Raw genomic sequence first — 276,009 nt, forward strand, 5'->3', positions numbered from 1 at the left:
CGGCACTGCCCACCCCCTACTGCCATTGGTGAAGAACCCGGGAGCCCGTCCAGCCCATCCAGGAAGCAAAGAAATGGTGCTCCGGACACCATGCGGACAGCTTCACCCGCCGACCCTAGCCAGGCCCAGCCACTCCCACAGCACCTGGCACGGAGTGGGAAGCAAGCAAGGGCAGGCGGGGAGAGAACAGCCTCCTGGCTCTGCCCCAGACGCCTGTCCAACAGCACTCCAGTGCCTTCCGGTCTCTCCCGCTCTGGAACTTTCTGGTTACTGATTACAAGTGCTTTAATCCAGGAATGAAATGAAGGAAGAGGAGTTCTGATTGGGTGGACCCTTCTCTTGGAGAGAAGGCAAAGCTGCCAGGCAGAGGGTGGGAGGGAGAGGAAGAGGAGAGAGGAAGCTCCCTTGACAGGCATAAAATGTCCCCATGATTGCGCACAAGTGGCTACTCTCAGGCCACATTCAGCCGAGGCCGGCTGAGGCTGGTCAGGAAGAGGGAGACGGAGGTGAAAACGGGTTCAAGTTTTGCTAGGTGGTCACCTCGGAAAGGGCTCCTTCTGCTTAGCAAAACTCCTCAATCCTTCGCCTGGCTTGCCAGGAGAACAGCTTGCTTGAAAAGCAAAGGCTGTCATCCTGTAATTAAATCTGAGACCCCCCCCCATGTGACGTTGAGATGAAGCCACTTACATAACTCAACTAAAAATAAGCTGATGAAGGCTGCACACTTCCACTCTCTGCCTCCAGCCCTCCTCTCCCCAGCGGCCCATCGTGCTGGCTGACCCACGGTCCGCGTCGCCCGCTGTGGCATCAGGTTCTTGTCTGAAGTCACTCCTGCCTCCGGCCCCACTCGGCACCCTGTGTGCATGAGGGCCCATCGCTGGTGCCCTGGCTGCAGACCCCTGGCTCAGAGCTGGGGTGCCGAGGATCCCCCGGCCCGCCCAGGCGAGGGCTGACGCTCACGAGAGGAGACCTGCTGGGTACTGGCTCCGTCTGCCTCCTTCTCGGTGACTCTGGATGAGCTGCTCATTTACAGAAACCTGCTCCCACCCCCACCCCACAGTCTGGATTTGCGAAACCTACCCCACCCCACCCCCAGTGCGGGAAGAAGGTGACCCTGGTCTGGGTGGGGACAGAGCATCTGGGAGGGGGTGGTGGCTGGCAGTCTCGGCGGCTGGCGACACCTCTTCCGCTCTTCCTTCCTGGGAGGAGGCGGGCAGGGCGAAGCCTCTCGGCTCAGTCCATGGGATGAGTTCGGGACGTCTCGTAGAGGCGTGGGTGAGATCCCAGGTCTGGGCCACAGTTTCTAGCCACGCTCCCCAACCTTCAGGCAAGCAGTCAGGTTCCACAGCTACCCCACCACACTCTCAGAGTCGAGGGGAACAGGAAGAGGCGGTGGTCTGTGAACACCTCCAAAATAAAATGCGTCGGGACAAGAGTGCCCTCCTAACTCCACCTGGAGCTGGCGTCAGGGCGATCTCTGGATGCCCAGCCCATAAGCCTGGCCTGTCTCTTCCTGGAACCTTTGGTACTCAACCCCCCAGCCCCCTACACCCTTTAGAAAGGCTTCCGCATCAGTGCAAAAGGCCTCACAGGACGCTGGTGAAGGCAAGCACGGAGTGCCCGGGGAACATCCTCGGTGGAGACCTTCCTGGAGACCACTGGTGCAGGGCAGATGCCAGGCGGGCACCGAGTTCCTTGCCCTTATTCTCCATTCCTACGTATGAGGACCTCACCACGTCCTGCTCTGCGCCTGTCATCAGCTGCGGTGCGTCTTCTCAGGCGCTGAGCTGGTCACCTCCATGTATGGCAGGTGTTCTGATAACCCTCTTCTCAGGGAAGGCCTCCGGCCCGCATTCAGCCGCTTGCCCAGCTGCCAGGTGGAGGGAGCAGGCCCAGGCACTGAGACTGCTGAGCCACTGGCCACCTGGAAAGCAGGCTGGGCTCTGAGTCGGTCACCGAATGTGAACGTGACTATCCCCTTGGACAGGAGTAGCGCGATGATGAGCAGGCCTGCCCAGGAAGTAACGCTGGGAGCTTCTAGAAGTTGGAGCGGGACCCAGGACCGTGGGAGCTTTTCCGGAGGGGCCTACCTCTGCTGTGTTGCAGCTGATAGGAGCAGCAGGGCCTGGAGAAGAACTGTCCCCAGGCTGACTCCCCTCTTGGAGTGAGGAGACCTCCGGTGTTTGCCTGCCAGCCTCCATCTGTCATCTTGGTTCCAGCCATTCAACTTTCCTCCAGGCAAGCAGGGCTGCTCTACCCCCACCTGCTCCGTGTTGGCCCCAGACCCAGTTCAGGCCAGTGGACGTCAGTTCTAGGGCTGCGTGTGAGGTCGGTGGGTGCAGAGAGCACAGCAGGAAGCTGGCCTAGACAGAAGGGGGTCAGGGTCAGTGGAGATGCTCCTACCTTCAGGTAAATTTGTTAGGGCCAGTTTGAGCGAGCTTTCTGTCATTTGCCACCAAAAAAATCCTAGAAAATAAATATACAGGGATCTTCCCCCAAACACTGGAGACAATAAAGAAAAAGGAAGCAGCCAGGGCCAGAGATGGAAGGAAATTCAGCTGGAGGAGAGGAGGCGCGGGGCTGTGGTGGGAGGGAGGCAACGCTTCCTGAATCTTACTTCCCTGGTCTTTCCATCCGCATGAGCCCGTGCACTAGCCCCTGCCGATGTCTGGGGGTCTGCCGGCCAGCCAACATAGCTGGGTCTCCCCCAGGGGCCTGACTCGTTGAAGGAATGAATGAGTGACTGATTTTCCAGGAATGGGAGGCTGGGAGAGTGTGAGGTTTCATTAAAGGGAAGTGCTCAGATCTGGTTTTTTACATGTAAAGCAAATAATTCCTCTATGTTAGCCTAATTTATGTAAATATTTCTCCAAAGGAATTGTACTGGGAGACCTACGTGCTAACTCGGCCAGCTTCCCCCGCAGAATCTCCCCTTGGGACGAACCTTAAGCAGGACCCTTCCTAAAAACTGGAGGCAGCTCCGACTCCCCTATTCCTCCTACGAGGTTCCGCCACCCCTCAGGGTTTTCCACCTCCAGAGAGTCCTCCGGGGCCCCCGTTTCCTACTGCCCTCGACCCTGCCTTCCCCAGAGACCCCTTCCCCCAAGTAAACTGCCTCCAACGAGAATCTTCTGCCAGCACGAGGGTCCTCCCCTTCCCTAAGGGTCGCCCTGTCCCGAGGACTTCCAATAGGAAACTCCTTTATCCCTCTCCAGATCCTCCTTCCCACGGCCCTCCCCTAAGATCCTCTTCCCCAACCCTCCTCCCCTAGAGTCCTCCCCTCTCCAGAATCCCAGGCCCAAGTCCCCAAGCGCTGTCTGCCTGTCTAGGGTCCTCCCCAGAGTTCACCTTCTGCAGGATCCTCCCTCCAACTCCTCTCCTCATGATGCTCCCCCGAAATCCTGCTTCTCCAAGTCGTCCCCCACTCCAGGGCCGAGCTCTCTCCAGGGTCCTCCTGCAGCAGCACCCCCCTCCCCCAGGGTTCTCCTCTCTGCCCCGAAAGGCCGGCCGGGGGGTCGCCGCCCGCCCGGCGGGCTTACCGGCGAAGCGGTGGGGTCCGGGCCTCTCCCACCTGTAAACCCGGCCCGCGGCGTCCTGCGTCCGAGCCGCTGGGGTCCCCTCCCCGCAGCGCCAGGCCGTGACCCGGCGGGCCAGCCGCCCGCCCCGAAGTGCCACTTCGCGAAGTGCCGCCTCCACGCGCGCTCGCCGCCGGCGCCCCCCGCTCTCCTCCCCACACCTTCTGCTCCTTCTTCCTGCGCCACCCCGCCCCCGCTTCCCCGCCCCCAGCCCGGCTGTTGCCGGGCCCCCCTCAGGCTGCTCCCTGGGCCCCAGCGCGCGCCGCACCTCCCCCTTCTCCCCCAGGATCGACGCCGCCACCGACCAATCGCTGCCTGGAGTCGGCCACCAGGCCCCGCCTGCGATCCCGCCCCCCTCCCCCGTCTCCGGAACCCACCAATGGAAAGGGCGGTGCGGGGGCGGGGCCTGGCGGTTGCCTAGCAGCGGCAGCGCTGGGCGGGGGCGGGTAGTCGGGGGCGGTGATGCGGGAGCGACGGGGGCGGGACGCAGGGGCGGGGACTGCCGCAGGGCGGGGCCTCAGGCCGCTATAAAAGTGGCCGCCGCCGGACAACGGGCTCTGTGGTTCGGGTAAGCTTTCCTCTTCGTGTTGCTGCTTCTGCTGCTGCTGCCGCCGCCGCCGCTCGCGCCCCCGCTCCGGTCTGTGGTGCCGCCGGGACCCAGGACCATGTCGCTGACTCGCTCAGAGGAGATGCACCGGCTCACGGAAAATGTCTACAAGGTGAGCCCCGCCGGCGCCAAGCTGAGCCTACTCCGGGTGCGCCCGGGTCCCGCGCCGCCCGCGCGCCCAAGCCCGACCGACCAGGGCGGCCCTGGGGCCGCGCGCGGGGCCAGGAGGCTAGACTTCGGGGGTCTTCCCGGCGCAGCCACCCAGGCCCCGGGCTGCGGGGGTGGTGAGCCCGGCGCCGGCAGCTCACAGGTGGTCGCCCCCTCCCGGCCGCCCCCACCCCATGCCCGTCCCCAGGCCCAGGGAGCACTCCCCGCCCCGACGGCCCTTCTCGGCCCCGCGCTCCTCTCCGCGCGCCTGACTTGGCGTCGGCAGGAACGGAGCCGCGCTCCGGGCTCCGGGAGCCCTCGGACCTGTCCGGGTCGTAGCACACCCGGGCGGGGCCGGGGCGGCGGGGGCGGCGGGGGCGGCGGGCCCAGGGGCTGCGGCGCCGGGACGGCGTGGGGGCTGCCTGAAGGCCGCGGCTGGCGCGCTGGCACCGTGGGGCTTTTCCAGGCGCGGTTGCGCGAGCCTCGGGCACTTCCTTCTCAACAGGCTTTCCCTTTCCACAACTCCTGCCCGGCGCCGATGCTGGGGCCTAAGGTGGGAGGTCGAAGCGCGGGCAGGCTGGATGGGTGGACGGATAATCCATCATCTTATGTAACCGCGGAGAGAGAAGACTAATTGTGTAGGAGGCTGACGTGCCTACCTTTGCTTCAGATGTGTTAAGAGTGGCGTCCACGTTCTCGTCTGTGAAATGACAGGTTCACATTCGAGGGGCGCAGAGCATCGCTGGAAGCCTCCGCTGCCGCCCCCTCCCCGGTCGTTTCTGTGGCTGGGATAGACAAACAGGGCCTTGATTTCCTCTTTCTTCAGCATCCATTCTCGGTCCGGACCCCCACGCCTGAGCCCAGCAGCTCCCGAGGGGCAGTTTCTCAGAGGAGAAACCCCTGCCCTGGGTGGCCCTGGTCCTAGGCGATCTCTTAAAACAAAGATGTGCTTTGTTCCAAAACTGTCTGAAGGTTCAGTGACAGGCTGGGCTTTGAGTGGAGTGGGTATTTACCCGGCAGTTGCTGTTCATGCCTCCTAACCGGATTGCGCCCTGCCCGGCAGAGTAACAGTTTCTGATTGTGTTAGGCGGCCAAGGCGTGCCTGGCCGGGGGGCCTGCAAAGCGCTCTTAGCCCTCAGGCTTCGGAGAGCCAGATGGAGGCTTCTGGGGTGGCCCCTCTGGTTCCAGCTGGAGTGCAGGGGGCAGATTGCATTTGAATACAGCTTTCAATAAAGCTTGTGAAGTTGGGGCCACGTCCGTCTGGAAGGATTCTGAAGGCGGGTGCCGTCGACTAGATGAGTCCTAAAGCCATGTCGGAGCCCCTGGTGCACAGGATTCAGGGTGACCTGAGGAGTCGGCTTGGAAAAGGCACAGGCCTTGCGGTTAGGTTTGGTTTCACAGAGTCTGTGGCATACGGTTCTGGTCTTGTTGCTCTGTGGAAGCACACGCCGTCAAGGGAGGGAGGTTTATTAAATTATTAGTCATTAGTTCCATTACGACTTGTTCGTGATTGCAGAGGGTGGAAGAGAAGTACCACGGCGGAATCTTTTTCCTATTTTCTCTGCTTCTGCACTGAAACCAGAAAGCAGGAACTTTCGTGGTGAGACTTGTGGCGGGGTGGGGGGTACGTGGAGTGGTTTTGCTCTGGGGGACCGACCCCGTGATCGTCCTTAATAAACTCTCCTAACTGGCAGTCGGCCTTCACCTAGATGGAGCTGTAATTTATCTGCGGGTCTGAGTGAAATCTGTTGGCAGGAGGGTGGCAGGAAAACTCTTTAAGACTGAGTGGGCCGGGCGCGGTGGCTCAAGCCTGTAATCCCAGCACTTTGGGAGGCCGAGACGGGCGGATCACGAGGTCAGGAGATCGAGACCATCCTGGCTAACACGGTGAAACCCCGTCTCTATTAAGAAATACAAAAACTAGCCGGGCGAGGTGGCGGGCGCCTGTAGTCCCAACTACTCGGGAGGCTGAGGCAGGAGAATGGCGTAAACCCGGGAGGCGGAGCTTGCAGTGAGCTGAGATCCGGCCACTGCACTCCAGCCTGGGTGACAGAGCGAGACTCCGTCTCAAAAAAAAAAAAAAAAAAGACTGAGTGTTTGGGACTTTGAGCCCCTGTGGACGCAGACTAGCAGGTCCGGAGCACGTGAAACACACAGGTTCTGCCTTTCGTCTTCCACGGGTGGGTTAATTGGTGATTTTCTCAAGTGAAGATGTGGCGGTTGATGATTTGATTTGGCAGGGCTGGGCGCGGTAGGCCCGAGGTGTCTGAAGGGCCGATCCACTTTGGAAAGGCTCTGCCCTGGCGACAGGCTTGCATGGCTGCCGCACACAGGCGGTTGGTTTTGTAGATAGGTGGCTCCGGCTGCCACTCTGGGTGCCTGACTGCTGAGTCTTTGAGTCCTGGTGCTGTTACCTTTTTGTGCTTTGTCACTGGGGATCTCAAGGTGCCTTGGTAGTGCCGGTACTGGTTGGGCAGCCTTGGCAGTGTCGGCCAGGCAGAAACTCAGCCCACATGGAGACACAGTAGGAGACCGCCGAAGCCACCGGTGTGCACGCCTGGGCCGGTCCAGCCGGTCCAGGCAGTGCTCAGCTCCGTCGTCTCCTGGGACGGGGCTGCCTCTGGCGTCCCTTCCCGGGGCCGCTCCTGTGCCTGGGTTGGCGGCTTGCAGAGCCCTGGCAGTGCCTCTTGGAATGGTTGGGCTGTGGCCTGCTCAGTGTCACCCGTGATGCGGCTCAGCTGTTTGGTTTGGCCCTTGCATCGCCTCAACTGCAGTTCTGAGTGGTGTTTGCCTTGGCAAAGGAGGACGCTTGTCCTTGGCCTTGCTGATTAAAAATGTGAGAATAAAAAGTGCAGTTTTGATTTTCTTCCCTGTAAGAATCTGTAACGCAGACTTTGACCTCTTTTCTGGTGGCTCCATTCCCTTGGGAACTGTGTCCTCGGGGAATTTCATGGAAAATGACGGGGAGGGGAGCAGAACGCTTGCCAGTGTTTGTAGAGAACACAATCTCAGAGCTTCTGGGGGCAGCACCTGGGCTGGGCCCTGCAGGGGTTGGGAGGGCGAGGCGAGGAAGACCCCTTAGGAGCCCGGGCCGGGCCCTCGCTCAGGCAGCCCTGGGTAATGGCCCAGATGGAGGGATGCAGTGCTGGAATCTGCCTCCCCAGATGACTGAGTGGCCTTTGGTATTAAGGCTACTGAAACTGCAGCCCTCTTGGGGGAGCCCCGAGCATCCCTGCGTGCTGAGGGGCTGGCTCCCTGGCTGGCTGTGGCTCCCGGAGTGCCAGGCGACTGCCAGGTGGGTGCTTTCTTCACGGTCTTGTGTCCGCAGAGACGCCCTGGCTCCCAGGTGACCCATGCATGACCTGGAGTGTGGCAGCTCCAGCACCTTCTCTGGGAATAGTGCCATTGACCCACAGCCTGTCCTAGAACATGTGCGGTGGGAGAGCATCCGGGGAGGAGGAGGAGTCCCTGTTACAGCCGTGGCCGCGGCCTTCGTGGTGCCGAGGCTCCTGGCCCTGGCTGGTCACTCTCGCAGCTGGTGGGGAAGCCAGCCTGGCAGGGCCGCGGTCATGCTTCGAGGAGACGGGTGCCACAGGGTTGCTGGAGCCAGGAGCCAGTTGGGTTTGCCGCCTCTGGTGTGATTGGTAAGGGCTTGTGCCAGGTGGTGGGTGTCACATGCTGGGTGGCGGGGAGCCCACTGCCGGCTTTTCTGCTCCAGGCCCGGCTGCTCCTCTCTGCTACATCCAGCTTCTTCGTGGGATGTGCAGAGCTCACCGTCCCCTCCATTTGGAGACTGTGGTGTGGGGAGGTCTCTGACAGGCACCTCCTGGCATTGGAGCCGCCTGCCTAGGGGCAGCAGACGCGGCACCTGAGGAGGAGGGAAGTCACAGTGCTGGGCCCAGCTCTGTGTGCGTGTGTGTCCATGTGTGTACGTGTGCATGCGGTGCTTTGTTTTCAGGGATACTTCCTGGGGTGGCCCCTGTGGGCACCGTCTTGCCGCAGGGTGGCGGGATCTGCTGCCACTGAGTGGACCTGGCCTGTGTTTTCTCCCCGTGTGCATGTCATGTTCTCTACTCCCCGCCCTCGCCACCGCCAGCCTTTAGCAGGGTGCGCGTCTCCCGGAGTCGTGCTGATGTGGTCCCCTCGGCAGGGTGGCCAGGGCACAGAGACCAGTTGCCGCGTCTCGCTGCCCTATGGGCTGCCCAGCCTCTGTGGGCTTTGGTCCTGGGCACTGTCCTGCCAGTGTTGGCTCCAGGGTGCGCGGCCCTTCTGCTGGCGCTTGCTCAGCGTCCCATGCCTGCTGGTCCCGGGCAGTGTCCAGTGCTCGCTTGGCATCCCATGCCTGCTGTGCCGTTGGTGGTTGCGTGAGGTCCGTGTCTACCAATGGATGTGACCAGGTGGTTCTGGGACGTGGTGCTTGTGGAGTTGTGGGCTGAGTGGGAGAGTGTCTTTTCCATGCCTGCTGTCCCCACAGGCCTTGCCTTGAGCAGGCGTCCTTCGTTGGGGAGATCGGTTGACTCATGGGACTGACCAAGTGGACTTGAGGTTCAGGGTTAAAATGAAGGCCGGTGCTGCCCTGGGCTTTCAGGGGCCACCATTAGAGGGGAGGGCAGTGCGTGGGAGCTGCCCGGAGCTGTGTTCCTGTTGCTGTCTTGTTTGCAACTAAAGGTTCCAAAGGTCGAGGCCTGAGGGCCATGCCCTGTCTACTGGCCACGGGCACCATGGCCTGAGTTGTCCAGGATAGGTGGTCTTGCAGGGGAGGGCTGCTGTGTGACCTGGCCACTGAACAGGAGAGGCCTATCCCCCTTCCAAGCTCCAGGAGGCGGGCTGGCCAGGAGGCTGAGGCCCGGTGCGTCCTTCTCCCCAGTTCACAGGTCTGGGTCCTGGTCGGGGGAGCAACCGCAGCATCACTGCAGGAGTGGCAGGTGGTGAGCAGAGCTGGACATCACCACTTGTCCCCATCCAGCCTTGCATGGCCCTCTCTGCCAGCTGCCCTGGGCTGGCGTTGCCTGTGGCTGCCACCACGGGTGGGGGACACTTGCATTGTCTGTGGAGCTGGGGTGCCACTGACTGCTGGCTGGGGCTGGCTCCTGTCCTTCCTTGCACTGAGCCAGAGTCTGCCCTGTGTTGCCTTCCCTGCCTCCTTGTCTGGGTGACTTTCTTTGAGGCCCCAGGATAGGGAAACATCTTCGTGGCTGCACAGAGCCCGTGGTCCCCTGGAAGCTCTGTATTTGGGCGGCCGGCGCTGTCAGCCGCCCCCCACAGCCTGCGCTAAGATCCCTAGTAATTACAGGCAGGCGGGCATGGAGCTGGCACCAGCCTCCAACGCACTTCCACCTCCCGCGAGCGCTGATTCATTCCTGGCCCCTGGTGGTTCCTGTACAGCTGCACGATGACTCGAGGGGCCTCAACCCAGAGGCAGAAGGGGAGGCCGAGAAGGGACCCGTTTGGCTCTGTGACTGCAGGGGCTCGATCTCTCCTGCCCACGGATGCCTCCGGTGGGTCTGGAATGGTGGCCAGCCTGTGAGGGGGACCCACTGGTATTTGGGAATGAACATATCTCGTTTCTGGATTCTGGAGCGCTCATGTTTGAATCACTGTCCGCCTTTGTTGAGGTCTGCTCGCTCCAGCTGTCTGCTCCTCAAGCAGTGGCCTGGGCCCTCTGAGGGCTCCCTGGAGGTGGTGGCGGCTCGTACCGCATGTGGTTGGAATCCCTGTTTCCCAGGGCTGTGGGCAGTGCAGGCTGAGGAGGTGGCCCTGGTGGGGGGCTGGCCTAGGCAGGCTGAGGGCTGTTTCTCCTGCTGTGGCCCTGGGGCTCTTGGTGTTGGTCCTGCACCAAGGGGACCAGAAAGCCCAGGGAACAAGAGTGGAGTAGGCGGTGGAGATGGTGGGGAGGTAGGCCTGAGCCCATGCTGTGCTGAGGAGTCCCTTCCAGGGGGCAGGAGGCTGGGGGTCTGCCCCTGGCGGGGGCCCGTTTCTACCTGCCAGGCACAGTGACACCCTCAGCATCCCCCTCAAGTTATCCCCGATTTGTCCTTGGTCTTTTTGACTCACGTTACAGAGCCTTGTCTGCTGGCTCTTGGTTTGGGCACCCCTGAGCCTTGGAAAATCCTGCCTGGTCCTTGGGCTTCCTGCCAGGCCTGCCAGGAGGAGTTTTGCCTGGCCTGTTCCCTGGCCATATGACCTTGGCCAAATCTTGCTCCCTGGGCAGTGGGTACAGCGGGCAGGATGCTCCCAGGGTCCATCCCAGGTCAGGTGGCACCAGCCTTGGTATCCTCAGTGCTCTTGTCCTCACTCTGATGGGCGGGGGTGGGATGCGCGCAGCACCATCAGATCTGATGTCCTGGGCCGTGAGGTGCTGGGAACTCCTTGGAGGGGAAAAGACTGTCAATTATAACAGGGTGCTTTTTTTGTTGTTGCTTAAGAGTTTTTATTTTATATTTACTGGAACAGTTGTCTTAAAATTGCGTAGTGTTTTGTTTTTTATTTTGAGACGGAGTTTCGTTCTTGTTGCCCAGACTGGAGTGCAGTGGCACCATCTTGGCTCATTGCAGCCTCCACCTCCCAGGGTCAGGTGATTCTCCTGCCTCAGCCTCCCGAGTACCTGGGATTACAGGCATGCGCCGCCACGCCCGGCTAATTTTCTATTTTTAGTAGAGACGAGGTTTTTCCATGTTGGCCAGGCTGGTCTCGAACTCCCAACCTCAGGTGAGCCACCTGCCTCAGGCTCCCAAAGTGCTGGGCTTACAGGTGTGAGCCACCGCACCTGGCCCTGTTTGGGTAGATTTTTAAATAATCATATGTTGAATTCATGTGAAGTAGGTTGGTAGGGTTTTCCTAAAGCTTACTTTGCATGGAGAGCCTGACTTCTGAGCCACGTTTCCGCTCTGGGCAGTCAGTGTGCATGTCCACTGGGCACCTGCCCCTGAGCCGCCAGGGATGCCAATGCCAGAACAGCTCCTGAGCCTGTCTCAGAGATTTTCTCCCACGCCCCTGCTCTGCCATTTTTGTTACTGGCACTTTTTTTTTTTTTCTTTTTTCTTTCTCTCTCTCTCTCTCCTTTTTTTTTTTTTTTTTTTTTTTTTTTTTTTTTTTTTTTTTTTTTTTTTTAAGACGGAGTCTTGCTCTCTCGCCCAGGCTGGAGTGCAGTGGCATGTTCTCAGCTCACTGCGAGTTCCACCTCCCGGGTTCACGCCATTCTCCTGCCTCAGCCTCCCGAGTAGCTGGGACTACAGGTGCCGCCACCGCGCCCGGCTAGTTTTTTTTGTATTTTTTTTTTTAGTAGAGACGGGGTTTCACTGTGTTAGCCAGGATGGTCTCGATCTTCTGACCTCGTGATCCGCCCGTCTCGGCCTCCCAAAGTGCCGGGATTACAGGCTTGAGCCACTGCGCCTGGGCCTTTTTTTTGTCTTTTTTTTTTTTTTTTTGGAGACAGCATCTCGCTTTGTTTCCCAAGCTGGAGTGCAGTGGTGTGATCACCTCAGCTACAGTCTTAACCTCCTGCGGTTACACAGTCCTCTTCCCTCAGCCACCTGAGTAGCTAGGACCACAGGTGTGCCCCACCTGTGTGCCTGGCTAATTTTTTTTTTTTTTTTGGTGGAAATGGGGGTCTTGCTATGTTGCCCAGGCTGATCTTGAACTCCGAGGCTCAAGTAGTCCTCCCACCTTGGCCTCCCAAAGTGCTGGGATTCCATGTGTGAGCAAAGGCACCCTGGTGCTTTCTTGGTCAGCAGGTTTTCAGACAGTGGCCAGGCCTCCTGTTCCTTCTTTGGATGGTCCTTATGTGTTTTGTACACTGAGCTGTCCAGGCGTGCCGCTGCCTGGTTGTGGCAGGGGAGAGTCAGCAGGTGGGCCATGCCAGGTGATCGCCCGCATGTCATAACTGCCCCAGTGGGAGTCGCAGGACGCGAATGGTGGAATGCGCTGGGGTAGCCCAGGTGCCTGTGCTGGTAAAGAGCGACATCTTGGCTTTAGAATGGGGGTGGGGATGGTGGTGGGGGAGAGGGTATCCTCTGACCGCCGGAGCTGGAATCTGTCCAGTAGAGGGTTTGTCTCACCCAGAGTCAAGCGTGGTCTGGGTGGATGCTGCTAGTGCCAGGCAAAGTGGCCTTGCCACTTCTAGACGGGGGCTTTTATTTAATTAATTGATTTAAGACAGAGTCTTGTTCTGTCATCTGGGCTGGAGTGCGGTGGTGTGACCTTGGCTCACTGCAGCCTCTGCATCCTGGGCTCAAGCAATTCCAGGAAGCTGGGATTACAGGTGTGCAGCACCACACCTGGCTATTTTTTGTATAGATGGAGTTTCACCATGTTGCGCAGGCTGGTTTTTAACATCTGGGGTCAAATGATCCTCCCACCTTGGCCTCTCAGAGATTATAGGTGTGAGCCACTGTGTCCAGTCTAGGTGGGGCTTTTAAACCAGTGGGTGCCCAGAGATTACAGGCATGAGCCACTGTGTCAAGTCTAGGTGGGGCTTTTAAACCAGTGGGTGTGGTGGAGGCCGAGGTGCCGCCTCCTGATGTGAAGTGGACCTGGGTCCTCGTACACCTCTTTTTCTTCTGAGCTTGTCCAGCCTCCTCTTCCCTGGCCGACTCTGTCTGGCAGAGGAGGCCTGTGTCTGTCTCCATTTGTTCCACCATGGAAAGCCCATCCTCACACAGTCCAGGCATGGATGGAACACCAGCCTCCACCTGTCCTGCCCCTGGGCTGAGACTCCAGGGCCTCGGTGACTCCAGGCCGTGGAGCAGAGCCGTGGGCTGCGGTCCAACTGGCGGCAGGAGTCCCATCTTGGGATGTGGCTGTGAAGCTGGGGTACTGGGGCGTGGGTGGTGGTACCGCTGTCTCACGCTCTGGCTCTAGGGACGGCTGGGCCCACAGCATCCTGGCACCCTGGAGCCCTCGCCACTGCTCGCACCGGAGCGTCCTGGCACCCGGGAGCCCTCGCCACTGCTCGCACTGGACACTCCACTGGGTGTCCTCTGTGCACAGCCTTGTTACTGTTGCTTCGTGTGCGGGTCCTGGGTGTCCCTGCCTGACAGGGGATCCTCGGTTCGGGGGAGAAGTGTGTCCCCGCCCATCAGCTGCAGTGGCTGAGCCCATTGAAACCGGCCAGCCAACTCCAGGGCCAGCTGGCTCTCCAGCTGTGTGTCTGTCCTTCCGTTCAGGAGTTCGAGGAGTTCAGGAAGGCATTCTCGCTGCTGGGCCTCTGTTTTCTCATTAATTCGGTGAGACAATAGTGTATTTCCTGGCACAGAGAGAGTACTGAGTAAGTGGTGGCCACGATCGCTAGCTCGTGGGACGGAAAGTTCTTCAGAGATCAGAGGTCAGCGGTCCGGAGCAGGAAAGCCCCACCCCGAGGCTGCTTGTCGCTGTCCTGGGCGCCTGTGTTCCTGAGTGTGGCTGCAGCCCCCGGGCCGGGCCACACCTCCCACCTGCCTGACCTGAGGTTGGCGGGAGGAGGGGCGGTACAGGCATTCCAAGGCTGCCTGCCTGCTTGCTCAGCCACAGTCACTCCTCCAGCAGTGAGCCCAGCCCGAAGACCCAGCCAGAGGCTTCACAGGGAGGGGATGGGGCAATGGCCTCGGGGGTTCTTGCAGGCCAGGCGGTGACCAGACTTGGGTCTGCGATTGGCGGTAATGAGTGACCTAGTGACCGGGCCTCTCCACTTTGGAGGGGGACTGACACAGTGCCACAGACGGGTGAGCGCACAGGAGGGCTGCAGCGCACGGCTGGTCCCTATGGTGTCTGTGTCCTCTTCTGTCCTTATTGTAAGGCACTGGTCATACGGGATTAGGGCCCGCCCCAGTGACCCGAGTTACTTTTTTTTCTTTTTTTTTTTGAGACGGAGTCTTGCTCTGTTGCCCAGGCTGGAGTGCAGTGGCGCGATCTCGCCTCACTGCAAGCTCCGCCTCCCAGGTTCACACCATTCTCCTGCCTCAGCCTCCCAAGTCGCTGGGACTACAGGCACCTGCCACCGTGCCCGGCTAATTTTTTTGTATTTTTAGTAGAGACGGGGTTTCACTGTGTTAGCCAGGATGGTCTCGATCTCCTGACATTGTGATCTGCCCAACTTGGCCTCCCAAAGTGCTGGGATTACAGGCGTGAGCCACTGCGCTCAGCTGACCCCAGTTACTTTTATCATCTCCTTAAAGACCCTGTTTCCAAACACAGTTGCACTCGGTGATGCTTGGGATTAGGACTTCAACACATGCGTCTTGGGAGGGGACACAGTTCAGCCATGACACCCAATGGGCCCCACCCTGCGACGGAGGTACAGTAGCTGCTGGAGGGGCCAAGTCTCCCATGCTGCCTGGAGGTGGCCACCTGTCTGTCTTCAGGCTGATTGCATTAGGAGCCTGTGATGGTTTTCTCCTCTAACCTCAGTCAGAGTGCAGCCTGCAGTTTATGACAACAGGAAGGTTTCCACAGGGACAGCTGATTCCATTGGACGAGCAGTCAGCTGGTGAGGGGCCAGCTCAATGCTGGCCACAGGTAAAGGCAGCCAGAGTGCACTGTCCTGTATGGGCTGGGCACCCCGTGAGGCTGAGCAGTTGTTAAGTTCTGTGACCCAGGCCAGGGTGGCCAGACAGTGGAAGGTGTTTGTAAGGGGCTATGTCCCCATTGAAGCTGGGATAGGCAGGATGTGCCTCTCGGACAGGAAGGAAGCGGCCAGGCTACTTGGTGCTGTGTTTGGACTTTGCTGGGCTGTGGCTTCTCCTGCGCGGGCCGGGTAATGGTGTCCTGCGTGCAAGGCCCCACGTGTGGCATTTGTCCTTGTGGGCCTCTGCTCCTGGGGACCTCATTCAGGAGGGCTCAGACTTGGGGCCCCTGAGAGTTGCGGACCCCAGGAGAAAGCTCGCAGAGGGCGTGCAGGTGTCCAAGGCCCATGGAAAGGGAGATGCTGCCGCAACCCTGAAAGGGAAGCAGGGCCCCGGGCTGGGAGTCCAGGGGAGTGGCTGTGTGGCCCTTCCCGCAGGCGGAGGGCAGAAGTGCCTGGCTCAGGAGCTGGCCTTAGCGTTGGCATTTGTCTCTGTTGTTTTTAGTTGCAGCATTCAGGTTCCCTGTCTTGGGGCCTTCCCAGGAGCCTGGCGGGTAGGGCAGGCAGCATGAGGGAAGGAGTCCCTGCACCTCGGGCCCCTCCTGGTGGAGGACCACCTGCTCCTCTGGTCACATCTGGGCGCAGTGCCAAAGACACGAGGAATCACTTTATTATGATGCCTTTTCTGGGGTGCTTCTAGAGGCTGAGAACTGGAGCTACCACCTTAGGGGACATCCCAGCCCCTCATGCTGACCCCACCATGACCTGTGGCCAGGCTGCCCGGGGCCCTGCAGGAGTCCCTGGTATGAGTGGGACCTGGGTGTCTGTCTTCGGGCTTCCAGGAGGGGCTGGGATGTGCTCTCCGTCTGTCTGACCTGTGTGGCTCTGGGGAGCCTGGGTCTACCAGGCTGTGCCAAAGCTGCCCTTGGAGAAGCCTAGTGGCCCCTCCTGACCCCCCTGTTCTGGAACAGGCTGGCCCCCTCCTGCCTCCAGAGAGGCACCTGCTTCCTGACACCCACAGCCCTCTGTGGGGGCTCATGGTGGGGGTGCCTGGCATGACAGAGGGGTTTGGCCACAGAGTTTCCCCCTGCCCTTGACTGTGGGGACCCCATTAGTACAGGGAGGCAAAGCTGCCAGCTCCTGTACCCCCAGCCACAGAGGGTAAGGAGGAGGGTGCTGTCTCTGCCTGGTTTGTCACCGTTCCTCTTGGGATCCCGTTCTGCAGCCTCCAGCTCACCTTCAGGCTCCTGTCCTCACCCTACGGGCTGTTTCCTCCCAGAAGCTTCCATGCATTCCCTTGTTTCCTAAATCCGTGTACATGCATTTGTCATTTGTAGTTTGTCTGACTCAAACCAAGTAAGATGCAGTTCAAGATCTGCCTCCTCCAGGCAGCCCTCCCAGCTGGGCTCCTGGAGTTGGTTTTTTTCCTTCAGGAAGGATCCTCTAGGACAGATGTCCAAGTGTTTAGAGGGGACAGGACCGTCCACGCCACTCCAGCCAGGCTTCCTTCACACCGCCACAGCCCCCACTCCTTGTCCGGTGAGCCAGCTCCCAGGGCCTGGAGCTCATCAGTGCTCCGGTGTGTGGGGTCAGCAGTGGCCTGCCCTGGAGGACGCGGCCGCCTTCCCGATGCTCTCTGCCCACAGAAACCCCCAACCCCCCTGGCAGCCAAGGGAACTGAGCCTGTGGCCCCCGGACAGCAAGCCCTGAGGTGTCCTCCTAGGAGGACACTGTCCACTGCTGCAGGGCCCCTCCTGCACCTCCCTCCTCTGTGCTGGACATGTGGCCTGGGGCTTCCGGGCTTGGCTCTGTCCCATGGTGCCTTCCCTGGAGCTTGGCTTCCTAGACAGGGTCCCACCAAGCCTACACGGACCAGAGCCGTGGGTGCGGTGAGGTCCGTGTCTGTGTGGGGCCCTCACGCCGTGGCCGTGGTGGCACAGTGGGCTGGGGGAAGCCCTTCTGGCACTGCTGGCCCTGCAGCTGGCACCGGCTTCTGCCTGTTGCAACAGAGGTGGAAGTGAGGGCAGTGGTCCAGTGGGCAACAGCAGCCTGGCCCCTCAGGAACTGTGCCAGTCCGTGGATGAGGGAGTGGGTGGGCAGGGCCCCTCCCCGCAACAGTCAGCCGCCGTGGGCATTGGCCCTCCTGGGGAGGCCAGATGGGGTCGAGTCACCGTTTTTCCTGATACTGCTGGAATGTGGCCTCGGGGAGCATGTCGGGTACAATACCAGGAGCGATTGGGGGAGAGGGACCAGGCTGGGTGTGTAGTCAGCAGGGTTGAGGCCAGGACTCTGGGCTCCACCAAGAGCTAGTGGGCCGGCCCCTGCCTTCCTGAGCCTCACTTTCATTTTGTCCATATGTGAGATGGGACAGTGACTCTCATGGAGGGGCTGGGTGAGGATTAGGATGATGAGGGTCTAAGGCAGCTAGGGAAGGTCCCAACATTGATTCTTTCTCTTCTTCTGAGTAGATAGAAGACACAGCTCAGCCTGGCTACACACAGACACATGCAGCACACACGGGTCCACGTGCGTCCCGCACATGCGTGAGTGTACATGCACAGGTAAACATGCAGCTCATGCCCACAGCGGGCACACGAGTCCACGTGCGTCCGGCACACACGTGAGTGTACATGCACAGGTAAACATGCGTGCAGTACATGGCCGCAGCGCACACACATATGTGCATACGTGGGTCCATACGCACACAGGCCCTAGGGGTGTGGCCATACATGCCCACCCTGGCATCTGCCTTGAGGGGCTGGAGGGAGGTGGGGGACGCTCTCCGTCCACAGAGAGACTGCTTTTGTGTGTGGCTGCCCTGCCAGGAAAGCGCTGGAGACGCGGCGTCACAGGAGGAAGAGCCAAGGGGTAAAGACAATTCCTGAGCGGGTGGAAGGTGGGCCCCAGCACGGCCCAGGAGCGGGCAGGAGAGAGAAGTCCTTTGGCAGAGCTCCTTTTTATACACGTATTGGCCGCTCTCCTTTGTTGCCCAAGTTGGGAGGACGTGGAGATGATGGGGGTTTTGCTGCCTTGCGCCTGCACGGGCCAGGCCGGCCCGCAGCCCTGAATCATAATGGCCATAGTCTCCAGGCCGGCCAGCAGTGTCCGGCAGCTCTCCAGCAAAAGGGCTCCCTGGGCTCATCGACATTCTCTGGCGGCCACCTCTAACTGGTGGACACGGCCCTCCCATTTGTACCTTCAGAAATGCATAGCCGGGGTCCCTGGGGGCTGTAGTAGGGACAGCTGGGGTCCCTGCTGTGGTCAAGGCCTGGATTTCATGCGACTCCAGGGCCACTGGAACATCCATCTCTATGGGTCTCCCAACAGGAGGGCAGCCAAGCATGAGGGCAGCCCTGGGCAGGGACGCCTCCTCACCTGGCGTTTCGCAGCATGAGTCCTATGAGGGGAAGCCTTCCATGGCATGTGTGGGAGCCTCTTGTGGGCAGGCCCGCCAAGGATCACCACCTCAGGGTGGGAAAGGTGTTCCCTGGTCAGTAGTAAATAAACAAACAGGGAACCGGAAGTCCCTGCCAGCCCAGAACGCTGCCCGGGGAGCCAGCGCGTGGTACCAGGGCGCAGCAGAGCTCTGCACGCGCCGGGCTGCGTTTGCGCCGCACAGGTCCTAGAGTTTGAGGACAGTGTGATGGTTGCTCATGGTGTAGGATTTCTCTCCTGGCAGGGGGGACGGGGTCACAGAACCCCTGCACAGCGCTCTCTGTGCCCGTAGCCCCCAGGAGCCTCTTAGTTTTGTTGTGGTCTTGAGGATGGCACGACGTGTCCCTGAGCGCCCTCAGTGTGGACAGCTGGGCTTTAAACTCACTTCAGACCTGCCGTGTGGGGGTGGCCCCTCTGAGGGCTTGAGGTTATTTTCTTGTGCAGTTTCTCCCTTCCGGCCTAGGCTTTTCTGTTTTTGCAGCCCTTTGGTGTTGGTAAGAAACAAGCTCCCTTCCCCTTTTAAAGCCCACAGACCTCCCCGCCCCGACCAGCACTGTCAGGGCGTCAGGGTGTCTGAGCTCAGCTCCTTCCTGGCGGCATCCTGCAAAAAGATACACTCGCTCCATGACTTGGAAAAGCCGCGTTGGTGTGGCTGAGAACTGAGTTCTTTCCGCCTGGGGCCGCCGCTGTTGGTGTTCGTTCCAGAGGAGCTGGAGCTGCCTGTTACTGGCTCCCCGGCCCCCACCCCGGGACCCCCGGACACTGCAGAGCCCCTGTGGGTTATGGGCCCCCGGACCAGGACCTTGGCCTAGTTAGGGGAGTCAGAAGTGGAAGTGGAGGCGGGAGTGGAGTGTATGCCCCACAGGGGGCTGTCCTCGGGCTGGGGACCTCCACACAGGCCCACTGGGTCAGGATGGCCCCTGCCTGAGCTCTAGGAGAATGGATGGACTCGTTAGGGGGCTCAGAGAGACGCCTGACCGGGGATGGTCTCCCAGCAGAGGGGCTGGGCTCTTCATGGGCCCCTGGGCTCCTCCTGTGGCTCCCAGGAGAGGGAGGAGCCCGGAGGAGGGTGGGTGATAACCTGCTGTGTGTGCCTGAGGCAGGGCTCCACAGAAGCCTCTCTTCGGTCCCAGGGGATGCAGACGTAGGAGGAGGAACTGGCCCTTCCGCCTGGGAAGGGGAGTTCCCCCTTACAATGTCTGCTCAGTGGAATTGATGCCTCTGCCATTGCCTTCGGGCCAGGACGGCAGCACCTGTGTGTCCTGGCCGCAGCCCCTCTCTTGCAGATGGAGGCAGGGCCATGCCCAGGTGGCCTGGTGGCTGTTCCCTGCCCATTCTCTCCTGCATTCCTTCCGTGTGAGCTCAGCTGCTGCACTAAGGAAGCGAAACCTTGGGGCTGCCCCGTGCGTCATGCAGTGGGCATGGCTGCCGTGCTGACCCGCCGTGGTTGGCCCTGGGTGGCTCCTGGCCTGTTTCTCCTGCTGCTCAGGATGTTAGTGGAGCTCACAGGGCTCAGGTTGAGCCGCCTCTTCTGCCCGGGGGTCTGTGGGGGTCATGGTCCTGAAGCCAAGCACGTGGGGCTCTTGTGAGCGAGGGGTCTGCTCTGGCATGCCCACCCTCTGTGGTAGTGTTTTCACATTTGTGTCACGTAGGGTGAGAAACATGCTTGATGCTGCATGTCAGCACACACACTCACAAATGTGTACATGCACACGCGAACACACGTGCACACGTGTGTGTACGCGCACACATGCACACAGATGTGCATGCAGACATGAGCACACAGACACCAGAACACTAGAATCGGCCGCATCCACCTCACTTGGCTGATGCCCCCTTCTGCTTGAGTTCTTTACAATTAACACGCATCCGGCAGCATTTCCCGAGCGTCAGTCCCGATCTGCTTGATCCGTTTGAACCAGGCTGCCGAGAGCGCTCCGGGTCCCAGCATTCTCCTCTCTGCTGGTAACTCTCAGGCGTCATCTCTGGCTCATGTTCTCCTGGGCGCCAGACCCATCTCACACACTCCCTGTGTGGCCTCCCTGCCCCGGCTCCCAGGCGCTCCTGGGAGTTAAAGCGTCCAGGCTCCTGGTTCATTGCTAAGTATTTAGTTCAGTACTGAGCCTGCTCTGCTGCAGCGTCCCTGCCCCTGGAACAGAGGCCTGCATGGTACGTGCCTCTCTTCTCCTCTGACATCCCGGAGCGTCCAGTGGGTCTCCCGGCATATGCCAGGGTCCTTGGCTAAAATCTAGTCTCCCCTGAGCAGCCAGAGGGATCTCTTCTGGTTGTTTTTTTTTGTTTTTTAAAAATTTTTATTTATTTTTTTGAGACGGAGTCTCGCTGTGTTGCCAGACTGGAGTGCAGTGGCGCGATCTCTGCTCACTGCACTCTCCACCTCCCAGGTTCAAGCGATTCTCCTGCCTCAGCCTTCCAAGTAGCTGGGATTGTAGGCGTCTGCCACCACACCCAGCTAATTTTTGTATTTTTAGTAGAAACGGGGTTTCACCATGTTGGCCAGGATGGTGTCGATCTCCTGACCTTGTGATCCACCTGTCTTGGCCTCCCAAAGTGCTGGGATTGTGGCCATGAGCCACCACGCCCGGCCTGTTTTATTTTTTTTAGAGACAGGGTCTCACTCTGTCATCCAGGCTGGAGTGCAATGGCACAGTCACAGTTCACTGCAGCTTTGACCTTGCGGGCTTAAGCAGTCCTCACATCTCAGCCTCCTGAGTAGCTGGGACTACAGGCGTGCACCACCACACCCAGCTAATTTTTAAATTTTTTGTAGAGATGGGGTCTCACCATGTCACCCAGGCTGGTCTTGAATGCCTGGGCTCAAGTGATCTTCCCGCCTCTGCCTCCCAAAGTGCTGGGATTACAGGTGTGAGCCACCGCATCCAACCCAGTGACCCAGTGGGATCTTTTACATGTAGCTGGCCCATCACTCTGCTCAGACCCTCCTTAGCTTCATGCAGCCTGGCCTCAGGGTGTATCCCACTGCACCCACCTCTTCCTCTTCCTGCCTCCCCTGGGCCCCTTCCACCCCCACGTCGGGTCCTACTTTCCCAGGAACTCACCATGGGCCCTGCCTCGGGGCCTTTGCCCTGCTCTGGTCTGCCCACTGCTGTGTGGCATGGAAAGTGCTTCCCTGCCTGCCTTCCACGTCTTGCTGAGCACGCCTGTCCCACTTCTCCGGAAGCGCCGGGCCCCAGTCCTGCCTTCCCTCGGTAGACGCTGGCTCTGTGAGAACAGGACTTTGCAGCTGGGTGGCTGCTGCATCCCCCACCCCTGTGCACATGGGCTCTGGGCTAGCACGCTAAGGTGCCCTCACCCTTGCTGCATCCAGGAAGGAAGGGGCACCTGCCCTGGGACTTGGCCGGGTGGCTTTACCACTGGAGGTTCCAGCACAGGCAGGACTGAGGTGTACTCGGCCTGCTGCAAGCCGTGGTGTAGCGCAGAACTGGGGGCCTCGTTCCCCGAGAACACACACCCTGGCCGTAGCTCGGGGCAGGGAATGGAAGACACGTGAAATAGCGGGTTTTCTGGAGCCAGATCCCGTGGCGGGGAGTGGCTTCCTTGTCCCTAAATGCCCTGTTTATCTGCCCTGTTGGCTCTGGAGGCTGAGGCCAGGTGCTGGGAGAGGGGGTGGGGGATGGAGTTGCCCTTCCCTCCCCACCCTCTAGCCCACAGGTTGGGGCTGGGTGGGTGGGGGCCCCACAGCCTTCTGCTCGTCTGTGACAGGGCTGGGAGGCTTCCCTTCCTGTGATCCTCAGGAAAGATCAGGATCACATCATAACAAGCGACCGGAAGACACAGGAGGCGGCTACGCCAGGGTTTCTGTTGGAGCTGCTCCCCGGGCCCTTGCTGGCGGGGGTTGGCTGTTGATTGTGTTATGCTGGTAGAATTCTCATTTGGCTGTTGTTTGTGTGTGCCTGTTTTTATGCCTTGTAATTAAAACATTTATTTGGCCTTCACAGTGAAAATCTAATTTCTTGAGTCTAAGAACTGCTGATCTTGGCACCGAGATGCCCGTCCGTCGGGCAAACAGACCCAGAGCTGTTGGATTATTCATAGCGTGGCATTTGCAGATCAGGCTGCCATGGCGCTAATCAGAGCTGATGTTTGGTAATTGATGTGCTGAGTAGGATTTTAGTGGGAGGGGGGCGCCACGTCGGTGAGTGACTGTGTGTGGCTGGTGGGGGCCCTTCTGGGCTGACTCAGCCGCGCTAATGGAACGGCCCCTCGGCAGCAGCGCGTCTGAGCGCCAGTTGTGTTTTGCCTGCTGCACCGTGCAAACGCGCTCCTTCAGTCCGCAGACACTCCCGCGGCAGGGTTTCTCATCCCTTTCGTACAGATGTGAAAACAGGCTCAGGAAGGTCATTTTCCCAGGGACATTGATCAGGGGCATGACTGGGATTTGAACTCGAGAAGCCCACCTTGAGCGTTTGTGGTCTCGACCCCTGGGAGGGGTGCCTGGCACCGCTGTGTTCGGACCCTTCGGAGTCACCAGGGTGACCTCTGCCAGTAATGCTGTTTCTTCTCTGCTTTCTTCCAGACCATCATGGAGCAGTTCAACCCCAGCCTCCGGAACTTCATCGCCATGGGGAAGAATTACGAGAAGGCGCTGGCAGGTAGAACTGCGCCCTGGCCCTGTGGGGTGGGAGCTGCTTCCTGAGCTGGCACATGGACTTGGGCACAGCCTGTGGGGCCTGGTCAGGAGCGAAAGGTGGTCTTTTGTTCCAGCAACAAAGGCGGATAGCGGCTCTGAGTGAAGGTGTAGCCCGTGCACTCTGGACTGCGTCTGCCGTCACCGTGGCAGCATGCCCCTGCCTGTGCGGGCTGCTTGTGTCCCGTGGCATCTAGAGACGGGAGGGGTGCGGATGTCAGTCCCTCAGGATCATGTAGAAACTGTGGGATCAGGGCTGGGATGAAGCTGTTGGTAACCGTAGCAGCTTTGGCTTTGGGACCTGTGGCATCTCTGAGTGAACACCCTGCAGCTCCTTCTCACAAAGAGCCAGGACAGAGGGTGTGGGGGGCTGGTGGCTGCAGGGCCATTCCATTCTTCCCACTGTCTCCCTGGGACGCAGCCCACCACCCCCACCCCGCCCAGGTGCTCCGCCGCGGGGTCTTGGGTGTCCCTGCGTCTTTCCATCCTGGTGGGGAGTGGCTTCCTTGTCCCCAGATGCCCTTCTCACCTGCCCTGTTGGCCCCGCAGGTGCTCATGGCCGAGTCCGGCCATGGATGGGGACTTGCTGTTCTTGGGCAGTGACCCCGGTGCCCCTGCGTCCTCTACCATGTCTGTCCCTGTAACTGCAGCATCTTCATAGGCAAAGTCCACATCCCCTAGCAGGGAGGAGACCGTGTTTTCCAGGTCACGCACCGCATCTCCGCCAGCCGCCCCCGGCTCCTCCATGGCTTCCTGGTGTCACGGCACCCATGGGCTGGGTGGAGTTGGTTGTCCAGTTTTGGTGCCAGGTTAGAGGTGGCAAGGAGGGGGCAGGAGTGGGTCAGCCCTTTTTTTTTTTTTTTAACCACCTTTACTCCATTGTCACCTGGCGCAAAGCACCCCAACCGAGCACCTGGCAGAAGGCCTGTCTCTGGCACTGCCCTCCTTCTCAGCTCCCAAGGTGGACCAGTTGTGTCTGCCTGCCACGTCTAGCGGGGGGTGGCCTTCATGTTTCCTTGTGGGCATGAAGGGGACAGGGAGCTCCCTTGGGCCACCTCTGCTTGCACCCGGCACCCTGCAGGGGCCCCCATGGCTGCCCCAGGAACAGCCTTGTTTGTGTTCACCCTGCCCCTCCTCTACAGCCCTGGTCCCGGGGTTGCAGCCCGAGGGACCTGCTCGTCAAAATTCTTAAGGAGAGTCTTTCCTCTGGCGGAAGTCTGCAGGGTGTTTTTTGTTTTTGTTTTTTGTTGTTGTTGTTGTTGTTTTGAAGACGGAGTCTTTCTGTCTCACACTGTCACCCAGGCTGGAGTGCAGTGGTGTGATCTCGGCTCACTGCAAGCTCCGCCTCCCGGGTTCACGCCATTCTCCTGACTCAGCCTCCCCAGTAGCTGGGACTACAGGCACCTGCCACCATGCCTGGCTAATTTTTTTGTAGTTTTAGTAAAGACAGGGTTTCACCATGTTAACCAGGATGGTCTTGATCTCCTGACCTCATGATCCGCCCACCTCAGCCTCCCAAAGTGCTAGGATTACAGTCATGAGCCTGGTCTGAGGCAGGGTTTTAATGACAGTGGAGATCCTTGGGCTATGGTAGTGACCCTGCCCCCAGCCGGGAGCCTCTTGGACCAGGTAGTGGAAGTCGGCAGCAGAGCCTGTGGCCGCTCTGAGGGCTGGCGTGGCCTCCTGGTGGAAGTTGCACCTGGTTTGCTAGCCTGCGGTGCACCCCGGTGGTTGGGCAGCTTCGTGGGGATCCCAGGGAGAGAGCTGCCTTTGCCTCTGGTCTGAAATGTTGACGCTGGGAAGAGGCTCCTGAATCAGAGTAGGAAGGCTGAGGCCTGGCTCGAGGTGGGTGCAGAGGGCCTCCAACCATGGTGATCCCATGATCTCCAGGCACGGCACACGATGTCCAGATTCTCCAGGCCCAGCTAAGTTCCATGCCCTGTGAATGAGACCAGTTGTTCATCTCTTCCCAGCTGGGTCTGAATCTTGGGCATTACGATGGGAATCCAGGGTCCAGATGATCCCACCCTTGGAGATGGGGGCTGGTCTTGCACATTGCAGACTGACGATGGCTTCCTTTTCCCAGAGCCACTTGTCTGCAGGACACTTGGTGACCTCATCTATGGTAGTCTTTCACAGTCCTCACGGGGCTCTCTGAGGTGTGGATTTCTTCCCCGTCGTCCGCACGCAGGGAGGTGGTGTGGATGCCGCTTTTGGTGGCTTGCGGTGGGGGCCAGGGCCTGTGCTCCCCTCCTCTGGGTGAGCAGGCACTTCAGCCCTTTGATGCCACCAAGGCATGGGTTCCTTCTGAGCCTTTCTGCTCCTGCTTGGTTCCTCATGAGGGCGGCAGGGCTGAGTGCGGAGACTTAGAGCTTTACTTCCTCCTCCTGTTTTTCGTGATGGCCTCGCAGGGATGAGCTCAGCTGTCCAGGCAGCACGGCCACCTTGGCCACAGCCAGCGGCCCTGGAGTCTCACTTCCGCTGTTTCGTTTTTCTTTTATTTGAGGCAGCCCACCTCCCCCGAGGCACAGCCCTTCATTCCTCTGCAGACGTAGTCTTGTGCCGCAGAACAAATTGTGCGCACTGAATTGAAAAGTACATAAATAAAATCTGATGAAGTGCCCAGTTATAGGCGCCTAAGTGGGTTGTGTAGAAAACGGATTAGAAATTGTAATTACGCTGCTCTCCAGGGCCCTGCCTCGCCCTTTCTGCAGCCTGGAGGTCGGGGTGGGGCTCCTTGTCAGGTGGAGGAGTTTGCCAGGCGCTCCCTGGAGTCCCTGAGGAGGAAGCTCAGGCTCTTCCCGGAGCCTGCTCCACCCCTGTGGCTGGGGAGGAGTTCAGCAAGCCCGAGCCCTTCACGCCCACTTCTGATTAGATCAGACTCTGCCTCGGAGTTGATGGGAGGCCCCTCAGGCGGCGGCAATACCAAGTGATGCTTGGTGGGCGTCCTGGTCTGAGACTGAAGCAATGGGAAATAGTTCTCCCACTCCAGGCTTGGTTTGGGGATCTGTGGGGAAATGGCTTCCTACTGCCCAGCTCTGCAGTTTCCTTGCCCGGGGTTGGTTCTTTGTCTCATGAAATACACTTAGTTAGTGCAGCACTCCCCGCCCGCCCCCACCCCGCCTGGTAGCACGTGATAGGAATCAGCACTCTGCAATTTGACTTGAGTAGCCCAGGGCCTGAACCGGTAAGCTGTGTTCTTACGAGTCAAGGGAGCTCTCATGATTGGGGTGAAACAAGAATATCAACAAGAGATGGGTTCTGTCCAACCCAGAAATCACAGCAAGCCGAATGTTCTCCCAGCTTGTCTGGGCAGGAGACGGGGCTGGCCTGTGCATGCGAAGACTGCCATGTTTTTGCTGGGGAAGAGTCTTGTCCGTGCCTCATGGAGGAAATAACTGCTCCCTTTTTTCTCTCCCAGGTGTGACGTACGCAGCCAAAGGCTACTTTGATGCCCTGGTGAAGATGGGGGAGCTGGCCAGCGAGAGCCAGGGCTCCAAAGAACTCGGTGAGACCCCGCCTGGCAGTCGCCTGATGCCCTCAGGCAGCTCTGGGGCCCTGTCCTATGTCTAGCCGCTTTTTGATTTGACATCAGGTTTTGCCTGTCAAATGGGAAAATATTTGTCACCCTGGGAGCTGCCTTGAGGGGCACATCCTGCTGAAAGTGGGCGGTGGGTCCCGTCCCCTGAGACGTGCAGCTTAGGGTGAGGACGAGCAGGCAAACCCATGTTTAAAGGTGCTCCCGGCAAATTGGAGTGGCTGACATGGGGTCTGTGTGCTTGGATGATGGGATTAGATGGCATGGGAATTCATTCCTGCTATTAAAATGAGTGAAGAAGGATACAAGCCCACGTGCGGTGTGGCCCTGAGGAAGACGCTCCAGCAGCGTGTCTGCTGGCTGACTGGCAGCTTATGTTATTGACGCTTTGTCTGTGTTTAGCAAATTTTCTGTGGTGGCTCCTACGACGTCTATGTCAAGGGACACAGGGCAAAACCTGGAAAGTCAGGGCCCGCGTGGTGGTGCTGCAGGCGTGGCTGAGGCGGAGTCCATGCTTCCACAGTCCCCTCACCTAGCTGGGTGGTGCTGAGGTCTCCTCTGCCCACCTGGGAGACCCCAGGCTGGCTGTGCCTGTGCTGACTTGCTGCTCCCAGAGCTTCCTCGACGCACGACGAAGCCTGAGTTGCTGGAGAAACCACTTGGATTCCTCTTCCCTCCTGTCACAGAGGACAGGCCGTGCTCACTCTTGATTACCTCCCTGTGGCCGCCGATCTGGGAGGTGGTCTGCAGGTCTGGAGACCCTCGGATGGGGAAGCGTCAGTGGGACTGGCCCTGGTCCCTTTTTTCTAGTTTTCTTTTTGGGGACTGATAGCCCCCTTGACTGACAGAGGCCCTGGATGTGTCGGCAGGCGGTGGGTTGGGGGGTCCTGGGTTGCTCTGTGTCAATTCCAGCTCCCAGAAGAGGCTCCATCTCCCTAATGCTGAGGCGGTGGGGCCGGGATCCCGGGAACCAGCTTTGCCTGCCCAGGCTCCGTTCTCTCCAGTTCGCTCTCGACGTCCTGCGTGCTTAGCAGCCCCTGTGGCCCCTCATTGGAGCCCCCTCCCCCCACCATGCCATTCCCTTGGGCAGGCGCACTGGGATGTTTGCTGCAGGTCTGGTGATTGCTGGGAGTTTCTTTTCTTTTTTCTTTTCTTTTCTTTTTTTTTTGAAATGGAGTCTCACTCTGTCACCCAGGTTGGAGTGCAGCGGCACGATCTCAGCTCACTGCAATTTCCGCACCCTGAGTTCAAGCGATTCTCCTGCCTCAGCCTCCTGAGTAATTGGGACTACAGGTGCCTGCCATTGCGCCCGGCTGTCTTTTTTTTTTTTTTTTTTTTAAAGTAGAGACGGGATTTCACCATCTTGGCTAGGCTGGTCTTGAACTCCTGACCTTGTGATCCACCCGCCTTGGCTTCCCAAAGTGCTGGGATTACAGGCGTGAGCCACCGTGCCGGAGCTGGGAGTTTCTTGAGGCACCGCTGTGTTGACAGACTGGGGAGGAGAGGAGGAGGCACTCTGGGCGGGGTTGCCGGGCCTCCACAGACTCAGCCTGGAGGGTGAGGTGTGAGATGCATGGCGTTAGGGCGGTGGAGGCCGAGACTCCAGTGCAACCAACAGCAGCGTGCTCTGGAGCTCCCGGGCGCAAGCCCAGGTCTTCAGGGTTCGGAGAAGGGCAGAAGCAGTGGGTGTCTGTGAAACGGGCGTTTTCTTTTTCTTTAGAGACAGGGTCTTGCTCTGTCGCCCAGGCTGGAATGCAGTAGCACGATCACGGCTCACTGTGGCGTTGAACTTATGGGCTCAAGTGATCCTCCTGCCTCAGCTTCCCTAGTAGCTGGGACCACAGACATGCGCCACCACACCCAGCTACTTTTTTATTTTTGATTTTTTAGAGGTAAGGTCTCACTATGTTGCCCAGGCTGGTCTTAAGCTCCTGAGCTCAAGTGATCCTCCCACCTCAGCCTCCTAGAGTGCTGGGATTATAGGCGTGAGCCACTGCTCCTGGCCGAGTCATTGTCTTACCATCATTAACTGTTTGTTGGGAGATGAGCTGGAGGACCAGGTGCCTTCCTCCCTTGGTCGCATGAGGGTCTGCCTGTGGGGAACTCCAGGCTTTTGTGGCCCACAGTGAGGGGTGAGTATGTCCAAAACGGTGGGATTCCAGAACTTCCTGTCGGCAGAGTCCCTGGTGGTTGACTACAAGAAGGTGCTGAGCCCACATGGGCACGAGGAGGAGAAGGGAAGCTTCAGGAGGAGAGGGAGACGTGAGGACTCTTACTTGGATCAGGGAGCGTCCGTCTACCTGTGGCCTTGTGGAATCTCTCCCAGGGCTCTTCCTGGAGTGTGGAGCCCCGCTGTCCGTCTGCAGAGGCCCGCCACATGCCCGCCTGGCTCTGGAGTCAGGTTTTTTTCCTGGTAGCAGCTTTACTGACACAGTTCACATGCCATACAGTTACCCCATTAGAGCGTACAGTTCTGTGGCTTAGTGTATTTGCAGTGTGCACCTATTATCCCTGTCTAACTCCAAAGCGTTTTTATCACCGCAAAGCGTTTTTAGCACCCCCAAAAGAAACCCCGTACCCCTTAAGCAGTCCCTCCCTCATCCCCACACTCCCAGCCCGTGGCAGCCATGCCACCGCGTCTCTCTCTGGACTGGCCCGTTCTGGACATTTCATATTAATGGAGGCATACAGTGTGTGACTTTCTGTGTCTGACCCTTTTCCCTGAGCGCATGTTTACCGTCCGTCTGTGCTGTAGCCCGTGTCAGGGCCTTATTCCTGTTTGTGGCTGAACAATGACCCATTGCATGGGCGGACCCATTTCATGTGTCTGGGGTTACTGTCACCTTTCAGCAGCTGTGAGCCTGTTTTCATCTCTCCTGTGCATGCACCGAAACTGGACTTGCCGGGTCAGATGGCTGGGAGTTGAGTTTTTATGAAAGCAACACATCCGTATTTGCAACAAAGTTGGCCCCTTCCCACCCTCCTAGGGTGCCCAAGTCCTGCAGCGCAGAGGCGGCTCCCTCGGCCGGCCGCGTGTTTAAGAGGGCAGGTTTATGCCACTCCCCCCTCCTCCTCCTCCCCCTCATCCCCCTCCCCCTGCCCCCGCCACTCCCCCTCCCCGCCCCCCTCTTTAAAAGTTTATAGACAGGGCCAGGCATGGTGACTCATGCCTGTAATCCTAGCACTTTGGGAGGCCGAGGCAAGTGGATTGCCTGAGCTCAGGAGTTCGAGACCAGCCTGGGCAACATGGGGAAACCTCGTCTCTACTAAAATACAAAATATTAGCCGGGCGTGATGGCACGCGCCTGTAATCCCAGCTATTAGGGAGGCTGAGACAGGAGAATTGCTTGAACCTGGGAGGCAGAGGTTGCAGTGAGCTAAGATCGTGCCATTGCACTCCAGCCTAGGCGACAGAGCGAGACTGTCTCAAAAAAAAAAACTTTAGACATCATCAAACAGATTCTTACTACAGAAGATATGGACTTAGCCTTTTTGTGCTATCCCTTGTCCCACCCAGTATAATTATCACAATATTTGTTTAAACTCACGTACGGTGTTATCTGATGATATTAATTCTTTTCATGGCTAAGGCAGACACTGTATTACGATGACTCTACAACTTCATTGAGGTATCTGAGTGTCCAGTGTGATGAGTTTTGACGTGTGTATACCTGTGAAGCTGTGGCCACAGTCACCACAGTGAACTTAGTCTGTCTCTCCCAGAGTCCTTGGGCCCCCCCCCCATCTCCAGGCAACCACTGATCCGCTTTCTGTCACTGTAATTTAGTGTGCATTTGCTAGAGTTTTACATAAATGGAACCATACGGCGTGTCTTCTTCTTTTGTCCGGCTTCCTCGGGTGTGTGTGGTTATTCTGAGCCGCGTTGCTGCGGCACACGTCAGGAATTTGTTGCATTTCATAGCTTGCAGGGTCCTGTTGTGCGAAAGTGCCACGGTTCGGTCGTACCCTCACCTGTTGACGGACACCTGGGTGGTTTTAGTTTGGGGCATTCCCAAGTTTGCATTTCCTTCATTAACTGATGTCGTGGAGCATCTTTTTGTGTTTTGTTCATCTCTCGTGGTGAAGTGTGTGTTAGAATCTTCCCCCTTTGTTCCACTTGGGCGTTTGTCTTCTTTAGTTATAAAAGTCCTCTGTATACTCTAGATGGAAGTCCCTTGCCAGGAATCTAGTTTGCACATATTTGATTCCAGTCTGGTGGGCCTTTCCTTTTTGTAATAGTGGTTTTAGTTTTTTTGAGAGCGAATCTCACTCTGTCACCCAGGCTGGAGTGCAGTGGTGCGATCTCGGCTCACTGCAACCTCCACCTCCCAGGTTCAAGCGATTCTCCTGCCTCAGCCTCCTAAGTAGCTGGGATTACAGGCACCCACCACCACGCCCGACTAATTTTTGTATTTTTAGTAGAGACGGGATTTCACCATGTTGTCCAGGCTGTTCTCCAACTCCTGCCTTCAAGTGATCCTCCTGCCTTAGCCTCCCAAAGTGCTGGGATTATAGGCATGAGCCACTGCACCCAGCTCTGTAATAGTGTTTTTAGGACAAAAGTATTTAATTTTAATGAAGTCCAATGGACTGATTTTTTTTTTTTTTTTTGGTATTACCGTTTTTTTTGGTATTGCAGGTCATGGAATTTTGTTATTACGGCTCTGTGATATTTATTATGACGCCTTTGCTTTTCTGGAGTTAATAATGGCCTCGCTTCTTGGTTTGCTTTGTTTTCAATGCACCCTCACGAATTTCTCCCCAAAGCCTCAGCCACACCCTTGCGCTGGCTTTGCTGTTGGCTGGGAGGTCAGCCTCTGTCTCTTCTCCTTTTGGAGCCGCCCTGCTCCCTCCTGGGCTGCTGGGCTGTGCAGAGGTAGCTTCTCCTCCTCCCGGGTCAGAGCCCCGTGTTCTCCGGGTCCTGTGTCTTTTCTTTTCCTGTACTCCCACCATTCGGGGAATTGTCTTTTTCTTTCTTTCTTTCTTTTTTGTTGTTAGGTTTCTGAGTAGGTGAATGGGGAATGCGTTTGAGCCAGTGTGTGTCTGCCATTGTCTCTGCCTGGCGCTGGTGGCTTAACTGGTTTGGAGTTGGGGGAGGGAGACGCCCCGTGTTCAGAGTCAGGGCCTCACACCGTCCTCTTCCAGCTCCACCACTGCTGTGTTCAGGGCCATCTTGGTGCTGATTTTATGTGAGTGTTACTTTTCCCCCCACTGCAGGCTCTGGAGATGTTTGTGCTGGGGTGTCAGGAATTTCCTGAAGGTATCGTTCCTGTGGTGGAGGGTCCTGAGAGGCTCGTGAACAGCATCACCCCATGATTGGGAGTGGTGTGCAGCCTCTGGGGGCCACAGGAACAGGGACCTGGGCAAGGACTGCGGGGGTTAAGAGGAGGGGCGAAGGAGAGGGGCAAAGGGTATGTCCAAATGTGTGAGGTGTGAGGTGGACAGAAACAAGAGGCTTTTGCAGAAATATGAAAGGTCTGGAGCGTGTGAGGGGATGAGGCTGGGAGGGGGCAGGGCTTTGAGGAGCCCAGGGCCTTGTTGAGATTCCAGGCTTGGTGCCACAGGAAGATGGATTTGTGCAACCTGCCTTTCTCACTGCGTCTTAGGTCCCTCTGTGTTCTTGCCACACGCAGATACATTCGTTTTCACTGCTGTAGAATATTCCATGTACGTGTAACAGTTTCTTTGTCCTTCTCCATGAGTCATTGAGTTACCCCCGGTGAGTTTTTCTAGATGAGCTACTCCGAGGGGCCTTGAGGCTGAGCTCTCCTGCGGGATGAATTCCACAAGGCCCCGTGGGGTTGTGCGGCAGCCAGTTGTGCGATAAGTGAAGGAGGCGTGCGTCTTACTCCCCGGGCCGGGGCCTCCGCGGTTCCTCTGGCAGTTTTTGCTTTCTGTGTTTGCAGGCTGTGTTATTAAGCGCGTGTGTGTGGGTGTGCCTTCTTGATGAGCTGAGCCCTGTTACCGTGTGGTGGCTCGCTCTGGCCCGAAACAGTCTTATTTTTGGTTTGGTGTTGAGTTTGTTTCCTGTTCTTCCTCTTCAGCCCCGGGGACGTTGCTCATTTCTGGTCACCTTCTCTTCCAACTGTCCTTGTTGCCCCGGGATAGGAGGATGGAAGGTACTGTCCCTGCTGTCTGGGAATGAGCCAGGCCATCAGTGGGTGGAGCCCCTCCCAGGGAGGCAGAGCACTGGTCTGTGCTGGGGTGGAGGTGCTCGACTCAGATCAGCCCTTGCTTGGCCGGGAGGTGTTTTTCAGTGATTTGGTCTTGATACCCGGCCGAGCAGGGCCCCAGCCTGTCCTCTCTTTGCTGGTCTCCCACCCAGGCCTCTCTGGGTGTGGCCTTGTGGCCGTGTGGGGCCAGGGTTGCCACGCAAGCCGTGGTGCCAACCCTGGCTGCCCTCCTTCCTCCTCATTCCTTCCCGCTTTCATTCTTCCATTCTTCCCACCTTTTCTTTCCCATGTGGCACCTACTCTACTCACAGGGCAGTCTGCCTTTAGTCCTGTGGGTCTCTCTGTACCCACAGCTCTGGGCTGGCGCCACCCACAGCCAGGGAGGTGGCCTCGGGCTATGTAGCCCTCATGGGGAGGTCCTGTCTTCAGCCCCGTCAGGATGACGGAGGATTCGGCCGCACTGAACCCCGGCTAATCACTTGGGTGATGCTGCCCGCCCCCCCTTTCCCTGCAGAGCCCTGCGCTCTGTTCTTCCTGGGAAGAGTGAGGGTCCCGGCGGCACCCGTCACTGTGGCCAGGAGTGCTGCTCTGAGGGGAAGAGTGAGGGTCCCGGCGGCACCCCGTCACTGTGGCCAAGAGTGCTGCTCTGAGTGAGCCTCAGGTCTCCGGAGCAGGGAGCCGGCCTTGGCCTGCGGGAGCTTTTGTGCTTCTGAACCAGAGCCTGGCCCGGGGGGTGAAATCCCAGAGAGTCCTTTTTTGCTTTAAATGAGCAGCTGGGGCTGCCCCTTTGTTCTCTTTCCTTCTGGAATGAGCAGTGGCTGGGTCAGAGCCGGCCTTTGGTGCCGTGGGTCTTTCTGTACCTGCGGCTCTGGCCGCACAGCGCACAGCTGGGGAGGCAGCCTCGGGCTTTGTGGCCTGCAGACCTCACAGAGGGAAGGGCCTCCGGTCTCCAGTCAGACGTGGTTTTCCCTGCAGTGAGAGAGTTTCTGCAGTTAACTCTCAGGGCTTTGCTTTGATATGGAAGTGCTTAGTCAGGGAATGGAGTGGCAGCTCCAAGTTCCGGAAGCTTCTCACAGCCCTTCTAATCCCCTAGCCGGCAGCCACCCACACTCGGCTGTCTGCTGGCTGACTGGTTTTCCAGTGCCCGCCATGGTGCTTCTGCTTTCCAGCTCCGGCAGGTGTAATTCCGGGGCACGCCCGCCGCGCTCACAGCCCCTGACCCAGTGCCCGGGTTAGACTTTTCCCAGGGGCGTCTGCTCCTGGTCCTCTGGGGTTTTGTGTTTGGGTTGACTGGCAGCTCGGGGAGATTGAAGTGGCCAACTGGATCTGAGTCCCGTAGGCCAATCCCTGTGACCCAGGAGCAAGCCTGGCAGAGGTGACCCGAGGGAGGGCAGGCCCAGCCTGGTCACAGAAGCAGTGCTGTGCGCGTCCCAGCCCCCTGCAGGGGCCCAGGGTCCTGAGCTGAGAGCCTCGGGAATCTGGGGAATTTGCTAAGATGTGTGAGTGGCTCCTCCTCCTCTGTTTCAGGCCCCTCCGTGGTGGCTGGCACCACCAGGGGCTGGTGTGGAGACCCAAGGGCGGAGGGCAGGGCAGGTGCTTCCCATGCCGCTGGGCCGTAGGGGTGCCTGGGTTGACGTGGCACTGGTTCTTTCTGCGGGTGGAGGGCAGCTGTCCAGTCTGCCTCACCAACAGCTGTGGTTTGCAGCGCCCCGGCACCGCACTCCTGAGCACGCCCCTCCACCCACTGCTGCTGGCAGCCGCCTGTGGCCCAGGCCCTCTGGCTCCCCCACCCGAGGCTGGAGTGCACAGAGCTGGGTTGAGCCTGAGCCTATGCTGGCCAACGGAGGAGGCAGATGGGGGGAGCAGGCCAGAATCCCAGTGACCTGGGGTCCTGGTGCAGTGTACACACCTGGGCAGGTGACTCTAGCACTGTTTGCCAGAACCCTCTGTATGGAGAGAGGGTCACGTAGCTGCCCTTTGGCCTGGCTTTGTAGGGAGGCTAATGTCGAATCACCCTGTAGAGCGTTGTCGGCTCTTGAGGACGGTGCCACGTCTGTAGTGAGGGGGGCTGTCATTGCAGTGAGCGGGGCCACACCCTCCCCAGGAGAGAGCACTGCACTTCGTGTGGCCAGACCCGCACGTCCAGCCTGCCTCTGTCTGTGTGGTCAGAGGCACGTGTCCAGCCTGTCTGTCTGGGGCCCTGGGCCTGTTGTGTTTCTTGTCCGAATGCTCTGTGGCCCTGCCATGGAACACCTGAGCCAGGCTGTCTTGCTCAGCCCTTGCCCATCTCTGGAGGCCTCTGGTCTGTTTTTGTCCTTTGAAGAGGCCGCTGTGTACCCGCTGGTGCCCACAGCATGCTTGTTTGTGATCACAGGGCGTGTGTGTACCTGCTGGGTGCACTGGGCCTGTGCTCTGCCATCTGCCCGGCATCCCCGGGTGCCCGGGAGAGTGGCAGGAGCTCCCTGTTGGGCCAGCCTCGGAATGAGGATGTTAGCTGGCGGGCGGCATTGTCCCTGCCTGAAACTGTGGGCTGAATTTAGTCACTGAGTCACTGAATTAAGGTGTGGTCTGGAAACTTCCTGTAGCTGTTGGCTGCAGTGCACACCTCGCTGCCCAGAGTGAGGCGGGTGTTCTCAGTGCCCGCTGGGAGAGCTGGGGCCTGCGGCTCCCACGGGTCAGGTGCCCCTCCTGTGCCCGCAGGTGTCAGCCTCTCTCTCAGAGGCATGGAGTGGCTCCCTCCGTGTGTGCAGCATCTCTGTCTCTCTGAAACATGGGGGCCTGTGCAGAAGAGAACGTCCTTGGTCATGTGAATCCCAAGGGGCCTTTGGGGCTGTCTCCAGTGGCTCCCATTGGCCAAAGTGTCACTCACCTGGTAGGGCCTCCTGCTCTCCGTGAGGCCAAGCAGCTTGTCCGGCTTTGTCACGGCCCCTCTGGGCTCAGGCGGCTCCGTGCACAGTGCACCCAGGAGCCCAACCTTGCTCCAACCTGCCTGGACCTCCCTCACGCCACACTATTCCTCCCTCCTTACAGTAGGACACGGGCAGGGGTGCTCCAGAGACAGCCACCCGAAGAAGCCACCAGGGTACTTGGGGAGGACTCTGCCCTGGGCCCTGCCTCCCGCCCCATGGGGATCGTTCAGGGCCCACCCTGCCCCAACCGCCTGTTCGCAGAGGCAGGCGCGTGCTCCTGCTTAACTCTGTGGGGACCCACCAGCGCCTGAGCGGGGGAAGGGGGCGGGGGGGCCTTGTTCTCTTCTGGCTGCAGCTAGGGGTGGCCCAGCCCTGCCTGCCTACTGACAGCTTTGCGGTGCAGGCTCAGCTCTTCGGGGAGATTAGCAGCCGTCCTGATTGGATTGGCTGTGTTGCAGCCTCAGCAGCCAAGTGTGGGCCCCTGGTCTGGCTGCTCGTGGTTTGATCCTGAGCCGTTTCCTGCTGGTGATCAGTAGCTCCGAGCGTGGCCGGCAGAGGGGCTGCTGGAGTCTCACTCAGCGAGAGGCTCTGAGGCCCGGCTGGGTGTCCTCTGCTGGCGTTGCTGCTGCTCTCTTTGGCCCAGCATCACAGCGGGGAGGCACCTTTCCTCCCTGAGCACTCACGCCACAGCGTCAGGCCTCAGCCGGCCAGAATAGGGAGGACAGCTGGCCTCTCCCCTGCGATGCTGGGGCCGCCCGTCCCCCAGGTGAGGCACAGCTGATGGCACCTGCCATCCCTTGGTGCTGTCACCAGTGCTCCCTAGGGAGGGAAAGAGAGGAGCCGCTCAGCCTTCCTCCTCAAGCCAGGAGCTGCTGAGGTGCTGGCGGCCTCCGATGGGGCCCCACAGAGTGTTGGCCACAGGCCGAGGGCCCTGGGGGCACAGGTGCTGGCCCTGGAGCGTCCGTGGGCAGATGTCTGCATCTCTGGGGTCCTGTGGGACGTGGGTCCCGTGCACTTTGGGTGGTGCCAGTTGGCGGAAGCGTGGGCATGTCAGGCCTGACAGACACTGGTCACAGCCACCCAGGGAGATGACGGCTGGCGCTCTCAGGGCGGCCTCTGCTCCTGTTTGCATCTGGTAGGGTTTGGAGCCAGTCAGTGGTTGGGAAACTCCCAGGAGCGATGTTTCCCCTTGGACAATAATCAGGGAGCACAAATAGGCGAGGCTGGTTAGGAGCAGGCCACGCTCACGGCATTGGTCTTCCCCACGGACATGCGTGAGGAACTGGAGGTCTGAATGGCTTCTGTCCCCTGCAGAGCAGCTGTCAGAGAGGGTCTGTCCCCAGAGGCCAGGACCCTGGTCAGTGCCATCCGGATCACAGGTGTTCTTTTGGCCCCAGGTGTAGGAGGGCAGCGGTGCAGGGTCCACACCAGAAGCCACTCTTGAATCCTCGACCCCCCAGGATCAGTGTGAGACAAAGCCCAGGACCTAGGGAGGACCCCACAGTCAGCAGCCTCAGAGACAGAGCCAGGACCGGAGCCCGTCTCAGGGGGCTCCACTCTTGTGTCCCCTGTCCCCGCTTCCCTGCCCTGAGGAGGGTGCCCCCAAGTCTGGTACTGCAGAGAAGGCCACCTCGATGGCCCCTTGGTTGTGGCTACTGGAGGGCCTGGGGGACTCCAGTTCTGCGGAGGGGTCTTTCTCAGGTTGGGGGGCCATATCTGGTTGCCAGTGCCTCCATCCAGCCTTGAGTTCTGGGCTGTGGGAGGCATCAGTGGGTTCCCTTGTCCACAGTCTGTGACCATTGTCCCAGACGTGCTCCTGCATGCCCACTGCTGAGCTCCAGCTGTTCCAGGCTCCGCCACTCCCCAGTCACACATTCAACAACTTGTCCGGCACTGGGCCCCGTAGAAACAGCCAGGACAGGGTCTCAGCAGCCCTGGGGTGGTCCTGGCGGCAGGGGCTGGGCTAAGAAGGATGCGCTGGGCCCTCCGGCTGTCCCTGCTGTGCTTGTTTATTTAAATGTCTGAAGGGCAAACGGCAGAACATCACCTTCTGGTAGCTCTGAATGGTGGGTCCGCGGGCGTTTGTGAGAGTCGTCTTTGTACAGTTTATACATTGGAAGCATTTTTGTAATTGTTAGCAGTAGTCACATGCGGGCGGTTGCATCACCGCAGGGCTGACTGGACTGTGTCCCGGGCAGAGACTGAACACGTGCACGCACCCAACCAGAGCACGCACGCGGGCACGGAGACACACGCGTGCACAGATAGTCCTAGGTCCAAGTACCGAGGAGCGGCGCTCATGCCGCCCCATGGAGTGCTGGAGGGGTGACAGGGAGACTGGCCCCTGGTAAGGTTGTCAGAGAGACTGGGGAGCGGTCCACGGGGCGGCCCTCTGAACTGCCCATCTGGCTTCTCGGCAGCCCCTGCTCATGGCCATGGGACTCTGTGGGCAGCTGGGGTCCAGGGCTGGCTTCAAGGACGCCTGGTGGGAGTTCTCGAGTCTGTTCCCTGCCTCTGCAGTGGCCCCTTCCTTTTCGGGAGGTGCAGTCTGCGAGGCCCCTGGAAAAGCCTAGGTGGGGGGCACGGTTCCCCGTCCATGGCAGCTCCCTCTGCCCACTCGGGGTACCCCCCCCGGGGCTGTCCACTCACGAGCTTGCTCTGGCCAGCACGTTTCTGGGCAAGGTTCAGTTCCCCTCCCAGCCTTTCTGTTTTCCCCGGACCTGTGGGAGCCGTGCCTAGGGCACCTTGGGAAAATGCCGTACCGTGGGACCTGAACAGGCAGCGGAGGTGGCCGGGTCTTTGGAGGTACACTTGTTGTACCCAGGAAGATTGGAGAGTTTTTTGTTTTCTTGTTTTGGTTTTTTTTTGTTTTTTTTTGTTTTTTTTGGTGGTGGTGGTTTTTGTTTATTCCCCTTTTTGGAGACCAAGTCTCTGTCACTCAGGCTGGAGTGCGGGGGCACAGTCACATAGCTCATTGCAGCCACCTGGCCTCAAGTGATCCTCCCACTTCAGCTTCTGAGGACCCAGGACTACGGGTGTGTGCTGCCACGCCTGTATAATTTTTAAACTTTTTGTAGAGACAAGATCTCGCTTTGTTGCCCAGGCTGGTCTCGAACTCCTGCACTCAAGCGATCCTCCTGTCTCGGCCTCCCAAAGTGCTGGGATTACAGGTGTGAGCCACCGTGCCCGGCCAGAAGTTGGTTTTGAAAGGCACATTTGCCCATGAAGAAAGGAGCAGGCTCTGCTCCAAGCTGTGGCCTGGGTCTGCCCTCCACGCTGAGCGGACGTCCAGGCAGCCTCCGGGCTGGGCATTGAGTGTGTACTCTGCCGGGAAACCTTGATCGCTCGTGGCCAAAAGGGAGGTGGAAACGTGGAAACTCCTCTGCCCCATCAGACCTTAAATCTCCGTGCGGACAAGGAGGAGAAGGCGCTTTGAAGGGAGGAGAGGTAGGGAGCGGTGCTGCGGAAGAGTTCCTGGTGGACGCGGGGCAGGAGGAGGCCCCGGCGCGCCTTTCCCCCTGAAGCTGTGGGAGCTGGGCTCGGCCTGGTCTCTCAACTCATGGAGAGAAGGTGTCAGGTCAGCTCAGCCCCCGCAGAACCTTGTCTCCATTCCTGTGTGTCACGTAGGGGCCCTCTGCAGCCCCCATTCCAGCCGCCCTGGGTGGATGGCTACTGACCCTGGAGCCCCCCGCCTGCCTGGGACGCTGGGAGCGTGTGAGCAGATTCAGCGCCAGAGGCCCGGGCAGGCCTGAGAGTCCTTGATCCCAGTGTGATGGTGCATTGCTCGTCCAGGGCCCATCCTCGGAGCCGGTGATTTGGAGTGGTGGCTCAGGACAATGGGGGTGGGTGACAGAGGGCAGCCTTGGCCTCTGCTCTCCCTCCACCCCCCATCCAAGATCTGAATGCTGACCCAGCCTTGACACCAAGGTGGCTCTTTGGACTTGCTTGGTTTCCGAACTGTGTGTGGGGAAGCAGCGTCGGCTACCGTCATCACCATGGCAACACAGGCATTGATTTTTTTCTGTTGGTTACTCCCGGCCACATTCCATTTTTGCCTTTTTTGTAGATGGGAGAAGAACTCTACTTCTCCCAAGGAGAAGCTGGTGGCTGGAGGGCAGCAGAGAGAAGGGGCGGGAGCAGGAGCCACCCCCGAGGTGGCATCCCTGGGCTCTGGGTCAGCACTGGATCTGGTCCTGTGGCCCCTCTGGGGGCTCTGACAGCAAGCTGTCCTGTCAGCCCCCGGCCTGTCCTTCCCCGTGATGAGCGCGCTCTGTTCGAGCCCTGCCCAGGTGGGTGGTGATGAGCTCTCGAGGTGCCTTTGGGCTCCAGAAGCCACGAGGATATTTGAGCGTTGTGGATATCTACTTGAGAAGGCTCCGGAAGGTGATGCATGCTCGCGGCCAGGTTGGAGCAGCTGACCTCTCACACAGAGCCCCTGAAGCAACAGATATACCCAGGAAACGAGTGTTTCTGTGCCCTCGGTATCCGCTGGCCAAAAAGAGCACGCTGACCACTCGTTAGCAGCGCCCATCACGTCCCTGAGCCTCTGTTTCAGGGACCCAAGTCCAGCTCCCGGAAGACTCAGGGCGAGGGTCAGATGCCTTCTCTGCACCCTCCCATGCCCCCGCGAGCTGTTCTGGCTCCCACACTGCCATCCGAGCTCTGTCCAGGAGGCAGCCAAGAATTGGAGCAGTTCCCACGCCAGGTAGGGCCTAGTGGGTGGCCTGTTCCCTCCTCCAGTGCGGCACACACAGGCGCCGTAGCGTGCAGGTCTATGCCTGTGCAGTCTGGGGCATCTTGTTACATTTCCTCGCTGCCCTCCCCCCGTCTCTTCCGTGATCTTGCCCACCCCTCCCCCTCTGCTTCCGCCACCCCGGCCCTCCCAGTCTCCTAGTCTCCTGGGCCAGCATTATGGCTGTGCTGCTCCTGTTGCTTCTCCGTCAGCGCGCCCAGGCAGGCTGGCGTTCCCTGTGGGCTGTGGCTGCCATGCCCTCCCCAGCTGGCTCCAGCCCTCTGAAGCTCGCGGAGGGTGGGCTGGGTCACCTGCATTCCACCTGCCCGAGGGCTGCCACTCCCTTTTCCCAGATGGCTGGAATGCCCCAGGGCAGAGACCTCCTCAGGCTCCACCTCGGTCCACAACAATGTTCCTTGATTCCCTCCAGCTTCCTGCTCCTTCGGCTCCTCCTGCACAGCCTGGCCTGACTCATGTAATCAGGGAACAAGAGGAGCTGTCCTCGGCGTCCCTATGTCCATGCCTCGTGGCCGCCTGAGCACTTCTCAGGGTCCAGTGGAAAACTCTCCTGCCCAGTTTGACGCCCACACTCGTCAGTTTCACCTTGGTGCCAAGAGCAGAGGCTCTGCTCTGGGCCCCACTTGGGCCACAGCCTCCCAGCCGTCTCCTCATCCCCACCCTGGACTGGCATTTCCTGAATTCCTGGCCCCTGTCCGAGAAGGAGGCTGCCTTCCTGGGAGAGCTGTGGCTGGTGCCGACCCAGGTCCGTGGGCTCTTCCACCTTTGCAGACACCTGAGCCCAGAGGCCCCTCCTCCCGCTCTGAGCACAGGCGGGCGGACGCTGTCTGGCAGCCTCTGCCTTTCTTTCGTTTTTCCTGACCTCTTCACCCAGCATCCTCTCCTTAGAGGTGGGTGTATGAGAAGGGACCATGGGTGTTGGGGTGGGGCTGTCTGCTGTTGGCAGGTGAATGTACCCCCAGTCCTTGCTCTGGGGCCAGGCTGTCCTATGGGCCTCACGGACCCAGTTATCTGTGGTCATGAGCCTGCACCTTACTGATTTAATCCCAGGTGTCAGGTACGAACATGCACGCTTCCCTGATGAGAAAGTGGCATCTGGCCTGGAGTCCCTTCCCACAGCCCTGAGTATTGGGCGCCTGTCACCTCCAGGACATCCCCCAGCCAACAGATAGGTGGCAGGTGGAGGGTTCCTGCAATGGGGCCCTGGTGGCCCCAGTGGGTTGAAGCTCCCTTCATAGGTGGCATGGGGCCTTCCATCCCCATAACCCTCCAGTGGCCCCTCCCTGTTTCAGGGCTCAGCACCCCTGCTTCTCAGAGATCGAAGCCGCCATCTTGGACCTTCCCCACCGCTGCGTCCCAGCCTCCTGTGCAGTCTCTTGGTTACCCAGGAGTTTAGAGCTTTTACCACCTGGGGTGCCTTTCAGATCCTCCGACCTCTTGGTTTGTAGGAGCACCAGGCCAGGATGGGGAGGTGGAGGCTGTGCTGTTCGCCTCACCCTGGGCTCAGCCAGGGCTGCCAACCTTCTTCATGGGAGCAATCACCAGGCCCGTCTCCTCGGGCCGTGCTTTGGTAGAAATGATCTTTTAACTGGCAAAGCGGAGTGTTAGCTGAAATCATCATGACATGGCTGTTTATGCTCCATTTGGGATTCGGAGTCGAGCATTTGGGGACCCTCGGGCAGGGTCTGAGCTGCTGTTTGCCCTCACAGATGAGGATGAGGGTCTGCACAGATCTGCCTGCAACACCAGCCTGCAAGCATCCGAGGCCCAGGCTCCCACCTCCCCCAGCCTTTTTCACTGTGTCTGAGATTCACGCTCCCTCTCAGCCTCTTGTCATTCGCAGACTGTAAGAACATGTTGTATTTTCTGGAGTAAGAAAAGTCTCAAATCTTTAAAATGCCACTGTTGTGAAAGCCGAAGTGCGAGGGGCTCTTCTAGGTTAAAGGACTGAAGACGCCCAGAACCCCAGAGGAAGGGTGAGAGTCCTCCGGGCGCTGGCAGGCGCCAGTTCCTCGCCACTCACAGTGAAGCCCGTGTGTGACTTGTCTCAAGTGCTGATGGAGCCGTCTTCCAGGAGGTGGAATGCTGATTTGCTTTCCTAAAATGAGAGAGACTAAAGCCACGTGCCAACCCAACACAGCAGGGCCCTCGATGAGACCCTGGATCAGGGAGGAGCTTGTCAATGGCATCATCGGGCCATTCGGGAGCATGGTGTGTGCTGATTAGAAGAGGGTGCGTCTGTGGTAACCTTCCTGTGTGTCAGAACGGAGGCGTGATGAGGAGGCAGAAGGTCCTTGCTCTTAGGACACAGCTGGAGTATTGGGGGCAGGGGCAGCATCACATTGATGTCTGCAGTTGAGTCTCAAGGGGCTGAAAAAAAGTGCCTGTGTCTGTGTGTGTGCACAGATGCGTGTGAGTGCCTGTGTGTGCACGGGTGCGTGTGGGTGCCTGTGTGTGCACGGGTGCGTGTGGGTGCCTGTGTGTGCGAACACGGATGTGAGTGCCTGTGTGTGTGCGAACACGGATGTGTGTGAGTGCCTGTGTGTCTGTGTGCATGGGTGCATGTGGGTGCCTGTGTGTGCATGCACGGATGTGTGTGAGTGCCTGTGCATGTACCTATACATCGCAGAAAGGGTGTTGAAGCCATTGTGGCAAAGCGCGCCACCAGGGAACCTCAGCAAAGTGAATGGGTGTTTGCTGTACTCTTCCTGCAACTTCTCTCCAGGTTGGAAAGGTTGGGCTGGGAGAAGAAGATTGTAGTTCTGTCGTCTTCTAAACCGCAGGGAAGAATGGGCTTGGCAGAGCCATGACTGACAGTGCTTTCTGTCTCCTTCACCTTCCCACTGTGTTGAGCCAGAGCCATTCGTGGGAACCCCTGGGTGTGGTTGTGAAGCCGGCCTCGGCTCAGCTCACCCGCAGAGCCGTCTCCAGCCACATTCATTCCGGCTGTGCCCGCGTTTGGCGTTGGGGGAAACTTCCTGGTGCCTGTTATTTGAAGCTGGCGGCCAGGTCTGCGCCTCTGCTTGGTCTGGGGCATCTTGTGGCCCGTCCTTGCTGCCCTCTCTCTTCCGGGACCACCCTCACCTCCCTCCTCACCCCTTCCCTCTGCTTCCAGCCTCCCCGGCCCTCTGAGTCTCCTGGGCTCAGCAGATGACCACCCAGGGCATCCCCAGTTCCGCCTCAATCTTTGAACCGTGTGAAGCCATCAGAAGCTCAGCCACCGCGTCGAGTGGGCTGCCTTCCGGTGGGCCGCTTGTCCTGCCGTGCCGTCTTCAGGGATGAGCGGTTAATCCTTCTTGTTTATCTGCTCACTAGACACAGCTGCGTCAGATCAGTGCCTGCCTCCTTGTGGTCCTAGCCTTGTGGGGAGCTCCTGTGAGAGTGTCCTGAGTGACCCTCTCCAAGGACCCTCCTTCCATCTGCCTTTCTTGCTTTTAACCCTTTCAGTGCTATGCATATCACCACACTCCCTCTGTGTCCTTCTCCCTCAGGCAGGGGCCACTTGGAACCCTAGGGCAGCCTTTGGTGGGTCTCAATTCTTGCTCCTCCCCTCCGTGGGCACATTCGGGCCCCCGGTACTGCCCAGCCTTTGCACTGGCCAGCCCTGGGTTCTGTGTGAGGCCAGCCAGGCACTGCCACCCCTGTCCTGGCACAGAGGTTCTGCCAGGGTCTGTGCATGCTTTTGAGGGTCTGCTGAGAATTTTTTTTTTTTTGTAGTGGTGGTGAATAAAATACATAAGGCGGAGAAGCAGAAGCGACCGCACCCGGGTGTTCCCTCTTGTTGGTCATCCTGAGGTTTGGCGGAAACCGGCTCCTGCTCGGGTCAGGAGGCAGCGAGGGAGACGCTCCCCAGAGTACAGCCCGAGAGGCCTGGCTGCTTGGCTGGGGGCAGCGCTGAGTCTCAGGTCCTGCCGGGAGGCACAGTCCTTCCAGAATCAGCCCCTGTCACCATCTGCAGCTTAACTCATCCGAGTCTTGCTTTATCTTCCCTGTGAACCAGGTCCAGCCTGAGGCAGAGAGGAGATGGCAGGTGGACACCTGGGAGGGCTCACTGAGCTCTGCCTCGCCATCAGGGGAGGCCCCATCTAGGTTGTGGAGGATGCTTGAGAGAGCCCCGACGTTCTGACCTCCCAAAACGTCAAGGGTGCTGGCAGCGGGTGAGACCCCACAGTTTGCTCTGCTCCCCGGGGCTCTGCTTGCCAGGAGACGTTTTGGCTGTAAGCAGGCGAGAGCACCTCCAGAACGCACATCAGGAAGACAGATGGTGTGCAGGTGGGGCTCAGGGCTGCCATCCCCTGAAGCTGCTTCTGAAGAGCTGTTGTCGCAGCAGCTCTGTTAGAACAGGCCACACGGGAAACAGCCCGCACCTCTCAGTAGATGCTGAGAGAAACGTCTGGTGCATCCGTAGGGTGAAATTATATTCAGCCATAAAGGAGGACAGGCTGGGCGTGGCTCATACCTGTAATCCCAGCACTTTGGGAGGCCAAGATGGGGAGGATCACTTGAGGCTGGGAGTTTAGGACTCACCTGGGCAACACAGCAAGACTGTGTCTCTGTCTGGAAAAAAAAAAGGACATTCTGTGGCTGAGCGCAGTCACTTGCACCTATAATGCGAGCACTTTGGGAGTCCACTTGATCCCAGGAGTTCAAGACTAGCCTGGGCAACATAGACCCCATGTCTACAAAAGTGTTTTAGAAATGAGCTGGGGCCGGGCGCGGTGGCTCAAGCCTGTAATCCCAGCACTTTGGGAGGCCGAGATGGGCGGATCACGAGGTCAGGAGATCGAGACCATCCTGGCTAACACGGTGAAACCCCGTCTCTACTAAAAAAAATACAAAAACCTAGCCGGGCGAGGTGGCGGGCGCCTGTAGTCCCAGCTACTCGGGAGGCTGAGGCAGGAGAATGGCGCAAACCCGGGAGGCGGAGCTTGCAGTGAGCTGAGATCCAGCCACTGCACTCCAGCCTGGGCGACAGAGCCAGACTCCGTCTCAAAAAAAAAAAAAGAAATGAGCTGGGCATGGTGGCACACCCCTATAGTCCCAACTCCTCGAGAGGCTGGGGCCAGAGGATCCCTCGAACCCAGGAGTTGGAGGCTGCAGTGAGCCATGACTGTGGCACTGCACTCCAGCCTGGTGACAGAGTGAGACTGCTGTCTCTAAACAGACAAGAAGGAGACTCTGAGGCAGGCTACACTGTGGATGGAGCTTGAAGACATTGTGCCCAGGGAGAAAAGCCAGACACACAGGGTCCTGTATGATTGCAGTGATGTGAAGGGTTGGGAATAGGCCACTCTACAGACTGGTTCCCTGGAGCTAGGGAGCAACTGCTGGGGGCCATGGGTTTCTCTTCGGGGTGATGAAAATGTCAGGGCGGTCGGTTAGCTCAATTGCTGAGCTCATGGTGCTGATGCCACGGTCGTGGACTCAATCCCCGCACCAGCCACAGTCCCAATTTCTTGGCCGGGTGCGGCGGCTCACGCCTGTAATCCCAATACTTTGGCGGGGTGGGGTGGGTGGATCACTTGAGGTCAGGAGTTTCAGACCAGTGTGGCCAACATGGTGAAACCCCATCCCTACTAAAAATACTAAAATTAGCCGGGCTTGGTGGCAGGCGCCTGTAGTCCCAGCTACTCAGGAGGCTGAGGCAGGAGAATCTCTTGAACCTGGGAGGTGGAGCTTGCAGTGAGCCGAGATCGTGCCACTGTACTTCAGCCTGGGTGACAGAGAGACTGTCTCAAAAAAAAAAAAAAAAAAAAGTAAAAATGGTGAATTTTATGTTATGTGAATTTTTCCCAATTAAAAAAAAGCCCAATGTTGGGAGGACAGATGCTTGGGCTTCCTGCCCGTCCTGAGGCTGGTGGTGCTGAGCGTGCAGGTGGCTGGGGTGCGGGTGCCGTCTCAGGTGCGAGCCAGGCACTGTGGGTGCGGGTGCCGTCTTGGGTGGGAGCCGGGCACCGTGGGTGCGGGTGCTGTCTCGGATGGGAGATGGGTGCTGTGGGTGCGGGTGCCGTCTTGGGTGCAGGTGCCATCTTTGGGTGCTGTGGGTGCGGGTGCCGTATTATGTGGGAGCCGGGTGCTGTGGGTGCAGGTGCCATCTTGGATGGGAGCTGGGCGCTCTGGGTGCAGGTGCTGTCTTGGGTGGGAGGTGGGCATTGTGGGTGCAAGTGCCATCTTGGAGCTGGGTGCTGTGGGTGCTGTGGGTGCGGGTGCTGTCTCGGGTGGGAGCTGGGCATGTATGCGGCTGTTGGTGTCATCTCGGGTGGGAGCCGGGCGTCTGCCTTCCTGAACTGCAGCCTCCACTCCTCTCTGACTGTGCTCTCCGCTGCTCCAGGCTGGCAGCAGATCTTGAGGATGCAGCCTCTGGAAGCCCTCAGGGCTCCTGAGTTTTGGGGTGTTTGACCTCTAGCCTGCTCAGCCCCGAGTCAGCCTCGAGCTGTAGGGGTGGCAGGTCCCTCTCCTGCAAAGTGGGGTGACAGTCCCATGCAGGTCGGGGTAAGACCTGCGGGGAGCGAGACCGGGCTCAGCCTTCAGGAGAGATCAAGGGCTGTCGTGGGGTCTCACCAAGCTCTGTTGGGATTCCAGAAAGGAGCTGGGGACTCAGCAGATGGAAAGGCCCCTCTCCGCCAGGTGCTCCCCCCAGGCAGAACCGACTCGAGGACAGAAAGATGCTGGCCGGGCACGCCTGGGGCCTGGGCTCTGCAGCCTCACCTGACTCAGGTGCTGTTTTCTCTGCTGGGGAGCAGGGGCCCCAGCCAGGTCCTGAGGCAGCCCTGTCCTCATCATTGCGCTCAGCCCGTCCACAGGAGGCTGGGCTCCCCAGTCAGTCAGTCCCGTGGAGCAGGTTTCAGTCTTAGCCTGGCGACCGCCCTGTCCAAGGTGGAGGTGGAGCTGGTGGGGTGAGGCCCACGGTGACCCCAGTGCGGACCGGCTGCTGCTTCACTCATGGCATCCATTGGTAGACGGTTGAAGAAAGAGAGGCCTCATTTTCAGGATGCCTGTGCGGTTTTTAGACTTTCATCCCAAAGGAAACACATCGCCCGTGACTCCCACATGTGCTCCCTTTCCTGCCCTCCGGTGCTCCTTCCCCTCCTCACTCCCCAGCACCCCTAGGCAGCCCTGGGCCAGTGGTGTGAGCTGCCCAGAGCTGGTTGACCCATCAGCCTGGGTGCGACACCGCTGCACTCCCACACCTACATCCTGAGGCGTGGCCACCTGCTGTCCATCACCCCCAGCACCCCAGATCCCTGGATCCTTCCGACGGTGATGGCTCTGCCGGTCTGTTCTGGCTCACGTGCTGTGTGCCCTGGCCCACTGGCACTCAGCTTACATTTGAACCTCGTCTTTTGAGTTAAGGACCCACCTGTGCTGTGGACGAGATGTGGGCTTCCCAGTGGGTGGGTGGCATCTGATAGGTGAGGCTGCTTCGGAAGCCTGGTAGACTGTCCCCCAGCAGGGTGGGCCTGGATAAGTCTGCCTGCCACATGGGAGGGAACGTGGAGAGATGAAGAGATGAGGGAGCCCAAGAACACAAGGCCTCACGTCTCACCCCGGGGAGGCTCTCGATGGCTCTGACCTTGCTACTCCTTCAGGCACCTGAAGGACACAGGGAACTGCAGACAAGACTTAGTTGCTCAGCAGAACTCACTACCCCTACCGGTGCCTCTCACTGCTGATCTTAGCGTCTTGGAATTCCTTAGGGGTCTGGTGCTTTACGTGGGAGCTGTGTTGGGCTGACCGTCCCTCCAGTCGGCATCAGAGCACCCCGGGGGTTAAGCGCTGGTGGCTGCACACACAGTCATACTCCCAGCAGGGGCGCCTGCAGCACCTCGGGGGTTAAGCGCTGGTTCCGGACACGTTCACACTCCATGCCCACGTGGTTTCCTGCAGCTGCTTGTAAGATGCAGTTTAAAAATTCAACGCGTGGGATGATTTTGTGCAGCCGCCGCTCGAAGCTCAGGGCGGGCACACGCCTGGTCTGTGCAGCTTTGCCTGGGCCTCCCCTGCGTGCGCACTAGCTGCAGTGTGGGGCTGGGGGCTCGGGCTGGCGGGGATGCTGGGGTGCACATTTGAGTATCGCAGCCTCACGGGTGGGTGGTGATGATCGTCACCTGACCAGAACCCCCTGAGAAGCTCCACATATTTTTTTTTCTTTTTGGATTCAACAGTCCCTTTTTAAAAAGATTTGCTGTTCAATGTTGTCTTCCAGATGTTCCTCTTGAATCCATTGTGTGTAGCCTTTTAAGGGAATATGTGCTTGTTATTTGGTCTTGACATTAACTTATAATTTAGGGCTGCAGAATGTGGCGAGAGCCAGGCACGGTGCTGCATGCCTTTGATCCCAGCTACTTGGGAGGCTGAGGCGGGAGGATCCCATAAGCCTAGGAGTTGGAGACCAGCCCGGGTGACATAGTGAGACCCCCATCTCTAAAAATGAAAAAAACGGAATATGGCAAGAGCCATGCACAGTTCAGCTGAGTTGTCTCGGGCCTTTTGCTTCACCTCTTTGTGAACTTGCAGGCCCCCACCCCAGGATAGGGGGCCGGCGACCTCGCAAATGCTGGGTGCTTGTGGGCACTCTGGGGCTGAGTGGGCACTGGCCAGGGCTCCTGTCCCATGTGGTGCTGATGGCGGGGGTGGGTCTCGGGCTCTGCTGATGAGTGTCAGGGCTGGGTCCTGGAACCCAGGCTGGCTGTACCTCTGTGGGGGCTTCTGGCTTGCCAGCCCCATGGGCTGGTGGTGTGGACACCTGGTGGCCTTGGTGACCATGTCTCAAATGGGATCACAGCTCCGCGGGAGCTCTGGCAGAGGGAGGTGGGAAGGCCGTGCTCCTGTGTCTTCGAGGCCTCGACCCCTCAGCTCCTCTCTGCCCCCATCTTTGGTGGAAGCAGGTGGGGATACAGCAGTGTGGTGAGGCCCTTACAGAGTGGTGGCTCAGGCCCACATCAGGGTAGCCCAGACACCTGTGCCTCTGGGGCTGCCCCCCACAGGTGGACTCGAGCCGAGTGTCGTTGATGTCCACGCTGGAAAAGGCCTCTGATGGCCGCTCACCCCTTTGCCACCACGACTTTGATTTCTTTTTTTTTTTTTTTTTTTTTTTGAGACGGAGTCTTGCTCTGTCGCCCAGGCTGGAGTGCAGTGGCGTGACCTCAGCTCACTGCAAGCTCCGCCTCCCGGGTTCACGCCATTCTCCTGCCTCAGTCTCCCGAGTAGCTGGGACTACAGGTGCCTGCCACCACACCCGGCTGATTTTTAAAAATATTTTTAGTAGAGACAGGGTTTCACCTGTGTAGCCAGGATGGTCTCGATCTCCTGACCTCGTGATCCACCCGCCTTGGCCTCCCAAAGTGCCTGGATTACAGCGTGAGCCACCGCGCCTGGCCTCACGATTTTGGTTTCTTAATCTGCATTTTTGCTCATGGGCCGAGGAGACATCAGTGTCCCCAAGCGCTGCCCGTGTGTCCCCAGGGCCCTCAGCGATGGCAAGGTGAGCCCAGGCCTCCGTGCACCAGGGTGGCTGCCTGGTGAGCCGATCCCATGGGGCCAGGCCTCCTCCGACCACCGTGCTCCTCTGGGGCTCAAAGCGGAGATGTTGGGTGAAGTCTCAGAGGTGCTGTGGGTCTGCAGCCTGGGTAGTGAGGCGTCTTGGAGTCAGAGCGGCCTGTGCCCAGCGCGTGCCCATGGATGTGCCCCAGAGGAGGTTTGCACGCTGTGGTGTGGGGTCTGCAGACCGTCTGCCTGGCCTGAGGTGGGAGGGTCGAAGCTCTTGGGTCTCTGCGAACGAGAGTCGGATGTGTGAAGACGTATGTTTGCGCTCACTGCCACTCACTGTCACGCCTGGGGTGAGGCAAACACGGGCTCTTCCTGTCTCTTGCCTTTGCAGAGACTCAAGGTCCATCCCAAAGATGCCAGGCGTGCTGTGCATTTGAGGTCTGGAGTCCCTTGTCATTCTAGAATTTTCTGTTTCCTCTTGGTGTCCTCTCTCCACCCTCCCTTCTGGCCCTGACACCCCTGGGGCCCTGTTGCCTGTGGTCACTGGGCTTCCCTGGGTGGCTGTCAGCCCAGAGTGGGATGACGGTGGTGACTGCGGGCACCTGACTCCCTCCCCTTCCTTCTGCCGTTCTTCCCAGGAGACGTTCTTTTCCAGATGGCGGAAGTCCACAGGCAGATCCAGAATCAGCTGGAAGAAATGGTGAGTCCCACCCCCAGCGTGGCCCTGCGAGGAGGGGCAGGTGCAGTGGGAGAGCTGGTGCCGGAACAGTCCGAGCTGTCCAGCCACACTCAGAGGCAGGGAGGGACCCTGGCTCAGGACACAAGTCATACTCCAAGGAGGATGTCGGAGAAAAGGGCACGGGCCAGACCGGGGCCGCATGCTTCGCTGCCACCACAGCCGGCCACGACACGCTGGGCTCCAGGGAGAGTCCTGGTCGCAGCCCCAGCCAGACCCCACTCCTGCAGCTCACAAGGCAGCCAGGCAGACTTCCCCGGCCTCTCCGACTATAGGCAGAGGCAGACCCCGGACAACCAGAGCACGTTGCTGGCGGTTGGTTTGCGGCATCCTGTCTAAAGCCAGGGGTCTGACCCTGGTTTCAGTTCGGGTTCATGGACCCTGCGACCTCTCGGCCTGTGTCGCAGTGATCCCTGGCATGGGACAGCAGAGGAAGCAGGGGACAGCTGTTTCTGTTGCCCTTGTGAGAAACGGAGCCCTTATGGCTGTCGGAGGCGAGATTGTCCCACGTTCCAGACTCCTGTTCAGCACTTGCTCCTGCAGTCCCCTGGCTCCATAGGGCGCACCTGGCCATGCAGAGCCATGGCCCGTCAGTCAGGGGGAGGGGCTCCTACACAGCCAGGACACCCGGGGTCTCGTGACCGTCCGCCTTGGCCCTGCCCCCCTTCTCTTCTGCGTCCATGTGTTGGAGCTGACGGCTGATGTTTTCTCTCCATGTCCAGCTGAAGTCTTTTCACAACGAGCTGCTCACACAGCTGGAGCAAAAGGTGGAGCTGGACTCCAGGTACCTGAGTGTAAGTGCACCCTGGCCGTGCCTGCTGGGGCCCTGTGCCTGGGCTCCAGCTCTCCTGAATGCCTGTCGCTCCTTCCCTCGGCCTGAAGGCTTCCCACTTCCCCTGAGCTCCCTGTCTGCGTGGGCCCCAGCTCTGACTTCATTGTCCATTTGGGACTGAGTGCCCCTGGTGTGCCCCAAATGCAACCTGTGGGTGAACCCATTGCCTCTGATGTCCCGTGTGCCCAGTTCATGCCTCGGCTTTGACCACTTGTGGTGAAGCTGGTGCCTGACTCTGCTGCCCGGGAATGCGGGAGCTCCTTCTTTGGCCTCTGCAGTTCCCTGGGCTCTCGGCCCGTCCTGCCTCACTGCCACTCCTGTCAGCTGGCAAGAAGGCTTGGGCCTGAGGCGCTGCTCGAGGGTTTGAGAGTCATCCCTGGCTCTCCGTGGTGGGCGGGAAGGGTGGGCCTTGGCCAGTTTTTCAAAGTCTGATTTTCATCTTCGGGGACCAGAGAGCTGCCATGGGGTGGGGTGGGGTCGGGCTGAGGGCTCAGTTGCACTCTCCACAGCTCTGATTTGCCGCTGAGCATGCGCAGCCGGAGAGCAGGCCAGGAGGGGAGCGTCAGGGCTGCCGAGGGGACCCTGCTGCATTGGGCTCATGGGCCTTGGTTTTGTTGCCGGGGGGACCCTGCTGCACTGGGCTCATGGGCCTTGGTTTTGTGTTTTATTGTTTGACTCTCAGGCTGCGCTGAAGAAATACCAGACTGAGCAAAGGAGCAAAGGCGACGCCCTGGATAAGTGTCAGGCTGAGCTGAAAAAGCTTCGGAAGAAGAGCCAGGGCAGCAAGAATCCTCAGAAGTACTCGGACAAGGAGCTGCAGGTAGGCCTGCGACCCCCGCTGTGGTGCCTCTCGCTTCACCTTGGGACTGCTCACCCCTCAGCCCTCCTCGTCCACGGGGAGTGGACAGCAGCCCCCCAGGGGGGGATCAGACAGAGGCAGGCTGTGTGCCCCTGGTAGACCTCAGGAGCAGTGGGCCCGATGCCCCCAGGCCAGTGGGATGGTCAGCTCCACCTGTGGGGCTCTGTCCTGCTCTCTGCAGCCTTCCAGGGTCGCTGGAAGGTTCTTGGCCAAAGGAGCAGAAACCCAAATGGAGTCCTCCCACCTCTGTTCCCCCGATCCCTGCCTAGAAGTCAGGTCCCAGTCTGTTCCTCTAAGGAGTCGGGTCCCGGTCTGTTCCTCGAAGGAGTTGGGTCCCGGTCTGTTCCTCTAAGGAGTCGGGTCCCGGTCTGTTCCTCGAAGGAGTCGGGTCCCGGTCTGTTCCCCCGATCCCTGCCCAGGAGTCAGGTCCCGGTCTGTTCCTCGAAGGAGTCGGGTCCCGGTCTGTTCCTCGAAGGAGTCGGGTCCCGGTCTGTTCCTCGAAGGAGTCGGGTCCCGGTCTGTTCCTCGAAGGAGTCAGGTCCCGGTCTGTTCCCCCGATCCCTGCCCAGGAGTCAGGTCCCGGTCTGTTCCTCTAAGGAGTCGGGTCCCGGTCTGTTCCTCTAAGGAGTCGGGTCCCGGTCTGTTCCTCTAAGGAGTCGGGTCCCGGTCTGTTCCTCTAAGGAGTCGGGTCCCGGTCTGTTCCTCTAAGGAGTCGGGTCCCAGTCTGTTCCTCTAAGTGGCTGTGGCCGCTGCCCACAGGGCTGGCTGCTCAAGGCAGGTGGTACTTCAGGTTCCTCGAGGGAGCGGCTTCGGTGTTTTCTCTCACCGTCCCGCCAGTGTCACCAGTGCATGCTGAGTGGGCTAGGACTTAAGATGGCCTCGCCGATGACAGGCACGGCCTGATGTGTGTACACCGGAACCTGGATGGTGCCTGGCACAGGCCAGACCCAGAAACCCCTCGCCCATTTGCTGGGGTCATAGTGATACAGATGAGAAGGACACACAAAACAAGATGCCCAGTCGTTTGTAAAAGAAACAACAGGAAAACCCCTGGCCAGTCACCCAGGTAGAAGCTTCTGGGCTGCACCCTGGGGCGGGCAAGGTGTGGCTGTGGGTGAAGCCCGGGCCTCCAGGCCGCTCCCTTCCTTCTGGCAGTCAGGTTTTCAAGCCTTGGCAAGCCCCGCACACACCTGCCCGTGTGCGTGTGTCTGCGTGTGTGTGTGCCGCCATCTCCTTGATGCCAGATGTGGGTGTTCATGAATGGCTGTGGCCTCACCCTGGGACTGGAGGCCGGTGCCTGCTCAGAGCCTGTGCCCCGCTCACTCCTTGACTGCAGGGAAGCCAGGCAGGTCTGCCCATACCCTGCAGGCCAAGCTGGAAGATTTCCAGCGTGGGGTCGCCTGGTGGAGCAGGATCGGTCCCAAAGGAGAGGACAGGACTGGGCCAGGGGCAGATGAGAAGAATAAGTGAGAGTCTGTGGAAACAGCCATATGGGGGTCCCTCGGGTGCCCACTGCTGTCTGCAGCCTCCCACTCAGGCACGCTTGGTGCACAGTTGAAGGGACGCGACTCAGGCCGTTCTCTAGGCGCCCTCCCCTCTCCAGCCACCTCTTCCTGTGTCCCCAGCCTTTGTTTCGATCCTGTTTTTCACTCCAGGTAAGCTGTGGTGGGTCTTGTGATCCTTTCTGTTTTACACTCTGGGCAGGCTGCAGTGTTAGGTCTCTCCATGATGGGCCCATCGTGGAGGCCTTAGTATTCCTGCCTGAGGCTGCCGCAGCGAGCCTTCCTCCAGCTGTTTCTGCGCACAGATCCCGAGCAGTGGGAATAGGGAGTTGAGGAGGAGAAATAGGTATTTGTTGGTAGAGCCTATGTCTATTTTTCTTTTTCCTCCCACCTTGGAGCATTTTGCAACTTTGCTTTCTGAAGACTTAAGCAGCAGACGGCGCCCCCACGGCCTGGAGGGCCGTAGCTTCCTCCCGGCAGGCCAGGGCAGTGCAGGTGTGAGCCACCCCTGAGCACCCAGGCCGGGTGTGAGAGCGTGTCTTAGAGGGAACTTTCCTGGGAACGTCCCCGGCTTGGGGTTCTGGAGATGGGGATACTGAGGCCAGCCCACTGAGGGCTCAGCTGCCTGCTAGGGTCCAGGGACCTGAGCTCTCCTCTCCCCTTGAGGCACTGTGGGTTTTTGCTAACGGCCTTATTAAGATATAATTCACGTCACCAGCAGTTCACCATTTCGCGGGCACAGCCCAGTGGTTGAGTGTTTGCAGCTGTGCGTCCATCACTCAGTCCATTTTAGAGCACTTTCCAGTCAGCAGTCACCCCTGTGCCCCTGGCTCCACCAGTCAGCAGCCTGCCATCGGCCTCCGTGGGCTCGCCTCTGTGGGCTCACCTTTGGTGCCTGGTGGCTCACGTGGCGCGGAGGGTTCTCAAGGCTGATTGTGCAGTAGCCTGCGCCAGTCTCCCCCCACCTCTTACTGTCGGGGGCCAGCGTTTCTTCCTTTTCGTGGCTCAGTTGTGTTCCATCGTACGGGTACTGGAGGCTCCGCCCTGCTCAGGATGAGGGCCCTCTCCCTGGCACAGCCGGTATTGTCCTGTGGCTGGGCTCCCTGGGAGCCGGAGATCATGGCAGGGTAGCATAGGGCTGGGCAGAGGCAGAGGCTAGGGGCTCTTGGAGCCACCCCCCTCCCTCCTGCAGTCTGGAGCCAGAGGCCTGAGGCCCCCACGCAGTCATCCTGCCTGGCCCTGCCTCACCAGCTCCCTGGTTTCCAGGTGCCCTGCCTCCCTCTGCCAGGCCTCTCCCTTGAGGAGGGCACTGACCACACACCCGGCCTCCGCCTGCCCTCCACGCTGCTCTGCCGTGGGCCCCGGGTGGTGGGATTTACTCTCGAGGCTGTGTGTGCACAGCCAGCTCCTCAGCCCGTCCCGCATGGGGGTTTGGACGACCTTCTTGCTGATGGCTGGTCCGTTTGTTTGCTGCGTGTCCTGGCACTTGGGGTCTGTTAGGGACCATGGTGGTGCCTCAGGGGCCCTGGAGGCAGGTCCCATCTGTTCATCCCACGGGGGCTGCGAGCCACCTCCAGTGCCTCAGCGGACCCTGCGTTGACTGGCCCGAGGGTCCCCTGATTTGCAGCCACAGGGGGCTGGACCTTGCGGTGACTCAAGGGGCCTTGGCCCTGCTTCAGTGCTGTGGTCCACGGTCTGGGCAAGGGGCTGCCAGTGGGTGCCCCAGGTGCTGTGAAACATTTGATAACAGAACTAAGGTGGCAGGTGGCGGGGCTTACCCTGGGGCCCCTTGAGTGCCCTTCCATGGTAAGTCAGGTGACCCAGTTTTGGGAGTAAGCCATGGCGCCTGTTTCTCAGGTGGGGGACACCCGATGGCTGCCACAGTCGTCACGAAGCCCCCCCCCATCCGCAGGAGGGCAGGGGAAGGGGGAGGGGGTCGTGGCCCTCCAGGCTGTCTGTGTCCTGATGGGCCAGAACCAGGAGCCCGGCAGGGTTCTGAATGAGGGCAGCGTTCCTGTCTGTGGCTGTGAGTTGCTAAGGCAGATGGTCCCCGCAGCACCTGTGAGTGGGTCTGGGCGAGGGCCGTGTGGGCGGGGAGGGCAGGCAGGGCTCCGAAGCGTGTGGTGGGTGGAGGCTGCAGTGGGTGTGAGGTAAGGTGGCCCAGCAGCTCCCCTGGAAAGGCTTCTGCCACCCGGTGCAGAGACACTTGGTGAGCCTCATCTTCCTGGCCTCCGAGGGCGCCTCCTGGGAGATGTACGAAGCTGGCCTTTCTTCCCAGGTCCCAGGCGCCCTGCTGTGGCTCCCCAGCCCTGGCTGAGTGACCTCCTTTCTCCAGAACTTGCAGCTGCTCCTCCTCACTCACCAGAGGACCTGTGGGTGGCCCCAGGCTGGCCTGTCCCCACCCGGGCACAGCCTCAAGGCCCTGGTGTCAGGCTTAGGCTTGGATCCGGCTCTGTCCCTTAACGGGTCACGTGGCCACAGCAAGCACCAAAGCTTCTCTGAGCCTCAGTTTCCCTGTTTGTGAGGGGGAATGTCCTGCCTTTCTCCGTCTTCTGAGCACTGACAGGAAGGGCTGTGGACCTAGGACAAGCTGGTGTCGACCTTCTCACGGTGCCTGCGTAGGGAGCTCTCCTGGACCGACCTCTGCCTCTGTTCCTCCCCATCTACCTGACCTTCCTCTGTTAATGGGAGACGGGGCTACAACTCTTAACCACACAGGTGTTTTATTTTTGTGATTTTTCCTCAGTCACCGAGTTCCTTTGGGAAGGGCTAGGTCTCGTATTTCTTCTGCATCCCACTTGGTGCCACGCACAAACGGGTCATGCAGCAGATAGCTAGTAAGTGCTAAGTGGTTTCAAAACAACGTTTTGGGGTGGGAAGCAGAAGGAGCCATGGCCCAGGGTGCTTTCTGCTCCCTAGTGGCCTGGAAGCCCAGGAGGCCAGGCTGGGAGCCGTCAGCATGCCCGGCCCCACATCTGAGTTTGAGGGGGTGGGGGACTTGGTATGTGACTGCGCACACCCCCCACTGAGCTGCAGGGAGGCTGCTGCGACCATCCTGGGGTGAGTCCTGGGGTGAGTGCCGGGCTGCCTGGCTGGGATGTGCTGCCAGCCCCCCTGGGGTGTCTACTTTAGGGTGTAGCTGCTGGGGGCCCAGCCGTTGCACATCCTCTCCACTTCTGAAGAGCTGGGGAGCTGGGCTGGCTGGCCCCACCCACTTGTGCAGCCCTGCCCCTCCAGTGCCCTCCACCCTGCCCTCACTTGTGTGGACCCACCACTTGGAGCAGGAGGCCCTGCCCCTCCAGTGAGCCCTACCCCCCTTATGTGGCCCCACCCCCAAACACAGGCCTCCTAGCTGGGCCTCACTCCTGGCCTGCCTGTCAAGAGCTGCTGTCCTGGGGCCTAGAATGTCAGCAAGGTCCTGGCGGTCACAGGGAAAGGGCCTGTTGGAAGCACTCTTGGGGGAGAAGCAGAGGCCTCTTCACTACTGGCCTCTCCATTCCTAAAGCGGTTGGTTGCTTTCCAGCTGTTCTGCAGACCAGCCCAGTAGCTGCACCCCACGCTGGGGGCAGCCCAGGGGTGTCTACCCAGAGAGTACGGCTCATGGTGCTGCCCTGGAGATCCCTGCCTTGGTCCCTGGGCCCACCTGCACCCAGCTCTTCTAGCTGCCTCCAGTGTGTGCCCTGTGGGGTCACTGGCAACCATAGCAGTTGTCCCCAGTCCTGAAGACCCTGGGAGAGGCAGATGTGCCCACACCACTGGGGTGTGGGGCAGGAGTCTGGCCCATTCGGGCTCCTGGGGCTGCCTTCTTGAGCAGACGGGGGGGCAGCTGGGCTGCTGGAAGTAGAAGTGACGCCGTGTAAGGGTGGCCTGAAGCCAGCGTCCAGCCAGGGGCGTGTGTAGCAGAGCAGAGGCCTCCGCGCGGTTCCCAGGCTGTCCCTGCCGTAGAGGCCTTTCCCTTGGAGACTCTAGTGCCCCTGGTGAGGCCCTGCACGTCTGTCACCTGGCAGTCTAGAGCTGGCTGGGGCCTGGCTGGTGGTGCAGCCGAGTGGGCAGTGCGTGCAGGTGGAGGCTGTTTAGGGAGCTCCGAGGGCTGGACGGGTGCCCCCGTCCATGGAGGTCCCCCACCTCAGCTGCCGCTGATGAAGGGGGAGGTGGTGCTGGTGCCTGACTCTGGTCTTTGTGGGTGCAGCATGCTGTGTCGTTGTCAGATGTGGGTTCCCTCAGCGACCCAAGGGCTGGGTGTCTCGAAGTGATTGCTGGGGTCCCCGGTGGGCTCAGAAACCTGTCGCCAGCTGCACCCCACCTGAGCTGCGTGTGCGGAGCGCTGGGCTCCTGGGAGCTGTGAGGCTGCCGGGCAGCAAGGCTGGGCCCGTGGCACGTGTGAGGGGCAGCTTCATGCTCCAGGGTGCCCATGAGGCCGAGGCCCCCGATGCACACTGCCCTCTCCCACTGCCAGGCTCATCACGAGGCAGTGGCCGGGCCTGCCGCATGAGCTGAACCAGGGACACACCACACCAGGCCCTGGGGGCAGAGGTGGGGCTGCAGGGAGGGGTGGGCGGGAGGTCAGCCAGGCCCTGCCCCAGAGAGGCAGGTAGAGTGGGTTTCTCTGTCTGCCTGCCAGGGTGCCCTCGAGTGGGGCTGGGCCGGGGAGCCTCCCGTGTTCAAGAACTGCGTGTAATTGAGATGGTGTTTTGGGATTTCCATGAAAAGAAGTAATTGCAGTTATAGGTCAGGGCACCGGAGTCAGGAAGCGTTTGGGACGTTTGTTAACTAGGACAGGAGAGCTTATGTAAGGGGGTATGCACAGCCTGCTGGGCCAGCAGTGCCCTCACTCTCCGGTACTGTGGTCATTGCCACGTTTGCTGGACCAGGTGCTGATAGATGTGCCCATCCGTGTGGAGGGGACGGTCTCCATAGCACACGGGACACGGTGGACACGCTGGGGCAGAGGACACCTTCTCTGTGATTTATCAGTGCGTCTGCGGGGCGGGGTCACAGCTTGGTCCAGCTCCTCCTCCTCAGAACAGAGGGGTGTGGCCATCTCCACAGGGCCCGGAATGGGGCCCAGAGCAGAGCCCAGCCTGTGCCCACCCCTCAGGGGCATGGAGCAGGGCACGGGGGACACGTCCACATGCCCCATCCTGCAGCTGGAGCTCAGGGTGGGAGGGGAGTGGCCCACCTACTCCCTGGGCTGGGCTGTGGGCACAAGGACCTGAGTGTGGGGAGGAGAGCCCCCGCCCACTGGATGCAACTTGTCCTTCCTGACCCGTGTGCACTGAGGGTGGGGCAGACCCAAGTAGTGTTGGGGCCTCAAAAGTCGGTGCTTGTGCTGGGAGTGGTGTGGGGCAGGCCAGGCCCCTGCTCAGAATCGCGCTGGGCATGGGCTCGACCCGCTGGCCCTGGGATGACCCTGCTCAGCCAGCTCTGGAGGCTTCCTCAGCAGCCTGAAGCTCCTGCTGCAGAGGAGGGCGGCGCTGCCCTGCCCACTCACCGCCTCCTGGGACTTTTCTGGGCAGAGATGCCCGGGGCTACAAGGAGAGCCAGGGTTTCTGCTGGGTCACCTTCCCCTGTTCCCTTTCTGCGATGATGGGGGAGGAGGCAGGTGAGACAGGTGCAGCCCTCGCTGGCCAGTCGTGAGTGAGGAGGGAGAGATGGCCCCGTGTTCTTGGGGATGCTGCCTCCCAGAGACCATGGGGGCTCCAGAGCACCCACAGGATCATCCTGAGGGTCCTGGGAAGCGGCACTGGCGCTCTGCTCGCTGTAATGCAGGGGGCCAGTGGGGGGCATTGGTGCCCCCAGGATCCTCCTCCGGTGCCCCGTCTCTGGGTGTGCCAGGCCGTAGCCCGGATTGAGGTCTGAGAAAGGGGAGAGATGCGTGCTATTTAAAGGGGTGTATAATTAACACAGCAGAGACAAAGCACCCTCGTTCAGATCTTCAGAGACGATAATAGCAGGGCCAGCGATCGCCAGCGTGGAGTCTGGCGATGTGCAGGGGGGTGAAGCCCGTCCTCGTTTTAGCAAAGCTCTTCAGAGCTAAAGGCTGTTTGTGGCCAGGCCCCCCGTGAGGACAGCCGTGTAGCCGTGTTTCTCTGGAGTAACATCACTGAGGGGCCTTACCAGGAAAAGTGGGCGTGAGGAGCCAGCAGCCATGGAGCCCTCTCAGGGCTTCTACACTCGCAGCTGACGCGGAGACCCTCAGTGTCCCCGGGGCCAGGGCAGCCAGGGGTCGAGCAGTCCGCTTCCCCAAGCCTCAGGGCTGGGCCACTCGGGCATCTTAGCCCCCACTTCTCCTGCATCTTGCCACCCTTTGCTGGGTCTTGGGGACAGCTTGGTCTGTGGTCCTCCAGCCCGTTTGTGTGTCCAGCCCACCTGTGTGGACAGCAGCAGCCTGCTCTCTCCTGTGCCCATGAGCATGTGCTCACCAGACTGTCCATCCCAATAGCAAGCTATGGGTCTGTTGGGACCTGTTGTTCCTGGGCACCCTTTGCCAATCTGCTGAAAGCTCTGGGCCTTTTTCCCAGGAAAATGGGGACCCTCAGGGCTCATGGATCCCTGATCCTGTCAAAGAGCTCCCTTCCTGAGGATATTCCTGTAATGCCTTCCCCGGGGAGTGGAATAACCAGCTTTTCCACCTGCCACCAGGGCCGGAGGGTGCGGCTCACCCTCTGCTCAGCCCAGCCCGGGCCTTGCTCAGAGCACATGTGTTCAACGTGAGATTTGAGGGCCCTCCCGTCTCCTGAACCACCTGCCATGGCTGCCCTCCCTCCTCTGTCTGGGTACTGTGCCTGTCAGCCCGGGAGGCCTGGTCAGCGGGTTTTGAAGCAGCCACTGGCTGCAGCCAGCAGGTGGCCAGTGACCACGTGCTACTTGAGGCAGCTGATTCTCACCCCACACACCACAGCTGACCGGTCTGCAGCCGCATCCTTTCGAGTAAGTGTTGCCCATGGTGACAGCTGAAGGCCAAGAATTACGTTCTCATTCATACGCTACAGGGGACCTGGGGGGCCGCATGCGATTTTTAAGGAACGTGGGAAAGCTGCAGCAGCCGTGGCGGGTGAGGTAAACCAAAGCCGCCTTGGTTTTTTCCGGAACGCCCCTCCCCCACTCTGAGTCACCGCATGCTGTGGAGAGATGAGATGTGTTCTGATCACTTTTGTCTTCTCTGATCACGGGGCCGTTCAGCCCAGGGTGACTAAGTGGGAGCGTTCTGTGGGTCTTAAATGCTTTCAGCTGGGTGTTTCCATAGTGCTGTCGCCATGGCACCCAGCTAAGCACGCAGCTGGTGGCTCAGCAGCGGGCGGGGGCTGAAGGGGGCCGGCCACTGGGACCGCCTGTCCATGGGGCAGGCTCAGGGCCGTTGTAAATGGCCGGCTGCCAGGTTGGAGGTGCAGACCAGGCCGTGCTCTGTCCTCTGCACTTTCCACCCGGCTCGGACGTGCCCCATGCAGGGCATCCCCGTCCAGCAGCAGGTCAGAATTGGTCGGGCCCTGCAGCGCTGACCGCCACCTCCTCTCCTCCCCTCCTCCCTTCCTCCCCTCCCCTCCTTCCCTCCTCCCCTTCCCCTCCTCCCCTCCTCCCCTTCCCATCCCCACACCGGCCCCTTGTGTAGTGAAGCTTCTGCCTGGCCTAGATTTCCAGGATCTGCCCTGCACAGTCGTGGTCTCTATGAGGAGTTAGTGTTCTGGAAAAGGAGGTGAAGAGAGGCGGCTGTCATTCCTAGACAGAGTGGCAGCCGCGTGTCACGCACTAACTCAGGCTCCGCCATGGCCGGATGCTCATATGGGGGCTCTGAGGCAGGAGGTGTCGGCTCCCTCCGTCCCCCGGGGGCTGGCCATCCCTGCTTACAGCTCTGGGAACATCTCTCTTCTCTGTCCCCAGGGTTTGGAGGGGCCCCGCTGGAGCACCATGCAGCCGTACTTTGTCTCTCCCCCAACTTCCCCTGGGTTTCTGTTGAAATCTGTGTGCCACTCCCAGCCATTTACGGGGCTCCTTTGAGTAAGTGGAAGCCTTAAAAATAAAACACCAACTCCCTACCCAGCCAGGGAGGCTGCCAGACCCTGCTAATGAGGCCAGTACCCTTCGCTGTACTCTCCCCCGGGGGACCGAGCACGAGCATGAGAAAGTACTGTAGCCTAAAAACCCAGAAACCGCCTGTAGGGTGGGCAGCCGTACCGGCTCCAGGGGCCTTGGTTTGGAAGGTGACGTTCTCAGGGTGAGGAGACCCAAGGGGCCCTGCGGCCTAGTTTATGCTGCTGTCCTGGGGTGACCGCTTCAGGCAGCACCTTCACTTCCCCCGAGTCCTGTTTGGACGGCAACCTGCGTGGAGGCCGTGGCTCTGGGCAGACCCCCTGGCCTGCCTTTTCTCAGTGCCTCAGTTTCTTTTGCCAGGCGTCGGATCTCCTGCTGAGCGCTCTCTGGCCCTGAGCTCTCTGCCCACCATGCTCTTTGGGCCAGCCACTGCTAGAAAAGCCCCCAGGGGAGGGTACAGAATCCTCATGATGGGGTGTGTTGGGGGTTTCTCCATGGAACCTCACATTCCTGAGGCTGCCCCACTTAAGGGGTTCTGGGCACCGAATAGCTCCTCTGTGCACTCTTGTGCATGAGGTCGGGGTCCAAGGCAGGCATCCCCATCGCAGGCCACTCAGAGCCTGGAGGTGCACCCCAGCATCCCTGGCAGCTCCCTGGGGGAGGAGTGGGCAGGACCCTGCAGGCGGCCTGGGAACAGGCCTGGGTGTTGCTCTGAGTGATGTTGCAGGGGCATGGGCGGGTACTCATCTCCAGGCCCCTCATTGTGCACAAGCCCACCTGTTTCTTGGAGCGAGCCCTGCCCACCCAGTCCCTTTGATCCTGAAGGTCGGGAAAGGAGTCCAGCAGCCAGGCTGGAGCACAGCGGGCTCAGGTGTCCTCCTCCATAGCTGCAGCATGTGGCATCCTGGCCACGGCCACCATGCCCTCCCCAGGCCCCAGGGTACCCCCGAATCAGGCCGTCCCACTCCACCCCTTCCTGGAGAAGGAGTTTCAGAGGTCACTGGAGGTTCCTGGGAGCAAGAGCAGGAAGCCCTGGTGGGTGCGTGTTGCGTAACCAGAGGAAGAGAACTTCGTGCTCCAGCTGCGGAGGTGGAGGAGGAGGAGAAGGAGGAGAAGGAGGAGGAGGAGAAGGAGAAGGAGGAGGAGGAGAAGGAGGTGGAGGAGAAAGAGGAGAAAAAGGAGAAAGGGGGGGGGGAGGCGGCGGCAGCGGCAGTGGGGGTGGCAGCAGAGGCCTCAGCGTGGAGCAGAGCTGGCTGGAAAGTCTGCTTAAGGCTGCCTTGCAGGGCCTCTCGCCTGTGATCAAACTTCTCGCTTCCCAAACGCCATCCCAGGTCCCATTTAGATGACCCTGTGGCCAGGCCCTGCAGCACCTCTGGGGGGTTAGGGCCTGTTGAGGGTAGCAGTAGCAAGCCCACTGTTTGGAGGGGCAGGTGGGGTTTAGTGTGGGAAAGCAAGGTGAGCTGCAAGGGCAGGGGAGCGCTGGGCTCCGTGTTGGGGGATGTGGCTGGGCAGGCTCTAGCCTTGGGGACAGCACGGTCTGCTCATACTGGCCAGCAGGCAGAGCCAGTGCCCGGTGGTAGCGCTGGGACCGACCCACACCCCTCCAGGCTGATTCTCACCCCTGTAGTGGAGGCTTGCGGGGGTAGGCAGCGAGGGAACAGGCTGCTCCGCTCCCCTCCCCGCCACCCACCTGGGCCGGGGCTGCCCACCCATGCTGAGTCAGAGCTGTGGGCGGGGCGGCCGTGAGGCTGAGTCAGGCGGGGGAGGCCGCCCCCTTGCGGAGGCCGAATCTTAGGAGCCGATTCTGAACTGGCCACTCTTTGACGGGTGATCCGGTGGACGGGGGGGTCTGTGTCTTGCTGTGGAGGGTCTGCCTCAGGGGCTCAGCCCAGGGCAGGTAGGCACAGGAGGAGAGGCGAGACAGAGGAGAGCTGGAAAGAGCTTTCTGGCAGAGGAGAAGCTGGTTCCCTGCTGAAGCAGCTGGGATCCTGCGGCCACCCGGGAGGGATCTGGGTGTCTCCCTGGGGACAGGGTCTGTGCCTGGCGTGCTGCTCCCTCACCCTCACTGGCCACCCACAGCCTCATCAGCGTTTTGGGATAGAAAGTTTCCAGCCTACAAAACTGGAGAGAGCCGTTGACATCCAGGGCCGCAGTCGAGCCCTCCCACTGTCGGGCTGGGGTTCTAGAATCGGGAACCTGGGTGCCAGGTGTCAGCTGTGCCACAGGATGTCAGGCACATGATCCGCCAGCCGGGGTCGTGGAGGGGCCGGCGGGGGTTGGGGAGGCATGTTCCTCCCAGAGGGACAGAGGCAGAGTGCCTTGGGGTTTGGGACTGTCAGTTCCACCCACAGTCCTGTTGGCCGGGTGAGTCACACCACAAGCCCTGTACCCACGGGCAGCCTGGGAGGCGCCTCTGCCCGGGATGGGAGCATGGTCTGGGGCCTGGGAGGGAGCAGCCGCCCTCAGCTTCTTCCCCACTTTCTCCCCTAGACTCCCTCTTTCCAGTTCCTTCTGAGGCTCACAGCGGAGAGGCCTGGGCTCAGTTGCAGCTTCTTGGTCTGGCTTTGCTTACACTATTTCTTTTAAAGAGTTTTTTAAATTGTGATAAAATACATGTGACTAATCCAGTTGACCACGGTAACCATTAAGTGCACAGTTCAGCGGCATTAGTGCATTCACGTGGTTGTGCGATCACCACCACCATCCATCTCCAGAACTTCCCATCTTCCCAAAGTGAAGCTCTGGTACTCTCCGTCCTGGTGTGTTCAGAATTGGTAGCTGAATCTGGAGGCTCTATCAGGTTGAGACTCAGTTTTCCTTTTGGGGAAATCATTTTGGCCGTAGCAGTTTCTGTTGTTTTGGCTGGAACCCTTTCTTGGAGGACTGTGTGTCCACCACGAAGTAGAGAGTGGTCAAGACGTGACAGCCGCCTGGTCAGAGCCAGGGCCACAGCCGCCAGGGCTCCAGAGGGGCTGACCGCCGGGTTGGGATGGGGTCTGCCTGCTGGCTGCTCAGGTTCTAGGGTCTGGCTTGACTACCTGTCTTTCCTGTGCCCAAGAGCACCTGCCAGGAATGAGGGCGTTTCCAGAGCTTCCATGTTTGTGCAGGACACATTCTCCCCGTGCCCCCGTCCTACAGGGACACCCGGGTGGGCACTCGAGCAGCTCCAAGGTGGAAGGGTAGCAGTCAGGCCTACTCCTCATTCCTAGTTCTGTGCTGGCCCCTTACCTGGGCACACCCTCTTCCGACAAGTGTGACCTGTGTATCTGACCTTGCTGTCCCCACGGACGCTGGTCTTGCTTTCTGGGCTCCCGGTCTCCGCTCAGTGACCTTTTGTCTGATCCACCCCATGAACTAACTTCTCACATTCTCCCTCGGTGTGTGCTCATCTGGAAAACAGTCGGGGGTGGGAGAGGAGGTGAGGTGCGCCCGGAGTCCCCTCTGCAGCAGAGGGCTTTCCTGGGGTCCTTGGCCAGTGTCCTGGGCTCCAGCTCTCCTGCTTTTCCTGCTGGGGCTGAGATGGAGGGGCCCTGGAGGCAGAGGGGCAGGTGAGGGTGCTCCAGGCAACGGGAGGACTAAGAAGCTGTCCTGGGGCCCATGGAGCTGGGGCACGTCCACACCCAGGCTTCTGTGCCTTGACCACAGGGAGGTGCATGCGACCCCACCCCACAGCGGGAGCCCCGAGGAGATGAGGCCAGCCCCCTGCCAGAGCCTCCTGCTGGAGGCAGGACCCTCCACTTGCCAAGAGTGGTCCCCGGGCAGTGAAGCCTCCCGGGGATGTGGTCATCGGGCATCTCCTGAGTGGTCCCGGGGCAGCCGAAGCCTCCTGGGGGCGCAGTTGTCTCCTGAGTGGCCGCAGATGCTGTTTTGTTTCCAGAAGCCTCTGCTCTGCACGAATTAGACGCGTCCTTTGACTGAGTCCGTGGGGCTGCCCCGAACCGGGCCTGACAGGTGCCCTCCTGCTGCTGGCTGAGCCTTTCTCGCCTTCCCTCCACAGTACATCGATGCCATCAGCAACAAGCAGGGCGAGCTGGAGAATTACGTGTCCGACGGCTACAAGACCGCACTGACGGAGGAGCGCAGACGCTTCTGCTTCCTGGTGGAGAAGCAGTGCGCTGTGGCCAAGAACTCCGCGGCGTACCACTCCAAGGTGAGGCGGCTCGGGGCTGCGCTGTGCTGGCGCTGGGCCTCGCGGGCGGAAATGAGCTAGGCCCCTGCCCCAGCCCCGTGAGCACCCCAGGGCAGTGTCCGGGCTTGAACTCGTGTTTATTTCGGGTTTTCTTGGGGATGAAGTCCTAGGAGAATTACCAGGTCGCGGGGTGCAGGCGTTTTGAAGACTCGCATTAGAATTGCCACCTGCAACCAGGGAGAGTCTGATGGGCTTTCAAGACCTTTTAGAACATTCATTTAAAAGAACGTTCTTGGCTCTTCTGTCACAGCCTTGTCCTGGGGAGGCACAGGCTGACAACAGGCAGGGGACGGTCATGCTCCGTGCTGGGTGCTGGGTGCACCTGGTGGGTGGCCTCTGTGTCTTCACTTGTTCCTCCTGTGGCTCCTCAATCCACAGTCCTGGGGTACAGCCTCTGGGCTCATGGCTTTGCTCACCCGAGGTGCTGAGGACTCCCAGCCCCAAGCCTGGGTCCCCAGCCACCCAAGACCACTGTGCCACTGGACCCCTAAGCCACCCAAGACAATCGTGACACTGGCCCCAGATCCAGCACCTGCCACAGCTTGGCTGTCCTACGTGGACCTGCCACCCCTCACCCAACCTGAACCTGGCCTATTTCTTTGCCTCCTGGGCAGTCAGGGGCCCTGCCTGGCTCAGGTGGCCCCCCAGCCCCTCCAGTGCTGCTCCAGAGGGGCCTCCCTGGGACTCACACCTGGTCACAGGGTCCTCCCCTGGCTCCCAGGCTCTCTGTGACCTGCGCCTCCACCACCTCTGCCTGCACTCCTGAGCCCCTGGGATCCTAGGTCGGGCCTTGGGTGGTGGCCACATGCTGCTCCCTCATGACCTCTGAGAGACCCCTCTGCCCATCATCTGTTGAGGGTCCCTCCTTGGGCCCGTAGACTCTGTTCCCCACCCCCTGCACAGTCCTGCGGCCATGTGTTTCCTGCTAGGCATCCCCAGCCTGGTCGTTCCTTGTCGGGGAATCCTGCCCTGGGGTCCGCCATGTCCCAGGACCAAACCCGGCCCTGCTGAACCGGGAGCAAGCTCCTCAGGGAGGGGCTGCAGCAGCCCTCTCCAGGGATGTCCTGAGCCTCCATGCGAGCAAGGGGAACCCCTCCTAGGAGGCTGACTTAGCCCCCAGAGCAAGCAAGGCCCAGAGGCCAGGCTCCCCACCGGGAACAGGCAGGGCCAGCAGGCCCCTGTTCACCCACAATCCATGAGTAGGAGTTAGGGTGGGATTAGATCTGTCCCCTGGAACATTCTGGAACATTTCAAGAGTTTAGCAGATGGAGTTCAGGAGCCAAGCCCACCAAGGGAGGGCCTGGTCATGTCTTTCTAAAACAAGGGGTCCCAGGGATCCACGGGCTATACCTTGACACTTGTTCCCCCCACCCACCACACACACATGTATGTGCATGTACGTACACACACACACACACACACACACACGTGATATGGAACCAGTGCTCCAGTGCTCACAGCCTGGGGACAGACAGGAGACAAGTGCTCCTCCCTCCCTGGAGAGACCCCTCCTGCCGGCCTGCACCTGCTGGGCGCTGTGGGCAGGTGCAGTAAGGACAGCAGTAGCACCTGTGACCCCTGGCTGCTGGGGGACTCACTGGTGACAGGCTGTGCTGCCCCAACTGCCAGGCAGGGAGCGCTGTGGAGCGCAGGCCTCCTGCCTGCTAGACCCAGGACTGTGGCGAGCGTCTGCGCCCTCTGGCGGGGGCCGGGCCCTGTGACAGGGCCAGGGAGCCAGAGCTGTCAGTGGCCGGGGTGCTGCTTGCAGGGATGGAGGGCTGGGAAGCCAGGCCGCAGGTGCCGTTGTCTCCCAGGAGGGGTTGCGGGATGTGCCTGTGCAGTGGCAACAGCTGAGCTCCTGGGCTCGTGGGCCCCCGGGCATGTGTGGAAGAGGCTTGTGTCCCACAGACCCACGTGGACAAGCCTCTGGGCTGGGGGCCAGGGTGTGAGGGCAGCCTCCTCCCAGGGCAGTTCGTAGGAGCTCCCTGGTGGTTGGGTTTGGGCCTGCCTCAGGGCTCTCAGGGTGGAGGGGGTGACGATGGCTTGTGGCCGCTGCGTCAGGGCCATGCTGCTGTGAGGTCGGTGGTCGGTGTCCCCTGGCCGTCAGCCCTGATGCTGGTCCCTGTTGGCCTCTCCGCGCTCCCGACAAGACTCACTCCTCTACCACTGATCTGAGCTAGGGTTCGGCGGACGTTCTGAATGACCACAGAGTTCATGCTTTTGGCTCTGTGGACCATGGAGTCTCAGCTCTGTTACTGCAGCGTGAGGGCAGCCGTAGCAGCGCAGCTGTGTTCCAGTAAAACTTTGTTTACAAAATAGGAGGCCAGCCCTCGGGCTGTGGTTTGCTGACCCCTGGTCTAAGCCAGCAGCGGAGGGGTGAGGGTGGCGTGGGTAGGACTTGCTCAGAAGGGCTGTCGTCCAGCACCCTCTGTGGGTCCCCCACGTGGGTGCCCAGCCATGTGTAACAGAACAGGGATGAGTGGGGGGATCAGTGAAAGCTGGAGAGACCCCAGAGGTGCCAGAGACAGAGCAGTTCTGGCCCAGGGCTTTAGGGTCTGGGGATCCCAGGAATCTAGGCCCTGCAGCCTGCTTAGGCCAGGAGGGGCAGGGGCTACTTGATTAGCTCCCAGGACCCAGGCCTGGTTGGCCCCTAGTCCCACAACCTTTCGTCACGCCTGTGGCTTCCTGCTCCTTTGTCCCCGCTGTGCTCAGCTGGTGTGTGTCCAGCAGGCTGCAGAGTAGTACATCCAAGGGAGAGCGGGCTCTTGGGCCCACGGGCAGTGGATGTGGAGCAGTGAACCTCAGTGTGTCTGACAGGGCCGCCTTCCTGCCCTCGGCAGCCAGGCTGACCCCCACTGGGCAGCACCGCCCCCTCCCCCTGGCCACCTGGGATGCCTGCCTAGCACTTTGGGGTTTGCCCACCGGGGTTTGACCTTGTGCACCCCTGTCCGTTTCTCCTTCCTCCAGGCGCTGATGGACCCCACGGGGGTTGGGCCTGGGTTTGCTCTCATTCCTGGAGGTCCCCTGACTGCATGACTTGTGGTCGCATCCCAGGCCCTTTTCCAGCAGCCGCTTCTGTGGGTTGGGGTCAGAGGCTAACGGGTGGCCTGTCTCGCTGAGAGGCACCACCTGGTGAAGAGCAGCCTCCAGCCCCAGAGGGTGCTCAGGGAGGGCTCTCAGGGCTGTGCCCGGCTGCAGGAGCCTGAGCCAGCTCTTACCCCTCCCTTCTTGCTTCCTCCACTTCAGGGCAAGGAGCTGCTGGCGCAGAAGCTGCCGCTGTGGCAACAGGCCTGCGCTGACCCCAGCAAGATCCCAGAGCGCGCCGTGCAGCTGATGCAGCAGGCAGCCAGCAACGGCGCCACCCTCCCCAGCGCCCTGTCGGCCTCCAAGTCCAATCTGGTCATTTCGGACCCCATTCCGGGGGCCAAGCCCCTGCCGGTGCCCCCTGAGCTGGCACCGTTCGTGGGGGTGAGTGTGGCCTCTGGAAAGCTTCACGGGTGTGGGTGGGTAGGGCAGCTGTTGTCGGGGTTGGGGGCGGCCAGGGTGCAGAGCCCAAGGCTCCCTGCTGAGGGGCTGGAGGTGGAGGGTTCTCTTTCCCCCAGTCTTGCCCGCGGTGGGCTCCAGCAACAGCCTGCTCTACCCCCTTCCCTACAGCGGATGTCTGCCCAGGACAGCACGCCCATCATGAACGGCGTCGCAGGCCCGGATGGCGAGGACTACAGCCCGTGGGCTGACCGCAAGGCTGCCCAGCCCAAATCCCTGTCTCCTCCTCAGCCTCAGAGCAAGCTCAGCGACTCCTACTCCAACACGCTCCCCGTGCGCAAGAGCGTGACCCCGAAAAACAGCTACGCCGCCAGTAAGGGTCCCTGGGTGTGCCTCCCCAGACATGTCACACCCCCAAGTAGGGGACTGGGAGACCCTGAGGCTCACCAGTGTGTGGCCGTGTGTGCCTACATACGGGTGGTACACACAGATGTGCCTGCCCAGCACCCAGCTTCCTCCTGTCAGGCCTCTGGTGCTTAGTCAGGGCGTGAGTGGGGTACTGGGTTGGGTCAGGCTCGTGCAGGCAGCAGCCACTTAGGAGCAGGCAGCTGCTGCTTGGGAGAGCTTAGCCAGCCCGGGAAAGGCTCACTCGCCCACCTGGGGCACAGCACCTCAGCCAGGCTCCCTGGGCTTTGGTGCCCCGCGAGCCGGCGGCCGTCCCCTTACCTGTCCTTTGTCCCAACAGCTGAGAACAAGACTCTGCCTCGCTCGAGCTCCATGGCAGCCGGCCTGGAGCGCAACGGCCGCATGCGGGTGAAGGCCATCTTCTCCCACGCTGCCGGGGACAACAGCACCCTCCTGAGCTTCAAGGAGGGTGACCTCATTACCCTGCTGGTGCCTGAGGCCCGCGATGGCTGGCACTACGGAGAGAGTGAGAAGACCAAGATGTGAGTGTCTCTCGGGGGCGGGTTCCAGGCAGCCGCTGCCTTCAGCAAGTGTGTGGGGCGGCGACACTCAGATGCGCTGGGACCTTCTGTTTAGACTCACTGCAGGTCACAGGTCCTCACCCTAGAAAACCTGGGCAGTGAGAGCAAGCGTGACCCAAGGTCTTCACCACCAACAGGCGTCTCCTCCCCTGGCAGGGGCCTTTCCCCCAACCACTTCCCTGCAGGGGTCTCTCCCCACGGCAGGGGTCTCTCCCGACGGCGGGGGTCTCTCCCCACGGCAGGGGTCTCCCCCGACGGCGGGGGTCTCCCCCCACGGCAGGGGTCTCTCCCGACGACGGGGGTCTCCCCCCACGGCAGGGGTCTCTCCCGACGGCGGGGGTCTCTCCCCACGGCAGGGGTCTCTCACCGCAGTCTAGTGACCTCCTTGCTCCATCGCCTCGATGTGCCACTCAGTTTGGCGTAGGGTGTGGCGTCCCACACGTGTACGCCCTCAGCACATCTGGCCGAAGCCCTCTAGTGGGTGTCAGTTTCCCACAGTTCGCAGGTGCAGAGCAGGGCTTGGCTATCCTGAGACCGAAGGCTTTCTGCAGCTTTCAGCTCTTCCACATGCCAGATGTGGAAGTTTGGAGTTCTAGAAGTCACCTATGGAGTCAGATGGGCCATACCTCCCCAGTTTACTGAATGCTGTTGCAGAGAGGCTGGGCCAGGGTGCCACCCTCACTGGACCTGGGGGCTGCCTTCCCAGGGCTGTGTTTGTGTGGGTGTGTCTCTTGGCAAGATAGGAAAAGGCCCTGACATTTGTGCCTTCCTAAGCCTGGCCTTGCAGCCACCACCCTGGGGAGGGGGCCGAGGGCAGGGGGTTTCCCAGGAGGCTGCTCCATCTTTTTTCCAGTGGCCACTCCCGTCTTGGTGCCATCCGTGGCTTAGTGTGGCACTGGGGCTGCGAGGCAGGAGCAACTGCTCTGCCTGGGCTCTGGGGCCTTGCAGTTGGGTCTGGTGGGGCCGGCAGCTCCTGCCAGGTTGGGGACAGCCTGGGCCACCTTGCCCTTGAGGCTGAGCACACAGTGGGAGCAGGCTCTTCCTCCAGAGACAGTGGCGCAGCCGTGCTGGGGAGCTAGAGGGACTTGTGCTTGGATGGTGGTCGATGGGGGATGGGGAGCCACTGCCCCCACCCGGGGCCTCCGGGCTGGGTGTGGCTCTTAGCTGGGGCCTCTCTTCCAGGCGGGGCTGGTTTCCCTTCTCCTACACCCGGGTCCTGGACAGTGACGGCAGTGACAGGCTGCATATGAGGTGAGCGCTGGGCCCAAAGGGAGTGCTAGATCCCCAGCTCTGGAGAGGGGCTGCGATGGCACCAGCAGGTCCCTGGGCTTGGAAAGCTGGGATGGGCTTCTGGCTCCTTGTCTGCTACTGCAGGGCCATCCCCAGTGGCCCTGAGAGCTGGGCGCTTGAGGCCCTCAGGGTGGAAGCATGGTGGTACCCTGTGCGGTGGGGCCCGAGAGCCCTGGGGACACCAGTGCAGGCAGCAGGTGCTGTAGGGGCAGCACCTGGGGGCCAGGTGTGCAAGGACCTGGCTGTCCCAGGTGCTCCAGGTTCTCCCAGCCTTCAGAGAATCGCAGTAGCTGAAAGCTGGCGGGGTGCATGGCTGCTGGGAGGGTTGGGGTTGCTGTGGCAGCCCAGCCCCTCTGGAGTCCTCCTGACTCACTTTCATGGCCAGGAGGAGGGAGGGAGGCCAGACTGGCCTGGCCCATGGCCGGCTGCAGCCTTGGCCTGAGAGCAGTTTCCCGCATGTGGCGTGGGGTAGGTGAGGGTGGGCCGTCCAGGGAGCCCACAGGGTTGTGGGGTGTTGGGGGTGTCTGGCCTGCTGGGCCATCTCTGAGTCCCTGTCCCTGCAGCCTGCAGCAAGGGAAGAGCAGCAGCACCGGCAACCTCCTGGACAAGGACGACCTGGCCATCCCGCCCCCCGACTACGGCGCCGCCTCCCGGGCCTTCCCCGCCCAGACGACCAGCGGCTTCAAGCAGAGGCCCTACAGTGTGGCTGTGCCCGCCTTCTCCCAGGTCAGCGGGCGGGCTGGGCTAGGAGGGCCCGCAGGTGGAACAGTGGGCTCAGCCTGCCGTCCCACGTTGGAGCCTCCGCTGAGGGGCCAGGCGCCTGGGGGTCTGGGTCTCTTTGGACAGGCCTGGGGTGAAGGCTCCGTGATTTAGGAATGTGTGCACACCCCTGCTTCGGCCACAGGCTGCTCGCCTCGCCCCAGCAGGCTCCCTGTGTTGGCACGCTGGGGTGGGGTGGGGTGGGGTGGGGTGGGGTGGGGTGGGCCCGTCCCTCATGGTGCCCTCAGCCGGCCATGGGCAGCTCACTGCTCTGCCCAAGGGGGCAGCGTCTGGGCTGGGAAGTGGCTGGCCTAGAGGTGGGCCTGGACCCGGCCACCTTCTGGGAGAGCCAGGGGGTTAAGATCCCTTCCATGAGAACCACGGGGCTCCCTCAGTCATACCCATATGATGGGAGTGCTTGCTGCTCAGCCCTGGCACGTGGCTGGACTCTTCCAGTCAGCGTGACCCTGGATGTGGGCCCTCTGGTGCCAGGAGGCCAGAGCTGGAGGATCAGGGCCTGGGTCCTAGGACCTGGTGTGTGTCCTCGGAAGCCCAGGATCATGGCGGTCCTGGTGTCTAGGCTGGGACAGGATGTGAGTGTGCGTGGTAGCTTGCCAGGTCCCAACCCGCGCCGTCCGGGGAGGTTCCTGGAGTTGGAGGGTTGGAGACCCCTGTCGGCCTGGGGCTTCTCAGCTGGGGGTCGTTTGTGGGATGCTGGCTGGGCTAGCAGCTGTTCCCAGGGCCAGTCTCCAGGGTTGGGCCTCAGGCAGTGGGTAGAGAGAAGAGAACCCACCTTTTTCTGAGATAACAGGCAGCCTGGGTGACTGCTCAGCTGTCGACCCACAAGTGAGGGGCCCCCAGGTTGACAGCCTGAGCTGAGGCCGCAGGATGCGACCTGGAGAGGTTCGGGCTCTGGGCTGTGGGTGTTCCACAGGTCAGCCTCTGGGGTAGACTCAGTGCTGGGAGAGCCAAGGGAGGGGTCTGCACCTGCCCTAGGCCCCAGGCCAGGCCATGCTGGCAGATAAAGGGCGCAGCCAGCCCCAGCACCACACCTGGGCTCTCCTCCCAGGCAGTGTCACCCTCCCACGGGCCGGGATGGTACATGTGACAAGTTTCCAGGAAACTGTAGCTGGGGTCTGGGCCCAGGTCCCATGGGTGGGCAGAGGGGTCCCAGGGGCCTGCCCAGGCATGGGTGAGGTGCTGCAGGTGCCCTGCAGGGGCCTCGGCTCCCTGGGGGCAGGCGGAGGTCCCAGGAGGCCGGTCTTGCGTGTGTTTGGGGGTGTGCAACAAGCTACAAATTCAGGTGGCCGCTGGCTGGAGGAGGCATCCCCATTGATTTGGGCAGTCATCACTTTACCACTGGAACCGGGGCTCCAGGCAGGCCTCTGAGTGTTGCAGCCAGGAGATGGGGAGCCTTCCGAGGGAACACGGTTTGAACCCTGCCCAGGCAGGATGACCGTTTGTGGGTGACCACAGGCACCGGGTGGGAGTGACCACAGGCCCCGTCACCTGGCCTGACGTGTTTCCGCCTCTCCCTCCAGGGCCTGGATGACTATGGAGCGCGGTCCATGAGCAGGTAAGGGGCTTTCAGACCTGTCTTTGGGACCGTGGGTGGGTGTGAAGAGGCTGGGTGGGGCAGGTCCCTCTCCTAGGACCTGGGGCCATCTCTTCTTCCTTTAGGGCCCAGCCTGGCCCTTCACCTCTGCCAGAGCCAGGGACATCCCCCAGGGCCTCCTGCTCTCTCCGAGTGACACGGAAACCCCCCTGGGCCCTGCCCCTCTTTCATCGCATCTGGCTGGCCCCATCCATCCCTGTCAGGCAAAGGCAAGGTTGGGGAGGGTGGCTGAGGCCGGCATCCGCGGCTGGGGCTGCAGCCTCCTCTGCCCCCAGCCTGCACTCCCCCCCTGTCCTTTGCCTTCCTGGAGGGCCAGGAGGCCAACGGGAGCTGCTGAAAGGGGCGTTGCTTGGTGCGGGCAGAGTCGCTGCCTGTGGCTGGGCAGCGTTGTGCAGCCAGGCAGCCGTCCCGTGCTTTGTTTCGCAGTGGCAGCGGCACGCTGGTGTCCACAGTGTGAGGACGCTGACCCCGGGCAGCCGCTGCTCTGAAGAGCTTCCGCGCCTTCCCCCTGGTCTCCGTCTGTTTTCCTCCTCAGCTCTTGCTGGTTTGTTCCTGGGTTTTCTTTTCCACCTGCCCCTGCCTTTTGGTTGGTGACCCCAGACTCTGTGATCCCCCAGGGTCCATGGTGCTGCTCCATCCGCCCCCCCCGCCCCAGTGTTTACGCGCCCCACCCTGTGTGTCCCAGCCTTTCGAGCAGAAACTGCCAGGCAGGACCTGCTGGGCCGTGCGGGGCACCCTCGGCCCCACCCTGCAGTGTCTGTGGCACTCACTGCTTTTCTAAGGCTCGCCGTGAGCCAGGTCTAAAGTTTGGAGAAAAAGAAAAATCTTTGAAAAAAAAAAACAAAAAACAAAAAACAGGAAAAAGGACTTTTTTTTTTTCCTGAAAAACAAAAACCGATCTGCATGGACTCCGGTGTGCGCTGTTATCTCGCATCTGACTTTCCCGGCGCAAAGGCCTCTGTCCAGACAGGGAAGGTGCTGGGGTCCCTGGTCACCCCGGACCCTGTGGAGGGCTGCGCAGAGAAAGGGGGCTCGTGCCAAGCTCGAGGGGCCTCCTGAGGAAGCCGGCCGCTCCTGTGAGGGAGGCCGGGCCCGGGCACCTGAGGGCTTCTCCCTCCGGACGCTGCGGGCCAAGTGTACATAGAGCAGCGTGGCAGAGTGGCCTCGCCTCCCGTCGGGCACCGGCAGGAGCAAGGTCGGGGGCAGGCGCTGCCCGGCTGGCCGCACACGGACACTCCAAAGACCTCCAGCGACCACCCCACCCCCACAATCCTTTGACCAGCCTTGTGAGGGCATCAAGGCTGCCCCGGGCTACCTGGCTGCTCGGGGCAGGGTGTGTGGGCCAGGCCCGGCCGGGGGAGGGCAGCTCTGGGCACGTCGCACCCACACCCCCCACCTGGGGGAGACAGGCGGTTCCTGCCTGGTTCTTCCTAAACGCTCTCGTCTTTTTGTGTGTCTTGGTGACTTTAGAAACAAACACAGTGGACTCAGTGGCTACTGGTATTGTCTCTTCACACACTGAACTCTGGGGAATTGAGTGCAGGGCACAGCCCGGCTCAGCCTGCCTGCTGGTGGGAGCCCCTGGGAAGCTGCGACGCTCCTTTATCTGATGTGGTTTAGCAAAAGCCTCCCGCACACCTCCCCGTGGCCTGGGGTGTGGCCTGGTTTGTGTGGGAAGCAGCTCCAGACGCGGACCGCCTGAGGTTAAGGGGAACTCGAGGGCGGACCGGGCCCTATGTAGAGACCCCGCCGCGCCGGCGTTCCCGCTCCGCTAAAGATTTCAAATCCAGGGGATTCCATGCTCAATGGATGAATGTAGACACAAAACAGCAACACTTGTATGAAGATGTAAAGTGCTGAACATATTTTTTTCCTGTTTCCTTTCCTTTTTAAAAAATCTGAATTGTGCCCTGTACTGCAGTTACTTGTTTGAATAAAAGTTTTATTTATTGCACGAGTTGGGTATGGACCTCCTTCCGGTTCCCGGCATGCGTCTGGGCCGTGGGGGCCCCGCCTCGTGCCTGCCTCTGCCAGGTATTTTCTTGGCACTCAGTCGCCTGCTAGATCACCTGGGCTTGCACACAGTGCTGGCCCAGTGACAGTCACTCACTGTGCCAGGGCTCTGCGGGGGCCCCGCCGCCCCAGGGGAAAGTGCGGGGCCACCTGCGGCTGAGGCAGGCTCCTGGCTCTCTTCAGGCCGGCAAGTGAGGCCGGGTCCGCAGGCGCCGTCCAGGGAGAGCCAGAGCCCCAGCTCTGTGCCGACTCCCAAGTGCTCCAGGGTTCTCGGTCTCCTGGCAGCTCGCCCGTGGTTCCCCCTCCTCTGCAACCCCGAGTCCTCAGACCTCATGCCGCCTCCAACTGAGCCTTGTGTTTCCTTGCAGCGCCGATGTGGAAGTGGCCAGATTCTGAGCCGCCTGACTAGAGTTAGTAAGTTGCCTGGCGTTCTTGTGCGGTCACTGGCCAGTGGGTCTACACAGGTCCTCTGGCCTCAGCCACGCAGCGTGGGTGGGGAGGGCCTGGCTGCATGGCAGGGCCAGGGGTCCACTGAGCCTGCCTCTTGCTCTGGGTGCTGGGCCTTCTCTACTGGGTCCCCTCCTTGGGTTCACAGTCTCCTTCTCCCCTCCTGGAAGCTTATGGACTTTGGCTGGCTGTGCCCGGGGCTCCCCTCACTGCTGGGTATGGCTCTGGCCCTGACCTTCTTTGTGGTCCTCTCCTGCCCTGCTGGGCACTTTAGTTATAGTCAAGGGGTGACCCCGGCAAGCAGCTGCAGCCTGGGCCTTTCCCGCCTGACTTGCAGCGCCAGCTTGGGCTCCTTCGGGTGTGTGTGCCTTTGGGGCTGGTAAGGATGACAGCCTCGTGGAGACTGGCGGCTGGGGTCCTGGCGAGAGCCCCGGGGAGTTCCATAGGCACTGGAGCCAGGTGTTGGGCCCACTGGCGATGGGGCTGTGCTGTTAGTCTGACCTTGCCTCTTCTGTCCCCCAAGCCCCACAGCATGGACCCAACTGGCTCCATCCCAAGTGTGCACCTGCAGACCTGGAGGACTGTTGGGTCCAGGTTTGAGCTGACGCTCACTCCAGGGGCCACAGGGCCACTATGGCTCCAACTCCAGTGGGACTCTGGAGTCCGGGTCTGAGCCCATCTCCTCGCAGGTTGAGTGGGCCACTTCCCTGGTGCCCAGTGTATATTTGGGATGTGCCGGGCTGCCCAGGAGCAGGCCCTGTGCCCTCATATGGGGCCCTTACCCACACCTTCCAATCCACTGCACCTGTGTGTGGGTGGGTCCTGCTTCCCACCACCCTCCCATCCCTAAGTTGCTAGGAGGGTGGCTCTGCAAAGCCAGTGCCTGCATCCTTCACAAAGGACGTTGGTCCCTGCGTCTCCCTGGTGGTCACAGCAGGCATCCTGGCCCATGGGCAGCCAAGCCACAGGCAGATCACGGATCTGTCTTCTTTGCTGCCTTTCTGTTGTTGATATTCGGCATGAATTCTGGAAGGTTCTGTAGAAAAATGCTCCTGAACTTTGGGGACTGGATAGCATAGATGCTCTGGGTTGGCCCTGGCCGCCACCTTGCCTTCTACCTCCATCTTTCTCCCTTCTGAGATGCTGTTTCTGGGAGACCTCCATACCCCCCACTCATCCAGGTCCCTCTGAGCGAGGGGGCTGCCTTCACCTGGTGAGACTTGGAAGGGGTGAAGGCTCAGAGATGAGGCTGGCACAGCCTGTGTCAGGGACCACGTCCCTTGGTGGAGGGCAGAGACCCTGGGTGGCAGTGCCAGTGGGGCGGTGGCGCTCAGCACCACTCCACAGCGCCAGGGGCCAGTTTCCTGGCCACACAGTCTGCCTGGTCTGACAACTCAGCTGAGATTGGGGGTGTCGAAAGCCACTTGCAGTTGGTCAAGGGACTCCCCAACCCCATCGCCACCCTGCCATGCCCCAGCTTTGGGCCCTGAGAAGGGGGCCTTGGAATGAGAGTGGAGGGGGGAGCACCCCTGGCCGCTGTCCATACTTGTCAGCGGAGGCCCAAGCGCCCACGCTGGACGCGGTTCCAGAAGGGCCCACCTTCCGAAGACACAGAGAAGCAGCTGACGCCAGAAGACAGAACCGGTGTTGTCCGCCCGGCTCAGGGTCTGGAGTCTGGAGTCGCCTAACTGGTCAAAACGCACTTTGTGATGGCTGTTTCTTCTCGGAATCCTTCTGCCTCACGTTCAAGGCGTTGGTTCAGGAAATGATCCTAGACGACTGCCTGCATTCCGAGGCGCTCCCGAGTTCCGTGGGGCTGGAGTGGGAAGCTGCTCTGCCGCGGGGAGGTGGACTCTTCCAGGCCGTGTGGGTTTGCAGGGGTGGTGGGCACGGGATCCCCAGGACACACCAAGAGCCCCCCGTGGGCAGGGGAGGGGTGCCCAGTCCCTCAAACCCCAAGAGGCCCCCTGGCCAGCTTCCTGGCAGAAGTGCCCATGCCCAGCCCTCCTGGCCACAGCTGGCTCTGCAGCACTGGCATCCATGCCTTGAAGCGGCCAGTTGGCCGGGACCGTGGCCCACGCCTGTAATCCCAGCACTTTGGGAGGCTGAGGCGAGAGGATCTCTTGAGCCCAGGAGTTCGAGATAAGCCTGGGCAACATAGGGAGACCCCGATCTTGACAAAAGTAAAAATTAGCCAGGCATGGTGGCGCGCGTCTGTAGTCCCAGCTTCTCAGGAGGCTGAGGTGGGAGGATTGCTTGAGCCCGGAGGTGGAGGTTGCAGTGAGCTACAGTCACACCACTGCATTCCAGCCCAGAAGACGGAGCAAGACCCTGTCTCAAAATAATAATGCAATTTAAAAATTACAAAAGCCACTAGGTCACCCCTGCAGCCTTGCTTAGCAGCCTCTGAGGGGCGGCTCTCAGTGAGGAGACAAGAGCCCAGGCCTCTGAACTCCCCAAACCAGCAGCTCCCCAAACATGACGCAGGCCCTCCTTGGGGCCCTCTGCTCTTGGACCTGTCTGGTGACTTTCCTTCGCTGGCTGGAGAGGTGCTGGTGGTGTCACTGGGTAGTTCGTGGCAATCGCTGCCCAGGGCCACGTCCTGCAGGAGGTGGGGCCTGGCGTGTGTCCTCTGGCAGGGAGCAATGTCTGTGGCTTCCATGCGGTGACCTTGGGCTCCAAACTTCGTCACATTCTGTTGGCTGTTAGGCCCCCACTCTCAGCACAGTGAGCTCCCTGCAGGCCTCCTGGGCGCGTCTGTCCCAGGCGGCTGAGGGGTAGGGGCCAGAGTGGGGGAAATGGGGCCGCCCAGCCTCTCCGCATGGACCTGCTCTCCCAGCCAGCCTTGGGCTCTGGCCTGTGCTCTCCCCGTCCCCGCCAACCCGCTGCCCCTGTCAGGCTGAGATTGGATACAGCATTTGCAGCCTCAGAGCCACCCAGTGTGGATGGTTCAGCGGGCTCCACCTAGTCCCACCATTCTGGGAGACGAGAAGAGAAAATTGCAGGTTAGGGAACAGGCCCGCACCGGTGGGAGAGCTTCCTACCCCTGGGGTCTGGGCTAGCACTGTGCCTTTGCCTTTGGGAGCAGGAGTGAGAACCACGCAGCTGTGCTGCCCTCAGCTGTGGTCTGGGCCAGGTCTAGGCCCCTTCTCTGGGAACCCACATTTCTTTTTTTTTTTTTTTTTTTTTTTGAGGCAGGGTCTTACTGTGTTACCCAGGCTGGAGTGCAGTGGTGGGAACACAGCTCACTACTGCCTCGACCTCCTGGGTTCAAGCGATCCCCCCACTTCAGCCCCCCATGTTGCTGGGACCACAGGCATGCTCCACTCCCACGCCTGGCCTTTTTTTTTTTTTTTTTTTTCTTTTTGAGACGGGTCCACTTTGCTGCCCAGGCTGGTCTTGAACTCCAGGGCTCAAGTGGTTCCTCCTGCTTTGGCCTCCCAGAGTGCTGCGATTGCAGGCAGGAGCCACCGCGCCCAGCCAGCCCCATTTCTAATCTCCCCGGAGCTCCCTCCGGACCCTGGGCCTGTGGAAGGACTCAGAGCATTTCCCTAGGGGTGGGTCTAGCCTGGCAGGGAGACAGGGCATGGGCCGACATCACGGATAGAGGTGGAATCCTCACCATCGGACCCCCAGGCAGCCCCTACCCAGGCCCCATGAAGGGCAAAGCTGCACAGATCAAAGCTGAAAGCAGCCGGGAATCCAGCAGACCCTGAGGCTCCAGTGCATTTGAGAGATCAAAAGATCCTTTCAGCAGGGTGCCAACGCTCAGACGCCATCTGGAAGTCTCAGAGCCTTCCGCAGACCCATCAGTCTCTTCCACATATTTCATTCTCTTAAAAACTCAGTCTGAAGTGTTTCAGGTTCTTAGAAAACACAAAAGTCCTCAGGAAAGCTTAGGGAGCTGCCCCTGCCCTGCGCCGCCTCCTGGGCAGCTGGATGGAGCCCTGCCTGCCCACCCCGGGGGTTGCTCCTGGCTGCCCAGGCTCCTGTGGACCCAACTGTGCCAGAGGTGACTCCGCTCCAGGTAATGGCTCCAGTCCAAGCACAGCTCTGCCGGAGCACAGTCCCGTCCCTGCTGCGTCTTAACGTCCACATGCCATCTGTACTGTCACCCTTGGAGCTGCCTGACATCCCCCATCCTGTCCTGTGCTATCCCCTCCGAAGGTGGGGACTCCAAAGAGAAAGGCCCAGGCTCCCCTCTCATCCATAGGGTCCTTCTCATCCGTGCTCATCTTGTTCCATTTCGAATTCTTGTCTCGAGTCGTATTTGTGCATCAGCTGTGGCCCCAGGGACATGGGGGAGGGCGCGGCACCCCCGGGGGGACAGGTGGCTGAGCCCTTAGCAGGGGAACAACTGTCTGGCCAGGGGATGGCCAGCTGCTCTGCAGGGCCCGTGGGTGGCCAGCTGCTCTGCAGGGCCCGTGGGTGTCCATCTGCAGCCCTGAGGGAGCCGCGAGACTAACCTGCCTTCCTGTGGATGCCCCCATGCCAGGGCTGGGCTGGGCTGGGCGCTCTGCCAAGCTGTGTCCCTGGGTGTGGGCCTGGCCTGGTGGGGGGCCACCAAACTGATGTGTGCCCGGTTCAGGGCTGTCTTGAGTCCCCAGCCTCAGTGGTGATGTCCACCCCTCACTGGGAGGGTGCGGCTGGCCTGCCCCGCCCCACCCTGCCCTGCCCACCCACGCTGCTGGGAGGGTGATGGATCAGAGTGGGGGCACCCTGCCTTGTCTAGGTCACGTAGGGTGAGCAGAGGGTGGTGCACCTTGGGGTCAGGCAGCCTTGCAGATGGCACCTGACCCTCCCTGCCCCCCAGAGCAGCCTCTGTTGTCTGCGAGCTCTCTGTGCCCTGAGATCGGACTGTAGGCATCCAGCACTGGGGATCCCTGGGGCATTGGGCAGCCCAGGTGCCAGAGTTTACCCATGGCTTCTGCCCTAAATTAAAACCACGTTTTTCTCTTTCAGGAATCCCTTCGCCCATGTCCAGCTGAAGCCGACAGTGACCAACGACAGGTCTGCCCCTCTCCTCAGCTGATGGCCACATCTGCGGCGCTGCCCATCCGGCGGCTTCCCCCGCTCTGCCCATGCAGCCTGTTCTGTCATCCTCTGCGCGCTCCTGTTAAGAGAACATCCAGGCCCCGGCTGCCTGGCCTCGCCCCACTTGAGTCTGGCCTGGGCTGGATCCCAGCTGTTCTGGGCAGGGCTGGGCACAGGGGGGCGCAGGCCCCTGAAGGGCCGAGACCCACTGGCTGCACTGCCCAGGGCCGAGAGGCCACCTCTTGAGGGTATTCACCTCTGGTCACATGGCCATGGAGCCCTGGGGTGCCCCTGGGTCAAGGGAGGACATTTGGCCAGCTGGTGGCTGGGGGGGAGCCCGGCTGCCCTGCTGCTTCTCCTGCCTAATAAACAGGCTCCTTCTGCACCAGGTGTGATCTGTCCACCCAAGGGCCAGAGGGCCGGGAGCATGGGGATGGGAGCGCCCACATCCTGGCTGGAAGATGAACTTCCCATAAGCACGTCATTCCCTGCAGGCCCAGCAGGTGCGCCTGGAGTGTGGGGCCTGGTCCCTCTCCATGGCCCTCAGTGGGGCTCTCCTGGACCCCTCACTCCCACTGGCAGTGTTGCGAGGGCCTCCCCAGCCTCCCCCCTACCCAGCCTCCCATCCAGAACCTTGCTGCTAGGGCCGCCCAGCTCTCTCCTGTGGCCAAAGGCCAGCTGTCAGGTGCTGTGCGGGGTCACCAGGGTACCTGCTGGCAGGTGGGGGCTTCCCCGCTCCTGGGCTCTGTCCCAGGACTCCTGGGTGGACCTCGCCCACCGCCACTCACTCCTGCAGGCACTGGGGAACTCTGCTGGAGCTGGGGGTTTTAACACTTCATTAGCAGATCTGTGTTCTTCGATACTGTCAGGTGAAATACAATGTGGTGAGAGCTGCATTGGTGACAGCAGCCCTTGCCTGGGGAGGAGTCTCCAGCAGAGCCCACTCCCGCCTGCAGCCACTCACAGCCCGGGGACAGGAAGCTGCAGAGTTGGCAGGTCAGGAGGGCAGTTGAGAGCTGGCCAGCAGAGGGTGCAGGGGAGCCCAGCTGTGCTCAACTCTCCTGACTCCGCCTTCCACCCTGGGCCCAGGGACAGACAGTGCCCTCAAAGGGCAGGGAGGAGGCTGTCCTGGAGAGGCCTGTAGGTCCACTCTCTTCACCCGTCCCCACCAGGCCAACTCGGCCTGCAGGAAGGGAGACCTGCAGGGATCTGCCCCTGCACCCCCAGACACAGTAGGGCCAGAACACCATCCCCTCCACCAGGGTGTGCCAAGGGCAGTGGGGAAGAGAGGGGCAGCTTCCTCCTGGCCCCAGGAAGGGGTGGCATTGGGTTCCTACCCCAGCCACGGCACAGCCCCTCCTGTCCAGGACTTTATCGGCAGACCTCAGGAGACAACACACAAAGGTTTCTTTTTTTCTTAGCTTCATTTCTCTTAAAAAACAAGGAACAAGAAAACATTGCACCAGCGTTCTAAGCCTCAAACAAAACACAAAACAAATCCCTCTGCAAAGCAACAATAAACTTTACATCTCTTTGGCAACAATAACTTAAAGTCACCCCACTTTCATTCGCTCCAACCACAGCAGTTACAAAAATATTCCCTGCGCTGCCCTGCCCCCAGCTCCACCCCTTCCCCACCATCCCTCTCCCTGTAGGCAGGAGCCCCCCAACACTGACTGCGGGGTATGGCCCCCACTCTCCTTTCACAGCTGGGGCACAGGACCGGATAGTGCCCTGCAGAGGGGAGCTGCCTGCACGGTCCTGCCAAGGGCACCTCTAGAACGGGGCCCACGGCGGCAGGAGTGCAGCCTGGAAGCCCCCTCCACCCCTGATCTTTTTGGCTGCCCACCGTGGCCACAGCAGGACCCAGGTGGGAACAGCCCATTCCCTGTGGGAAGGGTGGGCTTACCGGTCTAGCTGAGTCAGTGAAGGGGAAACAGCCACAGACTTTGAGATAAGGGCAGAGGAAACAGGACTGACACAGGCGCCCAGGGCTGCTCCTTGCCCTGAGCCACCAGGAGCCAGGCAAGGATGGGGGCACAGGGGGTGGGAGGAGGCTCACAAGCCTGCCAGTGTCTCGGGGCCATGCCTTGTCCTGTGTCAAGTGTCCTGTGAGGACACCGGAGGAGCCACCAGATGGGGCATGTGGGACCTCCGAGGCCAGGCAGCCGGCAGCGGCAGGCAGAGCAGAGGGCAGGGGCCGCCGTGCCCAGGGGCACTGGCCCCTCGAGTGTGTGTGTACAGACATCCACTGGAACTCCAGGCGTCCCCAGGGGCTAGCAGCAAACCCAGAAGCCCAAATTCTGCCTCCGGGGCGGAGCATGGCCAATCCACTGTCCAGGGCCTCTCATCCTGCGGGTTTTTCCAGGACACCATGTGGAGCAGAGGCACCCGAATCTGCTGCCAAAAGCCACCAGGACACGGTCCCCACCTTCTCGGTCACCATCCTCGCTGCTGCCTGGCAGGGGCTCTGGTGATGCCAGCCTCGAGGAGCAGGAGCTGCCCTGGTTTCAAGCCTCTTTACTCTCACCCCCGGCACCTGCTGCAGGGCCTGGCAAGCAGGACGACAAAGTGAACACAGGGTCCTAAGACACCAGGGCCTGCCTCCCCCCCACAACTCCCACCTGGCCTCCATCCCTGGCCCACATACAGGCCGGGCCAGTAGGGGCTGTGGGGCCAGCCCGGGCCCCTTCCCTGCAGCAGATCTGGCTGTGTGTAGGTAGGAGATGGACCCATTTCTCCCACTCTCCTGCATCACTAGACCCAGGCCAACAAGGCTCGGCAAATGCCTCCAAGTCCTCTTTTACACACAGGGAAACTGAGGCCTGAACAGGAAGAAGATGGCCAGGGTCATGTAGTGGCCTCCTAGTGACCTGCGTGCTTGTTCTGCCACGCAGGGGGCACCCTGCGCCAGGCAGGGGTGAGGCTGACGGGCCCTTCCCCCAAGGCTGCAGCCACAGGCCAGGACAGCTAGGAAATAATGGGTCTACCGAGGGGAGGGGAGAGATGGCAGGGGGCCTTCGAGGAGGTGGGCACTTGTCAGGCACGTGGGCAGGGGCTGTAGGGGTAGGGACACCTGGCAGAGGCTGCAGGGGTAGGGACACCTGGCTGGCCCGGCAGGGACCTAGACGGAGGGGCCCCACCCTCGGAGCTCCGTCCCTGCCTCGCACGGGCCTCACCTCTCACGGACTCAGCGTCTGAATCAGACACGTGCGTGATGGAGAAGCGGGATGTGGAAGCGGGCGACACCGTGAAGCGCGAGAAGGGAGCGGGCGTGGGCGCAGCTGGGGCGGGTGCGGCCGGGTCCAGGGCCATGGCGAAGGCTGCCTTGGCCTGCATCAGCGGGAAGTCGTCGTCCCACGCAAACCCGCCACCTGCAACCCAGGTGACGATGTCACTCGCACTCACAGCCTGGGACCCCGGGCCGCCCCGCTCCCACAGTCATGGGCCTGGCCCCGCCTCCCATGATGTCACGGGCCCAGGCCCCACCTCCCATGCAGCGCGGACCAGGCCCCGCCTCCAATGACGTCACATACCAAAGCGGCCTCTCATGACGCCACGGGCCAAAGCCCACCTCCCACACATCAAGGGCCAGGTGCTCCTCCCATGATGTCACACATTAGGCCCCGCCTCCCACAAGGCACGGACCAGGCCCCACCTCCCGTGACATCATGGGCCCGGCCCCGCCCCGGCTCACCCTCTTTCGCAGTGGAGCCATCTGGGGAGCCATCAGCCTGCCGCGGCGGGCTGGGGGCGCTGGGAGAGCTGGGGCTCCCCATAAGGAACGTGGGGGGCGACTCCTTAGCACCCGGGAAGGGCTCCCCGAGCTCCCGGGTGGGGCTTTCCTGGAGGGATCAGAGAGCACCAGGTGGCTTGGCCGCCAGGAGTCGCGGCCGCTCCCACCCCTTCCTGCGGGAGCGCGACCCGCAGCCCCGAGCAGACACCGGTCGGCAGTGGCCCACCTGGTCGAAGAGGTAGACGGTGACGTCGTCGAAGAAGGACACGGCCTTCTTCTTGCGTTCCAGGTCCTCGCAGAAGGCCTCGGACAGCAGGCTGGGCATCTTGAGCAGGCTGCGCAGGTTGCGCGCGCTCTGGCTCTCAGCCACCACCACGGGCACCGCCGGCGCCTCCTCCTCGCTGTCCTCGCTAGGCTCCTGGACGCTGTAGCAGCGGAGCTCCTCGTCAGACTCGTCGCTGTCCTCACTGTCCTCCTCCTCCTCGTCCGGCCGGCCCTCCAAGGCCGCAGGGAGGCCAGGCAGAGCCAGGCGGAGTGGGGCTCGGGGGGTGCCTGGGCCCACCATCCGCTTTTGTGGAGTCAGCCCTGACAACAGTCCTGTGGGCCCCTGGAGCTCAGAGCTGTTGCCTTCTGAGCTCAGCGGAACCGGGGTCAGCAGGAAAAACTGGGAGCAGCTGGGGCTGGGCCCAGGCGGCACCTCGGCTGGGCCTTGGGGCTCTGGAGGCTCTGGGACCAGGCCTGAGGGGCAGGTGCTGGGGTCTGGGGAGGACCCTTCAAGCCGCAGCGGTGGGGGCAGCACCTCCCCGGGGCCAGAGCCTTGTGCCTCCCCAGGAACCCCAGGCCTGAGGGAGGCCTGTGCAGATGGCTGCCCAGTGCTCGGCAGGCCCAGCTCTGGCCCAGGACCTTGGTCCCCGCCACACTTCTCTGGGCCCGAGGTGGGCTCGGCCTCAGTCTCCAGGTCTGAGAAGTACGCAGAGTCTCGGTAGGGGTTCTTCTCGTTGAGGCCACTGAGGGAGGCAGAGAGCCGTATCTCGGGCCCGGGGCCCTCTCCCTCTGAGGTCAGCTCCCCAAAGGCCTGGGGCTCGCACCCTTCCTGTGACTCCTTGAGCACAAACTCGGGGGACTCATAGTTCTCCGTGTCATAGCCACTGTCCAGTGCTCGGGGCTGCCCTCCAGAGGGGCCAGCGGCCGACGGGCTGAAGACTTCATAGCCACCATCACTGGCTGAGGACGGGATGTCCAGGGAGTCCAGGGAGTCAGGAGTCCCCACCTGCTTCTGCAGAGAGCGGAAGGCTGGCACCACATCCAGCCTCTCGGCCTGCAGGCCGTCACTGGACGTGTCAGTGAAGATGCCTGAGGTGGCCTCAGCTGTGTCCTCATCCTCACTGCTGGGTGCCTCCACCTCAGGGGAGCTGCCACCACCATTCAGGGTGGAAGCCGGCTTGGTGGCAGACACCTCGCCACCAGCAGCAGGCGTGGGCGAGTCAGGCAGGGCGTCAGGGGCATCGGGGGCACTGGCCTCCTCTGAGGGAAGTGGGGCTCCCTCCTGGGATGGGGAGGGGACAGAAGGAAGGGACAAGCAGGGTCCGGCAGTGCCCTCAGCCTCCGTGGCAAGCTTGGGCTCTGCCTGAAGGTGGTCACCCCCACTACCAGGTGCCTCTGTCCAGGAGGGTGTGACCAGGCAGGGGGCAGGTGCCAGGCCCTGGGCAGGGCATAGATGGGGGAGGCCGGGACAGCAGCCTGGCTCCTGGGCAGAGGAGGCTGCCTGCAGCCCAAGCAGAGACTCCCCGGGGTATGCCGGCTCAGGGGAGGCCCGCGGGGTCTGCTTCGGACTGCAGCAGCCATCAGCGTGGTAGCCCACAGAGCTGGGGTCCCAGGACTCTGGACAGCGGCTGCCGCTGTTGTTATTGGCAGATACGTTGGAGCGCCAGTGTCCACGCTGGGCGGCCGTCCGCGCTCCCACCTCCTCCAGCTCCTCCTCGCCAGTCAGCGGCAGCGGCGGCGCCCCTGAGCTTCCCAAGGGGGATGTGCCCAGTGGGTCCTCAAAGAAGGGCGAACAGAAGGCGGCCACGCCCCAGTCTGCATCCTTGGCTCTGCCCTCCGCCAGCCTCAGGGGCCCCGCAGAGGGCGAGGGCGAGCGTGAGGGGCAGAGCTGGTCCCGCACCAAGCTTCCGCGAGGGTAGAGGTCGCCGCGGCCCCAGGGGACGTCAGCGGGTGGCCCGTGGCCCAGCAGCGGCTCCATGGCCAGCGAGGCAGCGGTGCTGCCGTCAGAGTCCTCGTCCTGGTCTGCGATGGCAGGTGAACTGGGGGCGCAGCCGGCGCAGTCGGGGTCGTGGCCGGCGGCGGGCGTGGCCTCCTCTAGGCGAATGAAATACTCGCTGCCCAGCGAGGGGCTGTGCGCGCTGAGCACCGGAACCACGCCGGGGGGCGCGCCGTCGGGGGCACACAGCTCCTGCAGGCGCGCGGGGCGGTCCGGACTGAGCGTGGCGGGGAAGGCCTCCGCGCCGCGGCCGGCCTCCCACTTGTACTCAAAGTTGAGGCCTCGGCTGGTCTCGGTCACCGTCAGCACGTCGTCGCCATCCGCGTGGAAGCCGTCGCCCGCGAACTGCTCCAGCAGCGGGAAGGACGAGGCGGCGGCGAGCTCCACCACCCCGCCCAGCGTGGGCCCCGCCGCACCGGGCCCAGGACCCACGCCGCCCCCGCCGGGCCGCAGAGAGCGCCAGCGCCGCTCAAACTCCTCCTCTGCTTCGGTGGCGCCCTTGGCACACAGGTAGGACAGCAGCAGGTGCACCTCCTCAGCTGTGGGCCGCTGCTCCGGCTGCAGCCAGCAGAACTGCATCACCTCGTACCTGCGAGGAGGTCCCACGGGGGCCACGTCAGAGGCAACACTGGCCAGGAACGCGTCCATGGGGCAGGGATGGGGTTCCCCTAACTCCCAGTGTCTTGGGGACGTTAAGGGCATCTCCCACTTGAGTGACGCCCCAAATCTGCCAAGGCAGGCCCAGCAGCGTGGGAACAGGAGGTGGTTGGGCACTCCCCCTAAGCCTTCCCTCCCTGCACACAGGGGTGCAGAGGTGGTGGGTAGAGGCCCTCTCAGAGGAGAGGGGAGACCAGGGAGGGCTGGAACCCCAGGGGGTCAGGGTGAGCCGCCTCTGCCTGGGGGTCAGGATACCCCATCTCGGCCTGGCTGTCCGGGACAGGGCGGTGGGGCCCTCACCAGCGGTCCGACAGGGTCAGCTGCAGCTGGGGCTTGGGCAGCTTGAGCTGCTGCTCCCGGACCGCGTACGCCAGCACCTGCTGGTCCGAGTGCTGGGGGTAGGGCTGCGTGCCCAGCTCAAAGAGCTCCCAGATGGTCACGCCCAGGGACCTGTGGGGTGACAGCTGTGAGTCAGGGCTGGGCACAGCCTGCCACAGCAAGGGCCGCGCAGGATCCCTGGGGTGCCGAAGGGGCAGCTCCTGCCATCACGCCAGTGCCTCAGGACCAGCGCCTGGTACCACATCAGCCGCCCCTCCCTGAGGACAGCCCTTCCTTTCAGCAGACAGAATGTGCACCTGGCCAGGCCCAAGCCCAGCACCTGTGGAGCCTGCACATAAAGGCCAGGCTGGCCAAATCCATCTGCTTGTCCACTCATTCATTCATTCACTGATGCACTGAAGACCAGACACTGCCCAGTGTGGGAGCTGCCCTGGCGGAGCTGGAGGGCAGGTGTGGAGCCCGAGGCAGGGTAGGGCCAACATCAGAAGGGGACTGAGGGAGCGGGAGAGAGGGGACGCCTCAGGCCAGCATGGGCAGGGCCGGGGAACAGGCAGGGGTGCACAGAGCATGTGGGCGAGTAGGGCAACTGGGGTCTCCTTCCTGTGGGCTGTGGCTTCACCTAGCCACTTTGGTCCCTGGCTGTCCCAAGAGGCTGCAGAGTGAGACAGAGGTGATTTAGCAAGACGTCACCAGACCTTGGCCAGAGCCCTGTGACTGGAGACCCCAGCCAGTGCACGGTGGGGTGGGCAGGCGAGGAAGGGGCCTTGGTGGAGAGGTGAGGAGGGGACAGCGTCCATGATGGGGCACAGTCAAGTGGCTTAGGGGAGACCCCGAAAGCTCAGGGAGGCGGCCTGGCCCATGGGATCTGAGAGTTCCCCAGAAGCAGAAGGCGGCCAGACCGCAGCCTGGGAGTGGTGGGGGCCACGGGGGAAGCCGCAGAGGTGAGGGCAGGAAGGGGCGCCCACCCCAGGGCAGACCACTACCCTGGGCAGCTCGGCCCCACCCCTTCAGAGGCTACACCAGGTGGGAATGAACAGTCCGTGCTGGGTGCTCAGGATGGGGGCGGGGCTTCCAGGCTGCCATTGTGGGAGATCCCAGCACGCCCACCGTCACCTCCTCTGCCTGGCACAGCCTGACCTACACTCCCCTGAAGGCAGCCAACACCCCGCCCAGACCCTCTCCCCAGGCACAGGTGCACACCGAGTCTCCCATCCCAGGACAGGCCCCCCAGCATACCGAGGATGGGCTTTTGGCTTGTGGCCCTGTATGTGTGCTCTGACCCCGCCATGGGTGGGCGTCAGCCCAGGGGTCCCTGGTGCACCTGTCAGGCAGTGTCTCCACCAGTGTGGGGTCGCCACCTAACCAGCCACTTGGGCTGCTGGCGTGCGGCCACTACAGGTGGCTCCAGCAGCCCCCCAACCTCACTACTCGTGGCCATGGTTTGACATGGGTAGGCGGGTGGCACTCGGCCTCAGCCCCTCACGGTGCCACCAGGGCTGCACTCACCACACGTTCCCGCTCTTGGTCTGGTCCACAACAAGCAGGTTGCTGTGCACCTCGTCCACCAGCTCCGGTGCGATCCAGCGCAGAGGCACCCACAGCTGGTCGGCGGTCACGAAGTAGTCTTCCTGTTGGCACAGGGACGGGTCACCCCTGCCGGCGCAGGCCCCGCCCCTCATGCCCAGCCCAGCCCAGCCCAGCCCACCCCACTCACTCTGTACTTGCAGTGAGCCAGGCCGTAGTCACCGATCTTCACCGTCAGGTCGGCCGTGAGTAGGCAGTTCCGCAGAGCCAGGTCGCTGCAGGCAGGGTCAGAGGCGGAGGCAGGGTCAGGGTCAGTGGGGTGTGCCAGGTCGGGGAGTCCAGCACAGGGGTCCTTTGCCAACACCTGGATGGCTCACAGTCCAGGCCAGAAGGGGCACTGGAGATGCTGCCACCACCCACCCCTGCCTAGGGCCCTATCCTGTGCCCAGCCCCGAGACCTGGGGAGGGACCGTTTGCGTGGGCCTCCAATGTTACAATGCAGATGAGAATGGGGCCTAGAGAGGGTGAGGACCTGCCAGAACCCACCTGGACCCGTCCACGCTTCTCCAGGACCCTCTCCTCCCAGCCCTGCTACACCATCACCCTCGGCTTCCCAGGAGGTGGGAATTGATGGGGGAACTGAGGCCTGGAGGATCCCAGGGGTCCTGCCAGCTGCCAGAGTCCAGTTTCAGGGCCCAGCCCTGCCATGCCCACTCGGAGCTGGAGCTCTCTCTCACTTGAGCCACCACCGGCCCCAGGGTTGGGTAGGGTCTGCAGAGAACGCCGGTCACCCCTGGCACTACCTCCAACCCAGCCTGCCTCGGCTGCTGGCTTGGACCCCCTGCCTGGCTGGTCACGTGGGTGTGCGGAGGCGTAGGGTGCTGGGTAGATATTACCACACCTGCGGTATTACTTCTGTGCTCAGGACTCAGGGTGGGGACAGAGCCCGACCCAGGCTGTCCCTCCCCACATAAGCCCGTGTCTGTGTGCTGGGGGTTGCTATAGGCCCACGTGTCCTGGGCCTATGGGGTGGGATGGGGTGGGGTGGGGTTGGGGGCAGGGCAGCTGGGGCTCGGCAGGCAGGTCGGGAGGCTGGCAGCTACCCTCTTCAACAAAATCACTGATGCTGGAGTCACCTGAGTCATCACTCAGCACCAGGATATTGTTGGAGAGGACGGCCGTGCGGCATCTGGGGCTGGTGGGGCCACATGTCCTTCGCCACTTCTTCCAGCATGTCCCCCCGGGGTCCCCAGGGGCTGGGCATCCTGGCCCGAGCAGGACAGAACCCTCCCTCCAGGGTTCTGCGAAGCAGGGCCTGCTAAGCCCTCCCTTTGGGACTTGAGGGAGACAGAGTGTGGGGTTGGCGTGGGGCTGCAGGGTGGTGGCTGACTGCCTCGGGGACAGAGAACAGGCCAGCTTGACAGTGCACATTTCTTCGTCTAAACCTGCAAAGTGGGTGTCAAACCATTGTCTTCCCAATTTTTCAAAAACGTCATAAAATCCCTTTGTATAGCAGTTGTTCGATGCTGCATGAGCCGAACCTGGCCGGCCCTCGCGGCAGGACCCGCCCCTACGCCCTTCCTTCAGGGGAGGGGCCGAGGCCCAGAGAGGGCCCCAGTCCAAGGGTTACAGCAGGGAGGGGCCCTGGCCTAGGGCTTCCTGGCCACTGGCCCGCGCCCGCCCTCACCTGTGCACGTAGTTGTTCCGATGCAGGTGCAGGACGCCGCAGGCCACCTCACAGGCCATGCGCTGCAGGGTCAGGGGGTCGGGCGCCATGGACTCCGCCACCCGGCAGCTCCGCAGGTAGCCCTTGAGGTCCCCCTGCAGAAAGGGGGCATGGCGCAGTCACCAGCAGACTGGGGACTGGCCACCCTGGAAGGTCCCTGCCTACCTCCCCAACTCCTCCACCCCTACCCACAGCTGACGGACAGCAGCTGCCCAGAGCAGCCCCGCGCCCTGCACAGTGGCTGACGCCCAACCGTTCCTGGAGAGGGGCCGTGTCCACCAGGGCTGGGCTGGACTGAAGGCTCCCTCTCCACTGCCCCTCAGCCAGCCCTGCGCAGCAGGAGTCCCTTGGCCTGTGGTACAGAGAGAAACGCAGGGCCCCGGTGGATCTGCTTGATGGAGCCTGGGGCTGGTGGTCGAGGATTGGTCGGCAGCCCCGACCTGCCGAAAGCTCAGCTCCTGGGAGGGCCAACGTTAGGAGTCCAGACGCCAATGTGTGAGGGCCCCTGTCCCAAGGGAAGCCAGCCGGGGACCCAGCCCAGCCGCGGGCAGGCCCGGCTCAGTGCAGGAGCTGTGTATGTGCAAGGGGGTGGGGGGCAGGTCCCTGGCGGGGGTGGGTCCCTGGGGGGTGGTGGTGATGGGCAGGCCCAGGACTCCAGGCAGCCTGGGGAAGTGGCCATCCCCAGTCCCCCATGACAAACTCAAGCCTGAGTGAGGCCGTGGAGCCCCAATGGAGCAGTGGCCCCTAATTGGCCCAGGATGCCTCCTCCTGAACCACAGGGCACACAGACAGGTGAGCAAGCAGCTGGCAGCTCCCCAGGGGTGCAGGGAGTCCCGGCCCAGGCCTGTCCTGTGCCCAGCCCCCACAGTCCCTCCCCAGTGAGGCTGGGTCTCCCCATGGCCTCCTCTGGAAGGCGGTGGGGTAGGGTCCCTGGGTCTTGGCTTTAGGGAGGATGTGAGGCCCCTAGGGAGGGGGTGGCACCAGACACTGGCAGGGCAAGGGAGGGCCCCGGCTCAGCAAAGGCCCCAGGTACCCCTGGGCAGCAGCTCACCAGCGGGCAGAACTCCATCACCAGCAGGTAGGGCGTCACCTCGGCACACTGGGCCAGGCACTGGAGCAGGTTGCTGTGCTTCAGGGCCCTGCAGGAGTGGACAGGCGGCCCCTGACTTGGGAGGAGCAGGGGAGGGGGAGGCGGGCCGAGCAGGGGAGGGGGAGGAAGGGGTCGCACAGTGTGGGCCTTTGTGCCCGATGGCCTCCCACCTGTAGGGCTGCACCTCCTCCAGGAACTGCATCTGCTCCTGCACGCTGGCGCTGGCCTGCAGCTCCTTCACCACCACCTGGGCACTGCTGACGCCAGAGTTCACCTCCCCCAGGAACACCTGTGGGACAGCGTCACCCGCGGCTGCTCCGCCTCCACAGGCCCCGGCTTCCAGGCCTTACTCTTCTCCCACCCGCCCCACCCCGGCCCCCAGGACAGGCCCCTTCTCCTCCTGTGCCCAGTCCATTCACTGCAGTGCGGGGTGTGGGTTCCGGACCCCTCCCGGTGACCCTCTGGCTGTAATATTCTGAGTCTTTTGTGTTATTCTCTCCCCAAAGTCTCCCGCTGCCCTCTCTCTCTCTCTCTCTCTCTCTCTCTCTCTGGGGGTTTGAAGTGAGGAAGAGGGACCCAGCTGTCTCGTTTAGGCCAGGATCGGGGGAAGGCCAGGACCAAGAGCCTGCTCCTCTCCCTCCCAGGACCCCCTAGGGAGAAGGGGATGCAGCCAGACTCTGAGGAGGGATCCAACAGGGCCCAGGGGCCAGAGAAGGGACCCTCGGGGCTGGGGTGGCTCCCAGGAAGAGCAGGTCTGCATCCCTGTGTCCCTTCTGCCTACCAGGCGACAGCCCTCTCTCCCAGGTGGGACACATACCTTCCCGAACCAGCCATGGCCGATTTCCTTCAGGTATAGGAGGCTGTGCCGGCCCAGGTCCGTGGACTTGAGGAGCTGCACTGTAACCAAGCAGGGGGCTCAGGGACCCAGTGCGGCCTTCGCACCCCCCAGCTTCCTCACCTGGCCCCTAGAGGGACTGCCCGCTTGGCCTGTTCTGGGAAACTGTCCTGAGTCCCCAGCACCAGCTGGCAGCCTTGGGGTTAGCATCAGGAGCCAGGGTCTCTCGAGATCAGGGGCCGCTGCTTCCCAGAAAAGCCACGGAGCTGCAGGCTCCATCCGGGCATCTTTCTGGATAGGTCTGGAGAAGGTGCCTGAAGCCACCGGAATAGCTGGGCGAGGGACAGCAGGGCCCGGAGCCGGACCCGCCACATGGGCTGTACCAGGCAGGCAGTGTGGCTGAGCGAGAGGCTGGGGCCACGGCACAGGGAGGGCACTGCAGCGGCCCACCCCCACCCTGCCACAGGCTGGCATCCCACGCCAGGCACACCAAAGGCTCCTTTGTTGGGGGCTGCTTGGCACAACCCCGCACGGAGCACACTGGCCCATTCTCCCCGAGGGCCAGGCCGGGTGAGGTCAGCGGGAGGAAGGGTCAGTGAGGCCCAGGAGGAAGGGGCCAGCGCTGGCAGAGCCCACTCATGCCTGCCCACGCCCCGAGGGATTCCCCGAATTCTGCTCCCACGCCAACTGCCCAGAGGGCTGACGGGGCTGGGTCTGAGCCCAGCTGCCAGGAGAGCCCAGGGGGAGGGGGCTCCTTCCAGGGCCCAGAGACCCAGAAAATGTAGAGGTGGGGCAGGGCAGAACGGAGCATGTGGGCCCACCGGGCGCTGTGTCCCGAGCCCAGCCTGTCTGGACAGCCCTCTTTCACCCTGGGGCGTCCAGGCCCACACTGTCCCTGAGCAAGTGTGGGGGTCCTGACCATGGGTGCTGAGACAGTCCAGAGGCCCTGGGCACCGCCGGAGGCGGCCGTCCTTCTCTGCAGTCCCCAGCGGGTGGGGCCATTGCCCAGGTTTCTCCCCGCTGACCTCTGGGGCTGCTCTTCTGGCCTCACCCCAGTCTCTCTCCTCTCTAGAAGCACATGCCCCCCGGAAAACTGAAACCAGAGCTCCAAAAGTAGAGAAACAGTAACCACTGCCTTCTTCCAGGTCCCTGTCCGCCGACCCCGGTCCCCAGGACAGTCCTCCAGAGGTGGCTCGGAGAATCTGCAGGGGCACATACCTGCCCCTGGACCCAAGGGCAGTAGCCCCGTGGATGGTCCCTGGCAGCTCCCAGCAAGGTCAGCACAGGGCTCAGGGACCCCCGCAGCCATCCGGGAATGTCAGAGGGCCTCGCGCGCTGAGTGGGTGGCTGCAGTCCTTCGCGCCCGGCCACAGATGTGCTCACAGCTCAAGTGCCAGCCCTGATTCCTGCCTAACTGGGAACCTGTCCTCCAGGAGACGGGGCAGAGTAGGACAGGCGTTGAGGCCCTGGCTCCGAAGCTGGGGGCTGAGAGCCCTCTCTAGGTCCCAGACCAGTGCCTTGGGTGCCAGGCTGCCACGATGAAGGCGAGGCTCGCAGGGCCCAGCCAGGCACGGCTCAGAGCCAGCTCTCAGGATCCAGCCAGGCACAGCTCAGAGCAGGTGAAGCAGCCTTCATGGCACTGTGGTAACAGGCCCAGGTGCCAACAGAGCCCCAACAGGGCTGGCAGGGGCCCCTCCCACTGGCCTGACACCCCTCCTGCCTGTGTTCCCAGAGGAGCTGGGGGTGGGCAGTGATGGGGGAAGCCCCAGGCTGGAAGCTTCCTGGGAGGGGGCCTGAGATCTGATGGTTCTGGAGGGACCCCCACTCACCACCCAGGCTCCAGGACAGAACTGGGAGTTCCTGAAGCCTGGCCATTCACCCCCAGCCTCCCCCAGCACGTCCACCCCGTGTGAGTGGTCGGCCTAGGACCCTAAGATGGGGGCAGATGAGGCTGTGGCTGAGGGCCCTGCCTGCACCTGCACTCCTGGGTCAGCCCCACCCCTCGGCCCCTCCCCCCAGCCTGAGTGAAAGGCCGATTCACCACCCGCCCACAGGGGCCCCACCAGGGCCCCTCCTCCCGCCATGCACAATGGAGTCCGTGTCCCTGAAGGGCTGGCGCTCAAGGGGGCAGGAATCTGGGGTCAAGCATCCCTGGACTGCAGAAGAGTCCCTGCCCCCAGCACATGGCCGTGTCCAGGACCAAACAGCCCGCACCCCTGCCCCAGTGCCCACCCCTGCCCCAGTGCCCACCACTGCCCCTGTGCATAGCAGCCCTTGGGCAGGGGAGGCTGGAGGCCCAGGGCTGTACCAGACCCTGCCAACCCCTGGCTGGCCCCCAGGCCCAGAAGAAAGAGGTACATGGACCTTTGGCCCCACAGCGCAGCCTGGGACACAGCCACAGGGAGTCCAGGGCCGCACACTGCGTCTACCCCACCGGCCACTCCCAGCCCCGTGCTGCTCCCACTCCAGAGCTGAGTCTTCCGGTCTCCCTGGCGCCCCCAGGTCACACCCAACACCCAGCACCTGGGCCCCGGAGGGAGGCCACCCCGTCTCCCCACCCAGCCCTCACCTGAGCGCCCAGGCTGCTTGGCCATGGGCAGGGAGACCTCCGTGAGTGGCAGGACGTACACGTCGGGCCCGTTCTGTGCCGCCGTGGCCGGGGAGCCCTGTGCCAGGTCAGCCGCATACTCATCCCCCTCCGCATTCTCAAACTCCTGCGGGCCGGGCCGGGCGTGAGCAGGGCTTCTCGCAGGTCCAGGAAGGGTGTGGCCTTTCCAGGCCCCTTTCTTCCAGGGCCGAGCTCCCAGGGCAGGACAGGAGGGGGTACTTGGCCCAGAATTGGAGCCCCCACCCCTGCAGGCTAACGGCCCAGCACCCCTGCTAACTGCCCTTCTATCTGTCTCCTCTTGCTGACCCCCCACGCCCCCCACCAGGGGCTCCATTGTCCCATAAGGGGCCAGAGGCAGATCCCAGAGCCAAGAGGACCCATCTCAGACTCCAGAAAGGGTGTGATGAGCTGTAGGCACCAGCGCCTTGGCCTGGCCTCAGTTCCCCCATTGCTCCCTGGTGGGCAGCCCAGGCTGAGCCCCACCTTGGGTCCTGAGGGCCTAGAGGCAGGGAACCAAGGGACCGAGGTGAGGGCACTGAGGCCAGCTGGCCCTGCCCATCCAGAATCAGCTCCCAACACCTCTCAACCACCCGCATCCCCAGCAGCCCCTCACCCCGGGCCCTGCCTGGGGTTCCACCCTCCCATGGGGCAGCTTCAGGGACAGGAATTCCATCGCCCCCTGTCCCACAGTCCTGTGGGAGAAGCAACTAAGCAACCCCCCCACTGCGGGGACAAGGAGCATTCCTGGGTGCCTGGGAGCCCAGAGCCCACCTGCCACCGCCATCCACCCCGACAGCCCTGGACCTTTGCCTGGTGGCCGCACCACCTCCGGAGCTCCCAGGACTCCTTAAGAGCCTGGCCCCGTGCAGCCTAGGGCTGGGCCACTCCCTGCCAGGCTGCTATTTTGAAATGCAGAGGCCACACCTGTACAGGGGAGACCCCACCCCCAAGTCCAGGGCACATTCCTGCTCTGAGAGCCAAAGTCTCCAAAGTCCTGGGCCAGCTGAAAGCAAAGGCCCCGGGCACACAGTGACAGCCGCAATCCCGGAGCACTCGGTACAGCCTCTCTGCCTCCTCACAACTCCCGGTGCCCCGGTGGGGAAACTGAGGCTCGTATGGGTCAAGGGACTTCCCGCTGGATCCTGGCCAGCACCTGGGCTGGTAAGTCCGAGGACAGGCAAGTGCAGTGGGAGGGGAGGCCTGGGCTCCTCACACACCACGTGTGACCCTGGGGACACCTCCCTTCCCTGGGCTGCAAAAAGAGGGGTGGGTGGCTCTGTTGGTGTTCCCGCAAGCCTGGCCCAGCCTGCACTTTTGGAGCACACAGGGACGGGGGATGGGGGATGCAGGTGCCGAGTGGGCAACTCCCCTCCCCAGGACCCAGGAGACCACCCCAGAAGCCCCCTCTTGGCCCTCCAATCCCAGCCCCGGCCCCGCCCATCTGGGCTTTGTAGAGGGGCCCAGGTCACAGATGCCATCTCTCCCTGGGGTCGGGCCCGGGCTCCAGGCATTACCTGCTGCCCGGGGGCCGGCCGGGTCCTGCCGATGCAGCGTGCAATCAGGTAGCACAGGGTCAGCATTGGGGGCCTGCCCAGCCCCTTCCCGCAGCACAGCTTCCCACCGGGGAGTCCGGCACAGCCCCCAAATCCCAGGAGGGAGCCCAGTGTGGAGGCAGGACTTCCCAGAGGCACGCTGGCGCTGGAATGTTCCGGGCACCATGTTCCCAAGGAGGTGAGGAGGGCGCAGGAGGAGGAGCCGTGGCCAGCCCTTGTTTGGGGCCTTGTTCTTACAGTGCCCCGAGGAGGGGCCACTGATACAATAGCCCCACATGTCCCACCCAGGCCCCACCTCCACTCCTGCCCCCGCCAAGACCTTGAGGCTCTGGCCTCAGGATGCCCAGGAAGGCGCCAGCGCGGCCTGGCCCGGCCCCTGGTGCCAGCAGGTCCAGGGGCACGTCCCCAGAGCAGGGTAGGGGCTCTGGGCAGGAGCGCAGACCCCACAGCCTGGGGCCACAGCTTTGCTGCCCAGGCCCACAGCTGCTCATTGGTTGACGGTGCCTAGGCCACCTCAGAGGGCTCTGGAAGGGTGAATGGGCTGGAAAATGTGGCCTTTGGAAAAGGCAAAAAGGCCACATTCAGCACCGTCACCTTCCAGGCCAGCGAGACAAGTGGGCAGGGCCAGATCCTTGGCCCACTCTGCGTCATGACATACCGGGGCAGGGAGGACTCTGGGACTGTCTCCAAAATGGGGGTGACGCCGGCGGGGGCACGGGTCACTTTGTAGAAAAGCGCCCCTGAGATATGGACGGGGTGCTGTGTGCGCCGCAGAACGAAGCCTCCCCCCTCCCCCTCCGACTTCTCCTGGCGTAAGAATCCGACCTCTGGCCCAGGGACGGGGCCGACCCCCTTGCGGGTGTGAACCACCAGAGGTCCAGGCCAAGATGTCGTTTGCTCATCAGCAGGAATGGGGCCCATGGAGACTCCGGGAGGGGTGGGCAGTGCTGCCCGGGGCTCTCTCTGCCTGGCCCTCCCTGCTGCTCGGAGTTACAGCTGGAAGTGGGCTGGGGGTTGACAGCGGGAGGAACAGTGCTCGGCACCTGTCCTTGGCTGGGGGCCTTGGCCTCCAGAAGGGCAGCCTAGTGAGGCCAGGCCTTGCCCTTGGTGATGCTCCCTAACCAGCAGGCAGGCTCCAGCATCACACACCTCCCCTCCAGAGGGCAGAAGATACCCCGGGCAAGGTGACAACTGGTGAGAAGGTATCTGTGCGGGGAGCTTGTCTGGGCAGCCCGGACTTCCCTTTGCAGGTTGAATTCGGAGGGATGTGAGGGCCCCCTGCAGAGGCAGCTCCTTCACCAGGAGTCAGGGGCCTCTAGGGAGGCAAGCCCCCTCCCACACCAGCTCCAGAGTCCCCGACGCCCCCTGAAAGGCTGTCCTCAGCCTCCATGAGGGCTCAAGCCCAGCCCCAGGCTGGAGTGGGAGCATCAGATCACTCCCCAACAGACAGCTTCAAAGTCAGGGAAGCTGGGGCAGGTTCCTGAGGAGGAGCTATGGAGTCCCTGGGCCAGGGTCCACGTGGTCCCCAGGTGGCCCCGCAGCGACTACGGCCACCTAGCAGCCACCTTGGTGGCCCCGGGAAGGAGAGAAGCTCAGGGTCAAGTGGACGCTACAGGCCTTGCCTGCGGGATCCCATAGCAGCTCCCGCGGGCCCCAGGCCTCACCTTGAACCCGATGCCGCCCTTCTTACAGCACAGGCAGGCCAGCATGAGGACGATGACGGCGAAGAGCCCGGAGAAAGACACAGCCACCACGGCGAGGGAGGATGGCCAGGACAGCTCGCTGAGCGGGGCGCCGTCTGCGGGAGAGCAGCGCAGTGAGAGTGGCCATGGCTGAGGGCCGGCCAGGCCCCTGCCCCCGCTCCAGGCTCTGCAGCCCCAGTCCAGGCTGGGCCTCAGCACCCTGACCTCTCGCCCCAGACCCCACACCTCACAGTGTGGCGAGCAGGTGGCCAGAGCCTGCAGTCAGTCACTGGACGCTGCCCTGGCCTTGCCAGGGGGACACGGGGTTGGCAGAGTGGCCAGAGCCTGCCCAGTTCCCAATTCTAGAGTTCACAGATACCCCTCTGAGAAGTCAGGGTCTCAGGGGCTACAGGGGGACCCCCATCTCCCTCCTGGATGCCGGTCACCCCACCTTGCCCCTCTGGGGCTGGGAAGGGGACACGGACTCCTCAAACACAGGAGACCATGTTGCTGGCTGCTATCTGCTGGCCATGCATCAGGCTCCGGACAGCGAGGGCTCAAGGCTCTTCCAGCCTCTGAGGTGCGGGGACCTCACTGTCCCTGAGAAGGTGGTGCTGCCTCTGGTGGGCAGCAGGGCTCCTGCGTGCCTCCAAGCTGTCCCCTTGCCAAACCCACTGCCAGGCCCCTGGTGCTGTTTCTGTCCTGGGAACCGCGGGGAAACCCCCTTCTGCAGCTGCTGGTCCACGGAGCCCCTCATCTCAGAGGAAACTGACAGTACAGCGTTCCTCCCAACACCCGAGTTTTGAGCTGAGCCCAGCTTCCAAATCAGGACAGTTGAACTGAGCCAGGCTTCGAGAAGTTCGGTCTACCTACTGCCCACAGGATGACACGGTGGGGGCCAGCCTGGGTGTCCCCTGGGCAGGGGAGGGCACACTGACTCACTGGCTCCATCCCCTGGGCCTGCCCCGTCCCGCCACACCCAGCTCCAATCCGTGCCCTTCCCTAAGAGCTTTCTGTCTGGCCATCCTCCACTTGGCCCTGGAGATTTCCCGGCCACCCCCAGTGCCTCTTGCCACTGGGCACCTCCAGCTTCTCAGCTCCCCAGCTCCCAACACCCCTCAACACCCCACCTCCTGGCCCAGCACACCCCCAAAGCTGTTGTCATCTCTACCCCACTGGACCAGCGATGAAACAGGGTCAGCGGGAGCAGGGCTGCCCAAGGTGGCACAGCTGATCTCGCCTGGCCTGCTCTGCCAGGGTTGCAGGCTAATGGGGCATCTGGGAAGGCTGCCTGGAGGTGGCGTGAGCTAGAAGACAGTGAAGGCACCCTGGGCTTCCTGCTCGGGTCTCCAGGTTGTTCCCCACACCCACACACGGGGAAGAGAGGACCCAGGACAGGACGGCTTGGAGTGAGGACCAGACAGGGCTGTGGGGACAAGGAGGCAGGGGCGGCCCGCAAAGCAAGACCCAGGTTACTGGGACAGGAAACCAACTCTGCCGCACGTGGAGAAGAGCCAACGGGTGGGGCCGTGAACAGATGTCGTCCCAGGTGAGGTTTCCAGGATGTGCGTGCGTGTCATGCGTGTGAGGACGCCCCGCACATTGGGTAAGCCCCCCGTGTTCTCACACTCATACCGCAGGAACACAGGCACAGGCTCACAGGCACTCAGCAGGCCCCGCCCTCCGCAGCAGCCAGTGCCTTCCGGGACTGTGTGTTGCCATGGTGCCCATCTCCCAGGCTCCATCTGGTGCCTGCCTGGCATCAGTCCACACCCCTCTGCCACCCTCGCCCACGCCCTCCTGGCCCGTCTCCTGGCGGGCCTTTCCCTCATGGGACACACTGGGTGAGTGAAGGAACCTCTCTGTGGCCTTTTGGGGCCAGGATCTGGACTTCTGTCCTCAGAGCCGGCAGAGCCCTGGGGCGGGACAGGCCACCTGCTGGGCAAACGGCAGCCCCAGGAGGCCCGACCTCAGCCTCCCCATCAACCTCCCCTTCGGGCCCCACCTCAGCCACCCTGGGCTCCCCCGCCCCAAGACCCTATCCACCCCCCGTCCTCCCCCGCACTGAGGCAGCTGGCCCTGGGGCACGGCCCTGCTGAGTCCCCTCTCCCCTCTAGAAGGCCCTGGTCCCAGTGCTGGGCGGCCATGGGGGGTCATTCAGCACCACGTGCTGACTCAGTGGAGGGCAGAGGTGGGCAGGGGCACTGGGCAGGCCTGCCCATGAGCACAAGGCCACGTCCCCTGAAGGTGGATGTGTAGGTGTGGGGGGTGGCCACACAAGCCAGCCAGAGCCAGAGGGTTGCAAGGAGAGGCGGCGCGCAGGTTTTCCAATCCACAGAAGCGGGCGGTTTCTGGAACCCCCGCCAGCGCCCAGAGCCGCAGAAACCACAGTGGATCCCATCTGACAGCGGCCGTCCGAAGCTCCACCCAGAGACCCTCCCTCATCAGAAGCACTACCCCCCTTGCGGGGCGCGATGACTCACGCCTGTAATCTCAGCACTTTGGGTGGATCACTTGAGGTCAAGAGTTCGAGACCAGACTGGCCAACGTAGTGAAACCCCATCTCTACTAAAAGTACAAAAATTAGCTGGGCGTGGTAGCACAAGCCTGTAATCCAAGCTATACAGGAGGCTGAGGCAGGAGAATTGCTCAAACCCAGGAGGTGGAGGTTGCAGTGAGCTGAGATTGTGCCATTGCACTCCAGCCTGGGCAACAGAGTAGGACTCTGCCTTAAAAAAAAAAAAAAAAGGAATTACTGCCATCTCACTTTGCAGATGAGGACACTGGGGCCCATGGAAGTGAGGTGGTTTGTCCAGGACACCAGTGAGTACAGGCCCTGTCCTCATGGCCACGAGAAGACCCTGGGCTGAGGAGGGGGTTCCCACAGCCTCTCAGCCGCAGGTTGATGGCTCCCTCAGGCCCACCTGCTCTCGGCCACCCTGGCACCCACAGCCTAATGCACCCACCGCCACCTCTGCATTCCCAGAACCTTCTCTGTGCCCTCGTCAGAGACACCTGCTGCCGGGGCCCCACTGGCTGTCAGCTTGCAAGACAGACCACGCTCTGACCCCAGATGCCAAGGGCCAGGCCTAGTACCCTGGGCACCGTGACAGTTGTAACAATCCAGCACACATAGGTGCCCACATATGTGCATGCGTGAAAACACATGAAACATTCATGTGCACACACCTCATGCAAACACATGAAACATACATGTACACGTGGCATGCGTGCAACCATACCTGTGACCGTGTGCACACACTGTACATGGGCCAAGACATAAATGTCACGCACAGACGTGCACACGTGTATATGCATGTGTACATACCACACACATCCACACGTGCACATACATAACCACACACGAGCATACCCACACGCACACACCCACATGCACACCCACATATGCGAGCCCACACCCCCACACACGTGCGAACACACCCACACATGCAAGCACACACACACGCACACACCAACACAGGCACACGCACACACACCCACACACACGCACACACCAACACACTTGCGCACACCCACACACGCACACACACACGCATGTACACCCCCAGTCATACATGCACACACCCACACGCACGCACACACCGACACCAGCATGCACACATCCACATGCGCACACAACCCCCACACGTGTGCAAACATACCCACACATGCACACAGACACACCCACATGCACGCGCATGCGTGTGCACACACACACATCCAGACATACCCAAACAGGCGTATGCACACACACCCACACGTGCACACACATGCACACACCCACACATGCGCACACACACGTGCGTACACACCCACGCACACATACCCATACACTCGTAGACACAGATACACATGCGTGCGCACCCACACACATGCACACACACATACCCAGACGCGCACATAGCCACCTGCACCCACACGCGCACACACAACTCCACAGGCGCACACATGAATGCACACATGCGCACACACATCCCCTGGCTCAGTCCCCACTACCGGCCTGCTCAGTATCATCATCCTCAGTTTACAAGTATGAAAACCGAGGCTCAGGGATGTCACAAGCACACCCAAAGGGTGGCCCGGCTCTGCCAGCTCCATACCCTGCTCCAGAGGCCACGTCTGCCCCTCCACAAGCCACGCGAAGGCTCCACTTATTTCCTTGGGGTTAGCCCCACGAGCAGGTGGGGAGGCCTCTGTGGGGTCTGCTTGCCTGTCCCGCTCATTAATGCCTCACTCTTCCCAGATGCGAGAAGGGGTATCTGGGACCTCACAGCCCAGAAGCTTGTGCCCAGGAAAACACAAGTTGCACATGACTTTGTTTCTGAAACTTCTTGAAAGCCCATTTAAACCAGCATCCCACTGTTTAACCCTCTGCTACCACCCATGCTGCACAGTGTCCCCCAGGCTCTTCCAAGCCCGGCCCTCTGCTGCCACACATACCGCGCAGCCCTCAGGCTCTTCCAAGCCCAGCCTGGCCATACTGCAGTCCCTGGTCCTCCCGCAGGCCTTACGAGAGCCCAAGAAAGCAGCCGCACTGAAAGGTCCCTTCAAAGCAGACCGCCCCCAACCCTGGTGACCCCTGCTGATGCCCCAACCCTCCGCTGCACTGCCCCTGGCCATGGTGAGAATGGGAGCAGTTCTGCCTCCTCTGCAGCTGGGCTGGAGGGTGCCTGTGTGAGCCTGTGGTGGATACACTGTGACACCAGCATGCACACACGTGTCCAGGCTGTGGCTTCCTAAGGCCACTGTCCACACAAGGAACCAGGGCCTCACCCATGCGGGGTAAAATGCACCAGGATCGTCACAGCCCTTGAGTCCTCTGTCCACCAGCCTTGTCCACTGGCACTGAATCAGCCACTCTTGGGACCCCCAGAGGGTGACTCTATTTGTTTTAGAGATGGGGTCTCACTGTGTTGTCCGGATGGGAATACAGTGGTGCGATCACAGCTCACTGCAGCCGGGAACTCCTGGCCTCAAGCAGTCCTCCCTGCCCTGCCTCTCGGGTAGCTGGGATTACAGATGTGACAGGCATGTGCCACCTGGCTTGGCTGGTGACTATTTCTACTGTTCCTGCTGCGTCTCCTGGTCAGCACTCTGCCGTGAGGGAGGACAGGGCCTTCACCCCCACTTGCTTTTTTCATATCAGTGCTCAAGACACTATCATTCCCATTTATTTACATCACACTTAGGAGCTCCTTTTCATTCCAATGAGCTGTAATGTGTTACTATAATTGTTTAGTTTGATTCTCAAATTTCCCCAGATTCGGCAAGAGGGCACCTGGTGTATGCAGAGTAACGCCCCTAGAGCTGTCCACCTCCCAATCCTCAAAACGTGAGACTGAGTGCCCTACACGGCAAAAGGAACTTTGCAGGCGGGATTAAGGAAAGGACCTGAGGTGAGGCCACTGGCCCGGATTGCCAGGCGAGCCAGGGTCATCCCGAGGGTCTTTGGACGAGGGAGGCAGGAACTGGAGACGAGAGAAGTGACTGCAGAAGCAGAGGCCATGGGGGCCGTGGGGGCCGTGGGGGCCGTGAGCTGTGGATGCAAGGGGCTGAAAAGGCCAGGGGTGGACTCTCCCCAGAGCCCAGCCTCCACTGTGTTGACTGCACCCAATGAAAGTGACTTTTGGCCGGGTGTGGTGGCTCACGCCTGTAATCCCAGCATTTTGGGAGGCCAAGGTGGGTGGATCACCTGAGGTCAGGAGTTTAAGACCAGCCTGGCCAACATGGTGAAACCCTGTCTCTACTAAAAATACAAAAAACTAGCCGGCCATGGTGGCGTGTGCCTGTAATCCCAGCTACCTGGGAGGCAGACGCTACAGTGAACTGAGATTGCGCCACTGCACTCCAGCCTGGGCGACAGAGTGAGACTCTGTCCCCCCCAAAAGAAAAGAAAGTGAGTGACTTTCAATTTCTGATCTCCAGAACCTACAATGATTGACTCCATGAAATCTGTAGTCAGTGGCCACAGCGGCCACAGGAAACTCACACAGCGGCCCTTCCGAGGGGCTCGGAAGCAAAGCCTTTGTGGTATCTGCCCCCAACCCCTGTGCCTCCTGGGACACAGGACGGGCCCAGCGAGGGTGGGGGTGCCACAGAAAGCTTGGTGGCTGGGCTGGTCCCTAGAGGGCCACCATCAATCCTCAAAGCCCTACTCAGATGCAGTGGCTCAGGCCTGGCACCAGCTGGTCCCAAGGTGGGGGTGGCGAGGGCACATCTGCTGTGCACACGTGGCTGGACGTGCAGGGGGCAGGTCCAGGTCGGCTTCAAGGACTCTGCCCAGGCTAACCCTAGAGGCCTCTGGTGCCAGTTTTTCCTCCTCTCCTCTCCTCTTTCCTTCCTTCCTTTCTCTTTCTTTCTCTCTCTCTCTCTCCCCCTCCTTCCCTTTCCCTCCCTCTCTCTCTCTCTTTCTTTTTTGACAGAGTCTCACTCTGTTACCCAGGCTAGAGTGCAGTGGCATGATCTCAGCTCACTGCAACCTCCGCCTCCCCATTTCAAGTGATTCTCCCACCTCAGCCCCCCAAGTAGCTGGGATTACAGGCACCTGCCGCCACCACCACCCCTGGAGAACTTTTGTATTTTTAGTAGAGCTGGGGTTTCACTATGTTAGCCAGGCTGGTCTCGAACTCCTGACTTCAGGTGATCCACCTGCCTTGGCCTCCCAAAGTGCTGGGATTACAGGCATGAGCCACTGGGCCCGCTTTATCTTTTCTTTTCTTTTTGAGATAGAATCTCGCTCTGTCACCCAGGCTGGAGCACAGTGGTGCAATCACGGCTCACAGCAGCCTCAAACTCCTGAGCTCAAATAATCCTCCCGCCTTAGCCTCCCAAGGTAGCTCAGACCAAAGGCTTGCACCACCATTCTCAGCTAATGTTTACATTTTTTTTGTAGAGACAGGTCTCACTATGTTGTCTAGGCTGGTCTCAAACTCCTAGGTTCAATCCATCTTCCCGCCTTAGCCTCCAGTTTCAAAGTTAATGTCTCATTTGGCCATTCTCTGGCTCCGGAGTGCTGCCTCTGCTGAGAGGTTGGGGTGGGAAGAGGCAGAGCCAGCCAGAGGGAGCTGGCAGGGGGCCAAGAGCAGGGAAGAGAAGGTGTTTGTGGTAGAGACACCCCCACAACAGGCTGCCGGTTTTGAGTTGTTCCCACCCTCCTGGGAGTGGCCCCTCACCTGTGAGTCCCCCTGAGCAGTGAGGACCCAGCCCCACCCCGCCCCGGCCAGCCAGCCCCCCTGTCCCCATCCCCCAAAGTCCACTTCACTTGTAACCACCCTTTCCACCGAGGCATGGACGCACAGTCAGCGCGACCCTCACGCCCACCAGGTGGCACTCTCAGCCATTTTACACGGGCGGTGGAGAGGACAGGTGGCTCCCGGGACGCTGGACCACGCATGGAGGAACAGGGAGACCAGCTCCAGGCACAGCGTAGCCTCAGCTCAAAACACAGGCATGGTCCAGGATGGCGCTTGCTCAGGGCAGAGCTGAGGGATCCCAGCTTGGGGTGCCGCAGCCGGCAGCATTGCCGGCACACGGTCCTCCCTCGAAGGCCATGAGAGAGTTCCGAGAGTGGCCTGGCTGAGCCTGAGGATGGCCCCACAGCCCAAGCCCTTGGGCACACCTGGCTCGGCGAGCCCCCACCCCCGCAACCTGCACACGTCCCAGGCCGGAGCTGCCTCCAGCAGCCCCAGGTCCCAGGCAGCCTGTGCAGACCCTGGAGTCCCAGGACAATCACCTGACCTGGTCCAGCATCTACAGGGCTGTCCCCAGGACCGGGTGTTCACTGCAGCACAGGGTGGCCCTGGTCAAAGCCGAGAGCTAGGAAGTTTTCTGTGTTGGGTCCAAATGCACTTCCCCTCGACTCCATGCAGCCCCCACCTCCTGTGTCCACGCAGCCCCGCCTCCCATGGCCACACCCGGTCCTCCAGCCTCCTTGGCCCCTCTGGCTTCACAGTCTGTCTCCTCAGCATGTCGCCCCACAGTTAGCAATCCCCACCCCTGATAAGGCCAGGATTGTGTGGAGTCCAGGGGCCCCATGGTGAGTGGCCACGGGGTGTGATCCCCACAGGGTAAGGCGAGGCCTCCACTCTCTCCACTTACACCGCCTCTTCCAGAACCTTGGGCCCTACCTGTCCGGGGCTCCAGGCTCTGCTCACCCATTGGGCGTGCCTGGCATGCCCCATGGGTGTGGGCGTGATCCCCACATGCCAGCTCAGTCTGAGGTTCCAAGGTTCCCGGCCATTCACCCCACAACGGCAGGTGCACCCAAGGTGAGCACAAGGCCCAGGGTTGCCCCTGCATGCTTCCTCCGCCCAAGCTGCCTTCCTGCAGGGATGGGTGGCCAGGGTGGCCAGCACACAAGGTGTGGCTCTCTGTCCCCACCCCTGTCCCCGCTCGGCCCCTCAGGAAGCTTCCTGCTAAGTGGCTCCATGCACCCCTCCAGGAACTCGAGGCTCGCTCCCCTCCCCTCCCTCCCCGAGACAGTCTCTTTCAGCTTTCGTGGCACCAACAGCCAGGATCTCTTGCACAGACCCAGCCTGGCCCACACCCCCCAAAAATGCCCCCAAAATGTCCCCAAATCACACCCACAAATGGGTCAGGATCAGCAAAGCTGCAGATGGGAGCCTGGGGGTAAAGGTCAAGGCCCCTTGTCCCAGCCCCCACACTGCCCTCCCCATTGCTCTGTGCTGGCCAGGTGTTCACACCTGGAGCAATGTGGCCGCAACTCTGGGACAGGGTGGCCACATTGTCAGGGAAGAGCAGGCCTCTGGGTGGCCGAGAGGACAGTGGCCCCTGGAGGTACCCCCAGGGAGGGCTGCTGCAGCTGGAACAACAGAGTGGCAAGAGGGCTGGGCAGGGGGCCTGCAGGAGCCCAGAGGGCTCCCTTAAGAGCCACCCACCCACTCTCAGTGCCCGCCCCCCGCCCCCCAGCCATTCACATTTCCAGCGTAGGAGGAGTTCGCCTTCATTGTTATTAAAGCTTCTGTCTTTTTTTTTTTTTTTTTGAGACAGCGTCTCGCTCTGTCGCCCAGGCTGGAGTGCAGTGGCCAGATCTCAGCTCACTGCAAGCTCCGCTTCCCGGGTTTACGCCATTCTCCTGCCTCAGCCTCCCAAGTAGCTGGGACTACAGGCGCCCGCTACCTCGCCCGGCTAATTTTTTGTATTTTTTAGTAGAGATGGGGTTTCACCGTGTAGGCCAGGATGGTCTCGATCTCCTGACCTCGTGATCCCCCCGTCTCGGCCTCCCAAAGTGCTGGGATTACAGGCTTGAGCCACCGCGCCCGGCCAAAGCTTCTGTCTTAATCAAATCCACACTCGAGAGTGTGGCAGAGTCAGAGCCCAGCTCACTCCTGTGAATCCCAAAGTCCAACGTGCTGGTGCCCATTAGAGACACTGCCGTAGACGAAGCTCCCCAGTGAAAGAAGCTAACAGGGTGGAAAAAGAAAGCACAGACAGGAAATTTGCCCTTCTAGGGATTAACAGGTCAGAAGCTACAACAATGAGGACCTCACAGTGCTGGGGCACAGACCCGCCAAAATCTGGGCCTGGCTGTGCAGAGGATTCCACGCTCCATGACAAGCCTGACTGCAGGCCGGGCGTGGTGGCTCACGGATGTAATCCCAGCACTTTGGAAGGCCGAGGTGGGTGGATCACTTGAGGTCAGGAGTTCGACACCAGCCTGGCCAACATGGTGAAACTCTGCCTCTACTAAAAATGCAATATCCGGGTGGCGCATGCCTGAAATCCCAGCTACTCGGGAGACTGAGGCAGAAGAATCGCTTGAACTCCCGAGGTGGAAGATGCAGTGAGCCAAGATTGTGCCACTGCACTCCTGCCTGGGCTATCGACAGATCGAGACTCCCCCCACCAAAAAAAAATAAATAAATAAAAGCCTGACTGCATAACTTAGATTAAATGATTCTAAGTTAGATCACAACATCTTAAAAGAAAATAGGTAACTATTAGATTTCTGAATGGAGAAGGATTTTTAAGCTAAAAGCAATGGAAGGGATCACAAAAGAAAAGATTGAAGGCTTTGACTCCATAAAAACGTCTGTTCCAGCCGGGAGTGGTGGCTCACGCCTGGAATCCCAGCACTTTGGGAGGCCGAGGCGGGAGGATCACCTGAGGTCAGGAGTTCGAGACCAGCCTAATCAATATGATGAAACCCCGTCTCTACTAAAAATACAAAAATTAGCTGGGCGTGGTGGCATGTTTCTGTAATCCTAGCTACTCGGGAGGCTGAGACAGGAGAATTGCTTGAACCCGTGAGGCAGAGGCTGCAGTGAGCTGAAATCGTGCCACTGCACTCCAACCTGGGCAACAAGAGCAAAACTCCATCTCAAAAAAAAAAAAAAAAGAAAAAGTGTGTTCGATAAAAGCCCTCAAATTAAAGGCACACAGCGAACCAGAAAAAACAATTTACAAAAAATGTGTCAAAGAGCTGATGTCATGACTACACAGAACACACAATTAGTGAAAATTAACTAATACTTTAAGAACCCAAACATAAACAAGACTGGGCACAGTAGCTCACGCCTGTAATCCCAGCACTTTGGGAGGCTGAGGCGGGCGGATCACCCAAGGTCAGGAGTTTGAGACCAGCCTAATCAATATGATGAAACCCCATCTCTACTAAAAATACAAAACTTAGCCGGGCGTGGTGGCACGGGCCTGTAATCCCAGCTACTCGGGAGGCTGAGGCAGGGGAATTGCTTGATCCCAAGAGGTGGAGGTTATAGTGAGCCACCAAGATCGCACCACTGCACTCCAGCCTGGGCGAGAGCAAGACGCCGTCTCAAAACAACCAACCAACAACAAAAAACCAAACTGCCCAAAATCCACGAGAAGATGTCCAGCCTTGATCATAAAGAAATGCAGAATTATAACATGTCCAGCTTCCAGACAGTGGGAGTTTTTAGAAGAAAGTAAATCAGAACCGGCGGCCCCGGCAGTTTGGTGGGTGTTAAAGCAGAACAGCCTGGAGACCTGCCTTCTTTCCAGCCAAGTAATTCCACATCTGGGAATTTACACTAAGAAAATAACCTCGGCCGGGCATGGTGGCTCACGCCTGTAATCCCAGCACTTTGGGAGGCCGAAGTGGGCAGATCACGAGGTCAGGAGATCAAGACCATCCTGGCTAACACGGTGAAACCCCGTCTCTATTAAAAATACAAAAAATTAGCCGGGCGCGGTGGCAGCACCTGTAGTCCCAGCTACTCGGGAGGCTGAGACAAGAGAATGGCGTGAAACCCGGAAGGCGGAGCTTGCAGTGAGCCGAGATCACGCCACTGCACTCCAGCCTGGGTGACAGAGCAAGACTCTGTCTCAAAAAAAAAAAAAGAAAAAAAGAAAATAACCTCGAGGGCACATGCATCCAGAATACAAATAAAGAATGAGAAAGTGAACGCCACAGATGGAAAAAGCTATTTGCACAAAGATGTTCATTGCAGTGGTATTTATAAGAGTAAAAAAGAGGCCGGGCGTGGTGGCTCACGCCTGTAATCCCAGCATTCTGGGAGGCTGAGGCAGGCAGATCACAAGGTCAGGAGATTGAGGCCATCCTGGCTAACATGGTGAAAACCCATCTCTACTAAAAATACAAAAAAAATTAGCCAGGTGTGGTAGTGGGCACCTGTAGTCCCAGCTACTCGGGAGGCTGAGGCAGGAGAATGCCATGAACCCGGGAGGCAGAGGTTGCAGTAATCGCACCACTGCACTCCAGCCTGGGGGACAGAGCGAGACTCCATCTCAAAAACAAAAAGTAAAAAAGAGCCTAAATGTTCAACAGTGAAAAAATGATGAAATAAAAACAATGGTATATCTGCAAAATAAGCCATAAAAAGTGAGTTTAAGACTATGTTTTAGGCCAGGTGAGGTGGCGAGGTGGCTCACACCTGTAATCCCAGGAAGCCAAGACTGGTGGATTGCTTGAGCTCAGGAGTTTGAGACCAGCCTGGCCAACATGGCAAAATCCCATTTAAAAATACAAAACAAAAAAAAAACATTAGCCAGGCATAGTATCACACGCCTGTGGTCCCAGCTACTCGGGAGGCTGAGGTGGCAGGATTGCTTAAGCCTGGGCGTGGAGGTTGCAGTGAGCTGAGATTGTGCCACCGTACTCGAGCCTGGGTGATGGAGCAAGACCCTGTCTCAAAGAAAAGAAGGTGTTTTAAACATATGGGATGATAGCAACGATGTTATGCTAAGGAAAAGAAGCAGGACGTGCAGGGCGCCCAAGACCAGGGCGTGAGGGAAACGTGTTATTGTGGCTGTAGGGCGTGGGGTATAGATAGATGTGCATATACATATTTGATGGGCTTTGACGTCTCATATACAGATGTTAGAACTAAGGATATTACACACGGTCACCATGCGCCATTTGGTTCTCTTCCCTCTACCCTCAGTAAGGGTAGAAACAAAAAGCAGGACATAGAACTGTTTATAAATCCTGATCACAACTTTGTCAAAAAAACACAGAAGAAAGCTGAGAAAAAATACACCAAAGAATGAAGTGTTTGTCTTGGGAGGTAGAAATCCAGTTGGTTGCCTTCTGCACGTTCACATTTTCTACAGCAAGCATGCACTGCATTTAGAATCAGACGATGTATAATTGTAGTTGATTATCACTCAAACCTGATCCCATCACTACTGCCTTTACAGAGCCGCGCTGGACGCAGAATGGCCACCTGCCCTGGGGTCTCCGTCCACTTTGCGCTGCCCCCACCACGCTCAGCCTCCCACTAGCTCCTCCATCTTGACCTGCAGTCCCAAAGCCCCCGGTCCCTTGCAAAGCACCTGGTGTGGTCCTGGGAGGAGCCCACCCCAGTCCACAGGGACCCTCCCTGCCCGAGACCACAGCCCAGGCCAGCACACAGGCACTGTCCTCTGGACCAGTACCAGCCTCCAGGATGACTGGCTGGACTTGAAGCCACACATGGCTCTGGGATGAGGTACCTGGGGATGAGCCCTGGGGATCCCCCAATGGAAGGCACTGAATACAGTGTGGGAGGGGACACCAATGTCCTGAGGTGCCTGTGGCGCACCTGGGGCAAGGGAGGGAAGGAGCAGAGACACACTGGCACACACTTGCACACACACACAGACACGTGCTCTCACACACATGCACACACTCATGCCCACAAATGCACACACTCACGCTCTCACACATGCTCACTCATGGACATGTCCACATATGCACACTCTCATACATGTGCTCTCACACATGCACACACACGCATGTGCTGTCACAGATGCACACATACACGCTCTCACTCATGCTCACTCGTGGACACGTTCGCACATGCACACACTCGCGCACACACACGGACACCCTTGCCTGTGTCCACAGTCCTGCTCTGAACCAGCAAAGCCCACCTGAGTATCCAAGGAGCAGATGACCCTGCCAGTGAGGACGACACCAGGATGCTTGGGAATAGCCCCCAGGTGGGTAGTTGGCGAGGTGTCCCCAGGTGAGGGAGACACGGAGACCGGGGTGGAGGTGCCTTGGCCAGGCCAGCGATGGGGCAGCGATCCAGGCTCTGTCCTGGGTGCACCCTGGCAGAGCTCTGGGTTGAATATGTCCCATGACTGGTGAGCAAAAGGGACGGCCATCCTGAGAGCTGCATTCTGGGGCCAGGGCAGCCCCGCCAGCCTCCTCCAGCTTCTGGGCACCCCCTCCATTGTCCGCAACCCACCCATCCTGGGCTGGACCCTCCTCTCCTGAGCTGGTGCAGGTTCCCTTCCCTGACCCCAACACATCGCCCACCGCCGCAGCCTCCAGCCCCGTCACCAGGCCGGGTGGCCACCGCCCACACCCTATGTCTTCACCAGGCCAGGTGGCCACCCCCCACACCCTACGTCTTCACCAGGCCGGGTGGCCACCGCCCACACCCTACGTCTTCACCAGGCTGCCCGGGAGTTTCGCAACCACACACCGCTGAAACCAGCTCCCCATGCGGTCCTGCCCCGGCCCTCCCTGGCCCTATGGGAAACATAACTCCTTCCCCCACCCACCCATCCCAGCTCCCTGAGGAAACCCAGCCCCTCCGATCCCTTGTCTTCTCTCCACATCCTCCAGCCCCTTGCAGGCCTCCAACCTCCACCCAAGGCACCAGCCCAGGGGGACCCTGCTCACGCCTCCCCGGGGGTCTGCAGAGTCACCCACCATGGCCATTCCTGACCTAGATCACAGCCACTTCTAAAAGCCCTGTCCATGGAGCCCCCAGCCCACCCTGGGCTTGGCTCCCATGGCCATGGGCTCACAACAGCCCTGGGTGCCTGGGGTGCTTGAAGCCTGTGCTCCCATGAGCTCTGCCCCCCATTGACGCCTGTCCGTGCTCTCTGCTTGTCCAGGGTCCCCTTGGAGGCAGGGCCTGAGGCACAGGGTATTCAGGAACCCCCACTGGAAGGGCCCCCACCACCCAGCCTCAAAATGCCTGGTGCTTCAGTTTCCCCAGTCTTCCTGGAGGGGCATGTCCCTCTGGTCTGGCAGCTCAAGCCCCGAGGAAGGTGAGCAGCTGACCCGTGAGGACCGTGACTTTTTTAATGGGAAATAACAAGTGAGCCCTCGCGCTGCCATGGGACCGCAGTGGACCAGCCTGGGGCATCCTGATGGGACAGCACACGGTTCCATGGATACTTGGTACCCAGACAGGCAAATCCAGACACAGAAAGTGTGCGGGTAGCTGAGGGGAGGGGGATGGGGAGGGACCACTGATGGGTGCAGGGCGTCCTTCTGGGCTGATGAGAATGTTCCGGAACTAGAAGCGGTGGTGGTTTCCACACCATGGTGAATGTTCTACAAGCCCCTGAGCTGTTTGCTGTAAGATGGTTATTTTGTGTTGTGGGAATTATACCCTCAATACATTTTTTTTTTTTTCTGGAGATGGAGTCTCGCTCTGTGGCCCAGACTGGAGTGCAGTGGCGCAATCTCGGCTCACTGCAAGCTCCGCCTCCCGGGTTCACACCATTCTCCTGCCTCAGCCTCCCGAGTAGCTGGGACGACAGGCGCCGCCAGCACGCCTGGCTAGTTTTTTGTATTTTTAGTAGAGACGGGCTTTCACTGTGTTAGCCAGGATGGTCTCGATTTCCTGACCTCGTGATCCACCCGCCTCAGCCTCCCAAAGTGCTGGGATTACAAGCGCGAGCCACCGCGCCCAGCCCCAGTACATTTTTTTTAAGTGAACAGTTTGACATCCGTGTGTCAATGCTGGGTGGGGACAGGCGCTCCTCCCCATCCTAGCGCTCCCCCCCATTCCTAGGGCTCCCTCAACCTAGTGCTCCCCACCCCATCCTAGGGCTCCCCCTGATCCCAATGCTCCCCCCATCCTACTCCTCAGCACCCCCGGCAGCTCACTGCCCATCCCCCCAGACCTCCTTTGTGCTCTGCCACCAGGGATGCCCCCTGGGAAGCCGCCCAGATCCTCCCAGAACAGGGACTATTCCCACAACAGGCTGTCCTGGGGGACGCCCCTGTCACAGCCAGACACCCTCCACTGCTCACACTGTGAAGAGCTCATTCCTCATCCAATGTCTCTGGGGACCTGAGACGCCCCCTGGCACTGCCACATGGAAAGGCGGGGCACAAGGGGTGGTCAGCAGGCTGGAAGCGGGCTCTGGCCCCAAAGGCAAACAGACAGGGGCCTCTCTGCCTGGGTGGCCGGCCGGTGGGCCTCAGCGAGGCATCTGAGGACCTCCTGGCACCAGGGTCCCCTTCCCACATCTGGTGATGCAAACGGGATCCCGTGCAGGAAGGAACTGGCGCAACCCTGGCAGGCGTGCCGCTGAGTCAAGGGCAGGCGGTACTGGGGGAGTCAGCACGCCCAGGGGTCAGGCCAGTGTCCCTGGGAAGCCCAGAGTGGTCCCCATTGTCGGTCACGAATACCCCACCTCTCTCAGCGGCAGGCTGAAGTAGCAAGATTCTTGGGGTCCCTGGGGCAGGAGAAGAGAGGAGGGGGCCCTCTGTGCCCCCTACTGCAGGGCAGATAGAACTTTTTGGCTGCGGAACAGGGTTTCTCTGCAAAGGTTTGCACAAGGGCCCAGACACAGAAGAGTCTGAGAGGAACAGAATTCCCAAGCAGAGACACAGTCACTTTTCCAGGTGGAGACACGGAAACCAGGTGTCGGCCAAGCCCCACCTGCACAGAACCCAGGCCCTGCACAGAACCCAGGCCCAGGCCACCTGCCTCCCCACTCCCCCGTCCGCCCCCACATCCCCAAGGTGAGGTAGAAAGATACATCCCCCAGAAACGAAAGGACAGACCCGGTGCCTGGGATCAAGCATTAACTTTTCTATGAAGCAAGGCTCCCTGGGGCTGGGGGGTGCCGTGGCCAGGGCCGTGTGCACACACTTGTGGCTCAGACGCATCTGCGGGGCAGCAACCACCTGAGGCCAGGCCCCCACGCGACCCAGTTCTTCAGAGGCCCGGCCTCCCCCATCTGGCTGGTTATTTGGGCCCATCTCCCCCAAGCCTCCCAGGACAAAGGCTGTGTCCAAAGGACACCTTGACCCCAAAAGCCGGACCTGCCTGGGAGTGATTAAGGAGGGACTTTGATCATAATCCCGAAAGACACCGTCTCAACGCCATCCTCCAGAATACGCTGAAACCCCTGAAATCTAAAATCCCCAAAATCACAATCACCAGAGGGTTGTGTCACATTAGGCAGAGCGAGGACCCTGAGATTGTCTTTATTTGGAAAGTAAGTGTGCTCAAAGGAGATGCACACGGTCAGGTTGACAAGCATGGCCTTTAATTTGGGTATCAACTCGATCATAGAAGTGAAAACACAAGCAAAAAATACAAATCTCCCCGCCAAATTATTCAGTCGCATGAGACTTCCAACCCCTCACAGGCAGTGCTATGTTTGCCTTCAAAAAAACAGCCTTGGGGCCGGGCATGGTGGCTCACACCTGTAATCCCAGCACTTTGGGAGGCTGAGGTGGGTGGATCACCTGAGGTCAGGAGTTCAAGACCAGACTGGCCAACATAGTGAAACCTTATTTCTACTAAAAATACAAAAAAAAATTAGCCAGGCCTGGTGGCACTTGCCTGTAATCCCAGCTACTTGGGAGACTGAGGCAGGAGAATCGTTTGAACCTGGGAGGTGGAGATTGCAGTGAGCCAAGATTGCGCCACCATACTCCAGCCTGAGCAACAAAGCATGACTCAGTCTCAAAAACAAAAAACAAAAAACAAAAACAAAAACAAACCCTTTGGCTGGGAGTGGGGGCTCACACCTGTAATCCCAGAGCTTTGGGAGGTGGAGACAGAAGGATCACTTGAGCCCAGGAGTTTGTGACCCACCTGGACAACATAATGAGACCCCGTCCCTACAAAAATTCAAGAATCAGCCAGCAGTGTGACTCCAACCTGTGGTCCCAGCTTGTTGGGAGGCTGAGGCAGGAGGATCGCTTGAGCCCAGGAGGTCAAGGCTGCAGTGAGCCACCATTGCACCACTGCACTCTAGCCTGGGCCACAGAGCAAAACCCTGTCTCAAGAAAACAGCAAACCACAACAAAAGTCCTTTGTCAGAGAAGACTTCAACCAGGTCAGCAACCTCAGAAGCAGATGCTTGCTGACACCAACGCTCCTTCCTGTTACAAAGCACGTTCGGCAGTGAGCTGAGCTATCCTTGGGAATCTGACCACTGGAGAAGATGGATTCTAATATTTAGTACTAAATCTAACAAAAACCAGTGCATGCTTCACTTTGCCTAATGGATGGCACCTTTAAAACCAGCTCTGCTGATTTTTTTTTTTTTTGAGACCGAGTCTCACTCTGTCACCCAGGATGGAGTACGGTGGTGCGATTTCAGCTCACTGCAACCTCCGCCTCCCAGGTTCAAGCAATTCTCCCACTGTCTTCCCAAGTAGTGAGGATTACAAACATCCACCACCACACTTGGCTAATTTTTGTATTTTTGTGGAGACGGGGTTTCACCATGTTGGTCAGGCTGGTCTTGAACTCCCTATCTGAGGTGATCCGCCCACCTCGGCCTCCCAAAGTGCTGGGATTACAGGCATGAGCCACTATGCCCAGCCTCCATCCCCACTGATTTTTATCAGCTATATACAATTCATGCTCCTGTTGATTAGGAAATTCCAGGGCTTTCCTGGCTTGTTTCTGTATTAACAACTGGGAAAAGTACAGTACCTTATCAGCATGTATTTGAAGATTTGGTGGACTGTGTGGAAGAAAATGGATTTCAATAGAATCCCCAAACCATAATGACAGATTTGGAATTAGGTGTGATCAAGGCTTCTAACAGTGACTTTGAAGATGTCACCAATAAAGTTTGTCTTTTCTGTTCCGCCCAACGCACTGGGCGGAAAATTCAGACGAGACAGGAACTTCCGTTTAAAGATGCGTCATTTGCCTGCGTGGGCGTTCCTCCCAGCTGATGACACCCTGGAGCGTTCAGGGAATTAACAGCTGCATTTGCCCTAAGAAGCCGGGGAAGTTACTAACTGGCTCGAAGATACTCGTGCGTACGGCAGGATGAGAGGACGCTTTGTGATGCTGTTGCTGCTCCATCACCAGCACTATTTCCGCCAAATCTGCGGTCTGTGTATGAGGCCCACGCGCAGTGGACCTCCCGTACCCCCAACAACACAGAAGTGCGGCACGGAAGATGAGAAAATCTAATAGGAATACTCATGCAGTACGGGCCGAATCACAGAATTTCAAAAGGAGCAATGACGGCTCACGCCTGTAATCCCAGCACTTTGGGAAGCCAAGGCAGGCGGACCACCTGAGATCAGGAGTTCGAGACCATCCCGGCCAACATAGTGAAACCCCGTCTCCACTAAAAATACAAAAATTAACCCAGCACAGTGACAGGCACCTGTAATTCCAGCTACTAGGGAGGCTGAGACAGGAGAATCGCTTGAACCCAGGAGGCGGAGGCCACAGTGAGCCCAGCTGAGATCGTATCACTGCACTCCAGCCTGGGCAACAACAGTGAAACCCCATCTCAAAAAAAAAAAAAAAAGAGCAGTGCCACGCAGATGATCAACGTGAACGTGTTCTCCAAGGAGAGCCACAGCCTATGGGAAAAAAAGCAGTTCCTCATCGAAATGCACAGGCTCGCCACATGGTCATGAGAGGCAACCAGCTCTTAGGAAACGTTTCTGTGCAGCTGCCCGTCACCTGGCCCTGCCACACACTTTTTCATAAATCCAATTTTCTTTTTCTTTCTCTTTTTAGTTTTTTCCCACTATTTTTTGTTATTTTCTTTTTCTTTTTGAGATGGAGTCTTGCTCTGTCATCCAGGCTGGAGAGCAATGGCACAATCTTGGCTCACTGCAACCTCCGCCTCCCGCGTTCAAGCAATTCTGTGCCTCAGCCTCCTGAGCAGCTGGGATTACAGGCGCCTGCCACCACACCTAGCTAATTTTTGTATTTTTAGTAGAGACGGGGTTTCACCATCTTGGCCAGGCTGGTCTTGAACTCCTGACCTTGTGATCCACCTGCCTCGGCCTCCCAAAGCGCTGAGATTGCATATGTGAGCCACCCAACCAATTATTTTCTTTTTTTTAAATAAGGTCTCTCTCTGTCACCCAGGCTGGAGTACAGTGGTGCCATCAGAGCTCACTGTAGCCTCGAACTCCTGGGCTCAAGCAATCCTCTCACTTCAGCCTTCCCAGTAGCTGGAACTACAGGTACGCACCACCATGCCCGGCTAATTTTTTATTGTTTGTAGAGATGGGGTTTCATTGTGTTACCCAAGGTGGCCTTGAACTCCTGGGCTCAAGCGATCCTCTTGCCTCAGCCTCCCAAAGTGCTGGGATTACAGGTGTGAGCCCCCCATTTCTTTAGGAGCACAGTTCATCTGTTCATTGGCCGGTAACTGTATGCAACCTTAGTAGCCTGAGGGTTTCTGCAACAATGTATGTTACTATGGCCTATTGTATTGTGTGAAGTGACCTCTGAAGTTTTTATGCTTTTCAAATAAATCCCCTTTTCAAATGCAAATAAATGTCTTTTTTTTTTGAGACACAGTCTCGCTCTGTCACCCAGGCTGGAGTGCGGCGGTGCGTTCTCAGCTCACTGCAAGCTCTGCCTCCCGGGTTCACACCATTCTCCTGCCTCAGCCTCCCGAGTAGCTGGGATTACAGGCACCCGCCACCATGCCCAGCGAATTTTTTGTGTTTTTAGTAGAGACAGGGTTTCACTATGTTGGCCAGACTGGTCTAAAACTCCTGACCTGGTGATCCACCCGCCTTGGCCTCCCAAAGTGCTGGGATTACAGGTGTGAGCCACCACGCCCGGCCTAAATGTCTTTTAAAGAATCTTTTAAATCATTTTTTCCTGAATTTGGTTTTTGGAATTTTGATCTTTTGGGATTTCCACACTCAGAATGATGGCACTTGGGACTGTGTCTTTCGGGATTCAATCAGCTCCTGCTACAGAGAGCCCCAGTCCAGCGGACCCCTCCTCGGCCCTGAGCGCCAGGCAGGCAGGAAACTGAAGACCCCCCCGCTGAGTCAGAAGCAGGGCCCTGGGCAGGGGTGCGGCAAGACCCCACAGGCCTCCTGACACAGGGGAGGGGCGGGAGGAGCCTCTAGGACAGTGACGGCGTCCCCACAGGCCCTGGACGCAGCATGGTGCCCGGCCCTGAACTGTCCCCACAGTCACTCCGGAGACCAGATAGATGTGGGCACTGTCTGCCACGTGGGATTCTGAGTGGCAGGTGAAGACAGAGCAGGGGCTGTAAGTCACAAGACTCTGCCCCCACCAAGAGAGGGGAGCCCGAGTGTCCACAGGTAAGGACCATGGATAAGCAGGCCGGCCACGGTTACTTTCAGGAGAGGCCACATAAAATGTAAGCTTCCGGGACAAGCCCAGGACATGGCAAGGTCCGTGGGCCTGGGCCGGGTCCACCCAACACCGCATTCACTGCACCCGCCCACGCACACACTCGCCTCCCACCCGGGGCTTCGTGTACTCATAGACGCACACGTGCCCTCCACGCACATGCCTGTCCCACATGCTGGCAGCCCCAAGGTGGGCATCCAGCCCTCCCTCAGGGCTGGGACTAGCCCCACTCTCTGCTGCAGGGACCCCCGCGTGGTCCCCGGGGGTTACCACGCCAGCATCTTTAAGCCTGACTCTCCTGCCCCTCGACAGCCAACCCTGCAATCAAACATGGGTGCCCAGCCCAGCCCAGGGAGGGAAGCGAGTTCTGCCAGCTGGACACTCACAAGGGATGTCCCCTCTGTTGACGCATGACACAGCCCAGGCCCAGCCTCCATCAGCATGAGATGCCCCAGGGCCCACACCAAGGCTGTTGGGACGGGCACCTGGAATGCCCCTGGTTCCCCAGCAGGCTGATGCCTGACAGCAGAGAAGCTCCCAAGGGGCAGGCAGCTCCAGCTAAGGTCCCACAGCCCCCATCTCTTCACTCCTGGCCTGTCCCCGCTTGACACACACTGTTTCCCAACACCTTGGCCCTCAGTCCCACTCTTCCTGGGGGCCTACCCTCCTGTGCATCTCGGGCTCCCAGCCCTGACGCAGCCCGGCATCCAGCTGGCCCCCTAGGGACCTGCACAGACTGAGACTCTCCCTCAGTGCTGGCTGGGCAGCAGCAGGGCCTGCCGGGCTCAGGCTTGCCAAGGAGGAAACGGGCAGGTCCACGGCCAGGGCGGCCGAGCGTCGCGGATGCACGCCGGCTGCAGTTATTTTTAGACAGGACTCGCAGGGCCGCCTGTCACAGAAGGAAAAATAAAACAGAGTCTGACGCACCAGTTCGGGCTCCAGCAGCAGCTGAGCATCTCACCAGACCCCAAGGCAGAGAGCAGGGTGGGGGCCCAGCCTCCGGAGCCAGGGTCCGCACAGGATCCGTCCTCCCCGTCATTCATCCCTGGGGCCAGGAGCTGCTTTCAGGGACGCCAGCCTCTGGGCCACAGAGATTCCAGGCAGCTTCCCAGGGAGAGAAGGTGCCCGAGCCTGGCGGTATGCTGGTCAGTGTCTGCACCCAGCTCCCTGGGAAGGAAAGCGGGGCGTGTGCCAGCCCCTGGCGCAAGTGCTCCCGCCTCAGCCCATTTCAGGGTGGGAGCTGCTGGTGCTCAGCCCTGCACAGGGTCACGGCAAGTGAAGCAGCAGCCGCCTGCTCACGGCGCACAGACCTGAGGCCTCGTGTCCAGGACCTGCCCGCTGCCCCGAGCCTGGTTCCCACAGGCCAGCTGGCCAGGGCTGCCCGATACCAGGTACCAATCACCAAGGAGGAAATATTTCCAACAGGCACTCGCCTGAGGGGCTCAGAAGGGCTGGGCAGGCCCTGGAAAGGCTCCTGGCATCTTTCGCCACGGAAAGGCAGACAAGACCACCATGGGTAGCCCCACAGGCTCACGAGCCCTGGCGTTATGAAAACAGCAGCCGGCGCTGGTGGGAGGGGAAGCTGTGGAGACGCTCGTCCATGGGGATGGGGGCAAAATGGCATCACCTCCTGAAAGCTCCCTGGACAGTGCCCCACAGTCACACACCAGCACCCCGATCCCTGGGGCCGCTATACACACAGTGAAAACCGCAGGGCCCAAAGAGGCCAAGGCCACAGGACCCTGCTTATGAGACGGACGCCCAGGCCAGGCACCCAGAGACCAACACAGATCGGTGGCTGCCAGGGCTGGGGGCAGGGGATGCGGAGTGATGCCCTCGGGCACGGGGCTAGCCGTGCCATGGCTGCAGTCTTGGGAATGCAGGAAAGCCCTGAGCTGCTCACTTGACACAGGTGGGTCCTTGGTATGTGAATTATCTCTCAGTAAAGGGGCCCTCACTCCAGCGTCCACGATAGCAGCCCACGAGACAGCCCATGGGACAGCCACGGGACAGCCCACAACTGAGCATCATCCACAGTGAGCGAGCGAGATCCCCAACATGCGGCGGGGGAGGGTGCCGGCGAGCGACGGGCCAGGTGGCTGTCCTTGGGGCAGTGGCGAGTGATGGGCCGAGTGGCTGTCCTGGGGGCAGTGGCAGGAGCTCTCAGGGACTCTCGGGGGCTGGGTGTGCTGCCACATGGTTAAATCCACTGGGGAGAAGCCCCGGACCCGCACCCCCGAGGCCAGAGCGCGCCTGTGTGTGCCGTGGTCACTAGGAAGCCACACGCCTTTTTCCCAGGGGGTTCGAGGAAATTCCATGTGGGCCACACAGTGGAGCCCAAACCCTAAGCAGGCCCCACCGGCTACAGAATCCGCAGGACCACGTACAGAGGGAACCCAAGGCCCCTTGTTCAAAGTCACTAAGAAGTCCCAGAAGCGGAGAAGCGAAGCCAGAGCGGCCCCCGTGAGCGCCAGGCCCTCGTCGGGCGGCCCCCGTGAGCACTAGGCCCTCGTCGGACGGATCCTCACACAGAGGACGGTGTCCCCAGCTCCATCAAGACACAGCCTCAAACCGTGGCCTTGGCACAGAGGCGACTCGGCAGAGCCCTGGTCCTGGGCCAGGCTCCCCTGCCCCCCAGCCTGGCTCCCCCAGGCCAGCTGGCCAGGGCTGCCTGACACCAGGGGCAGGCAGGGGTCTTCCTGGGGACCCTGGCAGGTGGGTGGAGCCGGACTCCTGTCCATCAGCAGCAGGGACCCCACACCCTCCCCGAGGTGAGATGGGGATAGGCTGGCCACGCCCCACCATGAGAGGTGGCCTTGAGCAGCCCCGGCTCAGGACAGCATCCTGGCCCTCACTCCCCCGGGGGCAGGTGGCCCCAGCTGCCCAGACTCGCCCACTGCAGAGGCCCTGCCTGCTCTGGCATGGCCACCTCCACTGGCAGGGTCCCTGCAGGAGCAGGAGTCTCCCGACCACAGCCCCCACCCCCAGGCTGGCAACGGGAGCACAGCCTGCGTCCTCCCAGAAACCCCCACGTACCGGGCTCTGGTGTTGCTCCCACGCGGCTTTGACTGTGACTGTAACCCCAGAGTGACCCCCGGGTGTACCCCAGCCCACCCAAGGCCCCGGCCCCCTGACCCTAGGCCCCGGTCCCTGCAGAGGGAGGCTGGGGACTTGGCGAGGACGCCGCCTCCAGTGACAGTCCTCAGAGGTGCCTGGGAACTGGCTCCGGCCCCGTCCGCTGCCCTCATTTCCTCTGCCGGCTTCCTCTGCGGGGGGCGGGGAGGCCAAAGCCGCCGGTCCCACTGGCGCTTGTTCCTCTGTGAAAGGCAGGGCCAGGCCCAGAGGGGCCCAGACGCCAAAGCCCTCCTGTTACTGTGGCCTGTTGAGGGGACAGGGGTCTCCCCACCACAGACACGGGCTCCTGGGCCCCTGGATCTGTGCCACCACGGACAGGACCGCAGGCCATAGGCCCCACGGCAGGTGCTTTGCATCAGGCTCCCACCCAGGAGTGGTCAAGTGGGCCTCCCGTCAGCCTTGCCCTGAGGTGCACAGAAGGGTCAGGTGGCCTTCGAGAAAAACCCACCCTGGAAGGACCCTGTAGCCGGAGACAGGAGGCCAGTGACAGGAGGAACCGCGTGGTCCCAGGCTCGCCACCACACCACATCCGAGTAGACACGGGGGCACGCCGTGGACCCCCTGCCTACCCCGTGGCCTGAGGAGGAGGCAGAGGACGCCACGCAGCTGTGGCCCTGGCATGCTTCCTCCTCACACCCAGCCAAGCGCCCTGGCGGGTTCTGAGGCTGGGGGCCAGCACGTACCCTCATTTTCTTCCAAGGATTAACTCTTCCTAGGACGCAGTCAGAGTCTCCTCATGTCTTGAGGCAGCTGTGCTCACCCCTCAGACCCAAGGGGACCCCCAGATGCATGTCTGGGACCACGGGCTGCTGGCCCAGACGGCAAGGAATGGATGTGCTCACAGTTGTGGAGGGTGGAGGAGGAGAGCACGGTGTGGGCAGGGCCGCTCCCTCCGAGGCGCTGGCGGGATCCTTCCTGCCTCCCCGGCATAGCCACCCCAGGTGCTCCTGGGCTTGGCTTTGCTCCAGCCTCTGCACGTGGCCTCCTTCCCCCGTGCGCACCACTCCTCCCCTTTTTATCAGGCCCCAGTCATTGGATTCAGGACCCACCCCACTCCAGGCCGACCTCATCTTAACTTGATTACAGCTGCAAAGACCCTAGTTCCAAATAAGGCCCCATTCCGAGGTACTGGGCGGGCATGGGTTTGGGGTGACATATTCCACTCAGCAGATGCCTCCGGGGGCACAGGCGGGAGCACAGTTCCCAGGTGGCCGGGGTGGTGGGTGAGTGCAGAGAGGACGTGAACGGTCACTAGCCCTGGAGCTGCCGTGATGGCACCCGGGTTCTCTCAGGAGCCTCGTGGAACATGGGTGCTGCCGGACCCCGTGAAAGAGGTGAAACAGACACAGAGAAGTTATGACACCTGTCCATGGTCACACAGCAGGGCCCAGCTCAGGACACCAGCCCACAGCAGAACTCTCCCGTGAGGCAGGGTCAGGGTTGGGAGCCAGGGAGGCAGCGGCCATGGCGGGGAGTCGATGCGTCCCGAACATGCAGGGCGCCATAAGGCAGACCTTCCAGCATGTTCCACACAACACAACAGCTGCCAGCCCACCCCAGCCAGCTCTGGGGCACTCGGGCCCACAGGGTGGCCACCGCAGGGGCAGGTGCTGGGTCTGAACCCCCAGCAGGGGCTGCTCCCTCTGGCACACCCAGCGCCCAGGCTGGTCCTTTGGGTCACTGCACCGCCCCATGGAGGGAAGCGCACAGCCTGGCCTCCTGGAGAATGTGCCGGAATGAGGGAAATGGTCTCCCTCGGGGGGCCTCACACCCACACCCTCCCCGAGTGCCTGCACTCACGCTGGCAGGTGGGAGCCAGACCCATGCCCAGGGCCCATGGCCTGCATGTGACTGCTTCCCAAGGCCACTATCCACACAACCTTCCCATGGGACCCTCTCCAGGAACCCACCTCGGCCTGCACGCCCGAAGCCTAAGGGTCTCGGTGGGAGACCTGAGAGGAAGTGGGGGGATGGGCCCAACCCACGGGCACAGCTTCCCCTGGGGCATCCTCTGAGACCCCAGGGGGCGAGAGGAGGACAGGTAGCTCCTCCAAGGGCAGGTGCTTGCTGCCTGAGCCTGAGCGGTCTGGGAGGCTGCAGCAGCAGCTGCCTTCAACCAGACCCCACACATGGCGCCCGGGCAGTGTCAGCCGTGGGGCACCTTCCAAGGGGAGGACTCCCAGGGGCCACCCAGGCCCGTGGCCTCCTGCTCAGCCCCTTGAGCCCCTGAGTCCAGCCCTGCCCCTGCCACTAAGGCCACACCTGGCCCGGGGTTCACTGCCTCCTCTGCCTTCTCCCCATCAGCACCATCTCCCTGAGGCCCAGCCTGCCCAGCCCTGTGCCAGGGATCCAGTTCACATGAATGCTGAGAGCAAGCACCACTGCCAGGCACAGGTATTTCTCCCAGGAACCCCTCATGGCGCCTGGCTCAGGTCAGACACAGGGAGGAACCGTGGGCAGGAGACAGGGCGTGAGCCGAGGGACAGGGGAGAGGTGGGGGTGGCAAATCCAGGCTGCCACGTGTTCCGAGAACTTCCACAAGCTCCAAGCCCTGCCCACTGGTCAACAGTGACACCTCTGCATCGGGGTCAGCCATGACAGGCCCTGCCCAGGTACCCACCCTTGCCTCAGTGCACCACTGCTGTCCCTTCAGACCTGCCCATCACAGCCATTCCCACCTTACAGATGACAAAACGGGCATGGAGAGCCAGTCACAGAAGGGCCCGTCAGCAAACCAGAGGCGGCCCCAGGGCAAACTCCTGCTCCTAACTGTGCAGAGCATTCGACCCCCCCCCTTCAGGCTCAGTGCGCCTCTCTGGAAGATGGAGCAAGGCGGCGTCCCCAGGCCCACTCCCAGCCTAGGACAGCTCCAGGCCCCAGGGCTCAGGACGAGTAGAAATCACGGCGCTCTGAGGCCGCACCAGGGGAGGTGAAGGCTGGGGAGGGTGAGCAACAAGGTCAGCCCCCTCCCTTGGGGCACTCAGGTAGAAGGGGTGACCTCCGCTCGCTCAAGGCCATGCCACCCCCTTCCTGCCAGCCTGGACCCGGCCGTCCTGCCCACGCGCTACCTCCATCACCCTGCCTTCCCTGGCCGCCATGCCCACCCCAGAGCGAGGTTTCATCTGTGCAGAGTGGAGTTCAGAGAGGCTGGGTGAGGAGCCCAAGGCCACACAGCACAGAGGCTGGAGGGCTGCAGCTGCCAAGAAATCCCCCAGGGTCACTCACCCACGCTCCCGAGTGCCAGGGAGATGGGGGAAGAGCTGGGCTCCAGAGGAGGCGGCTCTTCCTAGTGCTCGAGCAGGCTCCTGGGCCGGGTGCCCCCCTGCCCTACCCACATCTGCCTGGCGCGGAAGGAGGTCGGGGCCCAAGCAGCCCACAGTCTGTGCCCACAGCCTCCACTCTAGCTCAGGCCCTGCACTCTCGGGCATCTTTGCCCCCTGTACCACCACAACTGCCATCACCTCTATGGAGACTGGCACCAGCTCCTGTGATGAACAAGGAGCTGGCCCGGCAGCGGGGCGGGGCCTGGTGACTGAGGTGAGACCCCTGTGCCCAGGTGCTGGCACTGCCCCAGATGCTGAGTGACACACAAGTCAACTGCAAGAGCCACAAGCGTGGGCCCCTCCCCTCTGGGTGCCCCCCACAGACACAAGCAGCCTCAGAAGGAACCAACTCGCTCCAGTTCAGGGATGGCAAGGAGCCAGCCGTGTGCTGCAGGAAGCTTGGGCCCTGGGGGGTCTCTGTCCCAGCACCACGACCTCCAGCACAGAGCCAAGTGCTCACCAAGCACTAAGCCCACCTGGGCCTGCCACAGGTACTGTCAGCGCATGTTATAGATGGGAAAACCAAGGTTCACAGAGGCAAGGCCAGGCAGAGGGACTGCAGCGCCGGGCAGCCAGGCTTGGAAGACAGGGCTAAGTTTAGCGGGAGGGCACGGGACCCCCCCTCTCCTCCCTAACCCCCTCAAGGGTGCTGCTGCAGAGCCTAGACACAGCCCCTTAATCCGAAGGAGGGTACTCTTCCCCACCAGCACCAGAACCTCAGGCAGCCTCTCCTGGCAGGTGGGCCCTGGAGCCCAGCAGGTGCCTGCAGCTCTGGCCCAGCATCTTGCAGAGGAGAGACACCCCTTGTCTCCAACAACTTCTTCTCCTCTAAGTCATTAAATGGACACATTAGAATTACTCAGATCACAGCTGTTTACCCAGGGAAGGGCAGAGCCAGTGCTACTCAAAGGCAGGGGAAAGGGCTTCTCATGGCGAAGGGCAAGGCCGGGCCCCAAGGGAGGGTGTGGGCTGAGGGTCCCCTCTCTTCTGGGGACAGAAAGGACCAAGCACCGTGGGCCACGCCTGGCATGCAGATGCTATGAGGACCTGCCCCAAGCCTCCTCCACCCCCTGCCCTCGGGAGACATCACAGCTGTTGTGGGGGCTGCTGGGCTCTGGGCCTTCACCTGCCCACCACCCAGGGACTTCTGAGCCCCAGGAGTCACTAAAGGAAGTCGTTTCTGAGCAAGTGACACCCACAGCCCTAAGCCCAGCAGACAGACCTCCCACCAGCTCCCTTCCTCCGAGAAGCAAATGCCTTCAGACCAAGATCTGCCCGGGGGACCCCCGTGTATCCCTGCCAGACTGCATGCCCTGGGCCCTGCTCCAGGGAAGGAGACACAGGAGATCGCGTCACATGCAAACACGCTTTGTTTGGGCTGGCTCAGCCTGGTGCCAGAGCCCCAGTGACGTGTGGGTGGGACTTGGCCCTGGGGCCATGGATGGCACAGGGCGGGGGGGCGGTTATCTCCCACTCAGGCCAAGCAGGGGCCGGATCTGAAGAAGCAGAGGTTAGAAAGCCCACTGCTTCCTGGTGACGGATGGGGCTTCCAGCTGCCCCCAGCCCCCTCTGCCTATCCCAGCTGTCCACCGCAGCCAGGAGGCCAGGCAGCCATGGGTAATCGTGCCCTGCCTGGTGCACTGGCCACACAGGGTAAGAGGCCTGGCCTCAGGTCCCCTGCAGCCAGCTTGACAGCGTCACCTCGGGCCCCCACTGTCAGGGGGTCTGGGCATCCACCAAGCCCCTCTCTTCTGAGCCTCTGCCCACTGGGCTCTGTCATGTGGACTGGCCCCTGCTCCCCCCACATCCCCCGCCCGCTGCTGGTGGCTGGGCAGGGCTCCGAGAACCGCTCCCAGCCTGGGAAGAAGCCTCCCACGCCAGGGCCCCGGACCCAGGAGAGGCCATGGCAAGCCTGAACCCCATCTGGCTGACACCCTCCACATCCCCAAGGGCCCTTAGTCTGAGACCAACTCTCCTGGACACCTGGGGCCCACGCAGGCCCTCTGTGCCCCAGTTACCTGTGCCCGGGAGGCAGCCACGGAGTCACGACCAGGCGGGGGACGCCAGCCCACAGGAGGAGGCCGGTTTGTGCTGGGGCCCAAGGCCTGCCCCTCCGAGATCTGGGGCCGCCAGGGGGTCCGGCTGCTTCTGCGACTGGGCTCGGGGCGGGGAAAGGGTTAATTTCCATGCAAACCGGGAGCCGGTGGGGCCCAACGGCATCACGTCCGCAGCGGAGGGAGGCAGCGGCGCGCAGGCCGGGCCGCCAGGGACTCACCGGGGTCGAAGTGCGAGCTGAAGGCGAAGCTGGGGTTGAAGAAGGACGACGACATGGCCGGGCCAGCGGCCGGCGGGCATCCCGGGCGGGCGCTGCGCTCAGGACGCCCGCGGCCCCGGCCCGCGCCGCCGCATCACCCAGCGGCCGCCGCAGGTGCGGAGCACGCCGGCCCCCGCGCCCCGCGCCCCCCGCCGCAGCCGCAGCGCCCGCACCGGTGGGGGCGGCGGCGACAGACGAGGCGCTCCGCCCGGCCCTGGCGCCGCGGGGCTCCGCTGGTGCAGTCCGAAAACGCGGGCGGGAGCGCGCGCGGAGCGGAGCGGGGGAGGGGGGGCTCCTCCGCGGCCGGGGGGGCATGGGGGGGCAGGGAGAGGGGGACACGGAGCGGGAGACGGAGGGGAGCATGGAGTGGGGGACACGGAGGGGGGACACAGAAGTGGGCATGGAGGGGGGACACGGAGGGGGGACACGGAGGGAGGACACAGAAGGGGGCTTGGAGGGGGGACACGGAGGGGAGGCATGGAGGAGGGGGGACGGGGGGCGTGCACGGAGGGGGGATGTCACGGAGCGGGGGGATGGGCCGGAGCAGGGAGCACGGAGGCCTGGGACTGAGAGGGGCACGGAGGCTGGTGGGTGGGAAACGGAAGTCATGAGTGGTAAGTCGTGAGTGGGTACGGAGGGAATGCCGGCGTGGGGGAGGGGGTGCTCCTAGGTGGGAAGGTTCAGGGAGACAGGTGGGGGAACCCGGGAGCACACCCAGGGCGGGGCTTGGTGCTCAGGGGCCCTCCCCTCACTTGGACGTTTGGAGGCAGCTGGTGTCCGTCCCCTTGCCCCATGTGCTTCGGGTGGCACCTGTGCTGGTGGAGTGGGGTCCTGGCTTTGCACACACGCCTGTTCTATTCCAGGTTGCGACAGCCATGAAGGAGGAACCTGGCTGAGTCTCCACCTGCCCTGGACTGTGCCATGTGCTTAGTGCAGCAGATTCGCCTGGGCACACAGGGGCCATCCCTTCCCTTATGTTTCTCCCAGCATCCCCCGTCCCTGCCCCAAAGCCCCACCTTGCAGGGTTGGGGCGGGGCAGGTTCCACCCAGCCCGCCCCTGTGGGAGCCGGGAGAATGAAGGTGCAGTGGAGGCTGGTCCTGGTGGCTCATGCCTGTAATCCCAGCATTTGGGGAGGCCAGGGCAGGCGGATGGCTTGTGCTCAGGAGTTCCAGACCAGCCTGGGCAACACAGCAAGACCCTTTCTCTACAAAAACTAGAAAAATGAACCAGGCATGGTGGCGCTCACCTGTAGTGCCAGCTACTTGGGAGGCTGAGGTGGAAGGATCACTTGAGCCTGGGAGTTAGAGGCTGCGGTGAGCCAAGATGGCACCACTGCACTCCAGCCCAGGTGACAACGAAAACTTGTCTCAAAAAAAAGTGTCCTGGAGACTCGCAGTTGAGTTTGATGCACCCTCATCCACTCATTCACTCACTCACTCACTCATTCATTCACTCACTCATTCACTCACTCACTCATTCACTCACTCACTCATTCACTCATTCATTCACTCACTCATTCACTCACTCATTCACTCACTCACTCATTCACTCATTCACTCATTCACTCACTCACTCATTCATTCACTCACTCATTCACTCACTCACTCATTCTGGGACCAGATGGCTAAGCCCCTTGGCAGGGCCCAGCTGGGGTTGGGGCCTGTGGAGCAGGTGAGAGGAGCCCACTCCAACAGGGCTTTTAGGAGTTTAGGGAGAGAAAGGAGCCTGTTCCCGGCAGAGGGGCCTGCAGAGATCAGGACAGGATGTTTTGGTCACGGGGCAGGTGGAGGCCAGGACCCACCCTTCTTTTCCTAAGGGGGTCCCTCATGTAGGAAGTTTCCTCCCAACAGGCAAAGCAAGGGGCCTCCACCCTGTTCCCTCGGACCTTAAGGGGCCCTGGCTGTAGGAGACCAGACACCAACTACACCTGGGGAGAAGGAGACAGGGCACCCAGAGCCTTCTTCCCGGCCCTGACTGCGTGGCCAGCCGAGGCTGTAAGGGGCATTGCCCCAGGCTGCCGTTGCAGGTGAAGGAGCCATGTGGGTAGAGTGGCTGATGGGGGCCTTGCGCGCAGGAGGCACTCAGAGGCCCTGGGCCACCTCGTTCAGTCTGTGCCTTCAGGGAGCCCAGAGGCCCGGGAGGATCAGTGCCACCCAGCGGCAGGGATGGTTGGTGCCAGCAGGCTGTGATACTGGAGTGCTCCAGTGTGACGGACAGAGGGTATGGCATACCCTCATGAGTCTCCACTCTGAGTCCCCTGTCAGGGCCTACCCTCCCCAGCCCAGGAAGGAATGCCCTCGTCTGCCCAGCCTGGAAGGTGCCCTGGACACCTGGACCTAGGCACGGGGAGGTGGCCAGTGGCCCTGGGTGGTTGCTGGTTGGCATGTTGGGGAGAGTTTCTGTCCAGAACTTCCGTGACCACAGTGGCCCTGCCTTGACAGCCTGGGCGGCAGAGTGAGACCTTGTCTCAAAATAATAATAATAATAATAATAATAATAATTGATACAATTAAACATTGTGGCCGGGCACGGTGGCTCACGCCTATAATCCCAGCACTTTGGGAGGCCGAGACAGGTGGATCACGAGGTCAGGAGATCGAGACCATCCTGGCTAACACGGTGAAACCCCGTCTCTGCTGGAGTGGCCAGGACAGCTTGCTGTGACCAAGAGCTGGATCCTCTCAGGTTTGCCTGTGAACACACACTGTACACTTGTGGCTGGGCCACAGCGCGGGGGCTTCATGCTGTGGATCTTCTTGGGGGTCCAGGAAGGACAGGGGAGAAGCTGCCCCTGGGCCCCAGGCCAGCACTCCCACCCCATGTGACCAGAGTGACACCCCTTCTCCAGGGTGCACGGGGCCCTCTGAGATTTCGCTGGAACCAGGAGTTCAGATGCTTCCACTAACCGTGACCTTAGTGGGGCTCCCCAGGTGCTGGCTTTTGCCCACACTGGGACAGGACCAGTGAGCACCTGTAGATAAAAGGTCCCTGAAGACATAGCTGTCCCCCATCCCCTGGCCTGGGGGAGGCATGATCTCCGCCCCCGGGACTCTCTGGAGCGCAGGAGGAGCTCACCGAGGAGCCCAGACTGGCTGGGAGAGTGTCCGTGCAGAGGCATTTCACGTCCAACAGGAAAAAGGCCAAGAGGCCCGGCGGGAAGCCCAGGTGTGGTGGAAAAGAGGGGGCAGGGGCAGGAGGAGCCTGGGGGTCTGGGGATTGGAGACCAGAGTGAGGCATGCACGCCCGGAGCAAAGTTTAGGGGGCACCCAAAACTCAGCAGTTATGCCCATCTGCAGATAAACCATCAGCAGGATGTGATCTGTCCATACAATGCAACGGTATTGGTCCATACACAGGACCGACGCCCTGACCACACGGTAACATGGATGACACATGCTACAACATGGATGACACATGCAAATACCATGCTCAGTGGAAGACATAAAAGGCCAGAGTGAGGCCGGGCGCGGTGGCTCAAGCCTGTAATCCCAGCACTTTGGGAGGCCGAGGCGGGCGGATCACAAGGTCAGGAGACCGAGACCACAGTGAGGCCAAGGCGGACAGATCACGAGGTCAGGACTTCGAGACCAGCCTGGCCAACATGGTGAAACCCCGTCTCTAACAAAAATCCAAAAATTAACCGGGTGTGGTGGTGGGCAAATCCTGGCTACTAGGGAGGCTGAGGCAGGAGAACTGCTTGAAACCAGAAAGTGGAACTTGCAAACTTGCAGTGAGCCAAGATGAAGCCATTGCACTCCAGCCTGGATGAAAAAGTGAAACTCTGTCTCAAAAAAAAAAAAAAAAAAAAAAGGAAAAGAAATCCACGACAAGCACAATATCCCAGTTTTGAATTAAGGTAAGAGCCGTCTTGGAGCCGGCAGCCCAGAAAGGGCAGTCCTGTTGTCCTGGCACAGGGGCCTTGGACAGCTGTCTATGTCCCCCTCCCAGGTCTTCCCGGCCTGGGGGAACAGTGAAGATCACTTCCTAGGCATTCGGCGCCTTCCCTGCTTTCCACAGGGTCCTCACTGCCTGGGGGTGGATCTCCGTAGGGTCCCCTTCTACAGACTGAGACCTGGAGGCTCCGGAAGGGGTCAGCGTGAGGAGTGGGCCTGGGGCAGGGGGAGGACGGGTGGGAAGGAGGGCAAGAAACAGAGAGCAAGGCAGGGCTCTGGGGAGGGGCTGCGGGAGTGTCCCAGGCCTGTCAGAAAAAAAAAAAAAAGGACCACACGGGGGGCTTCAAACCACAGAAAGGGATCCTCTCAGCTCTGGAGGCCAGAAGTCTGGGGTGGAGGTGTGGGTGGGGTCGCTCCCTCCAGAGGCTCCAGGGGAAGGTCCTTGCTGCCTCTTCCAGCTGCTGGTGGCCTTAGGCGTTCCTGGGCCTGTGGCTGCACGGCCCCAACCTCAGCCTGCGTCATCACATAGTCGTGTGTGTGTGTGTGTGTACATATGTGTCTATGTGTGCGTGTATGTCTGTGCATATGTGTAGATGTGTGTGTCTGTGTTGGTGTGTGCATGTGTGTGCATACATGTAGGTGGGTGTTGGCATGTATGTGTGCCTGTGTGTGCATGTGTGTAGTGTGTGCACGTGTGCATATATGTAGGTGTGTGTTGGTTTGTGTGTGCATGTGTGTAGGCATGTGTGTCTGTGTGTTGGTATGTATGCATGTGTGCATGTGTGTGTTGGTTTGTGTGTCTCTGCATATGTGTAGGTACATGTGTCTCTGTGTTGTGTGTGTGCATGTGTGTGTGCATATGTGTAGGTATGTCTGTGTCTGCACATGTGTGCATGTGTAGGTGTGTGTGTTGGTTTGTGTGTGCTTGTGTCTGCATATGTGTAGGCATGTGTGGCTCTGTGTTGGTATGTGTGCATGTCTGCATCTGTGCATATGTGTAGGTGTGTGTGTTGGTATGTGCATGTGTATGCATATGTGTAGGTGTGTCTGTTGGTGTGTGTGTGTGCATGTGTTTTTGGTTTGTGTCTCTGCATATGTGTAGGCATGTGTGTCTGTGTTGTGTGTGCACGTGTGTGCATATATGTAGGCATGTGTCTGCATGTGTGTGCATATGTGTGCATGTGTATGTGTGTGTTGGTATGTGTGTGCATGTGTGTAGGTGTGTCTGTGTAGGTATGTGTGCATGTGTGTTGGTTTGTGTATGTGTCTGCATATGTGTAGGCATGTGTGTCTCTGTTGGTATGTGTGTGCATGTGTGTGCATATGTGTAGGTGTATGGGTTGGTGTGTGTGCATGTGTGTGCATATGTGTAGGTATCTGTGTCTGTGTATGTATGTGTGTGTACATGTGTCTGTGCATGTGTAGGGGTGTGTGTTGGTGTGTGTGTGCATGTGTGTGTGTTGGTATGTAGATGTGTGTGCATATGTGTAGGTGTGTGTCTGTGCGTGCATGTGTGTCCGTCCTCTGTTCTCCTTATCAGGCCCCAGTCATTGCATTAGGACCCCCTGCTCCAGTCTGGCCTCCTCTTGACTTGATTACAGCTGCAAGGACCCTATTTCCAACTGAGGTGCAGTTCACAGGTATCAGGGTTAGGACTGAACATATTTTGGGGGGATACAATTCAACCCCTGACGGGAACGTAGGGCATGGGAGGGAGGAGGGAGGTAAAGTGGGGAACACCCAGCTGTCAGGACAAGGTCAGCACCTTCCCAAATTATTCCTGCAGACGTCTGAATCCCAATTAGCCAGTTATAACAGAGTTTCTGCCAGCGCAGCTGCTAAATCTGCCTGCTGGGCACCACAGTAGGCATTGCAGAGCCCCAAGGATGCCCCTGCCTGACTGGGCCTCACCCTGCAGTGGGCATCCCCCCATTCTGCCACATGCCCCTCCACCATCTTGGCCCTCTTAGAGGCATCTCTAGGGTGCTTGGGCCCCTCCAGCCCCAGCCCCAGCCCTGTACCCACAGGCACCCTGGAGGGAACAGAGCTGGGTGCTCCTCCAGGCTGAAGCAGCAGGGCCCTCAGGCAGGATGGGCAGCTGGGGCCTCTTGGCCTCCAGCCCTGGCCTCCCCCTTGCTCCGAAGTCTTTTCAGGCAGGAAGGTGGCAGGTGCCAACACTGTGGGGGTCAGTGAGACCCGAGCCTCCCCAAGGGGGCAGTGCCTGTCTAGTGCAGGGACAAGGGGCACAACACTGTCCCCCAGAGCTGTGAAGTGGTCCTGTGGCCCTTCCAGGCCAGTGTAGCCCAGAGTCGGGGCCAGTGACCTGGGGGCAGGGCTGGAGGCCAGGAGGGGCGGCTCTGAACAGAAATGAAGCTGAAAGAGCTGCCCAGGGGACAGGCTATCTGTCAGTTCAGGGCAGGTGCTGGTTCCAGGAGCTTCAGAGAACCCCACATCTGCCAGCCTGCCCACCCGCCCGGCCAGAGATCCCAGGCCAGGCTCCCCAGGCAGGCCAGGGCAGGTTCACAGCCTGCGCTGCTCACACTACGGATGCTTCCAGACGCTGGTTTCTTTGGGTCTCGTTTTATTAAAATCATGATTTCCCACTCCACATATTTCCTCTTTTATTGAAAAAATTCACATAATATAAAATGAATCGTCTTAAAGTGAGCAATTCAGTAGCATTTGTATTCACAACGTTGCACCCCCATCTGCGTCCAGAACATTTTCACCATCCCAAGAGGAAACTCCAAGCCCATCAGACAATGCCTGCCCGTTCCCTTCTCCTGGGCCCCCACCGCTCTGCGCTCAGTCCCCAGGAACGGGCTCATTCTGGACATTTCATAAAAATGGAATCACACGGTATGCGGGGGCGTCTGCCACGCGTCCCTCAGTGGGATGTTCCTCCCGGGGTTCCTCCTCGCTCTGGCCTGCCGGTGCCACATGCCTTTCTACAGCTGAGTTACATTCCGTTGTGTGGCCGGACCACACTGTGTTTATCCAGACACACCCTGAGGTCAGGGCTGCTCGCTGGAGACAGACTGCAATGTTATTAGTGTTAGGTGTGGGGTGGGGGCACCCGGGACAGCCCCGCACAGTGGGAAAGCTATAGGGTGAACCCTACGGGGAAGAATATGGCAGGACCATGGACTCTGCCACCTTCTGACCCGCTCATTCCACTACTGTGAACGTAGCCAAGGAAAGAGAGGGGCTTCTTGGACAAAAACACTCACTGCAACGTTATATGTAATGACAAAAAACCCTGAAGCTTCTCCTGGTCCAGCAGCAGACGGCCAGTCAAGAAAGTTGCTGGGGCTGGGTGCGGTGGCTCACGCCTCTAATCCCAGCACTTTGGGAGGTCGAGGCAGGAGGATCACTTGGAGTCAGGAGTAAAAGATCAGCCTGGCCAACATGGTGAAAATACAAAAACTAGCTGGGCGTGGTGTGGTGGTGGGCACCTGTAATCCTAACTACTCGGGAGGCTGAGGCAGGAGAATCGCTTGAACCCGGGAGGCGGAGGTTGCAGTGAGCCGAGACCGCAACATAGCACTCCAGCCTGGGCAACAGAGTGAGACTCCATCTCAAAAAAAAAAAAAAAAAAAAAAAAAAAGTCACTGGACTGTCAGCTCCCAGGCACAGCACGGAGCCATCTGCCATCGTAACTGCAGAGTTGTGTGACACTGAGAAAGCAGACACCGCGGTGACATCAGCTCTGCGTAAGAATCAGAGGGGCGGACACCCGCACGAAGGGAAACCTGTGGTTTCGGGTGGAGAAGAGGCGGTGTGAGGCCTTCTTCACTGTTGTAATTGGGGTATCAAAAACAAATGCACAGTGAAGCGTCTCCTTCCCGACAGGCCGTGGCTGGGGGAGCTCCTAGCTGATGTATCCCTGTTCTGGTTTCACCCTGGTGGTGACAGCCCTACAAAGGCCCTGCCCAACGAGAGACGCCAGCAAGGAGAGAGGTGCCTGCAAAAGCCACCTGCCTCATAGAGATGCCCTCTCCTTCCAGGGCCCTTATTTTAGGAGCTTCATGAGCCGGGCCCTGGTGTGGCTCCCTGGCCTCTGCAGTGACCCAGAGACAGACAGCTGCTCAGGCCTGGCCACTCACTGGAGGAAGCCAGGTTGTCTGGTGTCTTCTGCTGGCCTCTCAAACACCCTGGCCAGCCTGTATGTCATGGGAGATGCTGCCAGGCCCAGTGGGCCATCTCCATGGGCCCTCGCATTCCTCCCTACAGCCCCCATGAGGCAGTGGGTAGGGTGGAAGCTCATGTTACACAGAGATGCCCCGAGAGAACAGACCATGTGGCTTGTCCAAGCTCACAGCTGGAAAGCCAGGCCTATATCATATCTTGCTCTACAGGAAAGCACTGAGAATTGGACACATTCCAAGAAACACAAAACCTACCAAGACTAAATCCCAAAGAAACAGAAAATCTGAATAGATCTGTAACTAGTAAGGAGATTGAATCAGTGATCAAAAGTTTCCCATCAAAGAAAGGCCCAGGACCTGACAGTTTCACTGGTGAATGCCACCAAACATTTAAAGAAAAAACACCAATTCTTCTCAAACTTTTCCAAAAAAATTGATTTCACCCACTCCTAACTCACTCGATGAGGCCAGCATTACCCTGACACCAAAGCCAAAGAGACTACAAGGAAAGAAAAATACAGGCCAACATCCCTCATGAACACAGATTCAAAAATCCTCAACCAAATGCTGGCAAACTGAATTCAGCAGCATATGGAAAGGATCATACACCATAATCAAGTGGGATTTATTCCTCGAATGCAAGGATAAGCCAACTACAAAATTTGATCAGTGTGATAAACCACACTCACAGAAGAAAGAACAGAAAACACGTGATCATCTCAACTGATGTAGAAAAAGCATTTGACAAAATTCAACACCCTTTCATGATAAAAATGCTCAACAAGCTATGAGTAGAAGGAAACTACCTCAACATGATAAAAACTGTCCATGAAAAGCCCACAGCAAACATCATACTCAGTGGTGAAAGGCTGAAAACTTTTCCTCTAAGATCAAGAACAAGAAAAGCATGTCCACTCTCGCCACTCCTATTCAACACAGTACTGGAGGTTCCAGTCGGACCAAGCAAGAAAAAGAAATAAAAGGCATTCACATTGGAAAGGAAAAAGTAAGGCCGGGCGCGGTGGCTCACGCCTGTAATCCCAGCACCTTGGGAGGCCAAGGCGGGTGGATCACCTGAGGTCAGGAGTTTGAGACCAGCCTGGCCAACATGGTGAAACCCCATCTCTACTAAAAATACAAAAATTAGCTGGGTGTGGTGGCGTATGCCTGTAGTCCCAGCTACTCGGGAGGCTGAGACAGGAGTATCTCTTGAACCTGGGAGGCAGAGGTTGCAGTGAACCAAGATCACACCACTGCACTCCAGCCTGAGCGACAGAGCAAGACTTAATCTCAAAATAAAGAAAAAAGATAAAAGAGGCCGGGCGCGGTGGCTCAAGCCTGTCATCCCAGCACTCTGGGAGGCCGAGGCGGGCGGATCACGAGGTCAGGAGATCGAGACCATCCTGGCTAACACGGTGAAACCCCGTCTCTACTAAAAAAAAAATACAAAAAACTAGCCGGGCGAGGTGGCGGGCGCCTGTAGTCCCAGCTACTCGGGAGGCTGAGGCAGGAGAATGGCGTGAACCCGGGAGGCGGAGCTTGCAGTGAGCTGAGATCCGGCCACTGCACTCCAGCCCGGGTGACAGAGCGAGACTCTGTCACAAAAAAAAAAAAAAAAGAAAAAAGAAAAAAGAAAAAAGAAAAATGTAAAATTACTCTGTTTACAGATGATATGATGTTATGTGTAAGGAATTTTAAATACTCCATAAAAAATCTGTGAGAGCTAATTAATGATATCAGCAAAGTAGCAAGATACAAAGTCAACATCCAAGTGTCGGTTGCATTTCTATACACCACCAATGGGTGATCTGAAAAGGACTATCCATTTTGCCCAAAAAAGACAAAAACAATTCCACGTATAGTACCATCGAAAAGAATAAAATAATTAGGAATTAACTTAGGCCGGGCGCGGTGGCTCAAGCCTGTAATCCCAGCACTTTGGGAGGCCGAGACGGGCGGATCACGAGGTCAGGAGATCGAGACCATCCTGGGTAACACCGTGAAACCCCGTCTCTATTAAGAAATACAAAAAACTAGCCGGGCGAGGTGGCGGCGCCTGTAGTCCCAGCTACTCGGGAGGCTGAGGCAGGAGAATGGCCTAAACCCAGGAGGCGGAGCTTGCAGTGAGCTGAGATCCGGCCACTGCACTCCAGCCTGGGTGACAGAGCGAGACTCCGTCTCAAAAAAAAAAAAAAAAAAAAAAAAAAAAATTAGGAATTAACTTAACCAAGGAGGTGAAAGACTTGCACAATGAAAACTACAAAATATTGCTGAAAGAAATTAAAGAACACATAAATAAATAGAAACACAAAAATAAATAGAATTCTATGTTCATGGATTGGAAGATTTAATAGTGTTAAGATGTCAGTACTTCCCAAAGCAATCTACAGAGTCAACACAATCCCTATCTAAATCCCAGTGACTTTTTTTTTATTTTTATTTTTTATTTTTTGAGACGGGGTCTCGCTCTGTCACCCAGGCTGGAGTGCAGTGGCCGGATCTCAGCTCACTGCAAGCTCCGCCTCCTGGGTTTAGGCCATTCTCCTGCCTCAGCCTCCCGAGCAGCTGGGACTACAGGCGCCCGCCACGTCGCCCGGCTAGTTTTTTGTATTTTTTAGTAGAGACGGGGTTTCACCGTGTTAGCCAGGATGGTCTCGATCTCCTGACCTCGTGATCCGCCCGTCTCGGCCTCCCAAAGTGCTGGGATTACAGGCTTGAGCCACCACGCCCGGCCAATCCCAGTGACTTTTGCAGAAATAGGAAGCCCATCCTAAAATTCATATGGAATCTCAAGAGGCCCAAGATATCCAAAACAATCTTGAAAAAGAAGAACAAAGCTGGACGACTCATAATTCCTGATTTCAAAACTCACTACAAAGCTACATAAATCAAAATGGTATGGTACTCACAGACAGACAGACATATAGACCAATGGAATAGAACAGAGAGCCCAGGGCTGGGCGCGGTGGCTCAAGCCTGTAATCCCAGCACTTTGGGAGGCTGAGATGGGCGGATCACGAGGTCAGGAGATCGAGACCATACTGGCTAACATGGTGAAATCCCGTCTCTACTAAAAAAAAAAAAAAATACAAAAAACTAGCCAGGCATGGTGGTGGGCGCCTGTAGTCCCAGCTACTCGGGAGGCTGAGGCAGGAGAATGGCATAAACCCGGGAGACGGTCCAGCCTGGGCGACAGAGTGAGACTCCGTCTCAAAAAAAAAAAAAAAAAAAAAGAACAGAGAGCCCAGAAATAAACCTTCATATAATATGGTCCAACGATTGTTGACAAGAGTGCCAAGACCATTCAATGGGGAAAAACAGTCTTTCAACAAATCGTGCTGGGAAAACTAGATGTCCACATTCAAAATAATGAAATTGGACCCTTACCTAACACCATATATGAAAATAACTCAAAATGGATCAAAGACCTAAATGTAAAACATGAAACTCTTAAAAGAAAACAGAGCAAAAGCCTCATGACATGGGATTTGACAAGATTTCTTGGATATGACAGCAAAGGCATGGTCAACAAAAGAAAAAAATAGACAACTTTGATTTCATGATAACTAAAAAATCTCGTGGGTCAAAAGAAACTATCAACAGACTAAAAAGGCAACCCAAAGAATGGCAGAAAATATTTGCAAATCATATATCCGAAAATAGATTAATAACCAGAAATTTAGAGAGAATATATGAAGAACTCCTAAAACTTAATCACAAATAAACAAAATTCAGTTCAAAAATGGGCAAAGGACTTGAATAGACATTTATCCAAAGAAGATATCAACTGCCTAACAAGCCCATGAGAAGATGCCTACCATCACTAATCATGAGGCAAATGGAAATCAAAGCTACAACAAGGGCGGGACGCGGTGGCTCACGCCTGTAATGCCAACACTTTGGGAGGCCAAGGTGGGTGGATCACCCGAGGCCAGGAGTTCAGGACCAGCCTGGTCAACATGGTGAAATCCCATCTCCACTAAAAATACAAAAATTAGCCAGGCATGGTGGCACATGCCTGTAATCCCAGCTACTCAGGAGGCTGAGGCAGAAGAATCACTTGAACCCAGAAAGCGGAGGTTGCAGTGAGCCGAGATCATGCCACTGCAATCCAGCCTGGGTGACAGAGCAAATTTCCATCTCGAAAGACAAAAATGAAAACAAAACAAATCACAATGAGATGCCACCTCACACCCCTTAGGATGGCTGCTATTTAAAATAAAAACCCTCAGAGAAGAGAATCACAAGTATTGGTGAGGATGTGGGGCAGTCGGCCCCTGTGCGCTGCCAGTGGGAATGGAAAACAGTGCGGCTGCCATGGAAACACTATGGCAGCTCCTCAAACACTTAAATTAGAACAACCGCATCAGCCAGCAATTCCACTTCTAGTTATCATCCCAAAAGAACTGAAAGCAGGCTCTCAGGGAGACATTTGTACACCCATGTTCATAGCAGCATTATTCACAATTGCCAAAAGGTAGAAGAAAAATCTAGGGTCCATGAACAGACAAATGAATACTCAAAATGTACAATAAATGAGTATCATTCACCATTTTTTTTTTTTTTTTTGAGACAGAGTCTTCTTTTGTCACCCAGGCTGGAGTGCGGTGGCACAATCTCAGCTCACTGCAACCTCTGCCTCCCGAGTTCTAGCAATTCTGCTGCCTCAGCCTCCCAAGTAGCTGGAACTCCAGGCTCCCACCACCACCCCTGGCTAATTTCTGTATTTTCAGTAGAGACGGGGTTTCACCATGTTGGCCAGGCTGGTCTCGAACTCCTGACCTCAGGTGATCTGCCCGCCTCGGCCTCCCAAAGTGCTGGGATTGTGCAGGTGTGAGCCACTGCTCCTGGCTTAAAACTCCATCTCAAAAAAAAAAAAAAAAAAAAAGGTGGCCGGGGACGGTGGCTCACGCCTGTAATCCCAGCACTTTGGGAGGCCAAGGTAGGCAGATCACCTGAGGTCAGGAGTTCAAGACCAGCCTGATCAACATGGTGAAACCCCGTCTCTACTAAAAATACAGAAATTAGTCAGGCGTGGCAGCGTGCACCTGTAATTCCAGCTACTTGGGAGCCTGAGACAGGAAAATTGCTTGAACCTGGGAGGCGGAGGTTGCAGGGCCGAGATTGTGCTACTGTATCCCAGCCTGGGTGATAGGGTGATAGAGTAAGACACTGTATCAATAATAGCAATTTAAAAAGGGCAACGATGGTAAATTTATGCTATGTGAATTTTATCATGATAAAAAGGCAAACAAGAAAGAAGAAAAGCACTAAGGAAATGGAGGAAAAGGCACCCACCGAGCCTGGACATTCTCCAGCATCAAACGTGTGTTCTGCAGGTGACTTTATCTGCATCGTGTTCGCTTGCATATTCCAAATATTCGGTAATAATCCTAACTGCTTCATCTCATCCAAAAGTTATTACAGATAATATTTCAATCATCCTAATTAAAACAATCACATTCATTTAAAGGCCAAAGTCGGGCAAGAATTTTACTGGCCACTAATTGCTGCTGGGGCCAGGCAGGGCTCAGCCCTTTGGGAAAGTGACCTGGGAGGATCCACCAGTGTCCCCTTCCCTGTCCCGGCCTGGACATCTCCCTGATATCCGACCTGAGGCTCCAGGTGGCCCCGACCTCTATACCCGGCTGGGATGGGCCCTGCAGCCCTGTCGGGGACCACATGGAACCGGGTTCGTCTCCTCAGCTCCTGGGGTCTCTTGAAGAAGGAGGATAATGGAGCCTCCTTCAAGAGGCTGCTGTGGGCCGGGCGCGGTGGCTCACGCCTGTAACCCCAGCACTTTGGGAGGCCAAGGTGGGTGGATCACGAGGTCGGGAGATCGAGACCATCCTGGCTAACACGGTGAAACCCCGTCTCTACTAAAAATACAAAAAATTAGCCGGGCGAGGTGGCGGGCACCTGTAGTACCAGCTACTCGGAGGCTGAGGCAGGAGAATGGCGTGAACCCGGGAGGCGGAGCTTGCAGTGAGCTGAGATCGCGCCACTGCACTCCAACCTGGGGTGACAGAGCGAGACTCCATCTCAAAAAAAAAAAAAAAAAAAGGCTGCTGTGGCAGTCCGAGACCCCCGGGGCCCTGCCAATGGCAGATGACACTGTTATTACATTCATTGTCACCTATCACATATCATGACTGTCACCTTCATTAGTGGGGACAATATCCTCACACCTCCAAAATGAGCAGGCTACCACGGCCTGCGTAAGAGGCCTTGGTGGTCCTGTGGCCTCCAGTAGAAAGCCGGCCCCCCACCCCGGCAGGCAGCACCGTCCCTGGCTTGCTCACAGACCTGCCGTGCCCAGCATGACCACCCTCCCTGGCAGAAGGGGACCGTGCCCCTGGTATATTCAGAGCCAGCCAGGGATCACCCTGGCCCTCCCTGGCCCCCAGCAGGGGAGGCACCGTGGTTTGTGAGGAGGACCTGGCCTGGATAAGCTTTGTCCCGTAGGAGCCTGGAGCCTCCCTACTCCCACCAGCCTGCAGGCTGCGCTGTGCCCCTTCCCACCGGCCCAAACCCCCAGGCTGGGCTGCAGCACCCACTTGGCTGCCCCTTCAAACCCTACTCACGTGCCTGGCCCTGGAGCCTGTTTCCTGCACCAGAGCTGGGTGGACGGGGTCCCCAGCCTCAATCTCCCTGCACCCACGCACCGCCCGCAGCCCCTCCCACCGTGTACAGCCCACTGCACTGGAGGCCTGAGGCCTGGGTTCCAGCCCCGTGACCTTGGGCAGGTCCCTCAGCCCTTCTGACCTCAGGTTTCCAGCTGCTGTCTGCCCAGCTGGCCTCGGTCACCCGCTCACCGGCTCACTGGTGCCCTCTGCTCCTCCCTAACTCAATCCCAGGTTTGGGGAGGCCAGACGCGGTTAAGGGTCAGTCTGCCCAGCCCAGTGTGGACACACCAAGTGCCTGCGAGCCCCTGGGAGCTGCCTGTGCCAGGCTGGAGTGCCAGGGAGGGGCGAGGACAGCTGCAGCCCCAAGATGTAAACAGGCGTGCAGGTATAAAAGCTGGAGCCCCTGGGCCTCTCCACACCCCCGCCTGACCCACCTTCCCAGAACTCTCAAAAGAAGCCAGGCAGAGGTGAGCCCTGCCAAGGAGGGGTGTGGGTCCCAGGCAGAGGTGAGCCCTGCCAAGGAGGGCTGTGGGTCCCAGGCAGAGGTGAGCCCTGCCAAGGAGGGCTGTGGGTCCCAGGCAGAGGTGAGCCCTGCCAAGGAGGGGTGTGGGTCCCAGGCAGAGGTGAGCCCTGCCAAGGAGGGGTGTGGGTCCCAGGCAGAGGTGAGCCCTGCCAAGGAGGGTTGTGGGTCCCAGGCAGAGGTGAGCCCTGCCAAGGAGGGGTGTGGGTCCCAGGCAGAGGTGAGCCCTGCCAAGGAGGGGTGTGGGTCCCTGGCAGCTGAGGTTATCCGAGCTGGATGGTGGGAACTTGGGGGCCTCCTCTTCATCCACAGGACAAGGGTGGCCCTGGGAGACCCCAGGGAGCCCAGGGGAGGTGGGGAAAGGAAGTGGAAAGAGAAGGAATGACCCTTCCTGCCAGTATCACCACTATGAGCCCCAAGGGGATCCCCGGATGGAAGACAGCTGCACGTGCCTAGTCCTGTGGGGCACATGTGCGTGCACGCGGGTGCTGGCGCGAGCCTCTGTGGGCACGGCTACAAGAGGCAGCTGAGAGCTGGGGCCTCTGCATAGGGAGCTGGACCTGCTCACTCTGCCCCTAGGCCCCCAGGCTCTGAGTGGGGATGGAGATGGGGTGTGGCTGGCAGGGCAGCGGGTCCAAGGCCTCTGGCCCCCAGACTCCGGCAGACACACAGAGCCGGCTCTGGTCCCCGTGCCCTGCCAGAGGGATCCCACTGCCTCCATCACCTGTTCCCCCGAGAGGCCTCTCTCATCTCAGCATCTGCCCTTGGCGACTAGGTGGCAGAGGCTAGTTGCTGTGGGCAGACCACAGCCTCCAAGAATGGAAGGTCCGGAATGGCCCGGGGCGGGGCAACCCAGATGTAGCAATGCTGGGGCGGTGTGTGCTCTGAGGGGTCTTAGCCCAGCCTGGAGGCTACAGGAGCTCCAGCTGTGGAGGGTGGGTAAAGGGAGTGGGGAAAAAGAGGCCTTTTGGCAGGGCCTTTCCCGGCACCGAGGGCAGCCCCCCGAGTCCAGGCAGGGCCTAAGGATAGCTCGTGTGGTGTCCCACAGCCTCCCCCCGCAGGACATCCTGGCTCACTTGGATCCCGTTAAACTGCAGCCCGGGCCGGCGATGCAGGAGCTATAAATAAACCAGCAGTCTGGAGCTCCAGGCCTGCCTCCACCCTGTCTCCAGCCCGGATCCCAGGCTCCCCTGCCTTTGTTGGGGGCACCCCTGAGAGCAGTGGGATTGGGGGCGGTGAACGAGCCCAGCCCAGGGGCGCCCCCAGCGCTCGGCAGATGGGACATTGGTTCCTGGCTCGGCCACATTTAGCGTGGAATTTGGCCCAGCCCCTCCTCTATAAAGGAGGTGACATTGGGCCTGGGGCCCCAAGTGGGAGGCAGGTGTCCTCTCTTCCAGAACGGGTCCCCCAGATGCCAGGGTTGGAGGAGGGGAACCAGAGTTCCAGCTCTGAATGAAGTGGGGCAGGGCCTGTCCTGAGGGCCTTGGAGGCCCAGGCCTGCCCCACATGCCCGCTCACCACCACCCTGCTGGCTGGGGGAATCAGCCACTGCAGGGGCCTTGGGGGCCCAGCTCCAGCCCCACAGCAGCAGACAAGCCCATTCCCCACCATCTCCCTTCTCTCCTGGCTCCTCGCACAACCCCGTGAAGGGGCAGGTGTCTCCCCATATCACATGGCAGCTGGAGGCACCATGGGTTGGGGAGAAGAACCTGGTCCAAGGGCTGCAGCTGGCACCCCCACACCCCCGGGGCACCAGGGTTGGGTTGCAACCCTTGACCTATGGCCTCTCTATCCAGAGGAGAGCAGAGATGCCTCTGGCCACTGCCCAGCCCCATTCGAGAACACAGGCCGCCCCTCCTGGCAGCAAGAGCGTTCCAGAAGGCTCTACCACCCCGTGAACTTTCAAGAGGGCCAAGAAGCCTGGGACACCTGCTGCCCCTTGCGCTCTGAGATAGCTGCTGTGCTGAGCCCCAGAACCCAACCCCCGCTGGGGACAGCAACCCGAGAGCCCAGCAGGTCACAAGGTGCTGCTGTGGGGGCCACAGGATGGCCCGGCCCCTCCCGCTGGCCCCTCTGCCTGTGCCTAGACCCCCATCTGCCTGGCTGGGATCCCAGCCTGTCTCAGGGGCCCTGCCACGACGCCAACACTATGACACCTGTCATCGTTCCCACTTTACAGCAGGACCCAGCACCACGCGGCATCTACGTCTGCTCTGGCCCAAGCAGCACCCCCAATCCATGTGTGCACTCCATGAATTGACTCCCTATCCACCCCAGGACCAGGATGGACGAGGACTTCTCCCAGATGAAGAAGATGGCCTTGGCCATGGGCACGTCCCTATCAGACAAGGACATTGAGCTGCTGCCCACGGACATGAGACACCACGGTACAGCCTGCCCCGCCCAGCACAGCCCCCACCCATCCAGCCCAGCTGTGGTCAGGAGACCTCACCCCTTTTTCGGGGCTGATGGGTCCAGGACCCCAGGACCTGCGGCGGGCGGGGACATGGGGGTGCAGGACCTGGCAGCCCCCATCCCAGGGTGGGGTCTTCCCTGGAGGCCTGGCGGGAGTGAGGTTGGCCCCTCCGTGAGCCCAGCCTGGTTGCCCCAGGATCCTACAGCTACCTCAAGTTCTTTGAGCACATGCGCAAGTTCCACGCCTCAGGCCAGATGGACGAAGCCATCCGAGAGGCCTTCCAGGCCCTGGACAAGGACAGGAGCGGCTTCATTGAGTGGAATGAGATCAAGTAATAGCCGGCGGCCGGGGAGGGGTGGGGCCCAAGCCACCCAGACCACACCAAATGCCCACCTGGCAGACCTGGCTTTCCCCCACTGGGTCCCGGCTAGCCTTGTAGCTGGCAGGGCTGGGCCAGAACAGGCTAGAGGCCCAGGAGGCCCACAGGCCCAGGCTCCTGGCCTGAAGTGTCCTCGCCTACAAAGTGGGGGGTGAACGTCTCGTGAGCCACTGGGCACTGGCTAGAAGCCCGTTGGCACTGACTCGAGCCCCCTCGGCCCCAGGTACATTCTGTCCATCATCCCCAGCAGCGGGCCCACTGCCCCGCTGACAGACGAGGAGGCTGAGGCCATGATCCAGGCGGCGGACACAGACGGGGACGGGAGGATCGACTACGAAGGTGGGGGCAGCACAGCCAGGGTATCCTCAGGACCCTCCTTCCCCTGCTAGGCCACGACCCTTGCCCATGGCCTCACCCTGAGGGCACCAGCACCCAACTCACAGAAGAGGAAATCCAGGCTCAGGGGTCTGGGCTGGGCCGGGAGCCGAGGGGCTCTCTCCTGGGCCAAGGGCCCCACTGCAGAGGGGCGGCCGGGAGGGCTTAGGAAGGCCAGCTGTGGCGGAGCCAGCGGGTATGGGGTCTCTGGGCTCAGGGATACCATCTTCTGGGGGGCCCATGGTCTTTGAGGCTCTCCATGGCTGCCCTGAGTTCTGGGCCATCTCACTCCCCAGTGGCTGGCCACAGGCCTGGAGGGCAGAGGGCACACGAGGTGGGCTGGGCCTCCAGACACCCCCTGCCCAGCCATGGGCCCTGTCCTCATCTGCCTGGGTCTGGAAACTCCAGCAAACCTGGCTTGTGGGGAGCCACAAGGCTTGGCGAGCAGCCTGGCCCCTCTCAGAACCCAGGGCCCCCAGCTGCTCCGTGCCTCAGTTTCCCCACTAAGAGATGATCATAGGAGGAGCACCTGTTCTCAGAGGGTCTGGTGGAATTCCTGAGAGTCTCTGCAGAGACCCAGGCCACTGCAAGTCCCCAGTCCCCGGCCGGGGTCAACTCATCACGACCAAGCAGCCTGGCCCAGGGCAAACAGCTCCAGCGTGGGGCCCCGGCCAGACAGGCTGGAGACCTGGTCCCTACCCAAGGGCTTGGGGACTGTGTCGTCCAGGCACACTCCCTCTGCCTCTTTTGAGAGTTAAAGGGCTTACAGGGATTGGGGGACACAAAACAGGGGTACTAACTAGAAATTGGTCTCCTGCTCTAGAATTTTCTGAATTGATCAAAAAGGAGAAAATTCCAAAGAAGAAGTAGCACCATGACCAGCCCTGGCCAGCCGTGGGGTTCTCATGGGGTAACTCAGGGTGACCACACACCTGGGCAGAAGCTGTTGGGTAAGAGGAGGCAGCTGTGAGGGCGGACCCAACTTTTGCCGGAAAATGGAAGAAAAGCAGCATTAAATGAATGACGCAGCCTGGTGTGTCTGCTGGGGGTGCTGGTGTGAACTGGGGTGGGGGCAGGATCAGGGCCATGGGTGACAATGGCTGGGGGACAGGGCCGCCGTGTGAGAGGGGGAAGGAAGACGCCTTCTCCCATCCCCCAGCCCCACCTGGCTGTGGGAAGCCCCCAAGGGCGACCCTGCAGTGAGATTCCGTCCAGCTGGGCCTCCGGTCTGCAGGGTACATGGTGCTCTGTGGGCCCAAACCCCTGAAGAGCCCCTTTCCAATCTGCAATGGGCCTGGCCAGGGCCACACACTCCCAGTTCATACCTGAACGCAGTAGGGGGACACCTGCAGCCCCTGGGCGCCCCGGCAGGGGCCTTGTTCCAGGCCAAAGCACCCGGCAGACCCTCTGCCCCCATCTCCTGCCTGCTCAGGCTCCCGGGCGGGGCCCTTCTGTCTCCCGGCTGTGTGTCTCCCTTGATGGTGCTCCTCTCCCCGCTTAGTGCTTCCGGCGGGACCCCAGCCCAGTCCTTGGTCCTCTGTCCCACCCACACTCACCTACCTGGAGCCCCTCATCTGGTGGCTTAAGGGCCCCTGGCGTGGCAGTTCCCAGCCCTGAGGTCCTGTGAGCAGCAGGAGCCTGGGCCCCCTTGGTGCTATCTGTGGATGTGGGTGTCGGCCTCCAGCTGCTCACTGGCCACACGGGACTCCAGGCCCTCTGGGCTGGTGGCACTGAGGGTCTTGGGAGCCTGAGTCCTGGCTCACCCCAGAAGGGAAGACACCTGCCCATCAGGGGAGCCCTTGCTGGGCCTTACCGTAGCGAGAACAGAGCTGCTCCAGAGGCGAGTGTGGCAATGTCAGGGTCTACTTGTCAGGGCAGCAAGAGTGAGGCTGATCCACACGCCATCCTCACGGCCCACCCGCGGGTAACTACAGGCTCCATTGAGAAATACACACAGAGCCCACTGCCCACACCACCCTGGCCACGGTCACTCTCGCCTGGGTAACCACCACAGCCCCATGGTTGGTCTTTCCACCTCTACCCTCTGAAGGTCCTTCCTCAACTTGGTGTCTGGAGGGCTCCCTCTCGGAACCCTCCCAGGGCTTTCCTCTCACACAGGGTGATGCTGGGGGCCTCACGGACTCTGGCTCCCACTGTCCCTCTGACCTAAGACCCCCAGGTCCTGCCCCTCCTGATGCAGCCACGTGGCCCCCCTGCCTCCTCAGCCACCATGCCCTGGGGCCTTTGTGCCTCCAGCCCTCAGCCTGGCACGCCATTCCCTAGACATCCAGCTGCGAGGCAGACTATCTCCTCCTTCGATGCTTTCTGCAAATGTCGCATCCCGAGGTTGTCTTCACCTGCCCTGTTTGATATGTCACTCACCCTCGCCAGCATCCTGTGTCCCCCGGACCAGATCTTTTCCCCAAAGCACTCCCCGTCCCCTAATACACTATGACATCCATGTGTGTATGCGTCTATTATGCGCAAACAGAGCATGGGTGCTAAGATCCAGAGCAGGGGAGCTCCGAGAGGCGAGTGCAGGCAGCACACGCTGCCCCACTGGGCATCTGCCAGTCAGCAGCGGGACTGAGAGGGCACCGGGCGGCCTCCTGCTGTCCAGGGCCTGTCCGGGAGGAGGGGCTTTGGCTGCAGCTGCAATGGGCTACCCAGTGGGAGTAAGAACAGCAGAGAACCCGACCCGGCCTCACCAACTGGAGGCTGCCCTCACAGTCAGTGCAGAGCCCAGCATCAGCCCCTCTCCTCCCTGCCAGCCAGAGCCACAGTGAGCCCACCAGACAGGGGGCTGGCAAAAGTCAGTCCCAGGCCCAGATCCAGCCCAACACCGGCCAAACCTGGTTTTGAACTGTCCAGGACAGCTTTCGCGCTGTGCTCAAAGAGGCCTTAGAAAGTTTGAAAATAAAGAAGGGGCCAGGTACGGTGGCTCACACCTGTAATCCCAGCACTTTGGGAGGCTGAGGCAGGCGGATCACCTGAGGTCAGGAGTTCAAGACCAGCCTGGCCAATATGGTGAAACCCTGTCTCTGCAGAACGCACATTATTTTTAAATATGTAAAGCATTTACCAAAATTGTCCAAACGCTGGGCCCTAAAGTGAGATGCAATCAAGTTAAAGGACTGAAATAATACGGAACATTCTCTGACCATACAGAAGCTAAGTTAGAAATTTAAAAGAGAAACAAAGCAGCGCAGTTCTAAACAGCCTATGGTTCAAAGGGACCATCCTGCAAATTTGAAAATGGTTTGCACCAAAGAAGAATGAAAATACAACACGTCAACTTGTGGCTGCCGCTCAAACGGTGCCTTGGGGGAAACTCACAGTCTTCGATGCACAGACTCCAAAGGAAAAGGGCCTGGGAATCCATGTTCTAAGTATCCTTCCCAAGAAGTCAGAAAAAGAACAAAAAAGGAAGCTCGCAGGAGGGGCAGAAATAAAGGTGCGCATTGTGAAATATTAAGTTTCCCGCTTTCTTTCCATCTCCCCTGCTGGAACATAAACCCCTCGAGGGGTTGGGTGTGGTAACCTGGAGTCCCAGCTACTTGGGAGGCTGAGGCAGGAGAATTGCTGTACCCCAAATTCTAGGCCTGGCACTGACAGATGCCTTAGATGATTTGGTTGATGATGTGAACTGTCTCAAAGACGCAGGCTCCGCCAGGGAAAGAATGGAGCCCATGAGGGCGGCGAGCCAGATCGGGTGGAATGAAACCCAGGCAGAGTCCATTTGTGTTTCTAGGGTCTGGGCCCCACCCCGAAGCCCTTCCCCCACCCCCAACAGCCCATCAACCTAGACAGGGAAGTGACCCAGCTGGGGGAAGGGAGTCCAGCTTTCTCAATGGTGAGACTCGGGGTGCCCCCCACCGTGACTCAGAGACCCCTCCAAACCCCTGGGGACCTCCACAGTGTCTTGCTGGGTGAAGCCCTCCTCTGTGTTGCCGTCTGTTGGGCACTAGAGCTACCTGGAGCAGAAGGAGCTGGAAGGCTCAGGGCAACAGGTTTGACCTGGGGCCTTTCCCAGAAGGCTGGGGCCTAATAGCTGCCCCTGGAGCACAGAGCCGCCCCCTGCCCACCGCACTCCCAGCCTCCCGCACTCCACTCCCCACAGGGAAGAGAAATGCCATCTAAGCCCCCTTCCCCAGGCACCCCTGTCCAGGTGAAGCCGCCCGGCAGACACGCCCTCTCCTCAATGTTCCAGCCTCTCAGGAAAACGCTTCTCAGCAGCACAACACTTGAGGCCACGCAGCTGGAGGGCAGTACAGAGACAGGAATGATACTCAGTACCAGTCCATTCATCTAAAATCTGAATTAAAAACCAACAGGCTGGCCGGGCGCGGTGGCTCACGCCTGTAATCCCAGCACTTTGGGAGGCCGAGGCGGGCGGATCACAAGGTCAGGAGATCGAGACCACGGTGAAACCCCGTCTCTACTAAAAATTACAAAAAATTAGCCGGGCGCGGTTGTGGGCGCCTGTAGTCCCAGCTACTCGGGAGGCTGAGGCAGGAGAATGGCGTGAACCCGGGAGGCGGAGCTTGCAGTGAGCCGAGATCGCGCCACTGCACTCCAGCCTGGGCTGGGCGACAGAGCGAGACTCCGTCTCAAAAAAAAAAAAAAAAAACCAACAGGCTGGGTATGGTGGTTCACACCTGTAATTCAACTTTGGGAGGCCAGGGTGGGGTGACCACTTGAATGATCACTTGGTGATCACTCAAACCAGGAGTTTGAAACCAATCTGGTCAACACAGTGAGACTGTCTACAAAAGTAAAATACAAGTAGCTGGGCATGGTCTCCCACTACCAGGTAGTCCCCACTACCTGGGAGGCTGAGGCGGGGGGAATCACTTGAGGCTAGGAGTTCGAGGCTGCAGTGAGCTATAAATGCGCCACTATACTCCAGCTTGGGCAACAGAGCAAGACCTTGTCTCAAAAAATAAAGATTAAGCCGGGCGCGGCGGTTCATGCCTGTAATCCCAGCACTTTGGGAGGCCGAGGTGGGTGGATCACGAAGTCAAGAGATCAAGACCAGCCTGGCCAACATGGTGAAATCCCATCTCTACTAAAAATACAAAAATTAGCCGTCTTGGTGGCGCACACCTGTAATCCCAGCTACTTGGGAGGCTGAGGCAGGAGAATCACTTGAATCCGGGAGGTGGAGGTTTCAGTGAGCCAAGATCATGCCACTGCACTCCAGCCTGGGCAACAGAGACTCTGTCTCAAAATAAATAAATTAATTAATTAAATTTAAATTTAAAAATTAAGACAATAAAAAACAAAATCCAAGAGATGCAACGATCCAGAGGTGGCCCCAAATGCAAAAGGCCCTCCGCACGTCCTTGTGAACAAATGAAGGACTCAGGAATGAAGGAGAAACGAACGAGCAAATGAAAAGCCCCTAAGACAGGGGCTGGGAAGCCGGGGATGCCCCCAGCCGAAGGTCACACCCGTTTCTCTCTCCTTTTCTGGCCATGAGGAGTGTCCCAGGCCTCTTCTCACTATCTCTGTGGAGGTCACCCTGTGCATCCTGCTGGAGACCTTGTAAACAAACTTAGTTTAGTAATTCGCAGCCGTTTCACTGATAAAAACACCTTTTCTGCGGCCAGGGCGCCCGAACATGTGCCCCAGCAGAAAGCTCGGTTTCCCCACGTGGCCCCGCGCTGCTCCTGGGAGCCGGCTCCTGGGGGCTTCAGCTGCGGTGACGGAGGTGTGGGGCCCCCAGTACCTGAGATCTACAGCCGCTCACTCTCAGAGCCTGCCTGGCCAGCTGAGCTCACATTTGGGTGACGTTCTGGAGTTAAAGCCCAGCTGAGTGGCTCAGCTCTCAGCACCCTGCAGCCAGTGTCCCCGTCGTCCCTGGGGGCCACTGCCCCCACACAGGCTTTGGTGAGGCCCCCAGAGCTTTGTCCTCAGCATGGGGCCTGGCCAACAGCAACTCATCGTAAGGGATGCAGCTGTCATCCTCGGCTCCTGCCCACAGCCTCACCAGGAGGCACCTGGGTCTCACCCTGGCCCAGGAGCAGGCCCTGGGAGTGGGGTGGCCGCTGAGCTGAGCCTGAGTGTCCAAGACAAGCAAGGCTCACAGTGACCTAGGGGACAGTGGAAGCCGCCCCTCCCACCCCGCTAGGCACTGTCCCTGCTGTGCATTTCACCTTCACACAGGCCTGGCCCTGTCTGCAAAAGGGGGAAGGCCCAGCAGTGGTTCTGCATGACCAACCACGACCCGGGGGACCACACTGCCCTGTCCTGTGCCCTAGATACCCAGCCCAGTGCCACACACAGCTCCAGCCCGAGCCTCCAGCTCTGATTCCAACATCTTGGGGCCCTTTGGGGCCTCCCCCCATGCCCCAGGTCCTCAAGCATGATTTGCACAGTCCCCTGAAGCCATATTTGCCTGGGCCCTGTCCGTTAGGGGCGTTCTCCTAGCCTCACCCCCGAGGTCCTCAGCTCCTCCTGGCTTGGGGCCCTAGTCTAGGCCTGGACCTGGGAACCTCGGGGGTGGTGAGCGAGAGGGACTCAGTGGCCTGCACCCCCTGCCAGGCGGGGGACCCACACCAGATGCAGGACAAGGCCCATCTCACACACATCCCTGGTCACCAAAGCCAGCACGGGGACCAGGGATGATGCCACCTGGAAAGATAAAGACATAAAGACAAGGACATGCCTTGTGTCCAGGGCAGTGGCTTGGCCAGCAGGATGGTGCTGGGCACAAGGACCTGAGCCTGGCCAGCCCCTCCTGGGGGAAGGCAAGCCCCAGGCAGGGTCTCGGAGCAGGCCTGGGCAGCTAGCAGCACCTCTGTTCCACAGGGGGCCTCCCAGGACCCCAGGCACGGGCCCAGCAGCCGCTGCAGCCAGGGAGGTCCTAGCCATGCTGCAGGTGGGAAGACAGGCTCAGGGACAATGGGTCGACCCGGCGCAGATGCTGGGACAGTGTGGCATGGCAGCCCGAGCAACCCCAAAGCCCGGTCCCAGGACAGTGCGGCCTGCTCGGGGACCCTTGTCTCCCACCAAGCGTTCAGGCGTGACTTCAGACCTCCCATCCCAGTGAGTGGGCGTCCAGCACTCACTTCCTGCTCAGTGTAGACAGAGGTGGAGGGAGGGCTGCCCCCCGAGGATTCAGGGCAGGTTCTGAGCTGACCGGGCCAAGCTGACCTGGGCTGAGCACCAGGCTGGGTGTGAACAGATACCCTGGGCCAGTGGGGGACCTGGTACCCTCTCCTGCCCTCCCCTGCCTGGGACCTTCCCCAGTGCCTCCTTCCTCAAGGGTGGGCCCTGTCCATCCCCATTTCTTGAGAGCTCCAGGCTGTCACACATAGCAGGGAGGGCAGGGCTTCCTGTCCCTCTGGAGTCTCCCAGCCGTAGGGGCACACTGGCGGCCGTGGGCTTCGAGCACCTGCAGGGCCGGGGCGGGGCCCTTGGAGCTCCTCCCAGGGGGTGAGTTCTGCTGAGCTCCTCCCGCGCCTGGTCAGGAATGGGGTGGGGAACTCCCTGCGCTTGGGACTGGAGCCCGAGTCTCAGGGCCCAGGGCAAGGCAGGGAACAGGAACTTGGGGGTTGGGTTGAACGCTGGGGAGCTGCGGGCTGAGCGCAGGGGGGCTGCTGGCTGAGTGCAGGGGGGCTGCTGGCTGAGCGCAGGGGGGCTGCTGGCTGAGCGCAGGGGGGCTGCTGGCTGAGTGCTGGGGGCTGCGGGCTGAGCGCAGGGGGGCTGCTGGCTGAGTGCTGGGGGCTGCTAGCTGGGGGGCTGATGGCCAAGCTTCATGATTCCCTGGTCAGCCTGCACGGGCTGGAGAGGGGAGTGGGAGGAAGAAAGCCAAACCCACACCTGGCTGCCCTGCGGGTCTAGGGCGGCCTCTAGCCCAGGAGAGAAGACAAGGCAGTCACTCAAGGCACTGAAAACGACGGCCTCCTTTACTGTTAAAATGCAGCCACAGGTGCTCAGCCATGTGCATCTCAACCACCGGCCTCTGCAGGGGGCAGGTGGGCATCCCCGTGGGCCTCCGGGCCATGTCCAGCCTCTGTCCTCTGCCTTCCGTTCTTCGGCAGTGTTCCCAGCATCCTGGTCACTTGGTACTCAGCGTGGGCCGCCTGTGCTGCTCCAGCAGCTCCTCCAGGTGGTCGGCCCGCTTCACCGCAGCCTGCAACACACCCGCAGGGTCAGGCCTGCTCCCAGCCCTGAGGTCCCGCAGGGCTGACCACGGGGACTCACCTCGTGCTGTGTCCGGAGGCTGCTCACAGCCTCCTCCTTCCTCGCGAGGGCCGTCTTCACCCTGTGTGTGGTGGGTGATGGGCTTCAGCGTGGCCCCCGCCCCATGGCCCCAGACTGGCCTGCAGCGCACAGGGTGCCCGGGGCAGCCGCCTGGTCAGCCTGGTCCCAGCCCTGCTGACCACGACTCCTGTGGCTGGCCAGGCAGTTGTCCAGGGAACCCACCTGCTGTTGAGTCAGGACCCAACACAGGCCCCTGGAGTGTGACCCTGGCCACACCTGGAGAGGTCTGGTACCCAAAATGGGGTGGGAAGCCTCGCCCACACCCGCCTCTCAGCCCGTGGCAGCAGGCAGCACAGGAAGGACGTAGGACCCCCGTGGAGGGAGTTCACTAGGAATCTTACAGCGCCTGGCTCTTTCAGCGTCTGTCCACCCAGCCCAGGGTCCCGGGAGCTGCCTCCCTGGAGAACTCGCCAGGCCCAGACACGGTCCACTCAGGTGCCCCAACAGGGATGGCCAACACCCTGGACTAAGCGCCAAGGAGGAAAACAGGTCCAGGTCTCCAAGGCCCCAAAGCCTCTACCTACAGGGCCCTGGCTCTGCATCTCCTGGCCTTCCTCAGCCACAGCCTCCTGGGGCTTGGAGCTGCAGAGGCCCTGCCTGCTCCCCTGCCCCGCCTCCATCTCCAGCCCTGCAGCCCCCGACACTCACCTCCGGTGCACCTCCTCCAGCTCCAGCTGCTGGCGGGCCTGCAGCGCAGCCAGCTCGGCCTTGGCCTGCCGCGTCTCCTCCTCAGAGGCCGCCAGCCGGTCCTCGAACTCCCGGCGGATCACCTGGGCCAGGTTGCTACGCTCGCTAGAAAGCTGCTCGTTCATCTGGGTGGGCACAAGAGGCAGTGAGCCGGCTGCCAGCAAGTGGCTGCATGCATGTAGGAGGGGCCTGGGGGTGCCCACTGCCCACCTGATACCCGCCCACTCACGGCCTGCGTGTCCTCCAGCGCCCGCTCCTTCTGCCGCACAAGGCCCTGCAGACGCAGATTCTCACCCTCGGCCTCCCCAAGCTGGCCCTTCAGCTCCGAGCATCGCTCCTGAAGCTTCCGCTCCGACTGCTCCAGCTCGGAGAGCTCTGCCTCGTACTTGTCCCGTAAGCGCTTGATGCTGGCGTTTTGGGGAGGGCAGGGTCACTGCAGCCCAGTCACACATGGGTCCTTGCACCTCGGCTCCCGGGCCTCCCCAGCTGGCGACCCAGCCGTGTCCCACTCGTGGCGGGTGACCCAGCCGTGCCCCACTCGTGGCGGGTGACCCAGCCGTGCCCCACTCGTGGCGGGTGACCCAGCCGTGTCCCACTTGTGGCGGGGCCTCACCGACTCTCAGCAGCCTTCTCACTCTCCTCCTTGGCCAGCGCCATGTCGGCCTCCAGCCGGTGAATGACCAGCTCAATCTCCTTGTCCCGGCCTTTCCGGATTTCTTCCCTCAGCTCCTGTTCCCGGTTCAGCAGCCACGCCTCCTGGGGGGACACACGCTGCCTAGGGGTTTGCCACCCAGAGCTGGCCCGCGGGGCCAGGGCCAGCCTCAGGGGGTCCTGGGGGGCTCCAGGTTCTGAGCCACAGTGGAGCAAGGGGCCTTGCCCCTCTCCAGGCCCCCGTCCTGGGGTGTGCTACGTCCTGTCGTCAGGACCCAGTGTAGGCACAGGCGTACCAGAGATCGTCACGATGCACAGCCCAGGGTCCCCTCCCTCAGAGACCCACAGCCCATGACGGCCTGAGGTCACCATCTGCTACCAGATGGGCTGGGAAAGTCGGACTTGCCATGTTGCTGAGGGCGGGGCCTGGGCTCCCAAGCCCAGGCAGCGAGATCCTACCCTGGCAGCCTCTGGAAACTCCCATCGAGTTTCACGTGCCCAGCCCTGGGTCCCACAGGCCTGCGTCGGGAGCATGCGCCTGGGCCCGGAGGCGTCCACTGCCACAGCCTGCCTGGCTGCTGGGTGACATCCCAGCCCACCAGGGTGTGAAACCAGGTGACGGGCATGGTCAGCCTGGGCTGTGGCCTCACGGCGGGCATGAGTGGTGAGAATGTGTGTGTGGGACTGTCACCGAGGCCAAGTCCACCCCTGCAGAAGGCCCCAGAGACCAAGGGGGGGCCCTGTTGTGCGTGTGCCCCTCTGTACATCTGAGTGTCAGTGGGCTGGCCATGGGGCGCACAGGTGGAGCAGCCCCTAGCGAGGGGGGCAAGACCTGTTCTCGGACCACAGAGGATGCGCCCCAGGCACCCTTGATCCTTCCAGAGCCCACACAAAATGTGGGCTGAAAGCAACATACTAGCGTCAGCTCAGACGACAACCCCAAGTAGCCACATGTGACTCCCAGAAACGAGACCCCGGGATGCCACGGCAGCAGGGCCCACCCGGGGCAGCCCCCAACCCCTGCCCACCTGGGCGCCCAGGCCCCCACCTCCTTCCTGGCACAGCCGGCCTCCCACGCCTGCCTCTCCAGCTCCAGCTGCTGCTTCAGGGCCTTCAGCTCCATCTGGGGGTGGACATTAAAAGGCTAGTCAGTCCCACCCTGCCCAGACCCCCGGCCAGGCCCAGCACAGCCTCCCGGGCCCTAGACCTGGTGCCGGCGCTCCTGCTCCTCCCTGCCCTTCTCAAACTCCGCCCTCAGGGCTCGGGTCAGCGCAGAGCTGCTCTCCTCCAGCTGCTGCCTCAGCTCCTCCAGCTCCGCCCGCTGCCTGTGGCCAGGGAGGAGTCAACAGGTGAGCAGTCATAGAGGAAAGAGTCAGGGATGGGAGAGGTCAGCAGGTGAGGGGTCAGGTGGGAAGGGTCCCTGGGAGAGGGCGTGGTGTCCCCCGGGCGGCACCTGGCTGCCTGCTGGCCCAGTCGCTCCCTCTCCTCGGCCACCTCGCTGTACAGCCGCTGCCGTTGCTGCTGCAGCGCCCACTGCTCCTGCTCCAGGTGCTGCTGGAACCTGCGGGATGGTCAGGACTCACTTTCGGGGTGTAGGGATGGGCAGTCCCAGGACTCACCCACCGAAGGGGCACAGGCCAACCACCGACCTGATTCAGAGCTCGAGAGCAGCCCCCTGGGGCCCTGTCTGGAACCGGTCCCTCCCCCTCGGCAGCTGAGGCCCCTCAAAGCCACCGCCCCGCCCGGGGGGCAGGCAGGGCCACGAGGACCTTGCCCATCAGCCAAGCTCCGTAATTCCCTGAGCTCCAGGCCCTCGTGGCGCTTTGGGAAGTGGCTGTGGAGCCGCGTCTGGGCTCCCTTTTCCCTCAGCCTTTGTGCCAGCCTCACCCTGTTCAGCGTTGCCCCATGAGTATGGAGGGCGGGAGGCAGGTGCCTGGTGGGGCCTTATCCACCTCCCCTGCCTCTGGCCTGAGGGTGCCAGGTGCCTGGCTCCGTGACCTGAGTAAGCTCGTGCCAGGGCCTCGTCCTGACCCCACCTTCGGGGAGAGACTGGGGGACCAGCCAAGCTGCATCTGGGGTGGACCAGCCGTGACGTGCAGCAGGGCAGACAGGAGTAGTGGCTTCCAGGCTCTGTCCTGGTGGCGCAGACAGTGTGGGAGGGGCTGCCACTGGTTCCTGTGGCCCACAGATCCTGACCACCACTGGGCACGTCCCCGGTCCCCAGGACTCAGGATGCAAGAGCAGGAGTCACCCCTCAGACCCCAGGCCAAAGGACTGAATGAGAGAGACCGTCCCTGGGCCCCAAGGTCAGAGCTGGAGCGGCCTTGAGGCCACCTCTCTACGGGGCAGCTGCTCTGGGGCCAGTTCTGAAAGAGTGGACGTCTGGTGGGGGTTCCGAGCCCTAACGCTGGGAAACACCCGTGCAGAACCTGCAGACCTCGGCGGGCGTGGACTGCAGACACAAGCCCGAGGACACTGGCCTGGCTGAGGAGGCTGGGCCCCTCCAGGGCCAAGTGCCCTGCATCCTCCCTGGATGCTGCACCAAGACCCTCGCCCACCTCTACATGGAAAACCCACTCCGACCTTCAAGGATTCCCTGACTCCCCACGCTGAGGGTCCTGGGCCCACCAGCCTGGGGCCACCACCCACCGCTGCCGAGCACGCTCGCGCTCCTGCTGGCCCAGCGCCTCCTTCTCCCGCTCCAGCTGCTCCCGCAGCTCCTCAGCCTGGCGCAGGCAGCGCTGCGAGGCCCGCTCGTCCGACTGCAGCAGCTCCGCCTCATGAAGGCTCTTGAGCCTCCGCACCTCCTGCTTGTGCCTGGCAATCAGCTTCTGGATCTCGGGCTCCAGGCCTGGGGGCAGAGCACTGGCTAGGGCCATGTCCAGCTGGGTGGGCCCGGGAAGCCTAACCCTGGCACAAGGCTGGCCTGTCTCAGGGCCAGAGGGGACCCCGCCCACCCAAGGCCTCCTTGGATCCAACCTGAAGCACAGCTGAATCTGACACCCAGGAAGTGGGGAAGAGGCCCCCACAGGGCCACGGCGCCTCCCCCAGCCTGTGAGGCTCAGGACTCCCCGAGACTCTTGGTGCTCCCACTGACGGCTCCCAGGCACCCTGACAGCAGGTGTCCAGAGCAAGAAGAGCAGGCCTCAGGGAGCCCTGCACACCACCCAAGGGTCCGAGGCCCCTTGAGACCCCAACACCCACCAGCCTCCTGCCCCATCTCCCTGCCTGCACCTGCCTCTTCCCGTGGCTCACTCTGCTTCCTGTGGCAGGGTCCACGTGCCACAGTCGTCCACAAACTCCCGATCTCCCCTAGCCCAACCCTGAGGAAGTGACGCACTGAGCCCCCTCGTTTCAGTCCACTGCCTGGGTGCTGGGGGCCGGGCCAGGCTCCTGTGTGGAGCCCACCTGCCCCTAGAATCACAGCAGAGGCCGCAGGGGAGGCCGTGACAGGGGCGGTTGGGGCATGAGTGTTCACCTCTGCCCAGGAAGGTCTCAGACTACATGAATGCCTGAAATTATGGCCCTCTCAAAAGAAGCCCCGGCCGCAGCGCCCACCCCACACCTGGCCGGCTCACGGGAGGGGATGGCCCACCTCGGACAGTGACCTCCTTGATCTTCTTGGTTTTCTCACTGATCCACTTCTCCCGGCGGACTTTCTCAGTGGCACTCATTAGTTCTTTGAGTTTTTTAATCTCCTGTGAGCAGGAGAACAGGTCAGGAAGAAATGATGAGAAGACACCCCCATCCCTTTGCCACCCTGCGGGCACAGGCAGGGCCGGGCTTCCAAGTCCACCAGCACAAGGCTGGGGCTCGTGGGTGGGTGTGCTGCCCCGAGACATACACGCCGGCTCCAGAGAGCCATGGCTGCCCTCCCCAGCGCCGGGGGCCAGGCTGGAGGCCCAGGTCCACCCAGTCACACACCTTAGTGGCCTGAGAAATGGGAGGGCAGCCATAGGCCTGCAGAAGCTCTGCCCCAGAGAGGAGCGCTACTGCCTGTCGGGATGGCCCCAGAGCCTGCATTCTTCCACGTGACTGGCAGTCCTCAACTCCGGCTGTCAGCCACGGTCACGTGCAGGGATTTTAAAATGCCAGTGCCAAGCCCCACTCCAGAGCCTGGGCTAGGGACCATCACTGCCCAAGCTGGTAGGAAGCATAGCCAGGGAGGCTGAGGCCCCCAGGGAGCCCCACACAGTGCTCCACCAACACCTGGTCAGCAGAGAGAGCAGGTCCCGTGGCCCAAGGACCTGGCAGTGGGGCAGGCCAGGCAGAGACTCCTGGGTCCACGGCGACCGTGCTGTGGCCGGGCAGGGACTGTGCGTCCACATCTGCAACAGCAGGCCCACGGCCCCGCCCCAGAGCCTGGCAGCTAGAGAGGCAGGAGTGGACTAGCTCGGTGCCATGGTGCTCCCCCAGACAGCCCCACCCACTGCTGTGGCCCTGACACTCTGAGGCAGGAATGAGGACTCCGAGTCTGACCCTGTTCTGGGGGCTGTGCTGGCTGAGCCTGGCCTGTGAGCCCGGCCTGGGATGCTGTGCAGTGGGGAGTGAAGCCTCACCAGCTCGTGCTGCGCCTGCACCTGGGCCACACGCTCAGTGCATCTCTGGTCCTCCTGCTTCAGCTCGGCCACCACAGCCTCGCACTTTTCACTCAGGACCTTCTTGTCTTCGATCAGCTGTGTTGGGGACCAGAGGTGAGGTGGCTGCACCAAGGCCCCAGCCCAGCAGGACCCCTGATGGAGGAGACCCTCCCAGCCTCCAAGGGAGGCTAAGAGCAGCCCTCTCCTGGGGCTGTCCCTCCTAGGTTTGTGGATGGACCCTGGGGCCAGCGGGAGGGCATGTCTGCAAACACGGGCCCAGGCCTGCATCCGCCGTCCTGTCCTCAGCTGGGGGACCCAGAAAATGTCAGAGAAGCCCCAGCCCACCCCCTGCAGTGATGTCAGGGTCTTCCTAGGATGAGGGTAGCTTTGTCGTGCCCATCACCCAGCCCCGGAGGAGGCCCACTGTCTGCCAAAGGGTGTTAGCACCACACCAGCCTCACTGCAGGCCCCAGGCCAGACCCCAGGTCAGGACACACCTGTGATGACCACCAAGCAGCCCCTGGAGGCCCCTATTCTCACGGACCCCAGATCTAGAGTTCTCTCCAGAATAGGATCCGGCCAGGGCTGCGACTGAGCCGAGGGGCCGGCGGGACACCCCTACTACCCTCGCTCGGGGCAGCTCTGGGTAAAGACAGGAGTGTCCTCTCCAGGGCATGGATGGCTGGGAACGGCACGGGAAAGGCTTGGAATGCATCCAGCAGATACCTGTGTGACCCCCAACACAGGAAGAAGCTCACCGGCAAAGGGAAGCCCCTGACTCTGGAAGTCTCCATGAGCCACAAGCTGGGTCTGGGCCTCTGCGGTCCCCAGGCCGCTCACCTGGTCGATGAAGGCCAAGTGCCGCTGGATGGTGGCCTCGTAGTGCTCCCTCTGCCGCTGCAGCTGCCGGCTCAGTGCCTTCTCTGTCTCCTTGACCCGCCGGACCGTGAGGTCTCGCTGCTGCGCCTGCCGGGTGTGGGCAGAGGAGGGAGGCGCTGGGACCAGTGGGCCCGGCCTCGGCAGGTAGGAGGCTAGGAGGGCCTAGGATTAGCAGTGCCCGCAGCGTTACCAGCGCTCTCTGTAGCAGCAGCATGGCCTGCTTCTTCTCCTCCACCTCCAGCTTCAGCCGCATCACTGACGTGCTTGCCTCGGACCCCAGCTCCAGGGGCCCGGGCCCCGCCTCCAGCACCCACCCCTGCAGACACAGCCGAGCGTCAGGCAGCAGTGGCAGAGGACAGGGAGGCAGCCAAGGACCTGACTCGATGGCCCTGCAGTCCTGCCCTCCGGGGACAGAGAGGCTGCTGCACATGGGAGCCCGTGGAAAGTCGGAGGGCAGGTGGCAGGCAGCCTGGCAGAGGCCGTTTTCATTACTCAGTACAGGAAATGGGGGCCGTGGCCTCAAGAATAAAAAACAAACCATTTAAAAAGTTCTATGCTTCCCAGCTTCCTGCCCTGTGACAATGAGTTCACGTCACTGCTCCATTTAGCCTGGCTGCTGGTGTTCACCAAGGACAAACCAATGGGTGGCCCAGAGGACACAAGGCTCCGGAGGCCTGAACTATCCACACATACAGGCTCGTGGAGGCGGCTCAGGGCAGCGGGGAGGTGGGTGCAGTTGGGGAATGTGGGCCCTGCCACCTCCACCCTGGGAGAGTCCCGTGGTGGGGGCTGTGCAACTGGGTGGGTACATGGTACGGGACCACCTCCTGCTGGGGACCAGGTCGGGGCTGGCGAGGGACCTCCTCCCCCTGGGGGCCAGGTGGGAGCGGGCAAGGGATGACCTCCTGCTGGGGGTCCGGCTGGTCCTGCCCAGACTTCTCCATCTCGTCCAAGAAGCTCATGATGCTTTGTAGCTTGGCCTCCGAGAGCAGCGTCCCATCCTCAGGGGGTTCGGGGAACGCACTGAGTTTTCCAAATTTCTCCAGGTTGTCAGCTGTCAGAGAGCTGGCATCGTCCTCCTGTGGGACAGGAGACCAGCATCAGGGGCTGTCAGGGCAGCCTGAGGACTGGGAGTCCCCAGGGACAGAGGTGGCAGCTGAGGCTGGGCTCTGGGAGGGAGGGTCGCGACCAAAGCAAGAAGGAGCCCGTGGCACCCCCATTTTCCCAACCCCTACAGCCACCGCATGCTCTGTGTGGATGGCACGGGTGGACAGACTGGGCAGGGCGGGGCGCACACTGCGGTCACCTCGCTGGCCCAGGCGTATCTGCCCCTGTGATGGGCCCTGGGGCGGGGCAGCGGCTCCGGCTCCTTCTCCAGCAGCTGCAGCGTGTGCAGCAGCTCCTCCAGGGGCCCCCTGGATTTGGTGCTGCCCCTGCTCGGGGCCACCATCTCCAGGTTGTCCCCAGTTGCATCCTGGGCGAGAACGTCCTGCAAAAGAGCAGGCAGACAGATGCAGCAAGGCGCAGAGCCCTGAAGGTGCCGCGGGAGCTCCCCAGTCCTGACATTCAGCCTCTGGAAGGTGAGGCCAGGGCTCAGACCTTCCCACCCAGTCTCTGCAGCTGCTCAAACCCAGAGCAGCTCCAGCCACCAGGGACTCCTCCCAGCACCCCACTCCTGGAAAACAGGCTGTGCAGCCACCTGGCCCCACCACGGAGCAGCCTGGGAGCCTTGGCTGTCACGTCACCCCTCGGAGCCGGAAGCTCCTCTTCTGTGGATGAGGATGCAGGGCCCCCGACCCCAGGACATCTGTAAAAACCCAACAGGTCCACCCCAGCGAAGGCTCCCCTCGGGGCAGCCAGCACCGTGCATCAGAACAAGAAGATCCCCTGGGTGGCCTCTCCGGGCACGAGTGGCCCCTAGAGCAGAGAAGCGGCTGGGACATCTCAGCTCGGGACACCCCTGGCACAGACGCAGCCCTTAAAGCCAAAACCACAAGGGAGGGAAGGACAGCTGCACCCAGACCTGCGTCCTGTCCTCTGGAGGCTGCTGTGGTTCTGGGGACGAGCTGGAGGTGGGCAGGCAGCAGTCTCCAGGGCCTGCAGCAGGGAGGCCGGCACCTGCACAGCAGAACACAGCATCATCCCACAGAGAACATCCCGGGGTGGGCAGCGACTCTGGAGGCACCCCTGGGAAGAAGCCAGGCATAGGGGAGGCGGAGGCGACCCCAGAAGCAGAGGAGCTGCCGGGGATCCATGGCCTTTTGGGTGTGGAGCTGTGGAGGATGAGTGCCACCCCACCCTTCCACCCTACCGGGCCTTCTGCTCTGTAGGGCCCCTACGTCCAGGACCACCTGTTTGTCAAGGTCTTGGCACTCTCGTCAGGTCAGCTGGGGGCCAAGGCCCCTAACTCCGAGGACTGGGGCTGCCAACACGGGCAGCAGCACAGGAGGCTGAGGGGAGGTCCACAGGGGCTGCACCTCCTTCCTGGCTGCAGCCCAGCCCACCTCCACGGGCACAGAGCCACTCTCACCAGTGTTGATGGCCTTGAGGGCCTGGTGGGCAGTGTCGCCTGGTGTGGGGGACAGCCCCTGAGCAGGCCGCCGCGTCCCTGGCGCTCTGGTCTCCCCGGGATTCTCAGGCGGCCCACGCTCAGCTGTGATCGCCTTCTGGGCTCTCAGGGCTCGTTTCTGTTGCAGCTCCTGCAGTGGGAGCGTCGCTGAGCACTGCCCCTGGGAGAGGACGACCCCAGGCTCCCCAGCCAAGCTGCCCTGAGGCTCGATGTCCTGGGGCTTCACTAAGCACTGCCCCCGGGAGAGGACGACCCCAGGCTCCCCAGCCAAGCTGCTCTGAGGCTCGATGTCCTGGGACCTCACTAAGCGCTGCCCCCGGGAGAGGACGACCCCAGGCTCCCCAGCCACGCTGCCCTGAGGCTCAATGTCCTGGGGCTTCACTAAGCACTGCCCCCAGGAGAGGACGACCCCAGGCTCCCCAGCCAAGCTGCCCTGAGGCTCGATGTCCTGGGACCTCACTAAGCGCTGCCCCTGGGAGAGGACGACCCCAGGCTCCCCAGCCACGCTGCCCTGAGGCTCAGTGTCCCGGGGCCCAGGGAGCCCTAGCATCGGCCCCATGGTCAGGCCTGGGCCATGGTACTGCTCAGAGGTCCCTGCACAGTCAGCCCGGGCACCTGAATGGCCGCTCGCCTGGCTTGGCGTGCCTTCTCTTCCCGGGCCTTCCTCCTGGCTGCCTCTTTCTGCTGGTGCAGGTCCAGGAGGGTCCCCTCGCCTGGCCGCTGCCGCTGCTCCTGCCAAAGAAGCTGGTGCCATGTGGTGTATACATCGGGAAGACGGAATCTAGACCCAGACTGGAAGCTTCCCCACAACGCCCCAGAGTCCCCTAGAGTTCGCGGAATCTCAGGGCCAGCAGGGAAGGTGAAACCCCACCAGGACCTTGAACCTGCCATTTCTCTGCTCTACAGAGGAGGAGCCCTGCGTCACAGGTGGCCAACAGTTCCAGCACGGGGGAGACGGCTCATGCCCACGGAGTGTGCTCCGGAGACCCTCCAGCCTGGGACGGACCCAGCAGGCATTTCCCGACACCCAGACCCTGACGACTGCCAGTGAGGACCACCCTGCCCGTCCGCAGGGACCCAGCGTCAAGAAGGATGCTGCACCCAGAGACAGGACCCACGGGCAATCCTAGGCTTTGATTCCACCTGTCCCAGAAACTCAGAGCCCTGGGATTCTGGGCCAGACCCCCTGGGGGAGCATGGAGTGACTGAGGCACCCACACTGACCTCCCGCTTGGCCTGCAGCAGGTGCTCCAGGCGGGCAGCTCCCACTCGGCGCCGCTGCACCTGGCGGCGGTACCAGCGCTGGATGGTGACAGCGGCCTGGTTCACCTGGTGGATAAACCTGCCCAGAGAGAAGGGCTCAGGGCCAAGACCAGGCCAGCGCCCTGGCAGGAGCCAGCTGGTTGCTGGTGGAAGGTCCAGCTGGGGAAGAGAGAGGCCGGCGACTGCACACAAGTAGCTCTTTTCACACGGCAGGACCAGCCCGCCTGGACCAGCTCCACGAAAACCCAAAACCTTCCTCCTGGGAAGGTGTCCAGGGGAGAGGAAACGTCTATCCACGCAGGCCTGTGTGGCCTTATTTACAATCGCCAGGAAGTGGGAACGGTTCAGATGCCCATGACCTGGCTACGGTGTGAACACTGGATGGCAGGACCCTGCCCACAGGCAACAGGTCCGGGACTCAGGCCAGTGCAGGCCACAGGCCGTGGCTCCACAGAGGGTGGTCAGAACAGGCAGGGCTATGAGGGAACAGACTGGTGGCTGCTGGCATCAGGGCCAGGAAGGAGCTCGAGGGAAGCCTGGAGGTGCTGGGCCGTTTCCTTATCTTGGTCCGCTGTGTCCACAGACAGCACTATACACCCTGGTGGAAGCTCATGGAACTGCACACTTACAATGGGCACCTTTTATTGTATACAAATTATGCTGAATGAAACTGATTAAACAAACAAACAAAAAATGCTTCGCCTTGGCTCTCGGGACCATGTGTGGATCCTCTCAGCAAAGGCATTAACAGAGAACCCAGAACGTGTGAGCCCTAGCTCGGGGGCGGTCTGCCCCAGGCAGAAGTAGGGGGCTTTGAAGAGCCACGGGCATCTGGTCCCCCTTCCCTCATGCTACCCACTGCGTCTACAGGCCTGGTCTCCCTAGACCTAACTGGGTGGCAGGGTAGGTGATGGCTTTGCCAGGGGGAGGCTCCGAAAGTCCAGGCAGGGAGGTACCCCCGCGACTCTCCTGACCAGGAACAACCATCATGGTCACAGGAGGCTCTGCCCACAGCCCCTCCAGCTCCCCAGGGGTAAGTGGCAGGGACACAGCCCCCAACAGTCAGCGTCACAGGAGGCTCCGCCCACACCCCCTCCAGATCCCCAGGGGCAAGGGGCAGGGACACAGCCCCCAACAGTCAGCGTCACAGGAGGCTCTGCCACAGCCCCTTGAGCTCTGGGTGTTGTTGGCTTTTTTCAGTTCTGTATCTTCTTTGCCTTTAATATTGTTTTAAGTAACAGTTTTACTGAGGTACAATTTCCATACTACAAAATCTACTCATTTTCAGTGTACAAGTCAATGATTTTTAGCAAATCTAGAGTTGTGTGACCATCAGCACAGTGCAGTTCTGGAATGTTCCACTGCCCCTGGAGGAGCCCTCTCTGCCACCCCTACACCTGCCTTCTACTTACTCTGATGAACTTGCCTTTGCTTGGTGTTTTATGTAAACAAAATCATGCCACATGGAGTCTGCTCAGTCTCAATATTTTTTTTTTTTTTTTTTTTTTGAGACGGAGTCTCGCTCTGTCGCCCAGGCTGGAGTGCAGTGGCCAGATCTCAGCTCACTGCAAGCTCCGCCTCCCGGGTTCACGCCATTCTCCTGCCTCAGCCTCCCGAGTAGCTGGGACCACAGGCGCCGCCACCTCGCCCGGCTAATTTTTTGTGTTTTTAGTAGAGACAGGGTTTCGCCGTGTTAGCCAGGATGGTCTCGATCTCCTGACCTTGTGATCCGCCCGTCTCGGCCTCCCAAAGTGCTGGGATTACAGGCTTGAGCCACCGCGCCCGGCCTCAGTCTCAATATTTTAAAACAACTATTGAATGCAAATTTCTATCCTCGGAGGTGTGAGCCCCCAAGACCCCGACGCCTGCCCACCCCTGTGTTCTGGCCTCAGGCTCCCCACCACTCCAAGAACGGTCACCTCTCAGCCTCCTCCTCTGTCACCTCCTTCCGCCTGGGCAGGCCCGTGGTGCCCCCAGCGTTGTTCCGGGCCGAGTGGCTGGCACTGGAGACATTCTTTGGTGGCTTCCCGAAGCCACTGCTCTCGCTGCCCTCACAGGTGGCTGCCTTGATGATGTTGCTGACAGGAAAGAAGCAAACGGCCTCGTCTCACCACCCAGGGGAACGGCTCTGCCCACAGGCCGCAGGTGCCTGCTCCCGGCTGTCACAGGACTGAGCCTGGAAGGGGTGCTGGCAGGCCGGCCGCCAGGACAAAGGGGGACAGCGGCAGGTGCGAGGCCAGCTCTCCCGTGCCACATCCTGGCCTCTGGACCACCTGTGCCCTGACAAGGTCCCACTCACTGGTACCCAGGATAACGAGCTCTTTGCATTTAAAAAGTTCTCACTAGGCCGGGCGCGGTGGCTCAAGCCTGTAATCCCAGCACTTTGGGAGGCCGAGACGGGCGGATCACGAGTTCAGGAGATCGAGACCATCCTGGCTAACACGGTGAAACCCTGTCTCTACTAAAATACAAAAAAAATTAGCCGGGCGAGGTGGCGGGCGCCTGTACTCCCAGCTACTCGGGAGGCTGAGGCAGGAGAATGGCGTGAACCCGGGAGGCGGGGCTTGCAGTGAGCTGAGATCCGGCCATTGCACTCCAGCCTGGGCAACAGAGCTAGACTCCATCTCAAAAAAAAAAAAAAAAAAAAAAGTTCTCACTAAAGTTACATTGGGAGGCTGGGTGTGGTGGCCCACACCTGTAATCCCAGCACTCTGGGAGGCCAAGGCAGGCAGATCACCTGAGGTCAGAAGTTCGAGACCAGCCTGGCCAACATGGTGAAAACTGTCTCTACTAAAAATACAAAAAAATTAGCCGGGCATGGTGGCGGGCACCTGTACTCCCAGCTACTCAGGAGGCTGAGGCAGGAGAATCGCTTGAACCTGGGAGGCGGAATTTGCAGTCAGCCAAGATCACGCCATTGCATTCCAGCCTGGGCAACAAGAATGAAACTCCGTCTCAAAAAAAAAAAAATTCCATTGAGAAAGTTCCCAAAAGTCACAGGAGTCCAGAGCCTGAGGGACACTTGAGAGACCCCAAGACCATCCCCAATCCCAGCAAGACCGTGCGGTGGTGGACTTGGGGGCTCCTCTGCTCCGCTCAGCCCACCACCGCTGTGACGCCTTCTGGGCTCTGGACAATCCCTGGCTTCCTCCTGGGGGCCCCACCCCACCGTGAGCCCCAGACCTCCCTGTGCCGCCACATCTGGGTTGTTTTCTGTCTATGGGAAGCTGCCGACCCAAGGACAGCAGAGGGTGGCGGACTCGGACGGGGGCCCGGCTCGCGGCTGCTCCACGCGGTTTTATGTGCACTGACCATGTGCCCTGGCCGAAGTCGGACCCCGTGTGCACTGACCGCATGCCCTGGCCGAGGTCAGACCCCATGTGCACTGACCGCGTGCCCTGGCTGAGGTCGGACCCCGTGTGCACTGACCGCGTGCCCTGGCTAAGGTCGGACCCCACAGCCCCGTGGCCTCCCCGGAAGACCTTACTTGAGGGAGGGGGCAGTCTGGTTGGAGCTCTTGAGCGGGGGTGCCCTCTCCGAGGGGGTGTAGCGATTGTGCACCATGGTGGTGACGCAGTTGCCCATGGCTCCCTTGTTGCTCCTGCCAGGCCGGAAGAGAGACAGGAATGGTCAGGCCTCCAGAAGGGACGCCTGAGATCTCAGAGCCACACTCGCAACACGGGCTGGGCGGGGACAGAGGCCTTCAGTGCTTGCCACGTTCTGGCAGCAGCGTCGTCCGGTGTCCCCAGGCCCCTTCCACAGCCTGCGCCCTGATGATGGGGTCCTTCCCAGGATAGGAAAGCTCAACCTAGGGGCTCCCGCGGGGCAGGGGATAGAATCAAGGCGTGAACGCCGGATGTGCCCAAGACAGGGGGAGCCGCTCAGGCCAGCAGCGCACAATCAGCTTCCAGAGCAGACTCACAGAAGCGAAGCCCCATCCCACACAATGGATGGAAGCCACGCTCTCTGCCTCTGCCCCTCCACAGACCCACAGGAACAAGCAGGGACAGAACCGATACCGAAGCTGACAGGAGGGACGGGGAGACTGCAGGAAACGGGCATCTGCAGACCCGGAGGATTAGAAACAGAAGGGCCAGCAGAGAGCAACTGGGACGCAAGGGAGGGTCTAGGCATTGTGGGGAGGGAGGGCGAGCAGCTGGCAGGTCCCATACCCCCAGGGAGGCACGCGGTTCTCCCACAGGCATGGACAGGCTCTGAGGCAAAGGGGACAATCTGGCTGCTTGGCAAAGCCCCTTCCTCACTTGAGCTGCTAGCATCCACCCTGCCCTCCCCAACTGGCCCTGCGGGTAGGACAGAAGTGGGTGATTCACCCAGGACAGACGCCGCCACCCCTCCCCAGCAGTGCAACTGGGCAGCCAGGACTCAAACCCTGGGGCGGGCTGGGGGTTTGTCTCTGGAGAGACTCAGCCTGCGAGAAGAGTCCCACAGACACTAGTAGGTGGGGATACCCAACAATGCCCTGCTCTCTGCACAAGTGCCCCAGAGAGGTGAAGCCACCAGGCAACCGGCTTCCAGCTAACTCCCAGGACCTCCCTTTTAACAAGAACCACCAAGACATCTGGACAAAGACCAACACGTCAGAGGCCCAAAACCAAACCAAGAGAACGTGATGGGAATGAGGGCAAGCAGAGAGCAGAGCACTGCACGAAACCTGTGCTTGGCACCAGCCTGTACCCGGCACCAGCCCGCACCTGCACCGGCTCGCACTGGGCACCAGCCCACACCCGGCACCAGCCTGGCCTGCACCTGGCACCAGCCTGCACTCACAAATGTTCAACAGCTGGTTCTCAGAGCGGGGCTCATTTGCCAACTTGGGTGGTGTGAATATTCCTACCAGGACTGAGTCTGAGCTGCTCCGGAATGAGCAGCATGTCATGTATTCATAAATGTTTTCAAGAAGACTAGATGGCCGGGGTGGTGGCTCACGCCTGTAATCCCAGCACTTTGGGAGGCCGAGGGGGGCAGATCATGAGGTCAGGAGTTCAAGACCATCCTGGCCAACATTGTAAAACCCCTTCTCTACTAAAAATACAAAAATGAGTGGGCGTGGTGGCGCACGCCTGTAGTCCCAGCTACCCAGGAGGTTGAGGTAGGAGAATTGCTGGAACCCAGGAAGCAGAGGTTGCAGTGAGCCGAGATCACATGCCACTGCACTCCAGCTTGGGCGACAGAGCGAGACTTCGTCTCAAAAACAAAAAACAAACAAAAACACCAGAAGAAATAGCTTGAAAAGACACTGGAGCCACGAGTGGGAGGGGCAGCAGGGGGAGTGGAGGGGCAGCGGGGGGAGTGGAGGGGCAGTGGGGGGGCGTGGGAGGGGCAGTGCGTGGGGTAGGAGGGGCAGCGGGGGTGGGTAGGAGGGGCAGCTGGGGTGGGTGGGAGGGGCAGCGGGGGTGGGGGGGGCAGCGGGTGGGGTAGGAGGGGCAGTAGGGGTGGGTGGGAGGGGCAGTGGGGGTGGGTGGGAGGGGCAGTGGGGGTGGGTGGGAGGGGCATGGGTGGGAGGGGCAGTGGGTGGGGTGGGGCGGCAGCAGGGGTGGGGTGGGAGGGGCAGTGGGTGGGGTAGGACGGGCGGTGGGGGTAGGGGCAGGAGTGGCAGGGGGTGGGTAGGAGAGGCAGCAGTGTTGGGGAAGGAGGGGCACCACATTTTAAGCCTATGGTGCTGTTTGACATTTTCACTGTGTATGCACATGTAACTCTGATAATACTAAGGTAAATTTTCGGGCCAGGTGTGGGGGCTCACACCTGTAATCCCAGGGCTTTGGGGGAGGCCGAGGAGGGAGGATTGCTTGAGCCCAGGAGTTTGAGACCAGCCTGGGCAACACAGTGAGACTTCATCTCTACAACAAATTTTAAAATTAGCTAGGAGTGGTGGTGTGCACCTGTGGTCCCAGCTACTCCAAAGGCTTGAGCCCAGGAGGTAGAGGCTGCAGTGAGCTATGATCGTGGACGCCAGTCAGGGTGACAGATGAGAACCTGTCTCTAACTTAAAAATAAATTAAAAAGCAAGAATTGGGCTGGGTGCGACGCCTGTAATCCCAGCACTTTGGGAGGCCAAGGCGGGTGGATCATGAGGTCAGGAGATCAAGACCACCCCAGGGAACATGGTGAAACCCTGTCTCTACTACAAAAAATACAAAAATTAGTTGGGCGTGGTGGCACGTGCCTATAATCTCAGCTACTGGGAGGCTGAGGCTGGAGAATCGCTTGAACCAGGGAGTCAGAAGTTGCAGTGAGCCAAGATTGCGCCACTGCACTCCAGCCCGGTGACAGAGCAAGACTTCGTCTCAAAAAAAAAAGAAAAAAAAAAAAGGCAAGAATTCTTCCTGTGCCAACCCTGGTGAATAACCACACCGTCTCTCCCCTGAGACTATTCCTTTGGCAAAGACTCTAAATGCCAGAGGAAAAATGTGTCCCCAATCTCTTCCACTCATGGGTCCTCTGAGGCCTAGCCCAAGGAGCCCACACTCTCCTTCAAGGCTCAGAGGCAGCTGCCTGGAGTCCATTTATTTTGGGGCTTCCCTAGGCCCCCTACAAACCTCCTCGGCCAAGGTCCCTCCCCAGACCCCACCCTCTCAGCCCCATGTGAGCCTCCCCATGGCCTGAAACGCTGTAAGAGCAAAGCCTGGGCCGAGAGCCCCTTATATGCAAGATGCCACCTGGCAGCCTCCTGCCTGTGCCCTTGGGAATGAAAGCCATTCTTTCACTCACTCACTCATTCATTCATTCATTCCAAAGCACCCTGAACCAGCCATAAACAAGACAAAGACACACAGTCTCTACTCGAGGAGCCTCCCATCGGTGCACGTCGTGGGCACCTGCACAAGTTGTACCTGTTGTTAGCAGTGAAGTTGGGGGCCAGGGCCACGGTGCATTCTTTCCTCCGCGGGCCCGCCGGTGAGTCAAGGGCACTGGAACTCCGGGCATTGGGTGGCAAGGTGAAGCTCCGGGGCTGGTCATCCTGTCAGACAGCTCAGCCCGTGACACCACCCGCACACACCCAGCCACCCCGTCCCTTCCTTGCCTCTCCCACAAACGGGAGGAGCCCCTGACTTCCCACACAGGCAGGTGGATATCCCAGGGTCTGCCATGTGAGATGTAAGCTCGACACCCTCCCTGCAGTGCCCTTTTGCAAAGGCCGTGAGAACAAATTAGGAACCAGGCCATAATCCCATCGCAGAGACCAGGACGCGCGGCCGCACGCACCACCTTACCAGGACGTTCCAGGTGGCTCCCTTCTCGCTGGGCGCTGTGCTCAGGCTGGCCGGTCTCTTTTTCCCACTGGGACTACCCTCGAAGAGTGTCAGGAAGTCCGTGGGCTCCGCTGGTCTGCGTCAGAGAGAAGGCGGCACACAAGGAAAGTCACCAGCCAGGAAGCCGATGCTAGGCACACAGACCAGGCAGGTCCCGCGAGGAGAGAGGGGCTGAGGGACTAGCAGCAACTCTGTTTCCAGGCCCAAAGCCCCGATCTGAACACCGTGCCTGGCCAGGGTTCCTCAGTGGAGCTGGGTGTTTCTGTCAGAAGCCCCTGGGAGCTTCATCAGTCACACTGATCACAGCTTCTGGAGACAAAGGACTTACTTGTTTTTTCTTTTTTCTTTTTTTTTTTTTTAAATGTTAGTAGAGACAGGGTTTTGTCTATGTTGCGCAGGCTGGTCTCGAACTCCTGGGCTCAAGAGATCCTCTCACATGGGCCACCCAGAGTGCTGGGATTGCAGGTGTGAGCCTGTGCACCCAGCTGCCCACCGAGGGCCTTAAATACCGTGGCTGCCTCTGCTGCCACCCTCTTCCCTGTGAACAAGGAGCCACACACGCTGCTGCTCAGAGCAGAAGGGGAAGCACAGCTGCAAGGCATGGGCTGGTGGCCCATCCCCACTGCCACCCTGCCCCGGGGAGGCCACAGCTGCACCAAACACAACTCATCAGTTGGGATCAAAACCGTGGCCTGGCTGAGCGTGGTGACACAACACACACCACACCACACACCACACACATACATTACATACACCACATAACACGCCACACACCACATACCATACACACAACACCACACACCATACACACAACACACCACACACACATACACACCACACACACCACACATACACTACATACACCACGTAACATGCCATACACCACACACCACACACACACCACACACCATACACACATACACACACCACACACATACACACCACACACACCATACACACCACACACACACCATACACACCACACACACCACACACATACACTACATACACCACGTAACATGCCGTACACCACACACCACACACACCACACACCACACACCATACACACATACACACCACACACCACACACATACATTACATACACCACATAACACGCCACACACCACACACCATACACACAACACCACACACCATACACACACACCACACACCACACACATTTATTACATACACCACGTAACACGCCACACACCACACACCATACACACAACACCACACACCATACACACAACACCACACACCATACACACAACACACCACACACACATACACACCACACACACACCATACACACCACACACACCACACACACCACACACATACACTACATACACCACGTAACACGCCGCATACCACACACCACACACACAACACACCACACACCATACACACATACACACACCACACACATACACACCACACACACCATACACACCACACACACACCATACACACCACACACACCACATAACACATGTAACACACCACATACACCACACACACCACACACATACACTACATACACCATGTAACACGCACATCACACACACATACACACACCACACACATACACACACACCACACACTACATAACACACACCACACACCATACACACCACACACATGACATAACACACACCACACACCATACACACCACACACCATACACACCACACACACAACACACAACACACCACACACACATATCCCATACACACCACACACACCACATACCATACACACCACACACACACCATATAACACACCACACACCATACACACCGCACACACACCATATAACACACCACACACCATACACACCACACACACACCATACACACCACACACCACACACACAACATACACACCACACACACCACACACACATACACACACCATACACACCACACACACCACATACCACACACCATACACACCACACACACAACACACATACCACACACACACCACACACACCACACACTATACCACATGACACACCACACACCACACACATGTCCACTACACACCATACACACCACACACACATAACACACACACCACACACCACATACACACACTACACATACACCACACACTACATACACACACACATCACATACCACACACACCACACACTACACACAGACCACACACATACCACATACCACATACACCATACCACACACACACCACACACACCACACACACACACCACACACCACATATACACACTACACACACACCACACACCAACTATACACACCACACACACACCACATACTATACACAACACATACACACCACACAGACACACCACACACAGACCACACACATACCACATACTACATACACCACACACATGCACCACACATGCACCGCAAACCATATACACCACACACATACCACACACACAGACACCACACATACCACATAACACACACACCACACACCACACACACACCACACATAGACCACACACATGCCCCATACCACCACATACACCACACCACACACAAACCACACACCACAAACCACACATGCCACACACACCACGGACACCACACATACCACACACACCACCACATAACACACAAACCACACACACCCACCCCCACACACACACCATACACCACACACACCACACACCCCATACATAAACACACACCACACCCCATACATACACACACACCACACATGCACCACTCACAAACCACATACCCCACACCCACACACCACACTCACACCACACACCCACACACCACACAACCCCCAACACACACCACACTCACAGCACACACCCACACACCACACACACCCACCCACACACACACCAGCTGTCCTTGGCAGTCCCTTGCTTGGTGGGACTCCATGAAGCCAGTTCCTGAGTTGAGAGTGGCTCCTGGAGGCTGTGCTGGACGCGGCGTGGTGGCCGCTGTTCTTGGTCTTCCCAGGAAGGGGCCACCCAGGGCCGCTGGTGGCCCAGAACTCAGCCTTCATTAGATCCACGGCCCACGGGAGCACCCTGCTTGCTTGGGGACAATGCCTGGTGGGAGGTGGTGCCAGGGCCTTGCCTACCACTCTGGGCTACAGGATGTCCCCCCTGGAGGCTGCTGGCCACCACCAGCTCCACTCCCCACAACACCCCCACTGGGGCCATTGAGACAGCTCCTCCCCAGCCTGCTGCTTTGGAGGCCACGAGAGACAGCGGCAGAGTTTAAGTGGGCAAAGGTGGGAACAGGGGCTCAAAGTGTGGGGGGTTCAGAAGGGTCACAGTGCTGCCCTCTCTCGCAAATGACAGCTTTTGACATTCAGAGGGCAGGTGGGAAGGGTTTCAGCGGAGCCCTCAGGCAGGGTCTCAGAAGCCGCAGGGACAGCCAGGAGGAAGGGAGGGATGCATGCAGGAAAGTGTCTGCCTCGGGCCTCCCACCCCATGCGAGAGGAGGCCTGGGACACAAAGCTGGCCTGTGAGGTCACTCCAGGCCTCGCTAGCCAGCAAGGGCCCGGGACCTAGGAGGCTGGAGGAAGGGCAGAGCAGAGGCAAGGAGGAGAAGGCTGGGGGGCACCTAAGGTCCCCAGAGGGGGCCAGGGTTATCCAAGGGCTTTGGGGGTTACCTGGGGGAGCCGCTCCGAGGCTGGCTGACCTGTGTGGTGCTGTTGGATCTTCTAAGGTTGTTGATGGCCCGGGAGCCCCCAGGCCCTGTGGCCTCCTGCGAAAAGGGAGAAAACAGTTAATTAAGCAGCAAATGCTCACTCACCAGTTCGCTCAGCCTCCGCCTGCTTTGGAGAAACGCAGTCAGAGAACAGAGGGGTGGCCCTAGGGGTACAGGTGGCCCAGGTGGCCCCAAAGGCAGTGGGTGGTCAGAGGGGCAGGAGTGCTAGACAGCAGGGCAGCGGGAGGGGGGCTGAGGCCTGACCTCTAAGAGCCTCCCCGGCCCCGCATCAAGCAGGAGCCCTTCACCCCTGGCAAAGGGAGGGCGGGAAGGGAGCTGCTCACTGTCACCGCTGTCACCCACCAGCTCCCAGGAACCGCGAGCTCCCACCTTCCGTGGATGAGAAGAGAACCCCTGGGGACCCTTCAGCCCACGGTCTCCTCCGTCAGCAGGGAGGGCACCCGGAGCGACTCTGTGGGGTCACGATGAGGACTAAGGAGACGCAACCGCGACCAAGTGCTATAGGACCCGGGAGTGAGTGCAGCCAACGGCTCGATGGTTCCAGGTCCGTGGAAAGGGGCGGAGGGGCGCAGGGGACGAAGGGAAGGCTGCGCAGCAGACGCTAAGCGAGGATCAGAGCGCTCGGAGAAGCAGCACTTGGGGAAGCGGCGCTCGAGGAAGTGGCACTCGGGGGTACCTTACGCTACGCTCTCTGACTTTCCCGTAGGCTTAAAAACCCTCCAAATCGGCTGGATGTGGTAGCTCACGCCTGTAATCCCAGCACTTTGGGAGGCCGAGGTGGGTGGATTACGAGGTCAAGAGATGGAGACTGTCAGGTGCAGTGGTTCACGCCTGTAATCCCAGCACTTTGGGAGGCTGAGGCAGGTGGATCACGAGGTCAGGGGTTCGAGACCATCCTGGCTAACACAGTGAAACTCCCATCTCTACTAAAAATACAAAAATTAGCTGGGCGTGGTGGCGGGCGCCTGTAGTCCCAGCTACTCAGCAGGCTGAGGCAGGGGAATTGCTTAAACCTGAGAGGCAGAGGTTGCAGTGAGCTGAGATCGCACCACGATACTTCAGCCTGGAGACAGAGCGAGACTCTGTCAGAAAACAAAACAAAACGAAAAATACAAAAACCCTCCAAATCACACATTTCGGGGGAAAGGGCTCACAGTCCAGTGGGAAACGGCCTGGGGAACACCACCAGATGCCACTGGATGCCACAGCCACCAGTGACATCGATCCTGGCCAGGTGCCCACGCCACCACAGGATGGGACCTTGGGTCTCCAGTTTCCCAGGAAAAGAGACCTATGAACTTTCAGATTTATTTTTAAATCTGAATCCTTAAGCTGAAAACAACCCAACCAAAAAAAGACCAAAAAAAAAAAAAAAAAAAAGCTCCAGGGAAGCAGCCACACACAGATCCCACGAGGGAAGCAGCCACACACGGATCCCACCACGGAAGCAGCCACACACGAATCCCACCACGGAAGCAGCCACACACGGATCCCACCACGGAAGCAGCCACACACGGATCCCACCACGGAAGCAGCCACACACAGATCCCACCAGGACACCCAATCATTTGTTACAGGCATTTCCTGGTCAGGAAACCGTGGTCTAAAATAGCTGAACAGCAAGGGCAGGCAGGGAGCCCAGCTCGGCGGCAGCAGAGCCCGTTAAAGGAAGCCAGGCAGAGGCCGCTGTGAGGTCTCGGGGTGGAAATCCCACGAGCACGTGGGCGCCACCACTCTTTCAAGGCTTGGTCACACCTTCCAGACCAGGCTACAGACTGACTATCGGGGAGCAAGCTAACGCCCAACAAAAGACGCAGCCCGCCGCCTTGTTCGCCACACTGGGGCTGCAGAGGCCCCGTGCAATTCCTCATTCAATCCCTCCTGGGCTGTGCTCCCGGAGTCCAAAGCTGGGCGCTGGAAAGGTGTTCGGGAGGTCAGAAGGCAGGGTGCGGGGAGCACAATAGCAGGAGAGGAAGGGCCCCATGGAGGCTTCCATCCTTCTGGGAAAAACAAGATGCCTTCTGGGAAGCCTGAGCAGCGCCCATCGGACAGCAGGTGCCCAAAAAAGGGACCCTGAAAAGGGGACAGTGAAGAGAGGACTGACCAGGTGCTGAGCACAGGCTTGGTGAGCTGGAGGCTGCTGGAGGGGCTGAGAGAGGCAGAAGGGGCAGCAGGCAGAAGCCACCCACGAGACAGGGCCTGCAAGCCCTCCACCCCTGGGAGACGGACTCCAAGCCCCGGGAATGCTCCATCTGAAGAAAGTGTCTTTGTTTACCAGGGGCCTTGGGCCAGCCTGAGGGTCTAAATATGTGATTTGTGGCCAGGCGTGGTGGCTCACGCCTACAATCCCAACACTTTAGGAGGCCAAGGCGGGTGAATGACTTGATCCCAGTAGTTCAAGCCCAGCCTGGGCAACATGGTGAAATCCCATCTCTACAAAAAATTAAAAAATTAGCCAGACATGGTGGTGTGCACCTGTAGTCCCAGCTACTCAGGAAGCTGAGGTGGGAGGATCACTTGAACCCAGGAGTTAAAGGCTGGAGTGAGCTATGATAGTGTCACTGCACTCCAACCTGGGCAACACAGTGACACCCTGTCTCTGAAAGAAAAAAAAGAAAAAAAAAAAAAAAACTGGGTGCGGTGGCTCATGCCTTTAATCCCAGCACTTTGGGAGGCCGAGGTGGGTGGATCACGAGGTTAGGAGATTGAGACCATCCTGGCTAATACGGTGAAACCCCATCTCTACTAAAAATACAAAAATTAGCCGGGCGCGGTGGCAGGTGCCTGCAGTCCCAGCTACTCAGGAGGCTGAGGCAGGAAAATGGTGTGAACCCGGGAGGCGGAGCTTGCAGTGAGCCAAGATCGCACCACTGCACTCCAGCCTGGGCGACAGAGCGAGACTCCGTCTCAAAAAAAAAAAAAGAAAGAAAGAAAAGAAAGAAAAGAAAGAAAAGAAAGAAAGAAAGAAAGAAAGAAAGAAAGAAAGAAAGAAAGAAAGAAAGAAAGAAAGAAAGAAAGATTAGCAAAGAACATGGACAAGTCATAGAAAAGGAAATATGGAAATATACATGGCTCTTAAGTCAAGCCTGTAATCCCAGCACTTTGGGAGGCCGAGGCGGGTGGATCACGAGGTCAGGAGATCGAGACCATCCTGGCTAACACGGTGAAACCCCGTCTCTACTAAAAATACAAAAAACTAGCCGGGCGAGGTGGCGGGCGCCTGTAGTGCCAGCTACTTGGGAGGCTGAGGCAGGAGAATGGCGTAAACCCGGGAGTCTGAGCTTGCAGTGAGCTGAGATCCAGCCACTGCACTCCAGCCTGGGTGACAGAGTGATACTCCGTCTCAAAAAAAAAAAAAAAAACATGAAAAGATGTGTCTGGGTGCAGTGGCTCATGCCTGTAATCCTAGCACTTTGAGAGGCCAAGGTGGGCAGATAATCTGAGGTTGGGAGTTCGAGACCAGCCTGGCCACCATGGTGAAACCTCGTCTCTACTAAAAAAAAAAAATATATATATATATAAAAGTTAGCCGGGCATGGTGGCACACACCTGTAATCCCAGCTACTCAGGAGGCTGAGGCAGGAGAATCGCTTGAACTGGGAGGCGGAGGTTGCAGTAAGCCAAGGTTGCGCTACTGCACTCCAGTCTGGACAACAGAGCAAGACTCCATCTCAAAAAAAAAGAAAAAGAAAATAAAAGATGTTCAGCCTCACTCACAGGAGATGGTAAGTTAGAAATACAATCAGAGGTGGAGGGCGAGGTGCTGTCCGAGTAGCCCTGGGCAGGAGTGGGGCCCGTCAGCCTAAAGGCAGAGGAGCTGTCCCGAGTAGCCCTGGGCAGGAGTGGAGCCCGTGCAGAGGGGCTGTCCCAGAGCATGGCACAGCACTGGTGGTGTTCTTCCCATGGGGTTTGGGTTATTCACTGTGACAGCACCTTACACACCTTACACACACACGGGAGCTAAACCAGGGACAGCAGACGATGGGGCCGCATCCTCACTGCTGGAGGGGAGGTTACAATCAGCAAGTGCGGGGGGGCAAGAGGCTCCACTAGAGGTAGAGACATCAGTATGACCCAGGACACCAATGGTTACTATGTATAGACAGTGTGTAGATTACACACCCGCTGACATACACTACACGCTTCCTTGCTCTGTTGGCTGAGAAGACCAGAAACAGCCCAGTAGTGACGAGCACACCCGGCTCCCAGACCTTGGCCTTCTAAGACCACTCTCCAAGAAAAAGAACCGGGGCTTCTTGCAGAAATGGCTGATTCTAGGACTGGACAAGGAAAGAGACAAGATGAGGCTGGAGCAGTTTATAGGGCCAGAAATAAGGACGTGCTCACAAGACAAAGTGATGGGCAATGACACAGGGATGCAAGAGCCACCTGAAGTTCCCAGTGGCCAAAGCTGCGACAATGAGAGCAACAAAATAAGCCAACTAGTATTGAATAATAACTCGAAGTGTAAATAAATATCCATGAGTCCACTATAATAAATGATTGAAAAAATTAATAAGTGGGGCCAGGTGCGGTGGCTCACAACTGTAATCCCAGCACTTTGGGAGGCTGAGGCAGGCAGATCACTTGAGGTCAGGAGTTTGAGACCAGCCTGGACAACATGGTGAAACCCCCATCTCTACTAAAATACAAAAATTAGCCAGGTGTGGTGGCGTGCACCTGTAGTCCCAGGTACTCAGGAGGCTGAGACAGGAAAATCGCTTGAACCCAGGAGGCAGAGGTTGCAGTGAGCCGAGATTATGCCACTGCACTCCAGCCTGGGCAACAGAGTGAGACGTTGTCTCAAATTAAAAAAAAAAATTACAAATGAGGGTGAACAGACAAATCTCCTGTATAGAATTCCCAATAACTTGTATAGATGCTCTTCTCTAAAGGAGGGCGAGCGAAACTCCCCACCCCTTCCGTGTGGGCTCAGCAAAGCGACTTCCTGCCAGAGAACACAGGGGACGGGCCACTTCACAGGGAAGCCTGACCCTGCACCTCGGCCAGGGGACCAAGGCCAGCAGCACCACCAGTGAGAGGTCACAGGGACAATGTGGACCGCAGACAGGATGGGGTGAGAAGAGCACTTTACCTCTGTGGTCTTCCTCCTAAAACCACCCCATGGTCTGATCACGAGAAAAGTATCAGGCAAGTCCAACAGGGGCCATTCTGTAAAATCCCTGACCAGCTCTCCCCAAAACTCGAAGGTCATTAAAAACAAGGAGAGTCTGAGAAACTCACAGCCCAAACGAGCCTGAGACCCACAGCCTAAAAATCATGTGGGATCGGGGTTGTGCTGAGCCGCGCTCGGGGAACGGTGTGGACCGTCTGCTGGGACTCCGGCCCTCCGTCCGCTCAGCCCCGTGGCCCCGCGCACCTACTGCCATGGAGACGCGGCCTCGTCTCGGGGCCACCTGTTTGCTGGGCTTCAGTTTCCTGCTCCTCGTCATCTCCTCTGATGGACATAATGGGCTTGGAAAGGGTTTTGGAGATCATATTCATTGGAGGACACTGGAAGATGGGAAGAAAGAAGCAGCTGCCAGTGGACTGCCCCTGATGGTGATTATTCATAAATCCTGGTGTGGAGCTTGCAAAGCTCTAAAGCCCAAATTTGCAGAATCTACAGAAATTTCAGAACTCTCCCATAATTTTGTTATGGTAAATCTTGAGGATGAAGAGGAACCCAAAGATGAAGATTTCAGCCCAGACGGGGGTTATATTCCACGAATCCTTTTTCTGGATCCCAGTGGCAAGGTGCATCCTGAAATCATCAATGAGAATGGAAACCCCAGCTACAAGTATTTCTACATCAGTGCCGAGCAAGTTGTTCAGGGGATGAAGGAAGCTCAGGAAAGGCTGACGGGTGATGCCTTCAGAAAGAAACATCTTGAAGATGAATTGTAACATGAATGTGCCCCTTCTTTCATCAGAGTTAGTGTTCTGGAAGGAATGCAGCAGGGGAGGGAATATTGAGGAATCATCTAGAACAATTAAGCCAACCAGGAAACCTCATTCCTACCTACACTGGAAGGAGCGCTCTCACTGTGGAAGAGTTCTGCTAACACAAGCTGGTCTGCATGTTTGTGGATCCAGCAGAGAGCGGCAGACTTTCTTCTCTTTTTCCCTCTCACCTAAATGTCAATTTGTCATTGAATGTAAAAAATGAAACCTTCTGACACAAAACTTGAGCCACTTGGAGGTTTACTCCTCGCACTTAAGTATTTGAGTCTTTTCCCATTTCCTCCCACTTTACTCACCTTAGTGGTAAAAGAAGACTAGTAGCATCTTTTCTACAATGTTAAAATTGCAGAAATAGCTTATCATTAAACAACAACAACAACAACAACAAATTCTAAGTGTAAATCAGTAATTCTACCCCCTATCAAGGGGGTAGCCTGCTTTTTCCCTTTTTCCTTCTGGGAATAATTGTGGGCTGCTTCGCAAATTTCTACAACCCCTTTCCTTTTCTCACGCTTGGGTTTCCCTGTTTGCACATATGCGTGTGCAGGACTGGCTGTGTGCTTGGACTCTGCTCCAGGTGGAAGCATGTTTTCCCTTGTTACTGTTGGAGAAACTCAAACCTTCAAGCCCTACGTGTAGCCATTTTGTCAAGTCATCAACTGTATTTTTGTACTGGCATTAACAAAAAAAGAGATAAAATATTGTTCCATTAAACTTTAATAAAACTTTAAAAGGAAAAAAAAAAAAATCATGTGGGATCCTGGGACAGAAAAGGACAACGGGTAAAAACTGCAAAAATACAAATAAAGTGTGGACTTTAGTCAGTGATTTATCAATAATGACTTGTCGGCCGGGCGCGGTGGCTCAAGCCTGTAATCCCAGCACTTTGGGAGGCCGAGACGGGCGGATCACGAGGTCGGGAGATCGAGACCATCCTGGCTAACACGGTGAAACCCCGTCTCTACTAAAAAAATACAAAAAACTAGCCGGGCGAGGTGGTGGGCGCCTGTAGTCCCAGCTACTCGGGAGGCTGAGGCAGGAGAATGGCGTGAACCCGGGAGGCGGAGCTTGCAGTGAGCTGAGATCCGACCACTGCACTCCAGCCTGGGCGACAGAGCAAGACTCCGTCTCAAAAAAAAAAAAAAAAAAAAATGACTTGTCAATTGTACACATGTCCCATCATAATGTAAGATATTCAAATAGCAGAGACTGGGTGGGGTATAGGGGAACACCCTGCACTTTCCAAGTTTTCTATACATTAAAAATTATACTAACATAAAAGCTTTATTTTTAAAAATTGCAGTCACGCCAGTGGCTCACGTCTGTAATCCCAGCACTTTGGGAGGCCAAGGCGGGCGGATCACTTGAGGTCAGGAGTTTGAGACCAGCCTGGCCAACATAGTGAAATCCTGTCTCTACTAAAAATACAAAAATTAGCTGGGCATGGTGGTGCACACCTGTAATCCCAGCTACTCTGGGGACTGAGGCAGGAGAATTGCTTGAATCCGGGAGACGGAGATTGCTGTGAGCTGAGATCGCACCATTGCACTCCAGCCTGGGGTACAAGAGTGAAACTTCATCTCAAAAAAGAAAAAGAAAAAAACAAAATAAAAAGTAAAAAGTAAAAAACTAAAAAGTAGTACAGTCAGATATCTTTTGTTACATATTGAACCTGTAAAGACCAAAAAGTGTGCTGCACGTGTGCCAGGCAGAGCACGAGGGAGCAGGCACCGTGGCACCCTGTGACGCAAGTGTGACTTGGGGCAACGATCTTTATGGAGAGGAACTTGGCAATGCTTATCAAAAAAAATTTTGTTTTGAGACGGAGTCTCGCTCTGTCACCCAGGCTGGAGTGCAGTGGCGCGACCATAGCTCACTACAGCCTCAAACTTTCTGGGCTCAAGCCATCCTCCTGCCCCAGCCTCCCATGTCGCTGGGACTACAGGCATGCACCACCACACTCTGCTAATTTTTTGATCTTTTTGAAGAGACAGGGGTCTCACTATGTTGCCCAGGCTGGTCTCAAACTCCTGGCCTCAAGTGATCCTCTCATCTCAGCCATGCAAAGTGCTGGGATTACAGATATTGACCACCACTCCCAGCCCCCTTTCAAATTTATTTTATTTATTTATTTTTTTTTGAAATGGAGTCTCGCTGTCACCCAGGCTAGAGTGTGGTGGTGCGATCTTGGCTCACTGCAACCTCCAGCTTCCAGGTTCAATCAGTTCTCATGCCTCAGCCTCCTGTGTAGCTGGGATCACAGGCGCCCACCACCACGTCTGGCTAATTTTTGTATTTTTAGTACAGACGAGGTTTCACCATGTTGGCCAGGCTGGTCTCCAACTCCTGACCTCAAGCGATCTGCCCGCCTTGGCCTCCCAAAGCGCTGGGATTACAGGCATGAGCCACCGCACCTGGCCCCTCTTTCAAAATTTGAAATGGACTTATGCTCTGACCCAGTAATTATCCTTCAGGGTTTATTCTGCAGGCATATTGACACGTATGCAAAATGGCACAGACACAAGGGTATTGCTGCGCCACTCTTGGTACCATGACAAGGAAAATCCAGAGGACCGCTGGGTGACGCTCTGGTGCATCATCTGACGAACTGTTGTCAGCTGCTACAAAACAACGGAAAGAAAGCGGGAGCAGGGCCGGGTGCGGTGGCCCACGCCCGTAATCCCAGCACTTTGGGAGGCCGAGGTGGGAGGATTACTTCAGCCCAGGGGTTGAGGACCAGCAACCTAATGAGACTCCTGTCCCTACAAAAAGATTAAAAATTAGTAGGCCAGGTGCAGTGGCTCATACCTGTAATCCCAGCACTTTGGGAGGCTGAGGTGGGAGGATCACCTAAGGTCAGGAGTTCAAGACCAGCCTGACCAACACATGGCAAAACTCCATCTCTACTAAAAATACAAAATTAGCCAGGCATGGTGGCGCACGCCTGTAATCCCAGCTACTTGGGAATCTGAGGGTGGAGAATCCCTTGAACTCGGGAGGCGGAGGCTGCAGCGAGACGAGATCTCACCAATGCACTCCAGCCAGGACAAAAAGAGCAAAAGTCTGTCTCAAAAAAAAAAAAAAAAAAGACATTGAAAAATGAGCTGGGCAGGGTGGTGAGCACCTGTAATCCATGCTGCTCAGGATGCTGAGGTGAGAGGATCACTTGTGTCCAGGAGGTGGAGGCTGCAGTAAGCTGTGGTTGCCCCACTGCACTCCAGCCTGGGTGACAGAGCAAGCCCCTGTCTTAAAAAGAAAAAAAAAAGAGAATGCAGGAGCCCCATGCAGCTGACTGATACGGCACTTGTTCCAATATATCTCCAGCATCACTGATGCCTGTGTGCCCAGAGCACGGGTGGGTGCAGGAGAAGCGGAACGGTGGCCGCCTACGAGAGGCCCGCAAGATCGGGCAGGACAGGCTCGCTGCTCAATGAGCTCCCTTTTCCCAAACGGTGCGTGTGAATGACCTATTCAAAAAACACAGGTCGGAGTTTTGAAATCATCCCACCGATGGCACCAGTCATTGCATCAGGGCCATGGATTACGGGGGCCCTTCATCTTGTCTCGATGTTCCTGGGGACCGTTTCACAGCCTCCAAGAGGGATGTCAGGGGAGGGGCAAAGGGGCTTCCGCTCACTGACGGACACCACGGTGCAAAGGCCACTCAAGCTCAGATGGTAAATCCAGTCACGGGCCAAAAACCCTAAACTCCACCTGCAAGAAGGAGGGGGCATCATCGCCCAGGGAGGGGCAGGCGGCCCCCATGGCCGGGACACGTGTGCAGTGATGTCTGTTCCCCAGTGAGCTTGTGCTCTTGGGATTTAAAGATCTCTTTTCTTTACGGGGAAGGGAACCAGAGAGAATAATGATCTAGGGGGCTAGAGGATCAGGTGGGCATACAGCTCGAGCAAGGATGAGGGACCCTCTACAGTCTGGCACCGACATTTCTTGAGCCAGAAGACTGGCAAGAACTGCAGTTACATCCTGGATGGGGAATCCCAGGACAGCAGGCCCTGGACCCAGGAAAATCTTTAGAGACAAGGGGTAGAGTGGAAACCCCAGGCCAATGGCCACTGAGAAGGTCTCCGAACCAGGGGACAGCACCCTACCCCACCCCCAAACACCAGGAGGAAGAGAATCGCGTGCCGCCTGGTACAGGTGTGATGCCATGCCTGGCCAAAACAAACGCTCTCCAGGAATCCCAATGAGACTGAGTCGTAGCAGGGCAGGTGGCCGAGAGGACGGGGACCGGGCACAACAGAAACCCCCGAGGCCACGTCACACACTGGCGGGGGGTCCCTCTTCCACCAGCAGTTCCTGAGCTCCCACCATGTGCCCGACAGAAGGCAGACAGGCATGCAGGGGTGGGGCGTCTTGGATCGAGCGAGGGGCTCAAAGAATTGAAGTGAACAGCTGGAACATTCCATGAACGAGGGGACTGTCAGCAGTCGCCACTCAACACTGCAGGAGCGGGCGATGGTGCCAGCCCAGGAAAGGAGGGATCAATATGATTAGCGCTCGCTGTGGCTTTGAACCTCTATTCAGCAACAGTACAATTCTCAGCAGAAAGGCTGGGAGTGTGGTTAGGTGCCCGGGTCGGCCGTGGATAGAGCCTGTCCATGCCACCGAATGACCATCTAGAAAACCCAGAAACTTTTACAACACTGTCTCCACACAACAACAGAGCTGCAATTTCTTTCTTTCTTTCTTTCTTTCTTTTTTTTTTTTTGAGACGGAGTCTCGCTCTGTCGCCCAGGCTGGAGTGCAGTGGCGGGATCTCGGCTCACTGCAAGCTCCGCCTCCCGGGTGCACGCCATTCTCCTGCCTCAGCCTCCCCAGTAGCTGGGACTACAGGCGCCCGCCACCATGCCCGGCTCATTTTTTGTATTTTTAGTAGAGACGGGGTTTCACCGTGTCAGCCAGGATGATCTCGATCTCCTGACCTCGTGATCCGCCCGTCTCGGCCTCCCAAAGTGCTGGGATTACAGACGTGAGCCACCGCGCCCGGCCTTTCTTTTTTTTGAGACAGAGTCTGGCTCTTTGGCCCAGGCTGGAGTGCAGCGGCGTGATCTCGGCTCACTGCAGCCTCCGCCTCCCAGGTTCAAGCAACTCTCCTGTCTCAGTCTCCCGAGTAGCTGGGATTAAGGGTGCACGCCACCACGCCCAGCTAATTTGTGTATTTTCAGTAGAGACAGGGTTTCACCATTTTTTTTTTTTTTTTTTTTTTGAGACGGAGTCTTGCTCTGTCCCCCAGGCTGGAGTGCAGTTGCGCGATCTCGGCTCACTGCAAGCTCCGCCTCCTGGGTTTACGCCATTCTCCTGCCTCAGCCTCCCGAGTAGCTGGGACTACAGGCGCCCGCCACCTTGCCCGGCCAGTTTTTTGTATTTTTAGTAGAGACGGGGTTTCACCGTGTTAGCCAGGATGGTCTCGATCTCCTGACCTTGTGATCCGCCCGCCTCAGCCTCCCAAAGTGCTGGGATTACAGGCTTGAGCCACCGCGCCCAGCCCAAATCTGCGATTTCAAGTGCGTCTTCCTTGCCCCAGGTGCCATGAACCTAGGGCTTTAGAAACGGAGGGGCCAAGGCAGGTGGGTGAGGGGGTCAGTGACGCAGAAGCAGGGATGCGGACAGGAGAGGCAGAGGGCTCAGAGATGGCTCTAGCCCAAGTTGGTTACCCCTCTGCTAAAACAGTGCAGCATACTTTTATTTTTACAGCTTATGTCTGTAAATGTCTAGAGACGCACCAAATCTTGAGACAACCTGCTGGCCACACTGACACATCAGGACATCCTGGGTCCCCGCCCTGCCGGCCCCAGCCTTTGGGAACCTACTTGGTCCAAGGGCCGGCTCCTGGCCCAGTTGCCCTTACCCTGGAACTCGGCTAGGCATCTGGCGGGCCCCACCCTGCCCACCTCTAGCTTAGGGCAGACATAGGAATAACTTTTTCAAGGAGGGGAAGGTCCAAGCCTTTTATTCACAGTGGAACCCTGGCCTGGACACACCAGGGGTTCCTGTGGGAAGCCTCGACTGCCCTCCAGACCCCACGAGCCTTCTCTCTGCCCTGCTGTGTTGCCCTGCAGGGACCTCAGGCAGGGAGCCCCAGACCTGCTGCCTCATCGAAGCCAAGGCTCCCAGGCCCTTGCTGTTCAGGAAGCTCAGGCGAGACTCTGGTCAGGCTCTGCCCCAACCCCTACAGAGCCGCTCGATTCCCCCCTTGCTCTGAAGACTGGGCCTGGCAGACACCTACTAGGGTGCAGCAGGCCCAGCCTGCCTCTCACAGCCCCCATCTGGGAACCGGTCACCCTCCTCCCCACTCCCAGAGGTGGGCAGGAAAGGCAGTTCTCACCCCGAAACTCCCACAGCTGTCTTGCTGCCCACACACCCACACGCCCGTCTAGGTTTCTCCAAGACCACCAGGAGCTCATCACCCTCCCCCCAGGTCAACCCCATTTCTTTCTTTCTTTTTTTTTTTTTTTTTGATATGGCGTCTCACTCTGTCGCCAGGCTGGAGTGCAATGGCTCGATCTCGGCTCACCACAACCTCTGCCCCCCGGGTTCAAGCAAATCTCCTGCCTCAGCCTCCGGAGTAGCTGGGATTACAGGCATGCGCCACCATGCCCCGCAAATTTTTTTTTATATCTTTAGTAGAGACGGAGTTTCACCATCTTGGTCAGGCTGGTCTTGAACTGCCAACCTCAGGTCATTCGCCTGCCTTGGCCTCTCAAAGTGCTGGGATTACAGGTGTGAGCCACCGAGCCCAGCCAACCCCATTTCTTGAGGATTCAAACGAATCCAAAGGGCGGTGGCACAGGAGGCCTGGGGCTGGTGCTGAAAGAATCCAGGCTCTGGCTTGACCTTCTAGTGATTCAGCATCCACGCCTGTAAGACTCAAGTCCCACCTGCCCCCGGAACAGCCACAAGGCTCCAACATGTCCAGATGTGAGGCACTTGTTCACATGTAGAGCTGGACCCAGGGGTCAGATGCCAATCGAACAACAGCCCTCCAGGAGGCAGGGGCCCGGACCCCTAGGCCACAGTACTCACCAGCGCCTTCCTCTTCTGCTCACTGCCTGTGACCACGGAGACAGAGCGGACGATGGGCTTGGTGGTGGCGGCACTGCCAGGGCGCCGGGACACAGGCGGAGGGAGACCTGTCAGACTCAGGTCCACACCTGCCGGGCTGCACTCCGGGGCGCTGCTGATGGCCCGGGTGCCTTTCATGGTGGACAAGGCAGGTCCTGAGCGGGGAAGCAAGAGCTTCAATGAGATGCTGTGGGTGCGGAAACTACAGTCCCCTGCACCCACCGCCTCCAGCCCAGCCTCAGCTGGCCCAGGACACCCAGGTCCACTGGCCACCAAGCTTCCCGGGAAGGCCTGTCACAACCTATGTAGCCCTCTGGCCGGTGGAGGAACACAAGGGAGCTGTTCTGAGCCCAACGTCCAGAAGGGCCCCAGACAATGGACAGGTAGGTGGTGAAGGCAAGGCCCGTGGGTGCCTTGCAGCACCAGCAGCACCCCAGGGGGAGCCCGGGCCACAGGCCATTGTCGATGTGAGCCGGGTTCTGCCATCTACCCCACACCGTGATTCTGAGAAAGTCACTGCCCGAGCCCCAGTCTCCTCTATAAAACGGACATTTGATTTTTTTTTTTTTGAAACGGAATATCGTTCTTGTTACCCAGGCTGGAGTGCAGTGGCACAATCTCGGCTCACTGCCACCTCTGCCTCCCAGGTTCAAGTGATTCTCCTGCCTCAGCCTCCCAAGCAGCTGGGATTACAGGTGCCCACCACCACACCTGCTAATTTTTGTGTTTTCAGTAGAGACAGGGTTTTGCCATGTTGGACAGGCTGGTCTCGAACTCCTGACCTCAAGTCATTCACCTGCCTCGGCCTCCCAAAGTGCTGGGATTACCGGCATGAGCCACCACGCCTGTCTCTGTAAAATACACATTTTAAAAAGGGGTTGCATGTTGGCAGGGCACAGCGGCTCACTCCTGTAATCCCCACACTTTGGGAGGCCAAGGCAGGCGGATTGCCTGAGCTCAGGAGTTCAAGACCAGCCTAAGCAACATGATGAAACCTCACCTCTACTAAAAAATTCAAAAAATTAGCTGGGCGTGGTGGCAGGTACCTATAATCCCAGCTACTCTGGAGGCTGAGGCAGGGGAATTGCTTGTAACTGGCAGGTGGAGTTTGCAGTGAGCCAAGATCATGCCACTGCACTCCAGCCTGGGCAACAGAGCGAGACTCCAAAAAAAAAAAAAAAAAAAAGTGGCGGTTTTGTGAGGTCCAGACGAGATGCTGGTCTCAAGGCCTCAAGGCTGCACTGGGCGAGCACTCACTGGATAACGTGTTATTCCAGCAGGGGACGGGTGTTCTGACGATAGAGGGGATAAGCCTGGGGATGCTGGCTTCCTTACTTTGGAACTTCTCAGAGCAAACACTGCCAGCCCCCAGCCCATCCCCACACGGCACCTCAGCTGATCTTTCTGAACGGGTCTCAGCTCGTGCATGTGCCCCTACCAAAAACCCTGCAACAGCTTCCTAGGCACAGAGAATAAAAACCTCACATCCAGCTCCTGCAAGATCTGACCCTGTATTCTCAGTGACCTCATCAGCTCCCCTGCTGTGCCCCTTTGTTGTGGCTTTAGCCAACACTGCCTCCCTGGTGCTCCTCAAACTCAGCCAGCTTGGCCCCGGCCAGTCCCCTGCCTCTAGGTCTCAGGACACTCCCTCCCTGCACTCAGAGGCCTTCCCTGAGCACCCATCACTCTTCACTCCCCATCCGGCTCTGACTCCCTTCCTGTGGCTGTACACAGTTGGCTCCAGTGCAACCCCAGCACCAGCAGGGGAAGGCGCTCAGCTGAACTAGTAGATGAACGGGAGAGGCTGGCGCCAGGGACCAACGTTGAGAATTACTTCCCTGCCACGGTGGCCTCCAGTGGGCCAGCAGGCACCCAACCTATCGCCCGAGGTCACCCTGGGCTTCCTTCAGCCCAGCGCCCCACAGCAGGTCCCCCAAGGTCCCTTCCACGGAGAGGTGGATACCCCTACCCCCTAGAGGCTGACCCTGCCACTGACCAGGCCCAAGTCCTCAGTTATGCACTTCTGATTGGGCGGATGGAACTTAACACCCTCCTCCTGCAGGGCACTGTCCACCCTTGGCTGGACCCATGCAAGACCCTGGAGCCCAGGGCTCTGCTCTCCCAGCCCCACACGCAAGCGGCTCTGGGATGGCGAACACGGCCTCTCCACGGAAACCTCCAGGCCAGAAGAAGGGAGGCCTGGGAGGCCACTACATCTTGGATAAAACTGTATCCCTCCCAGGACCTGAAGGGGCGGGGAGTGATGACCAGAGCCCAGACCTGGTCCCCAGGGTGGGTTGACCCTGACCCTGACCCTGACCCTGACCCTGGACAGCGAGACCAGAGCCCATGCGCAGAGCAGAGCCCTCCACTTGTCCACGGGGCAGCTCCCATCTCCCCAGTCCCCCTAGGGCTTAAGGCAGCCGGGCCAGAGATGCCAGGACTGGACTCCATGTTGTCCTGGGGACCGGAGGGCAGTGGAGGGAGGTGGAGGGGGTGGAGGTGGGGACCCACACCCTCAGGCACGAGCCTCTCCTCACCTGCGCGGGCCCCGGACCCCCCTCACCTGTGGGCACCCTGGATCCCCCTCCCCTCACTTCCCCCGGACCCCTCCCTCAATTGCGCGGGCACCAGATCCCCCCTCACCTGTGCGTGCCCCGGATCCCCATCACTTCACCACTTGACCAAGACCTCCCACCTGCGCGGGCTCCGGACCCCCCCCAACCTCCGCGCGCCCTGCAACCCCATCCCTTGCCCGGGCCCCCTCACCTGCGCGGGCTGGGGGCGCAGCCGCGAAGCCGGCCTGGCGCGCGGGGCCTGCAGATTCGGCCGGCGGGGAGTGATGCGGAACCAGTCGCGCCCAAAGCTCGGGTCGGCGACCTGGCGCCCGGCCACCCCAACACTGCCCAGAGGCCCGGTGACAATGAAGCTGCCGGGGGGCCGGGGTGAGCGGCGGCGGCAGCTAGCAACCAGCCTGGCACCGCCTCCCCAGCCCGTCACGCTGGCCCGCCTTTCCTGCGCGCGCCGACTCCGGATTGGCCCTTCACGCTCCCGCTCAGGCCGTCCCGGGAACTCATTGGGCCGCTCGGCTGTCCTTCGCGAAGTTCAAGCGTGGGAGGAGCGGCGGAGAGCTGAGGGACGCGACGGCGGCGGGCGGCCGATTGGACGCGGCTGGAAAGGGGAGGGTCATGTAGGGGGCGGGGGGCCGAGGGCGGTGGGCGGAGCTGACCGGGGGCCCAGTGGTTGTGGGCGGGGCGTGAAGTGGGGGTGTGACGGGCGAGTGGGGCGTGGCAGATGTGGGCGGGGAAAGGCAGGTGTGGGCGGGGCACGCAGGGCCTGGGAAGGAGACACCAGGGAGGGCACGAGGACCCCCGGGCCCCGGCTTCGCTCCCGACTCCCCCAGGCCGCTGCACTCCCGCGGCCCCGGGCTTCCCTGCTGTCCTAGGCCGTCCTGTCCCCACCCGCGTGCGCGCCTCCCCTCCTTACCCAGTACGACCGCGAGGGCGTGTGGGCGCCTTGCTAACCTCCCTACCTCCTTCCCTTCGCTCTGCTTTGTTGTTTTTCTTCCTTCTCCAAAGTTTTAACGCTGCGCCCCGTGCGTAGCAGCTCTGTGACTCCCCTCCCTCCGGAAGCCCTGGGGATCCCGCCCGTGTCCTCTCCAGGGAAACCATCCTTCCCCTAAAAGTCACAGCACACTGGTCTCCCCTGCCCCCGCTTTTTAAAAAGTCCAGTGCTCTATAAAATACAAAGTTTGATTTATATACAGTAAAATCCACATTTTTTGGTGCGCAGTGGAGTTGTGTAACTTAGTTACAGAACATTCTCCCTCCGGATCCCGCGCCTGCTGACCGCTGGTGGCGGCTGCTCAGTTCTCTCTGTTCTCCATCCCTAGAGGCGGCCTTTTCCAGAATGTTACACAAAAGGGATGTCACGCAGCGCGTAGCCTGTGGGTCTGGCTTCTACCACTTCCATTTTGAGATTCATGCTGGTTCCTGTTTATTGCTGAGTGGTATCCTGTAACCAGTGTCAACCACATTTGCTTATTTTATTCATCAAATAAAGGACGCAGAGATTGTTCCTGGTGCTTGGCAAGTATGAATGACGCTGCCATAAACACTCACTCATCGGTTTCTGTGTGGACACAACTTTTCATTTCTCTTGTGTAAATACCCAGCAGTGGGGTTGCTGGATCATATGATAGTTTATAAGAAACTGCCTGCCGGGCGCGGTGGGTCACGCCTGTAATTCTAGAACCTTGCGACGCTGAGGTGGGCGGATCACCTGAGGTCAGGAATTCGAGACCAGCCTAGCCAACATGGCAAAAACTCATCTCTAGTAAAAATCCAAAAAAATTGCCCGTGCCTGGTGGCGTCCACCTGGAGTCCCAGCTACTCGGGAGGATGAGGCAGGAGAATCGCTTGAACCTGGGAGGTGGAGATTGCAGTGAGCGGAGATCACCACTGCACTCCAGCCTGAGCGACAGAGCAAGACTCTGTCTCAAAAAAAAAAAAAAAAAAAAGGAAAAAAGGAAAGAAAAAAAAAGGAAACTGCCAAGCTATTTTTACTTCTTTTCTGTTTCGAGATGGAATCTCACTCTGTTGCCCAGGCTGGAGTGCAATGGCATGATCTTGGCTCACTCCAACCTCCGCTTCCTGGGCTCAAGCGATTCTCCTACCTCAGCCTCCTGAGTAGCTGGGATTACAGGCACACACCACCATGCCGGGCTAATTTTTGTATTTTTAGTAGAGACAGGGTTTCATCATATTGGCCAGGCTGGTCTTCTGAACTGCTGACCTCAGGTGATCCACCCGCCTTGGCCTCCCAAAGTGCTGGGATTACAGGCATGAGCCACCGCACCGACCTACTAAGCTGTTTTCCAAAGAAGTTATACAGCTCTACACTCCCACCAGAGCCACAGGCGCTGCGGTTGCTCCTTGGCTCTTGGTATTGTCAGGGTTTGGTTTTATTCGTTTACTTATTTATTTGTTTTTATTTTATTTATTTATTTATTTTTGAGACAGAGTCTTGCTTGTTGCCCAGGCTGGAGTGCAGTGATGTGATCTTGGCTCACTGAAAGCTCTGCCTCCAGGGTTCACACCATTCTCCTGCCTCAGCCTCCCGAGTAGCTGGGACCACAGGCACCTGCCACCACGCCCGGCTAATTTTTTTTTTTTTTTAGTAGAGAAGGGGTTTCGCTGTGTTAGCCAGGATGGTCTCAATCTCCTGACCTCGTGATCTGCCTGCCTCAGTGTCCCAAATTGCTGGGATTACAGGCGTGAGCCACAGCGCCCAGCCTGGTTTTATGTGTTTAAGTCATATTAATAGGTATGTCATGGGATCCAATATTTTATAAATTGCATTTGCCTGAAGACTAACGATGTTGAGAATCTATCTACTCATGTGCTTCTGTGTCAGGTATTCATGTATCTTCTTTAGTGAAGTATCTGTTCAAATCATTTGCCATCTTTGAAATTTGGGGTGGTTTATTTTTTACTTCTCAGTGTTCTTCAAACGGTCTTTATATGTCTTTCATGAGATGTGTGATTTGCAAATAAATTCCCCCAGTCTGTGGCTTCTTTCCATTTTCTTAACTGCGTCATTCAAAGAGAAGTTTGTTTTATTTTGTTTTGTTTTTGAGATGGAGTCTTCCTCTGTCGCCCAGGCTGGATTACAGTGGCATGATCTTGGCTCACTGCAACCTCTGCCTCCTGGGTTCAATCTACTCTCCTGCCTCAGCCTCCCAAGTAGCGGGGACTACAGGCTTTCACCACCATGCTAACTTTTGTATTTTTAGTAGAGACAGGGTTTTGCCATGTTGGCCAGGCTAGTTTTGAACTCTTGACCTCAAGTGATCCTCTGACCTCGGCCTCCCAAAGTGCTGGGCTTACAGGCGTGAGCCACCACACCTGGCCCAAAGAGATGTTTTTAAATTTAATAAAGTCCAACTTTTTATTATTTGTGCTTTTTATATCTTATATATGATGACATTGCCTAATCCAGAGACAACATTTTCTCCTCTGTTTTCCTCTAGAAGTTTTATGGTTTTAGCTTTCATATTTAGGTCTATGATTCAGTTTAAATTTTATGTAAGGTGTGAGGTATGAGCCAAGGTTCTTTTTTTTTTCTATTTTGCATATGGAGGCCCAGTTGTTCCAGTACCATCTGTTGAAAGGCTGCTCTTTCTTCATTAAGTCTCCATATGCAAAAAATTTTCAAAAAGAACCTTTACATGTTTGTAGCAGGGCAATTGACCATATGGTCTATTCTGAACAATGTACTAGTCCATTGATCTGTGTTTCTACCTTTTCACCAATACCACTTGATTAGTGCGCCTTTTTTTTTTTTTTCTTTTTTGCAGAGATGGGGGTCTCACCTATTGCCCAGGCTAGTCTCAAATTCCTAGGCTCAAGCATTTCTCCCACCTTCGCCTCCCAAAGTGCTGGGATTACAGATGTAAGCCACTGCACCTGGCCTATAGTAAATCTTGAAATCAGGTTTTCAGTCCTTTGTTCTTTTTCCAAATTACCTTGGCTATTCCAATTCTTTTGAGTCTTCTTATAAATTTTAGTTTCAGCTTGTCACTATCTAAATCTGTAGACCTGTAATTTGGGAATAATTGACACCATAATTGATTAACATGGTATATCTCTCCACTGATTTGGATCTTCATTGATTTCTTTCATCGGTATTTTGTAGTTTTCAGCATACACATCCTACATATATCTTTCTAATTTACACCTAATTATTTCATTTTTGGAGTGCCATTACAAATGGTAGTTTTTTATGCTTTAATGTCCCATTGTTTATTGCTATTACAAAAGTGTAATTGATCTTAGTGTATTTACCCTGGAGCCTGCGTCTTTGCTAAACTCACTTCTTAGGAAGTTTTTGGTAGATTTCATGGGATTTTCTACAGTCCTGTTTTCTGTGAACAGTATGTTTTATTTCTTCCTTTCTAATGTGCCTGTCTTTCTTGTTTTTTCTTGCTTTATCGAACCGACCAGGGCTTCAGTGTAGTGCTGAACAGAAATGGTTAGTGTGCACACCATGGCCTTCTTTCCAGTCGCAGGGGAAAAACATTAGTCCTTCAGCATTGAGCATGATGTCAGCTGAAGGGTTTTGCAAAAGCCCCTTGCCATGCAAAAGATCTCTTACATTTCTAGCTTGTCAAATTTGGGAGTGTTTTGGGGTCATGAGTGATGCTGAATTTATTTTGTTTCTTGCTTTTTCTGCATAAAACGAACATGAGGTTTTTCTTTACTATTAGTTAATACGATGGATTGAATTACACTTATTTTCATAGGTTGAAACAGCCTTGCATTCCTGGGATATATTCCACTTAAGAGCGATGTATTACACTTTTCATATATTATTGGATTCATTTTGTTGTTTTCTTGAGGAATTTTGCATCTGTATTCCCAAAGGATATTGATCTCTAGTTTTCTAGACCAAGTGTACACGGAACATCCACCAAGATAAACTATATTCTTGGCCACAAAACAAACTTTAACAAAAGTTTGAAATCCTTAACAAAAGTGTGAGGCCAGGCACAGCAGCTCATGCCTGTCATCCTGATACTTTGGGAGGCTGAGGTGGGAGAATTGCAGGAGGCCAGGAGTTGCAGACCAGTGTGGGCAACACAACGAGAGCCCTGTCTCTACCAAAAAAACACAAAAAACAAAAACAAAAAACCATGTGTGGTGACTGAGGCATGAGGATTGCTTAGGATTGCTTGAACTCAGGAGGTTGAGACTGCAGTGAGCCGTGATTGCACCACTGCACTAGGTGATAGAGCTAGAGTGCAATGGCACAATCATGGCTCACTGCAGCCTTGACCTGTGGAGTTCAAGGAATCCTCCTGCCTCAGCCACCTGGGTAGCGGGACCATGCCTGGCTTTTTTTTTTTTTTTGTAGAAATGGGGTCTTGCTATGTTGCCTAGGCTTGAAATCTTTAAACAATATAACAGAAATCATACAAAATATGCTCTCTGACTATATCAGAATTAAATCATAACATAATATGGTTTAAAATAAACCATTGGACAAAAAGGAAGTCTCAAGATAAATTTTAAAATGTTTAGAGCTAAATAAAAATTTAAACGTACCAAAATTCACAGGATGGAGCCAAAGTAGTGTTCACAGGAACTATTTATAGCATTACAATGCTCACATTAGAAAATAAAGGTGACGAATAAATAATCTAAGCTTCCACCTTACAAAACTGAAAAAATAGGCCAGGCGCGGTGGCTCACGCCTGTAATCCCAGCACTTTGGGAGGCCAAGGTGGGTGGGTCATGAGGTCAGGAGATCGAGACCATCCTGGCTAACATGGTGAAACCCCATCTCTACTAAAATACAAAAAATTAACCTGGCATGGCGGTGGGCGCCTGTAATCCCTGCTACTTAGGAGGCTGAGGCAGGGGAATCACTTGAACCCGGGAGGCGGAGGTTGCAGTGAGCCGAGATTGTGCCACTGCACTCCAGCCTGGCGACAGAACGAGACTCTGTCTCAAAAAAAGAAAAAAAAAAAAAAGAAACTGAGAAAATAAAAATAAGCCCAAAGCAGAAGAAAGAAAACAATAAAGAACAGAAATTAGTGAACTAGGAAACTGAAAAACAAATTAGTGAAGTAGAAAAAAATAAAACCAAAAGTTCGTTCTTTGAAGAAACTAACATTAATAAACTGCCTGACCAAGAAAAAGGGAAAACAAGTGACCCATATTAGGAATGACAGGAAGAATGTGGTAGTGTGACTACAGCCCCACAGGCATGAACGGAAGAGCGTGATAGTGTGACTACAGGCCCCACAGGCATGAAATGAAGAATAAAGGAATACCACAAAAAACGGAATCACAGATTCAGCAACTGATATAATATGGACCAATCCCCTGAAGACACAAACTGCTGAAATTAGAAATAGAGAACCCACATAGTCTCTTATTTATTTAAGAAACTGAGTTTCGGCCGGGCGCGGTGGCTCAAGCCTGTAATCCCAGCACTTTGGGAGGCGGAGATGGGTGGATCACGAGGTCAGGAGATCGACACCATCCTGGCTAACACGGTGAAACCCCGTCTCTACTAAGAAATACAAAAAACTAGCCGGGCGAGGTGGCGGGCACCTGTAGTCCCAGCTACTCGGGAGGCTGAGGCAGGAGAATGGCGGGAACCCGGGAGGCGGAGCTTGCAGTGAGCTGAGATCTGGCCACTGCACTCCAGCCCGGGCGACAGAGCGAGACTCCGTCTCAAAAAAAAAAAAAAAAAAAAAAAAAAGAAAAAAAAAAGAAACTGAGTTTCATAGTTTAAAACCTTGCCATTAAGGTTAACTGCAAGAATAGTGCCACTGGGGAGTTCTACCACACGTTTTAGGAATAACGCCCGTCCCTACTTTGAGGCAAGCAGTCCTCTGCGTGTGCCCCTTATTGACGGTATTTTTATTAAAATGCACATACACAAAAGAAGAAAAATAAATGGCCCAGCTTCATGTAAACAGTAGTGTTTATTCAGAAAGCATAAACCCCAGCGCTCTCGGAAGGTTCTTCTGAGATGGACCAGAGGCTCCAATCAGAGGCTTCGTGTGCGGGAAGCAATTACAGCATGAAGGAGCAGGTGAGAGCCAGGGAAGGGTCACGTGGGGATCTGAAACTTGAAATGGTCAAAGACCAGACGGCACAAGGCAGCCCGGACAAGACACCCTCAGCCCACGTGCACCAAACCCAGCCTCAGCCCCCAGCCCACCCCGAAGGGATGGGGAGGCGGTGGCTTACTGCTCATGACCTCCTGGGGAAGGAGGGAGCTGAGATCAAAATGAAATAAAGAACCTGGTAGTCGCTTCCATATTCACACAAGAAACCTCATGTCTGAGGGCAAGACAAGCAGGGGCTGCCCCCTGGGACTCCTGAGATCAACATTTCTGAGGCCCTGCCACCTGCCTATCCCTTGTAGGGATTCAAGTCCAAATAGCCAGAGCCTCTGGCAGAGGAGATGGGGGAAACTGAGGTAGCCCTAGGGTCCTCCTCTCAGGTCAAGTTGCCTGGAGACTGTAGCAGCTACGGTTGAGGCTGCTCAGGCAGCACAGAGCCCCCCGGGCAGCAGCTGAAGCTGAAGGCTCCAGGGCCAGGCCGTCGGGTCAGGCGTTCAGGAACGCGAAAGCTGACGGCTCTGAGCCAGGAGGCTCTTTGACTGCTGTCCTCTGGGATGATGTTTGGGGGGCTTGGGGAGCATCAAGGCAGGACTCTCCCGCAGCAGCCCCGGCACCCACCAGGCGGGGGCAGGTCACCAGCTCCATACCAGCAAACAAGGAGTCGCGGCTCCACGCACAGTCGCTGGGGCCTCTCTTTGGGCTGTCTGTGCCCCCTAGGACCTGTTCAGGTCCCCACCCCCTGCTTTCTGCCAGTCTGGCCTTGGCCTTGCTGGGGTCTCCGCGGGCTGGAATGGGGGAGGCATCTGGGGGTGGGGTGGGCACAGGGCTGGGCGGCATCCCAGATGAGGGAACAGGGCTCCGGCATGAGACTGCGGTTGAACTCAGAGGCTGGAGGAAGAGTTGGCTCCCAGCAAGAGGCACAGCATCGGTCAGCAGGTCAGATGGGCCTGGGAGGGCGGCTGTGGGGCCAGGCTCGGCTGAGGTGCCCCGGGCAGGGGACAGCTGCCCACAGGAGGCCTCAAAGTGCCTCAAGATCTGCAAGAGGAAGGAAGGAGGAACCAGGGAGATTCCTATGCAACCCTGGAAATTGTGGGGACCAGGGCCCGCCTCTCCCTAGGGCCTCCTCAGTCCCTTCACTCAGAGGGCAGGGCCAGTTCTGGGCAGGACACCGGCTGCCAGGAGGGGGCTGGAGCAGTGCACCCAGTTGTCATCCCACTGAGAGCAGCTGCTGGGCTGGTGCTGGCGACAGGGGGCAGGTGTCACACACACACCTCAAATCTTGTTCCTTCACTCACTACTATACCAACGGACACCCTCCCCGTCATAACCCACCAGGCACTGCTGGAGGGAGTGAACACACATGGCCCGGCATATCTGGGTGTTTCCAACTGTTGGACGCAGGGTTCTTCCAGCATGCCCGTTTTAGAAACCCCACTACGAGGTTCGCCTGTGGTGGTGCAAACCCCAGGCTCACTTGTCGCTCTGACTGAAAGGTGAGCTAGATAAGGACGACTTGGGGATGGGTGACTGAGGTCCTGTGTTTCCAGCAGCCAGGGAGAAAACAGGAAGAAAGAAACTGGGGGTGTCCACAGGCAGAGGGAGGGTGCCAGGGCCTGGTAGCAAAGAGAGGCCTCCCAGTGTGATTCCAGCAGCCTCCAGGCAGTTCGGAGTGTTCAAGTGCACAGAGATCAATGGAACCACTTCTGCCCTCCGGAGCTGAGCATGAGCTGGGCCATGGGTGGCAAACTGCACGTGCAGTCAGGGAGGGCTTCCTGGAAGAGGTGGGTGTGAGCCGAGACACAAGGGCAGGAACATTAAGGCAGAGGAGTTTGGGGGCTTCCAGGAACAGGTAGAGGCCAGTGTCCCGTGAGTGCTGCGGAGTTGGGGTGGAAGGCAGGAAGGGAGTGGGGAGGTGAGGACCCTGACTCACTGCTGCTCCCTCTGCCAGCGGGACAGGGACTCGGGAGGCGGGTCCGGGAAGGGCTGACCAAGCGCCGGGCAGGGACAGGGTGGCCGTGGACTGCAGTGTATGTCCTGCTGTACCCTTGGACCCGTGTGTGTGTGGCACTCTGCAGCTGCCCACCTTGGTGGCCTTGTTGGTCACAGGTCCCGGGCTGCCCATGCTGAGCTCCTGCAGCCGCGGCCGGGTGCGGAGGAGGATGTGCTCCTGGGGAAGGAGGTCGGCGCTCCCCAGGGAGGCAATGGCACACAGGGCCCTCTGCGGACGAAGGGAGGGGACATTAGCACGCATGGGGCAGCAGGTCCATGCCAGGGAGGCCTGTCTGGCCATCTCTCTCCCTATTCTCCCTCCTCCTCAACGACCGGAGTGCCAGGAGGCACCAGGGACAGCTCCACCAGAGCCCTGTCCTCACCGCCTTACACCCCAGCTCCCGGACACCAGAGCCCTGTCCTCACTGCCTTACACCCCGGCTCCCGAACACCAGAGCCCTGTCCTCACTGCCTTACACCCCGGCTCCCGAACACCAGAGCCCCTACACCCCAGTTCCCAGACACCAGAGCCCTGTCCTCACTGCCTTACACCCCAGCTCCCAGACACCAGAGCCCTGTCCTCACTGCCTTACACCCCAGTTCCCAGACACCAGAGCCCTGTCCTCACTGCCTTATACCCCAGCTCCCAGACACCAGAGCCCTGTCCCTACCGCCTTACACCCCAGTTCCCAGACACCAGAGCCATGTCCTCCCCGGCTCCTGGACACACCTCAGCGAGAAGCACGTGACCTGCTGCCCCGTTCGCCTTACCTTCATTCCTCTGCATGCCCCCGCAACATGCCCATGCGTGTCCACACTTTCATGTGCACGCACACACACATAGGCACATACATACACAACCACACACATGAAGTCATGTACACACGCACACATGCACAGGCACACACACAGGCACACACACATGCACAGGCACACACACAGGCATACACACATGCACAGGCACACACACAGGCACACACACAGGCATACACACATGCACAGGCATACACACATGCACAGGCACACACACAGGCATACACACATGCACAGGCACACACACAGGCACATACACAGGCATACACACATGCACAGGCATACACACATGCACAGGCACACACACAGGCATACACACAGGCATACACACATGCACAGGCACACACACAGGCACACACACATGCATACACACAGGCACACACACATGCACAGGCATACACACAGGCACACACACATGCACAGGCATACACACATGCACAGGCACACACATGCACAGGCATACACACATGCACAGGCACACACACAGGCATACACACATGCACAGGCACACACACAGGCATACACACAGGCACACACACAGGCATACACACATGCACAGGCACACACACATGCACAGGCACACACACAGGCACACACACATGCACAGGCACACACACAGGCATACACACATGCACAGGCACACACACATGCACAGGCACACACACAGGCACACACACAGGCATACACACATGCACAGGCATACACACATGCACAGGCACACACACAGGCATACACACAGGCATACACACATGCACAGGCACACACACAGGCACACACACATGCATACACACAGGCACACACACATGCACAGGCATACACACATGCACAGACACACACATGCACAGGCATACACACATGCACAGGCACACACACATGCACAGGCACACACACAGGCACACACACATGCATACACACAGGCACACACACATGCACAGGCACACACACATGCACAGGCACACACACAGGCATACACACATGCACAGGCACACACACATGCACAGGCACACACACAGGCACACACACAGGCACACACACAGGCACACACACACACAGGCGCACACACACAGGCACACACACAGGCATATACACAGGCACACACACAGGCGCACACACACACACAGGCACACACACACACACAGGCACACACACATGCACAGGCACACACACAGGAATGTTCACACACACGCGCGCACACACACACACACGGGAACGTCCACACACAGGCATGTGCACACAGGCACGCCCTCCCGCCCGCATGCGCAGCTCACCAGCTGCGTGCACTCACTGGTCCCACGCAGGTGGCAGGTCAGCAGCTGCAGCACAGCCTCACAGTTGAGCAGTCCACACCTGCACAGAGGGGACACCTGGGTGGCGAGTGCAGCCCGTCCCCTCCTCCCTCACCCAGGGTTGGGGCTGGGGCAGAGCCGGGCGGGTCCAGGCGCACTCACGCTTTGAGGAAGTGCTGTGCCTCCTCGCGGCTCAGGAAGGCGCATGGTCCCCGAGTCACAGTCCTCACCAAGCTCAGCTCCTGCTGACAGTCACTCAGGGCTACCACCTCGACCCTGCCAGGGGGAATGGCCGGGTCAGGGGTGAGTTGGGGCCGTGCCCCCACCCCTGCCTCACCCTGGGGAGAACCTGGAGAGCAGGAGCCGCGCTGGGAGGGGGGTGGTGTGGTGGCTCTGAGACCACTCCCGCATACCCAGCAGCTTCCACTCACCTTTCTGCCAGGTCGCCCGGCTCCCGGCTGGCCCCTGAATGGCTGTCGCTGCCAGAATGACTGCCCGAGTCTGAGACCCTGCTCAAGTCACTGTTCTGGGAGGAATTCTGAGAGCTGGGGCTGCTGTCCAGCTCGTCCCAGCCCCCTCCGGCCTGCCCAGGCTGATGCCTCATGGCTGGAGGAAACAGGATGGCCGGTGAGATCCCCAGGGCTTCAGGCCAGCCCCATGCCCACCTCCCGGGGCCCTGGACCAAGGCCTTGGGGACTGAGTCCTGAGCTGAGGATGGGTAGCCGGCCACCTTGGCTCCAGCTTCAGCAAACACCAGCCCCAGTGGGCATCTGCTTCCACCTCGGGTCCCGTCCCCTCCTGCTGTGTGGGAGGCCCTGGGATTTGCCTCCATGGCTGCAAAGCCCCAGCGGTGACAGGAAGGAGTGACCCAGACCCCAAGGGGAGGAGCCCTCGCCTCGATACCTCGGGGACCTGGAATAGCCCCAGGGAGTGGGTTCCCCAGGGTTGGGGGACCGTGGTTGGCTGAAGGCATCGTGGCAGGCTGGTAGGTGTCACCCCGCGGCAGGAGCCTCTGGGTACTGGGACTCTCGGGCCCGGGGCGCATGGCGCTGGCCACCACCTCCGCGGCCTTCTGGATGGTGGAGAGGAAGGCTTCGCCTGCCGAGCCTGCACCTGAGGAGAGGGAGATGGGACGGCCGCCCAGTGCGGCCCCCACCCACGTTCTCTGGGAGCGGGGTGCCCGCATGGGCTCCCTGCTCAGGCTTGGGGAGGTCGGGGTACACGCTGCAGGGAGGGAGGCCTCCGGGTGGACCCCAGGCCCTCTGGAAGCTCCCGGTGGACTCCACTTTGGCATTCCCACACCCAGTGGCCTAGACACCCAGCTCACAGCAGTTATGCCTCCGTCCCTCTGCTCTGTCCTCTGGGGGTGAGGGTGTCCTAAGGGGCTTGGGCTCGGCCTTGGCTCAGGGAGGTGTGTCCAGGGCTTGGGGAGGGGCCGGCCTTTCCCGTGTGAGCTCCCTGTAGAAGGTGCCCCCACACCAAAGTGTCAGCAGGAGCCCCGGGCTGCGTGCAGGACAGTGTGACACAGCCTAACGGTGAGCGGCGAGACACCGCCCGGGGCCTGGCAGCAGGGCACAGCTGGGCCGGGGGCTGGGTCCCAGCTGCAGGCCGTGGTGCCACCTGTGGTTCTTCTGGCGCTAACGAGTAGTTGTCCACTGGCACTGCCCCAGCTTGTAACAGCTCCACACAGGACTGCCCGAGTCACTCACACTACAGCCAGGGGACAGCCCTCAGCCCCTCTCGGAGTGGGACTCCCCCTGCCATGGGGCCCAGCCCTGACTTCTTGCTGGGCCTGGTTTCTCTCGCCTGTCCGTAAAGCAGCCCTGGCCACACCTGCCCCACCCCCACGGCAGCAGTGGGGACAGCCCCAGGAAGGGCTGAGGCCATGTAGGGGAGGGGACGGGGGGCAGCAGCTACCAGGTGGGGCAGCATGGTCCGGCCCCCACCGCCCTCCTCATTCCTGTACCCTGAGATGCCGGGGCCCATGCAGGCCCTTCCCACTCACCCGTGCGGCCATGTTCCTTGCTGTAGCCGAAACCCTGGAGGGTGCCGTGCGGCCTGGCCTGGGAGCCCATGCCTGCAGAGGGTCCTCTGTCAGCGGCAAGTCGGCCCCCACCGTCGGCCCTGCCCATGGGTGGCACAGACGCCGAGGACACTCAGGGAGGCAGAAACCCGGTGCCGGGACTGGACACAGTCCCCTCGGTCACCTACCTGTGGCAGGCGGGTTCCCCAGAGGCTGGGAGGGAGCCAGTGGCAACACGGTGTCCGAGAACAGGGTGCTCCCCAAGTCCTACATGGGGAGGCGGAGGCCCTCAGCGTCCTCATGCCGGGGCCTCCTGTACTCGCCCTGCCACTCGTATCAGCTGTGTTCTGTCCCCCAGAGGCAGGGGTCCCGGGCAGGGGAACTGCAAACCCCCCAGCTGACATCCTGGCCCCAGTCCTGCCCTCTACAGGAGGAAGGGCACCCCGCAGAGCGACACTGCTCCTGGGCTCACCTGCGCGGCCGCCCGAACCTTCTGGTACAAGCTGTTCCCGTGCAGAGGATCTGGGGGCCCCGCAAAAGCTGCAGAACATAAAAGGCAAGTGGGGGGCAGGGCTGAGCCTGGCACCGCTGCTCCCTGCAGAACATGGTGAACTGGGCCCACTCCAGGGTGGCAAGTTCCTGCCACCCGGGCCCTTCTGTCACGGCCACTGGCACGCCTTCCTCCAGGACCCCGCAGAGGCCACACCAGAGCAGACCCTCAGCTCCCCCTACCCATGCCCCACAGAGGCGAGTCTCTCTCCATGCAACCACCTCGCCTCCCCCGGGCTGGCAACCCCTGGTGCCTGAGCTGGTGCGGCCTCTCTGCAGCCCACTCTCCCTGCCCCAGGTGCACCAGGGACCCCTCGGAGGCTGCCGGGGCCTGGAGGGAGACACCAGCCTTCTTATCACAGCCTGAAAGCTCCGCCTGGACCCACCCATCCTCAGTCTCAGCCGCCTCGGGCTCCCCTGCCCTGAGAGTTCCTCTCACGGTGAACTGGGACTTCTGTCCTTAAATCTTCCGGCCCCAGAGCCTCCTGAGCCTGCACCTGGAGCCGAGGCATCCTTTCAGGGCTCATGCTGACAGCCGCGCCTCTGAGAACCCTTGGAGAGCCTCAGTCACAGATGAATCCACTCGCCACCCTGGCAGGCTGGCCCTGTGATTCGCAGACGACGCCCCTGGCTGTCCCTGGGCCCAGGGTGGCAGCCACAAGCTGAGTCAGTGGCTGGATAAACTGACCCCCTGCAGCTGCCATCTTCCCGCAGGAGCCCAGGGCACCCGCCTGCCACCTCGCGCTGGCCCTCCTCTGTGACAGAGCAGGAGCATCACCGTCTTGGACAAGCCCCTCATTCTAAAGTTCACCTTAACCAAAAACCGCCTAAATCCAAAAGGCATCAGCCTAATGGCTAAAGTCAGCACAACCATAAACTACAAATAACATCTCCAACCAGAAACACTCCAAACTCCTCCCCGACCAAAGACATGCCAGCCCGAGACAACCCTCCTCCGGCCGGGAAGACGCCAGCTTCGAGAAAACCCACCTCCGGGCTGGAAAGATGTCCCAAGATAACCTCCCGTCCTTCCACCCCGGCCACGAACCTCTCCACACACACACGTTCCGAGCTCCTGACGAGCCCTCACCCCAAAACCAATACACGCTTAGTCTGTAAGAGAAGGGGCTTCTGACCACAATCGGCTGGGGGCGCCTCTCAGGTTTTAACTAAAGAAAACCTGTCTTGGGCCGGGCGCGGTGGCTCAAGCCTGTAATCCCAGCACTTTGGGAGGCCGAGGCGGGCGGATCACGAGGTCAGGAGATCGAGACCATCCTGGCTAACACAGTGAAACCCCGTCTCTACTAAGAAATACAAAAAACTAGCCGGGCGCGGTGGCGGGCGTCTGTAGTCCCAGCTACTCGGGAGGCTGAGGCAGGAGAATGGCGTAAACCCGGGAGGTGGAGCTTGCAGTGAGCTGAGATCGCGCCACTGCACTCCAGCCTGGGCGACAGAACAAGACTCTGTCTCAAAAAAAAACACAAAACAAAACAGAAAACCCGTCTTTAACTGTCAGCTGCGTTCTGTGTCTCTTTCCTCTTTCTGACGCTCTGCGTGCATGGGGTAGGCCATCCTCACTGCACACCCGCCGCCTGGCGGGGGGCGCCCCGTCTCTCATGTGCGCCTGCCTTCCTCACAGGGCTGTCGTGACACCTCCCACATCCTGTGCCCCGCCCAGGGCCGGTGCCCAGGCACGGCAGGCGACAGCCACCATCCACAACTGCCTCTGCTCAGGAGAGACTCTAGTGCCAACAGGAACCCAGGGTCTGAAGAACAGCCTTTCCCAACCTCGGGGCCTGCCATGCCCCATCCCCCTACCTGCTGCAGCCCCCACCCCAGGGCATGTCCCCGAGACCACTGAAGCCACAACGTACATGCACCAACCACAGCCACGGGAGTGGCCTGGGAGCCCGGGGCCCTCTGACCCGCTGAATGGTGAGGATAAATGGCTGGTACTGCCTTGGCCCCAAAGCTGTGAGGAGCTCTATTAGAATGGCGAGAGCGCCCTCACACAGCCGTTCCTTCAGGGGCATCTACCGCCTAAGTCATGTGTCACAACTGTCGATGGTGGCCCAGGGCACTGGCCCCTGAGGGACACCTAGAGCTGCATGCCCACTTGTCACAAAGTGGGGCAACACTGGTTTCGACGCCGGTTTTGGGGTGAGCCCAGTGGATGGACACGCTTAGGGTCTCCATAAGCAAGCAGCGGCACGACAGACACTCAGTCTCCCTCCCCAGAATTCCCCTCTCAGGGGCTGGGCTGGGGTCCAGACGTGGTGTGCCCAGTGACCACCTGGAGCCCCATGGAAGATCTCAGGCCAAGCCCCCACAAGTCCTCATTAGGCAGAGGCACACGGGACTGCCCCCCAGCCTGTGGGTCGGCTTCCCCAGACCCACCTGCCGCCTGGACAGATCGACTGGCCGGGGCCCCGCCTCTCCTGCCTCCCAGTCCCGCCCTCCCATGGCTTCCCTCTGTCTTGGGCTCTGAGGAGCAGCCCTAGAACAAGAACCCACAGCCTGAGGAGGACGTGTGAACAGGCACTGAGTCTGCTACGTGTGGGCACTGGGATGGAGGGGAAGACCCGCGGGGCACACAGAGAAACAAACAATGGCAACCGGGGCAGCAAGCACAGGGACAGACGCAGCTGAAAGCCCAGGGACACACGGGAGGCACGGAGGACCCAGCGGAGGGAGGGGCAGGGCACGTCAGGGGAGGCCGAGTCGGCCAGCTGGGGTGCGGGTGGGCAGCAGGTGGAGAGGCCAGGGATGGGCCAGGATCAGCAACGCGGGGCTTTGACGGGGACCAGGCCCAGGTGAGGGCTCTGGCTGAAGTCTTGCTTCTCAAGCCCGGAGGATCTGCCGCCCTCCCGCACTGTCCAAGGCCCCTGTACCTGCGGCTTCCTGGATGAAGGCAGAGTTGCGTTTGAGGATGAGCAGGAAGGAGGAGGAGCCGTGGCCGCACAGATACAGCAGGATCTTCAGCACCTGGGGAGTGGGGCGGTCAGCAGCGCTGGGCGGGCCGGACACGGGACGCCCAGGGCAGGGCCCAGGGCACCCAAAGGGCACAGAGCTGCTTGCCACCCTGGGCCGCTCATCTCCTCCTCTAGCCTCACCACCATGGGCCAGGCCTCGGGCCTGACCCTTGACCACCCAGGGGCTCACCTTGAGCTTCCCGTGGCCGGAGCTGCTGTGTAGGCGGCTCAGGAGGTACTCCAGCAGGCACTGGCTGCTGCCCGGAGACTCGTGGGAGATTTCTGTGGCACGCTCGGGTTAGGGAAGGGCGAGATGGTGAAGGCTGCGCCGGGCCGCAGGGAGACCGGGCCCTGGGACCTCCAGTCCATGCTCCCTGGAGGCGCCTCCTGCAGGCTCTGCCGTCAGGAGCGCAGGGCTTCTCAGGTCTCCTGTGCCATCAGTACTGCAGCCTTCAGACCCACCCACGGCTGCTTACAATGATAAAGGAGCTGCGCATCCCCCTAGGGACAGCAGAATCCCCGGGAACCCTTCGCACCACTCTGGGACCCTGCATCTGTTCTTTCCCCCCCACAGTACGTCGAGGAAGGATACTAGCAATCTCTTCAAACAGGTAGCCCGGACATGGGACATCATCATCCGATGTCCCCTTCAGAAGAATCGGGAGCTGAAAGGGAACAAGAGCCCCACTGTGATGAGGTGCCATCTCCCACAGGGGTGGATCCACACCCCTCCAAAGGGGATGGAAACGGCCCACCGATCGCTGTTGACATGGCCGGAGAGAGGCCTGGGAAGGGGTGAGAACCGTGCTACTGGCCACAGGGAGGCTGCAGCAGGGTCCTCTCTCAACAGTCAGGGATGAACAGCCTTGGAGAAGAGGCAAGTCAGTGGTGGTTCTCCACGGAGGAGCTGTGCCACTTGGGTTACGATGGGACACAGCCCCCAGCCTCCCTGCACTTACCAGCACGTAAGGCTATTTGAAAGTACCTCTCCTGTACCTACCTACTGACTAGCAAAGCCAAACAAGGCCCAGGCAAGCCCTTTTCCACGCAGAGGACTATGAATAGTTCCACCTCCCAAGAGCCCGGATTGGCAGAGTGACAGCCGCTCAGCCTGACTGGCTCCATCGCTCCCCAAGAACCGACCGATGTCGTGTGTTTTATGTTCGCTAACAGCAGATGGACTTATTGGTTTCATGCTGACTTACTGGCACAAAGATGTAGAGTTTATAGGGATGAAAACTGGAACCACCCATTTTTGCATTATTCAGTTTCAGGACAGAACAGAGTTCAAGAGTATTTAAGAGGACAAGCATGGGACCGACCACGTGAGGTGCTGAAGCCTTTCAGTTGGCAGCGCGGAGATCTAGTGACAACACACGCAAACGTGGACCTGAAGTGATTCCCGAGGCTGTGGACACACATCACTGACACTATTTGCCCACCAAGCCCTAAGGGGAGCTAGACAGGTTTGCAGGTGACAGCTGACAACGGCAGAACGCAGCACACAACGACTCTGTCCAAACCTTGCACTGAGAGCTTTGACCAACCCTAGCGTGGCTTCTGGCAGCCCAAGGCCGCGCCCTGGGCCCACTCAGCCCCCTCTGAGGTTCAGCCTAGGAAAGCTGAGGGCTGACAAAAGAGGGCAGTTTGCTCAGGACGACACCTGGGAACTGGCCCGGCCTCTCCTTCTCAGAGCGTTTACTAAGAGGGGCTTACAACGGTGTGTCCTTCCCTGTCCCTTCGAAATGTCTGTGTTCTCTGCAACCCAGGGGTGCCTCTGCAGGACCGGAGTCCTCTGAAACGCCACCGTTAGGGAGGACGGCGGGCGGCCAGCCCACCTGGGCGCCGGCAGCACGGACACAGCGGCTCCACGTCCACTGGGTCCGCCGCTCCTTCCCTCCTGTCGGAGCCCACTGAATGCTGGCCGAGGCCTGTTCGTTCCCCCAGGGTCTGGCTGTACCCATCGCCCTTGCGCTCGGTGGGTCCGGCTTGGGAGGCCCCGGGACGGCGCGGCGGGCGGGCAGCTCAGGGGCGTCGGCGCGGGCGAAGGGGCCGGCAGCAGCTACCCGGCGCGGAGACGCAAGGTCAACGGCTCAAGCCCGGGGCGAGTCCGGGGAACGCGGCGCTCGAGAGAAGCCGTGGGGCCGGGGCCCGGGCGGACCGCCCTCACTCACCCGGTGTAGAAAGCTCAGGCGGTCCCGTAGCGGCGGCGCGGCAGCCATGATCCAAGTCCCCTCCCGGTCTGCCCCGCTTCCGCCAGGCCCGGGCTCTCCAATCACTGCGCGGGTCTGGCTCCGCCGGCCAATCCCTCGCGGCTGGGCGGGCCCTGAGGTTGGCTTCGTAAACAATTTGAGCCTAGGCCAATCCGAAGTCCCAGGGCACAGACAGACTAGGACAAGAGCCAATTGCAGGGGCTCTGGCCAATTAAGACGCGCAGGAAAGGTTATGGGCGGAAGCGCCGACCTATCAAGCTGTTTGACACCGGAAGAGGATGGACCTAAGATGACGGCGCCCAGGGGCTCTGGGAACAGCCACTCATGTCTGTGAACGGAGCTGTGTGGGGCCGCGTGCGAAGCCGCCTCCGCGCCTTCCCCGAGCGGCTGGCCGCCTGCGGGGCCGAGGTGAGGAGCCGCGGGCAAGGCCAGTGCTGCTGGACAGGAGGAGCAGCGCGGGGAGGTGACTGGGAGGGAGGGCGGTGACGGGATCAAGGGACCCCATGACCCGCGCCCATCCCCTCCGCAGGCCGCGGCGTACGGCAGGTGCGTGCAGGCCTCCACGGCCCCAGGCGGCAGCCTAAGCAAGGACCTCTGCGCGCGGGAGTTCGAGGCCCTGCGGAGCTGCTTCGCCGCCGCGGTAGGTGGGCGCGGGCCCCTCCTAGCCCTTCCCCTCCAAGATCCAGGGGGCCCCAGCTTTCCTTTGCTTTCCCGTTGGTTCAAGGTTTGAGCGCCTGCCGCGTGCTTTAGACGCCGGCTGACCAAACCACCGAGCCACGGACGAGCCCGCGAAACCTCGGCCGTCCCGGGTTTGTCCCTGCGTGTTTGTAAACCGGGACTGGCACCAACCTCAGAAAGGATGGGAAATGTGTGCACTACAGCGCCTGGTAAAACGCGTAAGCTTTCGCGTTAGCACTGCCGCCGAGGGGTGTCAGGCCAGGATCGACCCAACACAGGACTCCCAGAAAGTGCCCAGCACCTTCCGGGTCTTCATCTCCCTTCACTTGCAGCCCGCCCCGTGCAGCTGCAGTGGATTCCTTCAGCACCTGTCCTGCCGGGCACCCCCAGCCACCCTCACAACTGGCACGATAGGGCTTCTTGCCCGTGGGGGCTTTAAGTCATTCTGAGGCTGGTTCCCTAAGTGTCAGCCTCTCTGGGTACCACCTCAGTGTATCTGGGGTAGGCCGTGATGCCAGTGCTGACTCTTGTTTACTGGGAGCTATTAATCCGCAGATTTGGACCAGAGAAAGGGTAGTTGAACAAGAGCTCCATGGCCTTCATAGCTACCCGGCCCTAGCAGCCTTGGATCCAGGGGTGGGTAACTCATCAGAAGTTGCACTTTTTGCCGGGTATGGTGGCGCATGCCTGTAATCCTACCACTTTGGGAGGCTGAGGCGGGTGAATTGCTTCAGCCTAGAAGTTTGAGACCAGCCTGGGCAACATACGGAGACCCTGTCTCTACAAAAAAAAAAAAAAAAAAAAAAATTAGCCGGGCCTGGTGATGTAGTCCCAGCTACTTGGGAGGCTGAGGTGGAAGATCACTTGAACCTGGGAGGTGAAGGTTGTAGTGAGCCGAGATTGCGCCACCGTACTCCAGCCTGGGCGACAAAGCGAGACTGCATCTCAAAAAAAAAAAAAAACTTGGGGGGCTCCTGCTTTCCCTTTATGAGAGCTTGGGTCCCAGTGTGGCATCTGGTGGGGGCTCAGAGGAGGGTGCAGCAGTGAGTTCCATGACAGTGTCATGAGGCCCTTGTCCCATGGACAAGTGACACAGAGAACTGGCCCATGGGGCCCAGGCTCCAACCAGTCGAGCCCCCACCACATGCCAGCACCACGTTCTCTGTAAGGCATTTGCGTAGAACACATTTAGTGTGGTAGCTTTCTTTTGAGCCATATCTAACTTGGAAGCAAGCCATTCAGACAAAACACTTTATCTTGCAGGCCAAGAAGACGCTGGAGCGAGGCTGTTAGGAGGGACTCTGAGCTTCACACCTGACTGCTGCCGTGGGTGCGGTGCCCTCGTCCTCATGGCCCCTGGTGGCACACATTGAATGCCTAGGGCAGAAAGGAAGTGGGAATGGCGAAGATGTGACGTTCCTGGGTGTTAGATCCTGTATTTCTTCTTCTTAACAAGTTGAGGCGTGGGTAGAGGAGGAATTGGTTTTCCAGTGTTGTGTCTGTAAATCTGAGTTCGAATAAGATATAATGGAAGCCACGATAAAGACTCCGTTAAGTCCTGCAGCCTGGGGCTTACTGTGTGCAGACTGTGACATGTGGGTCTTGGCCTCTCCGAGGTGGAATGGGGCCCAAAGCCTTTCCCCCAAAACTGGAAGGGCTGGGACTTGGGGACACCCTGCCTCAAGGTCCCCATTTTAAAACATTCTCGGCCGGGTGCGGTGACTCAAGCCTGTAATCCCAGCACTTTGGGAGGCCGAGACGGGCAGATCACAAGGTCAGGAGATCGAGACCATCCTGGCTAACATGGTGAAACCCCGTCTCTACTAAAAAAATACAAAAAACTAGCCGGGCGAGATGGTGGGCGCCTGTAGTCCCAGCTACTCGGGAGGCTGAGGCCGGAGAATGGCGTGAACCCGGGAGGTGGAGCTTGCAGTGAGCCCAGATCGCGCCACTGCACTCCAGCCTGGGCGACAGAGTGAGACTCCGCCTCAAAAAAAAAAAAAAAAACATTCTCACTAAGGTATTTAATGTGAATCTGGTGAAGCCTGCAGATCTCGCTGTGGGTATACAGCACACACCAAAGACAAGGACGTCAGCACCACAAGGGGACATTCCATGGGGCAGGGTCCTCACAGGTGGTTTTCCTGGACATGGGGCAGGGCGGGGGCTCTTCACAGAAGGGCCTGAGTCTCCGAGAGGGGCCTGTGTAGAGCACCAGCAGCCACTGCCCCTCCTGTGTGGGGTTGGTCACCCCCCTCAGCAGCCCGGGTACTTCACTGATGGCACCTGCCCTCTCGTTCCCCCTGCTTGTCACATCACTTGACCTAAAACTAAGGTGAGAAGGGTCACATCCTGATGCTGCCCGGGCACTTGTTGACCTTGAGACCTGGGAGTCCGTGGGGCCTGAGCGCCACCTGCAGGGCGTGGCGGGGACTGCGTGGGCTGTGGAGGTCGCACTGTCATGGGGCTGCAGCCTGCACCTGCCCCCAGGCCCGTGCTAGCAGCTGACCCCGTGGGCCTCTGAGGTCTGTTCCTCCATGTTTCCTCCTACAGATGCTACCCCAGAATTAGCCTGGCTTCCCCTAAGGGTCAAATGCCCTGCGGTCTGATCTGGGTGGTGAGTCTGCAGGAGCCAGGCCAGAGCGCTGGATTTTGTCCCAAGGGCCAGGATAGTGTCACATCTTGGGAACCACAGAAATCCAGACCAGACTGCTGGGGTGAAGCCACCACAGCCCATCCGTGCACAGGCCAGACTCACGTCCTGTGCTGGCATGACCCACCCGACCCGCCTCCCCAGCGTGCACGGCCAGCTGCCCCCACCCTGCCTTCCTCCCCACGTGTGCCCAGCACTCATCCATGAGCAAGCCTCACTGCACAAACGTCCTTTTCTTAGCCCTGTCACGCCCTCTCCTCCGTTCTCTGGCAATTCATTGGCAGAGCTTCCTGCATCTTCTCCCTCCAGATCCAGCCTCCTGTCCCGCCCACAGACCTGTCTTCCCAGCACTCCCCCTTGCTGTCCTTCACCCCGTGTGTGAGGTGGTGACAGACCTGCCAGACTTTCTGTGGCCCAGCGTGGCCCACACCTCCAAACTCAGCTCTCAGACCTCCTGGGGACACCGTCTTTTCTGCCACTCCAAATTTCCTTTTTCCTTCCAAACCTTCCTGCACTTTTGCTCTGCCCTTCCTCCCTGAGTGACAGCTCAGGAAGCTGGGGGGGAGTGGGGGAGGGGCAGGGAGCAGGCAAAGGGAAGGGGGAGGGGTTCTGCTGTTTCCCCACCGCAGGGACAGTGCAGAGCTCTTAACTACTTCAGATGCACTTGGGCCGTCCTGCTGCCCTAACAAAGCTCTGAGACTGGGTGATTTACAAAGAACAGCCTGATTTCTCCCAGCTCTACAGGCTGCAAAGCCCGAGATCCAGCCACTGGCACTGGTGTCTGGGGAGGGCCTTTGTGCCACGTCCTCATGCTGGAGAAGGCGGAGGGGCAAGAGAGCAAATGACCTGCATGCTGCGTGCAGCCTCTTTTATGAGGCTTTTTTTTTTTTTTTTTTTGAGACAGAGTCTCACTCTGTTGCCCAGGCTGGAGTGCAGTGGCACAATCTTGGCTCACTGCAAGCTCTGCCTCCCAGGTTCACGCCCTTCTCCTGCCTCAGCACCCCAAGTAGCTGGGACTACAGGCGCCTGCCACCACGCCCAGCTCATTTTTTGTATTTTTAGTAGAGACGGGGTTTCACTGTGTTAGCCAGGATGGGCTCAATCTCCTGACCTTGTGATCCCCACCTGCCTCAGCCTCCCTAAGTGCTGGGATTACAGGCGTGAGCCACCGCGCCCAGTCCTTTTATAAGGCTCTTAATCGTAGGAGCGAGGAAGGAGCCCTCAGCCTAGTCACCTGTTGATACTATCACTTAGGCAACTCCTGGATTTTGGAGGGGACACGTTCAAATCACAGCAAATGCCTTGGCTCTCAGGCGATGCCAGAAGTTCTTTGAGGGCTGAGCTCCACTCAATCTGTCCCTCGGCCAGTGTGCTGTGCAAGTCTGTTCCCGCACAGAAGTACCACTGGCAACGGGACGGCACTATCCCTGCGGCCCTGCTCTGGAACTGAGCCCCCAGAGGCAGGCTCCACGGCCCAGTGACCTGCACCAGGACTGACCAGACAGGAGCAGCCTGTGGTCCGTCAGAAAGCGCAGCCTGGCCCCGGGGCCCCTCTGTGTCGTTCTGAGAAGCCCCACCCCGGGGTCTGCCAGGCTTTTGGGGAAGGAAGTTTCTCTTTCCTTCCCTGAGGGGCTGCCACCTGGGCTGGGGGTGGGCAGGAATAAGGAAGTGTGCGTGGGGGCGGGTGACCCTGCCTGTGGCTGGGGGTGTAGGGATTCCAGGGTGCAGCAGGATGGGCGGCAGCAGAGGCACGGCGGTCACGGATGCCTGTGTGTGTCGGCCGAGGGCGGCCCGCTCCAACAGCAGCCATCTCAGCAGAAAGCGGGAGGGTGGAATAACCTCCAAAGAAAAAGAAAACTGGGTCACGGCAAGATATTTGGGGAAATCCAGCCAGAATGAAAATCTCACTTTGAGCAATTTAACAAATGGAGTTCCAATCTGAGGGGAACGTCCAGAAGGCGTTTTACCACTGAGCAGTGGTTCATCTGGAACTGTTTTTAATTGAGACTGAAAGACAGAAATGGCCAGGACTGAACCCCCTTGGCGGGGTACCTCCCAACTGCTGAGCAGTGCCCCTGGTCCTGCAGCCTCCTCCCAGCCCACGGGACTCCGCAGGCGTCACCACTCAGCCTCCAGAAGCTTCCCTCTAGTTAATTTCCAGTCTTCAGGCCGGGCGCTGTGGCTCAAGCCTGTAATCCTAGCGCTTTGGGAGGCTGAGGTGGGTGGATCACAAGGTCAGGAGTTCGAGACCAGCCTGGCCTACATGGTGAATCCCGGTCTCTACTAAAAATACAAAAAAAAAAAAAAATTAGCTGGACGTGGTGGCACTTGCCTGTAGTCCCAGATACTAGGGAGGCTGAGGCAAGAGAATTGCTTGAACCCAGGAAGCAGAGTTTGCAGTGAGCTGAGATTGTGCCACTGCACTCCAGCCTGGGTGACAGAGTGAGACTCTGTCTTAAAAGAAAAAAAATTCCAGTCTTCAGGCTGCCCAGTGACATCCTTCAAGGTAAGAAACTACAATAAAAAGCCAAAGGATATCAAAAGGTGCAGGTGGAAGACACCGCCAGAGGCCGAGGCCGGGCCCTCCGTGCAGAGACCCTTCACCAACATGGGCCCCCCAGACCCCTTCGTGGCAGGGTCGGGGCACAAACTCCCCAGAGGATGAGCCGACACAGACTCAGGGAAGCAGTCCCCATCTACACGTGCTTGGACACAGCAGCACCTCCTCTCTCCCGCCAGGCAAGAGGGCTGTGGAGCTTGTCCTGGACACGGGGCAGCATGCATGTCGGCCTGGCCCTGGGGGCTGGACAACCTCCTGGCACCAGGCGGGTCTCTGCCTGCTCACAGGGTCTCTCTGGGGCTGTGCTGCGTCTCGTGTCCAGTCACTGCGATGCTCGATGTTCAGGTCATGGCACTGTTCCCTCGTGACCTCTGGCCTCTACTTTATACATGTGGAATCCTGAGCTGGCCTCAGACTTTCAGTCACTCCCCCAACTTCACTAATCAGGTATCAGTGGTGTTTTTTACTTTTAAAAAAAAAGCCGGCCGGGCGCGGTGGCTCAAGCCTGTAATCCCAGCACTTTGGGAGGCCGAGGCGGGCGGATCACAAGGTCAGGAGATCGAGACCACAGTGAAACCCCGTCTCTACTAAAAATACAAAAAATTAGCCGGGCGCGGTGGCGGGCGCCTGTAGTCCTAGCTACTCAGGAGGCTGAGGCAGGAGAATGGCGTGAACCCAGGAGGCGGAGCTTGCAGTGAGCCGAGATCGCGCCACTGCACTCCAGCCTGGGCAACAGCGTGAGACTCTGTCTCAAAAAAAAAAAAAAAAAAAAAAAAAAAAGCCACAACTGGATTTTGCAAAACACAGACCATGGAGGGCTGGGCCAACCAAGAGGAGTGTCCCTGGATGCCCCACTCGCGAGTCCGGCCCCTGCTCCCTGCGTTTCCCGGACACCAAACAGCACCCACTGAGGCTGGGCGAAGGCAAAAGTGTTTATTCAAAACTTCCTGCCACACTGTGGGAAACATCAGTAAACAGTTGTAACTCCGAGTCGCTGCAAGTTTGGGGTTGGACGCTGGCTCTCACGGTAGCCTGTGCTGGGACCATCAGCAGCCATGTGCACCTCCACGCACGGCCGAGCTCAACCTGAAGACCACGCGTGCTGCCTGGCAGAAGCAGGAGGCCTGACCGCAGACACAGCGGCTCCCAGCCTGAGCCTGGGTGTGCACCGGCCGGCTCGCAGCGGAGGCCACGTCTCCTCACAGACTGGAGTGAGCTCAGAGTCTAGAGGTTAGAGGACCTCAGACTAAGAGCTGCAACAGAACGACAGCAAGAACATTCTGGAAACAATGCCACAGTGAATCTTTTATACTCTCACTCACACTTGGTGAGGGCCTCAGACGTGAAACCCTGGAGATAGATGAGTGTGACCTCCAGAGTTCGGCTGGGATGCAGCTGAGAAAGACCTGCTGCTGGCCGGGGAAGACAGTGGCTGGCGTGGCCCTCATGGCCAGCAGGTGCTAGGACTCCTCCAGAGCCCCGGGCGCCTGTCTAAGCTGCCGGCTGTGGACCACCTGCAGAGCTCCCCCCACAGCCTGACGGAGCTGGGCGTCCAAGGCGCCACGGAGGTTGTTCACCTGGACATCAGGCAGGGAGTTAAGGCCAATGATGACCCCGTCCCTTGGGGCCAGCTCGCCCTCTGCATGAGGGTTAAGGTCCCGCCGTCGCCTCCGGAGGTCAGAGCCAGCCTGCAGTTTCAGGTCCCGGTTAGGCTTGGCATTGTGCGGCCTCTGGTCCCCCGGGACAGCTCGTTTGGGCCCCAGCTCTGGCTCTGGCCTCTGCCTGGGCTCCTGGACAGCAGCGTCCTCCCTGCCTCTCGGCTGCTCGTGAGACACAGGCACATGGTCCCCACCGTGGGCCTCCTTTCTCATCTCCAGGTGACCGCCATGGTCCCGCCGGTGGCCCTGCTGTCCGTCCTGCCCGCCATCAGAGATGACCCGCGGTTCCGGCTGATGGACCACAGCCTGGGGCTGTGCAGCCGCTCCTCCCGCCCTGCCGGGCAGGTCCAGGTCCGCTGCAAGGCCCAGGTCTCGGCTCATCTGCTTGGGCTCCATGCGAGCGTCTCCCATCTCTGCTCCTGGCTCTGCCACAAGCCAGTTGGCTTCCTTCAGAATGCCGGTGCCAGTGGCTGCCACCTCCTTCCCAGGTTTTTTCCTGTCTTGGGAACCACCGCCAGTAATGTCCTGACTTTGCCTGGGGAATTCCTCTGCAAGGTGCTCCTCTGGACCCCTGGCTTCCCTGGCGGGGTCTGGCACGGGCACCTGCTCTGGGCCCTTGGGGAGCCCCTTCACCGTGCCAGCTGCCCCGGGGGCGGCATCCTTCTGGCCATCTCTCGGCTTGGCCTGGGCTGCCCGAGGCTCTGTGTCAGGGCCGCCATCAGGAGGGCCAGCAGGGTCTCTGCCTGCAGGCCCCTCAGGGTGCTCCAGGGAACGCTGGTTAAGGTCCTGGGATGGAGCGGGGCGGCCCCCGGGAGCTTTGAGGACATGGTCCAAAGGCAGGGGAGGCAGATTCTCCACCGTCTCCCTGGCCTTGCCTTCGGGGGCCTCCTGGCCTCTAGGCACCGCCGCCCCGGGCTCTGGATGCACCTCCACTGCAAATGAAGTCGGCCATCAACTGAGCCATAGCACTGAACACAGGGTGCCAGTGGGGCCCAAAAGAACAGGCAACACTGGGCACTGGGAACCAAACCCACACTCACCCTCAGGACTTGAGGCCACCGAGGCTCAGACCCAGCCGCATGATGACGGCAGGAGACCCCCTGCCTGGCCCCACCCCACTCCATCCGCCGGCCCAGCCTACCCTGCCTGGGCTTGTCCTCCTCATCCTCCTGCCTCTGCTGGTGGATCTCCTTGTGCTGCTCCTCGATCACCGCCAGCAGCTTCTCCTGCTGGTCCAGCAAGCGCTTTTGCTGCACCTGCTGTTCTTTGATCACCTGAAGCAGGACGGCGTGGTCCAGCATCTCTGCCCTGCCAGCCTCTGGGTTTGGAAAGAACACAGTCAGAGGGTGCCGGGGCTGCTCATGCATCCTGCTGGGCCAAGACTGCGCCCACAGCAAGACAACACACAGGTCACCTGCAGGGAGTGCGCCCGAACACTGGCCACTGGTGACACTCGTCATGACCGTGACCATGAAGCCCGGACAGCGCAGTGAGACACGCAGGTCCGAGGGCCCGGGAGAGGCTGTGCCCTGACTGCTCCTGGAAGCCCACCCGGGACGGCCTCTCCCGCCAGCCAGCCACTCTGCTGCATCGTTCTCCCACTGGCTGTGCCGCAGCTGCACCCGGCAGGACCCCAGCAAGCCTGCTTGTTGTCCATGAAAATGAGTGTCCAGAGCAACACGGAGTCAAAAGGAATGTGCCAGAATGTCAGAGATGGTTATCTGGGCTGGGTGGGTTTTTCTTTTTTTTTTCCACTTTACACATTCAGTTGTTCTAGGACAAATATGTAAGAAAATAAGCCTGGGCATGGAGGCTCATGCCTGTAATCCCAGCAATTTGGGAGGCCGAGGCAGGCAGATCGCCTGAGCCCAGGAGGTAGAGACCAGCCTGGGAAACATAGCAAGATCCCCATCTCCACACACACACACACAAAACATAAAAATAAAAATTATCAGGGTGTGGTGACAGGCATCTGTACTCCCAGCTACTCGGGAGGCAGAGGCCCAAGGATCACTTGAGTCCAGGAGGTTGAGGCTGCAGTGAGCTGTGATCACACCACTGCACTCCAGCCTGGGCAACAAAGCGAGACCCTGTCTCAAAAAAGAAAAAAAGAAAAGAAAAACTGTAAGCTATGTTTTGAAAAGAACATTGGTACTTTTAGAAAGTTTCCTCCGAGATGAGAATTTTAAAAACAAACAAAAGCTGTCTTCTTTTAAGGGGAGCATGGGAGCTGGAGCGTCAGTGAGGTCCCGGCCAGCCGTCCTGACCACTGCTCCTGAACACCATCTGCTGTGGAAATTCTGGGCAGGTCCTGCGTGATGGGGAGCCCTGGTGCGCCCAGCGTTAAGAGCTGGTGCCGGCAGCAAGGGCCAGAGGACAGGCCTGCCCGGGTTACAGCTGGCGCACACTTGCTGCAGGGCCAGGCCTGCCCGGGTTACAGCTGGCGCACACTTGCTGCAGGGCCAGGCCTGCCCGGGTTACAGCTGGCGCACACTTGCTGCAGGGCCAGGCCTGCCCGGGTTACAGCTGGCGCACACTTGCTGCAGGAGCACCTGGTCCGACTCGCTTCAGCACTGGCCAGTTATTTGTTGCAAGCGGCCGTGAATTATGTAATTTTTACAACACATTTTCAGATTATTATAGGAAGCTTTGAAAAATGATGGGTTAGGGCTGTGAGGCACAAAAGTTCAATCCAGGAGCAAGAAGGATGTTTTGCGAGTAGTGAGAGCAGATATCTCAGGGAGGGCCCCTGCATGCCAGACATAGACTGATGCGCCGGCCCAGCCTCCCCAGTGACACCATGACCAGCCAGAGAAGCGCAGGGTCAGCATTCTCCCAGGAACGCAGCCCGGGGCATCGCCCAGACCCCTGCATGTGGGGGACAGGGCCAGCTCCAAGGAGATCAGGGCCATGGGGCTGGCCCTCGAGCGGCAGCCCCTGCTCCCTGCCAGCACCCCAGGCCAGACGCCTGCCTGCAGGGAAAGGCCATGACGGGCAGAGCAGGTCTCCTGCAAACCTCCTTTCACATGAGGAAGTGCAGGCAGCAGACCAGCCACCTTGGCCATGGGCCACACTCTCGCCCTGGGTGCTGCAGGGCTCAACCACGGAATCGTCAACAGTACAAGGACAAGATCCCACGTGCCAGTGACACCTCCCCGTACTCCAGGACAGGGTTCCGAAAGGGCAGGCACCACGGCCTCACTTGTTCCCCGAAGGACTAGCCCTGGGCCTGGTGCTGGGAAGAGGAGTAAAGACGAGGAGACAGAAGGGAGGAGGGGGAGGGGGAGGAGAGAGAAAGAGAGGAGGAGGGAGAAGAAGGAAGGCGAGGGAAGAGGAGGACAAAAGAGGAGGAAAGAGGAGGGAGGAGGAGGAAAGAGGGAAGAGGAGGGGTAAGGAGGGAAGAGGAGGGAGGAGGGAGGGAAGAGGAGGGAGGAGGAGGGAGGGAAAAGGAGGGAGAAGGAGGGAGGGAAGAGGAGGGAGAAGAGGGAGAAGGGAGAAGGAGGGAAGAGGAGGGAGAAGGGAGAAGGAGGGAAGAGGAGGGAGAAGGGAGAAGGAGGGAGGGAGAAGGAGGGAGGGAGAAGGAGGGAGGGAAGAGGAGGGAGGAGAAGAGGAAGAAGGGGAAAAAAGAGGGGGAGGGGGAGGGAGGAAGGAGCCTTGCCACGTCCAGCCAGAAGCCACATGGGACTCATGTGAAGCACTGTGGAGGAGACAGGCTGTTCCTACAGCCAGAGCCCACCTACACCACAGGGACCAGACTGCAGAAGGCACGGAGCCACCCACCTATTGAGACCCACACAGATCTCTCAAGGCGGCCCATGAGGCAGCAGCGCAGGCAGCGCCCCGCCTCGGCTGGTGCCCTAAGCAGCCTGCCCCCTGATGACAGGCAAGGCCACAGCAGGGCTGAGGAGGACCACGGCATTTATAACACAAGGGAGCAGAGTGGGCATCGGGACCCCGCCTGAGGGCTGCGGCTGAGCCTGGGTCTGGGGCCTGACACGTGTCCCCATGCAGGGCTGTCCTGGGGCAGGTGTGCCGCCGAGGGGCTGCGCTCAGGTCTGAGGCCCTCCAGGCGCGCTCTTTACTTCAGCACACTCCTTTGGGTTCGTACCTGCTACTATCTTTTTAATCTCAGCTGTTCGTCCCGTTGAGAGGCATACGGAAGAAAGGCAGAATAGGAAACCGTGAAAAGTCTTTGTCAGAAAGAAGAAAATCAAAAGAATCAAACAGGTTCAGGTAACAGAGCATAGGAATTGGAACCAAAAAATATGGCCTGACTAAAACCTAAGGCAAAATCCCACACGTGCGAACTTCTGAAGCAGCTCAGAGCTCCGGAAGCCCAGGGGCACCTTTCGGCTCTGTCTTCCGCGCTGCAGGTGCAAGGAGGGTGAGGTGTACCCGTGAGAAGCCAGGCTGCAGCCACTGGGACACGGCTGTCCTGAGGCCACTGGGACACGGCTGCTGCACCCGCCCTCCCTCGGACCGGCTGTCCTGAGGCCACAGGGCAAGAGGCGCCGGCAGGAAGTGCGTGTCTTACGAACGCCCTGGGAGGTGCCCGCGCCAAGGCTGGCCCAGAGCTCCCACACCTGCTCCCAGGGGCTTGGCCCAGGAGGCTGGAGCGGCTGTGCCCTGTGACCCCCATACAGATCCCTGGAACAGACCCTCTCAATGCCGGGGCACACGTGGACGCCGCATGGGGCACAGCTGACCACCCTGAGAGAAGGCTTGGACGCTGCCACCAAATGTACCTGACTTTTGGCAAGCGGGGGCTCAGCCACACACCCTCAGAGGGCGAGTGGACCCCCAGCCTGGGAGAGGACATGGCACAGAAGCCTGTCCCCAGCAGGCCCACAGGGGGGGCTGCTGCCACCCAACTGCGTGAGGTCACAAGGAGGGGCCGCAAAAGCCAACAGCTGGGACCCAAGGGGCAGGAAGGTTGGAGGAGGAGTCACAGTAAGTTTTATTCTCAGGAGAGCAAAGGCATGAGGAGCCTTCCTGGAGGAACAGGTGACAGATCCCTGCCGATGAACACAGCCGAGCTCCGAGGGCCGAGGGAGTGCGAGCAGCGCTCTGGGCTGGGGCTCTGCTAGGACCAGGGTGGGTGCAGCCACCCGCAAGCCGGGTCCCCTCGGGGCACAGCCTTAAAATAAACCTCCACATCTGGGTGCAGGCACGCCCACACCTGCCTGGCTTTAAATACTGCGAGTGTTAGAACTGCTAACAAACCTGCTTTAAAATGAGACAAAATGGTAATCACAAGCCAGGTGACAACGCTGCAGGTGTTTTAAAGGGGAGTAAGGGAGATAAAACGCTCCCAGGGAGGGATAAAACGTTCCCAGAAAGCAAGCTGCTGATGGGAAGGGAGCAGAAAGCTATCCGAGGGGTCTGCTTATAAGAAAGAGAAGGGTGCCTGACAGGGCTCCCTAGGATGACCTGGGCATCCCCCCAGGGCTAGGGGAGGGGCTGCTGCTCCCTGGGCCTGAGGCGGGCAGCTGTGGGGCTGAGGCCTTACCTTCCAGCTGGCTGGCCGCCTGGTCTCCGCCCGCTCGCTCCACGTCCCTCTGCTCGCGAGGCTCAGGCGGCAGCCCAGCCCCCGGAGCCGGCTTCTCTGCTGGGAAGGGAGGCTTCCCACCTGCACATACGGTGAAGACTCAGGAGGTTTTGCAGGAAAGTCAAGGGAGGATTGGGGGGGGACAGAAGGCAAGGGAGGGACAAAAGGAGGTGGCAGATGTTTCTAAAGAGACACCCCCGTCAGCACAGTTTATATTCAACCTGATGATTACTAGCGAAGCAATAAAAAAATATTTAACAACCTCATAGGCTTGTGGCAATGAGCCAATGTTAACTGCCTTCGCAATTAAAATGCAAGAACCGTCCTAAGCAGCTCTTAGACGGGCACTTAACAACGTGTTACCTGTCAGGCGCCCCCCGCGCCACCCCCCGTGTACGCGCAGACACACGAGCACAGCGCGGCACCTGACATTTAGTGGTCTGGCAAACAACTGTGTGACAGATATTACAGTAGCTGTCAGCCACCAGCCTCTTCCTGTCCCCACCAGCTGCCGGGCCGCCCCATTTGCATGCTAATCTGGAGCAGGACGAGAGACTGGGGCCTGAGGGAGGAGCCATCGATTCTGCTGCCCCTGCCCAGCCTCCCCAGCCCAAGAGGGAAGCGTTGTCCCACACGAGCCCAGGGTGACACCCACCATGGTCACTGTCCTCTGCGGGCTGCCCTGTATCCCCGGCGGCGTTGCCTGGTGGCGGCACCCCATCGGCCTTTTCCCCTTCACCCACTGCCAGGGCATTCTGCTGCTCAGACAGCACTGCCTGGGGCCGAGGATGCAGGTCCCTGTCTCCTGGCCCCAGGTCTTCCTTTGCAGGCTGGACAGCTGGCTGGCCATCTGCTTCTGGAACTTTCTGGGGATCTTCAGGAAGATCGCCTGCTTCCTCCAAGGCCTGGGCCTGTCCAGGCCTCTTCCCAACCTCTCCCTGCTCCGGCTCCCGTTTCTCTCTTTCTGAGTCGGGCAGAGGCGGTGCCATCTGGCCTTGGACCCCTGGAGCCTTTCCGCCCACGTGTCTGGATGGAGGTTTGTTCTCTTCTGGCACCTCTCGGTCTTGGCCTTCATCTACCACCACCTTGTCGTGAGGAACAGGAGGCTCGTGGCGGTGGGCCTCGCCCACAGGCATGGCAATCCCTGCAAGGGCACGGGGGACAGATGGGGTTAGGCTGAGGCCCCTCCTTCCCTTCCCAGGGAATCTGAACTGGGCTCTTCCCTGGGTTCTGGCTCCCAACAGTGTGACACAGGCCAACAGATACCACCTCCCCGCTGGCCTCCCTGCTGCCTGGTCAAGCACAGTTGACACTAAAGTTACACCAGGGGCAGCTGCAAACAAGTTGCTCTGGGAGGGGCAGCACATTCATCTGAATTGAAAGACACAGAAAACAAAAATGACCAGAACTTAGGATGGGCTGAAGGGAAACACACACACACAGCCCCGAGAGCCACGCCGCAGGGTGTCCGGCCTGCAGAGGAGGACCTGGGGCCCCCCTTCCCCGTCTCCACCCCCGGCCAGTGCCCAGTACCTTGCCCAGGGCGATCAAGCTGTGCCTCCTCCTGTGCCTCCTTGCCATCTTCCCGTCCAGGCACATCCACGGGCCCCTTGATCTGGGCCTGCTCCAGCTCCTCTCTCTCCTTTGGCAGCTTCGGCTTCTCCCGGCCATCCTCGGCCATGGCCACGACCGGATCCTGGGCTGGGAGCAGGGCACAGTTAGGGAACCGCACTGCAGGAGCGGGGCGGCTCTCCCTGGACTCTTACCATATTTTCCAGCCCAATGGCAGAGCCAAAGCAGTTATTTTTTTTCCTGTTCGATCATTAGCAGCTAAGTAGCACAGAAAACTGTCATTTTTCATGTGTATTCATAACAAAAATATGTCAAAATGCAATTTACACCTAACTGGGGGCAGGGAGAGCTAGAGTCCATGTAATACTCAGTCATTACCACCAGATGGCAGCATGAGCCCACCGACCGACTCTCCCACAGTCCCCTCCATTACCGCCATCACCTCCATCACCACCGCCATCACCTCCACCACCATCACCGCTACCAATCACCATCATCTCCATCCCTACCACCATCAGTGCCATCACCACCGTCACCACTACCATCACCATCACTGCCACCCCTACCATCATTGCCATCACCTCCGTCATCACCACCATCATCTCCAGCCGTACCACCACCACTGCCATCCCCACCACCATCGCTGCATCACTGCCACCTCCATAATCATCACCTCCATCACCGCCATCATCACCTCCATCACCACCTTCCTGTCCCAGCAAGGCCATATGTCCACTGAGACAGGCGCTGCAGCCTAGGGGGACTCAGGTGAAGCTGTCTGGGGAAGAATTCACAGAGTCCGGTTCAGAGCAGCAGATGGGGGCTCACCAGCTCCCAAAGGAGAAGAAAATGGGGACAATTATCTTAGCTTTATACCAGCCTTCTAAGAGCAGCCTGATGTGTTAGTCTAGGGAAAGAGACAGTTACACTGTTGTCAATTTGGAGTTGAGAGTCCTAGACAAACTGTAGAGGATAGGTACCACCCTACTGGGTAATAAACCAGTTAACAGAAAGCAGACACTAGGCTCTACAGTTTAGCTAAGTAACAAATTCAACCGTTGTTGTTGGGTTTTTTTTTTTTTTTTTTCAGACGGACTCCTGCTGTGTCGCCCAGGCTGCAGTGCAGTGGCGCAATCTCAGCTCACCGCAACCTCTGCCTCCCAGGTTCAAGCAATTTCCATGCCTCAGCCTCCTGTAGCTGGGATTACAGGCACCTGCCACAATGCCTGGCTGATTTTTGTATATCTTTAGTAGACACAGGGTTTCACCACATTGGCTAGGCTGGTCTCAAACTCCTGTCCTCAAGTGGTCCACTGCACCCGGCCCAAGTGACCAGTTCTATAAGCGTTTGGCCACCCGCCAGAGCAAGTGAAAACACACCAGTCGCCATCACATGATTAAGCCTCGGCAGAGGCTCCATATGCAGAAACGAGCCACGACTGTCACTCAAGAGGGCCTGTCCAATGGATGACTACGTGAAGAAAGGGAGGCTGGGGAGGGGAAGGGAATATATAGCAAAACAAAGGAAATCTCCATTGTCACAGGACAAGTTGCCTCTGAGAAGTCATTTTCTCAGCACGAAGCAAAATTCAGTTCCTCAGGCCGTGAATGACCGTCTGGGGCTCCAGCGGGAGCTCCGTGTGGGTGCAGGAGCCGCAGGATGGGAGGTGAGCACGGTGAGCCAGGAGCTGCCCCAGAGGTCCCTTTCTTTGGAGAACCTCCCGGGAACGCCATGCCTCTCAGCGTTCTGCAAGTGTTGCTGGATTGCACGGGCACCTGCCGGAAGCCTGCGCGAGCGTCCTGGCTCCCCGCCGCCGGCAGCAGCTGACCAGCCGAGGGCCGCACTCACAGCCTTCATGCCTGGCGCTCTGCAGCTGTCCGCGGGCAATGCACACAGCCTCTTCCACAGCGGAGCCGACCTTTGCGTCAGGGACAGTTTGCCCGCAGTGCCTCTTGGCTGCAGTAAAACTAACACAAAACTTCAAAATTAGCAACTGAAAAACATCTGAGTGCTGCCAGCCGCTTCGGATCTCGACATGAACACAGGTTGCGCAAAGACAGAAAGGGGCCCTGTGTGGGCAGTGCCCCCGCCAGCTCACGACTGAGCTCCTCAGGAGGGAGGAGATCTCTGGCATCTGAATTTCTTCTCCTAAGAGGCCAGCAATACACCAGCTAAGCCACAGTAGAGGCGGCCACGGCCAAGAGGGACAGCTCCACACACCCCCTGAGGAACACCCAGCGGAGGGTGCTGCCGCAGAGCAACCATCCCCCTCATTCGGCTTCAAAAATCGCCTCCAGGCCAGGTGTGCGGTGCGGCCGAGGCAGGAAGACCACTCGAGGTCAGGAGTTTAACACCATCCTGGCGAAACCCTGTCTCAACAAAAAATACAAAATTAGCCGGGTGTGGTGCCGTGCCTATACTCTCGGCTACTCGGGAGGCTGAGGTGGGAGAATCGCTTGAACTTGGGAGGTGGAGGCTGTAGTTAGCCAGTATCGTGCCAGTGCACTCCAGCCTGGGCGACAGAGCGAGATTCTGTCTCAAAAAGAAAAAGAAAAACAAAAATCATCTCCAGTCACAAAAAACCACGACCCGTGGGCGTCATCGGCACCGGCGCCAGGGATGCCGTGTTAGGCCCTGTCCCAGCGGCTCCTCACTGCCGGGTGCTGACTTCCCAGCTCCTGGCACGCACAGAAACACACACCTTCCTAACAAGTGACAGAGGCCACGACTGGGCCACGGCGGAGGCGGATCCCTCACTTTCCTCCCTGCTGTCCAGTCGGGCACGGAGGCCCCGAGGCTGCCAAGGCCACAGCTCAGGACTCAGTCTTTGGAGTGAGGCACACTCGGGGACTTGGAGGTGGTGACCTGGAGGGGAAGGGGCAACATCTAATGCGTCCCCAACTCCACATTCAAGGCTGGCGTCCACCCCAGTCCAAAGGCCAGCACAGACGGGCAGGGAGGCCAGCGACGCTGCCGTCCAGACCCCAAGAGTTGGCAAGGTGGCTCTGCAGGCTGCCAGCCTGGACCCGCCGTGGCTCCCTCTGTGTGCCTTGTGATCAGCAAAGACGGAGACAGTCATGTCAGATGGTCCCCAGAAGAAGCGACTTTTAAACATAGTCCCGGTGGCCGGGCGCGGTGGCTCACGCCTGTAATCCCAGCACTTTGGGAGGCCGAGACAGGCGGATCACAAGGTCAGGAGATCGAGACCACCCGGGCTAACACGGTGAAACCCCGTCTCTACTAAAAAATACAAAAAACTAGCCGGGCGTGGTGGCAGGTGCCTGTAGTCCCAGCTACTCGGGAGGCTGAGGCAGGAGAATGGCGTAAACCCGGGAGGCGGAGCTTGCAGTGAGCTGAGATCCGGCCGCTGCACTCCAGCCTGGGTGACAGAGCGAGACTCCATCTCAAAAAAAAAAAAAAAGAAACATAGTCCCAGCATCCCACTGACGGAGTTCCTCATCCACTCGAGCGCCACCCCAAGTTCACGAGGAGGCTCGGGATCCCAGGGCGCCACACTCGCAAGAGGCGGGAACAATGGCCGCTGACGTGACTTTTAAAAGCTAGTCCCTGCTTTTAGGCAACTTTTCCAATAGCTGCTTTCTGACTTTCCCTTGATGCTGCCATGAGAAAGGATTACTCATTAAGGGCTTGGCTTTACAGCCCAATCTTCCACACATAGCTGACCGATGACCTCATGGTCTCATCTTTCCGAACGTGGAGGGGAATCCCAGGCCATCTGGCTCCTGGTACCCGGGTGTCTGGGCTGGCAACATAGCCAGGCCCTGGTACAGCCTCCAGCAGGCGGAACCTCCTCACCACTGCTTTTGCCTCCACTGCGGCTGGCACTGCTGCTGTCTCTTGGGAGGCGGGAGAAGCTCCCAGTTCCTTCCATACAGCACGGAATGATCTGTGAGAGACTTAGGGCCACATGCTTCCCCCTTCTCTCCTCTGACTGTGGGGACATTGCCACCCTGCTGGAGCAATGCCCTACTGAGAAAGCTTTTTGTTTGTTTGTTTGTTTGTTTGAGACAGAGTCTTGCTCTGTCGCCCAGGCTGGAGTGCAGTGGACGGATCTCGGCTCACTGCAAGCTCCGCCTCCCGGGTTTACACCATCCTCCTGCCTCAGCCTCCCGAGTAGCTGGGACTACAGGCGCCCGCCACCTCACCTGGCTAGTTTTTTTGTATTTTTTAGTAGAGACGGGGTTTCACCGTGTTAGCCAGGATGGTTTTGATCTCCTGACCTCGTGATCCGCCCGCCTGGGCCTTCCAAAGTGCTGGGATTACAGGCTTGAGCCACTGTGCCCGGCCTTTTTTTTTTTTTTAAGAGACAGGGTCCCACTCTGTCACCCAGGCTGGAGTGCAATGGTGCCATCTCGGCTCCCTGCAGCCTCGACCTTCCAGGCTCAAGCGATCCTCCCACCTCAGCATCCTGCCACTATACCCGGCTCATTTTTGTATTTTTAGTAGAGACGGGGTTTCACCATGTTGGCCGGGCTGATCTCAAACTCCTGACCTCAGGTGATCCTCCTGCCTTGGCCTCCCAAAGTGCTGGGATTCCAGGTGTGAGCCACCACACTGGCCCGGAGAAGGCTTCTGATAGCTCCTTTGCTGTGTCCCCCACACCTCTCCTCCTGTTATAATTTTGTGCCGTGTTTCTGCTGCTGTCCTGAAATGGCAGGGAGCTGATTCCATTGTCTGAGATAACTGTGCCAGCCGCACAGGACCTGGCCAGGTTCCGAAGGACCCTGCCTCCCGCAGCCTCTGGCCTGGGTTGAGCCATGTGACCTGGCTCCACGCGTGGGGGCCGTGTGTCCCCGCTTGGGCCTGAGCACACAGAACTGTGACCATCTCTGCCCCTGCACCAACACGCACGACCCGTCGACACCCAGCCAGACCCTCATTCCGTCCCCTATCACCGCATTCTGGCTCCCTTCTCAGCCAGGCCGCTGCCTCATTTGCTCACCGAGTGGAAGTGCAGCTGTGCCTGCCCCACTGGGGGAGCGGGCACGAGGGTGCCTGAGGGGTGTGGGCCCTGCTGTGCTGCCCCGTGCAGCAAATGAGGGGCGTGCAGGAACCGGGAGGGACGGGGGACCTGCAGCTCCAAGAAAGGAACAGATGTCACAAAACCCGAACCTGCCCCTCGCCTCCAGGGTGCTAGAGAGAGCAGGTAGGAACGGCCCGACTCCCAGCTTTCAAGGTAACCGTCTTCATGAGCCTTTGCAGGGACTCAGCCATGCTCACAAAGACCTGCGAGGCCGTGCATGGGGCCCAGGCTGTGCGCGTCTAACCACGACATCTGCATGAGGATGGGATTCCCAGCCATAGCCCAGGGCCACGCAGGACTCTCACCCGGTCAGCAGATACCATTTTTGGCCTCTGCAGCATCAAGGAGACCAATAAAACTCCGCTCAGCCGTCCGACAGGGAGCGCGCATCGGTGCAGGACCCTCGACCCCAGCTCAGCCTCAGCCAGGCAGCCCATCTATCATGGGGGAGCCGGGGCTGGAAAATCGGAGACACGCTAAAAACAAGCGGCATGTGGTTCTGAGAGGGGCCATGTGTTTTGTTACAGCCTCGTGGAAGAAATAGAAACCAGATGTGGCCTCGGAGGGCACCAGGTGAGCCGGAGGCGGCCCGCACAAGCCTCATGACAGGATACAGCTGCTTGCACCAGCCGCAAGCGGAGGCCGTGCAGGGCTGGGGGGACGGGGAGCCTCCTGCTGGCTGCCACTGAGAAGAGAAGTCCACTCCCAGCAGCCCGCTAGACGAGGGCGACACCCCTCACTGCCCAGGCCGGGGGGTCCCAGCACACTGGACCCACCGACAGTTTCCGTGTCAGCGCCCACTCTAGCCCAGAGGCCTGGACAGCAACAGGTGGCCCTGCTCAGCAGTACCGAGCCTGGGGCCCCAGCTGAGGTGGGTGTAAAACCCCCACCTGCCTCTCCAGGTGGACTTTGTTCCAGGCCGAATCACCAAAGCCAACGCAGGGCAGCTGGCAGCCACCGGCGGCTTCCAACACTCACGTTTTCTTCCTCTGGTGACCCCAACTGTCCCCAGCCACAGCCCCGCCAGCTGCAGGGAACCCAGAAGGCAGGGCTCCCCTGCCCACCTTCGCCATCCAGGAACAGTCATCCTTGGCAAATCTGAGCACAGCGGATCCAGGGAGACCCTCGGAGGGTGTGTATGAGGTGACAACACTGGGAAGGAGCTTTCCAGGCACAGAGTGCGGAGCTCAGAGCAGAGATGACAAGAAGCCCCAGGGTCACGGCTGAGACGGCGCCCCCACACGCTCAGCAGAAGCCAGGGGCTCCCTTCGACGGACCTCTCCTCCTGGCCATTATAGAAGTGGAGGCCCCTCCCCGAGGAGGAAGTCACTGGCCAGCACCTCCACAGCGACCTGAGACCCCCAGCCACAGCCGGTACTGCTCACCAGGGCTCCCAGGGTGGTGTGCAGATGACGCCCAGACAATCTGACTGAGCTGGGGCCTCTGCTCAGGGGTGCGTTGGACGTGGCGGACACACAGGCACTGTGGATGAATAAACCCGGCTGTTGTCAGGGGCAGAAGACCCCAGCATGAAGGTCATCGTGGACGGCACCTGCCTGCCCATGCCTGCCTGGCGCCACTCAGAGCTCGTGGGCAGGCCTGGGCCCGGGGAGGTCTGCTGCCTGCAGGGCCGCCCAGTGTGGCACTCCCCCTCTAGGCCTGGGAGGGTCAGGGAGGCAGTAGCCATCCAGGCCACGGAGCTGCAGCTGCACCTGGAAAGCCACACTCAGGAAACACCTATCTCTGCACCCCTGGGCTCTGCCACAGACGGAGGCATCAGGGTTACGGGGCACCGCGGCCGGGACTGTGCCACAGACGGAGAGTCAAGATTACAGGGCACCGCGGGGCCCATCCCAAAGTGGCCTGCAGCTAGCTGCATGAGGGCTCACGGTCCTAACTCCACCCACGGTCCTGGTGAACAAATAATAAATAACCTGAAGCAGCAAACCAAACTGAGGCCTGATCGCCGACCCTGTCCAGGAGAAAACCGGAGAAACTGACATCCTCAAATGAACAGCACGTGAGCAACACTCAGAAACGTACACCCCACCTAGCCCACCGAGTGGCAGGCATCCAGGCCGGCGGCCACTCCGTCTCACGTTCCCCACATACAGGCGGCCACTCCCATCCCACGTTCCCCGCATACAGGCGGCCACTCCCGTCCCACGTTCCCCGCATACAGGCGGCCACTCCGTCCCACGTTCCCCGCATACAGGCGGCCACTCCCGTCCCACGTTCCCCGCATACAGGCGGCCACTCCGTCCCACGTTCCCCGCATACAGGCGGCCACTCCCGTCCCACGTTCCCCGCATACAGGCGGCCACTCCCGTCCCACGTTCCCCGCATACAGGCGGCCACTCCCGTCCCACGTTCCCCGCATACAGGCGGCCACTCCCGTCCCACGTTCCCCGCATACAGGCGGCCACTCCCGTCCCACGTTCCCCGCATACAGGCGGCCACTCCTGTCCCACGTTCCCTGCATACAGGCGGCCACTCCTGTCCCACGTTCCCCGCATACAGGCGGTCACCCCACAGCCAGCCATGGTGCACAGAGCATCTTCATGGGCAAGGCGGTGGCCCTACCCCGCTGGCTGCACCCACATAGGACAGAGGCCACTGAGCAGATAAGCACAATCCTTGGACCAGACCCAGGAGATGCCCAGTGGGCACCTGCCCTGAGAAGGCTCAAAGGCCCAGGGTGGGCATACCTGAGAGTCGCGCTGCCTCTGCCTTCACCAAACCCTCGGCCTCTCCAAGTCGGCCACCGGGGGCTTCCTCTGCCAAGTCCTCGGGGACCTCCTCGCCCACAGACAGTGTGGTGACAGTGCTCACCACCAGGATGCCCAGGCCGACCCACAGCACCACCTGCGGAGACAAAGACCCCAGGGGCGGGAGTCACAGCTGTGGCCCCCGCTCCTGCCGAGCATAAAACTGGCCTGGCAGAGAGGCTCCGGGACGGGGTGAGGCACGAGGAGAGTGGACATGACAAAGTCCCCCGAGGGTGACAGGCGTGCAGTCGGCCCTGCCTGAGGACAGGTGGCCACTCCCGGGGAGACTTGGGCCCGCCTGCCGGCGAAGCTCCTGACGGCTGGGAGAGGGCTGAGCCCCGATGCGCTGCTCTCAGAGCATGGCGGGACTCCTGGCATCCAGCCTGTGGCTGACAAGCCCTCCCCGCCAGCTGGGGTCATGGGCCAACCCTGTCAGAGCTATGCCAGCCATTCAGGCTGGAGCGGGAGGGACAGAATCCGTTCAGAAGAACTGGTGACACCTCCCTGGTCCAACACAATTAGAGAAGAGGGCTCCGCGGCGGGAAGGACCCGCACTCTCTGAAGCTGGTGGCGACTGAAAAAGAAAAGCCGGCGGAGAGCCTGCTTCCTCCACTTCCCTCTCTGCCACCTGGAAGCACGGGGCTAGTGTTGGTGTCTCCGGACACCAGGTGCTGCTGAGGCTCTGAGGTCAGTGGGCTCCGCCGAAGAGAGCCTGGCCGCCGTGTGCCTCAGGGCTTGTAGGATGCCCAGGGAGCCCAAGGCCCCTCTGGCAGTAGCCACAGCTGGCCGGAGCATGTGGTGATGGCAGGCCTGCCCCAGGTGCACGTGGGGCCACTGTCTGATGTATGTTCTGGAGGTCCGGGCAAGGCCTGCAGGCTCGGTGGCCCACAGAGTCTGCCTCACCCTGGGCCCAAATGTTCTGCATTTGTACAGGCCCCTTCAGCCACGTTACATCTTCCTTGCAGCGAAGGGAAGAGTCCCAGGGCAGTGGTGGTGTCCGGAAGGCGACCAAAGCAGTCTTTTTTTTTTTTTTTTTTTTTTTGAGACGGAGTCTCGCTCTGTCGCCCAGGCTGGAGTGCAGTGGCCGGATCTCAGCTCACTGCAAGCTCCGCCTCCCGGGTTTACGCCATTCTCCTGCCTCAGCCTCCTGTGTAGCTGGGACTACAGGCGCCCGCCACCTCGCCCGGCTAGATTTTTGTATTTTTTAGTAGAGACGGGGTTTCACCGTGTCAGCCAGGATGGTCTCGATCTCCTGACCTCGTGATCCGCCTGTCTCGGCCTCCCAAAGTGCTGGGATTACAGGCTTGAGCCACCGCGCCCAAAGCAGGCTTAAGATAATAAAAAGAGGAAGAAACCTGAAATCTCCCGAGGCTATGCGATCTGTGTAGGGAGCACGTGTGGAAAGGCCTGCCCGGTAGCAGCTGTCAGTGGGTGACATGGGTGGCCATGGCTTAGAGGCCTGATGCCAGAAGGAAAGGCCATCAGAGGCAGGCCTTGGGGGCCCGTCACAGCCCTTGTGACCTCTCCTACACCAGAGATGCCCCTGGACCTCTGTCTTCAGGCCCTGCCCTCCCGAGGCCTCTGCCAGCCGGCACAGGGCAGACACCAGGCTCGGGCCACCTGGGATAAAGGGTCTGGATGGAAATTTTTTTTTTTTTTTTTTTTTTGAGACGGAGTCTCGCTCTGTCGCCCAGGCTGGAGTGCAGTGGCGCGATCTCGGCTCACTGCAAGCTCCGCCTCCCGGGTTCACGCCATTCTCCTGCCTCAGCCTCCCGAGTAGCTGGGACTACAGGCGCCCACAACCGCGCCCGGCTAATTTTTTGTATTTTTAGTAGAGACGGGGTTTCACCGTGGTCTCGATCTCCTGACCTTGTGATCCGCCCGCCTCGGCCTCCCAAAGTGCTGGGATTACAGGCGTGAGCCACCGCGCCCGGCCTGGATGGAAATTTAACCCGACCCACCAGGAAGTGCCTGGACAGGAGACCGTGTTATCTGGAAGCCCTGGGAAGCCCCTCAGTGTAGGAACCCTGCCCCGCAGGGCAGCACACCCTCACCTCTAACTGGGCACAGACGGGACGGCTGGGAACTTGGGGGGCCTGTGGGGAGTGCAGCGGCTGCCCAGGCTCAGTGGCAGGGGGAAGCCCATGGAGCCCCAGCGCAGCCTCCAGTCCTGTGCCTTCCAGCACAGCTTCCTGCAGAGCCGAAGAACTTCCTTTGAGGACACGGTCGTTCAACAGGACCAGTGTGCCAGACACCTGGTTTCAGAGCACCCCGAGACTTTCATTTCTGCAGCGATCAGATCAACACAGCCGCAGAGCTGGCCGGCAGGAGGAATGCAAGCCCACTCCAGACGTCTCACCTGAGTTTGGAAATCCAGGGGCCTGACCAGGGGCCACACACTGCCCGGATCATAGCACCCTCCCCTGCAGAAGTGATCAGGGCCTCCAGACACACAAGGCATCGCTGAGTCAAATGCAGAGAGAAGCACCAGGGGCAGGGGAGAAAACGCTCACTTTCGCTCCACACGTGTAGACAGAGCGCGAGTCCACACTCCGCACTTCCGTCACGAAAAGCACAGCTGGAGGCGGGGGCTCTGACTGCTGTGCACCACGCGCCTCAATCTGGGTCTCAGGGCAGCCCGGTTAGCATCCAGGCACCCACCCAGCAAGGCCCCAAGCCTCAGCAGGCCTTGGGGATCCTCCCTGGTTACAGGCAGACGCCCCGCTGGTGGCTCACGTCTGCGAGTCACAGTGTTCATTTCATTACATCTTCCAGGAGCAGGGGCCGGCTTTCAGGCCTTTTGGGGACTACTGCCCTCTGGGTGCGCCCCTGTGAGGCGGCCTCCCGTGCCCCAGGGATCCACCCTCCGCGTGGCCCTCAGGCACCTTCTAAGCCACCTGCTGCTCCACCCCCTCATGGTTCCCAGGCAGCAGGACCAAAGCCCCAGCCTCACTCAGGATTGGAGAGACCCTTGACTTTTCTGACTTTCAAAATAAAGAACCAAACAAGGCGGGTGTGGTGGCTCACGCCTGTAATCCCAGCACTTTGGGAAGCCGAGGCAAGTGGATCACTTGAGGTCAGGAGTGTTCAAGACCAGCCTGGCCAACACGGTGAAACCCCATCTCTACTAAAAATACAAAAATTAGCCGGGTGAGGTGGCGCACGCCTGTAGTCCCAGCTCCTGGGGAGGCTGAGGCAGGAGAATCGCTTGAACCCGGGAGGCGGAGCTTGCAGTGAGCCAAGATCGCACCACTGCACTCCAGCCTGGGGGACAGAGCAAGACTCCGTCTCAAAAAACAAAGAACAGGCCGGGCGTGGTGGCTCAAGCCTGTAATCCCAGCACTTTGGGAGGCCGAGGCAGGCGGATCACGAGGTCAGGAGATCGAGACCATCCTGGCTAACACGGTGAAACCCCGTCTCTACTAAAAATACAAAAAACTAGCCGGGCGCGGTGGCGGGCGCCTGTAGTCCCAGCTACTCGGGAGGCTGAGGCAGGAGAATGGCGTGAACCCGGGAGGCGGAGCTTGCAGTGAGCCGAGATCGCGCCACTGCACTCCAGCCTGGGTGACAGAGCGAGACTCCGTCTCAAAAAAAAAAAAAAAAAAAAAACAAAGAACAGAACACGTGGTGACAGAGGTATCTTTTCGATTCCCTCAGGGCTGACCTATCTTCCTGCCCCCGGTTGATGTGAGGATGAGCTGGAACATTCCTTCTTTTCACGTCTTTCTCCAGCACAGCCTTGATTCACCCACCATACAGGTGTCCCCACTTCCCTGTCCATCCCAGCATAGCACCAGTTGTGGCTCTTCCTGAGGTCCCTGGGCCGGGTACAGGCACCACATCGCCGAGAGTACTCAGACGGGCTGAGGCGCAGACCCAGGCTTGTGCCCCTCCATGGCGCGGCCGGAGCCCCTGGGACAGTGGCCGTGCCGAGATGTTGCGCCACAGGCCCCGGGTACGGCCTTGTGGTGTTGACATCTCCATACCTAAGGAAACAGGGCATGCTGAGCGGATGGCACACGTCGTCTGCTGGCTCCACGACCTACTGCAGAGCCGCAGGAGCGCTGGGAACGGGACACACCAGACCCAAGTCAGAGGGAGAAAGAAACCTGTCCGTCTCCTCCACGCGCAGCCAAACCGTGGCGAACGCGACTCAACGCGCTTCCTAGCTTCTAAAAAACATGGCAAAGCAGGCACAGAGAGATGCTTCTTTCACTCGATTCTCCGCGTTTGTCTACACGTCTACACATCAAGTCAAAAGCCGACACTGGGTTAACGGTTAAACACTAGTGAGTCAGTGACGCGCCAGCCACTTACACCAGCAGCGCCGTGGCCACAGGCGCATGACGCCACACACGGGCAAGAGAGGAGGAAGTGCTGCGGCAACTGGAAAGAGGGAGGTGACATCATCATTAGCTGCAGGTGAAAAGCCAAGAGATCCAGCAGGAGTACAGTAAGGTGAACAGGTGAAAATGTCACCTATGAAATCTCCGGCTTCCCTTTACACGAACAGCCACTTAGAAAATCCAGGGGGAAAAGAGATCCAGGATAGCGTGCAGTGCAGCCAACAGCGGCCTGGGAAACAGACGGGGACGAAGGACCTCGTGAGGTCTGGAGAAGCCAAACACGGTGCCCTCCTGCTGGGCAGGGGAGTCGCGTGGACACCTGCGTGTCCGCTGCAGTGTAAAGACAGCAATTCCCAAGTTAATCTATAGTTTCAAGAAGCCAGTTAGACTGAAAGATAAAAAGCAGGACGAATTTTTTGTTAGAGTCAGATCGGCTGATTCCAACATTCACACAGAAAATAAAACAAAGAGGACTATGCAGAAAACGTATTATTCGTAGCCAAGAGGCGGGACGAGAATTAAAATGTTCCAAGAGCCACGAGTCACAGCTCGGTGAGCGTCACCAGGGTGCGCAACGAACACGCAACTAACACACAACTAACACGGTATGGAAGGATAGACCAGCCAATAAAGTAAAACACAGGTCCCAAGTGAGGCCTGAATACACACAAGAATTTAACCTACAATAGTGACACCATTTCCCATCAGTGATGATTATTCAATAAATCATGTCTGACGACTACAGAACCACCTAGAAACAAACTCAGGAAACATCCTTTGTTTCTTACACCAAAATAAAATACAGGTGGACCAAAGATTTAAATTAAAAAAAAGAAGTCATTAAAGTATTAGAAAAAATGAGGGAGGAATTATTTTAAAATAATACTGGAGTGTGGAAATTCTAACTATGACTCTTTCTTTCTCTTTCTTTCTTTCCTTTCTTTCCTTTCTTCCTCCCTCCCTCCGTCCCTTCTTTCTTTCCTTTTTTCTCCTGCTAACTCACAGAATAGACTTTTTTCTAAGAAAGCCCCGTGGACTAAAACATGGGACCTGGCATAGCAGGACACGTGGCATCTGATGGGCAGAGGCTGAGCCTCTCACGCCATCTGAAGTTCCTAGAACTCGCCAAGAAACTTCCTCCTCAAGCTATGGCTTAACAGCTGGTATCAGACTGGTCTTCCCATTTAAAACAACGGTAAAAGCTGGATAAAAACAATAAAAACACCCAACCGAAGACACTGGTAAACAACTTTGTCAGCTCAGACTTGCGAGGTCCGGATCCCAGAGGACAGAGAAGAGCCCTCAGTCACAGCGAGGTTAAGCCTGTTGTCCTTGGAGCCTCATCGATGACTGGGACTGAGCAGACGTGACAAGAGAACGCAACAGCCTAGAGCCTGGGCACACTCACAGGGCTGGGCACCGAGAAGGAAGAATGAGGGTGCCCCAGCAGGCAGAACTCGAGGGAGAGAAGGAAACCTCAGAGAAGCATGTCACTCCACATTCTGTGTGCAAAAATCTCCCCCAAAGCGCTTGCCAGCTACGAGCTATGCAGAAAGGAGCAAGACGAACGCCAAGCAGAGGATTCCACCATCTGAGGGTGTCACTGCCCAGCTGAGACCCCAGAAGGGCTGTACCCTGGGAACAAGGCCAACTGGAAACACATCTGCCTCAATGGGACACAGGCCTTCTGCCTATCCCCTGTATGATGGATGGATGACGTCACCCAGACCTTCTACGATTTCTCAAACACGACACCTGCAAAATACCAGGCACACTAGAAAACAAGACCCCATGACAAAAAAAACAAGAGGCCACAAAGAATCAATATAAATACTTTTTTCTTTTTCTTTTTCTTTTTTTTTTTGAGATGGAGGTTCTCGCTCTGTTGCCCAGGCTGGAGTACAGTGGTGCAATCTCGGCTCACTGCAACCTCCACCCCCCGGATTCAGGTGATTCTCCTGCCTCAGCCTCCCAGAGTGCTGAGATTACAGGCGTGAGCCACCATGCCTGGATCAATAACTACTATTTGAAACAACAATAACAATGTCTTGTAGAGTTTTATTTATTTATTTTTGAGACAGAGTCTCGCTCTGTCGCCCAGGCTGGACTGCAGTGGCGCGATCTCGGCTCACCGCGATCTCAGCTCACCGCAATCTCCGCCTCCCGGGTTCACGCCATTCTTCTGCCTTAGCCTCCTGAGTAGCTGGGACTACAGGTGCCCGTCACCACGCCCGGCTAAGTTTTTTTTGTATTTTTAGTAGAGATGGGGTTTCACAGTGTTAGCCAGGATGGTCTTGATCTCCTGACCTCGTGATCCGCCCGCCTCAGCCTCCCAAAGTGCTGGGATTACAGGCGTGAGCCACCACGCCCGGCACTTGTGGAGTTTTAAATAAGGGTTGTTATAAACTGCCTAGTATAATCGTTAGAAGGATAGAAATGTACCAACAAGCTAAAAGAAGAGTAAATATTTAAATGTTTGATTGATCCAAAGAAAGAAAAAGCAAAAAACAGAAAAAGGACATATGAGACAAATAATAGGACATAAGTTAAAAGTTTTCTCCCAAAAATCAGTTATTATATTAACCGTAAATAGTCTTAAATACTCCCATTCACAGACTGAATAACAACAAGACAAAAGTCAGCTACGTGCTATTGTAAGAGACACACTGTGAATATGATGGACTAGAGAAATCAAAAGAAAAGGGATGAAACAAGCCATCCTGCACAAACCCAAAGCAGAGCTAAGTTAGCTACAAAGCCAACTTGAAGGAGAAAGTATTTCCAACGATAAAAAGGAATATTCAACAAAAGTCAATTCAAAATGGAGATATAACCAACTTCAATCTGTCTGCTCCTAATAACATGGCTTCAAACTAAAGAGCAAAAAGTGATAGAACTAAAAGGACAAATAAATCTACAATTACAGTAGGAATTATCATACCTTTCTCACAACTCATAAACAACATGATCAAAAAATCAATAAGGGGCCAGGCGCAGTGGCTCACGTCTGTAATCCCAGCACTTTGGGAGGCTGAGGCAGGTGGATCATTTGAGGTCAGGAGTTTGAGACCAGCCTGGCCAACATGGTAAAACCCCATCTCTACTAAAAATACAAAAATTAGGCCGGGCGGTGGCTCAAGCCTGTAATCCCAGCACTTTGGGAGGCCGAGGCGGGAGGATCACGAGGTCAGGAGATCGAGACCATCCTGGCTAACACGGTGAAACCCCGTCTCTACTAAAAATACAAAAAACTAGCCAGGCGCGGTGGCGGGCGCCTGTAGTCCCAGCTACTCGGGAGGCTGAGGCAGGAGAATGGCGTAAACCCGGGAGGCGGAGCTTGCAGTGAGCTGAGATCCGGCCACTGCACTCCAGCCTGGGCGACAGAGCGAGACTCCGTCTCAAAAAAAAAAAAAAAAAAATACAAAAATTAGATGGGTGTAGTGGCGCGCACCTGGAATCCCAGCTACTCAGGAAGCTGAAGCAGGAGAATTGCTTGAACCCAGGAGGCAGAGGTCGCAGTGAGCCAAGATGCTGAAGAAGTGGCTGACACACGTGGACATGTATTCTAACGTACACTGTAAGAATCTATTTTTTTTTTTTTTTTGAGACGGAGTCTCGCTGTCCCCCAGGCTGGAGCGTAGTGGCCGGATCTCAGCTCACTGCAAGCTCCGCCTCCCGGGTTTACGCCATTCTCCTGCCTCAGCCTCCCGAGTAGCTGGGACTACAGGCGCCCGCCACCTCGCCCGGCTAGTTTTTTGTATTTTTTTTTAAGTAGAGACGGGGTTTCACCGTGTTAGCCAGGATGGTCTCGATCTCCTGACCTCGTGATCCGCCCGTCTCGGCCTCCCAAAGTGCTGGGATTACAGGCTTGAGCCACCGCGCCCGGCCTAAGAATCTATTTACCACAACTTGAAGACAGGCAAGATCACTCTAGAATGCTGGCAGACAGATGGGCAGTGATCTTTGGGGTGGGGGTGGATGACAGTGAGGCACCCACGGGGAGCTCTGGGGTGCTGGGATGTCCTATGTCTGCTCTGGATGGTGGTTCCACATGGTTCACTTTGTAAAAACTTACCAGGTTGAGGCCGGGTGCAGTGGCTCACACCTGTAATCCCAGCACTTTGGGAGGTCGAGGCGGGTGGATCACCTGGGGTCAAGAGTTCAAGACCAGTGTGACCAACATGGAGAAACCCCGTCTCACTAAAAATACAAAATTAGCTGGGCGTGGTGACGTGTGCCTGTAATCTCAGCTACTGGGGAGACTGAGGCAGGAGAATCACTTGAACCCGGGAGGCGGAGGCTGCAGTGAGCTGAGATTGCACCACTGCACTCCAGCCTGGGCAACAAGAGTGAAACTCTGTCTCAAAAGAAAAAAAAAAAAAAAATTATCAATATATACCAGTAAGAAAAAGCTCAACAACTCCCTAAAAAGTGAGCAAAGAACCCAGGCAGTTCACAGAAACAGAAACACAAGTGGCTTCTAAACCCACGAAAAGACGCTCAAGCTCCCGCCAGAGAGGCCAAGAATGATGAAGCCTGGAAGGTCCTGGGTGCGGGGACAGAAGCCTTGGGCCTGGCTGGGAGTGATGCTGCAGGCAATTTAGGTAGAGCCAGCACGTTTACAAATGCTCACACCCCTGACACAGGATTCCACTTCTAGAAGGCTTCCTACAGACGCACGCTCAAACACGTCGACATGCTCACGAACACATATTCAGCGCGATTTTGTCTGCAATACCAGAAGACCGGAGAGGTAAGTACTTCGGAGACTGGGATTATGGAATTTTTCTACCACGGAACACCATGAAATGGCTAAAAATAGCCAGGCAGTTCTGTGCCCACGGCTGTGGGGCAACCTGACCTGCACGGGATTTTGAGAAAAGCAGTAGGAAACTGTGTTGCGATTAAAGAAAAACGCACATGCGCGCGCACAGACTGCCGCGTGAGTGGACGTGCACAGACTGCCACACGAGGGTCGCGCCAGGAACAACAGCGGGTGGTGGCCTCGGGGGTGGGCGGCTGGGGAGGGGACTCAGAGCTGGCAGCAGATCCATGGACAAGCAGTCACTGCAGAAACACCACGGGGAAAGAGCTTACGACTCAGCACAGTCGGCCTCAGGAAAACCTGATGATGCACAGCTGGAGCAGGTCGGTGTGGCCCTGCTGGGCAAAGACCGTGTGTCCTGGTGAACCCAGGGTTCCCCAGGCTGACTGGACCAAGTCCCTTTTGTGGGTTTTCAGTTTCTTGACAGAACCCGTCTGAAAACGCTGAACCAGGGGCTTCCCTTCCGACTTCACCTCGCCCCAGCCCAGACCAATCAGCCGTGGTCCAGGCCAGCCCTCGAGCGGTGCGCACCTGGGAGGAAAGCGCGTTCTTGTGGATTTTCTTGTAGATCAGTGCCGGGCAGATGAAGCAGATGAGGCTTCCCATGGTTGCACCCGTGAGGCCCAGGATGGTCTCCACTAGGAAAGAGAAGTGACAGGAAGGGATGAGTGGGAAAGGGCTCCGGCCAGGAGGGGACCTGAGCTTTTTTGCCCAGCACACAGGCGAGCAAGCCAGCATTGAAGGAAAGGCCGTCCAGGCGAGAGCCGGGAGCAGACATGCCCTCTGTGCCCAGAAAGCCTGACAACTGCGGCTGATTCCTCCAACAGTGCATTTGGGCTCCAGGGTGAATTTTCTGATGGCTCATCTTTAGAGAGTCAAGACACGGCCCGGCGCAGTGGCTCACGCCTGCAATCCCAGCACTTTGGGAGGCAGAGGCGGGCAGATCACGAGGTCAGGAGATCGAGACCATCCTGGCTAACACGGTGAAACCCCGTCTCTACTAAAAATACCAAAAACTTAGCCGGGTGTGGTGGCGGGAGCCTGTAGTCCCAGCTACTCGGGAGGCTGAGGCAGGAGAATGGCGTGAACCCAGGACGTGGAGCTTGCAGTGAGCCGAGATCGCACCACTGCACTCCAGCCTGGGCGACAGACCAAGACTCCGTCTCAAAAAAAATAAAAAACAGAGTCAGACACTAGGGACTTCCTGCCGAAACCAAATGCTGGCTCCGCACAGCACGGCTCCCGCGCAGCCTCTCCTGCCTGCTGCTCCATGAGTGGCCCTAGGCGGGCAGGACCTACCCAAGGGCAGGTGGAGAAGCCAGGGCCCGGCGTGTATGCCAGGCTGCAGCCCCTGCCAGGAGCCCAGACAGATCACCTCTAGGGCTGTTCCCTGGGGAGAGGGAGTGCGAGTTCCCCTGTGGATCTGATGATAATGAGCTCTGTCTTGTCTGCTAGGGAGCGGGTGCATTTGGGTAACACAAATACGTTCAGGGCCTTCAACGCTTCCCTTGGTAATGCGTCAACAAAATCAGAAGTCAAAAGAAACAACAAGACAGCATGCGCTGTTCTAGAATAGTTGGTTCTACAAATCGAGCCTGTGTCCCAGCACTGCAGTCTCTCTCCACCCAGCTGTCAACGGGTGTCTGCTGTTCCATCAAGCTGCCAGAATTTTTTTTTTTTTTTTGAGACGGAGTCTCGCTCTGTCGCCCAGGCTGGAGTGCAGTGGCGCGATCTCGGCTCACTGCAAACTCCGCCTCCCGGGTTCACGCCATTCTCCTGCCTCAGTCTCCCGAGTAGCTGGGACTACAGGCGCCCGCCACCACACCTGGCTAATTTTTTGGTATTTTTAGTAGACACAGGGTTTCACCGTGTTAGCTAGGATGGTCTTGATCTCCTGACCTCGCGATCCACCCGCTTTGGCCTCCCAAAGTACTGGGATTACAGGTGTGAGCCACCGTGCCTGGCGAGCTGCCAGATTTTTTTTTTTTTTTTTTTTTTTGAGATGGAGTTTCTCTCCTGTTGCCCAGCTTGGAGTACAATGGCGCGATCTCGGCTCGGCTCACAGCAACCTCCTCCTCCCGGGTTCAAGTGATTCTTTTGCCTCGGCCCCTCGACTACCTGGGATTACAGGCATGCATCACCACGCCCGGCTAATTTTGTATTTTTAGTAGAGACAGGGTTTCTCCATGTTGGTCAGGCTGGTCTTGAACTCCCAACCTCAGGTGACCCGCCCACCTCAACCTCCCAAAGTGCTGGGATTACAAGCGTGAGCCACTGCGCCCGGCTCAAGCTGCCAGATTTTATCCCCTGCCTTTCTCCATGAGCCAGAGAAAAAATGACAAAAAAGTCTCTAGACTTTTTTAGGAGACCAGAGAAGACGGCTCATAACTGGGCAGGTCTTGGTTGATGCCGAAGCCCCCGGGTCCCACTGCCCGGCACTAGAGCAGCCTCCCGCCTTACCATTGGGGATAAGGATGCCACCGACCATGGTTCCAAACACCACAGAGAGGGTAAGCGCTTTAAACTGGAGAGGGGGCATGTAGCCCCCTGCTGCAAAGGTGCCATCTTTTTGCTGTATAAAAGAAAAACGAAAAGGTTTTGAAAGGACTGATTTCCTCCACCACTCTCCTAAAAAGCAAAGCCTGAAAGGGTTCTGCCAGGCACACCGGGCACATCTCCACATGAGGCCAGCCGCGCGCTCACCTGGCAGGTGCACCAGGTACATCTCCATGTAAGGTCAGCCGCGCACTCACCTGGCAGGTGAGCCTGACCAGCACAATCAGATCTGGCTGAGCAACTTGAACGGGAACCTGCAACCCAAACCTGCAACACGCCAGGAAGGCACGAGGGCTTCTCACCCCAGGCACAGACCATAAACTTTACAACGTCCTTTTGAAATGTGAGTACCGAGTCCTTCCGTTTTCCTTTTTGCTTTTAGAGCAATACCATGAGAGAGTTTTTTAAGTGCCAGGAAGTATGGAGAGCAGAATACAGGCTGCACAGCGCCGCTCCTGCCAAACGTCTCTAGGCCTCTCCTGGCCCGCAGGTTTCAGGATGAGGGCACAACCCACACACACACACACACACACACGTGGCCGTGTTATCTTCAGGATGCGCGCACAGCCCCCACACACACACGCACACATGTGGCCGTGTTATCATCTTCAGGGTGAGGGCACAACCCCCACGCACACACGTGGCCGTTGTTATCATCTTCAGGGTGAGGGCACAACCCCCACGCACACATGTGGCCGTGTTATCATCTTCAGGGTGAGGGCACAACCCCCACACACGCACACATGGCCGTGTTATCTCCTGGGTGCAGGCAGAACCCCCCCACACACACGCACACACATACATGTGGCCATGTTATCCCACACGCACACGCGCACACGCGCACACACTCTCACACATGTGGCCGTGTTATCCCACACATACACGTGCACACACACTCACACATGTGGCCGTGTTATCCCACATACACGCACACACGCACACGTGGTTGTGTTATCATCTCCAGCAGATGTGCAATAAGCAGTGAGCAATTTCAAAGTGCAGGAAGAAGAGGTGAGAAGGGCATGATGAGGCATCACCAAATTGCAAGTGCCTGTTTTGGCTGCAGGGTGCAGCCAGGCCTCTACTGCTCTGCACCAGGATGCCAGGGCCATTCATTCCAGAGGAGGAGGCAGAGCCAAGGACAGATGGCCTCAGACCCCACCTGCCCCAGGGCCCCCGGCTGTGGTCTCTAGTACAGGACACAGGAGCCAGACCACCTGGCTCAAATCCTTGCTCTGCCACTCACCAGCCCCAGTTGAGTGCCCCTAGGCAAGTGACTTAACCTCCATGCCTCAGTTTCCTCATCTGTCAACAGAAGCAGCTCCTCATCCAGCCGTGGTAAGGACCAAATGAGTTAACACACAGGATGGGCTGGCCATGATGACTATCCCTGGACTAGGAAACAACCGCAGAACTTTCTAGAACTACAATTTCGAAGCATCCCATTTTCAGAATGGACTTTTACAGAGAATGGACTGTGGAAGCTCGAGCCAGAATTTCCTATCAGCCTTAGGGCGATAATTTGTATACAGGCCAGGGAGGTTGGGGATTAGGTCCATCACACAAGAGTCCCGGTCCTAGAAATTTACCTATGACATAGACCCAGAGAAGGGGAGAGGGGACTTTAGCATGAAGACTGTCGTGAGATGGTTATCCACGAGAGGTCAAGGGTGAAGGAGCAACGCACCCAGGCCCCTGCAACAAGCGGAGAAGCAAGGAAGCAGAGCCCCTGCAGGCTTGTAGGGACCATGGAGAAACGCTCACGGCACATCGGCCGAAGACAAGAAAGCAGGTGGCATGGCCGCGGCCACACCTGTGGGAAAGAAGCCACGGGCACTGACAGGAAACACAGCCAGGTCCTCCTTGGGATGAAGGGGTGTGTGTGAGCTTTCCTACTCGAGTCACAATACCTTTAATGCCACTATCAATTTTTTTTTTGTTTTTTTTTTTTTTTTTTTTTGAGACGGAGTCTTGCTCTGTCACCCAGGCTGGAGTGCAGTGGCCGGATCTCAGCTCACTGCAAGCTCCGCCTCCCGGGTTTACGCCGTTCTCCTGCCTCAGCCTCCCGAGTAGCTGGGACTACAGGCGCCCGCCACCTCGCCCGGCTAGTTTTTTTGTATTTTTTTTTAGTAGAGACGGGGTTTCACCGTGTTAGCCGGGATCGTCTCTCGATCTCCTGGCCTCGTGATCCGCCCGTCTCGGCCTCCCAAAGTGCTGGGATTACAGGCTTGAGCCACCGCGCCCGGCCCACTATCAATTTTTTAACAAGATAAAAATGGGTCATGTACGGAAATACAGATGCTGCTCAGGTACAAAACATCAAACAGTGAAAGCTGGCCTGGCCACACACGTGGGGGAAACCCCACGGCCAGATGACGGGCTCTGGCCTCACCTCCTCGATCCTGCCTCGCCCGTGCCCAGGTGCCTGAACTCTGCAGGAGAGGAGCACCAGCACGTGCGGGAGGCGCTCAGTCCTTGGTGCTTGGTCTCTGCTGTGAAGCCAGAGGCATGTGGCTGGTGGAAGTCTGCAGGAGGCACATGACTGCCACCAGGCTATGGTGACCATGCACCCGGCCACATGGACAGTGAGCCCGTGCTGCTGTTCCCAAGGCCCAGGGAGACCCACTGCCCCCACTGTGACTGCTGGACTCTCCCCTGGATTCTCCGAGACCACTCAACCCCCCTTGGCTGAAACACTTCAAGAGAAATGTGTGCTTCTAGCCACCGGGAGTCCCAGCTGACGGGACATACCAGGCTCACAGATCTCAGGCTGCGGGACAGAAGACGGATGGGCCACCGGGCGGAGCTCCCAAGGGGAGGCAGGAGGGGAACCTGGATGAGGCAGGGCTCCTCTAACACGGCAGAGCGGCGTCTGCACCCCCGTGCTTGGGGCACAAGACAGCATAGCATGCCTTTCATGGTTATCTCTGCCACAAGGAGAGAACCAGGACAGCCTTCTAGTTTCAACTCCTATAGGCGAAAATTTCTTTTTTTTTTTTTTTTTTTTTTTTTGAGATGGAGTCTCTCTCTGTCGCCCAAGCTGGAGTGCAGTGGCCGGATCTCCGCTCACTGCAAGCTCCGCCTCCCGGGTTCGCGCAATTCTCCTGCCTCAGCCTCCCGAGCAGCTGGGACTACAGGCGCCCACCACCTCGCCCGGCTTATTTTTTTGTATTTTTAGTAGAGACGGGGTTTCACCGTGTTAGCCAGGATGGTCTTGATCTCCTGACCTCGTGATCCGCCCGTCTCGGCCTCCCAAAGTGCTGGGATTACAGGCTTGAGCCACCGCGCCCGGCCGCGAAAATTTCTTATAAAGAACTAATCGGCTGCCTTGCCTACACGCATTACTGTGAAAAAACCCAGCCTCACTTTTTATTTTCCCTTTTTTCTCTTGTAGAAACAGGGTCTCACTTTGTAGCCCAGGCTGGGGCATGGTGGAGCGGTCATGGCCCACTACAGCCTTGAATTCTTGGTTCAAGTGATCCTCCTGCCTCAGCCTCCCGAGTCGCTGGGACTACAGGCATGCATGCGCTGCCATGCCCGGCTGATTTTTGTTAATTTTTTGTAAAGATGGAGTCAAGCGATGTTGCCCAGGCTGGTTTCCAACTGCTGGGCCTAAGCCATCCTCCCACCTCACCCTCCCAAAGGGCTGGGATTACAGGTGTGAGCCACCATACCCAGCCTATTTTTAAAATGTGTTTAAAGACAGGGTCTTGCTCTGTTGCCCCAGCTAGAGTGTAGTGATGCAATCACACTTGACCTCAACCTTCTGGACTCACGCAATCCTCTCACCTCAGCCTCCCGGACTCACGCAATCCTCTCGCCTCGGCCTCCCGGACTCACGCAATCCTCTCGCCTCGGCCTCCCGGACTCACGCAATCCTCTCGCCTCGGCCTCCCGGTCTCACGCAATCCTCTCGCCTCGGCCTCCCGGACTCACGCAATCTTCTCGCCTCGGCCTCCCGGACTCACGCAATCCTCTCGCCTCGGCCTCCCGGACTCACGCAATCCTCTCGCCTCAGCCTCCCAAGGAGCTGGGACCACAGGCACCACTACTATGGCCTGCGTCAAACTCAGCCTCTCTTATGGTTCAAAAATCTTCTGCTATATTGTTAAAATTTTTCAAAGTTACACAAAAGTAAAGAGAACTGTGCACTGAACGCCATGTGCCCATCTCCAGAGTCTGGCCATTATCAGCTCCTGCCCATCAATCTGGTTCCTCTAGGCTCCCCCAACTTCCACCCTCCCAGGACTCCTCTGACGCAAATCCCCACTTTCCTGCTACATCTCTGGTTCGGGACAGCTGGGGGCTTGTGGGAAGCAAGGCTGACCTGTGCTATTACGATCCTGAGAGCGCCCTGAGGGTCTTACCTGCTGCTCACACAGCAGCGTGCTCAGGGCCTGCCGGCAGGGCAGGATCATCATGGGGAAGCCCACGGCCACCGACATCATGAAGCCCACACGCAGCATCTCCGTCACCAGGTTGGAGGGAAAGTGCATGAGCACGTTGCCGGCCGTGGCCTCGGTGAAGCTCACGTAGCCGAAAAATCCCACCTGTTGGAGAATGAGAAACGGCAATGTGGCAGACGGACATCCTAGTCTGAGTGGCACCTGTCGCAGTGGGCAGGGCATGGGGGGGACCTGTGCCCTGCCCCTCAGAATGGCCTTCAATCCACTTCACAATGAAGCTTCTGCAAGAGACGGCCTTCAGGGCCAAGGCACCATTTGGCCTCCTCCTTCTTAAAATCTCCAGTTTCTCTAAGGAACATGCCCACTTCTTTTTCTTTTTTTGAGACATTTTGTCTCGCACTGTCGCCCAGGCTGGAGTGCAGTGGCGCGATCTCGGCTCACTGCAAGCTCCGCCTCCCGGGTTCACACTATTCTCCTGCCTCAGCCTCCCAAGTAGCCAGGACTACAGGCGCCCGCCATCACGCCCGGCTAATTTTTTGGTATTTTTAGTAGAGATGGGGTTTCACCGTATTAGCCAGGATGGTCTCAATCTCCTGACCTCGTGATCCGCCCGCCTCAGCCTCCCAAAGTGCTGGGATTACAGGTGTGAGTCACCATGCCCGGCTTTTTTTTTTTTTGAGACGGGGTCTCCCTCTGAAGCCCAGGCTGGAGTGCAGTAGTGCAATCTCGGACTCAGTGTACCTCCGCCTCCCAGGTCCTGGTTCAAGCAATTCTCTTGCCTCAGCCTTCCGTGAGCATGTTTACACACATGCACCACCATGCCCAGCTAATTTTTGTATTTTTAGTAGAGACGGGGTTTCACCATGTTGGCCAGGCTGGTCTTGATCTCCTGACCTCGTGATCCGCCCGCCTTGGCCTCCCAAAGTGCTGGGATTACAGGCGTGAGCAACTGCGCCTGGCCGAAATATGCCCATTTCTAGAGAGAATTAACAGAGGTCTTGCAGAGACGGTAAGAGTGGCTCAGATAAAGTGCCCTGGGAGCAGCTCTGGTGCCCGGCTCCTCAGGTCAGGAGAGCTTCCTGGCCCAGGGTGGACCCACGCTCACGGGGCTGGTCCTAGAATCATGGAAGCTGATGGAGCTGCCCCAGGTCCCCGCGCAGCCTCCAGACACTGGGATGGGAACACAGAGAAGAATCCGGCAGCACACAGGGCCAGGGCCGTGCCTGTGGCAGTCCCGGGGGCACCACAGCATGTCATGCTGGCATGACACAGGTGTGGAGGGGGCATGGCAAGGCTCTTACCATGACGTAGAAGGTGGTGACCACATTGAGGGAGGAGGCAAATATGGAGCTCATGGTTTTCACCGACGGCTCATCCAGGCTGTCGTACGTGGGTAGCACCTGGCTGTATAGAAACAGGCCATTTCACAGCAGACCCGAGAGAGGCACGCCCTCCCCAGCAGCACCACTTCCAGGACCTCTCTGCAGCCCAGCCGAGAGCCTCTGACCTTCCTTCATGCAACATCTCCACACACTGAAGACCCAGCGCTGAGGCCAGGATTTCGTGATGCTGAGGACAGGAGCGCTGCAGCAGTCCCCACTCAGGACACCCCCCAGAGTGTGCGCCACACGAACGTTCCCCAAGGCTAGGACGACAGGCTGCTGCTCCACGCCAGGGAGCGGGCGCTGAGAGTCAAAGCAGCCAGTTTACAGGGGAAGCAGCCGGAGGAGGCTGCTCAGAGAATCGCTGTCAAAAGGAGAGAAAGTTAAACAAACACCCTGGCCCGGGCGGCCGGCCCATCTCAGCGCCGCCATCTCCGCGCCTCCGCACAGGAATGATCAGAGTCGGCACAGACAAGGAGACGGCCTGGGGCGCGATTCCCCGCTGCAGCCTCTCACTCGTGTGATGAGAAAACTGGCTTCGGTCCCACGGCCCAGTGCCAGGAGTGTGGAGCTGCTGGGGGTGGGAGGGACCCAAGCCACCGGCCAGGCAAGGACATGACAGCCCTGAACAGGCAGCAGACCCATCTGAGGGATGTGCACAGGGACCTGAGCCCCTGGAGAGGGGTGGGCAAGACAGGAAGGGAGAGGCTGGGGCCATGGAGCATCTGTGTGCAGACGGGGAGAAGGGAGCTAGGCCAGGTACACGCCAGAGCACGCTGAGAGCCACTCTGCCATGGGGCTGAGCAAGGACTCTGCAGTGGGAGTCCAGGCGGGTGCTCCTAGGGTGTCCAGGTGGCCATGGCCATGGCTGTCCCAAGGCAGGGGCTCAAGGGCACAAAGGAAGCTGGGTGGGCCAGGGGCAGGGCAGGATGCAGAAAGCCAGCAGCCAGTAAATGGACCAGCATAGCGGCCAGCGGAGCCAAATCCCAAACCGCCTTGAAGAAAGTGAAAGAAAAATAGGACGTCCTGACTTTATCAAAAATCAAACCAGGCCAGGCACAGTGGCCAACGCCTGAATACCAGCACTTTGGAAGGCCGAGGCAGGAGGATCACTGGAGTCCGGGAAGTCGAGGCTGCAGTGAGCGGTGATCACATCACCGTACTCCAGCTTGGGTGACACAGCAGGACACCAACTCCAAAAAAAAGGAAAAGAAAACCCAGCAGACTGACAAGGACAAGTGAGAAGGCCCTGTCAGCGGCTGCTGGTGTCCTGCTGCCCAGGTCCTAGCACCGCATCCCATCAGGCTGCCCTCATCATGGAGTGCCATCAACAGCAGTCAGGGGGCCCCACAGGACATGCGCCTTCCCCTCAGCCCAGGCTACAAGGGAGCCAAGTGGCCAGTGCCTGTGCACACGGCCCCAGGAGGCCGGCAGAGAAACAGGAAAAACACAAGAGGTCTCCACAGCCCCAGACCCACAGCCTCAGGACCTCCCAGTGCTCAACTGTCCTCTGGCTGGAGCTGAGTCCACACCAGGGAGTCTCGGCTTGAGGGGACCAGCGTTGGTGCCCCATGACACGTGCTTACCCCCATCCCCCAACACACACTGTGGGGAGTGACCCCCAAGGAAGCCACAGACACTTTGGGAAGGGGTGTCCTACACACATGGGGTGGCCAGGGTGGAAGGCCAAGCCCCAGGCTCCTCTCCAATCCTGACCACCTACCCCAGGGACCCCCGGGATCATCCCTGGAAAGAAACAAGGTAGGAGCCACAAAACCTCCTGGCCACCTGCAAAGGAGTTCCACAGACTGGGGACGTCCTGAGCGCTGGCCCATGGCCCCAGACAGAGCATCCCTGGCCCGCCCACCTCGCAAGGCAGCCTCTGAGGCTCAGGGCCTCCCGGAGTCAAGTAGAGCTCTTGGGTGTATGGCCCTCTGCCCCGCTGTGAGGATGGAGACCCCAGTTTCCAGACAGACCCTGCCCTCCAGGGCCTCCTGGGCTCAGTGCTGCCCCGGCTGCTTCTCTGGGCCTAGGACAACCGTTCTGCATAACCAGGTATGCATTTACCAGAAACAGCCAGATAGTGAAGGCACAGGGAAGGCCTGGTCCCAGCTGGCATCCAGGCCAATCACACAGGCAGGGGCGCGGCTGGCCACCAGCAGGGACAGGCAGTCTGGCGTCGCGACGCTGTGGGAGGGAGGAGGCGCCTCTGCTCTCAGCAAACATTCCTGGGCTCAGGGGTGGGGAGGTCAGCGCGGCGGTCAGCACAGGGAGGGATGTCCCTGCTTGGGAGAATGTCAGGTGAATCTGTGGGCCCACACGTCCTCGGGGAGGGGCAGAAGGAAAGCTGCACTTGGTGAGCCACACGCTCCAGCACTTCAGAACGCGGCACCTGACCTCGGAACCAGACCCGAACGAGGTGCACTGGCTGCTCCGTGGCCACCACCAAAAACCCCCAGCTGCAGATTGATTTCTAAATACGCAAACACGCAGACACAAAGGGCAACTGGTAACTAGGTACGCGGCAGAAGAATGCGGCTTCTGTCACCGATCATAATGGGATATTAAACAGCAAGACTGGGGCGCGTTCTGGTGGAGACGGAGCTGCCAAGAGAGACGCTAAGTGGGAAATGACGATTTGGATCTCGCATGTGGGTGTAAACACAGCGGTATGAACAAATTTCATCTGTCACATTAGTTTACGATTGGCTCAATGCATGCCCACTAACGCTACAGGGGCCGCTCTGCCAGCCCCCCGCACACCGATGGTCTTTTCCCGTCCGCACCGGATTTACGCCTCTCTTTTCAGCCGGTTACCATGTTCCAACCGGGCATGAATCACTCGCTCTTGTCATTTTGGTGGAGAAGGTAATGCTGCTGGAATTATGGAAGAGCCCGACCCGCATTTACAGAGCTCTGCGTGCCAGAAAGAAAGCAAGCTCGCGCGTACATGCAGGCCTCCAAATGCATCCAGCAGCCGTCTGAAGTCAATGTTTGTGCAATTTCCTTTTAAATATTCTCAGAACAGCTAAATTCTGGCAAAACGCTCAGGACTCTGTGCAGTCAGATGGCTGGGCTGTTGCTGCATCCCCCACAGCCAACGCTCTGCCTGTGGGGATCTGGCAAAGCAGGGACTCTCACCAGCTAGTCCCAAACATGTCCCAGGAATAAAGCCGATTTACCTCCCAGTTAAAATACAACTATCTCCCTCAACCTGTGGGGGAAAGGTCATCACCGAACAAGACATCACTCTTCAGCAGCCAGCAAAGAGGGATCACAGTAAACGAGAAAGACAGAGGGTCCCATCACCCAGCAGCTCGCCCTCCCCCATCACAGAGCCCACCTCCACCACGGGCCACAGCAGGACACTTACGACTGGCAGGCGAAGGACATGCCGAAGATCGGGATGCAGCGGAAGACGCCCTCCCAGCGGACATAGCTGACCCGCTGCAGCCACTGCCCACTGAAGAGGCCGTGCTTGAGAGAGGAGAGCACAATCTGCAGGGGTAGCGGGCAGAGAGCACGGGGCAGGTCAGGACGCAGGCGGGACTCAGCAGCCTGGCCCACACGCCGCTGGGAAGGAGTGGCAGGAGAGTGCAACTCTTCCCACCCACATCCCAGCCCCCCACCACCCTGTGCTGCCAGTTGGAGGCACGGAGACCCCACGCCTTTCTGGATTCCCAGTCCCTGCCTCAGAGCGCCCTGGTTCATCCTGCGGGCACCAGAGCAGCTGCTCTTGCAAAGGGGCTGCTTGGCGCAGACAGGAGGAGACCACTGAGAGTACACGGCCCCATCGGTTACAGACGTCAGTTTCCCACGTGGGCAGGTCCCACCCCATCCTGTACTGTGCTAGACACGGACACCTTCCAAAAGACTGGCCCACCAAAGACGTGGCTATCTCAGGAGTAAAGAGGTAGCTGCCACCGGGCTGGCCCTCACTCGGAGAGCTGAGGAGCACTGGAGACCCTGGCTTCAATGACCACCTGCCCTCGTTCTGGAGCAAACCCGCTGTGAGACATCAAGATTCCAGCTGCTCAGGAAGGGTCATTTCTGACTTTGCCAGGGAACAGGCAGGTCCCAGGGGCTTGGGTCCTGGGGCTCCTAAGGGCGGGGGCCTGGCAGAGAATGGAGGGTGTGCTGGGGGCTGTGGGTGGTATCCGTGTTCTCAGTGCCAACTCCACAGCTGGCCCCTGGTCCATCCTGTTATAAATTGTCACTTAGAAAAATAATAGTGGCCGGGCACGGTGGCTCACGCCTGTAATCCCAACACTTTGGGAGGCTGAGGCAGGTGGATAACGAGGTCAGAAGTTCAAGACCAGCCTGGCCAAGATGGTGAAACCCCTTCTCTACTAAAAATAAAAAAAATTAGCCGGGCGTGGTGGCAGGTGCCTGTAATCCCCCCTACTTGGGAGGCTGAGGCAGGAGAATTACTTGAACCTGGAAGATGGAGGTTGCAGTGAGCCAAGATTGCACCACTGCACTCCAGCCGGGGTGACAGACTGAGACTCCATCTCAAAAAAACAAACAAAAAAACCCACAATAGCTTGCCACCTTGTGTCAAAACACTGGCATTGGGCCTGGTGCGGTGGCTCACACCTCTAATCCCAGCACTTTGGGAGGCCGAGGCAGGTGGATCACGAGGTCAGGAGATCGAGACCAGCCTGGCTAATACGGTGAAACCACATCGCTACTAAAAAATACAAAAAATTAGCTGGGTGTGGTGGCGGGCGCCTGTAGTCCCAGCTATTTGGGAGGCTGAGGCAGGAGAATGGCGTGAACCTGGGAGGCAGAGCTTGAAGTGAGCAGAGATCGTGCCACTGCACTTTAGCCTGGGCAACAGAGCGAGACTCCTCAAAAAAAAAAAAAACACTGGTGCCGTGAGCCTCGGTCACAAACCCTACATAAGACATCTTTGCATAAGCAAGTGGACTTGGCGTTTCCTTCCCCTTGCCTAGACGACATGAAACCAGCCTCAGAGCCACCCCTGTCCTGAGCCCCAGCCTCTCCTGCTGGCCAACCGCACCTAGGATCAGCCAGCCCCGTCTGCCCAGTGGTGCCAGGGACCGTGAGATGAATGGCACTTCCTGGCACATCCTGCTAATTCCAACACATTCCCAGGAGGTAGCAGGTGGCCACACCAGACCTGGGCATGAGCCTGCTGTGGCCACAGGAAAGACTGGGCCAGGAGCAGCCTTTCAGCGGGTGCCGGCACGCACCGCAGACTCACCACGAACATGAACACGGTGTAGAAGAGGAGGGCCATGGCGCTGAAGGACTGGATGGAGGCCATCATGTTCCGCTGCAGGCTGAGTGGGAGCACGATGCACAGTGACACGGCGAACAGCAGGAACATGCGGAAGGTGCCGCCCACCTGCAGGGAGCCAGCAGGGGTCTTGGCCACAGCCCGGACCTGCTCACCACCTGGCTCTCTGCACTGCCAGGGAGCGCGAGCATCCTGAGCCCGAAAGCCGACGGCATCCAGGTGAACAACGCCGGCAGGTCTGAGGCTGGCACGCTCTCCTGGAAGCCACTCTCACAGCCGCTGTGCTGTGTGCAGCCTCGGACACTGGGCATTTCCCTTCCCTGGAGCCCAGCCCAGCCCCAGAGCGAGAACAGCCAGAGCAAAAGGACAGCAGCCCCCACAACACGGGAGGCAACACAGCAGCTGCGGGTCAGACTCAGCTGCCCTGGGCACAGGGCAGGAAAGGTACAGACTGCCCTGTGGGCAGGACAGGCCCAAAGCTCTATCTACAAAGGTCACTGAGAAGCACGGAAAACAGGTCGAATGCGGAGACAGAGTAGAGGGCCTAGCTCCCTGGACGCTCCTTGGATCTGTCTCTGACAAGGAGCAAATCTGGTACATTCCACTCCTGGAGAGGACACCCCCGCCTCAGCTGTGGCTTTTGAAAGCCTTTCTATGCTGATAGCACCCTAATGTGCCATGATGCCCGCCCTGCCCAGTGAGGGGCTCTGCTCCCCGGCAGCGAGGGAAAGGTGTGTGGGCCTGTCAGGTGGGCCTCTACCTGGCGGGGCCAAGCACGGAAGAGGCTACTCCAAGGTACCTGCAACAAGTGCTGAGTCCACAGCCCCCGGCAGCAGTGCCTCCGGATCCACCCAGCAGCTCTGGGTGACCACGGAGGCTGGGGATGCCCGAGGGCCTGGCCGCCTCTGCCCTCCAATGGGCAGCCCAGGCTGGCAGAGACTTACTCTTCACTGTGCCCGGGTCTGAGGCTCCCCGACCCGCCCCTCATCTACATGGTGTCAGACTCTGCCTGGCTTGTTTCCTCCCCTGTACCTCTCACAGACGTGACCCAGCAAAGCCCCCGCACTCCGCCAAGCCCCTGGAATGACAGCAGCCTCAACAGAAGCTTCTCCCAACCAGCATCCTGGTCTCGGTCCTCAGGAGGATCCCACGGAGGTCCTCAGAGCGGCCGTCAGCATCTGAACAACCCAGAACCCTGAACACGTCCTTACCTGAAACCCGAACAGCCGGGCAAAGAAGTTGGACCCCAAGTCACCAATCACAACGTAGAAGGCGATGCAGGTGCCCAGCATCAGCCCGATCATGCTGCGGGGGGATGGGGGGTGCAGGAAACGCCATCAGGGCGAGCTGGCAAAGCACCTGGCAGCCTCCTGGGACCACCCCAAGGCTGGACTGAATGACAGATGTGGTATCTTTTTTTTTTTTTTCTGAGACGGAGTCTCGCTCTGTCGCCCAGGCTGGAGTGCTAGCGGCCGGATCTCAGCTCACTGCAAGCTCCGCCTTCTGGGTTCCCGCCATTCTCCTGCCTCAGCCTCCCGAGTAGCTGGGACTACAGGCACCTGCCACCTCGCCCGGCTAATTTTTTGTACTTTTTAGTAGAGACGGGGTTTCACTGTGTTAGCCAGGATGGTCTCGATCTCCTGACCTCGTGATCCGCCCACCTCGGGCTCCCAAAGTGCTGGGATTACAGGTGTGAGCCACCGCGCCCGGCCAACAGATGTGATTTCAAACGCGCCTCAGTTCACGGGGTATGGGCAGGTTCTGTGGTGCTCACTATGTCACTTGGAATGCACACTGAGCGACACTCAGCTTTTCTCAATGTGGTATTATACTCGCCTCTCCGCAGAGGCTCTAACAGTTACAAAAATGCTCCATGATGGGCCCAGCACGGTGGCTCACGCCTGTAATCTCAGCACTTTGGGAGGCCGAGGCAGGTGGATCACCTGAGATCAGGAGTTTCAAAACCAGCCTGGCCGACGTGGCAAAACCTTGTCTCTACTAAAAATACAAAAATTAGCTGGGCGTGGTGGCGGGTGCTTATAATCCCAGCTACTTGGGAGGCTGAGGCAGGAGAATCGCTTGAACCCAGGCTGCATCAGGCTGCAATGAGCTGAGATCGCGCCATTGCACTCAAGCCTGGGCGACAGAGCAAAACTCCACTTCAAAAAATTTTTTTAAAAAAGCCCCATGTGGCCGGGCGCGGTGGCTCAAGCCTGTAATCCCAGCACTTTGGGAGGCCAAGACGGGCGGATCACGAGGTCAGGAGATCAAGACCATCCTGGCTAACACGGTGAAACCCCGTCTCTACTAAAAAAATACAAAAAACTAGCCGGGCGAGGTGGCGGGCGCCTGTAGTCCCAGCTACTCGGGAGGCTGAGGCAGGAGAATGGCGTAAACCCGGGAGGCGGAGCTTGCAGTGAGCTGAATCCGGCCACTGCACTCCAGCCTGGGCGACAGAGCAAGACTCCGTCTCAAAAAAAAAAAAAAAAAAAAAAGCCCCACGATGCTTGTCAGGTTAACAGAACAATCAACTGCTTTCAAAAAAGGCTGTTCTTTGGAGTTTACAATTCCCTAATTTAGAAGCCTAAAAGTGCAATCTCCCGGCAATTTTTTCATCTCATAATTTTTTCATCTCATGAAATTTTATTCCAAAGGAAGAACAATATGACATTTGCAATGCAATGGCACCTTCATGCAGCAGTGTGCGGGGGGTGGGTGCGGCATGAAGGAATGGTGTTGAGAGACTACAGCTGAGGGAGGGCTGTTTTCCAAGTTCTTGGAGTTTTCCATATTTAAATTTTTATTACAACACTGAAGGGTACAAGTAATTGGACTTTCGTGTATTTAGTGACTCTTCAGAAACCTAAGTTACAGGTGAATCCGGGAATGAAACTGCTGCTCCCGCCGGGAGGGTCCCCAGGGTCTGGGTGCGGGGGCTGGGGGGACAAACGCAGGGGCAGAGCGGGGCTTACCTGGTCTCCACCAGCATCTTGCCCGCCTTCCCGTAGGCGTGGAATGCTAGCGCAAAAGAAAAGAAAGGAACGCTCAATCCAACAGTGTGAGGAGCACATCCAGAACAAAGGTACTGAGCAAAGCTGTCCGGGGCAATTTCACAGAAACCCGTGGGTACAGATTCTCCGGGGCAGGAGGGGTGTTTCCAATTCTGACCACCAGGTTATTTTTGGATCTACCATCTGCTAATGAAACTACAAGAAACAAAGACAGAGCAAGGGAAGGACAGGAGGTAGGTTCTTCTTTCACTCAATCAGATTCTTTAAAAGACAGAGAGACAAGTCCCTGCAATGCACGGTCCTCCCACCCGGTGACCACTGGGGGCCCGCTGGAAACAGCATCCCACAGCCCGGCATGGCCGAACCCCGCGCTGTTGGCCAGAGCCTGCAGGTCCCCAGAGGGGTCAGCGCCGGCCCCAGGTGCCCGAGCAGCACAGCCTGCATCGGAGGGACTCCGGGGAAGGGCTTTCATTTTCACCCTTTGGTTGGGATTTACAGAAACAAACGGAGACCCCGTTCAAGCACGGTGCTTCAGGAAGGGAGGGGACGAGAGCCCCGGGCTTGTGGTGTCCACGTGGACAGCCAATGAGGAGCCTTGCCGATGAGCATGCGTCCCCGTCCCCGACATACCCGTCCCCGTCCCCGACGTCCCCGTTCAGCCGTCCGGCCGAACGCGGGAGGAGCCGCCATTCTCTCGCCCTGACAGCGGGATTCTCTGCAGCAGATGAGAAATGGGGCTGACTCAGCAGGGTCCCTCCCAGGCCCCAGGTGGTCATCTGGTGACCCCTGCACTTCCCCGGCCTGGTGGAGGAGGGCAAAGGGAAGTCCCGGCTCCAAGGCACACCCAGAGATGGGTGCACGTGACAGGATGGCCCAGCACCATCGGCAGCCCCGGCTTCCTGCCCCCGGTTTCCTCCCTCGCACGGGCTACAGGCCTCTGATGAGCTTTGGAAAGCAGGAAACACACAGGCCAGTAAATATGAATGAGTCCAAAAAACACTCATTACTTTAAACTACTTAGGAAGCAGCACAGCACTGCCGAACGCCAGAGCCTGCGAGCAGCAAAGACCCCGCCTCCAGGGCTCACCCTGGCCTTTCCTGGACCTGCCCGCCGGCTCGCTGAGGGAGCCTGGCACCCCTTGAGTTCATCCCACAGCACAGAAACCGGAGCCAGGCCCCAGAAGCTGACCTTGGGCTGCGGAGAATTTCAAACACTAAGAACTCCAGAGGCCTCCTCAGCAGCAGCCCACAGCCCAGGGCCCTGCCGCCACCAGAAAATGGCCTCCACACCCCTCGGTGACGGTACAGCCCGGACACAACAAAACCCACGCTCCAAACGTGGCGGTGCCCCTGGCATAAGGTGCCTTTTCATTCTCCAAAAGGAAGCCGAGTCTCCACAGCGTATTCCAAACACCAGCGCACCTTGCCCAAGATGGTTCCAGAATATGCCTGCCGCTGGCAAGGGAAAATGGAAGGCCGCCTAGGAAATCAGGGCGGCACTCTCTTCCGGTTCCCAGGACAACGTCCTGAGAGCCCACCATGCTGAGACACGGCCCCGCGCCTTCTTTTCCCCACCTGGCCAAACCCTCGCTCAGCATTCCCAGTGTCAATCCCTCGGCAACTTCTCCCCAGCTTCAAACACCAGCCCCAGTCGGAACCCACTCCTTCGCATCCTGCCTGGACTGGCACAGGGAAAGAGAGGAAGAGGCTGAAGCACCCAGCAAGGACCCGGGGACCCGGCCCTCCCCTGAGTGTGGACTCCCAGTGCTGGCCCAGCCCCCGCCAGGGTGGAGGTGTTTGTGAGCGGCGAGCTCTGAGGCCGCGGCCGCCATGCAGGGTGCACCCTGCCCTGGGTCCAGTCAGATGTCCCCCAGCGCCGGCACAGGAGCCACAGAAGCCCGGACCACCCAATGACGGAACACAGGCAGCACCCCTGATACCGCTGCTCACAACCGAGAACTCAGAGGCCGTGTGGGGGCCAAACGGTTGCTGCTGCTGGGGGAGGCGGTTTCTAGCCCAGACTACGCATGCCGGGGTTCAGGCACAATTCTCAACAGGACAGGGTCTGGGGCTCAGAACAGCATCACGAGAAGCCGCGACAGCTGAAGGAGGTTGAATGACTGGTGCATCTGTGTGTCTTCTGAAGAGGGATTTAGAAAAGTCCATGTCCAGGCAAGACACTCAGGGTAAAGGAAGCAGCAAGTGAGCTGATGAAAACGACAAAAACCACCCACAACCAGCAACAGCAAATAGGACAGAGAAATACACAAATACCAACAAGAAACGACACCTCTCCAGGCTGGCACCTGGCACTGGAGGAGAGCAGGGAGGGTTAAGTGACCAGCGGCCACCTCCCTGGGCTACCAACCCAAGGAACCATCACGCCCCAAACCCGTGCCTCGGCGGGGACAGATGCCGTTTGGAGGAAACCACCCAGCCATCCCAAGGAAAATAAGTCTCTGTGTGCAAGGACGGGACCCAGCCCGGCGCCTCCTGAAGACTGCAGCGTGGAGCTGCTGTCCACTCTGCACGACGGCCTCGCTGAGCTCAGCTCCGGCAGATTCTCATCTTACCCTCCCCAGGGATGCCCCTCCCAGCGCGTGTCTCTCCACTTCTAAGACGAGCCAGGGCAGACTGTGGCTGACGCAGGGCGGCTGGGCCCAGGGGCCTCTGTCCGGAGCTCACGCAGTGGGACCTTCATGTTTAGTGTCAAAGGCATAACCTGAGACACGCTTGGTGTTTTGAATCTTGTTTGTTTCTGGCAGGCAGACGTGGCCTGCGGTCACCCCAGCCAGTTAAAGGCTGGAAGCTCAGGTAGGAGCTCCAGGCAGCATAGAAGAGCACCCGCCTGGCAATTTTCTTCCAGTCTTTCACATGTAGCCAAACTGGTTTGACTGTTCGGGGACTTTCTTTTTTTTTTTTTTTTTTTTTGAGACGGAGTCTGGCTCTGCCGCCCAGGCTGGAGTGCAGTGGCACGATCTTAGCTCACTGCAAGCTCCGCCTCCCGGGTTCACGCCATTCTCCTGCCTCAGCCTCCCGAGTAGCTGGGACTACAGGCGCCCGCCACTACGCCCAGCTAATTTTTTTGTATTTTTAGTAGAGACGGGGTTTCACTGTGTTAGCCAGGATGGTCTCGATCTCCTGACCTCGTGATCCACCCTCCTCGGCCTCCCAAAGTGCTGGGATTACAGGCGTGAGCCACCGCGCCCGGCAGGGGGACTTTCTATGAATAAGACAGCCAGCTATCAGAAATGGGGGCCTCCCCAGCCGTGGGTCACCGGTCTTCTTCCAGGACACAGCCAAGTACTTGAGTTGGGGCCTCTGCTACAGAAACTCTGTACAGAGATCTCAGTGCGGAGAAAAGGGTCACCCTGTAGGCCATAGCTCTGCAGACCCAGGAAGGGGCCTGCCAGGTACTGTGCCTCCTGGCTTCCAGTAGGCATGTTTCAGCCCAAGTTGAATTAGGCCATCTCACTGTGGATCAGATTTAACGGTGAACTTCACTTCCTCAAATAACAAGAAGAAAAGGCTCTGACAGCGCCATTCTCATCAGGAAGGGAAGAGAAGGAACGCATCCCCTCTGGTTCTGAGGGCGGAAATGAACGCAGGACTCTCTCTCTGTGGCAACACGAAGGGGAATGGGGAGAAGTGGAGGCTGGGAGGCCAGGACCCCCGTGTGGACCCTGCAGGTGTTTTGTTTGGCCCCCTGGACCCCTAAATACCATTTCCTCTCCCTCTGCCTCCTCGCTCTGCCGTGGGAGCTGTGAGCCCAGAGGCAGGATGGCCTTCTGCAGGGAGGACCCGACACCCCAGCCACACGCTGGCTGGAGGCCCAGAGCCTTCATCACAAGGCCGGGCATTTTTACTGGAACCCACAGGGCCAACTCGAGAATACGGACGCTGGAATTTCAACACCCGTGCTGGATGCCCCCAGAATGGAATGTGGAGCCGAGAGGTGCCGAGCCTGGGGCAGGCAGGGAGACAGTGTGGGTCACACGGCCCGCGGGCAGACGGGAAGGTGAGGGATGGCACCCTCGACGACAATGTAGAACGTATTCCACACGGAAATGAGGCAGGAAGCGCAGCCTTCTCTCCTGGCTGAAACAGCATGAAAGCAAGAAAGAACTGAAGAAAACAAAACTGCAACCAACAGCATCAGGTGAAGGACAAAGCCGCTGGGAGAGGAGCCGCCGAACCCCAGCAACAGCCTGGGCCCGAGGAGCTTCCTCCACGGAATTCCGAGTTGGGGAGCACAGCAAGGTTCTCTGCAGGCAGCTCCGCGGGAAGGCGTCTGGTGTCCGGGAGAGACAGTGAGCAGGCCTGTACCAGCACTGTAAGGACGGCTGTCTCGGCCTGAGTTTAGAAGCAGAAGCTGCGTGGGAGTGGGCGGGAGCACAGGATGACAGGGAGGCCTGGTGCCTCATACCCTTCTGCGTCATTCCAATTTTGAAGCATGTGCTTGTAACAGGTTTTTCTAGTTTTTTCAGACAGTCTCACTCTGTCACCAAGGCTCAAGTGCAGTGGCATAATCTCAGCTCACTGCAGCCTCCACCTCCCGGGTTCAAGAGATTCTCCAGCCTCAGCCTCCCGAGTAGCTGGAATTACAGGTGCCTGCCACCATGTCTGGCTAATTTTTTGTATTTTTGGTAGACATGGGGTCTCACCATGTTGTCCAGGCTGGTCTCAAACTCCTGACCTCAAATAATCCGCCTGCCTCGGCCTGCCAAAGTTGCAGGCGTGAGCCACTGCGCCTGGCAGATTTTTTGTTTTAACTGCATTTTTTTTTTATTTAATTTTTAATTCTTTCACCCAGGCTGGAGTACAGTGGCGTGGTCACAGCTCACTGACACCTCAGACTCCCAGGCTCAGGTGATCCTCGCACCTCAGCCTCCCAAATAGTAGCTGGGACGACAGGCACATGCAACTACACCCGGCTCATTTTTTTGTAGCATTACATTTTAAAATAAAGGAAAAAACCCTGCTGTCCAAGGAACTGCGGAAGAATAACGTAGAGAAAATAAATGGAATAAGAAAATAAACAAATAAATGGAATAAGGCCCCCGCCCTAGGTCCAGAGCCACCTTGTGGAGAGGGTGCCTCACCCAGGCCGGCGTAGGTCCTCCGCTTGCTCAGGCTGGCCGACTTCACCAAGAACATGCACGACTGGTGCGTCATCCAGGAGCAGAAGACCAAGAGCAGCGCCCCCAGGACGATGCCACACTGCAGGGTGGAGACAGGAACACATGTTCACAGCAGCAGGCGCTCCTCAGAGGCCCTCACCCCACACACCCAGCTCATGAGCACCCTCTGCACCCACAGGCCCCGCTCCATCCCAGTCTCCTGCCGAACGCAACACTTCCTAGCACCGAAAGGCCCATTTCCTCGGTGTGGCGGCCGCGTGCCTCGTCCAGGGACAAAGCTGCATGCGCAGAGCATAGGGGCACCATCTCCTTCCCAGTCCCCACCTCAAGTCTTCATGGACGGCTGGGTGCTGCCAACTAATACCCCCTTGTTCTCTGCACATGCCCTATGCGCACCATCTTTAGCCACTTGAGTCCACAGCTACGAGTAATGAACATGTTCTAGAAGGAAGAGATTAACAGTGCCATTTTCCCCATTCTCATAAGTTAAACAGACACTTACTGTATGACCTGGGGATTAACTGCCCCCCCTAGGTATTCACTTACCCAAGAGGAATGAAAATGTGTTCATGAAAAACCTGTATGCCAATGTTTACAGCAGGTTTATCCACAACCCAAAAATGGAAAAACAGCCCAAATGTCCTTCAACAAGCGAATGGATACAAACTGTGGTCCATTCGAACAAGGGAATATGTGTCAGCAGGAAAAAGGGATGACTACAGACACCCACCGTGACGCGGACGGGACTTGAACGCACCATGCTGAGCAGAGGCAGCTGGACTCTGAATGCTACAAATAGTGTCATTCTGTTTACAGGACGTTCAGAAAAGGTAAACTTTTAGGCCATGGAATAGGTCAGTGTTGCCAGGGGCTGGGGGTACGGAGATTGGCTGGTGACAAAGGGGTACGTGGGGACCCTCTGGGAGATGGAGCTGTGTTCTATGTTTGACTGTGGTGGTTACACAGCAAGCCCGTAACCTGCACCCTGAAGAGAGTCAATCGGCCGGGCGCGGTGGCTCACACCTGTAATCCCAGCACTTTGGGAGGCTGAGGCGGGCAGATCACGAGGTCAGGAGATAGAGACCAGCCTGGCCAACATGGTGAAATCCCATCATTACTAAAAATACAAAAATTAGCTGGGCGCGGTGGCTCACGCCTGTAATCCCAGCACTTTGGGAGGCCAAGGCGGGCGGATCATGAGGTCAGGAGCTCAAGACCATCCTGGCTAACACGGTGAAACCCCGTCTCTACTAAAAAATACAAAAAATGAGCTGGGCGTGGTGGCGGGCGCCTGTAGTCCCAGCTACTCAGGAGGCTGAGTCAGGAGATGGGTGTGAACCCAGGAGGTAGAGTTTGCAGTGAGCCAAGATCGCAGCCTGGGTGACAGAGCGAGACTCTGTCTCAAAAAAAAAAAAAGAGAGAGTGAATCTTGCTGCATGTCCACTACCTCCATCGAGGTGACACTTAAAACACAAGGACCGGCCAGGAGCAGTGGCTCATGCCTGTAATCCCAGCACTTTGGGAGGCTGAGGCAGGCGGATCATGAGGTCAGGAGATCAAGACCATCCTGGCTCACACGGTGAAACCCCGTCTCTACTAAAAATACAAAAAATTAGCCAGGCGTGGTGGCGGGCGCCTGTAGTCCCAGATACTCGGGAGGCAGAGCTTGCAGTGAGCCAAGGTCATGCCACTACACTCCAGCCTGGGCGACAGAGCTAGACTCCATTTCAAAAAATAAAAATAAAAAAACACAAGGACCACCGCCCTAGCGCAAGACGTCAGTCATGTGAACCTAGCAGGACGGTGACGGGGGCAGGGGTGCTGCAGTTTCCACTCTGTTGTTCTGTAGACTTAAAACTGCTCAAACGCGGCCGGGCGCGGTGGCTCAAGCCTGTAATCCCAGCACTTTGGGAGGCCGAGACGGGCGGATCACGAGGTCAGGAGATCGAGACCATCCTGGCTAACACGGTGAAACCCCGTCTCTACTAAAAATACAAGAAAATTAGCCGGGCGAGGTGGCTGGCGCCTGTAGTCCCAGCTACTCGGGAGGCTGAGGCAGGAGAATGGCGGGAACGTGGAGGGGCGGAGCTTGCAGTGAGCCGAGATCGGGCCACTGCACTCCAGCTTGGGCGACAGAGAGAGACTCCATCTCAAAAAAAAAAAAAAAAAAAAAAAAACTGCTCAAACGCGTAAGTCTGGCCAGGCGCACTGGCTCACGCCTGTAATCCCAGCACTTCGGGAGGCCAAGGCAGGTGGATCTTTTGAGGTCAGGAGTTTGAGACCAGCCTGGCCAACATGGTGAGACTCCCACCTCTACCGAAAACACACACAAAAAATTAGCCGGGCATGGGGTGGGCACCTGTAATCCCAGTTACCCGGGAGGCTGAGGCAGGAGAATCGCCTGAACCCAGGAGGTGGAGGCTGCAGTGAGCCAAGATTGAACCACTGCACTCCAGCCTGGGTGACAGAGTTAAGACTCCATCTCGGGGGGGAAAAAAAAAAAAGGTAAGTCTATTAACACCAAAAACTCATGAGGTATCAGCAAGCACTCATCAGAATGGCTCCAGTGGAAAAGACATGATACCCAATGCTACTGGGGACGCAGGCCAGCATGTGCGCCACTGACTGCATCCACATGGCAGTTCCAGAGCGGAGCACACACACCCTGGGGCCCGGTCACTCCACACAGGCACGCACCCAGCAGAAACGCACCCCTTGCCAATGCCTGGCCAACTCCTCAGGCCATCACAAGAGCTCCCAATAGGAGACACCATAAATGCCTCGCAGGGATGAACTACACACAGGCACACACAGCGGTGCAGCAAATACCAGAGTGCAAGCCAGACACTAGCACTAGACACCTGCACGGCAGGATCCGCCTGCCTCAGTTCAAACCAGGCAGCACCACCGTGGCACACTAGGGGTCAGCAGTGTTCCCTGGGGTAGGCCGGCCACAGCCACGGAGTGTGCTCCTTAATTTGGGAGCTAGTCACACGGGTTTGTTCATTATATGAACATACATCAACAGCACATCTGAAGAAATGTGTACACATTTTTGTATGTCAAACTTCAATAAAATGTTTATTTTATATATATACACACACACACACTTTTTTTTTTTTTTTTTTTGAGACGGAGTCTCGCTCTGCCGCCCAGGCTGGAGTACAGTGGCGCAATCTTGGCTCACTGCAACCTCCACTCCCTGGGTTCACGCGATTCTCTTGCCTCGGACTCCCGAGTAGCTGGGATTACAGGCGCCTGACATCGTGCCCAGCTAATTTTTGTATTTTTAGTAGAGATGGGGTTTTACCATCTTGGCCAGGCTGGTCTTGAACTCCTGACCTTTTGATCCACCCACCTCAGCCTCCCAAAGTGCTGGGATTACAGGCGTGAGCCAACGTGCCCGGCCGTGTGTGTGTGTGTTTATATACATATATATATTTTTATATATATATATGTACCAAAACTACTAAAACAAGCAAAAAAACCAACACTAAACCAAAGTTTTTCAATGACAAGGCTGCCAAACACTAATCACACATCCCCAAATCACCTGCTGGCCTCTCCCTGTGCCCCGGTCCAAGGAGGCTGCCGTGGAGGAGATGCTGCGGCCAGCTCAGAGCAACTGGGCCTCCCTCTCGGCAGCCCTCAGGACTCGGCGGGACCTCTCTCGTCCTTCACTTCCTGACAGGTCTGTGCAGATGCCTGACTAATCAGCACATGCTCTGGCAGGGGCCTAGTGTCCACCACATGGCAGGCGGTCCACGGCTGGAGACAGCTGGATCTTCTAGGCCCTAAGATATATTTTCACAGGTGTCTAAACCAGAGCCCCTTCCACGGTGGCACTTCACTGAGAGGCGTCAAAGATGACAGCATTTGGGACCGGGCGCGGTGGTTCACGCCTGTAATCCTAGCACTTTGGGAGGCCAAGGTGGGTGGATCACCTGAGATCAGGAGTTCGAGACCAGCCCAACCAACATGGTGAAACCCTGTCTCTACTAAAAAAAAAAAAAAAAAAAAAAAATTAGCTGGCGTGGTGGCACATGCCTGTAATCCCAGCTACTTGGGAGGCTGAGGCAGGAGAATCACTTGAACCCAGGAGGTGGAGGTTGCAGTGAGCCGAGATTGCGTCAATGCACTCCAGCCTGGGTGACAGAGCAAGACTCCATCTTGAAAAAACAAAAAAACAAAGATGACAGCCTTTGACTTGCAGGAGGAGGACCAGTCACCACTCCACATCCCAGAATGCAGTTCTACTGCCAGGCAAGTCACAGTGGACACTGGGACATGTAGTCGTTCCAGAAACACCCAGATGTGGCTGGCAGAAAGCTGGCATTCTCCATGTCCAGACCAGATGCTGCCCCGGGGGCTCTGGAGGCATGCAGCCCTGTCTTCCCCCGACAGGCTCACCAACCATATCAGGCAAACAACTCAGACACAAGAGCCTGGAGAGCTCTACAGAAGGGTTTGAAAATTCCTTGATCAAAAAAAAAAAAGTTGTTTTTTTTTTTTTTAGAGATGGGGTCCTGCTGTGTTGCCCAGGCTGGAGTGCAGCGGTGCAATCATAGCTCACTATAACCTCAAACTCCTGGGCTCAAGTGATCCTCCTGCCTCAGCCTCCTGAGCAGCTGGGACTACAGGTATGTACTGCCGTGTCCAGCTAACTTTTAAATGTTTGTATAGAGACAGGGTCTTACTTATGTTGCCCAGGCTGAAAACATTTTTTGGATATTTTTATCCCAAAGATAATGAATATGAAAAACACAGTGTTTGCTCATCTAAAATTAAACTACTGGTGCCATTTTGTTTCAAAATATACATCTTGTTTTCATTTTTCTACCTACTTGGTAACGTTTCAGTCAGCGTTTCTTTTCCAAAGCACTAAATGCCTGTTTACTGTGGATTAAACAGATGACACTTAGAAATGGCCATTTTCTTTGATACGTTATTCAATGCTGGAATGACGCTAAACTTTTTGTATATGAGATCTTTTTCAACTGTGGTAACATTTGCACACATTAGGTCAAACGTGCAGGGGTTTTTTTTGTTTTTGAGACGGAGTCTCACTCTGTCACCCAGGCTGGAGTGCAATGGAGTGATCTCGGCTCACTGCAACCTTCAGTTCATTGTAACCTCCGCCTCCCGGTTTCAAGCGATTCTCCTGTCTCAGCTTCCAGAGCAGCTGGGATTACAGGCATGTGCCACCACCCCTGGCTAATTTTTGTATTTTTAGTAGAGACGGGGTTTCACAATGTTGGTCAGGCTGGTCTTGAACTCCTGACCTCAGGTGATCCACCCGCCTCAGCCTCCCAAAGTGCTGGGATTACAGGTGTGCCGGCCAAATGTGCAGTTGTTGTGAAACGCAGATCTTAGGTGTACAACCTGGTGGATGTTTTTAATCACCTTGCAACCAAGGCCCCTATCTAGCGTGGAAGCCTGGGAGGGGTGAGTTGTGTGCTTCTGAAAACAGGTGCAGTTGGGTCAGAGTTTTTTAAAACAGGATAAAATGTAAAAACATAAGAGTCCTGCAGTTCCCTTCTGATTCTGGAGGATCATTTTGCTTTGTTACACTTTGCTTCGGTATCGAGTTTTTGACTGTGGCGAACTCTCTGGCCTGGGCTGACACGGGCGGCCAGGGCCAACGCCGTGCGCTTCTCATCCACGCATTCTTTGCGGGAACTGCGCCGGGACTCCGAGGGTCGCCCCGCCCGCGGCCGCCTGCACCCGCCCAGCGAAGCCCTGCCCCGGCGGGAACTTAAACCAGGACGACCCGGCCAGACGGCCCCTCTGCGGGGGAGGCGAGGGCGGTGACCTCCGGGCCCACCGGACTCACCTGTTTGAAGCAGAAGGGCATGGTGAGGACACTGACCCCTACGATGCTGTTCACGATGTTCGTGATCAGCCCCCAGTTGGAGGCGGCGGCCGCGGTCATAGTGAGAGGTCTAGGGACCCGGGGCGAGAGGCCTCGGGGGTCGCCGGGCTGCGGCCGGTTTTAGAAGCCCAGCTCGAGGCCACGGTCACAGGTTCCAACGTCCGGGACACCGGTGGGCGGGGATGGGCAGGCGCACGGGAGCCTGAGCAACCGCGGGCGCGGGCCCCGGAGGCTGCCTGGAGGAGGCAGCCTCGAAGGCCGGCTGCGGGGAGGAGGTCAACCTCCAGACCCCGCCAAGCCCCGCGGCCGCCTCAGGGCCATGCGTCCCTCGCTCGGTCTCACGGGCCGCGTGTGAATCTCCGAGCCCGGACTCGGAGGAGCCGCGGAGCCAGCTAGGGCCACATCAGCTCAACTCAGCCGCCGCCGCGGCACTCACACTTCCGCCTTCCGCGGGCTCCGTTGCCCGGAAGTGACGACCGGGGGTGGGGCTTGGTGGGACGCGAGCCAATGAGAGGCGGGCCCGGAAGGGCGGGCGGAAACTGGGCTGGCGGGGATCAGAGGACCGCGCAGCTGTCGGGTTCGCGGAGCTGGTCCCGCCGACCGGTGGCCAGGGTCCCAGTTCAACGACCTGGAGAAAAAGGGACTCGCCCCGCGAGGCCTCGGTTTGGATGGGCAGTCGCGGGCTGGAGAGAAGGGGAGGCGCTGTGCCCTCCGGGAAGGAGCAGGTTTAAGGGTTCCTTTTAGACCTTTATCCCCAGAAACGATTTTGGGGCGAGTGCTTGGCGCCAGGGCACGAGGGCGGGGGCCCTGACTGCCTGAGCCGAAAATTAGCCTGTTCTGAGAAATTAGCATCTGTGAGGTAGGAATGAAACGCTAGGCACAGAGAGGCTCGGTCACTCCGCTAAGGTCACACAGCTCTAAGGGGAGGCGGTGCGCTTCAGAGCTGCGCCCAGAGCAGTGGCAGTGGAGAACTTCACCTTATCATACGAAAAGAGCAAGGGACATTTCGGTAGGGGACAGAAGAGATGGAGGCTTACGTCACCAGGGAAACCCGGGAGGACTTCCAGAAGGAGGTGGCTTCTAGGCTGGAGCTTGAAGGACAAATGAGAATTCCTCGGGTAGGAAATGGAGACTGGGGAGAGGAGAGAACAGAGAAGGGTACTGGTAGATCTGTGAATTCCTGGCACCTAGCTGCTCACTCAGAGTCTGCTGACTGAGCGCGTCGAGCGGAGGGCTGGGAAGGAGCAAGTGATTCCAGGCTGCTGGGGGAGGACGGCAGAGGAAAGGAGGTCGTGTCTGCAGCACCTGCAGGACCAGGGGTCTTAGAACAGAGGCCAGTTCCTCAGGCACTGACAGTGCAGCCATCAGGTAAGGCTGTGCCCCATCCTCAGAACAGGAGGAAATGCCTGGGTAAAGACTAAATACACAGGCAAAATCACAAATGCCTGCAGTCTTTTTTTTTTTTTTTCTTTTTCTTTTTTTTTTTTTTGAGTGAGAGTCTTGCTCTGTTGCCCAGGCTGGAATGCAGTGGTGCAATCTCGGCTCACTGCAACCTCCACCTCCCAGGTTCAAACTGTTCTCATGCCTCAGCCTCCCAAGTAGCTGGAATTACAGGCGCCCACTACCATGCCCGGCTAATTTTGTATTTTTAGTAGAGACGGGGTTTTACCGTGGTGGCCAGGCTGGTCTTGAACTCGCGACCTCAGATGATCCGCCTACCTCGGCCTCCCAAAGTGCTGGGATTACAGGCGTGAGCCACCACGCCCAGCCCATTTACTTTTATATAAATGAAATAGGCTGGGCGCGGTGGCTCACGCCTGTAATCCCAGCACTTTGGGAGGCCGAGACGGGTGGATCACGAGGTCAGGAGTTCGAGACCATCCTGGCTAACACGGTGAAACCCCGTCTCTACTAAAAAATACAAAAAACTAGCCGGGCGAGGTGGCGAGCGCCTGTAGTCCCGGCTACTGGGGAGGCTGAGGCAGGAGAATGGCGTAAAAACCCGGGAGGCGGAGCTTGCAGTGAGCTGAGATCCGGCCACTGCACTCCACCCTGGGCGACACAGCGAGACTCCGTCTCAAAAAATAAATAAATAAATGAAATGGCACACACATTCCATAACCTTTTTATTATGTAATTTTCATAAAATGTGCATGCAAGGTAGGCTGGCAAACTGAAATGTATGTTTTCACAAATAACAAATACCATGGACCCGCTATTCAGCTTTAAGAACAAAATATTACCAGAGACTTAGATCCTCACTTTCAGTTCCTCCCCAGTTCCACCTTCTTCCCCTCTTCACTGCTATCATCACGATCCAGATTTTATCAATTCATTACTTTAAAGGTGTACCATATATGGATCTATCCCTAAACAATTATAGGGAGGACTATTTGTCTCTCTCTCTTTTTTTTTTTTTTTTTTTTTGAGACAGGGTCTCACTCTGTCGCCCAGTCTGGAGTGGAGTGCAGTGGCGCAATCTCTGCTTGCTTCAGCCTCTGCCTCCTGGGCTAAAGTGATCCTCCCACTTCAGGCCCTCAGTAGCTGAAACTACAGGTGTGTGCCACCATGCCCAGCTAATTTTTACGTTTTTTGTAGAGATGGGATGTTGTCATTTTGCCCAGGCTGGTCTCAAACTCCTGGGCTCAAGCAATCTGCTCACCTCGGCCTCCCAAAGTGCTAGGATTACAGGCGTGAGCCACTGCGCCCAGCTATTTGTCTCAATATTCGTTTATTCCATTTTCCAAATTAATAGGGGTTGACCTGCATGTATGACTGCCTAGGATCAAGAATACACTTCCAGCCGGGCGTGGTGGCTCACACCTGTAATCTCAGCACTTTGAGAGGCCGAGGCGGGCAGATCACGAGGTTAGGAATTTGAGGCCAGCCTGGCCAACATGGTGAAACCTCATCTCTACTAAAGATACAAAAAATTAGCTGGGTGTGGTGGCATGCACCTGTAATCCCAAGTACTCGGGAGGCTGAGCCAGGAGAATCACTTGAACCTGGGAGGCGAAGGTTACAATGAGCCAAGATCGTGCCATTGCACTCCAGCCTGGGCAACAGGGCAAGACTTTATCTCAAAAAACAGAAAAAAAAGACCCTTGCCAGTGTCCCTTGCAGGTAGGGCTGGCTATGTGACCAAGGTCTGAACAATAAGCAGCAGAAATGACAGGAGAAACTTCTAGGTCATTTCTTAGGAGGGGGTCTGCCGCTTCTTCATCATGCTGTTTGGAACCTAGACATGATGGTCGGAAGCCATCTCGGACAGTGCAGACGGGTGATACCATGGCAGAGTGGAGCACCAAGCTAGAAGGATCCTGGATCCCTGGACAACTCGTGGAGCCGAACCGCCATGCCCATCCATGACTACCTCCTCCCAACTGCTCCAGGAGGGAGTGACAAACCAGCTCCTTGGGCTCACCATGATTTTGGACTCTGTTTCGTGAACCCAAAGCTGTAGCCTGACTAGTTCAGTAGTGTATACAGTAGTGTATTGGGATGGGGCACCTTTGCATTTTGGTCTGTTGTAAGAATTGAATTACATCTATGTGCTCTTCTGCAACTTTCTTTTTCATTCAGCTTTGTTACACTTAAATTTCTTTTTTTGTCTTTTTTTTTTCCTTTTTGTGGAGAACAGGGTCTCGCTGTATTGCCCAGGCAGGTCTCCAACTCCTGGGCTCAAGCGGTCCTCCCACCTCTGCCTCCCTGAGAGCTGGGATTACAGGCATGAGCCACTGCGCCCAGCCAATTCAACTTTGTTTACAAGAATTGCCATCACGTTGCATGTGCTCTGAGTCTCATTCTTGCTGCTCTGTGGAACTCCGTTACTTAACTAGCCCAGATCCACATCCATTCTCCTGCTGAGGGCACCTGAGTTGTGTCCAGTCACTTGCCTTAGAGACAGCGATGCGGTGAACAGACTTGTCTCCTGAATGTGTGTTTGTTCAAGTCTCTCTAGGGTAAATACCTACAAGTGGAATTGCAGAGTCAAGCGTATGCGTACCTAAATTACTTCACTAGATCTTGCCAAATTGCTCTTCAAAGTAGCTATAAGAGCTCTTCCTGGTTTACAGCAAAGGTTGGCAAACTTTCTATTAAGAGTCAGATAGTAAATATTTTTTGCTTTGCGGGCCAAATGGTGTCTCGCAAATATTCAGTTGTGTCATTAGTCTCTCGCAAAGCCAAATGGTCTCACAAATATCCAGTTCTGCCATTGCAGATCAGAAGCAGCCAGAGACAATGTGTAAACAAGTGGGCGTTTCTGTGTTCCAATAAAACTTTATTTACAAAAACAGCAGCTGGCCCAGTGCAGCCTCAGGGCTTCGCTTGCGGGCCTCTACTCCGACATTTGGTTATTGTCAGTTTGGCCAGTCCAGTGAATGAAATGGAATCTCTTTGTGGCTCTAATTTGTTCTTGTTACAAATTAGGTGAATTATTTATTCATATTTTTATTGTCGATTTCTCTTCCGTGAAATGCTTACTCATTTTTGCTCATTTTCCTATTTAGCTGTTTGTTCTGAGGATTTCAGAGCTCGATAACCAACCCTGTGTCCTTCGATGTGGGTTTGATGTCTGCTCATTGCAGTAGTTTTTCATTAAACAAATTACCACAAACTAAGCAGCTCCAACAACACAAATTCGTTACGCCTGGGCTCTGGAGGTCAGAAGTCCAGCACAGGTGGAGGTGTCGGCAGGCTGCCTGCCTTCTGGAAGCTCCGGGAGAGCGCCTGCTTCCTGCTCTTTGGTCGTTGGCCGAGTCCGGCTCCT

At 58.8% G+C, this 276,009-nt stretch overlaps 8 protein-coding genes, 1 long non-coding RNA gene and 1 pseudogene across 36 annotated transcripts; 6 read left to right on the forward strand and 4 right to left on the reverse strand.

The window, feature by feature from the left end:
- The first annotated feature begins 4,078 nt into the window (after nt 1-4,078).
- On the forward strand, nt 4,079-81,985 carry LOC105469290 (BAR/IMD domain containing adaptor protein 2). Of its 6 annotated transcripts, XM_011720164.2 has the most exons (15): nt 4,079-4,294; nt 22,857-22,932; nt 26,389-26,475; nt 50,465-50,526; nt 51,285-51,356; nt 52,077-52,214; nt 65,781-65,933; nt 69,219-69,440; nt 69,627-69,828; nt 70,201-70,402; nt 71,624-71,692; nt 72,295-72,457; nt 74,032-74,066; nt 76,487-76,532; nt 81,528-81,985. In XM_011720164.2, the coding sequence occupies exons 1-14, from the start codon at nt 4,241-4,243 to the stop codon at nt 76,512-76,514; spliced, it is 1,563 nt and encodes a 520-aa protein (XP_011718466.1). In that variant the 5' UTR covers nt 4,079-4,240; the 3' UTR covers nt 76,515-76,532; nt 81,528-81,985. The 6 variants fall into 6 exon arrangements, with proteins under 6 accessions (XP_011718466.1, XP_011718464.1, XP_070937900.1 ...); XM_011720162.2 differs by lacking the exon at nt 76,487-76,532; XM_071081799.1 differs by having other exon boundaries at nt 76,487-81,668.
- LOC139359262 (uncharacterized) lies at nt 81,601-82,895 on the forward strand (annotated as a pseudogene).
- An 816-nt stretch (nt 82,896-83,711) lies between these two features.
- LOC105469289 (apoptosis associated tyrosine kinase) lies at nt 83,712-129,442 on the reverse strand. Of its 7 annotated transcripts, none has more exons than XM_011720152.2 (14): nt 129,159-129,442; nt 99,592-99,725; nt 96,336-96,480; nt 93,749-93,828; nt 93,102-93,220; nt 92,893-92,980; nt 91,803-91,936; nt 90,306-90,390; nt 90,098-90,219; nt 88,553-88,702; nt 85,562-88,184; nt 85,297-85,444; nt 84,779-84,973; nt 83,712-84,150 (listed from the first exon to the last, which is right to left on the reverse strand). In XM_011720152.2, exons 1-14 carry the CDS (start codon nt 129,211-129,213, stop codon nt 84,110-84,112), a joined length of 4,119 nt encoding a protein of 1,372 aa, XP_011718454.2. In that variant the 5' UTR covers nt 129,214-129,442; the 3' UTR covers nt 83,712-84,109. The 7 variants fall into 7 exon arrangements, with proteins under 7 accessions (XP_011718454.2, XP_011718458.2, XP_011718456.2 ...); XM_011720156.3 differs by lacking the exon at nt 99,592-99,725 and adding an exon at nt 94,985-95,188 and having other exon boundaries at nt 129,159-129,291; XM_011720154.3 differs by lacking the exon at nt 129,159-129,442 and adding an exon at nt 128,902-129,145.
- A 14,702-nt stretch (nt 129,443-144,144) lies between these two features.
- Nucleotides 144,145-148,559, forward strand: LOC105469288 (parvalbumin like EF-hand containing). 2 transcript variants are annotated; one of them, XM_011720150.3, is made up of 5 exons: nt 144,145-144,250; nt 146,663-146,772; nt 146,997-147,132; nt 147,404-147,519; nt 148,379-148,559. In XM_011720150.3, exons 2-5 carry the CDS (start codon nt 146,670-146,672, stop codon nt 148,423-148,425), a joined length of 402 nt encoding a protein of 133 aa, XP_011718452.2. In that variant the 5' UTR covers nt 144,145-144,250; nt 146,663-146,669; the 3' UTR covers nt 148,426-148,559. The 2 variants fall into 2 exon arrangements, with proteins under 2 accessions (XP_011718452.2, XP_070938128.1); XM_071082027.1 differs by lacking the exon at nt 144,145-144,250 and adding an exon at nt 144,299-144,332.
- Nucleotides 148,560-155,450: 6,891 nt separating this feature from the next.
- On the reverse strand, nt 155,451-193,453 carry LOC105469388 (centrosomal protein 131). 3 transcript variants are annotated; one of them, XM_071081804.1, is made up of 26 exons: nt 193,239-193,453; nt 190,431-190,624; nt 177,364-177,458; nt 173,688-173,802; nt 173,307-173,434; nt 169,943-170,056; nt 168,375-168,533; nt 166,417-166,534; nt 165,808-165,918; nt 165,154-165,322; nt 164,647-164,741; nt 163,930-164,112; nt 163,526-163,702; nt 162,814-162,939; nt 162,585-162,710; nt 161,724-161,840; nt 160,760-160,862; nt 159,814-160,015; nt 158,618-158,725; nt 158,372-158,489; nt 158,213-158,287; nt 157,127-157,269; nt 156,743-156,920; nt 156,475-156,638; nt 155,767-155,827; nt 155,451-155,695 (listed from the first exon to the last, which is right to left on the reverse strand). In XM_071081804.1, exons 2-26 carry the CDS (start codon nt 190,605-190,607, stop codon nt 155,621-155,623), a joined length of 3,237 nt encoding a protein of 1,078 aa, XP_070937905.1. In that variant the 5' UTR covers nt 190,608-190,624; nt 193,239-193,453; the 3' UTR covers nt 155,451-155,620. The 3 variants fall into 3 exon arrangements, with proteins under 3 accessions (XP_070937905.1, XP_070937904.1, XP_070937903.1); XM_071081803.1 differs by having other exon boundaries at nt 157,127-157,266; nt 165,808-165,924; XM_071081802.1 differs by having other exon boundaries at nt 165,808-165,924; nt 193,239-193,452.
- Nucleotides 182,714-184,125, forward strand: LOC105481117 (thioredoxin domain-containing protein 12). Its single transcript, XM_011740407.2, has one exon. It carries the CDS (start codon nt 182,811-182,813, stop codon nt 183,327-183,329), a length of 519 nt encoding a protein of 172 aa, XP_011738709.2. The 5' UTR covers nt 182,714-182,810; the 3' UTR covers nt 183,330-184,125.
- A 6,493-nt stretch (nt 193,454-199,946) lies between the features above and the next one.
- On the reverse strand, nt 199,947-212,058 carry LOC105469291 (TEPSIN adaptor related protein complex 4 accessory protein). 11 transcript variants are annotated; one of them, XM_071081813.1, is made up of 13 exons: nt 211,916-212,058; nt 210,334-210,406; nt 209,932-210,023; nt 209,661-209,754; nt 206,693-206,760; nt 206,409-206,487; nt 206,203-206,274; nt 205,101-205,304; nt 204,629-204,803; nt 204,360-204,473; nt 204,180-204,258; nt 202,193-202,327; nt 199,947-201,144 (listed from the first exon to the last, which is right to left on the reverse strand). In XM_071081813.1, exons 1-13 carry the CDS (start codon nt 211,961-211,963, stop codon nt 200,596-200,598), a joined length of 1,782 nt encoding a protein of 593 aa, XP_070937914.1. In that variant the 5' UTR covers nt 211,964-212,058; the 3' UTR covers nt 199,947-200,595. The 11 variants fall into 11 exon arrangements, with proteins under 11 accessions (XP_070937914.1, XP_070937909.1, XP_011718480.2 ...); XM_071081808.1 differs by lacking the exon at nt 211,916-212,058 and adding an exon at nt 211,580-211,897 and having other exon boundaries at nt 205,101-205,310; XM_011720178.2 differs by lacking the exon at nt 205,101-205,304.
- A 168-nt stretch (nt 212,059-212,226) lies between these two features.
- Nucleotides 212,227-214,107, forward strand: LOC112424529 (NADH dehydrogenase [ubiquinone] 1 alpha subcomplex assembly factor 8). The gene is made up of 3 exons (XM_071081814.1): nt 212,227-212,362; nt 212,484-212,594; nt 213,896-214,107. Exons 1-3 carry the CDS (start codon nt 212,279-212,281, stop codon nt 213,923-213,925), a joined length of 225 nt encoding a protein of 74 aa, XP_070937915.1. The 5' UTR covers nt 212,227-212,278; the 3' UTR covers nt 213,926-214,107.
- Nucleotides 214,108-218,759: 4,652 nt separating this feature from the next.
- On the reverse strand, nt 218,760-271,685 carry LOC105469292 (solute carrier family 38 member 10). Of its 4 annotated transcripts, XM_011720180.3 has the most exons (17): nt 271,200-271,685; nt 265,328-265,445; nt 260,187-260,232; nt 258,426-258,519; nt 257,179-257,322; nt 255,325-255,449; nt 251,871-251,973; nt 250,531-250,713; nt 246,068-246,179; nt 244,139-244,245; nt 234,377-234,533; nt 226,585-226,752; nt 225,707-226,195; nt 225,013-225,132; nt 223,612-223,635; nt 220,645-220,821; nt 218,760-220,435 (listed from the first exon to the last, which is right to left on the reverse strand). In XM_011720180.3, exons 1-17 carry the CDS (start codon nt 271,296-271,298, stop codon nt 219,306-219,308), a joined length of 3,396 nt encoding a protein of 1,131 aa, XP_011718482.2. In that variant the 5' UTR covers nt 271,299-271,685; the 3' UTR covers nt 218,760-219,305. The 4 variants fall into 4 exon arrangements, with proteins under 4 accessions (XP_011718482.2, XP_011718484.2, XP_011718483.2 ...); XM_011720182.3 differs by lacking the exon at nt 265,328-265,445 and having other exon boundaries at nt 271,200-271,684; XM_011720181.3 differs by lacking the exon at nt 223,612-223,635 and having other exon boundaries at nt 271,200-271,684.
- An 8-nt stretch (nt 271,686-271,693) lies between these two features.
- Nucleotides 271,694-275,860, forward strand: LOC139359263 (uncharacterized). The gene is made up of 2 exons (XR_011615226.1): nt 271,694-272,606; nt 275,750-275,860. It is a non-coding gene; the product is annotated as an uncharacterized lncRNA (long non-coding RNA).
- Nucleotides 275,861-276,009: the final 149 nt, after the last annotated feature.

Source organism: Macaca nemestrina, chromosome 17, assembly GCF_043159975.1.
Source record: "Macaca nemestrina isolate mMacNem1 chromosome 17, mMacNem.hap1, whole genome shotgun sequence".
NCBI classification, from domain to species: Eukaryota; Metazoa; Chordata; class Mammalia; order Primates; family Cercopithecidae; genus Macaca; species Macaca nemestrina.

What these genes read in the sequence shown, in the direction of transcription:
- LOC105469288 (XM_011720150.3), top strand. Translation starts at nt 146,670, where the DNA reads ATGGACGAGGACTTCTCCCAGATGAAGAAGATGGCCTTGGCCATGGGC. An exon ending in ATTGAGTGGAATGAGATCAA is followed by an intron (nt 147,133 to 147,403) that starts GTAATAGCCGGC and finishes CCTCGGCCCCAG; the next exon opens with GTACATTCTGTCCATCATCC. An exon ending in CGGGAGGATCGACTACGAAG is followed by an intron (nt 147,520 to 148,378) that starts GTGGGGGCAGCA and finishes CTCCTGCTCTAG; the next exon opens with AATTTTCTGAATTGATCAAA.
- LOC105469388 (XM_071081802.1), bottom strand. Translation starts at nt 190,607, where the DNA reads ATGAAAGGCACCCGGGCCATCAGCAGCGCCCCGGAGTGCAGCCCGGCA. An exon ending in TGCTGCTACAGAGAGCGCTG is followed by an intron (nt 162,711 to 162,813) that starts GTAACGCTGCGG and finishes CACACCCGGCAG; the next exon opens with GCGCAGCAGCGAGACCTCAC. An exon ending in CCGGCTGTGCCAGGAAGGAG is followed by an intron (nt 157,270 to 158,212) that starts GTGGGGGCCTGG and finishes GTGTCCCCCCAG; the next exon opens with GAGGCGTGGCTGCTGAACCG.
- LOC105469291 (XM_024788952.2), bottom strand. Translation starts at nt 211,705, where the DNA reads ATGGGTACAGCCAGACCCTGGGGGAACGAACAGGCCTCGGCCAGCATT. An exon ending in AGGTTCGGGCGGCCGCGCAG is followed by an intron (nt 206,488 to 206,692) that starts GTGAGCCCAGGA and finishes CTCCCCATGTAG; the next exon opens with GACTTGGGGAGCACCCTGTT. An exon ending in GGGGAACCCGCCTGCCACAG is followed by an intron (nt 206,275 to 206,408) that starts GTAGGTGACCGA and finishes GACCCTCTGCAG; the next exon opens with GCATGGGCTCCCAGGCCAGG.
- LOC112424529 (XM_071081814.1), top strand. Translation starts at nt 212,279, where the DNA reads ATGTCTGTGAACGGAGCTGTGTGGGGCCGCGTGCGAAGCCGCCTCCGC. An exon ending in TGGCCGCCTGCGGGGCCGAG is followed by an intron (nt 212,363 to 212,483) that starts GTGAGGAGCCGC and finishes TCCCCTCCGCAG; the next exon opens with GCCGCGGCGTACGGCAGGTG. An exon ending in GGAGCTGCTTCGCCGCCGCG is followed by an intron (nt 212,595 to 213,895) that starts GTAGGTGGGCGC and finishes TTTATCTTGCAG; the next exon opens with GCCAAGAAGACGCTGGAGCG.
- LOC105481117 (XM_011740407.2), top strand. Translation starts at nt 182,811, where the DNA reads ATGGAGACGCGGCCTCGTCTCGGGGCCACCTGTTTGCTGGGCTTCAGT.
- LOC105469290 (XM_011720162.2), top strand. Translation starts at nt 4,241, where the DNA reads ATGTCGCTGACTCGCTCAGAGGAGATGCACCGGCTCACGGAAAATGTC. An exon ending in CCAGGGCTCCAAAGAACTCG is followed by an intron (nt 26,476 to 50,464) that starts GTGAGACCCCGC and finishes CGTTCTTCCCAG; the next exon opens with GAGACGTTCTTTTCCAGATG. An exon ending in GAGAGTGAGAAGACCAAGAT is followed by an intron (nt 70,403 to 71,623) that starts GTGAGTGTCTCT and finishes CCTCTCTTCCAG; the next exon opens with GCGGGGCTGGTTTCCCTTCT.
- LOC105469292 (XM_011720180.3), bottom strand. Translation starts at nt 271,298, where the DNA reads ATGACCGCGGCCGCCGCCTCCAACTGGGGGCTGATCACGAACATCGTG. An exon ending in TGCCCTTCTGCTTCAAACAG is followed by an intron (nt 265,446 to 271,199) that starts GTGAGTCCGGTG and finishes TCCACCCTGCAG; the next exon opens with TGTGGCATCGTCCTGGGGGC. An exon ending in TGGCATCCTTATCCCCAATG is followed by an intron (nt 244,246 to 246,067) that starts GTAAGGCGGGAG and finishes TCTCTTTCCTAG; the next exon opens with TGGAGACCATCCTGGGCCTC.
- LOC105469289 (XM_011720152.2), bottom strand. Translation starts at nt 129,213, where the DNA reads ATGTCGTCGTCCTTCTTCAACCCCAGCTTCGCCTTCAGCTCGCACTTC. An exon ending in AGGGCGGCATCGGGTTCAAG is followed by an intron (nt 96,481 to 99,591) that starts GTGAGGCCTGGG and finishes CCCGGCCCGCAG; the next exon opens with GAGTTTGAGAATGCGGAGGG. An exon ending in CTGACCCTGTCGGACCGCTG is followed by an intron (nt 88,185 to 88,552) that starts GTGAGGGCCCCA and finishes ACCTCCTCGCAG; the next exon opens with GTACGAGGTGATGCAGTTCT.